At 42.8% G+C, this 282,324-nt stretch overlaps 61 protein-coding genes across 61 annotated transcripts; 35 read left to right on the top strand and 26 right to left on the bottom strand.

The window, feature by feature from the left end:
• Window positions 1-16,321: 16,321 nt before the first annotated feature.
• PG994_002861 (WD40 repeat-like protein) lies at window positions 16,322-17,503 on the bottom strand (the record flags this gene model as incomplete). The annotated part of the gene is made up of 3 exons (XM_066854270.1): window positions 16,322-16,371; window positions 16,424-17,306; window positions 17,366-17,503. The coding sequence occupies 3 exons, from the start codon at window positions 17,501-17,503 to the stop codon at window positions 16,322-16,324; spliced, it is 1,071 nt and encodes a 356-aa protein (XP_066720125.1).
• A 601-nt stretch (window positions 17,504-18,104) lies between these two features.
• Window positions 18,105-18,867, top strand: PG994_002860 (trafficking protein particle complex subunit 3; the record flags this gene model as incomplete). The annotated part of the gene is made up of 3 exons (XM_066854269.1): window positions 18,105-18,139; window positions 18,265-18,487; window positions 18,556-18,867. The coding sequence occupies 3 exons, from the start codon at window positions 18,105-18,107 to the stop codon at window positions 18,865-18,867; spliced, it is 570 nt and encodes a 189-aa protein (XP_066720124.1).
• A 4,828-nt stretch (window positions 18,868-23,695) lies between these two features.
• PG994_002859 (uncharacterized protein) lies at window positions 23,696-26,293 on the top strand (the record flags this gene model as incomplete). Its single annotated transcript, XM_066854268.1, has 4 exons — window positions 23,696-24,175; window positions 24,238-24,401; window positions 24,466-25,816; window positions 25,877-26,293. The coding sequence occupies 4 exons, from the start codon at window positions 23,696-23,698 to the stop codon at window positions 26,291-26,293; spliced, it is 2,412 nt and encodes an 803-aa protein (XP_066720123.1).
• Window positions 26,294-28,201: 1,908 nt separating this feature from the next.
• On the top strand, window positions 28,202-30,010 carry PG994_002858 (uncharacterized protein; the record flags this gene model as incomplete). The annotated part of the gene is made up of 1 exon (XM_066854267.1): window positions 28,202-30,010. The coding sequence occupies one exon, from the start codon at window positions 28,202-28,204 to the stop codon at window positions 30,008-30,010; it is 1,809 nt and encodes a 602-aa protein (XP_066720122.1).
• A 5,113-nt stretch (window positions 30,011-35,123) lies between these two features.
• PG994_002857 (glycosyl hydrolase family 16) lies at window positions 35,124-35,966 on the top strand (the record flags this gene model as incomplete). The annotated part of the gene is made up of 1 exon (XM_066854266.1): window positions 35,124-35,966. The coding sequence occupies one exon, from the start codon at window positions 35,124-35,126 to the stop codon at window positions 35,964-35,966; it is 843 nt and encodes a 280-aa protein (XP_066720121.1).
• A 1,481-nt stretch (window positions 35,967-37,447) lies between these two features.
• Window positions 37,448-39,496, top strand: PG994_002856 (GTP-binding protein GUF1; the record flags this gene model as incomplete). The annotated part of the gene is made up of 1 exon (XM_066854265.1): window positions 37,448-39,496. The coding sequence occupies one exon, from the start codon at window positions 37,448-37,450 to the stop codon at window positions 39,494-39,496; it is 2,049 nt and encodes a 682-aa protein (XP_066720120.1).
• Window positions 39,497-39,758: 262 nt separating this feature from the next.
• On the bottom strand, window positions 39,759-41,079 carry PG994_002855 (GroES-like protein; the record flags this gene model as incomplete). Its single annotated transcript, XM_066854264.1, has 3 exons — window positions 39,759-39,973; window positions 40,114-40,291; window positions 40,315-41,079. The coding sequence occupies 3 exons, from the start codon at window positions 41,077-41,079 to the stop codon at window positions 39,759-39,761; spliced, it is 1,158 nt and encodes a 385-aa protein (XP_066720119.1).
• Window positions 41,080-41,846: 767 nt separating this feature from the next.
• On the bottom strand, window positions 41,847-43,734 carry PG994_002854 (major facilitator superfamily domain-containing protein; the record flags this gene model as incomplete). The annotated part of the gene is made up of 3 exons (XM_066854263.1): window positions 41,847-42,176; window positions 42,233-43,225; window positions 43,432-43,734. 3 exons carry the CDS (start codon window positions 43,732-43,734, stop codon window positions 41,847-41,849), a joined length of 1,626 nt encoding a protein of 541 aa, XP_066720118.1.
• A 1,443-nt stretch (window positions 43,735-45,177) lies between these two features.
• PG994_002853 (uncharacterized protein) lies at window positions 45,178-46,726 on the bottom strand (the record flags this gene model as incomplete). Its single annotated transcript, XM_066854262.1, has 4 exons — window positions 45,178-45,855; window positions 45,918-46,288; window positions 46,347-46,449; window positions 46,637-46,726. The coding sequence occupies 4 exons, from the start codon at window positions 46,724-46,726 to the stop codon at window positions 45,178-45,180; spliced, it is 1,242 nt and encodes a 413-aa protein (XP_066720117.1).
• A 1,052-nt stretch (window positions 46,727-47,778) lies between these two features.
• PG994_002852 (uncharacterized protein) lies at window positions 47,779-48,785 on the bottom strand (the record flags this gene model as incomplete). Its single annotated transcript, XM_066854261.1, has 3 exons — window positions 47,779-48,370; window positions 48,396-48,629; window positions 48,718-48,785. The coding sequence occupies 3 exons, from the start codon at window positions 48,783-48,785 to the stop codon at window positions 47,779-47,781; spliced, it is 894 nt and encodes a 297-aa protein (XP_066720116.1).
• A 1,000-nt stretch (window positions 48,786-49,785) lies between these two features.
• PG994_002851 (uncharacterized protein) lies at window positions 49,786-50,240 on the bottom strand (the record flags this gene model as incomplete). Its single annotated transcript, XM_066854260.1, has 3 exons — window positions 49,786-49,959; window positions 50,089-50,099; window positions 50,156-50,240. The coding sequence occupies 3 exons, from the start codon at window positions 50,238-50,240 to the stop codon at window positions 49,786-49,788; spliced, it is 270 nt and encodes an 89-aa protein (XP_066720115.1).
• A 480-nt stretch (window positions 50,241-50,720) lies between these two features.
• PG994_002850 (uncharacterized protein) lies at window positions 50,721-51,364 on the top strand (the record flags this gene model as incomplete). Its single annotated transcript, XM_066854259.1, has 4 exons — window positions 50,721-50,723; window positions 50,797-50,835; window positions 50,903-50,936; window positions 51,093-51,364. The coding sequence occupies 4 exons, from the start codon at window positions 50,721-50,723 to the stop codon at window positions 51,362-51,364; spliced, it is 348 nt and encodes a 115-aa protein (XP_066720114.1).
• A 677-nt stretch (window positions 51,365-52,041) lies between these two features.
• Window positions 52,042-52,995, bottom strand: PG994_002849 (phosphoglycerate mutase-like protein; the record flags this gene model as incomplete). The annotated part of the gene is made up of 3 exons (XM_066854258.1): window positions 52,042-52,501; window positions 52,670-52,739; window positions 52,905-52,995. The coding sequence occupies 3 exons, from the start codon at window positions 52,993-52,995 to the stop codon at window positions 52,042-52,044; spliced, it is 621 nt and encodes a 206-aa protein (XP_066720113.1).
• Window positions 52,996-54,287: 1,292 nt separating this feature from the next.
• PG994_002848 (uncharacterized protein) lies at window positions 54,288-56,065 on the top strand (the record flags this gene model as incomplete). Its single annotated transcript, XM_066854257.1, has 2 exons — window positions 54,288-55,111; window positions 55,186-56,065. The coding sequence occupies 2 exons, from the start codon at window positions 54,288-54,290 to the stop codon at window positions 56,063-56,065; spliced, it is 1,704 nt and encodes a 567-aa protein (XP_066720112.1).
• A 301-nt stretch (window positions 56,066-56,366) lies between these two features.
• Window positions 56,367-57,877, bottom strand: PG994_002847 (uncharacterized protein; the record flags this gene model as incomplete). The annotated part of the gene is made up of 5 exons (XM_066854256.1): window positions 56,367-56,801; window positions 56,896-57,025; window positions 57,105-57,156; window positions 57,246-57,540; window positions 57,605-57,877. 5 exons carry the CDS (start codon window positions 57,875-57,877, stop codon window positions 56,367-56,369), a joined length of 1,185 nt encoding a protein of 394 aa, XP_066720111.1.
• A 1,619-nt stretch (window positions 57,878-59,496) lies between these two features.
• Window positions 59,497-60,584, top strand: PG994_002846 (glycerate kinase; the record flags this gene model as incomplete). The annotated part of the gene is made up of 2 exons (XM_066854255.1): window positions 59,497-59,793; window positions 59,838-60,584. The coding sequence occupies 2 exons, from the start codon at window positions 59,497-59,499 to the stop codon at window positions 60,582-60,584; spliced, it is 1,044 nt and encodes a 347-aa protein (XP_066720110.1).
• A 981-nt stretch (window positions 60,585-61,565) lies between these two features.
• On the bottom strand, window positions 61,566-63,894 carry PG994_002845 (uncharacterized protein; the record flags this gene model as incomplete). The annotated part of the gene is made up of 4 exons (XM_066854254.1): window positions 61,566-62,267; window positions 62,499-63,553; window positions 63,655-63,785; window positions 63,887-63,894. The coding sequence occupies 4 exons, from the start codon at window positions 63,892-63,894 to the stop codon at window positions 61,566-61,568; spliced, it is 1,896 nt and encodes a 631-aa protein (XP_066720109.1).
• A 34,374-nt stretch (window positions 63,895-98,268) lies between these two features.
• PG994_002844 (pea pathogenicity protein 2) lies at window positions 98,269-98,947 on the top strand (the record flags this gene model as incomplete). Its single annotated transcript, XM_066854253.1, has 3 exons — window positions 98,269-98,404; window positions 98,515-98,588; window positions 98,672-98,947. 3 exons carry the CDS (start codon window positions 98,269-98,271, stop codon window positions 98,945-98,947), a joined length of 486 nt encoding a protein of 161 aa, XP_066720108.1.
• A 676-nt stretch (window positions 98,948-99,623) lies between these two features.
• On the bottom strand, window positions 99,624-100,511 carry PG994_002843 (uncharacterized protein; the record flags this gene model as incomplete). The annotated part of the gene is made up of 3 exons (XM_066854252.1): window positions 99,624-99,818; window positions 99,889-100,174; window positions 100,252-100,511. 3 exons carry the CDS (start codon window positions 100,509-100,511, stop codon window positions 99,624-99,626), a joined length of 741 nt encoding a protein of 246 aa, XP_066720107.1.
• Window positions 100,512-100,538: 27 nt separating this feature from the next.
• PG994_002842 (uncharacterized protein) lies at window positions 100,539-101,153 on the bottom strand (the record flags this gene model as incomplete). Its single annotated transcript, XM_066854251.1, has 4 exons — window positions 100,539-100,634; window positions 100,711-100,815; window positions 100,889-101,091; window positions 101,150-101,153. 4 exons carry the CDS (start codon window positions 101,151-101,153, stop codon window positions 100,539-100,541), a joined length of 408 nt encoding a protein of 135 aa, XP_066720106.1.
• Window positions 101,154-102,968: 1,815 nt separating this feature from the next.
• On the top strand, window positions 102,969-103,993 carry PG994_002841 (uncharacterized protein; the record flags this gene model as incomplete). Its single annotated transcript, XM_066854250.1, has 3 exons — window positions 102,969-103,035; window positions 103,119-103,556; window positions 103,623-103,993. The coding sequence occupies 3 exons, from the start codon at window positions 102,969-102,971 to the stop codon at window positions 103,991-103,993; spliced, it is 876 nt and encodes a 291-aa protein (XP_066720105.1).
• Window positions 103,994-105,057: 1,064 nt separating this feature from the next.
• PG994_002840 (uncharacterized protein) lies at window positions 105,058-105,990 on the top strand (the record flags this gene model as incomplete). Its single annotated transcript, XM_066854249.1, has 1 exon — window positions 105,058-105,990. One exon carries the CDS (start codon window positions 105,058-105,060, stop codon window positions 105,988-105,990), a length of 933 nt encoding a protein of 310 aa, XP_066720104.1.
• A 504-nt stretch (window positions 105,991-106,494) lies between these two features.
• Window positions 106,495-109,159, top strand: PG994_002839 (uncharacterized protein; the record flags this gene model as incomplete). Its single annotated transcript, XM_066854248.1, has 3 exons — window positions 106,495-106,582; window positions 107,197-107,646; window positions 107,718-109,159. The coding sequence occupies 3 exons, from the start codon at window positions 106,495-106,497 to the stop codon at window positions 109,157-109,159; spliced, it is 1,980 nt and encodes a 659-aa protein (XP_066720103.1).
• Window positions 109,160-120,280: 11,121 nt separating this feature from the next.
• On the top strand, window positions 120,281-123,115 carry PG994_002838 (uncharacterized protein; the record flags this gene model as incomplete). Its single annotated transcript, XM_066854247.1, has 1 exon — window positions 120,281-123,115. One exon carries the CDS (start codon window positions 120,281-120,283, stop codon window positions 123,113-123,115), a length of 2,835 nt encoding a protein of 944 aa, XP_066720102.1.
• Window positions 123,116-123,522: 407 nt separating this feature from the next.
• Window positions 123,523-124,257, top strand: PG994_002837 (uncharacterized protein; the record flags this gene model as incomplete). Its single annotated transcript, XM_066854246.1, has 3 exons — window positions 123,523-123,563; window positions 123,613-124,106; window positions 124,160-124,257. The coding sequence occupies 3 exons, from the start codon at window positions 123,523-123,525 to the stop codon at window positions 124,255-124,257; spliced, it is 633 nt and encodes a 210-aa protein (XP_066720101.1).
• A 38,075-nt stretch (window positions 124,258-162,332) lies between these two features.
• On the top strand, window positions 162,333-163,212 carry PG994_002836 (uncharacterized protein; the record flags this gene model as incomplete). Its single annotated transcript, XM_066854245.1, has 2 exons — window positions 162,333-162,712; window positions 162,969-163,212. The coding sequence occupies 2 exons, from the start codon at window positions 162,333-162,335 to the stop codon at window positions 163,210-163,212; spliced, it is 624 nt and encodes a 207-aa protein (XP_066720100.1).
• Window positions 163,213-163,777: 565 nt separating this feature from the next.
• Window positions 163,778-165,588, bottom strand: PG994_002835 (uncharacterized protein; the record flags this gene model as incomplete). The annotated part of the gene is given in 5 exon segments (XM_066854244.1): window positions 163,778-163,950; window positions 163,967-164,138; window positions 164,210-165,001; window positions 165,339-165,386; window positions 165,466-165,588. The coding sequence occupies 5 exon segments, from the start codon at window positions 165,586-165,588 to the stop codon at window positions 163,778-163,780; spliced, it is 1,308 nt and encodes a 435-aa protein (XP_066720099.1).
• Window positions 165,589-166,209: 621 nt separating this feature from the next.
• On the top strand, window positions 166,210-166,898 carry PG994_002834 (uncharacterized protein; the record flags this gene model as incomplete). The annotated part of the gene is made up of 2 exons (XM_066854243.1): window positions 166,210-166,521; window positions 166,728-166,898. The coding sequence occupies 2 exons, from the start codon at window positions 166,210-166,212 to the stop codon at window positions 166,896-166,898; spliced, it is 483 nt and encodes a 160-aa protein (XP_066720098.1).
• Window positions 166,899-167,913: 1,015 nt separating this feature from the next.
• Window positions 167,914-168,135, top strand: PG994_002833 (uncharacterized protein; the record flags this gene model as incomplete). Its single annotated transcript, XM_066854242.1, has 1 exon — window positions 167,914-168,135. One exon carries the CDS (start codon window positions 167,914-167,916, stop codon window positions 168,133-168,135), a length of 222 nt encoding a protein of 73 aa, XP_066720097.1.
• Window positions 168,136-168,316: 181 nt separating this feature from the next.
• Window positions 168,317-170,557, bottom strand: PG994_002832 (uncharacterized protein; the record flags this gene model as incomplete). The annotated part of the gene is made up of 5 exons (XM_066854241.1): window positions 168,317-168,723; window positions 168,771-169,211; window positions 169,278-169,638; window positions 169,727-169,894; window positions 169,955-170,557. 5 exons carry the CDS (start codon window positions 170,555-170,557, stop codon window positions 168,317-168,319), a joined length of 1,980 nt encoding a protein of 659 aa, XP_066720096.1.
• A 257-nt stretch (window positions 170,558-170,814) lies between these two features.
• PG994_002831 (uncharacterized protein) lies at window positions 170,815-172,477 on the top strand (the record flags this gene model as incomplete). The annotated part of the gene is made up of 3 exons (XM_066854240.1): window positions 170,815-170,956; window positions 171,018-171,300; window positions 171,436-172,477. 3 exons carry the CDS (start codon window positions 170,815-170,817, stop codon window positions 172,475-172,477), a joined length of 1,467 nt encoding a protein of 488 aa, XP_066720095.1.
• A 439-nt stretch (window positions 172,478-172,916) lies between these two features.
• PG994_002830 (uncharacterized protein) lies at window positions 172,917-174,422 on the top strand (the record flags this gene model as incomplete). Its single annotated transcript, XM_066854239.1, has 4 exons — window positions 172,917-173,152; window positions 173,310-173,553; window positions 173,741-174,252; window positions 174,308-174,422. 4 exons carry the CDS (start codon window positions 172,917-172,919, stop codon window positions 174,420-174,422), a joined length of 1,107 nt encoding a protein of 368 aa, XP_066720094.1.
• A 1,422-nt stretch (window positions 174,423-175,844) lies between these two features.
• Window positions 175,845-176,482, top strand: PG994_002829 (ubiquitin-conjugating enzyme; the record flags this gene model as incomplete). The annotated part of the gene is made up of 2 exons (XM_066854238.1): window positions 175,845-175,871; window positions 176,006-176,482. 2 exons carry the CDS (start codon window positions 175,845-175,847, stop codon window positions 176,480-176,482), a joined length of 504 nt encoding a protein of 167 aa, XP_066720093.1.
• A 1,621-nt stretch (window positions 176,483-178,103) lies between these two features.
• On the bottom strand, window positions 178,104-181,151 carry PG994_002828 (TBC domain-containing protein; the record flags this gene model as incomplete). The annotated part of the gene is made up of 1 exon (XM_066854237.1): window positions 178,104-181,151. The coding sequence occupies one exon, from the start codon at window positions 181,149-181,151 to the stop codon at window positions 178,104-178,106; it is 3,048 nt and encodes a 1,015-aa protein (XP_066720092.1).
• Window positions 181,152-186,909: 5,758 nt separating this feature from the next.
• PG994_002827 (uncharacterized protein) lies at window positions 186,910-187,779 on the top strand (the record flags this gene model as incomplete). The annotated part of the gene is made up of 3 exons (XM_066854236.1): window positions 186,910-186,983; window positions 187,220-187,314; window positions 187,448-187,779. 3 exons carry the CDS (start codon window positions 186,910-186,912, stop codon window positions 187,777-187,779), a joined length of 501 nt encoding a protein of 166 aa, XP_066720091.1.
• A 1,432-nt stretch (window positions 187,780-189,211) lies between these two features.
• Window positions 189,212-190,578, bottom strand: PG994_002826 (uncharacterized protein; the record flags this gene model as incomplete). Its single annotated transcript, XM_066854235.1, has 2 exons — window positions 189,212-190,000; window positions 190,060-190,578. The coding sequence occupies 2 exons, from the start codon at window positions 190,576-190,578 to the stop codon at window positions 189,212-189,214; spliced, it is 1,308 nt and encodes a 435-aa protein (XP_066720090.1).
• Window positions 190,579-191,237: 659 nt separating this feature from the next.
• Window positions 191,238-193,096, top strand: PG994_002825 (ATP-dependent rRNA helicase RRP3; the record flags this gene model as incomplete). The annotated part of the gene is made up of 4 exons (XM_066854234.1): window positions 191,238-192,187; window positions 192,302-192,558; window positions 192,691-192,838; window positions 192,895-193,096. 4 exons carry the CDS (start codon window positions 191,238-191,240, stop codon window positions 193,094-193,096), a joined length of 1,557 nt encoding a protein of 518 aa, XP_066720089.1.
• A 673-nt stretch (window positions 193,097-193,769) lies between these two features.
• Window positions 193,770-195,718, top strand: PG994_002824 (uncharacterized protein; the record flags this gene model as incomplete). The annotated part of the gene is made up of 4 exons (XM_066854233.1): window positions 193,770-194,027; window positions 194,135-194,629; window positions 194,736-195,291; window positions 195,534-195,718. 4 exons carry the CDS (start codon window positions 193,770-193,772, stop codon window positions 195,716-195,718), a joined length of 1,494 nt encoding a protein of 497 aa, XP_066720088.1.
• Window positions 195,719-198,942: 3,224 nt separating this feature from the next.
• Window positions 198,943-201,000, top strand: PG994_002823 (uncharacterized protein; the record flags this gene model as incomplete). The annotated part of the gene is made up of 3 exons (XM_066854232.1): window positions 198,943-199,352; window positions 199,414-200,746; window positions 200,818-201,000. The coding sequence occupies 3 exons, from the start codon at window positions 198,943-198,945 to the stop codon at window positions 200,998-201,000; spliced, it is 1,926 nt and encodes a 641-aa protein (XP_066720087.1).
• Window positions 201,001-201,719: 719 nt separating this feature from the next.
• On the bottom strand, window positions 201,720-202,481 carry PG994_002822 (uncharacterized protein; the record flags this gene model as incomplete). The annotated part of the gene is made up of 1 exon (XM_066854231.1): window positions 201,720-202,481. The coding sequence occupies one exon, from the start codon at window positions 202,479-202,481 to the stop codon at window positions 201,720-201,722; it is 762 nt and encodes a 253-aa protein (XP_066720086.1).
• A 609-nt stretch (window positions 202,482-203,090) lies between these two features.
• On the bottom strand, window positions 203,091-205,452 carry PG994_002821 (RNA polymerase III transcription initiation factor B complex component; the record flags this gene model as incomplete). Its single annotated transcript, XM_066854230.1, has 2 exons — window positions 203,091-205,195; window positions 205,290-205,452. 2 exons carry the CDS (start codon window positions 205,450-205,452, stop codon window positions 203,091-203,093), a joined length of 2,268 nt encoding a protein of 755 aa, XP_066720085.1.
• Window positions 205,453-206,442: 990 nt separating this feature from the next.
• On the top strand, window positions 206,443-208,557 carry PG994_002820 (Pre-mRNA-splicing factor cwf19; the record flags this gene model as incomplete). The annotated part of the gene is made up of 1 exon (XM_066854229.1): window positions 206,443-208,557. The coding sequence occupies one exon, from the start codon at window positions 206,443-206,445 to the stop codon at window positions 208,555-208,557; it is 2,115 nt and encodes a 704-aa protein (XP_066720084.1).
• Window positions 208,558-208,834: 277 nt separating this feature from the next.
• PG994_002819 (peptidase S26A- signal peptidase I- serine active site protein) lies at window positions 208,835-209,474 on the bottom strand (the record flags this gene model as incomplete). The annotated part of the gene is made up of 2 exons (XM_066854228.1): window positions 208,835-209,272; window positions 209,394-209,474. 2 exons carry the CDS (start codon window positions 209,472-209,474, stop codon window positions 208,835-208,837), a joined length of 519 nt encoding a protein of 172 aa, XP_066720083.1.
• A 1,369-nt stretch (window positions 209,475-210,843) lies between these two features.
• Window positions 210,844-211,854, top strand: PG994_002818 (uncharacterized protein; the record flags this gene model as incomplete). The annotated part of the gene is made up of 1 exon (XM_066854227.1): window positions 210,844-211,854. One exon carries the CDS (start codon window positions 210,844-210,846, stop codon window positions 211,852-211,854), a length of 1,011 nt encoding a protein of 336 aa, XP_066720082.1.
• A 1,266-nt stretch (window positions 211,855-213,120) lies between these two features.
• PG994_002817 (uncharacterized protein) lies at window positions 213,121-214,263 on the top strand (the record flags this gene model as incomplete). Its single annotated transcript, XM_066854226.1, has 3 exons — window positions 213,121-213,224; window positions 213,302-213,466; window positions 213,537-214,263. The coding sequence occupies 3 exons, from the start codon at window positions 213,121-213,123 to the stop codon at window positions 214,261-214,263; spliced, it is 996 nt and encodes a 331-aa protein (XP_066720081.1).
• An 839-nt stretch (window positions 214,264-215,102) lies between these two features.
• On the top strand, window positions 215,103-216,385 carry PG994_002816 (uncharacterized protein; the record flags this gene model as incomplete). The annotated part of the gene is made up of 7 exons (XM_066854225.1): window positions 215,103-215,165; window positions 215,232-215,450; window positions 215,515-215,824; window positions 215,887-216,005; window positions 216,066-216,104; window positions 216,129-216,246; window positions 216,315-216,385. 7 exons carry the CDS (start codon window positions 215,103-215,105, stop codon window positions 216,383-216,385), a joined length of 939 nt encoding a protein of 312 aa, XP_066720080.1.
• A 2,041-nt stretch (window positions 216,386-218,426) lies between these two features.
• Window positions 218,427-219,266, top strand: PG994_002815 (uncharacterized protein; the record flags this gene model as incomplete). Its single annotated transcript, XM_066854224.1, has 1 exon — window positions 218,427-219,266. The coding sequence occupies one exon, from the start codon at window positions 218,427-218,429 to the stop codon at window positions 219,264-219,266; it is 840 nt and encodes a 279-aa protein (XP_066720079.1).
• A 1,298-nt stretch (window positions 219,267-220,564) lies between these two features.
• On the bottom strand, window positions 220,565-222,063 carry PG994_002814 (uncharacterized protein; the record flags this gene model as incomplete). The annotated part of the gene is made up of 4 exons (XM_066854223.1): window positions 220,565-220,640; window positions 220,909-221,137; window positions 221,290-221,397; window positions 221,964-222,063. 4 exons carry the CDS (start codon window positions 222,061-222,063, stop codon window positions 220,565-220,567), a joined length of 513 nt encoding a protein of 170 aa, XP_066720078.1.
• A 4,300-nt stretch (window positions 222,064-226,363) lies between these two features.
• Window positions 226,364-227,116, top strand: PG994_002813 (uncharacterized protein; the record flags this gene model as incomplete). Its single annotated transcript, XM_066854222.1, has 2 exons — window positions 226,364-226,824; window positions 226,903-227,116. The coding sequence occupies 2 exons, from the start codon at window positions 226,364-226,366 to the stop codon at window positions 227,114-227,116; spliced, it is 675 nt and encodes a 224-aa protein (XP_066720077.1).
• Window positions 227,117-228,454: 1,338 nt separating this feature from the next.
• On the top strand, window positions 228,455-229,782 carry PG994_002812 (Eukaryotic translation initiation factor 3 subunit H; the record flags this gene model as incomplete). The annotated part of the gene is made up of 3 exons (XM_066854221.1): window positions 228,455-228,508; window positions 228,697-229,166; window positions 229,221-229,782. 3 exons carry the CDS (start codon window positions 228,455-228,457, stop codon window positions 229,780-229,782), a joined length of 1,086 nt encoding a protein of 361 aa, XP_066720076.1.
• Window positions 229,783-231,260: 1,478 nt separating this feature from the next.
• Window positions 231,261-232,568, top strand: PG994_002811 (adenosylhomocysteinase; the record flags this gene model as incomplete). The annotated part of the gene is made up of 1 exon (XM_066854220.1): window positions 231,261-232,568. One exon carries the CDS (start codon window positions 231,261-231,263, stop codon window positions 232,566-232,568), a length of 1,308 nt encoding a protein of 435 aa, XP_066720075.1.
• A 1,089-nt stretch (window positions 232,569-233,657) lies between these two features.
• PG994_002810 (glyoxylate reductase) lies at window positions 233,658-234,909 on the bottom strand (the record flags this gene model as incomplete). The annotated part of the gene is made up of 4 exons (XM_066854219.1): window positions 233,658-234,002; window positions 234,095-234,461; window positions 234,545-234,733; window positions 234,869-234,909. 4 exons carry the CDS (start codon window positions 234,907-234,909, stop codon window positions 233,658-233,660), a joined length of 942 nt encoding a protein of 313 aa, XP_066720074.1.
• Window positions 234,910-237,234: 2,325 nt separating this feature from the next.
• Window positions 237,235-240,834, bottom strand: PG994_002809 (uncharacterized protein; the record flags this gene model as incomplete). Its single annotated transcript, XM_066854218.1, has 4 exons — window positions 237,235-238,237; window positions 238,431-238,630; window positions 239,436-239,492; window positions 239,548-240,834. 4 exons carry the CDS (start codon window positions 240,832-240,834, stop codon window positions 237,235-237,237), a joined length of 2,547 nt encoding a protein of 848 aa, XP_066720073.1.
• A 7,600-nt stretch (window positions 240,835-248,434) lies between these two features.
• Window positions 248,435-248,644, bottom strand: PG994_002808 (uncharacterized protein; the record flags this gene model as incomplete). The annotated part of the gene is made up of 1 exon (XM_066854217.1): window positions 248,435-248,644. The coding sequence occupies one exon, from the start codon at window positions 248,642-248,644 to the stop codon at window positions 248,435-248,437; it is 210 nt and encodes a 69-aa protein (XP_066720072.1).
• A 1,827-nt stretch (window positions 248,645-250,471) lies between these two features.
• On the bottom strand, window positions 250,472-251,512 carry PG994_002807 (uncharacterized protein; the record flags this gene model as incomplete). Its single annotated transcript, XM_066854216.1, has 4 exons — window positions 250,472-250,617; window positions 250,724-250,972; window positions 251,042-251,142; window positions 251,259-251,512. 4 exons carry the CDS (start codon window positions 251,510-251,512, stop codon window positions 250,472-250,474), a joined length of 750 nt encoding a protein of 249 aa, XP_066720071.1.
• Window positions 251,513-253,044: 1,532 nt separating this feature from the next.
• Window positions 253,045-253,451, bottom strand: PG994_002806 (uncharacterized protein; the record flags this gene model as incomplete). The annotated part of the gene is made up of 2 exons (XM_066854215.1): window positions 253,045-253,238; window positions 253,388-253,451. The coding sequence occupies 2 exons, from the start codon at window positions 253,449-253,451 to the stop codon at window positions 253,045-253,047; spliced, it is 258 nt and encodes an 85-aa protein (XP_066720070.1).
• A 3,153-nt stretch (window positions 253,452-256,604) lies between these two features.
• Window positions 256,605-262,726, bottom strand: PG994_002805 (uncharacterized protein; the record flags this gene model as incomplete). The annotated part of the gene is given in 7 exon segments (XM_066854214.1): window positions 256,605-256,776; window positions 256,833-258,404; window positions 258,416-258,535; window positions 258,589-258,857; window positions 258,890-261,653; window positions 261,673-262,667; window positions 262,715-262,726. 7 exon segments carry the CDS (start codon window positions 262,724-262,726, stop codon window positions 256,605-256,607), a joined length of 5,904 nt encoding a protein of 1,967 aa, XP_066720069.1.
• Window positions 262,727-263,629: 903 nt separating this feature from the next.
• PG994_002804 (uncharacterized protein) lies at window positions 263,630-265,977 on the top strand (the record flags this gene model as incomplete). Its single annotated transcript, XM_066854213.1, has 4 exons — window positions 263,630-263,652; window positions 263,723-264,044; window positions 264,112-265,377; window positions 265,435-265,977. 4 exons carry the CDS (start codon window positions 263,630-263,632, stop codon window positions 265,975-265,977), a joined length of 2,154 nt encoding a protein of 717 aa, XP_066720068.1.
• A 352-nt stretch (window positions 265,978-266,329) lies between these two features.
• On the bottom strand, window positions 266,330-267,741 carry PG994_002803 (Acyltransferase mlcH; the record flags this gene model as incomplete). Its single annotated transcript, XM_066854212.1, is given in 3 exon segments — window positions 266,330-266,597; window positions 266,608-267,565; window positions 267,636-267,741. The coding sequence occupies 3 exon segments, from the start codon at window positions 267,739-267,741 to the stop codon at window positions 266,330-266,332; spliced, it is 1,332 nt and encodes a 443-aa protein (XP_066720067.1).
• Window positions 267,742-269,210: 1,469 nt separating this feature from the next.
• Window positions 269,211-270,181, top strand: PG994_002802 (uncharacterized protein; the record flags this gene model as incomplete). The annotated part of the gene is made up of 3 exons (XM_066854211.1): window positions 269,211-269,413; window positions 269,570-269,862; window positions 269,913-270,181. The coding sequence occupies 3 exons, from the start codon at window positions 269,211-269,213 to the stop codon at window positions 270,179-270,181; spliced, it is 765 nt and encodes a 254-aa protein (XP_066720066.1).
• Window positions 270,182-280,713: 10,532 nt separating this feature from the next.
• PG994_002801 (uncharacterized protein) lies at window positions 280,714-281,022 on the top strand (the record flags this gene model as incomplete). Its single annotated transcript, XM_066854210.1, has 1 exon — window positions 280,714-281,022. The coding sequence occupies one exon, from the start codon at window positions 280,714-280,716 to the stop codon at window positions 281,020-281,022; it is 309 nt and encodes a 102-aa protein (XP_066720065.1).
• Between the last annotated feature and the right edge of the window lie 1,302 nt (window positions 281,023-282,324).

Raw genomic sequence — 282,324 nt, 5'->3', positions numbered from 1 at the left:
GACTAAGCGAAAAACTAGATTTTAAAAAGATCGAACTATTTAAAATCGTAAAAATTATTTTAAAAACTAACTATTAATTATTATTATTTAAAATAATATAAATACACCTTATATTTTATATCTTATTACTTAAACTAATTACCGAAAATATAAAAATTAAAATATAACTAAAAATCAAAACGTATTAATACGAATATAAAATTAAAATAATTTTAAATAAAAAACGAATAAAAAAAGAATAAATATACCTCATTAAATAAAAAGATTACCTAATAAAAATTTATTTAAAAACTTAAAAAATATTTAAAAAATACCGCTAAAGCTCTCTAGGCGTTTAAAGCGCGACCGTAAACAGATCGAGAAGATCCGGAAAAAAGGAGAAATCTATAATATTCTAATCAACCACGCCGAAACCTTTACGCGATTACACGGCTATAATAGCCTCTAACTCCCGGCGCTCCTATTCCTTTAACTCGTTTAAAAAGCGAAGGCTACGCTATACTAGCTTAATACCTTAAAAACGAGCTATCTCTTTCTATTTAAATAAACGAATTAAACGAGTAATAGCCTCGTTTATTTCCTTTTAATACCGCTTTTAGAGCTTAAAAAACCGCTCTTCGGTTAAAACCTCTTTATAACTAAGGCGACGATACTATTTTTAGATCCGCTTAAAAGAATAAAGAGGGACGCTTAACTTATCGCAAACCGAGGCCGAACGAGTACACTTTTAACACTTATCGACGCCTTCTATTATAATACACTTCTACCCTTTAAAAGGGTAACGAGAACACGGTATAACTTTAAAACTAAACTCGTTAAAGGATAAAATAAAATAATAATAACGAGCCGTAGAAACTTTCGGTAAAAAATAACATTTTTCTATACGATTAAATATTATAATAAATGTATAATATAAGAAAAAAAGAACTTATTAAACTTAATACGACGATACGTACTAAATATTTATAATAATTACTTTAAAAATAAAATAAATAAAAGAAAAGTAATAATATTATAAATAAGCTTAACTTATACGACTAGCCCCACCCCGGAAACGGCGCTAAGATAACCCGAGGCGCTTATTAACTTAATATAACGAACGCTATCTAAGTTTTAAAAGAAACTTAGTAAGACGTACTAAGGTTTATATTAATAATATAAGAGAGTATTTAAACGTGCGATAAAAGTCGCTTTTATTAATATAGCGGGTAATAACTTATAAAAACGAAAGTAATTAAAGTACGTAAGCTTAGGGGTATTTATAATAGTTTTATTAAAGCTATTTACTTTATTAATAAATTAAGTTTAATATTTAAATTAATTATTAAAATAAAAAGTATCTATATAAAATACGTAGGGAATATCCGTCGTTATATATTTAATCTCCTCCTTTACTAATCTGTTATATTACTTAGCTCACCTTTATATTTTAGTAATCCGGGTAATCCCTTTATTAGTTAAATTATTAACTTATTTCGCCGTTCCTAGTAATCCTTGTAATTTATTACGTAACGTTATCCTTACTACTTCTTTAAGCCGTGTCTAGCCTACTACGGTTTAAGATATTATCGTCGTGGTCGCCGTGCGCTTTTATAATATTAGTACGCTTATATTAGTATAGTTGGCGGCGCGGTCGGTAGCCGTGATATCATACTTTAAACGGGGTATCATAAATTCGGCCCGGTGGTTTTATAGGTTTTAGCCGTATAATTTAAGTCAGGTTATAATATTACCTTCTCTCTTCTAACTATTTTATTCTCGAAATATTAAATTTTTTAAATATCTTTACCCGTTTATCGTATCGGTTTTTAATAAGCTCCTTCTTTCTTTTCGTTATATTTTTATTATAATATTTATTTATTATATTAAATCGAATTAAAAAATCTATTCCTTATATAAAGTTTAAAAAAATTAAATAACGTTATAACTTAATTACCCTTTTTAACGAGTTTAGTTTTAAAATTATATCGTACTCTTTTTATTTAAAAAAGAATAGAAATACATTATATTAAATAATATTTCTCGCTATAAAAAATACGTTCATCGTGGTCGGTCCTGCGATAGTTCTAGTTTATCGGTTTTTATAATGTTTCGAGTTATTAATAAGTCCCGTCGCCTACACTTTAAAAAGTAAGCGGTTAATAACTCTTTACGCGAGGTGAGCGCGGTTTTAAAGAAGGCTTATTAAGAGGCTTAAAAAGCCTTTTAACGCTTAAAGCGAATTCGGTAATAATAGAACTCTTTAATAACGCGTGGCGTAAAAATAGCTAAACGTAGTCTTCGTTCTTTAAACGAGTTAAAAACGGCCGAGCACGTTAAGTCCGAAACGGTTATCGAGGCGTAATCTTTCGAAGCGTTTAAAGTAATAGATTAAAACGCGATAAATTTTAACCTCGTTTTATTTTAAACGCCCGTAATTCTTTCGTAATATTTGTTAAATACTTTTTAAATTTTTAAATATTATTTTTTAACGGGTAGCCTTTTTATTAAACGAGGTATTAAAAGCTTTATTTTTTTTTATTAATAACTTTATTAATTTCTTATTTGTATTAATCCGTTTTAATTTCTAGTTATATATCGATTAAGGTTTTTTCGATTATTAATTCGAATAATAAAATATAAAATATAAAGTATATTCGTATTATTTTAAGTAGTAATAATCGGTAATTAGTTTTTAAAATAGTTTTTACGATTTTAAATAGTTTTATTTTTTTAAAATCTAATTTATCGCTTAATCGTTTCGTTTTAACATTTTATTATAAGAGGTAAACTTTTTCTCCTTTTTTAAAAATTAATGCTTTTAACCTCGTCTAGTCGGCGTATCCTTTTATTTATTATTAAAGGAAAATAAGGTTTTGTTATAATATAATTTGGAATTCCTTTAATTTTTTGACTTATATAGTTATAATTAGTATTAATTCTTTTTTTAAAGGTTTTTTAATAATTTTCGGGTTATATTCGTAATTTGTTCGGAATAATAAAATACGCGTAGCTTCGTTATTTACGTTATTATAAACGAATTAAGTTATAAATAATAATTATACTTAATTATTTTATTTATAATTAATATAGTAGCGTAAGTATTATTTTAAAGTTTAGTTTATCCGTTCGGTTTATTTATTTATTTAAAGGTAGTAAGCCGTAAATAGTTTATATTTAACTTTAAGTTATATTATAAATAATTTTTAAAATTTAGCGGTAAATAATTTATTTTTATCGGAAATAATTGTTTCGAATAGCCCGTATTAATTAATAATTATTTAGAGAAACGTATATATTAGGTCGTTAATATTGTTAGATTCTTTATATAGTAGGAAGTAGGTATATTTTATAAGTTTATCCGTAATTATTAAGATGTTATTATAATCGACTTTAATTAGGGGTTTTTTTAATAAAAATAGTTTAATAACGAAATTAAGTATAATAGTTTTTTATATTTTATTTAATAATAGGATCGGTTATAATTCTTTATACGGCCGGTATCGGGTAACTTTTATTTTATTATAGAGGTTATATTTATTAATTATTTTAATTATAATTAATTTAAAGTTTTTATAATCGAATTATTTAATAATCTTTTTCTAGGTTTTAAATATTCTTTAGTATTTGTATATAGGGTACTCGTAGAATTCTTAAATAAAGTCTTCGCGGTACTATTTAGAGATATAGATTTTATTTCGGTAAAAAGCGAGACCGTCGCGGTTTTCGAAGTAATTTTTAAAATAGTTCGCGGGGTTAAAGGTTTAGTTAAATTACCGAAATTTAGTAATTTAATTATCGTTATACTAGATGTAGTTTGTAGTATTTAATTGTTTTAACGGTATAAAGTTACCGTCTTAGTTATAAATAAGGATGGTCCGCGTTTTGGACGGGATTTCTTCCTAGTAGTCCGGTCGTCGGCTTAATACGTCGGCGCGACTGTTCTCGTTATTTTTTTAATAAATAATAGTGAGGTTAAATTTTAATAACAATTTAAACTATTATATTTATTATTTATTTAATTTTTTAATAGTAGTAAACGTTATAAAGTTTTTATAATCGGTATAGATTTTAACCGGTTTTATTATTTTATTAAAATAATGTTTTTATTTTTTATAAGTTTTAATAATAATTATTAATTTTTTATTATGAATTTAATAATTAAACTTTAATTTATTAAGCTTTTTTAAAAAAAAATATAACCGGGTATAATTTCCCGTTATTATTTTATTAATTAAGCTATTTTTTAATTATATAGTTTAATATATCGGTTTTAATTTTAAAAGGTTTAAACGGGTTTATTACGCGAAGTATTAATTCGTTAAGAATTCGTTTTTTAATATTATAAAAAGCTTTATTTATTTTTTTTTTTATTAAAAGAATTTATCCTTTTTTATTAAGTTTATTAAAAGTGTCGCTATTTTATTAAATCCGGGGACGAAAATTTAATAATAATTAATTAATTTTAAAAAAGATTTAATTTTTATAACGTTTATAAGTGTGCGCTATTTTTTAATTATTAAAATTTTCGAAGGTTTTATTTAGATTTCGCCCGGGGATATTACGTATTTTACGAAAGTAACGGATCGTTAGTAAAATTTGCTTTTTTTTAAGTTAATTAGTAGGTTAGTGTTCTATAGCTTTTAAAGTATTAGTTTTACGTATTTTTAGTACTGCTCGTCGTTTTCGAAATAAATAAGGATATTATTAAGATATATTACGACGAACTTATCGAGGTATTTTTATAAAATATAATTAATTATAAATTAAAAATTAATTAATATATTAATTAAACTAAAGGGATTGTTTAATATTTAAAATAGTTATATTTAATTCGGAACGCGGTTTTTTATTCCTTTCTTTTTTTAATTCAAATTAGGTTATATATATTAAGGAAGTCGAGTATTATAAAGATTTTAGCGTGTAATAATTTATTTCGTAAATCGCTAATTAAAAGTAAGGGGTACCGGTTCTTAATAGTGATTTCGTTAAACTTTTAATAATCGATATATATACGTTATTTAAGTTTCCCGTCCTTGCTTTTTTTTAAAACGAAGAGGATGAGGAAGCCTATTAGTAATGTGGATGGTTAGATAACTCCTTTTTTGAGATTTTTCGTGATGTACTCCTTTAAGGCTTATTTATATTCCTAATTATGTTTATATATAGGTATAAATAGGGGTTCTTTTTTATTTTTAAGGGGTATTTTATAATTTTACCGTGTATAAAGCGGTAAGCCCGTTTTTAGTTTTTTATTAAAAAGTATTTCGAATTACCGATACTTTTTTAATATAATCGTTATAACGTTCGGCTTAAGCTTTTTAATAATAATATATATTTTAAAGATTTTAAGTTTATTAAAAAGTTATTTTTTAAACCGTTACTTATTAATTAAACTTTTTTTTAATATATTTTATTAAAATTAGCCTATTTTTTAATTAATTTTAAAATTATTTACCCATAATTAAGATATTTTTAAAATTATATCGTATCTTGTGACGTCCGTGATATCGCACGTGATTCGTTTATAGCGTCTTTTGATATCGATCGGAAGGTTCGCGATTTCCTTCCGTACTTCTTTATTATCGTACGTTATAAATCCTTTATGGACGGTTTTAAATCGGTATAAAGCGTCTTTTTTTTATTATTCGAGTTCGAAGTAATTAATAATTCGTAATAAAATATAGTTTTTTTACGCTCTACTATCGAGTAATATTTTAATATAAACTCTTTTTATATTTATTATTAATATAATATATTTATAAATAGCTTAATTATTTATTATTTAATATAAAAACTTATTTTAATCCGCTTATTATCGTCTTTTTATAATAAGCGGCGTTTATTTCTCAAACGCTGCTCTTATAAGTAAATAATAATTTCTTACGATCGATCTTCGTATCGTCGTTATCGTTCTTCTCCGTTCTTTAAGGGGCGCTTTTTAATATATTAATAAGGGTGTTTTTATACTCTTCCCCGTGCGAAATACTATCCCTAATACTTAAAATTCGAGTTCTTCGAGTAATTCGAAAGTTTATTAAGTTCGCGGTAATTCGTAAACGTTTTATAAATTCTTTAATATATTAAAAGGGTTTTTTTATTAAATATATACTTATACATTTTAAAAGTATTAAATACTCTTTTTTAAACGTTTATAAGCTCGCGATTTTTCTTAAGTATATTTAAAGTATTAATTCTTAAAATACTCCCTCTAATCTGGTCCTTTTAAATAATATTATTATAATTACCGTAAGTCTTCTTATATTAATAAATATACGCGTTATCTATCAGGGGTCGTTGTTCGAATTTTTTTAATAATATAGTCCGGGTATAATTACGTAATAGGTCGTTTACCGATCCTTCGGAAAAACTATTCGTACTCGAGTTTCTTCGCGAAATATTCTATATAAATATTATATACGTATAAAATTTATAAGAGTATAAAGTATCCTTTATATATATAAAAAATTCGTAGGTTATTTTTTACGGCGTAATTATTATAAATTCTTTAATTAAACCCGGCCGTAATAAATACTTAATATAAATATTTAAAATCGAGGTAAAAAACATTAAAAATAATTAACCATTTATTAGTCCTTAAATCTTTAAACTTAATAATCTCGTATACTAATTCGTTTATAAATATACTTACTAAACGTTCATAATTTATAAATTATTTTAATTAGCTCGTAATATCGTTTATTAAATCGCTATCCTCGTTATAAAAGGAGGGTCGTTCCCTTCGTATTATTATAATACTTCGGCTATAATCCTTCTTACCTTCCGGAGTTTTAAAAAACTATCCGGTACCTTCCTTATTTATTAAATAAAAAATATACCTATCGTTATAATAAGCTATTTAAAATAAGTTATTATATTTAATAATAACGTTATTATTTTTAATAATTATTATAAAAATATTTTTTATTTTAATAATATTAATATATCGTTTTTTTAAAACTCGTTAAAAATCTTTCCTTAATACTTAATATTTTTAAACATAATATCCTAGTTTTTAATAATTATAATAAATACCGCGTAAGTTCTTATCTTACTTATTATATTTAATAATATCGAAATTTATAAACTTATTATAATAACTATACGCCGTAATATTTTTAAACGGTATATAATTATATTATTATAATCGCTCCGTATTAATTTAAATTTAATTAATTTACCGTTAAAGTCCGCCCTACTTTTTACGGCGTCGTTTATATATATAAGTATCGATTTTAATAATAAATTTTATATACGAAAAAAAGTTATTAAAGGCGTTAAGCCGGCTAAGTTTATTCTTAATATTATCCTTTAATTTTTAATAATATATTATAATTTTTATAACTTCGGTATAGTTTAATCGAATTATAATACACCGGAACTCGGCTATATAAAAAACGGCTAATCTTTTTTACTTAAAAGTCTTAAGTTCCCTCTCCGCCTATCGCTTTTCGTCGAGGTCTTAAAAAAATAACTTAAAGGCTTATTTAAAGCCGTCGTAACTTTTGAAAATACGCTATACCTCTGTACGGTATAGCTTAACTTATTAATCGTTTTTTATAAGTTCGTTTAAGTAAGGCTCAAACTAAGCGAACGTTTTATTTTTAAAAAACGAAGCGGCGTAAATAACTTATTAAATAACGTTTTAAAACATCTTTTTATAAAACCGTTAATAAGTTTTAATTTAAATAAAAAAACTTTAAAAATTTCCGCTTATTTTATTAAAAAGGGTTAATATATTAATCTTTATACCCTTTTTTAATATAATAAAGGTTTAAATAATAATAATAACTATATAAAAAACGTACTTTTTCGTATAACTTATTAATATCGTAAAGTATCTATTTTAAAATACTTTTAATTAAAAGCTTATTACGCTCTTTTTTAAATTTAATATAATAATATTAATAATTAATACTTTTTTACTCGAATTTTTTAATTTATTTAACTAACGTTTATTATATAGGTTCGTTATTATTATCGTCGCTATTAATATCTATAACAAGGTCTTATTAAGAGGTATTAAGAATAGTAATAAAAGTTTTTCCTTACCGGACGGTATTATTAAAATTAAATATAAATATAATTCTTATAATATTATTATTTAAAGGTTTAAATAATAATTTATAAAAATAAAAATAATTAAAATATAACGAACGCTATTTAGGTATTAAAAAAAACTTAATAAAATATATTAAGGTTTATATTAATAATACGAAAAAGTATTTAAATATATAATAAAAGTTACTTTTATTAATATAATAAATAATAATTTATAAAAACGAAAATAATTAAAATATATAAACTTAAAAATATTTATAATAGTTTCGTTAAAACTATTTATTTTATTAATAAATTAAAATTAATACTTAAATTAATTACTAAAATAGAAAATATTTATATAAAATATATCAGGAACGTTTATTATTATATATCTAATCTCCTCCTTTACTAATCTATTAAATCACTTAGCTCACCCTCGTATTCTAATAATCCGGGTGATCCTTTTATTAATTAGATCACCGACTCACTTCGCCGTTCCCGGTAATCCCCGTGATCCATCACGTGACGTTATCCTTGCTACTTCCTTAGGCCGTATCCAGCCTACTACGGTTTAAGATACTATCGTCGTGGTCGTCGTACGCTTTTACAGTATTGGTACGCTCATATTAATATAGTTGGCGGCGCGGTCGGTGGCCGTGATATCGTACCCTGGGGGGGGCATCGTAAATCCGGCCCGGTGGTTTTATAGGTCTTGGCCGCATGATTTAGGTCAGGTCGTAACACTTAACTAGCTATATTAATTACGAAAACCACCCTATAAGCCCCTCTATTAACGAGACTCGTCTATTAATAAAAAACTATTAAAACTATCGGAGCTTATTAATTATAATAACTAATATTATAATAACCGAAAATAATATAGCTACCTTAAACTAATACTTAAAGAATAACACGAGATAAATAGCTAAAAATAGATAACTATAACGAGGTAATACTTAATTACGTAAAAATACGAGATAAAAACGCCACGTAATAAAGCCTTAATAAGCTACTTAATAATATTTAATTAAATAATATTAAATAATATTAATTATAATTAAATAACCGCGAAATAATACCTATATTAATAAAAAAAGAATTAAATATATAACGATAAATATTCCCTATATATTTTATATAAACACTCTTTACTTTAATAATTAATTTAAGTATTAATCTAACTTATTAATAAAGTAAACAGCTTTAATAACCCTATTACGAATACCTTTAAGCCTATGCACCTTAATTATATTTATTCCTACGGCTATTACATATTATATTAATAAACGCGGACTTTTATCGCACGTTTAAATACTCTCTCGTATTATTAAACATAAACCTTAATACATCTTACTAGGTTTCTTTTAAAACTTAGATAACGTTCGTTATAAATAAGTAGAAATCGGCTATCGTCTCGTTATTAACAACTTTAAAGAAATTATTAAAAATATAAGGAAAAACTAGCTAAATTTCGTCCCTACTATTATCTAAGTTAATAAAACCTCGATACGACGTTTTAGCTTAAGCTTATACGAAATAGTTTACGAAAAATAACCGATTCTTTTAGTAAAAAGCTTACTTTCGTTTTAAAAAGTCTTAAATTAAAATACTAATATATCGATAAAAAATTTATTAATAAAAAAAAATCTTTTTATAAAAAAAGACGAAGATATACGTAGGATTACGATAAACTTAACTCGCTAATATAAGAAATAAGCGAAATACGTTAATTAATAAAACTATTACTAATAATAAATAAAACCGCTTTATACCGGCGACTTAATCTTATTATATAACACCCCACGGTTAATAAATATGTCCTTAAAGTTTAAACTTACTTACTAATAACTAAAACTATACAAGCTTAACGAGAATAAAAGAAAAGGTAAATAAACCCTTTTTAAACTAAATAAAGTATAATTACGTAATATCCACCACGAGAACCGGTTTAAAGCGTTTAAACTATTAAAAAACGGAATATAAAAAGTTAAAAACCTTAAAAATAACCCCTAGCTTTAAAACCTAAATATTAATAGAAAATAAAATAAAATTTAAGCCGAAAGAGAAGCGGTAAATATTAATTACGATAAAACGAAAATAAAAATCCTAATATTAATAAAAAAAAGGTATTAAAAATAACGCAATATTAAAAAATAAAGAAACGTATTTATATTAATATTAATATAAACCGTAATATTATCGCCTTTTTTTAACCTTAACACTATTTAAAACCACTTAAACTATAATAATAAATTCTCTTTATTAATAAATTAAAACCTAGCTCGGGTACGGTAAGTAATAAACTAATTACCGAGGTCGTTCTAATACTCGGGTCCTTTAAAAGCGCGAACCCAGGCGGTAGAACTTTTAATACTTATTCGAGTCCGCTTACGAGGGGACCGAACCGAACCAGTAAGTTTTTAAGCGACTAGAAGAGTACGAGGATTAAAGAAGGTATAAAGAGATATCTAGGCTATAATATTAAGGTTTTAAAAAATCTAGTTATTAATATTACTTAGAATTAAATCTAGCTATAAATTAACTTAATAAATATAAGCCGTTAAAATTTAATTATAAATACGGAAAAAATAAAACCCTCTTTTATTATATATAATATAATTACCGTAAATAAAAGATTTTAATTAGTAAATTAATATATAATTATAAAAAAGTAATCTAGAAAAAGTGCTATTAATCCGGATAATTATATATTATTTATACGAAAAGGTATTAAGATGTCCGGTTTTTTAAATTACGAGCCTAATAATGCGGTTATTTCGATAAAACAGGCGCTAAAGGAGCTCTCCCTAAACTGTGCCCGTAATAGATACTATAAAAATAAGCCGAAGGTTCTATCGGTTATTTAATATTTAAACTACGGGTTATTAAAAGTTAAAGTCTACAACTCCTTTACGAGATATATTCTAGCGTACGTAATTTTACTAATAATAACGCTTAGATACGATAATATAGACGTGAGATAAAAACTAAACGGTATAATTAGTTATAAGCATTATTTATAAGAATAAAGGAGATGTTAAAGTATTTATTATCGCGGCTATAATATTAAAAGTCGGCATACTTTTACGAACTCCGCTAGGGTAGAATATAAAACTAATGTAATCTATATATTATTTACGTATATTATTTTTAAAAATCGGAATTAAATTATTATTATTAAGATATTTATATTTAATTATTTAAAAAAACGACTCTTTAAGTAAAAAAATCGAGAAAATTAAACTATAATAATAATTAAAAAATTAAGAAAAAGGGACGAGAAAAATAGTTATAAAAAAAAGAGACTTATTAAGAAAAAGAGAAAAAAAAGGGCTAGTAAAAGTGCTAGTTAAAATTAAAAGGTTAACCGGTATTCTTTCCTCGTTTTCTATTTTAAGCCCCGTGCCTTTTTTTTAAATATGCTTTATATTTAATACTGCGCTTTTTATTTCTTAGAATTTAATATTAATTAGTAATTCTTATAAATATAACTTTTTTAATTTTTTTTTTAATTTTCGTTCTTATTGAATATTATATTATTTAATTAGTTATTTATACTAGTTTCTCGATTTTAAAAGTAAATAAGATATAAGAAAAAGAGTTAGTTATTATAAGCGTAAGCTTAGCTATTATTAAAATTATACCACATTTAATATAAGAGTTCGTTACGAATTTAAAAATAATAATTATATAAATAGGGGAAGAGTATTATATAAAGATCGTAGGCTAAATAATATAACTCTTTAAACTAGATCTTTTTAAAGTATCGACTGCCGTAGATTTCGAGGCGAATATAGACCTAGGAACCTTTGTACAGCTTTAAGAAGGTATTTAAGAGGTGCTTTTTTAATCGATAAGATTTATTTAAGTAAATAATAACTTATAAATAACGTATATAGGATTAGTAGTAATAAAAACTATATAAGTATATCGGAACTAAAATTAAGCTAAGATAAAAGAATTTAACCTAATAATTCGAATCGTTATAAATATGTTTAAATTAAATATTATTATTAAAAAGAGCTTAATAATTTTTACTTTAAGATATAAAGGTATTAATAATTGTTTATAAGTTAATTTAAAGTATAATACTTTATTTATAATATTATTCGTATTAAGTTATATATTAGACCCCGAGCATTTCTTTTTATTAATTAAGTTTCCGCGTATTAAAAAGACGTTTTACGTAAACTTTTATATTTTTAGATAAAACGCTCGCGTAGTTATAATATTTAAAGTTTTTAAGATAAAACTAGGCGACGATTTAATAAATAAAATTTACTCGCGTTAAATTTATATAATTATTAAATTAAATTAAAAGAATAATTAAAGTTGTAATTTTTTTATAACTTTAATTATTTTTTTAACCCTCGATTCTAGGTGTGATACCGTCGATTTTTTTAAACGACGTATAGATTCGATTACTTTTATATTTAGTAAATTTTAATAATAAACCGGCTTATATTATAATATTTTAATACTTTAATAATGTTATCGTGCTCCTTGTAATTAAGATCTTATACTAACGTCTTAGTTATAAGAGTAGCCTATTATTCGACGATCTTTAAAATTATAAAGCTAATCTGCTCGAATTTAAAACTAAAACTAAAATAATAACGATAATAATAATCGAGGCTCTTTAATAAACGGTATTTCTTCAATACCTTAAGTTAATTATACTCGATAAGTTAGTAATAAATAATATCGGATTTTTAACGGTATATTTTAAGTATAAAGACTTAAAAATAAGAAAAAGTTACTCTTTAATATTAAAACTTATAGTTTTAAAAACCGTTTTCTTTATAATTAATTAATCGATAAAAAATTAATATTAAATTCGTTAAACTTTTAATAATATTAATAAATCTATAGTTTTATAATTATAATAAAAACATAGTATTAAATTTAGTTTTAAAGCTTATATATCGAGTATTTTATAAGTTTAAAGGTTAAAACAATATTAAAACGAGATTAAAAGTAATAAAATAATATAATAAAATAAACTAAATTAAAATATTAATAAATAAAAGAGCTTATTATTAAAGTATATAAACTCGAAGGGTAAAAGATTAAAAAGTTAAGTAAAGTTATATATAATAGTAGAAAAAACCAATTAAGGAATATATCTCGCCCTATTAGAATTCTATCTATTAAAGATAGTAGCGACGAAATTAAAGGACGTGTAGCAGGGCTAAGAAATCGCGACCTGAGGCACGGACAATTAATTATATAATATAGATATTATAACCTGACCCGACAATGCGGCCAGTACCCACCCTCGGGACGGAACTAAGATAACCCGAAGCGCTTACGAATTAATAAACGGTTATTAACCCCGCCAGTCAGCACTTACAACCCCACCTGCGATAACAAGAGTCCACCATACTAACCACGATGACCGATACCATAACGACAAACGTACACGGCCAACCCAGGGCAGCACCCGGAGGATGGCACAGGATGGACAGACAGGAGTGGACGGGCAGAAAGGGGCAGTACAGGTTGGACAGACAGAACGGAGTCACGTGCCGATAAGATAAGGAGCTACAGGGTCACGACGCTCCCAGTGATCCCGGAGCTACAGGATCACGACGCTCCTAGTGATCCGGGACGACGGATCACGGTATATAACGTGATCCGGCATGGATCAGTAAAGGAGGGACGGGATATATAACGACGGACATTCCCTATATATTTTATATAGACGCTCTTTATTTTAATAATTAATTTAAGTATTAATTTAACTTATTAATAAAGTAAATAGTTTTAATAAAACTATTATAAATACTTTTAAATTTATATACTTTAATCACTTTTATTTTTATAGCTATTGCTTATTATATTAATAGAAGCGGACTTTTATCGCACGTTTTAATACTCTTTCGTATTATTAAACATAAACTTTAATACGTCTTACTAGGTTTTTCTTAAAACTTAGATAGCGTTCGTTATAATAGAGGGGTATAATATTAATTTCGCGATATTTTTTAATATATAATAAACTAATTAAGAATATATACTCTTTAATATATACTTAAACGCTTATTTCGTTACTCTTATAATGTTTTCCTTTTAAAAAAAAGGCCGCGTGCAGGTAGCTTAATAAAGGGCTAACCCTGCGAGTGCCGACCGTAGTTTATAGTAGTATAGATTATGTGTTTTCAGTAGTTTTATATTTAATTATAAAATAATATGTTTTAAATCGTACGGTATAAATCCTACCCTTTAAAAACCTTCTTAAATATTTAAAACGGTGAAAATCGCTTAGAACGCTTTTAAAAACGCTGGTAAAAAGTCCTCCTTTAAGATATAAGTAATATACGCTCGTATAAAACCTTTGATTTCTTTTTTATACGACCTTTTTAACGTATAAAAACAGCCGATATTAAAAAGTTAGAATTTATACGACGAATAAGAAAATATATAAAATATAATAATCGAGTTCTTTTTATAATAAAGCTTGAAAATTATTAAGTAATAGCTCTTATAGTCGTTAAGGACTAATAAATAATAAATACTTTTCGTATAAGACTTTATATACTTATCGAAATATTAAATCTAGTCCTCGCTTTTCTCGTTTATAGTCTAGCCATTTTTAGTAATTACGATTACCTAGTCCTTTAATAATAGGCTATTTTCGTACTAGGAAAAGAGGTACGTTTTCCTAGTAAATATAATATATAGAGGGATAGCATAACCGTATAATCCGACGCCTTAAATAACTATAACTTATTCCCGGTTCCTTTATTAAATTACCCTAGGCCTCTCGTATCGATCGGAGGTGGTTACGATTATTTCGGACGAGATTTAACTTATAAAAAAGTCGGTCTCGTTAAAGTTATACATATCCTTCTTTTAAATCTTATATTTATAAATTATATTCTATACGAAAATAAACTACGCGTAATACGCGTCGAGATCTTTATAAAAGACTTTTTAATAATCGATTTTTTAATTAAAACGCGTCTAAAGGTCTAGTTATTATCGTATAAAGTTAAAAGCGTAATTAATGCCGACGCGTCTCGCATCGCGTTAATAAAATAATCGATTCGCTATATTTTTAATACTACTTATTTAAAGCGTAAACGATCGCGAATTTAAATTGATTATATATTATATAATTAATTACTCTTTAAAATTCGTAAGCTTTTATATTAACGATTATATATCTCGTCGTAAAATATTACTACGATACTAGTAACGTAAAGTTATATAAAAGATATTATATATTTATATTATAAATTATACGCTTAATTTAAAGTCTTTTTAAAGCGCTTAAAACGTTAATTATATATTATTCTTTTTTTTATTAACTTATTATAAGTAATAAAAGTATAAAGAATAAAATATAAATTATAAGAAATTATAAAAAAGTATTTAATTAAACAGTATATTTAATTAAACCGTAGATTACGTTAGCGTAATACTTTATATAAGAGTTAAACTTTACCTTACTAAGTAGTAGTCGTAATATTCTACGGTACTAGTAGTAAGTAGGAAAGTATGCAACGATTATAAGCATAAAAACTGCAGGCTGAATAACGTCAATAGCAATGATGGCAAACTCCGAGAACCCATTACCTGCGATAGGGAAAAAAGTAAAAAGTTAAGATGAATTAAACATAGCTCAGCTCCTCTTTACTCCATCTCCATACCTCGAGCTACTTATGTTTATAAACATAACCAAAATGATGGTCCTTGTTGCTGAGGCTTAGAACCACATCGTCATGAACCTTAGAGTCGGGTTTCCATCAACAATTCATGATAGTTTCGGAATCTTGAGATTTTGTTTTCAACGCAAGCCTTCTGGGCAGAAGCCACATGGGGTATCTATGTCTACCCTGCACTACTGGATGGTGAAGACTGCCCATGCTCTAAGATGGATCACCTGTAGGGTATGTAAATGCGAGCTCCAGGCATTTCCCCATCTTCCCCATCCCGTACCTTGGGGAGAATGCTCGGCTGGTCCGCCCTTCTACTTATGTAGTCATTACACACAAGATCCCCCGCCTCGAGTTTATATCACTCCCTCACTAAAGGGACCACCAACCCAACAAGGGGTTGCTTGGGTTCCGGCCTGTCATTGATGGTGCATTACGTTGCATCATGGACATTTCGTTGGGGATAGGCCCTGGCATACTTGGATCCGACGGGACACCAGTCGACCCTTGGTTGGCACGACATCTGCGCGTGCTGTAGGAATTCGCCTACATTGCCCTTGACCTTCTCGTGGGCCATCCGAGGCCTGCGAGTGGACCACCATGGTTCGAAGTTCCGGTAATTAAGACACAAGTCTATTTCATCGCAACTCGCCCAAGAGTAATCTGCGATCTGAAGAGGCTGAGAGAACTGCAAGTTTGTTAGCAAAGCGTCCAGTTACGATAAATTGCAGAGTTCTTACTGAGTGGTTCATCGTTGGTGATGAATTCGGCGCAGTTGACTGTGCCCTTGTGTCCAGGGAGCTTATAGAGCAGTTTGCCTGTATCGCTGCCCCAGATCACCACAGTACCATCGCCAGCACCAGCAGCAATCTTCTTGCCGCTTTTATCCCAACTAGCCTTCATCAGGTTCTTCTCAATGCCAACTTGGGCGCCATCAAAGGTGCGAAGATGGCGTTCGGTGGGCGCGAATGGCCGAATGTCCCAGGTTTGAGCGGTTGAGTCGTGCGAGAAAGATAGGAGGGACTGGCCATCAGGGGATACCCTCAGACTGGTGACCGTGTCGTTGTGGCCGAGCATGGAGTATACGACAGCCTTTTTCCGCACATCCCAAACCTTGATATCATTGTCAATGCCACCCGAGTAGATCTCGTTTCCAGCTTCCGATACTGCTACCGCTGTGATAGGGAAATCCGTCTCGATGTAGTCGGCGGCACTCTTCGTGCGGGGGTCCCAGATGCCTATGGTTCCGTCATCGCTGCCGCTAATCAGCAACTCCTCTCCTCGGCTGCTGATATCCAGGGTATTGATTATCTCTTCGTGGCCGACGTAGCGACGTATCCTCTGACCCGATGTCAGATCCCAGCTTGCTAAATGCATGTCGGCTGAGGCAGAGAATAGAATTTCCGAATCGCGCGACCATTGCAGATCCAAAACAGCTCCTTTATGTCCACTTAGCATGCCATAGTTTTCGCAGTCACCGCCAGCCCTCCAAAGCATGATGTTCCTGTCCATCGAACCCGAAGCAAGGAGGTGACCTCGGGGGTCGAATTTTGCTGCAAAAACCTCTCCTTCATGGCCTGTAAGTTCCATTAACGGTCCCTCGAGATTGCTAGTTCGCGGGACCTATTTGATGAGGTCAGTATCTATCACCACTGTGCATTGCGTCGTCTACTTCCACATACAGCTTGTATTAACGTTCCTGCAGCAGATCCATCTCTGCGGGCGAGGGTTGTGGTTGTTCCCAAGTTCTGTCTCTTCACTACTAATTGACCAGCACCGCCAGGGTCATCAGACGGGCGACGGGGGCGCTTCTCAGACATATTGCCGAGCGTGACTTATTATTTGGCGATGGACGATTCGAGGTTAATGTTGGAATGATGGCGGAAGGAGGTGACGAAAAGGGTGCCTGGCGAGGAGAGGTATCTTCTAGGAATGTTCCGACGCGTTCTATTTTTTTTTGTCGTCGAGCAGGCCGTCGTTTTCTGGTTGAGGCGCGTTAGTAGGCTATGGTCGATTGCAATCAGCAACTTGCTGAGCTCTCTTTCTCTACTCTTAGCTTCAAAATGTAGCTCCTGGCTCCCGCCGTCGCAAGGAAAACATGTCGGTGAGTGAGATATTCCTCGCCGACGAAAGTGGGATGTACCTAAGCACGGTACCCATGACGGGCACCGACCACCGACAGATTATGTAAGTGGAAGAGCGGGGCCCCCACGAATCCAACTTTCACCGCTTTCAGTTACTGCCACTACACTACGCCAGAGTGTACGCCATTGAATGATCCAACATCGCGAACACGCGGGCATTCTCTATTTCTTGATGTTAGCGGCGCCAACTTGCGTGTCTCTACCATAGGCTGTTCTTTTCCCTCTTTGACTCATCATTTAGATAGCGCTACGACTTGCATAAGCTCGACGAGCGAGCATGTCCGCAAACAAGGCAGCCCGAGTGGGCGAAGAGTAAGCAAACACCTACCCTTATCGCCTGAACTTGGATTGACTGGACTCCTGCTACAGAATTTGGAAGTAAGTCGCCGGCTGGATCCATCGATATAATAGTAACTCACCTGACATACGACACACAGAGGCCGCATTGATAAAGTCAACGCCGAGTTAGTGACTCTCACATACGGTACCATCGTTGCGCAACTATGCAAGGATTTTGAGAGCGACTATGTCGAGGTCAACAAACAATTGGACCGTATGGGCTACAACATCGGCCTGCGCCTCATCGAAGATTATCTCGCCAAATCCAACACGATGCGACGATGTTCCAACTTCCGCGAAACCGCCGAGATGATTGCCAAGGTCAGTTTGATCTGAAATGCGAGGCCTGCGAGCTCAATAGCTTACCCTGGTCACTTGTCTGTCTTTAGGTTGGCTTCAAGATCTTTCTCAACATCACCCCGACTATCACGAACTGGACAGGAGACGGCAAGCAGTTCTCGCTAGTATTCGAGGAGAACCCACTAGCAGACTTCGTGGAGCTCCCCGATGACGGAAGAGCACAAGACGAGCTCTGGTATTCCAACATATTCTGCGGCGTGCTCCGTGGCGCACTGGAAATGGTGCAAATGCAGGTCGAGGCCCATTTCATCAGCGATGTGCTGCGGGGCAACGACACCACCGAAATGCGGATAAGCTTGATTCGTTATATCGAAGACGAGCTTCCCCCGGAAGATGATTAGGCAGTATTATTCATAGGACGGTTTGGGAAATGGCGTTTATTCGACTTTTGCGCAATTGGGAGACCCATTGGCAGAGAGCCGGTCATATTGGTAATGATAGAGGACGATGCATCAGCCAACACACAAACCTGAAGCATTGGCGCTTGGAGACATGCCGGGAGGTGCGGTCTGAATGCGGACATATATGATGCTAGACTAGGGAGGGGTTTTTCTAGAGCTGTGGATATCTGCTGCATATACCCTTTGTAAAACGCGTCGTGGGTTCGTCCCGAATTGCAGATGCATGCGGCCGATAGTCCCTCTCAGGTGGGCGTCCATCGAATGGTGGTAATCAGGCGACTGTCGTCTTGATAAGCATTAGAGTGTAAGATCACAACTATTCGCGCTCGATAATTACAGCCCAACGTCTCAAATGCACCATGTCTCGGCATCATTGAGTTTTGTGGCGTTTTCTTGCTACCTTGAATTGACTTATTACCCATTGTTAGTGCATATCCTGGATCTACTCCAGCTCAGCCTTCCCGCTACATCGGTAGTTCTGTTAGCGGTACGCGCCGCCTCCTGCCGATCCCCGTCCCCGTCATGTCCACTTCTTCTCTTCAACACCCGGCGGGATCTTGCAGAAGAAATTGATTAGCTGTAGCATGTACGGATCCCTGATGCAGGCCAATCTATTTCCTGCCAGATTAGGCGACACAGACAGATGGCTGTGACGGTGAGTGTTGCTAGGGGTTCAACTTTTCCAAATATAAACGCCGATTGAGATAAGATGCATGGTACCTGCGTTGGTGATACGCCAGGCTGGCTAAGGCTGAACTGGGGGCTTGTCGGATTTGCGCTGCATGCACATCATCATCGTTATCACATCGGGGTTGTTAGTCATGTCATGACAGTAGGAGGGGTTGCTGCAGATGGGTTCAATTCCATTGATGCGATCGATTGACTCTGTACGTCGCTGTCGTCGATTCAAGTTGAGGAAATGTGATATGTATACGAAAACCAAAACATTGAAACACACACTATCTAAATGTCTCGAGTCTTTACCCCAATAGTTGAAGATCATATTTCCCCAAAGGACCCTGAGAAAACCGGGAGGGGTCTCAATACCAAGTCCGATTCCTGCCCGCCTGCCTGCTGGGAAAATACTGGGAAACACAACCTTTTAACGTTAAGTGGGTGGTGGGCCGCAACCACGGTGTCGATCCCCAGAACCCGATGGATGCTCCCACTTTATTACATATATCGTGACATTTGATGGCATGATCTAATAAAGGGAGCGGAAGCAATCGCTATATTGTGTGGGGTACCAAGCTTCATGCGCCGGCTACTTGGTCACTGAATGCGCAACCAAAAGCTCTCTCTTCCAGCCTCATTCGCACTCCCCTATAGAAACCAACCACTGACGTTGACACATGCATACACGTGCTGTAAGCTCGTGTGGCTCAGAAACCGACAAACTGTTCGTGCATATGCGGATTGCAATTTGTAGGAGCCTGAATTGCAGAATTGTTGTGGTCGACTGACATGCTGATGTCGGGGATGTAAGACGGATTTAAGGTTGGGAGGACGAGTCTGAGGTCCATGCTACTGAGCAGCTGGCCAGGACACACATCTCACCAGCACGACAAGTGTCGGTTTTCGCATAGCTATCTGGATATGTCTCTACACCATGTTTCCATAGTGTTACGGGCATTTGCTAGGTGCCCATAGTCCTATGTGACCTATGAATTCATCCTATGAAAAAATAGAAATCACAAGGTTTGGTTGACCAGCGGATTTTCAGATGTTCCAGACGCCGCAACTCGTGCATCAGAGCCCCAAATCTTAGCGATCATCTCTCTTTGCCCACCAGCATGATGCGTTATGTAGTATGTAATAACACCTGCGGCCATAGTAATTTGTTAGATTAAGTCATATCTACCGTCTGTCATGGAACCACCGACGGCGCAAACATAGATAATCTCTGTCACCCAAATCACCCAGGCTCTTACATAACTCCTGAGGCTTCCAGAAGACTCCTCCCGTCTGTATGTAACTCGTATCATGAACCTGAAATTTGATGTAGTGTTGCCAAGACTATTTGCTGCCTTAGCGGCCTGAAGTGTGGATACCGTGATGAGAACTACGCAGCAATGATCACGCTAATGCCGTGAAGATGGGGCTTGGCCGTTCTGAAATATTCGCACTGCTACCGGCCAAGCTGCTTGAAGCTTTCTGTGAGCATGCAAGCTGTCTGCCCTGTCTCATCTCCCCCCATTCATCTGGTTCCAGTCGATCAATCCCATTTGATATCTGGCTACTCCGTACAGGACCTACTCTCGCCATGTGTTATGAGCATACATACATGCGCACTATGTACGCTGTTAGGAGCAGTTCAAGTGTGCTCGGTAGGGAGGAGCAACGAGGCATGAATCAATCATCTGTATGTAGCTTATGTTAGGGTATGTAGTCGCAATTGTATAGTAGCATACTACTAAATGTACTTGCATGCTCCTCCTAGAGTTACGGTACAGACTGCACCACCCGCACTGCTGCTGGCATCAGTTGTAGACCTAGACGGACATGGACGCACTCTCACTGTACTCGATGAATGGCCTAAGCAACGACTCACTGACTGACTGAGCCCACACAGCATCAACCCAATTTCTTCACCCACCTTACCTATTATCATACCTCACCACCTCCCATTGTTTTTACCCCCCATATCTTCTCCTTCGTCGAACGATCTGTCTTAATGTTTGATGCTAGCGCAGCAGCTGTCTGCGATCCGACCTTACCGAATTGGCCTCTTATAGTGGGAGACAATTAAATTCAACCCCGGCTCGCCTTACAAATCATACGCCAGCCTCAGGTACCTTCCTATCGCATACTACTATCGCCTACAGGGCCAGGGCCAGTCTCCCAGGCGGCCTGACAGAGCAGAAGACGGGAGCCAAAGCCCAGCGCAAGCCGCCCTCTAACGACTAAACCGTCACGGAATTGCTTCTTGTGCCATCGCCCCATCTTCTTCTTCTTGGTTGAAGGAAAAGCGCAGTAAGGAACAGAACATATCCTACAAAGTGCGTACGTGCGTACTTCCGAGTCGTCGTTTCTCACTCGGGCAATATTTAATTGTCACGGCCGTGGTTCGTGGCTCGTTGTGCAACCTGCCCGAGCTCCAAATCCCGTCCAGTCGCGCTATCAATTATCCTGGCGGTTGATCTTTTTTTCTGAAGGGTGAGTTCCGAACTGAACTTCCGCCATTTACCAGCCCCCCCGTTCCCCATCGCGCCCATTTTTTTCTCCCAATTCCTCCTGTAAGTCCCAGCAACCGCACCACCCTGCCTGCTTTGCCTCGTACCCATCCCCTTAGGGACATTCTCCAGAGCTGAATGAGCGGGACGACGACAACTGCGCGACACTGGATAGAGCGCGAGAGAAAAGAAGCAGGAGAGAAAAGATACGGAAGGATATCTGCTGAGCCCTTTGGCCTTCGTTTTCCCATATTTTAATTTTCGTCTCCGACTGCACCCGCCGCCGTTCATTCAATTGATCGGTCGACAGGTCGAGAAGACTCGGAAGACCAGTTCAGGCAAGTGTCTGTCCATCTGCCGTGTCGTGTCGTGTCGCATCATACCACATCACTTTGCATTCTATCGCATCTCTCCATTCAAGACCGCCCTGCGCCTTTTCCACGCCGATTCTGATCAAGCGCGACCTTTCTCGTCTCCAGGCCCGTCTGCCTCGCCAGACCCCATTCCGCATCGCGACTTAGCCACCATTTTCCGACCGGCCACGGCCACTACGCGGTTGATCTATAATCGGGGGTGCCCTCAACCATCACCAGCTCCCTCCCCATCGCACCACTCGCGGCTATCGCTGGTACGACCACGACTTAGGATTTCGACCTGTCTGCTGACCATCTTGTGTCGCGACTGTGTGCTCGCCACGTCCGCCCCCAAGTGACAACTCGTCCATCATCCCCCCCTCCAAAATTAGTTACCAAGCTCTACGCTACCGCCCCCAACTTACCCCAGACCTGGCAATCATAGCAAGTTGACCTTGACCCTGGGCTTCCGCCTGTATATTCCCATCTACCCTGGATCTGTCCGCCTGTTGGATGTTTGTCGCATCGTACCTGCATCCTGTCTGCAGTTCTCTTTTTCCCCCAGTTTCTACCGTCGTCTTGTCGGTCCAAAACAAGCCTCTACACTTCTCTAGGTCTCAATCTCCGAAACGTAGCTGTTAGGGAGACTGGGGTCTGATAGGCAGAGTCAAATCAAAAGCCCGTCCTCCGTTGCCTTTTTTTTTCTCCGACCGATACCACCACACACCCATCCAACACACAACCCACTTGCCCTGCCGCCTTCTTCCTTCAGCTTGCAAGGCAGCGCAGTCTAGTTTCCAGGAAACACCTCATTACTCAAATCATTCTCGAGCGCTGCGCATCCCTCCACGATCCTGACGATAACAACGACACTTTGACGACGTCAACTGTATATTTATTGTCGCTCACCGCGCCACCGACCAGCTCAATCTACCCCTTTCGCAATCCGACCAGACAAGGCACGCACGCACCCATCGCGTCCGCGAATCTTGCATCTACGATCTCCCGTCATCATCATCGGCGCTTCACCTTTATCGACAAACTCGATATTGTTTTGGATTCATTTGACCGAATTTCGAATTTCAGACACGAACTCTACGCGTTCTGAGCCGGAATACAAACCTTGCATCGCGACCCTTGTTTAGATCAACTGCAGAGCTGCCCATCGACCTCTCGCTTAGCTGATCAATCCTTACGGATGACCGCAGACGCAGTCTGCTTTGAGCTCCGACAAATAGGACCATGAACAACGTGAACATGGCCAACATGGGCACCATGGGCGGACCAGTCGGCGGTGCACCCATACCCATGGCCATGAACAATGGGAATGGCGCGCTACCTGCCCAGCCAATGCAAGGAAATGATCGTAACCACCGGTGTATGCTCAACACGTATATTTACGACTACTTTCTGAAAGAAGGCATGGTTGATTGCGCGCGATCTCTCCTGAGGACAGACCAGCCGCTCAATGTGTCCAAGGATAGCCCCGGTAGCCGACGCGATGAGAACGGGAACGCTCTAAATGGAGTAGCTGACGATTCGATGGAGATCGACCATAAGCACGACGTAGATTCCAAGGACCTTCCGACTCCTTTGATCGCGTCATCCGATACGTGTTTTCTCTACGAGTGGTTTGGCCTCTTTTGGGATATGCATCTCGCTCAGCGTAATCGCATGGGCAACAATAACGTGCAAGTGAGCCAATATATCAACCACACCCAGGTACATAACCCCTTTTGAAGCTAATGGTATTCCTTTCCCGCATCCGCTAACCAGAATATTAGACACAAAATCGGTTAAAGCAGAGCCAGCAGCAAGAACTGCTGCGCAGTATGCGACCAGACCAGGCCGGCGGTATGCCTTTCAACCCTATGATGCGCAATATGGCCAACGGCATGCAAATGCCAAACAACAACCTGGCGAGGAAAGCCATGGCCAATAACCAAAAGTAAGACTGATGCCCATGACCTCTAATACATCTATGTCTATACATGTGCTTACAATGCCCTCAGCCCCCAAATGATGCTTCAACAGCAGAAGCAGAACCAGATGCAGCGTGACCCCTCTGATATAGACGGCAACCGCCGGCCGACATCGCCTGGATCCGCGGAAAATGCGCCTTCGCCCAACAAACGACCACGCCTGGAAGGCAACACTCCCTTCAACCCACAGCAGGCAGCCATGATGCCTAACGGACGACCACAGCAGGGCATGCCTGGTCAACAACAGGTCAGCAATACTTCCGCCGCACAGTCACATGCCCAGACCGCCCAGCTGCTCATGGCCAACAACATAAACCCGACCTCACTAACCCCTCAGCAGTTCCAGAACTTCCAGAACCAGCCCCCTGCCAACCAGCAGAAATCCATTGCCACATACGCGCAGAACATGGCCGGTCACCATGGTAATCAGATGCCTAACAAAGGCATGGGCAACCCAGGAGTCCCTCAAGGCCAAGGATCGCCCATGATGACACAGCCCAATGGCGCTGAACTCAACACTTTCTACAATGCCGAAGGTCTAGCGGGCGGCCCTCTCCGACCTGGTGCCCCTGGGAATGCCCAGGGTGGTGGCAGTAATCATGCGCTGCAAGACTACCAGATGCAGCTGATGCTGCTGGAGCAGCAGAACAAGAAGCGCCTCATGATGGCTCGACAAGAGCAAGACAGCCTGGGCGGTGGCATGCCCCGCGGTGATGGTTCCGCTGGTCCCGGGGGTCCTGGAGGTCCTCCCGGGCCTAACGGTCAGCCATTCCCCGATGCTTCCCCGCAGGGCGGTAGGGCGGGTGCTTCGCCGAACCCTAGCGAGCAGATGAAGCGTGGTACTCCTCAGATGAACCCTGCTGGTATTCCATCGCCTCTTCCTGAAGGTGGCCAGTCTCGTGGCTCCCCCAATCCGATGAGCTTCATGCCTCAGAATGTGAATGTTGGTGACCCCAATATCGGACCTCATTTCTTCAACGCCAAAGGCATAAACGGTATGGATCCGAACATGGTACAGATGAACGGCGGTATGCGGCCACCGAGCTCCCACCCCGGCCAGACCTTCAACGGTGGGCAGATGAACCCACAGATGATGGCTGCTAGACAAGGGCAACCAGGTGGTCCTGGAGGCCCACAAATGCAATGGCAAGGGGGCCCCAACGGCGGCAACCCCATGGTTCCCCAAGGTCCTCAAGGCCCAGTTCAAGGAACACCACAGCAGCGTGCCATGCCTCCACCATCTGCTCCTGGGCCTGGCGGCAACGCGAATGGCCGGACACAGCCGTCTTCGCCAGCTCCAAGTAACGCGGCACCCCCGACACCCCAGCAGTCTAACAAGGCCGCCCCCAAGAAGAAGGACACGAAAGGTGCCAAGGGCAAGGTAACTAAACTCCAGCGATGTGCCCCTTTGATTTCTTGTTGCTGACAATGCTGATCCCAGGCGGCTGCAAAGAAGGCCAACAACGCAGCAGGTGCGACTCCCGCTGCGGAGCAATCACAGGAACCGGAGCCTCCCACTCCTGCGACTCCCATCACCCCAGCCAACCCTGGCAACTTTGCCAAGAACGGGCCGAACCCTGGTGCGGGTCAACCGGCGCCCAACGCTCAGACATCTGCTCCTCCGGCTCCGGCTCCCGTCGCTCCCTCGGTACACCAGGATCCCTCGCAGCCCTTTGAGATAGGGAACACGGGCCTCGACTTTGGTGGGATGGAATTCGCCAATCCCCTTACTTCAGACAACGTGCTCCAAGACTTCGACTTTGACTCATTCCTCCATGACAACGACGGCGGAGACGGAGGGTTCGACTTCAACCCGTCAACGTTCATGGAAGGTGCTGGAGAGATTGGCGCCGAATAGTCTCGGACCCTTCTCAATTAGCTACTGTGAACCAGTCCTGCTTTACGCATTACGCATCTCGCATCTCGCGCGTTGCTAGCCATGGTGGAGTTATTGGTTCTCTTATCTTGGTATTGCATCTACTCTTATCCGTTACTCCGGACCCCATTCATCTTCATTGGGCATGTCAAGGCGTTGGTCGGCTACTTGCGAGTCTCGCATTGTTCTTGGCGGCTGTGAAGGATTCTCATGTGTTGGAAGGGAACAAGACACGACACGAGCTTCATGTTGCAAAAGTTGTTCCATGCGCCCAAAACAAAATTTTCTCAATTCCCCCGTAGATCGGCGTCACTGATATGGCTTTTATCGGGACTTTCTTTTGTTAGTACATCATCTGCCTTCTTTTTATACCAGAACACAACACACACGCACACACACACACACAATGCATACACAGCCCAGCTGGGTCAGTCTACATCCCCGGGACCAAGCAATCTCTTGGGTCATGGACGGACTATCTATAGCCGGGAGGAAATGTTGGGTTTCACTAATTAGGAAAGTGGACAGAAAGTCTCTTGAGTGGGAAGATCGGGCAATTTTTCTGCGGTTTTTATGTATTTGATAGAAAAGGAGGGAGTTTGTTCCTCAGGTGGCGAATCGAGGGGGGAGCGAGAGAGAAAGGGAGGGGATTACGGATACCTTTTCCTCCTTTATTCTACTGTTACTGTCTCCTCGGCTTGTGAGATTATTACTGTTACTGGTATCGATATTAGGCTTACTATGGTGTTTGAATGGCACAGCTGATTACGATGTTCATACATACTTACCGTTGCATTGTTGTTAAAAGTGAAGAGGCTCTTATTCCTTGATGTGCTTTCTCAAGTATTGTACCCAAGTTATGGAGGATAATATAGACCAGGAAATCCTTCCAAATGGCGATGGGTGAGCATGAGTTCGTTAATCATATATTTAAAACTCGATGGTTCCCGTAGATATGCCGTTCACCATGTAACGTTGCGATATACCTATGGCAAGCCCAAGTTTCGCCTTCACTACTTGGAGCCATTCTTAGATCCACCCACCTATTCGGCAATGGCTGCTCCAGACAGATGCACATCCACGGCACCGTATTATACAGCATCTATATGGTGGGAGGGAGTAGATGACTGGCTCCATGGGCCATGTCAGAAGCTACACTCGCATCCCCTTCGCGAGTTAGGCGGTTGGTTGCCAATCAGGAGTCCCAGCAGAGCATAACTCATCAACAACATAGTGGGACCCCCCCCCCTGAAAGTTTAGATGCTTACTTCAGTAGGTAATCGCTTGATGATCTTTCTTGTACTATACCCTTTTCTCCTACACCCCTACACACTTTAAGATCTACGGTGCATACCATCGAGGAGCAGACAAGCTAGTCAGGGGTAGTTTCCCGAAAGTGTGCTACTGCTTATTGCCTTGCTTGTTGCCTCACGTATTTGACTCGCTAAGAATGTTTGGCTCGAATACCGGGGAGCGGAACGGGGTTTCCGCCGCCAACGAATCAAAGCCAATGATGGAGGGAAGTGAGCAAATAGACGGCTCTTACATTCGCAATCGTGCGGAATGAACCAGGTTAAAATGGAGGATCACCCCAGTAAATGGGTTAGGTATGGCATGTGTTGGTGTTTGTTACACATTTGTAATTTTGTCGACTACACTCACGTATGTATTCAACGCCTTTTTTGCTTGCATCTATATTCAATGTCGTCCAGAAAACTACCTGTATTAAAGGGATGTCCATTATCTATGGGAAATAGTTCTGTCCACGTTCTTGAGCAGTTCCAGTGAACTATACATAAATCCAGGGCTCCAGACACTACCCAATTCTACCACTCTACTTCGACCAGCGATATATCGCCGTTCGTGCAAAAACCATCTACATATTACGGGATGGAGCCTCTACATATCGTAAATCAGGTGGCGCCTCGCGAGTATGTCAACTTCACACTTTGCTTTCCCTTCGAGAACGACAGGGCCCAGGAGGCGGTAGCCCATCTCCAGCAATGCGTAGACGCCTGTATCCAGCAGAACCCGCATCTAGCCGGTGCCCTTCGCGTCCAGAACACGCCACAGCGAAACACCCTGGCCTACGTACATGCTCCGCCAGGGGGGCAACATAGAGTTGGCGTTCAGCAGTTGCGGCCCACTTCCTTCTCCTCCGCCCGCGGAAGTCGCACGGCTTTCACGTACGACGAGCTGCGCGCTGGCGGTTTCTCGCCCGGGCTATTCTTTGACGACGTCTTCGTCCCGGCGGGGAACCCCGCTATTGTTGATGGTGATGGTGATGGTGATGGTGAGGGGGAGGGGAGCGTTCCAGTCATGCGTGTGCACGCCATCTTCATCCCGGGCGGGCTCCTGCTGGGTGTTTTCATACACCATGCCATGAGTGATGGTGTTGTCGCCACGGCCCTCATTGACGACTTGGCGGCCCGCTCCCGGGGGGAGATGATATTGCCCAAACAAGGACGCCTCCCAAAGAGCCAATACCTTCCCCTAGGCCGGCCGTCGTCCGAGTTCGAGCAGCGCGTACGTTGCCTGCGCGAGACCAACGGGCTCAGCAATGAGGAGATTTTGGCCGAGATGCTGCCTGAATGGACCACTGCAGATCCAAACAGGGGGCCAGATTTTGGTATCAAGAACTGCTTGCCTGCCAACCGAAGCCCTCGGGACGGAAAGATCTTTCATTTCAGTAAGGCCAGGCTCGCAGAGCTGAGCGGGGCAATCGCGCGAGCAGGGGACGGGGAAGGCAGCATTATCAAGCGGCCTTCGACCAGTGTGGCACTCATGGTGCTGATATGGGCCTACGTGGCCAAGGCACGCATGCGAGCGGCCGGCGTGGGTGACTGGTTAGACCTACTGAAGAGGGAAAAGAAGAACGACAACGGTAACGATGACAAAAACAAGGGCAGGAACATGGCGGCTCAGCTTCTCATAGTCGCGGACTGGAAGCCCTCGTTCGTCTCCTCCGTCTCCTCTTCGACGGAGAACAAGACAGGAGGAGGAGGAGGAGGAAGAGGAGGAAGAGGGGGCGGGTTCGGCCAGGAAACGCTCGACGCCATTGAGGACTTCTGTGGCAATACCATCAAGTGTCCCATAGCTATCTTGCCTAGCACCCAGTTACTCTGGCAAGCGGCCAGCAGCAGCAGTAGTAGTATCACCCAAGAAGATTCAGATACGACCAAAGAAGACGCAGATACGGTAGAAGCAGCAGGGCCACAGAAACAAGAGTTGGCGGAGCTAGCCGCCATCATCGCACGGCCGCTCGACTCGATGAACGCCGAGTTCGTGCGCCGGCGCGCGGCGCTGCTCGAGACCGTGTCGGACATCACGGCCATGGCCATGGACCACGACTTCGAGGCCCCGCAGAACCTGCTCTTCAACTCCCACCGGTTTCTTGCCGGCGCGGACACCGTGTGGGATATACCTGGCCTACTTGCGGACAAGGATAATAGCAGCGAAGGCGTAGTAGGGGGTGGTGATCCAGCTGCTGTTTCTAGCAGCGGTAGCAGCAGCACGCGGCGCAAGCCCGAGATCATTCGCAAGGGTCGGAAGCTTTGGGGTCAGGGCACCGTCCTGGTGATGCCAAGCTCGCGGGAGTCGGACGTGCTGGAGGTGATGTTGGCTATGTCGGGCACGGCTATGGAGGAGCTTTGCAAGGATGCGGCGTGGAGAGATTGGGTCGAGAAGATTGTGGACTGAGTTCAGAATCGGGGCACACACGAGGATAGGGACACTACGATACTGGTCAATGGAGGGCTATCGGGTTGGCGATGCAGCACCATCACGATGATGGTCTGACCAATGCCCAAGGAGAGGACGAGATTACCGTCATCTCGATTTGGGTAGGAACATGTTTCCGTGGAGTATAACAGCAGCGCATTAGCGATTAAGGAGGGCTTCCGCAGGCACTACTCATATTGCCACAAGGGGCCTCTGCTCTGGAGTCCAATAAAATCAGAAGGTTCGCAATCAATATAGTCGAGTTTAGGAAAGTTGTCATGCCAAATTCCTTAACTGTGTAAGTAAAAAGGTGAACCATATGAAGTAAGCACTTTCATGCGTGATAGGGGTTTCAGTCTAGTGTATGTTGCTACTCAAATCCGATCCTCAAAGATTTGAATGATATGCCATATGGTCGTACGCATCGGGATGGTTGTTCACCAGTCGGTGGCATAGGAAACTCAGGAGGAGCGGGCGAGAGCAGTATAACCGAATTCACAGGATAGGAACAAAGGCCCCGAACTGAGAGGCATACGGACATATTGGCTAAGCGTCTGGTGACAACCCAGCGTGGAAGGTCACCACTGTAGTAGAAGGAACACATGGCGGTGTACGGTTTTACAAGATTATGTGATCTCAGCTGGGTGTTGGAAATGCGAAGAATATGGTGCATTTTGTCATCCTTGTTATAGATATCGGAGGAAGAAGACTATGTGTGGTTCGGTCGAGATGAGAATGAGCATTGGAAAGTTGCGCATGTTCATATGAGCGGCCAAGACGGCTCCAAGTATTCGCTTATACCCAAACAGTCTATCGATGAGACCCCATCAAACGTCAGCAATAATTCCCTTCGGCACTCGACATCAGTGCACTTTGTCTCGAAGATGTTTATTGTTCATCTCTACGAGATGCTGTTGAGGCCGGATCCGATGGGGAATGGAAGGAAAGAGTTCGCCAACATCGTTCTTTTTGTTTCTGTCGTCACAACTGCCTACTCCAGCAGCAGCAGGCCTAAGCATCCGCAGATTCCCTCAAGATTCTAAGTAAAAGAGCAAAAAATCGAACGAGTGAAGACGTCAAAGTCCATACTGTTGCTCAGACGGAGTCGTCATACCGTCCTCGGTGGTTGGCATGGGACCCACGGAAAACGTAATGTTCCCGACCCGGGTTCCATTGAATACGCAATACTTGAGCCCATAGACTGAGTAAAACGGGGGCCTCTCCGGATTCCGGGTTCGCTGCCACCTATCTTGGCCGTGTGGGAAGCGAAAGTGGCAGTCGGTGTGAAGTTGCCCGCGTCCAGACCGCGTCGTGCCCGCCTTGATCTGGATCTCAAAGGATGGATGAAGGAGCTGAGTTGGCACCAGATCCGCTCCTTTACTGCACTTCCTCAGGAAAAGTCACGACAAGTACCGGTACTCGAACATCTTTTGCTATAACAGACACCTTCTTCTTCTACCTGAACTATGGAGGCTGCGAATGGGACCAGCCGGGAAACCAACTGCAGAGGACGAGAGGTGAGAGGATCGGCTCTTAGCCGTGTGACTAGTTTCCCGGACCATGTAACGCAGTCAACGGTATATACCGCCGTGATGATGGTATACGCCCACTTCCAGTAACAACTCAGGACTCGATCAAATAACAGAGCAGTTAAGATGTGGCAAAACGGGAGAGAACAAGGTGGTCCGAAATCAAGTATGCCCAACACTCTGGCCAGAACTTTGGCCAATGACGAGGTTATACTAGAAAATTCGTATTATAGTACAACGGTGCAGGTGGGTATAGCCAAGACATTTGCGATAACTTGATAAGGCTTGGAGGGATCGATATAGAGCACTTGATCTGGTTACGTCGTAGATCATGTCTGTGAGAAGGCATGGAGAATCCGTGTTGGCTTATTTCGGGATTTAACCGTGGATGGGTTGATACGACGTTGACCTAAGTCCCGGGGCCCTACCAAGCCCCGGTTACAAGGACAGCTTAGTCCAAGATCAATTTTCAGAGGCCAGGGATCTGACAAGAAAAGAAAGAGGCCATGTCCAACGTGGATGGTGGATGGGGTTCATGCTCTAAAGATAAGTATGCATGTCCAGCAAGGCATGAATTGTATGCTATGCAGGTGCTTTGCACATGTGCAGTATGTATGCAGTCACCTATGCAGCGCTTGTGACGTGGACGGCCGCGGGAGTATCTCGGCGCTATATGATTGGCAGACAAGCCACACCGGAACGGTACCTGAACAGATTATGACCACAAGGTGATGATGATTCGACCTGGCCTATTGGTGGTGAAGTCGGCATCAACTCATTAAAGTCGAATCGCCACTCAGCTTAGGCCAAGTAAGTACCGGCATGAAACTTGAAACACGCGAGAGGCAGAGAGTCCTGTTCGTCTGGTCTTTCTTTTGGGCCTTTTCCCAACAGGAACCCCCCCAGTCGCGTAATCCCGCGCGGTCTTGATGATTGGCCTCGATGGAGAACCAGGAAGGACAACGAGATAAAAAAAAAACATTTTCCTGTCGTTATTTTTTCTCGTCTCCAATGCGTGTGTTGTCGTTCTTGGAGGAGAAGAGCCCAATGAGACGGTGCGCTATTTCGCTTCGGTGGTCTTGGACTCTTGGTGCTATCGGCAGTTTCGAGCCAAAGCTGCAAGACGGCGCTTCTGCATCCTCATTGGCGCGCGCGTTCGCCGGAAGAACGACAAGTCAGGGACGGCTTCAGCTACTAGCAAACCGTTCCTACATTAACACCACCGCTAGCGAGTTCTCTTCTCATCATTATGTAGTAAAAAAGAAGCCACCGGAACGACCAGTCGGCTACACTTGCATTAGACAGGAGAAAAGATTTTTCTTCTTATCATCCAGCTATCTTTCGAGGCCAAATGGTTGCATCGCATGTGTGTAGTAGTGGTACGATGGGTGACTTGTCAAGTAAAGTCGAGCGAGGCCATCGAGTCACTGAAGACAGCATTGAAATCAATCCAATTTACGAGCTCTGAACTAACGAGTCCCCTTAATATATATGTTTTTCATTGCTATTCCCAGAAGCATTTTGGAAGGAAGGCGGCTAGCCAGTTGTCCCACTACCGACCGTTGAACATTCTTAGGTTAAGGCTAGCGAGATGCAGTGCGCACAATGCAGACCAGAATCAGACAATTGAGTCGCACAAAGACATACTGACAGTTCAGCTGTCTACGGAGTATACTCCCACTAGATAGATGCCAGAGACACACGATGCTACAGACACACACTAAGAGACACCAAGACGGTCGAGACAACTAGATTAGACTACAGCGCGTCCGTCCGGCTTCCGGTATGTATCATTGCTCGGTATCAGGGGAGAGAGAAGCGACCCCTTGCAGCGGTAGCGCCCAGTTCAGTTGGTCTACAATAGTTGCCGTAAGTGCCGCAGTCTCGACACTTGCGTGCTTTGCACCTGGTAGGCTGCCACGAACTGCAGTGTCTCGAAGCCTGGCAGCTTTGTCCACATTTTGAAAAGATCAAAAGAATTTATAGATCTATCTTATCTATGCTTCAGCTCCAAGAGGCAACGATTGACAAGATATAAATGCGTCCGAAAACTTGCTTGGAAAGAGTTCGTCGGTCATCGCGTGGCTGAGCACCATGTTGCTTGAATTTGGCCAATTTGCCCCCCGATTTTGGAAGAACCTGAAGCTTCCAAGACATTGGAGGGGCAGCCCCCCTACCTCCCCTACACACCAACCTGCCCAGGTTCTGGCCGGGGTCTACCCATCTTCTCGTCCAGCCGTGTTTCACTTTGGGCCAGCTAAGCCTACCTTCGACCGAACTCTCCTAGGTTGGTCAGTTCAGGGGAGGAAAAACACGGAAAACGGAAAACGGAAAACATGTGCTTATGCACCACGAACGGCCAAGCTAATTACAGCAGACAGCATAGCGTACCAAGACGCGACAATATCTTTTTCAGGCCGACCAAGGCAACGCCAGCTTTCCTGTTTTGTTCCTTTGATAGACGCAACTCTTTCTGTCGATCTCTTCGTGTTCTCTCCCAGCGAGCAGGTTCGAGACTGGCAGACTGGAGTCTGCATTGATTCTCCCCCAATCGACAGCTCCATCTATAACGGATCGTTGTAAGATCCTCGTCGGCTCGAACACAGGAACCAGCCAGCCCTAGATGCCGAGCCACCAGTGCCAGAGTGGGGAGCACGGCGCGCCAGTTCCAGCAGATCAGGCAGTGTCAAGCTTGTCCGCTCGTCCCTAATGGCAGGCTGGCCCACCCACCTTCAGCAGCACACAGCGCAACAGCACACTTCCTTTTGCGCTTGTGGCTGTGGTTTCTTGCATGATCCCTGTTTAGGCCAAGTTCAGGAACAGACGCTCAATGCTACCCACTTCTGTCGTTATCAAGGGGTTGAATCGATCAACGCCGCCCATCCAACACCCACCCATGCTGCCAAAGAAAGCCCAGCTTTTGCCCAGAGCCTCCTCCCGCCGGACATTTTCACCCTGGCGCGTTCGACAGCGAATGGCCGCATTAGATGAGACTTGGCGTGGTTTCTATGGCTGGCAGCCGTCCACTCTCCAGTCCTGACCTGTTCGGGAAGCGGGCAACCGGCCAGACTTACCACACAAAGGTATACCTCCTCTCCCCATGTCGTTATGGCCTCCCCGGCACTTGTTCCAATATGGAGAGGTGCTATGGATGTTGACCTGATAGTCATGCCCACCCACCACCCCCCAGCTAGGGTGCATATTTCTTTCCGCGGGGAGGTAGGTAGGTGGTAGTCCTATATTAGAGCTGTAGTTCCCCTTCGTACTAGTACACGATCACCTTCGTCCTCTGACTTTCCATCTGTGCTGTTTCCAGTCACTTACGTTCACTTCTTTTTCTCACTATCTTGCTTGCCAAGACGACATTCATTACCTTCACCTCGCCCCCCAGTGGCCCTCTTCGACCTCCATTTACATATTGATACCATCTCTCCCCTGCCAGTCAGGCTTCTTCCTCCTTGCCATACTTGACTTGACACACGTATCACTATATTCTCTCTCATAGACTCTAACCAACACGCTCAAAGAGTCTACGGTCACTCACTATATATACATCCATCACCATGCGTTCCACCAGCAGTCTTCTCTCTCTGCTCCCGGCCCTGGTCGGAGCCATCGCACCGCCCACACTCGACGGACTGAAGCTCCTTTGGCACGATGGCTTCGAGGGCGCCGCCGGATCGCCCCCGAGCGATAAGTGGAACATCGCACTTTCTGTGAACACCAACAACGAGCTTCAGACGTACTCGGTCTCCAACCAAAACATCCAGATCAGCGGCGGAGAAACCATGCAGCTGGTGCCCCGGAAGTCGCGTTCGGGCCACTGGACCTCGGGCCGTATCGAGACGAAGGACTCCTGGACACCCCCGCCCGGCGGCAAGCTGCTCATCCAGTCCAGCCTCCTGCTCGGCAACAACGCGCCGGGCAACCAGCAGGGCATCTGGCCCGCCTTCTGGGCTCTGGGCGACGCCATGCGCCACGGCACGCAGTGGCCCCTGGCCGGTGAGCTCGACATCATGGAGCGCGTGTCCGGGTCCGAGGTGGCCTACGGTACGACACACTGCGGCGAATTCCCCGGCGGCGTCTGCAACGAGCCCACGGGCCGCGGCAGCACGGTACCTCTGCCCGCCGACGGTTTCCACACCTGGGCGTTGCAAATCGACGTCACCAACCCCGACTGGAGGGCCCAGTCCATCCAGTGGATGCTCGACGGCAAGACTTGGCGCACCCTTACGGGCGCCGACATCGGTGTCGAGGGCACTTGGAGCACGCTCGCCCACAGCCCCCTCTACGTCCTGGTCAACGTCGCCGTCGGTGGCGACTGGCCCGGCAACCCCAACGACTCCACCATGGACGGCTACGGCAGCATGATGGAGCTCCAGTACGTCGCCGTGTACTCTACATAAGTAGGCTACATCGTTTGGCTGGGTTGGTGGCTTGGATATATATGATTCACGACTTCTAAAAATATATACTTCACACAAAGATATATATACAAAAAAGCTCCTATAGTTATAGATTTGTGATGGGAATATTACTTCACACAAAGTGGCCTCGGCGTTGTTTTCAGACTTTGGGTCTGGCTTATTACATATTGGATTGGTGGAAATTTGATTGAGATACCTCCGTCGTGCGTTCTCATAGCGGTGTTGTCGAACATACAAGACTACCTAGAGACGTGCACATTTACCTTCTACATTTCTTGTCGACAAACACACATACACACACATACACACACATACACTTACCTTCACAGGACGTACTGTACATATATTATATATTGTCTAGTACATTCAATGCCCACTCAATGATGGCTTTCTCAAACAACTCTTTCTTCTTCCTACTGTGCCAGGTGCTTCTACATACTCTTTCGAACGGTGGACCAGCCTGTGTTCGTGATTCCTTGGCATGCCATCCAAATGCGGCTGAAAGAAAGTACGACGTATATAACTTAGTATGTAGTCGGAAGGATCTCCTTGTCCAGGGGTGGGAAGGATTTTGACTCGGGCACTAACCCAACATTGGGTAGGTCAACTGCAACTTGCCGTGATCTACCCGTTGTCAACGGCCAAGGGTTTTGATCCTGCTCAAGTCGTGCAGGCAGCATCGGAGAGCCGCATTGATGTGTGCAGCGGGATATTCCATTAGGTCCGTCCGGGCAGCGCAGTACGTGACAGATACTGCACTCAAATATGCATACACGATGGGGGCATGTGAAACACAAATCCAATCTTGGTATACTCATTCTATGCAAGTGCTCAATGCAGGAAGCTATTCATATCTCTTAGCCAACGCCGGGTAGACCACTGTGCCGGTGCCAGGTACGACTGAATGCAGTGAAACTAAACATGTAGCAATCCTCAGATGTCAGCAAGGGCAGGGCGGGTTTTGCTGACTCGGGGACATCAAACAAAGGCCGCCTATGCACGCATACAGACTGGGGTATGTATGGGGGGTTTTTTGCTGCGGTCTGAAGACGACGATGACCCAGTCACCCCATGCTCGTTGAACAAACGGGTAAGAAACACGAAAGATGAACGTATCAAACAATATAGCATGTTCAGAATGGTACTTATTTCAATATCCAAGTGCACCATCGTTGAATGGGAGCTGAAGCTGAAGCTGGTGGTCTCCAAACGAGCTAACCTTAGGTGCTGGATATACTGTAGATTGATACTGTGCATGGCCCGCGATAAGATAAGGAAACGCTCGGGCGCTGGCTGTTGTGCTAACCAGCATGCACTCGGTAGGCTGGACATTATTTCACCATAGGTAACCCGAGCTCTAGAACTTTGCGGGGCGTGCGTACGATCGAGTTCTGTCCATATCCCACATGAGCAAGTACCTGCACAACCAATACCATTCTTTGCGGTATTCAATTGCATGAATGGGTGTTCGAATCCCCATGCCATCATGTCCACACATACTGCGCCAGCTGCCATCTTATAGCCTCGGTCTGCGGCCAACGAGGGCTCCTGTGCTCTCCCGCCATGCCGCCCGCCAAACCACATTTCGTCGGCCACAGAGATTCTTGGCCTCGGTGCGCTGGGTCTCGTCGGCGTCGTCTTCGTTGTCGTCGCCGGTGGTCAAGCAGGCCTTCGCTGACCTCGAGCGCCGCATAGCCGCCATCCCCATGGAGCGGTTCCGCAATTTCTGCATCGTCGCGCACATCGACCACGGCAAGAGCACGCTGTCGGACCGCCTGCTCGAGATCACCGGCACCATCTCCTCCTCGGCCGCCAACAAGCAGATCCTCGACACGCTCGAGGTCGAGCGCGAGCGCGGCATCACCGTCAAGGCCCAGACCTGCACCATGATCTACAACCACAAGGGCGAGGACTACCTGCTGCACCTCGTCGACACGCCCGGCCACGTCGACTTCCGCGCCGAGGTGACGCGGTCCTACGCCAGCTGTGGCGGCGCCCTCCTGCTCGTCGACGCCAGCCAGGGCATCCAGGCCCAGACCGTCGCCAACTTCTACCTCGCCTTCGCCGAGGGCCTCAAGATCCTGCCCGTCGTCAACAAGATCGACATGAACGCCGCCGACGTCCCGCGCGTGCTCGACCAGCTCGAGTCCACCTTCGAGCTCGACCCGGCCACGGCCATCGGCGTCAGCGCCAAGACGGGCCTCAACGTCAAGGCCCTCCTGCCCGCCATTGTCGAGAACATACCCGCGCCCCAGGGCGACTACACGAAACCCCTGCGCATGCTGCTGGTAGACTCGTGGTACGACAACTTCCGCGGCGTCATCTGTCTGGTGCGCATCTTCGACGGCACCGTCCGCGCGGGTGACAATCTTGTCAGTTTTGCCACGGGCGAGAAGTACACGGTTGGCGAGGTTGGCATCCGCTACCCCATCCAGGTCGCCCAGTCGGCCCTGCGGGCGGGGCAGGTCGGCTACATTTTCTTCAACCCTGGCATGAAGAAGATCCAGGACGCCAAGATCGGCGACACCTTCACCACCCAGGGTTCTGAAGGCATCGTCGTGCCTTATCCGGGCTTCCAGGAGCCCAAGCCCATGGTATTCGTCGCGGCATTCCCCACCGACCCCGGCGATTACCACCGCTTGGCCGACAGTATCGGGCAGCTTGTGCTCAATGACAGGAGTGTCAGCTTATCCAAAGAACACTCGGAAGCGCTAGGCGCAGGCTGGCGGCTAGGATTCCTCGGCAGTCTGCACTGCAGCGTGTTCCAGGACCGCCTCCGCCAGGAGCACGGGGCCAGTATCATCATCACGGAGCCCGCCGTCCAGACCAAGGTGATCTGGAAGGACGGTAAGGAGCAGATCATGCAGAGCCCGCACGAGTTCCCCGACGAGGACTACCGCACCCGCGGCGCCGAGTTCTACGAGCCCTACGTGCTCGGCACCGTGACAGTGCCCGAGGAGTACCTGGGCCGCGTCATCGAGCTCTGCGAGGCCAACCGCGGCGAGCAGGAGAGCATCGAGTTTTTCCACGGCATGTCGGTCATCGTGAAGTACAAGATCCCGACGTCGCAGCTGGTCGACGACCTGTTCGGCAAGCTGAAGGGGGCGACCAAGGGCTACGCCACCCTCGACTACGAGGACGCGGGCTGGAAGCGGTCGTCGCTGGTGAAGCTGCAGCTCCTCGTCAACAAGCAGCCGGTCGACGCCATCAGCCGCGTCGTGCACGCGTCGCAGGTCGAGCGGCTGGGACGGCAGTGGGTCACCAAGTTCAAGGAGCACGTGCAGCGGCAGATGTTCGAGGTCATCATCCAGGCGGCCGTGGGCAAGAAGATCGTGGCGCGCGAGACGCTCAAGGCGTTCCGCAAGGACGTGCTCGCGAAGCTGCACGCGAGCGACATCTCGCGCCGGCGCAAGCTGCTCGAGAAGCAGAAGGACGGGCGGAAGCGGCTGCGGACGGTGGGCAATGTCACGATCGAGCAGGAGGCTTTCCAGAAGTTCTTGTCGAAGTAGGTAGGGCAAAACAAAGAGAAGGTGGATACTGCACGAAAAAGCAAGAGATGGTTATGTATATATGTCAACCAATGTAGAATAGTAACTTTGTAAAACTTATACCCTCCCTCCCTGGTACTACCATGACTACTGCGTCATTACAAGCAGGCTTAAGCCGTGAACTCGATATATTGAAGCTAGTTAAGTATCTGGGCTTACGAAATTCACATCAATCCTAACCACAAAAGTAAGGGAGCAGCAGCCGCCACAAGACAGATGACAGCTACTCAGAGATAAACTCGACGACCAGCTTCGGGCTGGAGCTCGTACCCCAGCCCTCGGCGCCAATGTCGCACGCCGCCTGGATCCCTTCCAGGTCCTGGGCGACGACCTCCGGGTCGGGTTTGCACTGCAGCGCCCCCGAAGCCAGAGCCTCGGGCACCCATTTGCCCCAAATCGCCGGACCGACTTCGTTGTGGACGAGAGTAGTCCCATAAGCTGTTGTTTCACACATTAACCGTCGGTTGCTTAGTCAGTGGTCAGGGGAGCGCGGGTGCAGATGCGTGAGGGAAGTAAAGGGGGTGGGGAAAAAGGGGGAAGGGGAGGCTTAGCTAGGCAATCAGCTTGGTTTTACTTACTATATCCAACCTCGACCCCCTCGGGCACCTCCTCCCCCACCTGCTCCGGGCTCGGCAGCACCGTCTGCACCCACTTCCGTGTACGTGTACCACCACCACCACTCTCGTCGAGCTTCAGGACGACGCGGGCGCATTGCACGATCGAACCCCGAGACCAAGCGTCCAAGACGCCGACGCACTCGCGCCCCTTCAGGCCCCAACGATCTCGTCCTCGACGGCGGCGGCGTCGTTGTGGTAATCGAAAACCCACGTCGCGCCGAGGCCCCGGCAGTACGCGTGGTTGCGCGCGCTCGCTGTGGTGGCCACGTCGAGGCCGGCCGCGGCGGCGAGCTGGATCGCGCAGCTGCCGACGCTGGTACGGCCGCCCCAGACCAGGAGGACTTTCTTCTTCTGGTCGTCCTTGTCGAACGAGGAAGAAGAAGAAGAGGGAGAAGGGGAAGAAGAGCCGGGCAATGGCAACGCCAGGGCGTCCTTCTGGAACAGGGCCGTCGCGGCCGTGCTCAGCCCCAGCGGCAAGACAGCCGCCTGCGCGTACGAGACCGCGTCGGGGATCTTGGCCGACAGCCCCCTATCGGCCTTGGCGTAGAGCTGAAACGCGCCGGTCCGGAAGTCGCCGGCCTCGCGCCCGCCCGCGAGGCCGCAGACGCGGTCCCCCGGGGCGAAAGACGCAGGACCACTAGAGGAAGAAGAAACAGAGTTGGCGCCGACGGCGACGACCTCGCCCGCCAGGTCGCAGCCGATGACGGCCGGGTAGCCGGTGTCGGCGGGCACGATGATGCCGACGGCCTGGATGAACCAGTCGACGGGGTTCAGGGCGACGGCATGGACGCGGACGACGACTTCGTCGGGGCCGGGGGCGGGCATGGGGGCTTCGGCGACGGTGAAGGGGCGGGCTTTGGGGGCGGTGAGCCAGGCGGCCATGTTCTTCGTTGGGGTGGTGGAGGTAGTAGTAGTAGTGGTAGCCATGATGATGATGATGATGATGTTGGTTGAGGTGTGTTCAGCAGCAGTATTTAGAGATAGATTGTGGCAATAGTGGTAAGATTGTCAATGAGTGAGACGGTATGGGAAGGGTAACTTGACGCGATGCTGGTTATTGTGCGCAACAAGTAAGCACTAATAAGTATTCAGTAGATTGGAGGAGGCATTTCAAAAGCAGACAGTATGATGCTCGCCCGTATATATATATATACATACTGATGGAACCCGGATGTAAGACAAGACAAGATGTAGCTGGTGTCATCTCGGACCACATACATATCCAGAGTTTACTTGGGATTTAGTTCCTATAGCCGTGACTACGATCGCGCAGCTTCGGAATCTAGCCAGGTCAAAGACAAATAAAGAGTCCTATAAAGGCTGGAGACAGGGTCTGGTTGGCATCATTTGAAGTGATACAACAGCAGGAGCTGACTTATACTCCGGCCGCTATACCTAAACCGGCAAACAGAAAAAGTCTCGGCACGGAGTCGCGAGCCATGGATGACGCTGAGAATCTGTCTCGGTGTTAGACACCCTGGCCGTGCTTAACTGCGTGGCATAGCTCCGTGCGGTGGCTGCCGACGATTCCGACTCCTGCTACTGGGGCGGATGTATGGGAGGGGGAAAGCGAATAAACGAGACAGCAATCTGTCAGGTGTTCTAACAAGATTCGATGATTCTCAAATCCTTGAATGCACTTTCGTTTGTCTATTGTCATCGTGCCATGCGATATGGCTTCGGTACGAGACGTACTACATCTGATCCTTGGTTTCTGCCCGGACTTTGGTCTCTTGGTCGACCGTTTTCTTCTCTCTCCAGCTCTGGCCTCGCCACTGTAGCAGAGCGGTTGGTATGCATGCCACTGCAAAGATGATGCTGACCATGATGCCAGCAGAACCAGCACCACCGACGCTCTCCAACATGTCGGGGAACCAGAATGGGCCAATGAACCCCCATGTAGACCGAACCACATTTACGAATACACCAATGCTCGCGCTATGTTCAATGTGACAGTCCACAGCATAAGTTACGAGGACGGTGGTGATGAGTTGGTTACCGGCCGCAGCAATGCCCACGCCAACCTGTTGATCGAACGTTAGTCCCAGAATTAACTTCGCAGAGTGGCATAGACACTTACGATAGGTGTTACAGTATAATGCCCTTTGGTAGCATTCTGTATTTGCACCCCAAAGACGATCAGACCAACCATGGCCAAGGCGTAGCCAAGGTAGCTGAGCCAAAGCCGGTGCTCAGGCGTGGGTCGATGACCAAGTTTTTTGGCCTTCTGATTCATCCACAGGTCACTGAGACGACCACCGATCTGCTCCCCAATAACAGAGCCGATGATCATGCCGAGGAATTGCAGGCCAATCTGCTGCGGGTTGAGACCAAACTTGGGAAGGAACAGTTGCGGTATCTCGACGGTGAGCAGCACGCTCGTAAAGCCGAACACAATCGAGTAGGCGATAGTGGGCACCCAGATAGAGGCGTACCTCCAGAGCGACAGGGGCTGGATGAACTCCATCGGCCTAAAGGGGTTCGGATCCAGGCGTTTGAAGTTGAGGTATTCCTGCTTGAAGACCGAGTCCTTGTGCGGGACGCCCGATCGCAGATAGCGCGTTTCGGGACCAAAGAACAGATAGGTAATGAACTGGATGCCGTTGACAATGGCGAGCACCCAGTAGATCCACCGGTAGTTGCCGGTATGGTAAACGACGAAGCCCATGAAGAAGGGGCCGCTGGGCGGGCCCAGAGTCACGAGCAGCGTCCACAAGCCCATGTAGGTGGCCCTCTGCTTCTTGAAGAACGTCTCGGTCACGACTCCGCTGCCGATGGCGATGGCCGGGCTGATGAAAAAGGAGGTGAAGGCGCGGCAGATGGCCATGGACGAATAGCTCGGGCTCAGCGCGCAGCCGACGTTGAAGAGGAGGGTGCCGACAGTGCTGATGAGCCACACGGGTCGGCGGCCGTAGCGGTTCGAGACGGGTTTCCAGAAGAGGGGTGCCCAGCCCAGGATGGCAATCTGGAGGGAAGTCAAGTAGGAAGCCTTCTGGATAGTGACGTCGAGTTCTTCGGCGATATCTTCATACGCCGGGATGACAGCGGCTGCGATGAAAGTGGTCATCATGGCCTACAGGTGTTCTGCATTAGCCATGAACGTCTTTGCTCTAAAGGGGTAATAACGACAACAGCCATAAGAAATCACTCTAAATTTGGAACATGAACATGGAACTCTTCAAGGGTACACTTGAGCTTTTCAGACATGAGATATCCCTTCCCTTCATGAAAGATATTACTACGGAATGGCTGTGTTCTCGTTAAAATATCCCAACTTACATGGAAAGCCACACAAGAAAGATTCGCGAGCTTCTTCCATTGCGGCCAGTTGTAAGGGTCCGCGGGGTCTGCCGAGGGTAGCGGCTCGAGGTCGAGAGTGCCGTGGCGCTTGATTAGGTAGTCGCGGTGTTCCTGGGAAATACCAGCAGCGGCGCCGGTGTTGATGTAGGTCGCCCGTGGACCTAGCTCGAGGTCGTCGACGGCGCCCTCTTGCCGGGTTTCTTTCCTCGTCAGACCGTTCTCATCGTGGGCGATCGGAGCTTCTTGCTTCTCGGCCACGGCGAAGTCTTGGACATTGTGCATGGCTGGCCGGCCGTCTTGCTGCCGATCGGGCGTCTTTCGGGAATCACTCTGATGGAAAGAGACTGGGAGAGGAGGGGAGATGAAAAGGAGAAGCCAGCGCAAGACGACTAGATTAAGCCGATGGATCGAGTGGGGAGAAAGAAGAGGAAAGGGTGTTGAACGACTTAAAGATACCATAGGCCAGTGTTAACTACATTCAACGTTCCGTCATTATTTTCGCTTAAGTGCTTGCAGGCATACGAAGACTTGCGCGCCCACTTCGTAGCCGACGGGAGGAACCGTGGCGAGCCGACTTGGCCATGACCAAAACCAGAGTTGCCGAGCACGACTGCCATGTCTCGGGATGGTAAAGAATTAACTGGGGCATCTTGAGCGTTGGCGATCTGGCCGAACATGATGTGTGTCCGAAAACTGGGACTGGCTAGAGTCTGCGTTTCCGAAGCGAGAATACATAGGAGGAAAGAGCTGAGAGCTATGAGCACAAACGCGTTCTCTCCGCATATTTCTTTATTTCTCCGCATTTCCCCCATGCGCTATTCCACGGATTGCGCAGCCACGAAACCAGATTGGAGTCGGAAATTTGGAGATCCCCGCAGCCGATACCAGACCCAAACCCACTTTCATATCCCTCCTTCTTCGGAGCTGACTCCCAGACTGGGCAACGCCGCCAACTGCACCATACCGAGTTGAGCACGACCGCCCACAGAAGGACGCGACCACGGAAAGGGAGAAACCTTAAACGTCATGACGGTGGGATCTGTACGGAGATTACTGTATCTGGGCATGCTGTCAGGAAGCTTGGCCGTTTAAGAGATGCTTGAGCTTGAAGGGAGAACGTCAGACGACTTGTTGCCATGAATTCGGTTTACATGCATGTATTTATCAGGAATCTGACATCGAGCTTCCCCATAAGTAGAGGAAAGCTAGTGGCAGATACCCCGGAAAAGAACCACGGAAAGGGTACGGAGTAGTCAAAGCAAAAATATGATGACTAGGTCATCACTAAGCAAGACTACCGGCTAGCCTGCGGAGAGGTGGTGCATCGGTAGACAACCACGGGTTGGGTAGGTGGTAGGAGCAAGGGAGGCATGCAGATGGCCGCTCAGGAGTCATGTGTGTATCCACCATCATATAGAACTTGCATACGCACCACTACAAGAATTCTGAACGACGGCTATATCTTTTCCCAGAGTGACAGGGTCCGGTAAGTGAGCCAGAACTCGAGCATGTGGCACTGATGAACGTCCCCCTTTTCGTGCCCATCCTACAATCGGATTAGCCAACAGCAGTTTTACACACCAAGGAGGTATTAAACGAACAACACCTCGATGATACGCAAGAATGCAACCACCATGTGACAAAGTGCCCAGCAACCAAAAGTCGGATCTATATACATGCTGTTCATTTTTGCTGGCTAAACAGTATATACATCTGTCATGAATCTCATGTCGCCGTCGCGAACCGCTCGGCCAGCCTCGCCGTCTCCTCGGCCTTGAGGTTGACAGCGTCCTTCTCGAAGCCGGCGACGGCCTTGTAGGTGGCCCCGATGCTCTCGAGCTCCTCCTTGGGGATGACATCGTACACGTTGGCGAAGCCGTCGGGCGCGCGCTCGTGCGCCAGCTGCAGCACGTGGTCCGGCCCGTTGGCGCGGTTGGCCATGACGATCTGCGCCGTCGGCGGGAGGCGGGCCTCCTGGTAGACCTTGAGGGCCGCGGCAACGTCCCCGTCGGCCTGCTGCTCCCGCAGGCACCGGGCCAGCGTCTCGGCGTCGATGATGGCCTGCGTCGCGCCGTTGGACCCGATCGGGTACATGGCGTGCGCCGCGTCCCCGAGCAGCGTCAGCCGCCCGAACGACCAGCGGTCCACCGGATCGCGGTCGCACATGGGGAACTCGAACACGCTGTCCGTCTCCGCGATCAGCTCCGCCATCTTCAGCCCCCCACATTCCCACGCCGCAAACGGCCCCGCGAACCGCTCCTTGGGCACGCGCTTGGTCCAGTCCGTGACGGGCGGCGTCACGTCCGGGTCGCCCTCGGCGCGGACCCGCAGCTCGGCGATCCAGTTGACGAGCGACTTCCCGTCCCGCTGCGCCCGCCCGCTGATCGGGTACGCGATGAACTTCTGGTTCGCGTGGCCGGCCCACACCATCGAGGCGCCCGTCAGGTAAGGGCGGGGCGCTCCACGCACCCGCGCCAGAGGATCCGGCCCGAGAAGCGCGGGGGGCCTTCGTGTGGGTACAGCAGGCGCCGGACCGTGCTGTTGATGCCGTCGGCCGCGACGAGGACGGCGCCCGTCATGCTGGGGATGGCGGCGTCGCTGCCATCACTCCGGCGGGTAAATTTCGCGGTGATGGAGTCGCCGCCGCCCGTCTCCACATCTTGCTGCTCGTACGAGCTGAGGGCGTGGTCGAGGTGGATGCGGTCCGCGCCCAGCCGCGCGCGGGCCGCGTCCAGCAGCAGCATCTGGAACTCGCCGCGGTGGACGGAGAACTGCGGCACGCGGTAGCCCGCGCGCGCGCCGCGCGGCTCCGACAGGATCGAGGTGGCCGTGGCGGCTGTAGAAGTTCAGCTCCTCGGTCGCGACGCCGATGTCCTGCAGCCGCGGCAGCAGACCCAGGTTCCGCAGGATCAGCACCGCCGACGGCTGCACGTTGATGCCCACGCCCAGCGTGGTCAGCTGGGCGCTGGCCTCGAAGACGTGGATGTCGGTGAAGCCCTGTACCAGGAAGAACCGAAGTGTTAGCCTGATATCTCGGCAGCATGTGTACATGATATGATATGAATATGCCTAGTGAATGTGGGGAAAGCAGATCCAAAAGCCTGCCATGGCCGTCGGAGACCGTTCAGGGCAATGGCCATGCGGTGCTACTACAATATAGTATGTGCTGTGGGCACTCCCTTACCTCGGCGTGCAATGAGAGGGCGGCAGTCAGACCCCCGATGCCTGCACCGGCAATGATGATCCGGGGTTGCGGAGTAGTGAGATAAGGCATAGTGAAAGATGCGGCAAGGGGCTAGGACTTTCAAACAACAGTCTAGGAGCGATCGTAGTGGGGGAGGAGATAATGGACTTGAGAACCCTCCTCTTAGTATGTATGGTAAGAATGAGTGAGTCGCCCCAATCCTCCTCCGTCGCCGCAGGAATTGCAGAATCATCCGGCAGCTGGGGAGAAAAACATCTTGCGAGGTCGGCGCCCTTGCATATGTGGACAGGGTATTGTTTTCTTCAACTCTCCCTCGTCAAGCTGAGAACAGGGCGATCACTGGATCTCGGACCTGGGGGTTAGGGGGTCCAATCACTTAGTTGAGCGGATATAACGGTGCGTCGCATCCCCCTTTTGACTGTGTGAGGACGCGTCTAACTTGAAGGAGCATATATTGTAGGGTAATATGACAGCTGTATACTTGATCTTGCTAAGTCTTGACCCGGCAATGTAAGTACCATGGATTAAATGAGAAGAGGATTTTGACTCAAGAGGTTAGACTTGGGCAGCACAGTCAAGCCCGTTGAAATGGCAAGCGTTACTTACCAAGGGAGAAACCTGGATCCTCAAAGATGGACTGAAAAGTCTTTAGTCCGTGTTATTGGCCAGTGCTAAGTTTCGGTATTTAGCCACGGGTAGAATCCTCGAAGCGAACTTGGCGCTGGCTGTGGGCTTCAATGAATAGAAGTGGAGAAAATACGATTCTAAACCACTTGACCGACTATTTCTGCCCTTTGTGAGGATATTCGCTGGCTCTCTTCCGAACCGGATGCTCGCACGGCACGATACTACTGCAAGACTAATATGGCTGTCCGGCTATGAGCAACTATACATGTAGTGTTGTCAGTGTGCAGGTCTGCATCGCCGGTTGTTTATGGGCTGATATCAGGTACGCCATTCACGGGGGGAGGGGTCAATTGCCTCAGTAGGTTGGTTTGGTCTAGGAACTCTGTTTCTCTCTATATCTAGTGTCTAGTATCTTTCTCTCTCTCTCTCTATGCTTGGTGTCTATATCGTCTATCCTGGCGGCTGACATCTATGACTCTAAGGGTGTGTCGTTTTCATCGTGTGCTCGTAGTTGCCGTCCCGTTCCCTCTCTCCTTATTTCCAGCCAATACGGTACAGCTTATAACCGCTTTCATCCCCACGCCCGAGCCCATCCGGCTTCGCAAGCGTCTCGATGTCGAGGATCGACAGCTTGCGCCCTCCCGCATCCTTGGGACACCGCTCGCGCCAAAAGCCGCCTCGACCGTGTCGCTAATTCCCTCGAACTTGCCGGTGGTGCGGACGGCGATGAGGACCCAGAAGAGGCCGTCGGGCGCCAAGAGCTGCGCAGCGCAGTCCCGCAGCCAGACGGCGTGTTCCGGGGCGTAGATGACGTCCGTGGCGACCAGCATGTCGGCGGGGAGATCCAGCGGTGGCGCGCGGGACGGTGCCGACCAGTCAAGGTGGCAGGCGTCCACCGGCGGGCTCTCCACGCCGGGGAAGTTGCTGGCAATGTTGGCGCGCAGGTTCTCGAGAACGACCGGGTGGAAATCGGTCGCGATCAGGGGGTTGGGCTGCGCGACGCCGAGATGCGGCAGCATCTGCGCCAGGACCAGTCCGACGAGTCCCGTTCCGGCGCCCAGCTCGACAATGCGGGGCGCGTCCCTTCTGGGCGAGGGCCTCGAGTCCGAACCGGCCTGGGTCGGCGCACATGAGCTCGGGCAGGATGATGGAGGCCGCGAAGCTCTGCAGGCCCACGGCGGTGTGGTCCGTGCTCGCCAAGGGACCGTCGGTTAGGCGCACACTAATACCATTTTTGCAGGAGCCCGTCACCGGCGAGGGCGCCGAGGAGCACAGCGTGAAGGAGAAGTCGCGCACGATGCCCTCGTCTTCCTGCTCCCTCCTCGTCGGGGGAGCTCGTGAAGGACTCGAGGATGCAGTAGGCCTTGTCGGTGGCCCGTTGGCGCGCGTCGTCGGGGATGAGAATCATTTCCTCGGCCCGCGAGACGAAGGACGTTAGCCAGCGGATGGCAAAATCCCGTTCGAACGCATCGGTCCGCAGTTCCTCCAGTGCTTGCTTCATTTTTTCCGCATCTTCATTGTCGTTCTCATCCTCGGAGACGTAGCCAGAGTCGACCCGGAGGTGTGGACGCAACAAGCAATGGGTTTTTCTTTGCCTTCTGGGGCGACTGCAAAGCGAGAGACAGCGGGATGGGGCAGTAAATGGCCTCCAAGTTTTGCAGGCTTGATAGGACCTGGTCCTCCGTGAATATATCAGGCCTGCGCAGAGGGGGTAGACTGCCAGTCGGTGGCAGCGGGAGAGCTGCGGCGCCCATCGAACCGTGCTCCGATAAATCGGCAATGACCACCCGGAGAAATTGACGGGGATTGTGGCCAGTTACCGGGGAAGGGAAAGGAATGACTGGAACAAAGGAAAAGGAAAGGCCGAAACTTATACGTTAGTACGTACACATTTTCCCCAGGGGAATTTCAGCCGAGACCCACTGGATCAGCACGATCTGAACGGCTGGAATTTGGGGCTTGTCTAATCTCCTTAAGGTCCCTGCCTGGGTGCACATGGTAATTTTTTTCTTCTTCGCTCCGGTGTAAGCCGGGGTGGCCTAGAGTGTCAAAGTATCCACACCGCCGCCCCCTCGTGACTAACTCGTTGGCCTAGACGCCTCAACGCCCATAAGCTAAGTCAACGTAACCCGTTTGTTAGATATCGATTAGGTACTCCTGAACACGAAGTTGGTTCTTCCATTGCCCCTTAACAGTTTGTGTTTTTTTCAATGACTACAAACTGAATAATCCTACTCACCGGATTTTCCATGCTGCAATCCTCTCCCAACCCGAGCGCTTCCTTGGTTCTTCGTGGCGCATCGACTCTCAGAGCTGAGGATAGATGTCAAGTGCAAGCTTCAACTTCAAGTCGTGTGATTCAGGGGCCAACGACGGTGGTGGTGGTTTAGGAGCTTTTCTCGAGCTCCCAGAATGAGATTTCCTTTGCCGGATCGACCATATATCGTACAATCGTGATGTCCTTTTTACACAGATAGCAACGTGGGCTTCCCAATTCAAAATCAATGATACCTCCCTTGATAACGCTTCGGCGGTTCCAACTCCGTCACACTATCCTTGACCGTTTGACCCTTCCGGTACTCTTCTTCGAGAGCGCGTTGCATGTCGAAGTCCAGCTGGCGTTCCTTCTTGACGCGCTGCTGTTCCATGTCCCTGACGACACCCTGGTGCATTGCCTGTACATCTCCCGTATTAGCCCGCAATTTGCGATTTCATGATATAACCTTGTAAAGCCTGGCAGGCGCATTGCTTCCAACAAAGCGATGTCCTGAGAACCAATGCAAGTACGAGGGACATGCACATACATCCTTCTCAACTATTTTCAGAGTCAGCAGGCCACCAAACCATGAAATGCTGTGTAGAAGGACTTACATTGTTGTTGAAAGTGCACGAAGACGACAGTCCCTAAGGCCAAGAGGGAGGTGCCTGCCAAGGTGAGCTTGGAAGATTGCGACATGTTGTACAGGTTGATGGAAACTGGATTTTCGAGAGGTGTAAGTGGAACTGTTATAACATTGTTTCATGCAAGATCCTCCGCGACTTTGTTTCCTGATTGCACCTCGTTTCTGGTCGTCTTCTCATGGTGAGCCGACGACAGAAGGATTTCGCAGTCGGGAGCTTGGGCCACATTATGTCACATGCAGCTTAGCTCCGTCTGCGCTTGACACCGACGTCAATCCAGTGAGTGTCCAGGCGTATCGGCTAGCTGTTACATCTGCTACACAGTGCATCGTCCTGACTTAGGTAATGCCGCGCTGCGACAGTTGAGTGCATTCCGGGCCCTTACCTACATCAATCATATCATCCATTCCCCAATCCTAAAGCACATTCAACGCATCACTCATTAAACCAACCACTCTACAAGAGCCCGCTCCGCCCAGTTGCCAATTCAGTTGCAGCACGCACCCCGCGACTCGACCGGTCTTTGCAAGCCAATATGGTATGCCTGTTGTTGCCTTGACCTCGGACCAATTCATGGGTGGAAGTTGCTAACTCAACGTGCTACCTCGCAGTCGGCCCAGAACTCCCAGGGCATTCAGACCTTGCTTGATGTAAGCCACACTCCCCTCTGTTAATACTCGTCCATAACGTGTGAACTAATTAACCTTCGTATTACAGGCCGAGCGAGAGGCATCCAAGATCGTTCAGAAGGGTACGCATCGAGTCCCAGCACACACCCGCCAGTCGACTCTCCCACCTTTCTCCAAACCCTCACCCCCGACTGTCTACGCCGACGAGCGAAGCAGTAACGAGTGCCTTTTCTGATCCAAGCTTCTTCAATTACTAACTCCATTGTCCACTCCTCCAGCTCGCGAGTTCCGTACTAAGCGCGTGAGAGAGGCCCGCGACGAGGCCAAGAAGGAGATCGACTCATACCGCAAGAACAAGGAGGAGGAGTTCAAGAAGTTCGAGTCGGAGCACGGCGCCGGCAACAAGGCCGCCGAAGACGAGGCCAACAAGGAGGCCGAGGTCCGCATCAAGGAGATCCAGGAGGCCGGCAAGAAGAGCCAGGACAAGGTCGTGAGCGATTTGCTGAAGGCCGTCTTCGAGATCCACCCCACCCCTCACGTCGAGGTTTAATAGAAGAGACACGCACAGGGAGAGAGAGAATGTCTGTTTTTATGGGATCGTCGTCGTTATCATAAGTAAAGAAAACATGCACGCGTCGTACTGAAGCTGAACTGGCCCGGCGCGATCCCACTTCAACGCAGGTTCTCCGTAGAGGGAAGGGTTGTTTCACCGAGTACTTCGCCGTGCGAGATTGGGGAGAGAGGAGGGATGATTACAGCGCCATGCTCTCCCAACCCTACCATGAGGGCTCTAGGCGGCTGCTGCCCGGGTCACCTTGGTAAAGAAAGCGAAGCATCAGGTCGGGCATGTGTTGTTAGTGACCGGTTGTGTGATTGTCCCTATCTGAGTATGGTGTGTACAGCATAGAAGAGAGCACAGGTTCTGGTTTAGGTTGCATGAAAGCTCTTCGGGGCCAATATCAAAGTTATGATTCTCTATTTGCCGTGCATTCATGCGTAAGGTGGCCGAACAGACTTTGGATCTTGACCAAGTCCTTTGCAAGTGATCTCAGGCTCCTCCGTACAAGCCTCCCCAAATACGACGTTATGCGCAATGCCAGTTCCAAAGTCGAGTCGTGCGGTACTCGCAGAAGGAGGAGCGGTACAACCCGATTCTAGACATCAAATCAATACTGGTGGGTATACCTCTAACCGAGCCCGGTGCATGACCAAGCACGCCGTCTATGTCTATCCGTCTAATTGGGCATCTCCTCCGGCAAGCCGCTGCCGAGCTCTACCATGTCCTTCCAGCTCTTGCTCATCCCACCGCCCTTTCTCCTCGGTCTCCTCCCACTGCTTGAGCCTGATGATCTGAGGAACAGCCCCGTCCCCACCCGCCGCCTCCTCCTCCTCGAAGTCGAAGATGCGGTAGTCGGCGTTGAAGCAGAAGCAGCCCGAGACGCCGAGCCGCAGGAACCCCGAGTGGCTGACCACGATGACGACCTTCTCGGGCCGGTCGCGCAGCCGCCGCAGCACCGCCTGCCCGCGCGCCAGGATCGCGCCCCGCGTATGAAGTAGGCCGCGCCCGCCGGCGACCGCTTGTCCGGGTACACCGGGTCCAGCGTGCTGAAGTCGACGGTCGGGAACTTGGGCGCGAGCGCGGCGGGGCCGCCGGGCGTGCCGGTGTCGCAGGGCTTCGCGGAGTTTTCTGGATCACCACACTGGTTAGTCGACTCCTCGCACTTTCTGTTCATGAAGAAGAAGAAGAAGCAGAAGAAGAAACTTGGCGGGGGGTGGGGGGGGGGGGGTCTAAGGAGGAAAAGGATCCCTGCCTGTGACCCCCCCCCCTATTCCTCTTTCTCTCCGCCATGCATACCTTGCCAGCTTGCGTCGGCCTCGATTTTGACGCCCTTCTCGATCAGCCAGTCCAGCGCGCCCATGGCGGTCTGCATGGTCCGTATCATGGGACTGGTCACGATAAGGCCGGCATTCTGGGCCAGGGATGGTTGATCAGGTTCGCCCGAAGCTCCTGCACTTGGGCATGCCCATTCTCAGTGAGCTCTGGGTCATGGATGTAGTAGTCCTCTGCCGCCAGCAGGTTAGTAGGGAACTCGTGAGAAATTCTCTTTCAAGGGGAAGGAACTTGCTTGTAAGATTGTGCAATGCCTCGGCATGGCGAATGAGAATGAGTGTCGGGGCCATGCTGACTGACTGCCCTGGTTTCGTGATCTCGTTGCGATTATGCCTCTATGCTTCTTCAGGACACGTTTTGAGTTAACCAATATTGCTCAGGGAAAATCAGCAGCAAAGCCTGTCTTCTATCAACAATATCCACAATAAACGAAGGGCGGAGGAAATCAAAGAGTGAAGGCTCAAAAATCTATTTTGAAGGCATTGCGTTTGCTAGAAGTGACAAGAACAGGTGGGCTATACAGAGGTTTGACTCAGTCAACTCACAGAGCACATTCCGTCGTAAGACCAACGAAACCAAAGAAACTCATAGCCGAATATGGCAGTGCACGATAGAGCGTCATCGCTAGCTATTGCCTAACCGTCTTAGCAATGGACCTAGTCACATATTGGACAAACAAATTCTCAGGGACCACACGTTCGGCATAACCGTACATGCCAGGTTCACCACTTGTGAGGTCGGGCGTCAATGAGAACACCAAATGCAGTTCGTTCACATGGAAGCTTGTCAGTTGTCAAGATCAGATACAAAGCATGCAGCACAGTGCGAGCCTACAATACGTGCAAGAGCCTGGAGGTATGGAAGCGTGGAAAACCAAGGTAAAAATTAGCAGTCGAGATCACAAGAGGATTACGGGGATCTCATATTCCATGAAGTCCAATCATACCTGTCTTTGGAAATCGAGGATTCGATTCCCTTTGCAGATCGCCCGAGACGAGCGTATGGCCAGAAGTGCCTGGATCAGATTCCGGACTAACCAGATCTCACCTTCCACCAAATGCTACCTGAATGCTTTATCTAGATGCTGCCAACGCTCGCAAATCACTCGAATAGAACAGTCAAGTGCATAATAACGACCATAAAATCAATAATGGGCATTAAACTCGTATCGTTTATTCAAGTGTTTATTCAAGTGTCTAGATCTGTTGACTTTTGGATAAACGCTGGCTGTCCCTAATTAACTCTCAGACCAACCGTAGTACAGCCATACACTGGAATAAACGCCTGCCAAAACCTTTGACGTGCACTTGGTATATAATAAACCCTGGAATAACTGTTAAAAATCTAAAGTGTTAAAAAGTTATTCAATGTTGAATCCGATTATTAGACGTGTATTGGACGGTCCAAGAGGCATTATTCCGTATGCCCACAGTGGCAGAGTCCTTTTATTTAAACCAGCCTAGCCTGCTACGGTAACCTACTACCTAAGCTCCCCAAGGCTCCACATGCACTGAGCGCGTTGTTCTAGGTCGGATATTCACTTCAATTCACCGACATGCCAGGTCGGCGCCAATTTCCCAAAATGACGAGCATTGACGAGCTGTTCAAGGGCGCCGGCAGCAACAGCAAGCGCAAACTTGATCCCATCCGAGACCCCAGCCAGGTGTACAAATCCGCACGTTTAGGGAACGGTGACGGCCGACACGCCCACGTCGAGGATGACCCAGACACAGAAGCCGGCCCCGCGATGCCGCCCGACGACGAAAACGAGGAAGGCGACTACGGTCCTACCTTGCCCCCGGAGGACGAGGAGGGCGACGACGAGGAAGGGCGCTTCTTCGGCAGTGGAATCACCTCGGAGCAACGCGAGATCCTCGACTACGTAGATGGCGTCGAGATCCCCGCCGAGCAGAAGATCGACCTGCCCTGGCTGCGCAAGACGTCGCTCAACTTCGAGAAGCTGGTCTTGCGCAACGCCCAGCAACGGGCCAAGTTCCCCGACGATCCTGCGAAATTCATCCAGTCCGAGGCCGACCTGGATGGCGAGATCAAGGCCCTCAGCATCCTTACCGAACACGCCGATCTATACCCCGAGTTTGCGCGGCTAGGCTGCACAGGGACCCTGGTTTCGTTGCTGGCGCACGAGAACAGCGATATCTCGGTCGACGTGCTCGAGATCCTGAACGAGCTGACGGATAACGACGATGTCGACGCGACGCAGGAACAGTGGGATAGCCTAGTTGACGCAGCGCTCGAGGCCGACTTGCTGGGGCTCTTGGGCAGCAACCTGGAACGACTCGACGAAAAGGAAGAAGTCGATCGTAACGGTGTGTACTACGCACTGGGCGTGCTGGAGAATTTGGCCAGCCGACGGACGATAGCCGTCGAAGCGGTTGGTAGCACAGAGTATTTAATAAAGTGGCTATTGAGACGGATCCAAGCCAAGGAGAGCCGGATGAGCCAGAATAAACAATACGCAGCCGAAATACTGGCTATTTTGGTGCAAGCCAGCCCCAAAACCGGAGGAAGCTCGCCGAGCTAGACGCTACGGATATTATGCTACAGCTGATCGCAAGCTACCGAAAACGAGACCCAGAAAAGGGAGGCGAGGAGGAAGAATACATGGAGAACCTATTTGAGGCGCTCACGTGTCTCGTGGACGAGGCGGAAGGAAAGACCAAGTTCACAGAGGCAGAAGGTGTCGAGCTGTGTCTCATCATGCTTAAGGAAGGGAAAATGAGCAAAGGCCCGGCATTGCGACTCTTAGACCACGCGACCGGCGGAGCGACCGGGGCGGAAGTCTGTCAGAAGATCGTCGAGGCCGCCGGCCTGAAGACCATCTTCACCATGTTCATGAAGAAGACCGACAGCCAGACGCTGGAGCACCTGATCGGCATCTTCGCGTCCATGCTGCGCCTGCTGCCGGGCGGCTCGGCGGAGCGGATCCGAACGCTCGCCAAGTTCGTCGAAAAGGATTACGAGAAGACGGTAAAGCTCGTGCAGCTGCGGCGACAATTCGCCGCGCGTGTCGAGCGGGCGGACGCCGAGATTCGCGCGGAGCAGGCGCGGCTCAAGAGCGCTGAGGAGCGCGACGCGTACGCGGGCGAGTGGTTCTCGCGGCGGCTGGACGCGGGGCTGTTCTCATTACAGACTGCCGATGTGGTGCTCGCGTGGCTCGTGGCCGAGGACGATGGGGCGCGGGGGAAGGTGACGGCGCTGCTGGCCGAGCGTGACGAGACGCTGCGGACGATCCGGGCCTCGATCGAGGAGCAGATCGAGGGCATCGACGATGAGGAGGAGGGGCCGGATGGCAAAGATACCAAGGAAATGTTGACCACGCTTTCCGAATTCCTCCAATAGGATGGGGCAGTCGCTAGATTGTATAATATAGTGTATTAAAACGAGCAGTGGCGTCGTCAATAATGAAGTGATCTAATTAAATAAGTCTTATTACAGTAAGGATGTGCTCGTCTACTAAGTACCGGTCAAGAACTTGGTTAAGTCGGTAAAGAAAAAATCAGAAAACTAGCCAGTTATCCCGTTACCAGTGATTCCATTGCCAGTGATTCCATTGCCAGCTCGTATCCCATTACCAGCTAGTTATCCCATTGCTAGCGAGTATCCTATCGCCTGCCAGTTGTAAAGCGTATCGATATTTCAATCAGACAAGGCCCAACTTGCTGCAACCCCTGATCCGCTCCCCGTAGAACCACAACAAGACGGGAGTCGGCACAGCAAGCGCGAGCGTCAGGCACGCCAACAGGCTATTCCCCCACGCGACGCCCAGCGCGTCGTACATGGCGGGCGCGAACAGCGGAAAACTGAAGCCGCACATGGTGCGCAGGAACGCGCCGACGGCGGCGGCGCTCGCGGCGTGGCGGGCGCCGTACGCGTCCGTGACGTAGGCCTGCGCGGCCTGGAAGGCGAGGATGAGGCCCGCGGCGAGCAGCACGCAGCCGAGGTCCGGCACGAGCCAGTGGATGGACGGGCGCGCGGCCCAGCCGTAGAGGAAGAGGCCCAGGGGCGTTAGGAGGCCGCTGAGGAGCATGGGTGGGATGCGCCATTCGGGGACGCCTTGGTCGCTGTTGTAGTATTTCTTCAAACGGGCGTAGAGCTAGAAAGGGAGGTGGGACTACGTGTTAGAGTTCGTTTAAAAAGGGGTCGTGTAGAGGAGGCTGAGAGGAACTTACGCCGTCGATTAGGGGGTGGCTGATTTGCAAACCGATCATGAAGCCGAGGCACAGTGACAGGTAGTGGAGGCTCGAGGTGGTCTTGCTCATACCATAGATGTCTTGCCAGACGCGATCAAAGGTGGAAAGACTGTTTGTTCAAGACGTGTCATATCAGCAGCTTTTCATTCTCCTAATTGCGGGCACGGAATTGAGCGGTAAATACCTACAGAAGATACATGACACCATACAGAAAGGCTCTGTACACCGACGGTGCCTGAACTGCCGGGTGCGCGACCAGCATAATAAACGGCAAGACGAGGCGGCGGCGGACGATGGACCCCGAGCTCTTACTACCGGCGTCGTCGTACTGGGTGCGATAGTTCTTGTTACTACTGTCCTTGTCCTTTTCCGGAGGCGCGCCGCCCGCCTGGCGAGGATGTGGGGCGCGTAGGTCTCGCGCAGGAAGAAGAAGGCCGTGACCTGGACCGCGACGTCGAAGAGGGACGTCGACCAGAATATCCAGCGCCACGAGACGCGCTGCGCGATGTAGGCGCCGACGATGGGCGCGACCGTGGGGCCGAGGAAGGTCAGCATGCCGTAGATGGTCTGGCCCTTGCCGAGCTCCTCCTTGGTCCATACGTCGGCGATGACGCCGTTGCATAGCTAGTAGTACCAGAGGGGAGAATCAATGTTCGTGCACACGGAAAGGAGGTTCGAGATGACTTACGGCTTGAGGCGCGCTGCCCCCGATACCGCTCAGGAAGCGGAAAGCCAGCATCTGGCTCCGGGACGTGCAGAAACCGCACGCGGTGTTGAAGGCGAGGTAGATCAGGTTGGCGTACTGCAGCACGCAGACACGGCCGTATATCTCAGAGAGCGGTGCCAGAACGAAAGGCCCCTGAGCGTAGCCCAGCAGGAAGATGGACATGACCAGGGCCTGCATGAAGCTCTTGGGAATGTTGAGCTCGGCGCCGATCTGGTCCAGGGCGGGCGTCACCATGGTAGACGAGAAGGGCGAGATGAAAGTGAAGCAAGACACCAGAATAGTAGCGACCTATTTCCGCTTCCAAGTCCAGTTGAAGGGGTTTTCTGGGTCTTCGGGACCATCCCAGGAGACCTAGACGAGGTGTTAGTGCGCTGCTCAGAAAATATTCAGGGGTAGCTCTTGGGGGATAGGATAGGCGGTAACATCGTGATGCACACTAGTATTGCTCGTAGCACAACTCACCACGACATCTTCGTCATTCTTCTTCTCCATCGATAGCTGACTGCTATCCGGGCTCGACATTTTGCAATAGAGAAACGATCCAGAAAAAGACCATTTGCTCACAAGAAAGAGGGAGAGTAGGTGATGGCTGGCTCTTAGACCTTGAAGTTGGCTTCACGTGCCCAGACCAGAATAGTACTTCCAAGGCCATACGGTCAACAAGCTCCCCTATAGCCTCCGTCGCTTCTCTAGTTGGTAGGGCTGGGCGCACCGCGGGATGACGACATCCACACTCCATTCCCTGTATTGTAACTGATCGGCAAACAGGCATTGAGGGCGGTACAGTCTTGGCTGGAGATGCGTAACGGCACGCACGGCCCGGGTGTGGTTGCAATCCCAGCAGTGCCTTGTCCATATTTCTGGGCCCCGGCCTCTTATTGGTTCTTCTTGCGGGCCGTGGTCACGAAAGAAGCAATGCTGCACGCGACAGCGTGCCGGTTTGGGAGATGATGGGAAATAACTGAGGAACAGCTGTCGCATGCGTTCCAATAGGAGTTGCAGGTCAGCTGTTTACGTAGTATGCAAAGACAGGGGAGGGGGGCTTTAGGCAAATGACAGCCAATTGCTTAATAGACACCTTTGCAGCAGTCGCATCATCCAAGCCGACGACATCTACTCGTAAGCTTTTGTGGCGTTTCTTGTTTGTTACGTGGTATGCTTGTGCCATGACTGCACCTATCATTGGACGAGATAACTTCAGCCCCCTTCATTGGGCTGTATCTTGGTGGTTACTTTATCTGCGTTGCCAAGGCAGGGCCTGCTTGACTGCAGCTTGGCCATCGTGCTGATGCCGTCAGTTGCGTGGCTCTCCTGGTGTCGTGCATCGGGCAGGACACCGAGTTCTAAATATGGCAGCATGTCAACAAGGCAGGGAAACATTGAGCGGGACTCCCCGGGGAAGATCGCGATATAAGTGTAGCAAGCATCTCACCCTTGCAACTGACATATCGAGTTATCTGCAAAACATATCTTCTGCATCACATTTCAGACATAGTTATTCTCCTCGGTCATGTTTAGGGATACGTTCAAGCTGGATAGACTCCAGTCATTCTCCAAGAAACCCCACGAACATGACATCAGGTTGCTTATCGTCCGTCCGGTTTCAAGGAGACCCTAGGCCCGGAACAAGTTGCCGATTGCATCGAGGACGGGGTGCGGCGTGTTCTGGACGAAGAGTACCGCCTTTATTAAAAAGGTGCCTCTGCACGATGGGGGTGAGGGCTTCGCCATCGCCCTGACCTCTGCCAAAGGGGGCGATTTGCGGTACCTGAGATGTCACCGGTCCTACGGGGCAGCTCATCCAGTCGTGCTACGGCGTGTTCGGGGACGACGAAAAGACGGCCATGATCGACATGGCTTCTGCTGCCGGCCTGAGACTTGTACCGAAGGACTGTCGAGACCCTACCGCCACGACGACGTATGGCGTGGGACAGCTGATGGCTGCCGCGCTTGATCAAGGGTGTAACAAGATCATCATTGGCTGTGGGGACTCCGGTACCTCGGATGGAGGTGCTGGCATGCTGCAGGCTTTGGAGTGCAGTTACGTGCAAAGGACGGATCCGAGTTGCCGGCAGCGCAGGGAGGCGGGAGCCTATCCGACCTGGACAGCATCTGTCTGGATGGGCTACATCCCCGGCTACGAAACAAAGGTGTGCTCTCCATCACGAATAAATAGCTGGTCAGCTAACCCAAGAATTCAACAGACAATAAAGTGCAAATCGAGGCCGTGTGCAACATCAAGAACGTCTTATGCGGTCCACGTGGCGTAGCCCGGGTATACGGTCCACAGAAAGGGGCCACCCCGGAGCAAGTGGAACGCCTATCAGTGGCACTGGAGAAGCTTGCGGCGGCGGCTCAGCCCATCTGCGGGGGAGAAGAAGAAGAGATAGGGAACCTTCCCGGAAGGGGAGCCTCCGGCGGGCTGGGAGCAGGTCTGCTCCTGCTGGGCGCCCGACTGCGGGCTCGACAAGAGGCCATCGACGAGTACTTCGGGCTCGCCACGCTCTTCGACGCCGAGCCGTGGGACATCGTGATCACGGGCGAAGGCAGTCTCGACTCGCAGAGCACGCACGGGAAGATGACGGTGGAAATCGCCAAGCGGGCCCAGGAGCACGGCGCCAAGGTGATCGCCTTGGCCGGCAGCATCGGAGAGGACGCAAGCGAGGTATACCAGGTCGGCATCTCGGCATTCATGAGCATCGTTGACGGGCCTTCGGACCTGGAAGAAGCCAAGAAACACACGGACAAGCTGTTGCGGAACGCGGCGGAGAAGGCGATCCGTATGGTCCAGGCGGGCATCACCTTGAGGCAAAACGAAGCGCCTCGACCGGCACCACCGGTGATAATGCCGCCCAGGAAGGAGAGCCCAAGAGGCAAGCTATTACCAGACCGGGAAGGAGACCGCTCTTTGTTAAAATTTGCGCGGGTAGCAACATCATAGCGTTGGAATAGGTATTGATCAGGTGTTTTCCACAAGTGTTGCTGTCCATGGTGTGAGTATCCCGCCGCTGTTTCGAACACAGTGGCAGAAGCTGCTAAAAGCTATTCCAACTTCACAGGGCAACAGTCTTCTATTCGAGTCAAAAGCTTTTGGTCCATATTTCAATCTAGCTAGCAAAGCTCAGTGTCATTCTTTGCTGATACCAATCCGAAGGATGACAAGTGATCTTCGGAAAGCTTTCAAGAGCCGTTTCTTGTCCGATTTGGGCCCCTTCCACTTTTGCTTATTTGGTCCACTGTGTAAATGGAGTTCATAGGCTGGGGCTGGCGTGGGTAGCGGAGCTCCTGTGCGAGATTCCGTTGATGGCTGGGAGAGGTGACCATTGGCATCATCGTCGGGCCAGAGTCCCCTCTTCGGCATCTCATTACTGACGACTTTGTTCAATACGTCCATGATATCCTCTTGCCACTCTCCTCGTCTCGGGAATTCATGGAGGCGTTCCAAGAGGCTTGACCCTTTCCAGGCAATCGCGAGGGGCGCGCCGTGTCCAACCAGAAGGTGGAAGAGCTCCGCCATCTAGTTGAATATGCCACTGGGCTAAAAGCCGACGCGCCGACATTGACCTAAATGTATATCGGTATATGTCTTGTTAGAACCAATATATCTCGACTATACGCGACCCCTGCTCCTTACGGTAGAAGTCGAATAGGGCATCCAGAAACCTCGCCCAAAGCGTATTTATCCCCATAGCGTCCGGAGACATATAGTCGGCGCCATTATCGAGAAGTAGCCTACAGCATTTTGTATCAATCGCAAAAGATGTCTTCTCACTCATAGTGATGAGTAGAATGAAGACTCTTAGTAACGCGTCAGACATCTTCATCCGCTGCCGCTGATCCATTCCATGGAACTCATGGCTTAAGTAAGACGTGAGTCGCCAGTGAATTGCCATTACGTGGAGATTGTTGATTTCATATCCGTCTACATCAGGACCCGTAATGTTTGGAACGCAAGTAAGAACGGTCCCCGCGTGAGATACGTAGTAGTCGCAGAGTATCGCCAGTGACCAGGAAACAGGAGGAGGGGTGACGTGGGTGTTGCTGACCTTGAATTGTGACGCAGCGCCCCAGAGTTGTGAGTAAACTCTATCAAACTCGGCCAGATAGTGGCCCGGGACGGGTCTTGCGCCTCCTGGGCCTCTCTCGCATACGCCAGAGCTGTTGCTATACTTTTCCACATCAGCGAGCTAGATCCAGAGCCAGGGTGTTCAATGCCGGCTTCGATGACATCCGTTGGGAAGTTTTTGCCCAGCATCATGGCAGACGCAAAGAGTCGGTCGTAAGGTCGGAAGTAAGGGTCGAAATCGTTTGACCAAGTGACTTGCGGCTGTAAATCCTCTCTCAGAAACTCGACGGCAGTCTTGTGGATGAACCGGACCATTGGACGATCTGTCGCACGGAAACGCCGCTGGGGTTTCCCTTCGTGGTATTCGAGCAAGCCGCAGCAGCGGCTCGTAATGCGAGCTTCGAACTGTGTGAATATACGTCTCTCCGCATCTCGCGATATACTCGCTGATTTGAACGTCTTCGCGTAGTTCCAATCTTCTTCCGCCAATGACAGCTGCAGGGCCAGAATTGGGTGACCGCGGTAACGTGACTCTACCTCTAGGCTTGCTAGGGCGATCTGAAGTAGTTTACATGACTGCTTCCGATATATCGTTGGTGTCTGACGTAGCATGTACGCAAATAACGACTTACGACTTGAGTTCGGGCGGGAGCTGTTCTGTCCTTTCAACAAGCTCTGCGAGTTTGTCTCCATTTCTTAGACCCTCGAGTATGGATTTTAGCAACAAGTACAACCCACAGGAAGACACCGGAAGCTTTGTTGATGAGAGTATTCACAAGACCGAGATACTGCTCCCCCTTTGCTCGACAGCTTCGATCCAAGGTGATCCTGAATATATTGCCGGATATCATCCCCAGTAAGGTCATGTAATCGAAGGTTGGGGAAGCTGTTGAATGCGTCTAAACAGGCTGTGATGGGCCTGCTCGATACGACGAACTTGTCATTGGGAGAACATGTGGTTTGGATCAGCTTGATGAGATCGTGGTGATCCCCATGATATTCATCAAGACCATCGATGAAGAAGCAGATCTTGAAGTCGTCCCCCGTTTGTGCCACTACCTTACGAAACCAGCGTATGAGCTCGGGAATAGTCGGACATTCAAGTACTTCGATGCTCCGCTTCAGTATCTCACGGCATAGCTCTGGCATGACACTGATAATCAGGCGCGGATGCTGCGTGAGGATATCATGTAATAGGCCCCGAAGCAACACCTCTTGAGATCGCTGTAAATCGGTACCCAAATGCCAGAAGAAGAAGGCAGGACAAATCATATCGGCTGTATTTGCCCACTGGCCAAGCAGGGCTTTCGTAGTGTTGTGACAGTGTACGTGCTTCAGAGGAGTGGATTTCCCCGATGCGGCCTTGCCGTTGATCCAGTAGCATGGCTGGGGGCTGGTCAGCCAGGTGGAGAAATTAGCCCACGGCTTTCCTTGCTCCTCGGGGTCGCAAAAGATCCAATTGAAAGTTCTCTTGTGGGCCTCCGAGACGGTGTCATACCTGTTGACCAGGTGCCGGAACTGGAGACAGCCTAGGACCGGATTTTGGAAGTCTTGATAGTTATCGAATGATATACCTTCCCAATAATCGAGTCGAACTATGCTCTGAGGCATGCGTGACCGAATTCCCGGGTCAACAGGGCTACCATCATGTGATATAACCTTGACATCACCATTCTGGAGAGTCAAGATGGCCGCAATTAGGTCTTGTTGTCCCCGTTGATGCAAGGCGTCACTGGCCTCCAGGCGTCGTTGCAATTGCGCTGACTCCCCTTTCACGGCCTGCACAAGCTTCCGCTGGTCTAGTGCCAAGATTTCGGCGATATTGGACACCTCCCCTCGATCCCCTTGGTAACAGTGGTAAGTATGCCCAACTTCTCGCTGATGAAGGCCAACGCTCTAAGGTTCACCTGGCGCTGATACACTTCCAACCTGTTGAGAAGGTCACGGATGCGGTCAGCATTCCAAACGGTTTTCAATGCTGCGTGAAAGTTGGCCCACTGGCTAGGCTTCGTCTGCATCTGCATTCTGCTGGGCCTAAGTGATTCCAGAACTTGAATAAGCTCTTCAGCAACGGCACTGCAATTCTGGAGCAGCCCTAGAAAAGCCTAGAGCACGCACCCGTGTATCAGATATGAGGATGAGAACTGAGCACATGAGACATTACGGATGACGCTTACTTCTTCATGTTGTCCGAGAGGGCCGGCTGGGAACTTGAAATTATAACTTTATCGAATTTTAACTTTAATATAGCTAGTAATATTAGAATCGCTTTTCGAATTTAAACTAATAACTTAAATCGCTTTATCTTTACTCGATTTATCTTAAGGGTTATATTGCTAGCCTATTATTTTATCCTTAACTGCCATTACATCCTGCATCGTAATAAAGGCCCGATTAAGGTTTTTAACTACTCGACGAGTCTTAAACTTATATACTTTATTTAACTCGGCTTATAAACAATTCCTCTCTTATTTTAATCTAGTTAACTAAGCGTTTAAAAAGTCGAGCCCCTTTCTTAGTTTATAGAATAATAGCCTCTTATAAGTGTTATTAAACTAGATATCCCTATTTCGAGCTAGGGCTTCGATTTAACGTATATACTAAGAACTAATAAGTATAAGCGCTTCTTAAATAAAGTTTTACTAGTCGTTAAATTATTTAAAATATAAAAAGACCACTTCTTAGCCACGGCCCTACTCGTATTTACACAGCCGAGAGTTTAAAAGCTTAGAAATATCCCGTAAATAAATTTCGATAGTCTGCCACCCGTTAGTTATTATTTTAAGCTTAAAAGTTAACTCTTAAACCTTATACCACGCCTAAATAAAGTTAGCTTTATTTACGTTTATATTAAATATTAATTAATAACGAAAAATTAAATAATCCCGAACTTTTCGTTTTAATATAAAAAATAAATCTAAATTTAAAAACTATAATATATAAAAAGTATATACCGGGAAATATAATAACTAAACTTTATTAATTATATATTTAACTATAAAATAATTTTATACGTAATTACCGTATCCGTTTAAAATAAATAACCGCTATTGCTCTAGGTCTTCCGGTTTCGTCCATAATAAGTAAATATTTCGTAACTATACTATCGCTAATTCGTTATTAATTTATCCTTTAAATAAATAAGCGAATAACTAATTCTTAATATTTATCCGTAAGTTATAAAAATCGTTACCGCGGTTTAAAAATTATTACTACTATACACTTATACCTTTAAAAATAATTAAAAAGGGTAAAATAATATTATCTATACTTATAAACTTTACGACGGTCGCCTACTCGCGATAAGCGGTATCTTAAATAAAAATTTTAATTAATTCGGCCGGGCTAATTATATAATAATTATTACCTAGGCTTATAATACTATTAATCTTATCTATATTATAAATAAATCGAGAAGGAATATCTTTAATAAAATTTTAATTTAAAATTAAAAAAAAAGTTAAATATTTTCTTTAAATATATAATAAAAGCGCCGAAAATCTATTATCGTAATTAATATAGTCTTAAATTTAAGATAACGGGTAATAAATCTCCTTACTTAATAAATTCTAAAGAGTAGGGCGGGCTGGTCCGTTTTAAATAGCCGGGCAATAAATAGCCGGAACACGTTATACTTAAGGGCAAGGCTTAACTACGTCTGTCAGATAACCCAGGTCTTAAGATATTCCTCCTAAAAAAAAAGGTCCTAGCAGACTCTTTAAACTCGGTCCGAGTCGGTTTGCCCCTAATTCTATCCCGTAAAGTAGCTCGGGGACCTGAAATCTTTTAAAGATTACACGTTCCGATTCGCCAGTTTATATAGCTAAAGTAGCACACTAAATAGCGGATTCGAAGGTTAAAATAAACATGGCTAAAAAGTACGAGAAGTAAAGATTTTAATAATATCCTTTAATTATTAATAAACGGGTTAAATATAGACTTATATATAAAAAAGTAGTTAAGAAGCTTCGCTTATCGGTAGTTAATTTAAGTAGCTACTTACGTGGTAAGACGACTAAGTGGTTAAGGTGCTTACAAAATACTTCGTGCTGACATGTTCAGCCAATCAGGCGCGGGCTAGTCAAATCAGTCTCCAGAGCCTCCTTATGCAGACCGTGTCGAGTGATTCTAGATGCTATGTCAGTACCTAGCATGGATTATGCCGCAGCTGGCATACGCCCGATCTGTAGAGTCTGCTTGGAATTCATCGGATTAGGTGCTGAGGCAATATCTTGATTTTAGGCCATCTCGGACTGAAACATTAGCCAGAGTGACGAGCTTAGGATTTCTGGTTATCGTCTTTGTTTTTACGCCGCCCTCCTTCGTACTTACCCAAATCGTTCGTTTCTAGGTAAGGACCTACCTAATGCAAATAGCAATATTCGAACGGATTAAGTCCTAACCCTTTCCGATTAGCTTTGAGGTTAGTTGCGCATGTATGTGTAAAGTCTACTAATCGACTTTAGGCTACCTTAAGTAATTACTTTTAAGTTATTATAATTAAAGTAATCTTTTTCTTAAAGCGTTAAAGAGGGGGTTAAGGGTTAAAGTATATTAAAGGGTGAAATTATAACACTTAATTTAAATGCTTTAACTTATTTATATTATTATAAAAAATTAAGTTATTATATAAGATAAAATAAGTTAAAAAGTAGTTTTTAACTTATAATATTAACTTTAATTTAAATTCGATTTTTAATATTAAGTTACTTTAATTATATAATATAAGTTATTTTAAATATAATTTATTATAAATTAAATACTTTTTTAAACGTATATAATTAAATTTTAATATATAATATTCTTATATTTATAATATTAATTTAATTAAAAAAACATATTATTTTAATAAATTAAATAATAGAGAAAATTTAAATTAAATAAATTAAAAAGTTATTATAAAAGTATATAATATATTTTAAATTACTTTAAATAATTAATTTTATAAAATTAAACTTTATTATAAAATTTTATATTTATAATATATAATAAATTTAATAAAGAAAATGCTTTATAAATATATAATTAATTTAAATATTTAAATAATATCTTTTAATATTAATATTTTTAAAAATATAATTAATTTTTTTAAAGTTACGCGATAATAATGTTACGACTTAACTTAACCATGCGACTAAGGTTCACTTACGAAGCGGCGCTATAATAACTCGAGAAATATACGAAACCTAGTATTAGCGCTTACGACCCACCGGCGATAACGGATCCAACTATTAAGGGCACGACGATAGTCATTAAAAGAGAGACCTAAGCCAAGCGAACGGCGGACAGACAGATCTAGACAGGCAGATCTAGACAGACAGACCCGGACAGACAGGCTAGGCTAGACGACCGACCTTGGTCACGTGACGATAAGATACGAGACGCAGCTTAGTAAGGAAGCCTTAAGTAACTTAGCGGTGCATAGGCGAGTAATATTAATTATAATTAATTAAGCTTAATAATGTTTATATAATTATTATTAAATAATAATAAATAGGGTTATTATTAAAAAAGAAGAGATTAAGTATATAATTATAAGCGATTTTTTATATATTTTATATAAATACTTTTTATTTTAATAATTAATTTAAGTATTAATATACTTTATAACCGAGCTACGTATATAAGCGAGCTACGTATTTTTAATTAACTTTTTTATAATTAACTTTATACTAACTTTTCTCCTTTAATAAGTATAGAATTAAAAAATAAGATTTAACGCTTTAAGTGTTTTAAAATAACTCGAAATTATATATATAAAAAGTTATAGCGATATATTATATTTTAAAATCGACGTTACGTAGCCGACGACGCGGAATTCGATTATAATTCGAAATCTCTATAAACTTTTAAAAGCTTTCTAATTTTAAAAAAGAAATAATTATTCGATATATTATTAATTTAAATACGCGATCGTTTTTTTGCCGGCTAAGTAATATAAAAGATATAGCGAATTAATTACTTAACTTACGTAACGCGAGACGCGTCGGCGTTAACTAGGCCTCTAACTTTATACGACGACAACTAGACCTCTAGACGCGTTTTAATTAAAGAATCGATTATTAAAGAGTCTTTTATAAAGATTTTAACGCGTATCGCGTATAATTTATTCTCGTACGGAATATAATTAATAAGTATAAGATATAAAAAGAGGATATATTTAATTTTAACGAGACTAGGTTTTTTATAAGTTAAATCTCGTTCGAAATAATTATAACCACTTTTAATTAACGCGGAAAGCTTAAGGTAATATAGTAAAAAAACCGGGAATAAGTTATAATTATTTAAAGCGTCGGCTTAAACGGTTACGCCATCCCTTTATATATTATCTTTACCGAGAAAACGCACCTCTCTTCTTAATATAAAAACAGCCTATTACCGAAAGACTAGGTGATCGAAATTATTAAAAATAATTAAATCACGAATAAAAGAGGCGAGGACTAAATTCGATACTTTAATTAATATACCAGGTCTCGTATAAAAAATCGTCATCACCTCTTAGTCTTAAACGGCTATAAAAGCTACTACTCGATAACTTTCGAACTTTATTATAAAAAGAACTAAATTATTATACTCTATATATTTTTTTATTTATCGCATAAGCTCTAACCTTTTAATATCGGCTATTTTCGTATATTAAAAAAAACGTACGGGAAAGAAATTAAAGGTTTTACATAGGCGCATATTACTTATATCTCTAAGGAGGATTTCCTACCAGCGTTTTTAAAAACGTTCTAAGCGATTTTATCGTTTTAAATATATAAGGAAGCTTTCGAAAAATAGGAATCGTTCCGTATAGTCCGGAATATATTATTTCACAGTTAGATATAAAACTATATATTTTAATACCTCCGGGGATATCTTCCGGCCTACTTATCCCTTAAAAATAAAAACCTTTAAATAACTCGATTAAGGCCTAGTTTTAAACCGAATACGTTCGAAATCGTATTATATAATATTAAAATAACTTTTTAATGTTTATTTTAATTAGTTTTAACTAGATTATAAATATTATAATATAGATTATATACCGAGTTACTTTTTTAAAAAGTAAGAACGCGATATTTTAAAAAATAAATAACATATTTAGCCGGCGCCGCCGTACGAAAAAAACGGCTATAAAATAAAAGATTATTTTATATAGAAACTAAAAAAGATTTATAGTTTTAAAAAGATATTAATAAATAATTATAAGATAAATCGCGTCGGAAGAGTAATTATATAAGGACGTTTAAAACACGCTTATAACGCTATAAAATCTACGGAAAACCCGGGCATAATACGCGTACTTATTAAAATAATAATTATTAATATATTTAATTAATTTATAACTTATAAAGCTTAATAATAAAAAATGCGTAGCTCGTTTATATATGTAGTTTACTTATAAGGTATATTAATTTATTTTATTAAGAAAGTAAATAACTTTAATAACTTTATAATACAAATTCTTTTATTAAACTACTTTTATTATTACTTTATAAATTAAATACTATTATTTATTATATTAATAAAGCGTTTCTTTTATTAATATAATATATAATAGTCGAGTTATAACGTAATAATAAAGTACGTAAATAAAGATATTTATATAATAGATTTATTAAAGTTGTTTATTTTATTAATAAGTTAAAATTAATGCTTAAATTAATTACTAAAGTAAAGAGTGTTTATATAAAATATATAGAGAATTATTTATCGTTATATATTTAATCCCTTTTTTATTAATCGTGCTTACTTAATAATTACTATTAATTATACTTAAGCTTACTTAATAATCTATATTAATTATACTTAAATTTATTTAATAATTATTACTAAGCTATATTCTTTATTTTATTATTACTTAATAACTTTATTAACTTATCGTCGCTATTTATTCTTATTTATCTATGCTTTTCTATCCTTAATTAAATAGTCCCCGCGTACTATTATCGTGGTGTTAGTCATCGTAGTATTATAGCGGTGTAGTGGGGTTTATTATCGTAGGTAAGTCTATTATCGCTAACTAGCGGGGTAGGTTCTTATGCTAGCTCTCGTAGGCGCCTCGAGGTATAGTGCTGCCGTGCCGAGGGTGGGTCTAGCCGCATGGTTAAGCTAGGTCGTAATACCGGATAGCGTTTATTATAAACGACCGCGTTAATAAATATTAAATTACACGCTTTATTTATTATAACTTAAACTTTAAAACTTAAATAAACCATTAATATAATTATTAAAGTTAAATATAAAATTTTAAAAGAAAATATATAAATATTAATAAAACTAGCTTAATAATAAATATAATCGAGTTAATATTAAGCGTAATATACGTCGATTAATATAAAAAAATAAAGTCGGTTTAATTTAATAATTAAAAATAGTTAATAGCTATTAAATATATTAGTTTATAAAGTTAATATATTTCGTCGTTTTTAATCGTTTAAAATTAATATAACGTTATAAATTAATTTCGCGAATATAATTTACCGGGCGATTAAGTAATTAAACTAACTTTTAATAATTAAATTAATAATAAAACGAGCTTAAATTAAATTCGATATTTCGATAAATATATTAAAGCGCGAATAAAAGGCCTTTATCGCCTTTTAATCTTAAACGATTACGAAAGCTATATTTTAACTAAATTCAAAAAATACTATAAAATTATTAATATTATTATACTTAATATACGTTTTTATTTATTAAAAAGCTTTTTAATATTAATTTTAAATATTATAAATTAAATAATAAACTATATAACGTGGTTTATTATTAAATCGACTATATTATTAAGTCGATTATATTATTAAGTCGGCCACTTTTTTTTTAATTTACGTAATTAAACTTAAATATATAATATCTTTATAACTATAATATCGATTTAATTAAAAAAAAGATCGTATCGTTTTAATAATTTAATCGACGCGAGAAAGTCTAAATTAAATTAGCTAAAGAGCAGCTATAAAAGTGTACGACATCCTCCGAGCTATTCTAAACGACCGATTCCGCGGTACCGAACCTAGACGCGAAATACGATATTTATAATATTAATTTAATTTAATTAAAAAAGAGGGGTTTAGTAATTATATAAATAATTTAAATATTTAAAGTATACCTTTTAATATTAATGTTATAAAAAATATAGTTAATTTTCTTTTAAAATCGCGCCGCGGCTACCGCGTCGGCAAGTATTAAGTTAAACGCTTTATTAACCGTAACCTAGACTTTAAAACCGGAATAAACCGTCGATACGATTATTAAAGAGCTTTTTATAAAAATATAAGTATTATTTCCGGCTAGTTATAACGAACGCTATCTAGGTTTTAAAAGAAACCTAGTAAGATGTACTAGGGTTTATATTAATAATACGAGAGAGTATTTAAACGTGCGATAGAAGTCGCTTTTATTGATATAATAAGTAATAACTTATAAAAACGAAGGTAATTAAAGTATATAAGTTTAAAGGTATTTATAATAGTTTTATTAAAATTGTTTACTTTATTAATAAGTTAAAATTAATATTTAAATTAATTATTAAAATAAAAAATATTTATATAAAATATATAAAGAATGTTTATTGTTATATATTTAATCTCTTTTTTTATTAATCGGTTAAATTACTTAATTTACCTTCGTATTTTAATAATCCGGGTGATCCCTCTATAGGTTAAATTATTAACTTATTTCGCCGTTTTTAATAATCCTCGTAATTTATTACGTGACGTTATTTTTACTACTTTTTTAAGCCGTGTTTAGCCTGTTACGGTTTAAGATATTATTGTTATAATCGCCGTACGCTTTTATAATATTAATGCGCTTATATTAATATAATTAGCGGCGCGGTCGGTAGCTGTAATATTGTATTTTAAGCGGGGTATTGTAAATCCGGCCCGGTAGTTTTATAGGTTTTAGCCGTATAATTAGGTTAGGTTATAATATTACTTTCCTTTTTTTAGTTATTTTATTTTTGAAACGCTAAGTTCTTTAAATATTTTTACCCGTTTATTATATCGGTTTTTAATAAGCTCTTTTTTTTTATTATACTTTTTATTATAATATTTATTTATTATATTAAATCGAATTAAAAAATCTATTTTTTATATAAAGTTTAAAAAGATTAAATAATGTTATAATTTAATTACCCTCTTTAACGAGTTTAGTTTTAAAGTTATACCGTACTTTTTTTATTAAAAAAAGGGTAGAAATACGTTATATTAAATAATATTTTTTATTATAAGGAGTATATTCGTTGTAGTCGGTTTTGTAATAGTTCCGGTTTATCGGTTTTTATAGTGTTTCGGGTTATTGATAAGTCCCGTCGCTTATGCTTTAAGGAATAGGCGGCTAGCGATTCTTTACGCGAGGCGAGCGCGGCTCTAGAGAAGGCTTATCGGGAGGCTTAAAAGGCCTTTTAGCGCCTAGAGCGAATTCGGTAGTAGCGGAACTCTTTAGCGACGTGTGGCGTAAAAATGGCTAAGCGTGGTCTTTATTCTTTAAACGAATTAAAAGCGGCTGAGCACGTTAAGTCCGAGGCGGTTATTAAGGCGTAGTTTTTTAAAGCGTTTAAAATAATAGATTAAAACGTGATAAATTTTAACCTCGTTTTATTTTAAACGCCCGTAGTTTTTTCGTAGCGTTCGCTAAATACTTTTTAAATTTTTAAGTATTATTTTTTAATAAGTAACTTTTTTATTAAACGAGGTATTAAAAGTTTTATTTTTTTTTATTAATAATTTTATTAATTTTATACTTATATTAATCCGTTTCGACTTTTAAATATATATTAATTAAAGTTTTTTTAACCGCTAGTTTAAGTAATAAAGTATAAAATATAAGGTATATTTATATTATTTTAAATAATAATAATTAGTAATTAATTTTTAAAATAATTTTTACGATTTTAAATAGTTTTATTTTTTGAAAGTTTAATTTATCGCTTAATCGTTTTATTTTAATATTTCGTTATAAAAAGTAAACTTTTTCTCTTTTTTTAAAAATTAATCTTTTTAACCTTACTTAATCGGTATACTTTTTTATTTATTATTAAAAGAAAGTAAGGTTTTATTATAACGTAATTTAGAGTTTTTTTAATTTTTCGATTTAAATAATTATAATTAATACGAACTCTTCTTCTATTAATTTTCTAATAATTTTTAAATTATATTTATAATTTATTCGAAATAATAATATATATATAACTTTATTATCCGCGTTATTATAAATAAATTAAATTATAAATAATAATTATATTTAATTATTTTATTTATAATTAATATAATAATATAAGTATTATTTTGGAGTTTAATTTATCCGCTCGGTTTATTTATCCGTTTAAAGGTAATAAATTATAAATAATTTATATTTAATTTTAAATTATATTATAAATAACCTTTAAAATTTAATGGTAAATAATTTGTTTTTATTAGAAATAATTATTTCGAATAGCCCGTACTAATTAACGATTATTTAAAGAAATATATATATTAAGTTATTAATATTATTAAATTCTTTATACGGTAAGAAATAAATATATTTTATAAATTTATCCATAATTATTAAAATATTATCGTAATTAACCTTTGTTAGGGGTTTTTTAATAAAAATAGCTTAATAATAAAATTAAATATAATAATTTTTTATACTTTATTTAACAATAAGATCGGTTATAATTCTCTATATAATTAATATTTAGTAACTTTAGCTTTATTATAAAAATTATATTTATTAATTACTTTAATTACGATTAACTTAAGGTTTTTATAATCGAATTATTTAATAATATTTATATATAAAATATTTATAAAATTCTTAAATAAAATCTTTACGGTATCATTTAGGAATATAGATCTTATCTCGGTAAAAAGTAAGACCGTTACGGTTTTCGAAGTGATTTTTAAAATAATTCGCGGGGTCGAGGTTTTGGCTAAATTATTAAAACTTAATAACTTAATTATTATTATATTAAATATAGTTCGTAACGTTTAATTATTTTAAAAACGCGAGGTTATTATTTTAATTATAGATAAGGATTATTCGCGTTTCGAATAAAACTTTTTTTTAATAGTTCAGTCGTCGGTTTAATATATCGACGCGACCGTTCTCGTTACCTTTTTAATAAATAATAATAAGGTTAAATCTTAATAAGAATTTAAATTATTATATTTATTATTTATTTAATTTTTTAATAATAATAAACGTTATAAAGCTTTTATAATTAATATAAATTTTAATTAGTTTTATTATTTCGTTAAAAAATATTTCTATTCTTTATAAGTTTTAATAATAATTATTAATTTTTTATTATAAATTTAATAATTTAATTCTAATTTATTAAACTTTTTTAAAAAAAATACGATAAGGTGTAATTTTTTATTATCATTTTATTAATTTAATTACCTTTTAATTATATAATTTAATGTATCGGTTTCAATTTTAAAAAGTTTAAACAAGTTTATTATATAAAGTATTAATTCGTTAAAAATTTATTCTTTAATATTATAAAAAGCCTCGTTTTTTTTCTCTATTTATTAAAATAGTTCGTCCTTTTTTATTAAGTTTATTAAAAGTGTCGCTATTTTATTAAATTTAGAAATAAAAATCCGGTAATAATTAACTAGTTTTAAAAAAGATTTAATTTTTATAACGCTTATAAGCGTAAACTACTTTTTAATTATTAAAATTTTCGAAAGTTCTATTCAAATTTCGCCTAAAAATATTACATATTTTATAAAAGTAACGGATCGTTAATAAAATTCGCTTTTTTCTAAGTTAACTAATAAGTTAGCGTTTTATAGCTTCTAAAATATTAATTTTACATATTCTCAATACTACTCATCGTTTTCAAAATAAATAAAGATATCTCTAAAATATATTATAATAAACTTATTAAGGTATTCTTATAAAATATAATTAATTATAGTTTAAAAACTAGTTAATACATTAATTAAATTAAACAATATAGCTTAATATTTAAAATAACCGTACTTAATTCGGAATACGGTTTTCTACTTTTTTTTTTTTAATTCGGATTAGGTTATATATATTAAAGAGGTCGAATATTATAAAGATTTTAACGTATAATAATTTATTCCGTAAATCGCCAATTAAAAGTAAGGGGTACCGGTTTTTAATAATAATTTCGTTAAGCTTCTAATAATTAATATATATACGCTATTTAAGTTTCTTATTTTTACTTTTTTTTTAAAACCAAGAAGATAAGGAAGCCTGCTAGTAATATAAATAGTCGGATAACTTTTTTCTTAAGATTTTCCGTAAAATATTTTTTTAAGGTTTATTTATACTTTTAATTAAATTTATATATAGGTATAAATAAATGTATTTTATAATCCTACCGTATATAAAGCGGTAAGCCTATTTTTAATTTTTTATTAAAAAGTGTTTCGAATTACTAATACTTTTTTAATATAATCGTTATAACGTTCGGCTTAAGCTTTTTAATAATAATATATATTTTAAAGATTTTAAGTTTATTAAGGGGTTATTTTTTAAACCGCTATTTATTAATTAAACCTCTTTTTAATATATTTTATTAAAGTTAGCCTATTTTTTAATTAATTTTAAAATTATTTACGCGTAATTAAAGTATTTTTAAAATTATATCGTATTTTACGATATCCGTAATATTATACGTAATTTATTTATAACGTTTTTCGATATTAATTAAAAAGTTCGCAATTTTCTTTTATACTTTTTTATTATTATAAGTTATAAGTTTTTTATTAACGGTTTTAAATCGGTATAAGGCGTTTTTCTTTAATTATTCGAATTTAAGGCAATTAATGATTCGTAATGAAATATAGTTTCTTTACGTTCCGCTATCGAGTAACGCTTTAATATAGATTCTTTTTACGCTTAGTATTAATATAATATACTTATAAATAGCTCGATTATCCGTTATTTAGTATAAGGACCTATTTTAGTCCGCCTATTATTATTTTTTTATAATAAGCGGCGTTTATTTCTCGAACGTTACGTTTATAAATTATTAATAATATCCCGCGATCGATCCTTATATTATTATTATTATTCTTTTCGTTTTTTATAAAGTATTTCTTAATATATTAACGGAAGTATTTTTATATTTTTCCCTATATAAAATATTATCTTAATATTTAAAATTTAGGTTTTTTTAATAATTCGAAGGTTTATTAAGTTTATAATAATTTATAAACGCTTTATAAATTCTTTAATATATTAAAAGGGTCTTTTTATCGGGCATATATTTATACGTTTTAAAAGCGTTAAGCGCTCTCTTTTAAACGTTTATAAACTCGCGATTTTTTTTAAGCGTATTTAAAGTATTAGTTTTTAAAGTATTCTTTTTAATCTCGTCTTTTTAAGTAGTATTATTATAGCTACTATAAATCTTTTTATATTAATAGGTACGCGCGTCGTTTATTTAGGATCGACGTTCGGATTTTTTTAATAATATAATCCGGGTATGGTTATATAATAGGTCACTTACCGATCTTTTAAGGGAATTACTCGTGCTCGAGTTTCTTTACAAAGTGTTTTATATAAATATTATATATATATAAAATTTATAAAAATGTAAAGTATTTTTTATAAATGGGGGAGATTTATAAGTTATTTTTTATTACGTAGTTACCGTAGATTATTTAATTAAAGCCGGCCGTAATAAATATTTAGCGTAAGTATTTCGAGTCGGGGTAAAAAATATTAAAGATAATTAATTACCCGTTAGTTTTAAGGTTTTTAAATTTAGTAATCTCGTTTATTAATTTATTTATTAATATACCTATTAAACGTTCGTAATTTATTAATTACTTTAATTAGTTTATAATATTATTTATTAAATTATTATTTTTATTATAAAGGGGGGGTTATTCTTTTCATATTATCGCGACGTTTCAATTATAATCTTCTTTACCCTTCAAAGTTTTAAAGAATTATCCGGTACCTTTTTTATTTGCTAAATAAAAAGTATACTTATTATTATAGCAAGCTATTTAAAATAAATTACTATATTTAATAATAACGTTATTATTTTTAATAGTTATTATAAAGGTGTTTTTTATTTTAATAACGTTAACGTATTATTTTTTTAAAACTTATTAAAAGTTTTTTTTTAATATTTAATATTTTCGAGCGTAATATCCTAGTTTTTAATAATTATAATAAATATTACGTAATTTTTTATTCTATTTATCATATTTAATAACATTAAAATTTATAGGCTTATTATAATAATTATATATTATAATATTTTTAAGCGGTATATAGTTATATTAACGTGGTCGCCCCGTATTAGTTTAGGTTTAATTAATTTACCGCTAGGGTCCGCCCTATTTCTCGCGGCGTTATTCGTATATATAAGTATCGATCTTAATAATAAGCTTTATATACGAAAAAAAACTACCGGGAGCGTCGAGCCGGCTAAGCTTGTTTTTAATATTATCTTTTAATTTTTAATAATATATTATAATTTTTATAATTTCGGTATAATTTAATCGAATTATAATATATTAAAACTCGGCTATATAAAAAACGGCTAATCCTTTTTATTTAAAAGTTTTAAATTCTTTTTCTACTTATCGCTTTTTATCGAGGTCTTAAAAAAGTAATTTAAAAGCTTATTTAAAGCCGTCGTAACTTTTAAAAATACGTTATATTTTTATACGGTATAGCTTAATTTATTAATTATTTTTTACGAGTTTATTTAAATAAGGTTCGAATTAAACGAGTATTTTATTTTTAAAAAACGAGACGGCGTAAATAACTCGTTAAGTAACGTTTTAAAACGTTTTTTTATAAAACCGTTAATAAGTTTTAACTTAAATAAAAAAGCTTTAAAAGTTTCCGCTTATTCCATTAAAAAGGGTTAACGTATTAATCTTTATACTTTTTTTTAATATAATAAAAGTTTAAATAATATTAATAATTATATAAAAGAAACGTATTTTTTCGCATAATTTATTAATATTATAAGGTATTTATTTTAAAATATTTTTAGTTAAGAACTCGTTACGCTTTTTCTCGAGCTTAATATAGTAATACTAATAGTTAGTACTTTTTTGTTCAAGTTCTTTAATTCGCTTAGCTAACGTTTATCGTATAGGCTCGTTATTATTATTATTACTATTAATATTTATAATAAGGTCCCATTAAGAGGTATTAAAGGTGGTAATAAAAGCCTTTCCTTATCGGATAATATTATTAAGGCTAAATATAGATATAATTCTTATAATATTATTATTTAAAGGTTTAAATAATAACTTATAAAAATAAAAATAATTAAAATATAACGAATATTATTTAAGTTTTAAAAAAAAACTTAATAAAACGTATTAAGGTTTATATTAATAATATAAAAAAATATTTAAATATATAATAAAAGTCGCTTTTATTAATATAGTAAATAATAATTTATAAAAACGAAAATAATTAAAGTATATAGGTTTAAAAATATTTATAATAGTTTTATTAAAATTATTTACTTTATTAATAAATTAAAATTAATATTTAAATTAATTACTAAAATAAAAAGTATTTATATAAAATATATAAAAAACGTCCGTCGTTATATATTTAATTTCCTCCCTTATTAATCGGTTAAATTACTTAGTTCACCCTCGTATTTTAATAATCCGGGTGATCCCCTTATAGGTTAGATCACCGACTTATTTCGCCGTTTTTAGTAATCCCCGTGATCTATTACGTGACGTTATTCTTACTACTTCTTTAGGCCGTATCTAGCCTATTACGGTTTAGGATATTGTTATCGTGGTCGCCGTGCGCTTTTATAATATTAGTGCGCTTATATTAGTATAACTGGCGGCGCGGTCGGTGGCCGTGATATCGTACCCTAGGCGGGGTATCGTAAATCCGGCCCGGTGGTTTTATGGGTCTTGGCCGTATGATTAGGTTAGGTCGTAATAATAAGGTCGGTATCGAGTGGCTTTAACTTTATTATAAAGGTTATATTTACTAATTACCTTAGTTACGGTTAGTTTAAAGTTCTTATAATTAAATTACTTAGTAATCCTTTTTTAAGTTTTAAATATCCCTTAATATTTATATATAGGATGCTTATAGAATTCTTTAATAAAATCTTCGTAATACCGCTTAAGGATATAGATTTTATTTTAGTAGAAGGTAAGACCGTCGCGGTTTTTAAGGCGATCTTTAAAATAGTTCGCGGGGTTAAAAGTTTAGTTAAATTACCGGAACTTAATAACCTAATCGTTATTATATTAGATATAGTTTATAACGTTTAATTATTTTAATAATATAAGGTTGCCGTTTTAATTATAAATAAGGATAGTCCGTGTTTCGAGCGGAACCTTCTCCTAGTGGTTCGGTTGTTAGTTTAGTGTGTCGGCGCGACCGTTCTCGTTATTTTTTTAATAAATAATAATAAGGTTAAATTTTAATAAGAATTTAGACTATTATATTTATTATTTATTTAATTTTTTAATAATAATGAACGTTATAAAGTTTTTATAATCGGTGTAGACTTTAACTAGCTTTATTATTTCGTTAAAATAATATCTTTATTTTTTATAAGCTTTAATAATAGCTATTAACTCTTTATTATAAATTTAATAATTAAGCTCTAGTTTATTAAGCTTTTTCAAAAAGAATACGACCAGGTACGATTTTCCGTTATTATTTTATTAATTAAGTTATCCTCCGATCGCATAATTTAATACGTCGGTTTCAATTTTAAAAAGTTTAAACGGGTTTATTACGTAAAATACTAATTCGTTAAGGATTTATTCTTTAATATTATAAAAGGCTTTATCTTTTTTCTCCGTTTATTAAAATAATTCGTCCTTTTTTATTAAGTTTATTAAAAGTATTATTATCCTGTTAAATCCGGGGACGAAAATCCGGTAATAATTAGTTAATTTTAAAAAAGATTTAATTTCTATAACGTTTATAGGCGTAAGCTATTCTTTAATTATTAAGATTTTTAAAGGTTTTATTTAGATTTTGCTTAAAGATATTACGTATTTTATAAAAGTAATGGATCGTTAGTAGAATTCGTTCTTTTTTAGGTTAATTAATAAGTTAACGTTTTATAGCTTTTAAAGTATTAGTTTTATATACTTTTAATACTCTTTATTATTTTCGAAATAAATAAAGATATTATCGAAGTATATTATAATAAACTTAATAAGGTATTTTTATAAAATATAATTAATTATAAATTAAAAGTTAATTAGTATATTAATTAAATTAAACGATATAGCTTAATATTCGAAATAGCCGTACTTAGTTCGGAACGCGGTTTTCTACTCCTTTTTTTTTAATTCGGATTAGGTTATATATATTAAAGAGGTTAAATATTATAAAGATTTTAATATATAATAGTTTATTTTATAAATCGCCGATTAAAAGTAAGAGGTACCGGTTTTTAATAATAATTTTATTAAGCTTTCGATAATCGATACATATACGCTATTTAGGTTTCCCGTCCTTACTTTTTTTTAAAACGAAGAAGATAAGGAAGCCTGCTAATAATATGGATGGTCGGATAACTCTTTTCTCGAGATTCTCCGTAATATACTTTTTTAAGGCTTGTTCGTGTTCCTAGTTAAGTTTATATATAGGTATAAATAAAGGTTCTTTCCTATTTTTAAAGGGTATTTTATAATTTTACCGTATATAAGGCGGTAAGCCTGTTTTTAATTTTTTATTAAAAAATGTTTCGAATTATTAGTACTTTTTTAATATAATCGTTATAATGTTCGGTTTAGGCTTTTTAATAATAATATATGTTTTAAAAATTTTAAGTTTATTAAGGGGTCGTTTTTTAAACCGTTATTAATTAAACCTTTTTTTAATATATTTTATTAAAATTAGCCTATTTTTTAATTAATTTTAAAATTATTTATTTATAATTAAGGTATTTTTAAAATTATATCGTATTTTGTAACGTTTATAATATTATATGTAATTTGTTTATAACGTTTTTCGATATTAATTAAAAAGTTTACGATTTTTTTCCGTATTTCTTTATCGTTATAAATTATAAATCTTTTATTAACGGTTTTAAGTCGGTATAAAGCGTTTTTCTCTTATTATTCGAGTTTAAGGTAATTAACGATTCGTAGTGAAATATAGTTTTTTTATACTCCGCTATCGAGTAGCGCTTTAATATAGACTCTTTTTATACTTATTATTAATATAATATATTTATAAATAACTTAATTATTTATTATTTAATATAAGGACTTATTTTAGTCCGCCTTTTATTATTTTTTTATAATAGGCGGCGTTTATTTCCCGGACGCTGCTCCTATAGGTAGTCGATAATTCCTTACGATCGATCCTCGTGTTGTCGCTATTGTTTTTTCCGTTCTTTATAAGGCGCTTTTTAGTATACTGGTAGGGGTGTTTCTATGTTCCTCTTCGTGCGAAGTGCTGTCCTTAATACTTGAGATTCGGGTCTTTTAAACAATTCGAAGGTTTATTAGGTTCGCGGTAATTTATAAACGCTTTATAGGTTCTTTAATATGTTAAAAGGGTCTTTTTATCGGGTATATATTTATACGTTTTAGAAGTATTAGGCGCTCTCTTTTAGACGCTTATAGGTTCGCGATTTTTCTTAGGCGTATTCGAGGTATTAGTTCTCGAAATATTCCTTTTAATCTCGTTTTTTTAAGTAGCATTATTATAATTACCGTAAGTCTTTTTATTTTAATAAGTATACGTATCGTTTATTAAGGATTAATATTCGGATCTTTTCGATAATATAGTTTAAGTATAGTTACGTAATAGGTCGCTTACCGATCCTTCGAGGAAATTATTCGTACTCGAGTTTCTCCACGAGGTATTCTATATAAGCGTCGTGTACGCACGAAATCTATAAAAGCGTAAAGTGTCCTTCGTACGTAAGGGAAATTTATAGGTTATCCTTTACAGCGTAATTACCGTGGATTCTTTAATCGAACCCGGCCGTAATAAGTATTTAATATAAGTATTTAAAGTCGGGGTAAGAAATATTAAGCATAGTTAATTATTTATTAGTCCTTAAATCTTTAAATTTAGCGACCTCGTATATTAATTCGTTTATAAGTATACTTATTAAGCGTTTATAGTTTATAAATTATTTTAATTAATTTATAATATCGTTTATTAAATCGTTATTTCCGTTATAAAGGGGGGGTCGTTCTTTTCGTATTATTACAATACTTCGGTTATAGTCTTTTTTACTTTTTAAGGCTTTAGGGAACTATTCGGTACCTTTTTTATTTATTAAGTAAGAAGTATACTTATTATCGTAATAGGTTATCTAGGATAGGCTACCGTGTTTAATAATAACGTTACTATTTTTAATAGCTATTATAAAAGTGTTTTTTACTTTAATAATATTAACGTGTCGTCTTTTTAGGACTCGTTGGAAGTCTTTCCTCGATATTCGGTATTTTCGAGTATAATATCTTAGTTTTTAATAGTTATAATAAATACCGCGTAGCTTTTTATTTTATTTATTATACTTAGTAGCGTCGAGGTTTATAAGCTTACTATAATAACTATATATTATAGTATTTTTAAACGGTACGTAATTATATTAACGTAATCGCCTTATATTAATTAAAATTTAACTAGTTTATCGCTAAGGTCCGTCTTATTTTTCGTAACGTTATTTATATATATAAATATCGATCTTAATAATGAGCTCTATACGAGAAAAAATTATCGGGGGCGTCGAGCCGGCTAAGTTCCTTCTTAATATTATCTTTTAATTTTTAATAATATATTATAATTTTTATAACTTCGGTATAATTTAATCGAATTATAATACGTTAGAACTCGGCCGTATAAAAAGCGGCTAATCCTTTTTATTTAAAGGTTTTAAGTTCCTTCTCTACTTATCGCTTTTTATCAAGGTTTTAAAAGAGTAATTTAAAGGCTTATTTAAAGCCGTCGTAATTTTTAAAGATACGTTATACTTCTATGCGGTATAATTTAACTTATTAGTTATTTTTTACGAGTTCGTTTAAATAAGGTTCGAATTAAACGAGTACTTTATTTTTAAAAAACAAGGCGGCGTGAATAACCCGTTAAGTAATGTTTTAAAATATCCTTTTATAAAATCGTTAATAAGCTTTAATTTAAATAAAAAAGCTTTAGAAGTTTCCACTTATTTCGTTAAAAGGTGTCGATATATTAATCTTTATACCCTTCTTTAATGTAATAAGGGTTTAAATAATATTAATAGTTATATAAAAGAGACGCACTTTTTCGCGTAGCTTATTAATATTATAGGGTATTTATTTTAAAGTACTTTTAATTAAAAGCTTATTACGCTTTTTTTCGAGCTTAACATAGTAATGCTAATAATTAGCGCTCTTTTATTCGAATTCTTTAATTCGCTTAATTAACGCTTATCGTATAAGCTTATCATTATTATCGTCGTTATCAACGTTTATAGCAGGGTCTCGTTAAGAGGTGCTAGGGGTGGCGATAAGAGTCTTTCCTTATCGGACGATATTACTAGGGCTAGGTATAAATATAGTTCCTATAATGCTATTATTTAAAGGTCTAAGTAATAACTCGTAAGAATAAAAGTAATTAAAATATAACGAACGCTATTTAGGTTTTAAAAGAAACTTAATAAGACGTACTAGGGTTTATAATAATAATACGAGAAAGTATTTAAACGTGCGATAAAAGTCGCTTTTATTAATATAATAAGTAATAATTAATAAAAATAAAGGTAATTAAAATATATAGGCTTAAAAGTATTTATAATAGTTTTATTAAAGTTATTTACTTTATTAATAAATTAAGATTAATATTTAAATTAATTATTAAAATAAAAAGTATTTATATAAAATATATAAGAAATATTCGTCGTTATATATTTAAATTTTTTTTTATTAATCCGTTAGATCTCTTATTAGCTTACGGTGATCCGTTATTAACTCACGGTGATCCCGTTATTAATTTATGGTAATCTATCCTTTAAATTATAGTAATCTTTTTTAGTAGCTTATTTAGGGGCGTCGTGATCTCGTCGCTTTTCGTTACGTAATTCCTTCTTAGCTGCTTTCCCGGGTCGGGTCTATCCTTTCGCCGTTTAAGGTATCCTCGTAATTATGTATACGCGCTTTTATAGTATGAAGGAGTTTATATTAATATAATTAATAGTGCGGTCGGTAGCTGTAACGTCGTAGCCTGGTCGGGTATGGTAGTTCCGTTCCGGCGAGTGGGGTCTTGGCCGCATGGTTAGGTCGGGTTATAACACTAGTTCGCGTTAATCGCGAATATTAAAACTAAATACGATATTTTAAATAAAAATATATAGAATTTTAATAAACCCGGCTTTATAATAAGTATAATCGAGTTAATATTTATTATAATACACGCCGATTATTATAAGAAACCGAAGTCGGTTTAGTTTAATAATCGAAAATAATTAATAACTATTAAATATATTAATTCGTAAAATTAATATATTCCGCTGTTCTTAATTATTTAAAGTTAATATTACCTCGTAAATTAGTTTCACGAATATAACTTATTAAGTACTTAAGTAATTAAACCGACTTTTAACGGTTAAATTAATAACGAAATAAGCTTAAACTAAATTCGATATTTCGATAAATATATTAAAACGTGGACAAAAAGCTTTTATCGCCTTTTAATTTTAAACGAGTACGAAAACTATATTCGACCGAATTCGAAAAATATTATAAGAATAACGGCATTATTACGATTAATATATCTCTTTAATTTTTTTATACCTATTTTAGCTTTTAAATATAATATTTTATTCGTTATTAAAGCGTATTTATTCGAAAAAGATCGAACTATTTATTAAAGCGTTAATAAATTATATTATGAAGTTAAAGTTTTTTATTACTTTTAAGGCCGCATATTTTATTATTTTTATTAATAATAATATTAAATTTAAACTTAACGTATCTAGTTTAATATTTTACTACCCGGATAAAATAATTAATAAGCTAAATATACGTCTTTAAAGGCTTATACTTAGCCCGTCGCGTTCGCGAACCGCTAGTACCTATAACCCTTAAACGTTGTTTAACCTTTAATAAATAATTAAATACTTTATTTCTATTAAAAAAAAGGTTTTTACTTATTTAAAAAACTCTTTAATAGAGATTTTAAATATTATAAACTAAATAAAACAAAAATATATATAATAATATATAAAATAACCTTTATAAAAAATTTAATACGTATTTTATAAAAAACTATTTTAATACTTTCTAAGAGCCGGGAAATTAAAAAATCGCGCGTCTAGCTTAAAAAAGCCCTTATTATATAGAAATTATAAGAGTTATAAAACGAGAAGGTAAAAAAGAAGCGTTTAATAATTAATAAATACGGAACGGGGGGTTCGTCGAAGCGAAAGGCGACCGGTAAAAGGCGCTGTGGTATCTACGGCGAAACAGGTCATAATACGCGAACATATAAAAAGGATATAAAATTAAGTAGCGAATCGAATAGAGAGTAATTTTAATTAAATTAAATAAAAGTAATAAAATATAAAAAAGTGGCCGATTTAATAATATATAGAATAGAATAATAAATTAAATAAAAAAATAATTTTAATTAATTTAAAACGTTAAGGTTAAATTAATTTATATAAAAGTAGTAAAATATAAAAAACTAGCCGATTTAATGGTAAAGTTAATTTAATAATAAACTACGTTAAATAATTTATATTTTTATATTTCTATATAAAACAGTTTAACTGTAACGCTTTAAATTCATTAAAATCACTCGCTATTTAATTTATTACTTAAATTTATATTTTATTATATATATTTATATATTATAACTTATTTCTTTATAAATAATATAGCCCTTTTTACTAGTAGCTTTTCGCTTTAATAAACTTTTATTTTTACTTTTTTATTTTATATCGTTTAAATTAAACTCGCGATTTTTTAACTCTTTAACGATTTAAAAAAAGTAAGTTAGCGTTTTTTGAAATATATATTTAATTATATATAAAAGTTATTTTATAAGTTATTTCTTTAATATACCACACGGTTTAATTTCTTACACGATTTAATTTCCTATTTTTTTAAACGTCGTGTAATAATATATAGTTAATTCTATTATAACGTTTAAAATTAATTAAAACTATTTAAAATCGTTTTTATTAAATACTTTTACGTTATTTTAATAAGTGCGCGTATTATGCCCGGGCTCTTCGTAGATTTTATAGCGTCGCGGGCGTGTTTTAAGCCTTCTTGTACGACTACTACTCCGTCGCGATTTATTCTATAACTATTTATTAACGTTTTTTTAAAATTATAAGTCTTTTTTAATTTATATATAAACTGATCTTTTATTTTAGAACCGTTTTTTAATATAGCGGCGTCGGCTAAACATTTTATTTACTTCTCGTAATACGTTTACCTCACTTTTTAAAAAGCGAGCCGGTATATAACCTGCGTTATACCTTTTATAATTTAATTAAGCTTAATTAAAATAAACGTCGGAAAGCTATTTTAAAACTATACGATACGGCTTTAAACGTATTTAGTTTAAAATTAAGCTTTAATCGAATTACTTAAAGCTTTTAATTTTTAAGGAATAAATAAGCTAAAAAAAGTCCCGGAAGTATTAAAATACGTAGCTTTATATCTAATTATAAAATAATATACTTTAAGTTATATAAAACGAGTTTTATCTTTTAAAAACCTCTTTATATATTTAAAATAATAAAAATCGCTTAGAACGCTTTTAAAAACGTTTATAAATAGTTTTCTTTTAAAATATAAATAATATACGCCCGTATAAAACCCTCGATTTTTTTCCTATAACTTTTTTTAATATACGAAAATAATTAAAATGGAAAGGTTAAAACTTATATAATAAATAAATAAACATATAAAAAATAATAATCGAGTTCTTTTTATAATAGAGCTCGAAAATTATTAAGTAATAATTTTAATAGCCGTTTAAAACTTAAAAACGATAATAACCTTTCGTATAAAACTTAATATATTAATTAAAGTATTATATCTAGTTTTCGCTTTTTTATTCGTAATTTCGTTATTTTTAATAATTATAATTACTTAGTCCTTCGGTAATAAATTTTTATATTGAAAAAAGAGGTACGTTTTTAAATAAAAATAATATACGAAGGGATAATGTAACCGTATAATCGGACGCTTTAAATAATTATACTTTATTCCCGGTTCTTTTATTATATTATTTTAAGCCTTTTATGTTAATTAAAAGTAGTAATAATTATTTCGAACGAGATTTAATTTATAAAAAAGCCGGTTTTATTAAAATTATTAATATTTTCTTTTTAAATCTCGTATTTATAAATTATATTCCGTATAAAGGTAAACTATACGCGATACGCATCGAGATCTTTATAAAAAACCTTTTAATAATTAATTCTTTAATTAAAACGCGTCCGGAAGTTTAGTTATTATTATATAAAGCTCGAAGCTTAATTAACGCCGACGCGTCTCGCGTCGCGTTAATCGAGTAATCGATTCGCTATATCTTTAACATTATATATATATATAAAAAATGATCGCGAATATAAATTATTTATATACTTTATAATTATCTCCTCTTTAAAAATAATAAGCTTTTATATTAATAATTAAATATTAAATTTTAAAATGATATTATACCGACGATTAGAAAAGGTTTTTCGTAAAATATTGTATATTCTAACCGTATATTATATATTTAATTTTAAATCGTTTTAAAGCGCTTATAATATTAAAGTAACGTTACTTTTTTTTTAAAAGCCGACTAAGTTATAATAATATAATAAAAGAACGCGGTGAAAGTAAGCGTTACGTAAAAATAAAAAAAGTAAGAAATTAGACCGTGAGGTACGTTATATCTTTTATTATTTAATTTATAATATTTAAAACTAACGTTAAAAAGAGTTTTAATAAGTAGAAACTTTAATTTTAATAAGAAATGAGTATTTAATTATTTATTAAGGGTTAAATAACGTTTAAATGTTATAAATATTAGTTATTTTTAAATATTATAAAATAAACATAAACGTGTAAAAACGTATATTTAACTTTTAAATTACCTCGTTTAAATAATAAAGTATTAAATCAAATACGTTAAAATTAAATTTAATATTAATTTTTATAAAAATAATAAAATAAGAGGCTTTAAAAGTAATAAAGAATTTTACCTTTATAATATAAATTTTAACGCATTAATAAATAACTCGATTTCTTTTAAATACGTACGCATTAATAATAAATAAACTAATATATTTAGTAATTAAAATAAGTAAAATAAAAAAAGAAATCTATTAAGCGTAATAATAATATTAATTTTATAATAACGTGGTTTACTATTAGACGAACTATATTATTTCTTAAATTACTTTTTTAATTTTCTTATATATTTAAGTTTTAATATTTAATAACTTTATAATTATAATATTTATTTAATTTAAAAAAACTCTAAACGTTTTAATAATTTAAATAACGCGGGCTTTTATAAATCCTTTAAGCGAAAAAGCTATTACGAAAACGTAAAACGTTGTTTATTTTATTATATATTATTAAACTAAAGACTAAACCTTATAACTCGAAATACGATATTTATAATATAAATTAAATATAATAAAAAAGGTATTTCATAATTATATAATTAATTTAAATATTTAAGGGATGTTCTTAAATATAATTAATATAAAAAATATAAAAAATATAATTAATTTTATTTATCGCGTTAAGCGACGGCGAGCGCGTTAATAAATACTAAGTTAAGCGTTTTATTAATGGTAACTTAAACTTAAAAATTAAAATAAATTATTAATATAATCTTTAAAGCGCTTTTTAAAGATTTAAATGTTATTTTTAATTAATTTAAGCTAGTTATTAATATTAAAGCGAAATATAATATCTAACGAAAATATATATAATTTTAATAAACAAAGCTTTATAATAAATATAATTAAGTTAATATTTATTATAATAAAGCGAAAGTAATATAGCTTAATAATCGAGAATAAATAACGGTTATTAAATATATTAATTTATAAAGTTAATATTATTTAATAAATTAAGTTTAAGAATACGATTTATTAACGTATCCCACAAGCGAATGTCCCACTTTCATAAATTTCCTTATAGCCTCAACCTTTATTTATATTCTTTTACGTCCGAAAATATTATAACTTTAAAAAGAAAGTGATATAACTCTAGCGCTTTAAGCGCTTTAAGAAGATTTAACTTTAAGCTTATAAAAAGCTGTATTAATTTATTACGTCTTATCGAAAACTTTCTAACATAAATGAAATAATTAACCTATACGACGCGAAATACTTACGAATTCTTAAAAGCTTTTAAATTTAAAGAAAATACGATTAGTTAATATATTATTAATTTAAATACACGATCGTTTCCTTCTTAATTAAGTAGTATAAAAAATAGAACAAATCGATTACTTAATTTATATAACGCGGGATACGTCGGCGTTAATTAGGCCTCTAATTTCGTACGACGATAATTAGACCTCCGGACGCGTTTTAACCGAAAAGTCGATTATTAAAGAGTCCTTTATAAAGATCCCGACGCGTATTACGCGTGGTTTACTTTCATACGAAATATAATTTATAAATACGAGATTTAAAAAGAAGATATCTATAACTTCGATAAGACCGGCTTTTTTATAAGCTAAATCTCGTTTAAAATAATTATAACTATTTCTAATCGATATGGAAAGCCTAAAGTAATATAGTAAAAGAACCGGGAAGTTATAATTATTTAAGGCGTCGGATTATACGGTTACGCTATCCCCTCCGTATATCATCTTTATTAAAAAAACGTACCTCTTTTCTTACTATAAAAACAGCTTATTATTAAAAGACTAAGTGATCGTAATTAGTAAAAATAATTAAATTATAAATAAAAAAGGTAAAAATCAGATTTAATACTTTTAATAAATATATAAAGTTTTATACGAAAAATATTTACCGTTTATTAATTTTTAACGGCTATAAGAGCTATTATTTAATAACTTTCGAGCTCTATTATAAAAAGAACTCGATTATTATACTCTATATATTTTCTTATTTATTATATAAGCTTTAACCTCTTAATATCGACTGTTTTTATATATTAAAAAAGGCGTATAAAAAGAAATTAAATGTTTTATACCGGCGTATATTACTTATATTTTAAAGGAGGACTTTTTATTAACGTTTTTAAAACCATTCTAAGCGATTTTTACTATTTCGAATATATAAAGAGGCTTTTAAAAAATAAAACTCGTCCCGTATAATCCGGAATATATTATTTCATAATTAAATATAAAACTATATATTTTAATACTTCCGGGGACGTTTTTTAGCCTATTTATTCCTTAAGAATTAAAAACTTTAAACAACTCGATTAAAACTATATCATACGGTACTAAAATAGCTTTTTAATATTTATTTTAATTAGTTTTAATTAAATTATAAAAGCTATAACCTATATTATATACCGAGTTACTCTTTTAAAAAGTAAGAACGCGATATTTTAAAAAGTAAATAAGATATTTAAGCGGCGCCGCTATACGAAAAAGAAACGGCTATAAAATAAAAAATTACTTCGTATATAAGCTAAAAAAGACTTATAATTTTAAAAGGACGTTAATAAATAATTATAAAACGAATCGCGTCGGAGGAGTAATCGTATAAGGATATTTAAGACACATTTATAACGCTATAAAATCTGCGGAGAGCCCGGGCATAATACGCGTACTTATTAGAATAATATAGAAATATTTAAAAATAAGGATTCCGATTAATTTTAATATATTAAATAAGTTGTAACAAAATTAACTTATATTTTATCGAAAAGGGTATAAAAGAATAAGACATTCGCTTATATAAAACATTCTTTTATGAGATACGTTAAGCGATTAAATAATTAAACCGACTTTTAACGCTTAAATCGATAATGAAATAAGCTTAAACTAAATTTAACGCTTTAATAAGTATATTAAGTTATAAAAGAAAGGTCGCTATCGCCTCTTAGTTTTTAACGGCTACGAAAGCTATATTTTAATATAATTTAAAGTATATTATAAAAGTAATAATATTATTATATTTTATTTATTATTATAGCCCTATATTTAAAAGAAATCGAGTTATTTATTAAAGCGTTAATAAATTATATTATAAAGTTTAAATTCTTTATCGCTTTTAAAGCCGTTTATTTTATTATCTTTATAGAAAATATTATTAAGCTAAATTTAATATATTTAACTTAATATTTCTTTATTTTAATAAAATAATTAATAAATTAAATACATGTTTCTAATTGTTTATATTTAACCTGTTATATTTAAAAACGGTTAATACTTATACCTTTTAAACGTTATTACATTTTTAATCATAATTAAATACTTTTCTTTTATTAAAAATAAAGTCTTTATATAATAAAAATTAAATAATAAAAGGTATAAATAAAATAATTTATAAACTTAAATTTATACGTTATTAAGTATAGATTTTTAAAAGGCTAATTTAACTCTTTTCAAGTGTTAATGAATTAAATAGTAATAAATTTAATTTAAAAAAGTCTTTATTATTAAAGACTTTTAGAAAATATAAAATAAAGAGGTAAAAGGGAAGCGTTTAGCGATTAATAAAAGCTAAAATAAAAGTTTATTAAAGCGAACAGTCACCGGTAAAAAGCGTTGCGGTGTTTACGGCGAAATAAATTATAATATATAAATATATAAAGATATAAAACTAAATAACGAGTAATTTTAATTAATTTAAAGCGTTAATATACTCTATAAGCGAATTTATTACTTTTTTATACTTTCGCGTAACGTTTTATTTTTACCGCGTTTTTTATTATATTATTATAATCGGCTCTTAAAAAGAAAATAACGTTATTTTAATATTATAAACGCTTTAAAACGATTTAAAATTAAATATATAACGTATAATTAAAATATACGATATTTTATAAAAACCCTTTTTAATCGTTAACGCGATATAACTTTAATATTTAATTATTAATATAAAAGCTTATTATTTTCGAGGAAGGAATAATTATAAGGTATATAAATAACTTAAATTTATAATCGTTCCTTCCTCGTATAAATAGCGTTAAAGATAACGAATTAATTATTTAATTAACGCGACGCGGGACGCGTCGATACTAATTAAGCCTCGAGCTTTATACGATAATAATTAAACCTTTAAACGCGTTTTAATTAATAAATTAATTATTAAAAGGTTTTTTATAAAGTTTTCGACGTGTATTACGCGTAATTTACTTTTATCTAAAATATAATTTATAAATACGAGATTTAAAAAGAGAATATTTATAACTTTAATAAAACCGGCTTTTTTTATAAGGTAAATTTCGTTTAAAATAGTTATTACTACTTTTAATCGATATAGAAAGCTTAGAGTAATATAATAAAAGAACCGAGATAGTTTATAGTTATTTAAGGCGTTAGATCGTACGGTTAGGCCATCCCTCCGTATATTATTTTTACTAAAAAAACGTACCTCTTTTCTTAGTACGAAAACAGCTTATTATTAAAGGATTAAGTAATTATAATTATTAAAAATAACTAAATTACGAATAAAAAAAGTAAAAAATAGATTCGATACTTTAATTAATATATTAAGTTTCGTATAAAAGGTTATTATTACTTTTTAGTCTTAAACGACTACGAAAACTATTACTTAATAACTTTCGAACTTTATTATAAAAAAAACTCGATTATTATATTTTATATATTTATTTATTTATCGTATAAGCTTTAATTTTTAATTTCGGCTATTTTTATATATTAACAAGGTTATATAAAAAAGAGATCGAGGATTTTATATAAACGTATATTATTTATATTTTAATGGAAAACTTTTTACCGGCGTTTTTAAAAACGTTTTAAACGATTTTTACCGTTTTAAATATATAGGGAAGTTTATAAAAAATAGAACTCGTTTCGTATAACCCGGAATATATTATTTTATAATTAAATATAAAGCTATATATTTTAATACTTTTAAGGACGTTTTTTAGCCTATTTATCTTTTAAAAATTAAAAACTTTAAATAATTCGATTAAGGCTTAGTTTTAAACCGAATATGTTTAAAACCGTATTATACGGTATTAAAATAGTTTTTCGACGTTTATTTTAATTAAGCTTAATTAAATTATAAAAGCTATAATACAAGTTATATATCGGCTCGCTTTTTTAAAGGGTAAGGTAAACGTATTATAAAAGGTAAATAAAATGCTTAGCTAGCGCCGCCGTACGAAACAAAAACGGCTATAAAATAAAAGATCACTTCGTATATAAACTAGAAATGATTTATAGTCTTAAAAAGACGTTAATAAATAATTAGAAAATAAATCACGCCGGAATAATAATTATATAAAAAGGCTTAAAACGCGCCTATAACGCTATAAAATCTACGGGGAACCCGGGTATAATATATATACTTATTAAAATAATATAAAAGTATTTAATAAAAATAATTCTAAATAGTTTTAATTAATTTTAAACGTTATAATAACATTAATTATATATTATTATATAACGTTTTAAAAAGTGGGAAATTAGACCGTATAAGAAATTAGGCCGTAAGGTACGTTATATAAAAATTAGTATTTAATTAAAAAAACGTACTTTATTAATTAAAACTATTATATAATAATAAAGACTTACTTTTAAGCCTTTTTTTATTTCGAGCCCTTTATTAAATAGATATTAAACTTTGTACGCCCTTTAAACTTTTATAATTAATTTATTATTATTTTCCTTTAAATCTTTTTTATAGAATATTAATTATGTAATATAAAGTAGAATTTTTAAAAAAGCTTTAAAAAGCTATTAATTATATCGTAAATAATACTTTAATTAAGTAAGCCGCTCGAAATTACGGTATTTTTAAATTAACGCTTTAAAACTAGCTTAAAGGTTAATACTCTCGATTAAAAAGTGTAATAAATATATAAAGGCTTAGTTTTAATTAAAAGAAGCACTTATCGTTATAAATTATCGCTTAAAAAGCTCTAGGGCTTTTTTTAACACACGCTTAAGTAAGAGAATTCGCCGAGCGTATTCTCTAAACTTAAAAGGACCTCGAACTACTTAGTAAAAAGTAGCTATAAGCATTTTTACGTAAGAACTTTATTATAAAGGCTTAAAAGACTCGATTTATCGATTTAAAACGTATTAATAAAGCTTTTATTAAAATAATTTAATTATAGTTTTAACGGTTTAAATAACTCGAGATTTAAAAGATTAAGCTAGTTAATTATTATAATATAAACGACATAAAGATTTTAAAAAGTATTAAATTAAATAGTTTAATACTCGATGATATTAAAAACGAGTTTATTTAAAAATAATAACTAGGTTTAAATGTTTAAACTTCATTTATTTAAAGGTATATATTACTTTTATTAATTATTTTTAAAAATAAAACTATTTAATAATAATAATTTTATTTTAATTTAAGTTTTCTTTTAAAAATTAATAGTTTATCGTAACGAAGAATAAATAAATAATAAATAAGACGGTTATTAAATAACTCGAAAAGATCTTTGTTATAAATACCGCTTTAAAATATCGACTACTCGTTATAAATAATTACGAAAGTTATATAATAACTATTTTTATATATTTATAATTCCGTTATTATATTCGCTTTTTTTACCTTTTTATACTTTATATATCTTATAACGTATCCCACAAGCGAATATCTTATACAAGCGAATATCCTACTTTCATAAATTTCTTTATAGCCTTAACCTTTTTTTATATTCTTTTACGTCCGAAAATATTATAACTTTAAAAAAAAAGTAATATAATTCTAACGTTTTAAGCGCTCTAAAAAGATTTAATTTTAAACGTATAAAAAGCTATATTAATTTATTACGTCTTATCGAAAACCTTATAGCGTAAACGAAATAGTTAACCTGTACGACGCGAAATATTTACGAATTTTCGAAAGCTTTTAAATTTCGAAAAAAATGCGATTATTTAATATATTATTAATTTAAATACGCGATCGTTTCTTCCCCGGTTAAATAATATAAAAAATATAACGAATCGATTATTTAATTTACGCGACGCGGGACGTGTCGGTATTAATTAGGCCTTTAATTTTATACAACGATAACCAGACCTCCGGACGCGTTTTAACTAAAGAATCAATTATTAAAGAGTCTTCTATAAAGATCCCGACGCATATCGCGCGTAGTTTACCCTCGTACGGAATATAATTTATAAGTACGAAATTTAAAAGGAGGATATTTATAACTTTAACGAGACCGGCTTTCTTATAAGCTAAATCTCGTCTAGAATAATCGTAACTACCTCCGATCAACGCGGAAAGCCTAGGGTAATATAATAAAAGAACCGGGAATAAGTTATAATTATTTAAAGCGTCGAATTATACGGTTACGCTATCCCTCCGTATATTATCTTTACCGGGAAAACGCACCTCTTTTTTTAATACGAAAACAGCCTATTACCGAAAGACTAAATAATCGTAATTACTAAAAATAACTAAACTATAAATAAAAAAAGCGAGGACTAAATTCGATATTTTAATTAATATACTAGGTTTTATACGAAAGGTCGTTATCGCCTTTTAATCTTAAACGGCTACGAAAGCTACTACTCGATAACTTTCGAGCTCTATTATAAAAAGAACTCGATTATCACACTTTATATACCTTCTTATTCGTCGTATAAGCTCTAACCTTTTAATATCGGCTGTTTTTATACATTAAAAAAAGCGTACGGGAAAGAAATTAAATATTTTATACGGGCGTATATTACCTATATCTTAAAGGAAGACTTCCTACTAGCGTTTTTAAAAACGTTCTAAGCGATTTTCACCGTTTCGAATATATAAGGAGGCTTTTAAAAAATAAGACTTATCCCGTATAATCTGGAATATATTATTTTATAATTAAATATAAAGCTATATACTTTAACACCTCCGGGGACGTTTTTTAGCCTATTTATTCCTTAAAAATTAAAAACTTTAAATAACCCGATTAAAACCTAATCCTAAACCGAATACGTTCGAAACCGTATCGTACGGTATTAAAATAACTTTCCGACGTTTATTTTAATTAGCTTTAACTAGATCGTAAAAGTTATAACGTATATTATATACCGAGTTACTCTTTTAAAAAGTAAAAACGCGACACTTTAAAAAATAAATAAAATACTTAGCCGGCGCCGCCGTATAAAAAAAACGGCTATAAAATAAAAAATCACTTCGTATATAAACTAAAAAAGACCTATAGTTTTAAAAAAACGTTAATAAATAATTATAAAATAAATCGCGTTAAAAAAGTAATTATATAAAAACGTTTAAAACACGTTTATAACGTTATAAAATCTATAAAAAGCCCGGGCATAATACGTATACTTATTAAAATAATATAAAAATATTTAAAAGTAAAGATTCCGATTAATTTTAATATATTAAATACGTTATAATAAAATTAACTTATATTTTATTAAAAAAGGTATAAAAAAATAAGATATTCGCTTATATAGGATATTCGCTTATGGGATACGTTAACCTTTTAATTTAACCGTTTTAAATTAATATATCGAAAAATATTTAAAGTAATTAAAAAGTAGCCGGTCTTTACTTAATAAATATAGTAAAACTATTATTAAACTTTTATTTACTCGAAAACACTAGTTATATAATAATTAATCTTATTAAAAGAATACTTAACGAGTTTAATAAAACGTTTTATATATTTTAAAATACTTTTCGTAGTTTAAATATTATTTAATCGATTTTAAAAAAGTTAATAAAATTTCAAAAATAAGTATAACTTATTAATCTCTTAAAAAATTATAATTACGTAGTGTTAATTATTTTAAAAAGTTTAAAAAGTATTTAATAAGTAGAAAATATAAATTATTATTTTAAAGAGATAGTTTTAAGTACTCGAAGCTTAATTAAATGTTATAAAGTTAAAAAAATAAAAGAAGGTTAATTTAATTTTAAATTTAAAGTTTATAATAATTAAAGATATATAACGCATATAATTAACTATTAATAAAGTTAAAAATACTCTTAATAAAGAGAGTAATAGCAATAATAGCGAGGCTAGTTCTTATATAGTTATTATAGTAAAGACGAGCTAAAAAGGCGACGTTAAATTAAAATGGTTCATTTAAGCGAACTAGTTAATAAGGGGCCCGAAGCAGGGGAGGGCCCGAAGGCGGTCTCCACCGTTAACCGTTTTAATCGATCAAGTCGGTTCTGTGACGGACTTCAAAACCCCCTGACGCCCTAAGGTTGGCTTTGACGTTCTTATGCAAACCCCATTTCTTGGACCGAGAGTTTTACGTGCATTGACTTTAATGGCCAGTTCATGCATGTAGAGCCGCGTAAGGACGTCCACGGTGTTCCTCAATATCCTTATCTGTGGCCCAGGAAACTGTTTTGTTGCTCATCTTGCTGGTTGCCAGGTCGCGTGTAGGTACTGGCTCTTTTCTGTCATAAGAGTGGCACTTAGTATAAAGAGATTTGATAAGCAAGAAGACTTGTCTCACGAATGTCAAATCAGGTACGCTGCATATGCAGGACAAGTAAAAAGGCAGAGGCCCGGAGGGGTTGGCTGCCGTGGATACGGTTTCTAGAGGCAGTGTGACGGGCCAGGATCATGATCGGCCCATGGTTTCTGCGGCGGCACATCGTACGATATTATTGGCAAAGAATCAAGTACGCTCAACATCATCTGCACACCTAAATCAGACCAAATCGACGATACTTCTCGTTGGAGCGAAGGGGTCCACTCATAATCCACCTGATCCCCGTGATCCATTTCGTTGTCATCTCCACTTGCGCCGGTGGGCAGCTTGGCCCGGGGGTGCGGCCTGGGGTTACAAGGTGTGTCTTTGCTAACCTAGAGGTCATCGCGACAGCCGGTCAACCGTTACAGCCGCGGTACGTAGGTTGGAGAGAAATTACAAGTTGGTTGATAGCATATAGGGTTAGGACAACGCCATCCCCGACCTCGCATATAGAAGTGGGCTGAAGCGTGCGATCTTGTTAGCAGGTTAGCATCCTGTTGGTCGACCGGGTTATATATATCACGATAGACGGCGTATCTAACGGAACCATAGCCGAAGAAGATCGAAGCTTGTTTCTCCAGTACGGGTTCGGATGCTTCGGGCCACTCCAGCCTTTCTTCCCCAGTATGGATCCGACGCTCCAGAACAGTCCAGCCTATCCTCAACCAGGGACAGGCCCACCACAGTGGCTCAGTGATCCTCCTCCACTGACCACCCCGTCATACTCATACGAGCGCCAACCATCAAGGCCAAATAATCTTATGACTTGGCACCGGACCGAGGCTAAGAGAGAACAATATCTCGTGAGGACATGTGGTAGTGTTATTGAGCGAGTGCTACGTGTGAGAAGGCATTGTAAGTAGTACGGAACGAGATCACCATAGAGGAAAAGAGAGTTGAAAATGCATAAAAAGCAGCCAGAGCCGCAGGTTTGAAGACGAATATACTCTGGTCGAATAACCACACGTTTACTCAGATAAGTTTTCCTTCAGCCAGCAAAACCCCTTTCCAGACGCGATTCATCATGCTCGCGCCCTCTGCAGATTTATACCACGTCGAGCAAGCGCCTTTGGCCTTGCGACCCGATAAGGCCGCACGCAACATTGCTTCAGACCCGGATAGGCAGTACTTGTTGGACCGAATGGAGATCCGCGAGTTTTGTGAGGGATGGCCTGTCTACCGAGACGCCGCAGAATAGAAAAACTACAAATCCATGTTCCATCCCGGCGCCTACATCACCACATCGTGGGAGCAGGGCACCATTGAACAGTTCATCGCCGCTTCGAAAGCTGCCTTCGCCGAACAGAAGAAGGGTATGTTTCATATCCTGCATCGAGTCACCGGGTAAGTGAGGAAGAAACCGGCCCTTTGTCCAGAGACTACCCACCGAAACTTTTTCTTTCTGCTTCCTGGAAATACCTATCGAGGCTAAGGCGAAGTCACGTAGACAAACAGTCGATGTCCAGGGAGATCGTGCAGTATCCAAACTGAAAGTCACCATCACCTGCCGCGTGACCATCGACGGCAAAGAGATGGACAACGAAGCAGACTGCCGGTTCTTCGCCTTGCTCGAGCGTCGGGAGGGCGTCTGGGGCGTCGCACTCTTCACCCTTCTCTTCGACAAAGACAAGATGATTGTCGTCAACCCCACGGTGGGTGGTTTTGACATCCCCGAATCCGAGGTGGAAAAGTACCCGAGGTAATTACTTTCCTCCTTCTGAACGCAGCTTGTAGTAATGCAAGCGGAGTGGTTCCCTCATACACTAAAACCCAAGGAGACTGGCTGACATGGGGAAAACAGCGGATATCGCTATCTGTGCTGGTGTGAGGACAAGGTCGGCCACCCACCAATGCTCGACCTTAACGCTCATGGGCCTCAAAGTAATATTCTTTAAAAGAAGTGCAAGGACTGGCTGGAGGGTAAAGAAGTCAAGCCGAATCTGACTGGGAACGATATCATCGACTACTAGACTAGCTATTACTACAAAAGCAATTCAGGGGTTAGAGTTGCAGAACATATTATTATTCCTGATAACCACGCACTCGGCGTTAAGCCCACGAGATAACCGTGACGGGTCGTTCTGGGACGACCTAAGGGAACTATTGCCGTTTATGCAATATCCAACCAAGACTGAATTTCCCGAATCGAGTGTGTATGATAGGGGTATCACGTGAGAAATGAAGCATTTTGGAGTTAGGTAGACATCTGGTTTATTCCATATGGTGTGTAATATCGTATATATCCATGCATTATCATGTATGAGTATGTCAGTCCATACAAAAGCACATTTCCGTGACTGTTTAATAATGTACAAAATTTTGGGTATCCGTTAAATGCAAAGAAATGATCCGTTTTCAGTTGGCATGTGCTCAGCTGCTTCATCTTGATGTCTCCCCGCCCAGGACCTGCTGTCTGATCCAGTCATCCGAGACGGCCTGGTCCGAGTCTTCGGCCTCGACAGTGACGTGGACCTCTTTCATGATCTGCCTCTGGCTGTCCCCATCGTCGTCTTCGTTGCCGTAGCCGCCCTTGGCCGAACCCCGGCGGTTTCCCCAGCCCCGCAGGCTCCCCGACTCCGAAGCGGGTGAGAAGTCGAAGACGCTAAGTCGTATGGCGTTCGATCCTTGTCGCGTGTGGATGTACGGAAGAGGGGTCTCTGCTGCTGCTGCTGCTGCTGCTGCTGCTGAGCTCTAGCCCTCCCGGTAGGTGGTTTGCGTCGCTTGCCGAAGTGCCACCGGTGCTTTGACCATTGCCGCGAAGAGCACGGAGACTCAGTAAGGGGCGGAGCGCCGGCAGCGAGCCGGCGATTATGCCGATTACTTCTTCCAGGATCGACCACAGACCAATTGCACCGGTGCTGTACATGAATTCGGTTTGGTCATTATACAGGGTCAAGTATCGAAGCCTGACGACAGTTGCACAACTTGCACTGAAGTAGAGAAATTATTAGTCAGTAGCTTATGATGCAGACTTGACCGCACAAGCATGATGAAGGTAGAGACTCACAAAGCAGCCAATCCGAGGATGATCATAACCGAGAACTTGACGGTCTTCTTCATGCGGATGTTCCACAGCATAATCCCCGGGAGGATGGCCAGCACGAGATCCGTCACAATAGAGACGGCCGAGAAGAAAAAGCTGACGGTGCTGTTGAGACTCGGGTTGCAGGACCCCTGGGTCGTTGCGCCCCAAAGCATGGTGATGGGGTGGCAGATGTTGGCGATGGCAAGGATGAAGACAACAGCCGCGATGGCCGTCAAGGCCATGACGGCCCAGAGGGTCCAGACGAAGCGTCAGCGCGCGTCGGCTATGCGTAGCAGGGTCACGCTGATGCTGCACTTGATGAGCACGGTGCAAGCGGCATAGAAGAACTCGGCGATGAAGAAGAGCTGTTATATGTGCGGATATGGTCAACCCTGAGCCGCAAGAACCCGAACGTTGGGTGTAAGGGGGAATAAAACCTACCTTGGTTCCGGCCTGCATATCACCAACCGTGAGCGCATCTGAGTACTGCCCCGCGCCATAGAAACAACAGAAAATTACCAAGGCAGCTGTGATAGTGTAAAGGATCTGCGTCGTGAGTTTAACCTTGTCAGCTATACTGTCTGCTGCTGGAGAAGGGGATCGTGAGGAGGAACCCTACCAAGCCGCCGCCCAAAAGCCAATCGTCAGTTCCGAAGCCTCGAATCCATCTCCGAACTCCCACTCTGATCACAAACGTGAGCCATGATAGAACCAAAAACACGATAGTGATATAGAGTAGGGGAGCTCCCTCGCCCGCCACGTTCACCATTGACAGCGGGTTCTCGACGAGCTGTGTCGAGAGGGTGCGTGTAGGCAAGATGCCTTTTTGGATTGTTAGAAGTGGAACCAGAAATAATACGAATGGGGGCCAGTTACTCACACATAGTTATTATAAACGGAGAGGTAACCAACCGTTAGAAGACCCCATGACCCTCCCTCCTATGCGGGTTGTCGGAACGGATACAACTGGGTCGAGAGAGACTAGGCTAGGATGCTTCCCTAGGGGACTCCTGGCTTGGACTCTAGACTGGCAATCAGCTTGGAAAATCATCCCACTTAAATCAATGTCTCAGGTCATTGCTGTTTGAATTCAACATACCAACAGCCGGTTGACTTCTAACGGTCAGGTACATTCTTCTCCCCGCACAAAACAACTGATCTGCAAATTAATGGCACCATGGCTAAGAGGCAAACCCGTCAGATTGGCACGCCTTCGGGAAGTATTAAGCCAGATAACACCCAATACTTGATTGTCATGACAGGCTTCGAGTAGACTGCAGGAATCCACACCTGTTGTGTTGCTTAATAGTCGTGGGCAAGCCCAGGAAGGGTGCTGGGTCTAGTTCGAGCAGAGAAACATTTCCACCCGTCCTGACGCGAACAAGAACCTGGCCAGACCTGAAGCAGGCAAGACGATGGTCCTGGCGTCTGCGTATATCTAACCAGAACCCATACTATACCCAGCACCGGCGCGTCCCGGCCCAGATTCCAAAGCGCCACAACCCGCTAGCGCTACCGCCAGCCGATGCAGGCTCCAGGATGTAGGAGTAAAAATTCCCTGACGTTTTAACTTGATGAGATATGGAAAGGCAGGTTTCTCTCCTTCACTATATCGACCCTGCAACCTACTTCTCTCTAGCCCTTTAGACAAAGACCATGAAGTGATCTTTCTTTCGTATGCCAAATACACCCGATCAGCTATGTAAAGCCCAACAAGCCTTCTGTGTACATGACAACTACCTAGTATTCTTATCTATATGAGAACTGTAATAAACTGGAGGCGCTGTAAGCTGTTGTCCGAAACAAAGCACCCACTGTTTGCCACGTTACTGCAGCCAGCTCCTTTGGCTTTCCTTTCATGTAATTCCATGTCTGTATCTAGTAAGTATGCTATTCCGTACACAGACTTGTAGCAGTGGCGCGGTGACTAAACTCTCTAGTTACCGCGCTATGGGCTGTAGGCAGCGCGGGTGCGATCCGCAAGGAGTAATTAGCTGCCTGGCTAGCGCCGATACGTGTATCGTATGATTCTGATCGAACGAATATGTGCGTCTATGCCTGGAGTTTCCTATCGTTATCATAGGAAACATTAAGCAGCCCGCAAGTTGATATTTTCTGGACCAGCTGCATGAGGCTAGGACTCCCAGCTGTGGGGATGCACTAACACAGAACCACGCCTCGACCTCTCACTTGCATACTTAGCTTCAAGTACAGAATCGAAGCATCACACATGCACTCGCCTTCTAGAAGATTAGGTGACCAGTCAGTACCTACCGGAAGCGTTTGAACAACCCAGACCAGAGGTCCTACCCCACCAGCGACCCGGCTGCTTTCTGTGATATTGTACATGTATTATTTCTGTAAAGGTCAAGATAAAGAGATCCCATTTGCTTGCCAGCATGAGTAAAACGTAAGTACTTTGAAATGGAGCAGGATCCATCAGTCGCGTGTCACAGGTGGCGGTAAGGTTACACGTAGTCACTTCCATGCAGGTAAAACCCTTACCCCTCAGACGTTCGTGCTCGATGCCAGCAAGGGGTTCAACAACGTGGATATTTACCCGGAAGATTCTCATTTAAGTGTCCATCGCTTTTCTTTTGGACAACTGGGATTATCTTGTTTTCTTTGACATCCTTACGACAATTTATCAATCACATTTAAACCACACGAGCGGGCGCGCGCAACATATACTTTTCGTCATGGCCGAATTCCTTATCAATGACGACGAGTTGAGGGGGTTGAAAGGCAAGGCGGTCATAGTCACAGGTACGAGTTTCTCCGGCGACCTGAAGTTGGTGGTGGCTGGATGAGGGAACGAAAGGAATGTTCTAATATTGTTGGATTTTAAGGGGGCTCATCGGGCATCGGCCAGGCCACCGTTGAACTGCTGCTCTCCCTCGGAGCTCGCGTAATCAATGCGGATCTGCAAGAGCCCGCCAAGCAGCCCGAGTCGTCTGCGGCGGGGGAGTACGCTTTTGTCAAGACCAACGTCACCATCTGGACCGATCTCGTCGCCATGTTCAAGAAGACCAAGGGGCTCTATGGCCGCATCGACTCTGTTTTTGCCAACGCCGGCTTGGGCCCGCGTGCCGACTTCCTGTCCATGGAAGTGGACGATAACGGAGACCTCAAGGAGCCGAACTACGATGTCATAGATGTCAGTCTGAAGGGGCTCATGAACACGTGCACGTTGGCACTGTATCACATCCGACAGCAAGCCGACGGCGGCAGCATCGTGCTCTGCGGTTCCACGACAGGCTTGCAAAGGCTCCGAGCCGTGGATTACTGTACGTATCCACACCAAACCCAGCAAGTTACCCCCGCCCATATTCTAACATAAGATGATTGATTAGCCACGGCCAAACACGGCGTCATCGGCTTCGGCCGCAGCCTCACGACCCTGACGAAGGCGGCGCAGCTGCCGGTCCGGGTCAACACGCTGGCGCCGACGTGGACGGACAGCAGCGTGCTGCCGAACCTGCGGGGCATGATGGAGCAGATCGGCGTCGAGATCCAGCCGGCGTCGGCCGTGGCGCGCGCGGCGGCGCTGCTCATGGCGGACGCGTCCCGGCACGGCAACCTGCTGCACGTCGCGTGCGGCCGGTACAAGGAGATCGACGACGCCGTGCTGCTGCCGGCCTTCGACACGATCAAGGGGGACTACCCGGGCGAGGACGACGTACTGGAGCGGCTGCTGGCGGTCATGGCGGGCGGGCAGGCTTGAGAGGATGCATGTATTCAGTCAGCTGACGTAACAGTCGAGCAAGAAATAGCTACTACTAGCAAGCTAGAGGGATGGTATGTAAGTAAATGCCACCAGCATCGGCGATTTCCAAAGTAACCTTACATTTTGAAGTTTCCACGCATGCACCCCGCCATGTGGAGTACGTTCCCCTCCCCTCGGGATCGGGCACAAGTAACTTTGACAAGACGCTGGACTAACCGGATATTACCAGCAAAACCTCAAGCTATGCCGCCAACGCTCGCATAACACTCTTAGAAACGGTAGATGTGTAATAATTCGATTTTATGGCCGTTATTACCATTATTAACAACTATTGGAGTAAGGCTGGTTGTTTTGCTTATCCCGGCATCTTTTTAATGTCCGTACCGGATTGGGGTCGGAAAATCTGCCGAAGCAATCCGCCAAAATGCCTAGTAATCACGTTGCCCATCGTCATACAACGTGATCGAATTAATGGACGCCTTGCCTGGCAATTCGCATATGTCTTCGGACGTTCTTAATATAAGCATATCCAGTTGAGCCGCTTCTCAAACTTTCTGTCGCCCTGTCAGGCTGTAGTATGAACTGTACTGGCCCCTGAAATAACCTTACGTAGTACCTACCTTCTAGCAGTACGCCGTATCCGCATCCCTGGGAGGTAGCACCCGAGAGTCGATCTTACCTAATTGCAATATAGTTTTCCCCGAAATTGGGAACCCGAACGGTGCGCCGCGAAAAGTTTAAAGGCCAAAGAGTCAACCATCGCTGACACAGCCTGACAGGAACAACTGCCGTTGCGAGCTCATTTCTGTCATTTCGTGATTGGTCCGTAACAAAGGAAACAGGGTAAGCACGGAAGGGAAAAGAACAAAAAAAAAAAAAAAAAAACCAGTGCAGGCTGGCAGGACCTACTCGGCTTCATCTTCAACAACCCTACACACCATGTCGTCCAACGCCTGCAACGGTTCTTCTAGCCGCCTTTGCTTGCTTTTTCCTTTATCTCCGAATCCCTAACCTACGCAATTACCTAAAGATGCAGAACGGACACGCGCTGCCACGCTGCCATGCCGTATGCTCCCCCGATTGCGCAGACACTTGACTATGTGTCCTCAGCCCTGAGCCTCGTCATGCTTTTCACTCGACTCGTCCTCGAAAACTGGCGAAAACGCAAATTCAACCTCAACTTTTACCTCGCATCCGCCTCAATTGCGGCCGTGGTCGGACGTCTCGTCGCCACCTATTATTACCTGCAGTTCGGGGCAGTTAGCGGAGCCCCGGGCGGCGGGTCTGGCCAAGAGACGGACCATGCCACCTACAGAGCTGGTCAGATCCTCGTTCTGGTTGCCAGGGTCCTCTTCAGCCTGATCCTCTGGCTCCAGATCTGCCTGATCCTCTCCTTCTATGCACGTCTCGTGCACGGCGTCACCGTCATGACCTGGGCACTACGCGCCATCTCGTGTGTGGTGGTCGTGTCCTTCATCGCCGTCGTCTTAGTCACCTTTCTCGAGTGCCGCCCGTTCAGATTATATTGGAAGAGGCACCCTGAACCTGATCCCTGCAGGAGGGCGTACGCCCAACTACTGATGCAGACTAGTTGCAACATCTTTCTCGACATTGTGGTCTTCATCATCGCTTTTCCACTCACGCGACTCCCCAAGCACAAGTGGTCCACTAGGTTGCGGATCTATGTCTTGGTCGGGTTGGGGTTGATATGCATAGGAATCAGTATCACCCGGGCCGTGCAAACCTTCCAAGAGCCGGACCAGAATGTGCGCAGCATCTGGGCTTCGGTGCAGATAGTCGTGGCTATTTTCGTTTGCAATGCGCCATCTGTCTACGGCTCGCTGAAACTGCTTAGGAGAGCCAGGACGTCCGAGAACAACAGAAGCTTTGACCCTGCCGACAGCAACGATACCAATCGTCATCCCCCGCTGGTGGGGCTTCACAGCATCCTTGGCGAAACAGAAACAGACTCCACGCCAACTAGCACCTCCTAGATGGGCGTGTTAGAAGATGGAAACATGTCGGTAAAAGGAAATGAAAAAACGAGTTTAAAGTGAATCCTGGGACAAGAAAAGGTCGACAACACCATAGGAATATCGCGAGGTGTTGGCCTAGACACTACCTTGGATGGCACAAAAACGACCGATGACGTAGGTCGCGATCGGAGCACGGACATTTCCCAGGATTGAACTATTAGCGTGCCCCACCAGACTCGGATCGCATGGAAGGATGGGAGGATGGAAGGATGGAGGAAAGATTGTTATCGTATGCCATGGCATGTTCAGGACATGGTTGGCCTCAGCCTGTTGCTCCCTACAAATTACCTAGAACTCAATGAACTCATACAACACCTACCTGCAACCCTAAGAAGACGTCTCGTAGTAGGTATTTGTAGAGTGATTTTACACATACACACGCCAATGCCGCGGCAAGGGGTGTCAAGGTTCAGGGCTAGAATCTGATGCGGGGATAGATCTCATTGTCTGAAAACTGCATCAATGAACCCCATTTCGAATTCGGATACTCCGTACTCAGCTTCAGCACAGTTTTCTCTGAGGCCAGCCATCCTTGAGCAGCAAGTACCAGGTTCACGTTTCTGCGATTTCGTCCGCGGCACGAGCTCCCTGATTGGAAAGGTTCTGTCTCAGCTCATTTCTTTTTTTTTTCTCCTTAGAGATTGACTAAGGACATGCGGCTGGTTTCCTTGGCGCCCGCCACCCGCAAATTCACACGTGCAGCAATGAAATTCCATCTTTAGACATCTTGTGATCCACCCACCATATCTTCTCATCACATCTGAAATAAACTTACCCACTTCCCTTGCCGAGTCTTTCAAACCAACCACCACCGAAATCCGTGTATAATGAAGTGCTGGCAGGTATCTTGAATGGTAGATCGAACTGTCAGCTTCAGCTTGTTTCATTCTTGATTAGCGACAACCTGCAGCTTCGCTGCTCCGGACACTGTTCTTCCAAACGTTTAATTGAGGCACTGGCATTACTACCGACCATCGTCCGCCATTCCGTCAATGGCACTGATCGCCTTGTCGCCAGTTATCCCAAAACCGACTGCTTTAGATCACATGAAAGCCAATTTTTAGGGCTTACACTGCTAATACTACAAAATCTTCGAGATGTTCTCAGCTCACCACTTGTTACTCGTGTTCCTTGTCTGTGTCCTCTTCGCTGGGGGCGCTACAGCTTTCGGCGCCGGTTCTCTGCCCCTGGCCTCTGAGTTCAATGGCTATGTCTGGCGTCATGGCGACATCACCGAGGTCCTCCAGTACCTCCCCTTCAGCTTCGTAACGCAGCACCGCTTCACACAGCTGCAACGGAAACAGATCTACTTTGGCAATTGGCTGCGCGACTTTTCTCAGGTCATCGACACAACATGCCTGCAGAATATCCCGGAGCCCATCCTCCGCGCCATCGTGTCGGTCATGGGCTTCATGGAGTTTGGCTTCGCCACGGATGAATTCGACGTCACCAGAGAACGCTTGGGTTGCTACACACATGTCGAACACATAGACAACCCCCATGGCTATGACGAAAATGCCCAGGAGATCGATGCGCGGCTGCGTGGTCCCGTGGATCCCAGAGAGCTTGAGTTCGACCCTAAGACAGGGATGAAGAACTACATCGCCAACTCCGGTCAGGGTGGAATACCTCAGCTGACTATATCCGCAAGCAACTCAAGGAGTGCATTGAGTTTGGCCGGAAAGGCCGGAAAGACGCAGGCGCCCGAAAAGAGTCCCTTATCCACCTTGGGGCCGCTCTGCACACTCTAGAGGACTTTTCCGCCCACAGCAACTACGTAGAGCTCTGCTTACACGAGCTTGGGGAGCGGAATGTCTTCGCCTTTGTTGGCGACAACTGCAGGCTCACTGCGCCGGGATGGCGAGGCAGACGAGTCCCACCGCTAGTGACGGGAACATTCGGCATGCTCGACATCTTCCACAGTTTCCTCGGTGAGGCTGATGACATGGCCATTCTACAGTCCAAGGGATCCCTTGGCGAGCTTGAAACAAAGCTTGGGTACGGAGGCATGGCTTTTGAGCAACTTTTCGATCTCGTCAAAACTGCACTCGGGGCTCTAAGCAAATTCACATCCGACGCCAACCCCCTTATGAAACAACTAGACACGATCGGAGAGATATTTAAAAGTGCGACTGATGACGGTCCGCCTACTACGCCTGTGAAGGAGATGAAAGAAAACGCCAGCGGCATCACGAACCCGAATCTTCTCTGGCAATCCATCGAGCCAGTTCTCTTCCTCCATGACCGTATGAAGAAGTGGCTGCAAGAGAGCGCGCAAGAATCGGAACCTCAAGGCCCAGAACAATCCACCAATCAACTCGGAGAATATACAGACCAGCTGGTCTACAAATTTCTTGCGGTGATGCTCGAGTCGGCGGTCAAGGAGCTCCGTAACGCCGTCAAGGCGGCAAAGGATCGCGTCGACGAAGAAGCGGCAAAGGCTGCGTCGGCAGCAGTATACGAGGATGGGTCGGATACATCCGACCCAAGTCATTCTGATCTATCCAAAGATCACTTCAGCAACGTCCTCAACCAGCCAGCAGGTCTCGTGGCCACGGTAACCACGAATTGGGCCACACAGAGAATCGTCAAGTGCTGGGACGACGAGAGTATTGATGCAGACGCGACCATCGAGGAGATCCTCAAGATTCTCCACCACCCAGCTTTTGTCAAGAAGAAGTCAGCGGTGCAGCACTATATGTTCCTCGCCGTCAAGAAGTGGTGGAGGGGTTTGCCCACCAAGGAGAAGAACATCCTGCGCAACAAGCTCACGAAGCAGAGCGTCCAGAAGCGCGGCCACGAGGCGCACGAGCTCACGCTCAAGGACCTCGAGGGCCGGAGGAAGGGGGCCGCCGTGTTCCCCGGGTCGCGGCCGCGGGTCCGGGCGCCGCCCAAGAAGGACTCGTTCCCCATCGCCTGGGCGATCCAGGAGGCGGGCGCGGATATCCAGTGGATCGCCTCGACGCTGAAAGAGGGCCTGTACGATCCGCGTGGCGCTACGGTAGAGCTGCTGCGGGGGGCGAAGGGCTTCGCGGCTGGCTCCGTGCGGGCGATTTTCACGGTCGCTACGTGGTTTTCCGGCGGAGCGCTGGGTAGAGCTATGGATCTTTGGAGTTCTAGGAGTTAAATGGTTAGAACAGAAGATGCATAATTAGACAAAGAAGAGCAAAGATGCCGCTAGAGGCGGCGAGGTTTAGTGCCTTAATGGTGTTGTCGTCGAGATGTACGGCATAGACGAGATGTATACATAGACAAGATCGATAGAAATGCTTGCCATCCTGCGAGTTTACTGTATTCAACCGAACAATTCTAAGATCGATCATATTCGCATCAATAATTCTTTTTTTCTTCTTCAATAAGATGTGAAAGAACCAAGTGCTCGCTAGGCTCACGGTGAGCCCCAATTAGTTAGTAAATTTAGAACATTAACGTACGTCACCTTATAATTGACCCCCCCCTGTAATTGACCCCCCTGTCGACCTCCACCACGATTCACCGCTATTTCGATTTAAAAAGAGATTTCTTAACGAATTCTAATCCGAATTATTTTATTCTTTTAAATATATATTAGTTTATTAATAGTGCGTTTATATATTAAAACGATATCTTTATTATTATTTAAAAAATATAGCAAGCGGTAAATCTACTTATAAGGCTGCCTTTTATTAGAGTATTTCACGGTCTACTTTTATTAATCGACTTTACGGCCGATAATTACGTCGAGAATTAAAATATATTTATTAAAAGCTCTCTTTAATTTAAAAAAAGTATTTAATAAATTAGATTTTAGTTTAAAAAGCTTTTAACGTTATATTAATATATATATAAATTAAGAAACTAGCTTAACGCGTTTTAACCCTTTATAATAACCTTATGCCATTAAATAAAAACTAGATAGATTTATTCTTTCGATATTACCTAGCCTTACGAATAAAGAAGTAACGTCGTATCGACTCTTAGCGTATTAATTAAGTATTAATTAAAGTAATTAAGTTTTAATTAAAGTAGGTTTATTTTAAATTTAAGTTATTAAAATTAAAAATAAGTATAATATAAACGAGCACGGTATTTTAAAAGGTTAAAGAGGTAATAGCCTTATAATAAGCAGTTCGAAATTACGTTTTATTTATTAAAAACAGCTTAATTTAAAGTATTAAACGATTATATTAAAATATATATCGGTACTTAATAGAGTCATCCCTCCTTTAGTAATTTATAAAGGTAAATCGATCTAAGAGTAATAGTTCCCTTAAAAACTCGATAAATTTAAAAGATAAAAGTTTAATATAAGTAATAAAAGTTAAACGAATAACGAAATCGCTGTTAAATAGCTTAAAGATGTCTTTATATTAAAAACCACTTTAAATAATTTAAAGGATACTCGTTTACTTATTTTAAATAAGTATAGCAATTATATAACCGACGATTTTATATCCTTTTATTATTAAAATAATACTTACTTATTATTTTTACCCCTTTATTTATTATACGTTTTTTAACCCTTTAATATTAAGGTTTTTACCCTTATAAAAGCGTATTATTAAAAAGAGATTAATTTCTTACCTTTATTAACGGATTTAGCCCTTATAAGTAAATAAAACTTCTTTATATACTATACTAGAGCTCGTAAAAAGGCTTTATCAGCTTAGAATATTAAGGGTGGTTAGCATGGTAGTGGTCTTTAGCCTATATGTGTTGCTAAGCCACTCACTAGCCCTCTTTTACTCGATAATAGTAATTAAAAGCGAGCGGAAGAGATAACACAGGCCTTAACTAGTTAAAATAAAGCCCTTATACTTATTTAAACTCTTTTATTTAATAGTATATTATAGTTAATACTAAAAAAGTATATTAATTTAAAGCGACTTTATTATATAACACTAGCTGTTTAAAAAGATTTAAAAAAGATATTAAAAGAAAAACTATTTATTAATTAATACGGAATTATAATTATAGTCCTTAAAAGAGAAGTTAGAGCTCGTAAGGCTACGAAAAAAGCGAAGGGTATAGATTAGTTCGAATTCGAAATTTATATAGATTAAAAGCATACAACGTATAAGAGAGGGACTAGATTAAGTTAAAATTAAAGAATCGGATTTTAAAAGATCTATTGTATCTATTATTAAAAGAGATTATATTAGAGTTTAAAATTAAAAAATGATTACTATTTAAAGTTAATAGTCGATTTATACTATTAATTTTTAAGGGGGTTAATTATATAGTAACGTACGTTAATATTATATTATTTTTTAAATAAAGCTTATCTTTAATAGTATTAAATATAAGTCTAATAGTAGATAAATTAATAGATTAATTATTTAATTAAATATAAAAAGAGAGAAAGTTTATTTCTATATATTTATTTATTATAAGTATAAATCAAATTATATACTTTTAATAAGTTATTATTATATTAATTAATATTAAAAGAGTAGTTATAAAAACAACGACTTTATATTTTTTTAACATATTAATATATATTAAGTTATAATTATATATTAACTAATTAATTTTTATATTATTACTTTAATATTTATAATAATATAAAGTTTTATTTAATAAAATTAATATAAGCTTTTTATATTTTTATTAATAACTTCTTTTGTTTTTATAAAAATATCTTTTTTAATTTTTAATTTTAATAAATATTAATATTGATTAACTATTAACATTTACGATTAGCGGGTTAGTCCCTCGCGGGGTAATACTTAAGGCGTAGAATTAAATAAAAATAACCGTCTAGTTATTTTCGAAGCTTTTATTTTATAGCGTAATAATTAATTTAAACGTATTATAATATAATAACTAAATATACTTATTAAATAAGAGATATAGGTTTAATTTTTATATTTATCGAATAAGAGCTCTCTTTAATTACTTAAGCAAGATCGCTAGTAAATAAATAAAGCCTTATACGGATTAATTCTTTATATAAAAGCTTTAAGGTTTTTTTATACCGAGTTTAAATAAATTATATAATTATTAAGAGTTTATCGCCCTAAGTATAAGGGTATACCCTTAAAGAGGGGGTATAGTATTACGATCGGCGAGTTAGTCCCCCGCGGGGTAGCACTTAAAGCGTAGAATTAAATAAAAATAACCGTCTAGTTATTTCTAAAGCTTTTATTTTATAACGTAGTAATTAATTTAAACGTATTATAATATTAATATACCTCACGGTTTAATTTCTTACACGGTTTAATTTCTTATACGGTTTAATTTCTTACTTTTATATATTTTCGCGTAACGCTTTATTTTTACCGCGTTCTTTTATTATATTAATATAGTTAACTTTTAAAGAAAATAACTTAAATTCGCGATCGTTTCTTTTTTATATAAGTAACGTTAAAGATATAGCGAATCGATTACTCGGTTAACGCGACGCGAGACGCGTCGGTATTAATTAAGTCTCGAGCTTCGTACGATAATAACTAAACCTCCGGACGCGTTTTAATCGAAGAATCGATTATTAAAAGGTCTTTTATAAAACTCTCGACGCGTATCGCGCGTAATTTACCTTTATATAAAATATAATTTATAAATACGAGATTTAAAAAGAATATTTATAACTTTAATAAGACTAGTTTTTTTATAAGCTAAATCTCGTTTTAAATAGTTATTACTACTTTTAATTTATATAAAAAACTTAAAGTAATATAATAAAAGAACCGAAAATAGGTTATAATTATTTAAAGCGTTGAATTATACGGTTACGCTATCCCTTCGTATATTATCTTTACCGGAAAATCGTACCTTTTTTTTTAATACGAAAACAGCTTATTATTAAAGAATTAAGTGATCATAATTATTAAAAATAATTAAATTACGAATAAAAAAAGTAAAGATTAAATTCAATACTTTAATTAATATACTAGGTCTTATATAAAGGGTCGTTATCGCCTCTTAGTCCTAAACGGCTACAAAAGCCACTACTCGATAGCTTTCGAGCTCTATTATAAAAAGAACTCGATTATTATACTTTATTTATCTTCTTATTCGTCGTATAAACTTTAACTTTTTAATATCGGCTGTTTTTATATATTAAAAGGGTGTACGGGAAAGAAATTAAATATCTTATACGGGCGCATATTACCCATATTTTAAAAGAGGACTTCCTATTAGCGTTTTTAAAAGCGTTCCAGGCGATTTTTACCGTTTCAAATATATAAGGAAGCTTTCGAAAAATAAGACTTATCCCGTATAATCCGGAATATATTATTTTATAATTAAATATAAAGCTATATATTTTAATACCTCCGGGGACGTTTTTTAACCTATTTATTCCTTAAGAATTAAAAACTTTAAACAATTTAATTAAAACTTAATTTTAAACCGAATACGTTCGAAACCGTATTGTACAGTATTAAAATAATTTTCCGATATTTATTTTAATTAGTTTTAATTAAATTATAAAAGTTATAATATATATTATATACCGAGTTACTCTTTTAAAAAGTAAGAACGCGATACTTTAAAAAGTAAATAAAATATTTAGCCGGCGCCGTCGTACGAAATAAAAACGGCTATAAAATAAAAAATTATTTTATATATAAACTAAAAAAAACTTATAGTTTTAAAAAAAACGTTAATAAATAGTTATAAAACGAATCGCGTCGAAAAAGTAATTATATAAGAACGTTTAAAACACGTTTATAACGTTATAAAATCTGTAAAAAACCTGGGTATAATATACGTACTTATTAAAATAATATAGAAATATTTAGAAATAAAAATTCCGATTAATTTTAATATATTAAATACGTTATAATAAAATTAACTTATATTTTATTAAAAAGGGTGTAAAAAATGAGACATTCGCTTATATAGGATATTCGCTTATAGGATACGTTACCTTTTTCCTTTAATTAACGACTTATAAAATAAGCTATTACACGTTAAGATCTTTTTAATATTTAACCTCTTTAATATATATTACTTAATTCGTAAAAAAAAAAAGTAAAAAACCGCGTTTTATATTAAGTATAACTATTTTAAATACTAAGCTATACCGTTTAATTTAATTAACGCATTAACTAGTTTTTAAATTATAATTAATTATATTTTATACGAATACCTCGATAAGTTCGTTATAATATACCTCTATAATATCTTAATTTATTTCGAAAATAAAAGATAATATAAAAAGTATATAAAGTTAATACTTTAAAAGCTATAAAACATTAACTTATTAATTAATTTAAAGAAGAGCGAATTTTATTAGCGATTAGTTATATTTATAAGATATATAATATCCCCGGAAAAATCCGGATAAAACCTTCGAAAGTTTTAATAATTAAAGAATAACTTACGCTTTTAAGCGCTATAAAAGTTAAATCCTTTTTAAAACTAGTTAATTATTACCGGATTTTTATTCCTAAGTTTAATAAGTTAATAACACCTTTAACGAACTTAATAAAAAAGGAAGAACTATTTTAATAAATAGAAAAAAAAGACGAAGCCTTCCGCGCCTTAAAAAAGCGTATTTTTAAGGAACTAATACTTTATATAACGGACCTTATAAAACTTTTTAAAATCGAAACCGATGTATCGAACTATACGGTCGGAGGGTAGTTAAGTTAATAAAGCGATAACGGAAAATCGCAGCCCGTTGTATTTTTTTTTAAAAAACTTAATTATTAGTAAGGCTTATAAAGAATAAAAATATTATTTTAACGTGATAATTAAGCCCGTAAAAGTTTATATTAATTATAAAAACTTTATAACGTTTATTATTATTATTAAAAAACTAAATAAACGATAAATATAATATTTTAAGTTTTTATTAAAATTTAACCTTATTATTATTCATCGTAAGGGGAGCGAGAACGGTCGCGTCGACGTGTTAAATTAACGATTAAATTATTAAAACAAAGTTCTAACGTACCTTATAAATAAATTAAATATAAATTAATTTTATTATAACGTATTTAATATTTTAAAATTAATCGGAATCCTTATGTCTAGATAATTCTATATTATTCTAATAGGTACAAGTATTATACCCGGGCTCTCCGCAGATTCTATAGCGTTATAAGCGCGTCTTAAACGTCCTTACACGATTATTCTTTTAACGCCATTTATTTTATAACTATTTATTAATATTTTTCAAAAATTATAAGTCTTTTTAATTTATATACGAAGTAATTCTCTATTTAATAGCCGTTTTTTTATACGGCGGCGCCGGCTGAGTATTTTATTCGCCTTTTTAATACGATTATTTTACCTTTTAATAAAGCGAGCCGGTATATAACTTGCGTTATATTTTTTATAATTTAATTAAACTTAATTAAAATTAATATCGAAAAGTTATTTTAATATCGCGCGATTTAATTTTTAATATATTCGGTTTAAAATTAAGCTTTAATTAAATTATTTAAGGTTTTTAATTCTTAAAGTATAAATAAGTCGAAAGAGGTCGCCGGAGGCGTCAGCGTATATAGCTTTATATTTAATTATAAAATAATATATTCCGGGTTATACGGTATAAATCCTGCTTTTCGAAAACCTCTTTAAATATTTAAAACGGTGAAAATCGCTTAGAACGTTTTTAAAAACGCTGGTAAGAAGTCCTCCTTTAAGATATAAATAAGATACGCTCGTATAAAACGCTCGATTTCTTTCTCGTATAACTATTTTAATATATAAAAATAGCCGATAGTAAAAGTTTAAAGCTTATATAACGAATAAAAAAATATATAAAGTATAATAATCGAGTTCTTTTTATAATAAAACTTAAAAGTTATCGAGTAATAATTCTTATAGCCGTTAAAGATTAATAAATAATAAATACTTTTCGTATAAAACTTTATATATTTATTAAAATATTAAATTTATTCCTCGTTATTTTCGTTTAAAATTTAACCGTTTTTAATAATTAAGATTATTTAATCTTTTAATAATAAACTATTTTTATATTAAAAAAAGAGGTGCGTTTTTCTAATAAATATAATATACGAAGGGATAGCGTAACCGTACGATTTAACGCTTTAAATAATTATAACTTATTCCCGGTTCTTTTATTAAATTACCCTAGGCTTCTCGTATTAATCGGAGGTTATAATAATTATTTTAAACGAGATCTAACTTATAAAAAAGCCGGTCTTATCGAGGTTATAAGTATCCTCTTTTTAAATCCTATATTTATTAATTATATTTTATATAAAAGTAAATTATACGCGATACGCGTCGGGATCTTTATAAAGGATTTTTTAATAATCGATTTTTCGATTAAAACGCGTTTAAAGGTCTAGTTATTATCGTACGAAGTTCGAAGCCTAATTAACGCCGACGCGTCCCGCGTCGCGTTAATTAAGTAGTCGATTCGCTATATCTTTTATACCGTTAAATTAAATAAGAAACGATCGCGAGTTTAAATTCATTATATATCTTATAATTACCCTTTCTTTTAAATTTATTAATTTCCGAGATTTCGTAGAAATTTCGCGTCTTATAAAGAGACCGAGCCTTTAGTTACGAAGGGTTATATAAAAAACTTTATATATTAAAGCTATACGTTAGAGATTTAATTTTAAGTTATTTTAAAGCGCTTAAAGAGTTAAATGCATTTACTTCTCTTTTTAAATACCGACTCTATTATATTATAAAAGAAATTAAATATAAAGGCAATTTAAATAAAATATAGCGAAAGTATTTAGTTTATTTATATATTTACTTCATTTATAAAGTACGTTACTTAAAATAAAAACTATTTTAATATATAATTAAAATAATAACCTCGTGTTATTACGATAATTAAACGTTATAAACTAAAGAATTTAAGCGATATACCCTAGAGATATTAATTTTATTAACTAAGTAAAATATTACCTTAATATTAAGAATAGGATCATTTATTACTAAAGTAAGATCTATATCTTAAAATTATATTATAAAGAATTTATTAAAGAATTCTATAACCACCTCGTGTACGAATATTAAGAAGTATTTAAAACCTAGAAATAAATTACTAAATAATTTAATTACGAAAACTTTAAGCTAACCGTGGCTAAGGTAATTAATAAATACGACCTTTATAATAAAGTTAAGGCCGTTAAACACCGACCGTATAAAGAACTATAACTAATCCTACCGCTAAATAAGGCGTGGAAAATAATCGTATTTAACTTCGTAATTAAGTTACCCCTATTAAAAAAACTTTTAATTAAAGCCCGCTACGATAATATCTTAATAATTATAGATAAGCTCACGAAATATACTTATTTCCTACTTTATAACGAATTTAATAGTATTAACGACTTAACTTATACGTTCTTACGAACGATCGTTAATTAATACGAGCTGCTTAAAACGATTATTTCCGACCGAGATAAACTATTTACCGCTAAGTTCTAGAAATCGTTTATAGTATAACTCGGCGTTAAATATAAACTTTCTATAGCTTATCACCTTTAAACGAATAAATAAACCGAACGAATAAATTAAACTTTAAAGTAATACTTACGTTATTATATTAATTACGAATAAAATAATTAAGTATAATTATTACTTATAATATAATTCGCTTATAATAACGCGGATAACGAAGCTATACGTATATTATTATTTTAAATAAATTACGAGTACGACCCGGAAATTATTAAAAAAAAACCTTAAAAACTAGTTAATACTAATCACGACTATATAAGTTAAAAAATTAAAAGAATTTTAAATTACTTTATAATAAGACCTTACCTTTTTTTAATAACGAATAAAGAAATACGCCGACTACACTAAATTAAAAGGATTAACCTTAAAAAAAATTATACCTCTTACGGCGAAATATTAAAACTAAGCGATTAAGTAAAAAACTAAACTTTAAAAATATCGGAATATTTAAAATCGTAGAAATTATTTTAAAGACTAATTATTAATTATCGTTATTTAAAATAATACGGATACACTTGATATTTTATATTTTATCACTTAAATTAATAACCGAAAGCACCCCGGTTAATATACGGCTAGAAGTCGAAACAGATTAATACGAATACGAAGTCGAAAAAATTACCGATAAAAAGAAAACTAGGCGAGGCCTTTAATACATCGTTTAATAAAAGGGTTATTTATTAAAAAATAATACCTAAGAACTTAAAAAACACTTAAAGAACGCCGTTACGAAGCTTTAAAAGTTTAAATAAAAGGGCCTCCGATTAACGAGCTAAAGTCCTTAAAAGTACCTAGGCTAAAGAACGCCTAGTCTACGCTAGCCGAAACGCCTATATATTAAAGGTTGTTTACTAGGCACCCTTTATAGCCGTTTAAGGTAGAAAGGATTTTATTCTTAGCGTCTAGCTCTTATATTCCCCGTTTAAATAAATCGGCGCCTCGCTTTTTCACTTTACGCCGAATTTTTTAAATACGCGATAAACGACTAGCCGCCTTAGTAAATTAAAACTATAATTTCGCTAACTTCGAGTAAAGCGATAAAAGCTTTTTACTCGCCTCCTCCTCGTTTATATTTAATTTCCGCTACTATAATAACATTTTCTTTAAAAAAAACTACTAAGAGCTTATTATAAAACCGACCACGACTAATATACTCCTCGTATCGAGTAAAACGCTCCGCGATTTTATAGCTCTTTTTATTTTTAAAATAATAAGAATAAGGTATATCGGCGGAATAACCGTTAAAAGTAATATATTCTTAAAAAAAAGACCGCTCGCAAGCTTTTTTAAATTTCGATTTTTCGACGCGATCTAGTATTATAAGCATATATTATAATAAAAGTAAAAGAAGGAAGGAACTTATTAAATCTCGACGAAAAAAAAAGGCAAGTATAATAATTATAATAATTAACCGCTTTAAAAATAAAGCAAGTAAGAGAAGGGAGATAATATTATAACCTAGCTTAATTATACGATCTAAACTTATTTCCGGCACGGCTTTATAATACCTCGGAAAATATACGAGATCTAGTATAAGCTAGCCCTATTTAATTAACGCTTATAACTTATTAATAATAATAAACTTACTCGTTAAAGACGTAATAATAGTTATTAAAAAAGGGGCACGAGATAAAATAACGACGATAATATTAAATAGTTAAAATAAACTAGATAACTAAGACGAGATAGCTAGAACGAGATAGCCGGACTTAAATAAGCTAAGACTATATAAACTAGATAAATAACTAACCTAAGTTACGTAAAGATAAGATAAAGAGATAATATACCTAAGAACGTTAAGAGCGGACGGATTACGGTGATTTAAATAAGCTAAGAGAAGGGATTACTAGCCGACGGTACGATCTTAAAGGGAATTAGTAAAAAAAGACGAGATATATAATAATAAACGATTCCTTATATATTTTATATAAATATTCTTTATTTTAATAACTAATTTAAATATTAATTTTAATTTAATAATAAAATTAATAGTTTTAATAAATTTATTATATAAATACCTTTACTTATTAACCCCTTTATTATTACGTTTCGAAGTTAACTATTACTTATTATACTAATAGAGCGCTTTTTTTTATCGCACGCTTAGATACTCTCTCGTATTATTAATATAAACCCTAGTACGTTTTACTAGGTTTCTTTTAAAACTTTATATAATGTTTATTATAACCACGTTAATATTATAATTTATTTAAAACTTTATTAATTTTAAGCTTTTAATTAATTAAAAAGATAATACACGAACTTAAGCTTACGCTTAAATAATAATTAAAAAAAAAGGTGACTCTTAATAAGTAAACATACCTAAGGAACTTTATATAGTTTTAAGAGCGGGCAAGGGGCTCTTGTCAGCTATATACAATATGACCAAGGTGAACCCTACGGCTTGGCCCCTTCTACCTTGACTTACTTGTGAGACGAGAGATGACATCTGTTCATATTTAGTAAGCAAAGTTTTTAATATCTTTGAACCCGAAGAATTGTCACTACATCCACCCTCTTGACCTCCTTAACGGCACGTTGATGCTGAGGAACCACACAGCAGTTGCTAACGCAATACGTCCCCCGCATCACGTCAAGTGATGATCAACTGCTGCTTCCTCCCCCGCTTTGTGGCTGCATAATATGCATTAGGCACTTATCCGGAACAGTATATCCCGTCATGGCTCCACTTGATCTGCAGCTTACCTGCGCCTACCCCACGAATGACAGTCCTTTTATACGTCGTACCTGCCCGGGTCTGTCCGTGTTCCAGACGGTTTCGCAATCGGTGATTTGTACCTCCCATGACCCTTCCGAGTCCCGGTATTACCAGATCATGTTTACACGACATATACTACTCACCATGGCGCTTCAAGTGCCCCTGGTCCTAGGAGACAGGATCGTTTCACCCATGTCCAGCCCTAACATACTCGACCTGATCTCCTCGCAGTGGACATTGAATAATCCTGCTATGGATATCAGCATCCCTGCAAGCTTCCCATCTTATGCCCATCTCGACCTCTACGCCAATCAAGTTATCGGGAATCCCGAGTATGGCCTCAACGACTTCAACTTGAGATGGATCTGGAAACAGAATTGGACTTATACCACAAACATAGAAGACCTGCAAGTAACTGGAGCAACGTGTAAACTGGAGTCTGTATGGCAGGTACTGACCATTGACAGATCCCCTGGCTATGACCAAACCTTCTTGTTATTCCAAGGCCTTGACACCTTCACCACCATTGAACTCTGCGGCCAGCACGTCTCTTATACAAACAACCAATTCCGGCAATACTACTTCGACATCACGGATGTGCTGGCTCAGTGTAAAGGCCCGCTCACGCTGAGGCTCAACTTCGGCAGCGCCCCGCAGATCACCGAGGACATCGCCAATGAGCCCGGACAGACAGACTGGCCATCTGGTGTCAAGGGCCTGTTTGAGATCCCGCATCGCGAGTTCATGCGCAAAGAGCAGAACGACTTTGGCTGGGATTGGGGGCCGGCCTTCGCCCCAGCCGGACCTTGGCAGCCCGGCTTCGTTGTCCAGCTCAATCGAGAGCAGCAACAAGTACATCCGCGCAATGTCTTGGTTGATATATATCGGGAAGGACAGAGGAACAACTTGATTCCGGACCAGAGCCGGCCTTGGGTTATCAACGCGAGTATCGACTACATAGGCGGACACATTCAAAACCCAAGTCTAAGCTTTGTTCTCAGAGACGCCATGAACCGAACCGTGGCTGATGCTGATTTCCAAAACATCATCTCAGTGCCGGGTATCGTCACTGGCCTGACTACAGTATCAGATGACACTGTCGATCTCTGGTGGCCAGTTGGAATGGGCCCACAGACTCTGTACTGGCTCACGGTAGAAGTGAGCGATACGAACAACAGCACTATAGCCTCAGTGTCCAGGCGGGTAGGATTCCGAACCATCGTACTGAACGAGTTGCCCGTGACAGACGAAGAAATATCAATTGGGGTGGCACCAGGAAACCATTGGCACTTTGAGATCAACGGCCATCCATTCTTTGCCAAGGGCTCGAACTTCATCCCACCCGATGTTTTCTGGCCGCGTGTTACTCCTCAGAGAATACGATCATTGTTTGACGCGGTGGTTTCTGGGAATCAAAACATGTTAAGAGTATGGTCTTCTGGCGCCTACTCTCCCGACTTCATGTACGAGGCCGCCGATGAGATGGGCATCTTGCTCTGGTCCGAGTTCGAGTTCGGCGACACACTTTACCCGGTAGACAAGGACTTCCTCGACAATGTATACGAAGAAGCCGTCTACCAGGTCCGCCGAGTGAACCACCACCCATCTCTCGCCTACTGGGCTGGTGGTAACGAGCTCGAGAATCTGGAACTCCCGATAGCCCAGGAGGCAGCACCCAGCGAATTTCCGCGAATCCTTGCCGAGTATGAGAAGCTATTTCTCTCGACGCTATTCCCTGCCGTCTTCGAGAACTCACGGAGCATTAGCTACGCGCCTAGTAGCACCAGCAACGGATTCATCTCGCTCAATTTCACGGACGCGCCCTACATGCAGCAGCGATACGACAATCTGGAGCCTGGTTACATATACGGCGAGACGGACTACTACCATTACGACTCTTCGGTGGCCTTCAACAATTCCGTTTATTCCGTTGGTCGCTTTTCGAACGAATTCGGTTACCATTCAATGCCCTCCCTACAGACATGGCAAGAATATTTACCCGAAAGCGACCTTTTCTTCAACTCAACCACGATCATTTACCGCAACAGACACTATCCTCCGGGCGGGCTCAACACCACAAACTACCAAAACACGTCAAAGGGAATGGGTGAGCTGACAGTGGCAGCACAGCGCTGGTATCCGACGCCCATAAAGACCGACCCGATCGCCAACTTCTCGGCCTGGTGTTGGACGACCCAGGTGTTTCAGGCCGATTACTACGGTGCCCAGATCCAGTTCTACCGACGGGGCTCCGGCTTGCCGCAGCGGACCCTCGGCAGTCTGTATTGGCAGCTCGAGGACCAGTGGGCGGCGCCGACGTGGGCCGGCATAGACCGCGCCGGGCGATGGAAGATCCTTCACTACCGCGCCAAGGATCTCTACTCCAACGTCATCATCAGCCCCTTTTGGAACGCGACGACGCGGGAGCTGGAGCTCTGGGTCACGAGCGACCTCTGGGGCGAGATCCATGGCACTGTCGATGCGCAGTGGTATAACTGGGAAGGCGAAGAAGTTGATGTTGATGGCGGCTTGCGCGGCCAAGAAGTAAAGGTCGGCGCGCTCAATAGTACCAAGGTATTTGCGACGACGCTGGATTATGACGCTAGCAATCTCATCATGAGGGCTAACGTGACGGTGGTTGGGAAACTTCCCAATTCCGGGGTGACCACAACGTTCCACCACACCAACTGGTTCCACGCAAAGCCGTTGTCACAAACCAAGCTGGTTGATCCCGGCCTGACGTTGGCTTATGATGAGGAGAAGAATCAGTTCACGGTGACAGCCAACTCTGGGGTCAGCGCGTGGACTTGGTTGGACACCCCGACAGGAGTGGTAGTGGCATTTGACGATAATGGGTTCTGGCTTGCCAAGGGGAGGACCAAAAGACTGGGCTTCCGCGTCATTCAGGACGACACTGGCGGTGATTGGATTAACCAGGTGACGATACAGAGTCTTTGGAACAACACTATTGCCGATTGAAGAGAGACATTTCAAGGTATTGGTATAGTTTGTGTAGAGTTGCCTGAGCACTCACTACTTGGAACTCAGTAGTCTGCGGCTGGGTAGGCATCCAGAAGTATGTCGTCAAGGACGAGCCGCTGGGGAGCACTATCAGTGACACCTATCAACCACCTTATATTAGATCACCCACAACAATTTCCGTCGACACATTATTAATGCCGACTTTCCTTCCAACTCCGTAGAAGAAAATTTGAACTCAAAGGTCGCTGCGCCTAACGCAACAAGACTCTTATGGAACACCACCAAACACGTCTTCCAGGCCGTATTCCGGGTACACAGCGGTGTCAACTGCACAGATATCCTTATACGCCTCCAAAATCTGCGGGATGGAATGGAAGAGCTGCGACGCGTAGCCGATCTCCACAATGTACTTCCAGCACCACGGGGCTGTGTCATCCTCGTCCCCGTCCGCGGTGAGCTCGTGGCAGAGCAGGATGTACGCGTTCCCCGGATAGCCGTGCCCGCTCTGCCAGCCCCCGCCACGGCGAGGTCCGCCACGGTCTCCAAGCAGGCGGCCGCGCCGAGCTCGTCGGGCTCGAGGGTCGGCTCCGGCCGCGGGTCGCCGTCCAGGAGGGTCCAGAACTGGATCCCCCGCTGCAGCTGCTCCGGCGCGAGCCCGGGCCCGTGCAGGCAGTCGACCTGCTCGGCCACGACGAGCTGCTCGGCCGGGAAGGCGATCTCGTCCCGCACCGAGGCGCGGCAGTGCGCGCGCAGGTAGGTCTCGATGGCGGCCACGTAGCGTTCGCGCTGCTGGCGGCGCGCCTCGTCGTCGTCGGTCTTGTAGAGTGGCCGGCACGTGCCGTCCAGGCCGAGCTGGGGCGCGATCTCGTCGTAGTGCGTCAGGAAGTCCGTCGGCCGCTTGTGCTCCAGGCCGGCCGCCGCCGGCGAAATGCTCGACGAAGTACATGCGCTCCTCGGCGATACCTTATTCGTCCATGTCCTCGACGAGGTCGGTGGGCGGGGCGGCTTCGGCTAGGGGCGACGTACTGTTCCAGGGCGTAGCGGTTCCGGGCCGCGACGTGCTTTCGGTAGTTGCTGAGGGCCTCGAGGATCTCGGCCCGGTCTTTGACCGTATTTTCGATCATTTTGGCTTTCCTTAATTCAAGTTTGTCTTCCGTATGAACCTAGTGACGAGCTATAGTGGAGTAAGTCAAAAAGGGGAAACGGGGGAGAGTTGGGAGGAGCTTGGAGCTCTGGGGGCGTATGGTTGTAACACCGCTTCTCTATGTACACCAAGTGTGTAGATGCTCGTCTGTCTGTCTGTCGAGGTGCCAGGCAGCCAGGGGGGGCGGGGACTGGGGGTAAGTAGACAGGCAGCAGTGACCGCTGTCGGGGTTGCATCAGTCTTTATTATGTACTGTACACTGTATTTTCCCGGCACCCCTCCCCTTCCTCCGGCCATGTGAATCCAACTCAAATCAAGCAGAATACTTAAAGGACTGAACGTATGATCGAGCATTGTAGAGGGAGTGTGTGCAAGACGCGGAATAGAAGGACAGAATGGGAGTGTTTGATCGAGGAGGAGTGCTGTGAAGGAGGAACAAGAGAAATGCTTATACATAGCTGAGGTTCCTTGAGAGAACCAGTAGAATGATACCAATCACACGCAAGTTTCAAGGCCGCAACTAGCCAAGATGAACTTGTTCAGTTCTGTGAGGTGCTGTACCATTATATGGTCTCTCCTATTATTCACAGGAGCCAATCCCTTTCTATGGAGTCATGCCGAAGATATAATTGATGTTTTCAATTACTCGTCACCGTACAAATGGCCATACACCACTGTCGCATCTCAAAGAGGATAGGCCGGAGCTACGTATTCTTCCTCTGTTACAGGAAAAGCACCCTAGCAGGGGTCACGTGCTCACTGACCCATTCCTTTTCTCTATATATAGCACGAGAACACTTCTCTCTCTTGTACGTATTCTTACCTTTAGACAGCACTTTATGTATCATCTGTTGCTCTCGATCGTGCAACATCCTCTGGGTTCCTCGATTGTCTAGGGGCTAAGATCTTCCGATAACAAGGGGTGAATATACGTCTATTGATCGTTTGTGCATGAGTAATTTAATGTACGTCACCCTATAATTAACCCCTCCCCCTGTAATTAACCCCTTTAAAGAATTAATGGTATAAATTAATTATTAACTTTAAATAGCTACTATTCTTTTAATTTTAAATTATAATAAAATCGCTTTTAATTATAAATATAATAGATTTTTTAAAATTCGATTCTTTAATTTTAATTTAATCTAGTTCCTCCTTTATACGTTACATGATTTTAATCGATATAAATTTCGAATTCGAATTAATTTATACCCTTTGATTTTTTCGTAGCTTTATAAGCTTTAACTTATCTTTTAAAGACTCTATTTATAATTCCGTATTAATTAATAAATAGTTTATTATATTTAAAGACTTTAATTTTTTTTAAATAATTAACGTTATATAATAAAGTTATTTTAACTTAATTAATAAAAGTATTAAATTAATTATATTATTAAATCGACTACTTTTTTAACTTATATAATTAAACTTTAATACGTAATATCTTTATAACTATAATATCGATTTAATTAAAATAAGATCGTATCGTTTTAATAATTTAAGCGACGCGAGAAGGTCCGAATCGAATTAATTAAAAAGCTGCTACGAAAGTGTACGACGTCTCTCGAGCTACTTTAAGCGACCGACTCCGCGGTACCGAACCTAAACGCGAAATCCGATATTGATAATATAAATTAAATCTAATTAAAAAAAGTGCTTTATAATTACATAATTAATTAAAATATTTAAGGAATACTTTTTAATATTAATATTATAAAAGATATAGCTAATCTTTTTTTAAAATCGCGTAGCGACGACCGCGTCGATAAGTACTAGGTTAAACGCTTTATTAATCGTAACCCGGACTTTAAAACTCGAATAAACCGTTAATACGATTATTAGAGAGCTTTTTATAAAGATGTAAGTATTATTTCCAGCTAGTTTACGCTAGTCGTAAATATTAAAACTAAATACGATATTTTAAATAAAAATATATAAAATTTTAACGAAACCGGCTTTATAATAAATATAATCGAGTTAATATTTATTATAATACGCGCTAATTATTATAAAAAAGCGAAATCGGTTTAGTTTAATAATTAAAATAATTAACGGCTATTAAGTATATTAATTCGTAAAGTTAATCTATTTCGTTATTTTTAATCGTTTAAAGTTAATATTACCTCGTAAATTAATCTCGCGAATACGACTTATTAAACGTTTAAGTAATTAAACTAACTTTTAACGATTAAACCGATAACGAAACGAGCTTAAACTAAATTCGATACTTTAATAAATATATTAAAACGTAAACGAAAAGCTCTTATCGCCTTTTAATTTTAAACGGTTACGAAAGCTATATTTCGGCCAATTCTAAGAATATTATAAAAATAACGAGATTATTACACTTAATATACCTCTTTACTTTTTTTACCTACCTTAATCTTTAAATATAATACTTTATTCGCAGTTAAAACGTACTTATTTAAAGAAAATTAAGCTATTTATTAAAATATTAATAAATTATATTATAAAGCTCAAGTTCTTTATCGCTTTTAAAGCCGCGCATTTTATTACTTTTATAAAAAATAATATTAAATCTAAATTTAACGTATCTAGTTTAATACTTTATTATTTAAACGAAATAATTAATAAGTTAGATATACGTTTTTAGACGCTTACACTTAGCTCGTCGCGTTTAAGGACGGCTAGTACCTATAACCTTTAAACATTGTTTAACCGTTAATAAACGACTAAACATTTAAAAATAAAGTCTTTACTTATTAAAAAAGCTCCTCGATATTAATTTTAAATATTATAAGTTAAATAATAATAAATATATATAAAATAATATATAAAATAACCCTTATAAAAAATTAAATATATACTTTATAAAAAGTTAATTTCATACTTTTTAAGCGTTAAAAAACTAAAAAATCGCCCGTTTAGCTTAAAACAGCCCTTATTATATAAAAATCTTAAAAGCTACAAGACGAGAAGGTAAAAGGGAAGCGTTTAGCGATTAATAAATACGGAATAAGGGGTTCGTTAAAGCGGAGGGCGGTGTTACAGCCTGGCCCAACCGTGCGGCCCAGAACCCACTTCACGGCACGGCCTTACAATACCCCGAACCTTTATATAAAGACCTAGTATAACTCTAAGCCCTATCAGTTACCGAAACCCTACCAGTTAGCGAAACCCTACTAAGTTAATAAAAGCCCTACTAGTTAATAAAAAAAACCTACGACGACTAGCTCCGGCGATAACTAGTACCACGACAATAGATAATACTCGACGCAGCTATTTTAAAATAGCGTATAAAGGATAATATAAAATAAATAATACGAAATAAATAGCTAAAAATAAATAAACTATAATAAAATAATACTAATTATGTAAAAATAAGATAAAATTAAAGACCGGTAATAACTCTCGAGATTATAACGAGAACCCGAGAGTTAATTCGATAAGATTTCGCGAAAGCTACGAGATCTTTAAAAATCTAATTAAATTAATAAAAGAAGGATTAAATATATAATAATAAACGTTTTTTATATATTTTATATAAATATTTTTTATTTTAATAATTAATTTAAATATTAATTTAATTTATTAATAAAATAAATAGCCTTAATAACTTTATTATAAATATTTTAAATCTATATACCTTAATTACTTTTATTTCTATAGCTATTATATATTATATCGATAAAAGCGGACTTTTATTACACGTTTAAATACTTTTTTATATTATTAAATATAAACACCCCTTAGCGAAACTTTATTATAAAGGTAGATAGCGACGATAATAATAACGGCCTTAGTTAATAAACGTTAGTTAAACGAATTAAAAAACTTAAATAAAAAAGCGCTAATTATTAGCATTACTACGCTAAACTCGAAAAAGAGCGTAACGAGCTCCTAGCTAAGAACACCCTAGGATAGATACCCTATAATATCGATAAGCTGCGCGAGGAGGTACGTCTCCTCCGCATAGCTGCTAATATTATCCAGACCCTTATTACTCCTAAAGAAAACATAAAGATTAATACCCTAGCAGTTTTTAACGTGATAAGTAGGAATTTTTAAAAATTCTTTATCTAGGTTAAAACTTATTAACGGTTTTATAAAAAAATATTTTAAGATATTATTTAACGAATTATTCACGCCGCCTTGTTTTTAAAAAGTAAAGTACTCGTTTAGTTTAAACCTTATTTAAATAAACTTATAAAGAATAATTAATAAATTAAACTATACCGTATAAAAGTATAATAAATTTTCGAAAGTTATAATAGCTTTAAATAAGCTTTTAAATCACTTTTTTAAAACTTTAACGAAAAGCGACAAGTAGAAAGAGAATTAAAAATTTTTAAGTAAAAGGGATTAGCCGCCTTTTACACCGCCGAATTCCGACGTATCACGGCTCGACTAAACTGTATTACAGTTATGAAAATTATAATATATTATTAAAAACTAAAGGAAAACGTTAAAAACGAACTTAGCCGGCTTAATACTTTTAATAATTTCTTTTCGTATATAGAGCTTACTATTAAGATTAATACCCGTATATACGAATAATGCCGCGAGAATTAAGGCGGATAATAACGGTAAATTAATCGAGTCTAAATTAATATAAAACGACTACGTTTTTATAATAATATACCGTTAAAAAATAATACGGCGTATAGCTACTATAGCGGACCTATAGGTTTCGATACTATTAAATACGATAAGTATAATAAAAAGCAGAACGTTATTTATTATAATTATTAAAAACAGGGATATTTCGCCCGAAATTATTAATCTTTAAAAAAAGATTTCTAAAGAATCTTAAACGGACGATAAATTAATATTACTAGCGGTCAACTAACCCCTATAACTATTAAAAAAAGCAGCGTTAATAACACGTTAAACGTGCCCTATAATAGCCTGCCCTAAATAACCTGTTACGACGATAATTACCACGATTACTTAATAGATAAAAAAAGGACGAGATAGTTTTTTAAAACCTTTAAACGGTAAAGTATTATATACCCTCGGGATAATATAATAATAACTTAACTATAATAAAAAAGGTAACGAGGATAATAGCGGAAATAAAGACTTAAAAAATCGCATAATCCGCGACGAGTAACGATTAAACGACCTTAAACGGCTTATTAAGTTATTTATATTAAAACTCGCTATAGAAATAGCGAAGCCTCGAAACTTAAATATTAAGAAATAATTAATAATTTCCGGAATTATATTTCTCGAATTATAAAAGCTATAATAAATATTTATTATATACGGATTAGAATAAAAAATAAAAGGAAACTATGCTGTCGGCGACGATCTTAAAATTTCGTTAATATATAACTATCATGTTACAACCCGACCTAACCATACGGCTAAAGACCTCACCCACCGGCACGGGAATACGATAACCCGATCCGGCTACGATATTATAACTAGTAATCGCACCGCTAGCTACGTTAACGAAAACGTAATCGCACTTTAATAGTATGCGACAAGATAAGCGGCCCTAGCCCGCGCGGCGATAGGACGAATATAAGCGGATATAATAACGAAGCCCCGGAGCGATAAAAGGCACGACGCCCGAGGTGAGCTAATTAAGGTTAAATTACCGTAATTTAAAGAACGGATTATTATAAATTAATAACGGGATTATTATAAACCTATAAATAATTTAACGGATTAATTAAAATAAAAATTAAGTATATAACGACGGATATTTTTTATATATTTTATATAAATACTTTTTATTTTAATAATTAATTTAAATATTAATATAATTTATTAATAAAATAAATAATTTTAATAACTTTATTATAAATATTTTTAAATTTATATATTTTAATTACTTTTATTTTTATAAGCTATTATTTATTATATTAATAAAAGCGGACTTTTATTACACGTTTAAATATTTTTTTATATTATTAATATAAACCTTAATATATTTTATTAAGTTTTTTTTAAAACCCGGACAGCGTTTATTATATTTTAATTACTTTTATTTTTATAAATTATTACTTAAACCTTTAAATAATAATATTATAAGAACTATATCTATACCTAGCCTTAGTAATACCGTATAACGAACGCTATTTAGATTTTAAAAGAAACCTAGTAAGACGTACTAAAGTTTATATTAATAATATAAAAGAGTATTTAAACGTGCGATAAAAATCGTTTTTATTAATATAATAAGTAATAACTTATAAAAACGAAAAGTAATTAAAGTACGTAAGTTTAGAAATATTTATAATAGTTTTATTAAAACTATTTACTTTACTAATAAATTAAAATTAATATTTAAATTAATTATTAAAATAAAAAATATCTATATAAAATATATAAAAGACGTCCGTCGTTATATATTTAATCTCTTTTTTTATTAATCGGTTAAATTATTTAGCTTATTTTTATATTTTAATAATCCGGGTAATCTTTTTATGGGTTAAATTACCGACTTATTTCGCCGTTTCCGGTAATCCCCGTGATTTATTACGTGACGTTATTCTTACTGCTTCTTTAAGCCGTATCTAGCCTATTACGGTTTAGGATATTATCGTTATGGTCGCCGTACGCTTTTATAATATTAATACGCTTATATTAATATAATTAGTAGCGCGGTTAATAACCGTGATATCGTATTTTAAGCGGGGTATTATAAATCCGGCCCGGTGGTTTTATAGGTTTTAACTGTATAATTAAGTTAGGTTATAATATTACTTTTTTTTTAATTACTTTATTTTCGAAACGCTAGGTTTTTTAAATATTTTTACCCGTTTATTATATCGGTCCTTAATAAGCTCCTTTTTTTTTTCCGTTATATTTTTTATTATAATATTTATTTATTATATTAAATCGAGTTAAAAAATTTATTCTTTATATAAAGTTTAAAAAGATCGAATAACGTTATAACTTAGTTACCCTTTTCGATAAGTTTAATTTTAAAATTATACCGTATTCTTTTTATTTAAAAAAAAGGTAGAAATACGTTATATTAAATAATATTTCTCGTTATAAAGAGTACGTTCGTCGTGGTCGGTCTTACGATAGTTCCGGTCTATTGGTTTTTACGGTGTCTCGGGTCGTCGATAAGTCCCGTCGCCTACGCTTTAAAGAATAGGCGGCTAACGACTCTTTACGCGAAGCGAGCACGGTTTTAAAGAAGGTTTATTGGGAGGCTTAAGGGGCTTTTTAACGCCTAGAGCGAATTCAGTAATAGCGGAACTTTTTAACGACGCGTAGCGTAGAGATGGCCAGGCGTAGTTTTTATTCTTTAAACGAATTAAAAGCTGCTGAGTATATTAAATCCGAAGCGGTTATTAAGGCGTAATTTTTCGGGGCGTTTAAAATAATAGATTAAAACGCGATAAATTTTAACCTCGTTTTATTTTAAACGCTCGTAATTTTTCTACGGTATTCGTTAAGTATTTTTTAAGCTTTTAAATATTATTTTTTAACGGGTAACTTTTTTATTAAACGAGGTATTAAAAGCTTTATTTTTTTTATCGATAATTTTATCGATTTCGTACTCGTATTAATTCGTTTTAATTTTTAAATATATATCGATTAAAGTTTTTTTAATTATTAGTTCGAATAATAAAATATAAAATATAAAATATATCCGTATTATTTTAAATAATAATAATTAATAATTAATTTTTAAAATAGTTTTTATAATTTTAAATAGTTTTATTTTTTTAAAGTTTAATTTATCGCTTAATCGTTTTATTTTAATATTTCGTTATAAAAAGTAAATTCTTTTTTTTTTTTAAAAAATTAATCTTTTTAATTTTATTTAATCGGCGTACTTTTTTATTTATTATTAAAAAAAGCTAAGGTTTTATTATAACGTAATTTAAAGTTTTTTTAATTTTTCGATTTAAATAATCGCAATTAATATTAGCTTTTTTTTTATTAATTTTTTAATAATTTTTAAATTATATCTATAGTTTATTCGAAATAATAATATATATATAGTTTCGTTATTCGCGTTATTATAAACGAATTAAGTTATAAATAATAGTTATACTTAATTATTTTATTTGTAATTAATATAATAACGTAAATATTATTTTAAGGTTTAATTTATTTATTTAATTTATTTATTCGTTTAAAAGTAATAAGTTATAAATAATTTATATTTAATTTTAAGTTATATTATAAATAACCTTTAAAATTTAATAATAAATAATTTATTTTTATTAGAAATAATTATTTTAAATAACCCGTATTAATTAATAATTCTTTAAAGAAATATATATATTAAGTTATTAATATCGTTAAATTCTTTATATAATAAAAAATAAGTATATTTTATAAATTTATCTATAATTATTAAGATATTATTATAATTAACCTTAATTAGAGGTTTTTTTAATAAAGGTAGCTTAATAATAAAATTAAATATAATAATTTTTTATACTTTATTTAATAGTAAAATCGGCTATAATTCTTTATATAATCGGTATTTAACGGCTTTAGCTTTATTATAGAGGTCGTATTTATTAATTATTTTAATTATAATCGGCTTAAAGTTTTTATAATTAAATTATTTAATAATCTTTTTTTAAGTTTTAAATATTTTTTAATATTTATATATAAAGTACTCGTAAAATTCTCGAATAAAATCTTCGCGGTATTACTCAAGGATATAGATCTTATTTTAATAAAAAATAAGACCGTCGCGGTTTTCGAGGTAATCCTTTAGGTAATTTACGGGGTCGAGGTTTTAATTAAATTATTAGAACTTAGTAACCTAATTATTATTATATTAAATATAGTTCGTAACGTTTAGTTATTTTAAAGGCGCAAAGTTACCGTTTTAATTATAAATAAGGATTATTCGCGTTTTAAACGAGACTTTCTCCTAATAGTCCGGTCGTCGGCTTAATACGTCAACGCGACCGTTCTCGTTATTTTTTTAATAAATAATAATAAGGTTAAATTTTAATAAGAATTCAAACTATTATATTTATTATTTATTTAATTTTTTAATAATAATAAACGTTATAAAGTTTTTATAATCGGTATAAACTTTAATTAGTTTTATTATTTTATTAAAATAATATTTTTATTTTTTATAAGCTTTAATAATAACTATTAATTTTTTATTATAAATTTAATAATTTAATTCTAATTTATTAAGCTTTCTTAAAAAGAATACGATAAGGTACGACTTTTTATTATCGTTTCGTTAATTTAGTTATTTTTTAATCGTATAGTTTAATACGTCGGTTTCGATTTCGAAAAGTTTAAACGGGTTTATTACGCGAAGTATTAATTTATTAAAAATTCGTTCTTTAATATTATAAAAGGCTTTATCTTTTTTCTTTATTTATTAAAATAATTCGTTCTTTCTTATTAAGTTCATTAGGGTATCATTATTTTATTAAATTCGGGAACGAAAATTTAATAATAATTAATTAATTTTAAAAAAGATCTAATTTTTATAACGCTTATAAACATAGGTTATTTTTTAATTATTAAAATTTTCGAAGGTTTTATTCGGATTTCGCCCGGGGATATTACGTATTTTATAAAGGTAACGGATCGTTAATAGAATTCGTTTTTTTTTAAATTAATTAATAAATTAATATTTTATAACTTTTAAAATATTAACTTTATATATTTTTAATATTACTCGTTATTTTTAAAATAAATAAGGATATTATTAAAGTATATTATAATAAACTTATTATAATATTTTTATAAAATATAATTAATATATTAATTAAATTAAATAATATAGCTTAATATTCGAAATAACCGTATTTAATTTAGAACGCGCTTTTTTACTTTTTTCCTTTTTTAATTTAAATTAGGTTATATACGTTAAAAAGGTCGAATATTATAAAAACTTTAGCGTGTAATAATTTATTCCGTAAATCGCCGATTAAAAATAAAAAGTACCGGATTTTAATAATAATTTCGTTAAGCTTCTAATAATTAATATATATACATTATTTAAGTTTTCCGTCCTTGCTCTTTTTTTAAAACGAAGAGGATAAGGAAGCCTGCTAGTGATATAAATGGTTAAATAACTCTTTTTTCGAGATTTTCCGTAATATATTTTTTTAAGGCTTATTTATATTTTTAATTAAGTTTATATATAGGTATAAATAAGGGTTCTTTTTTATTTTTAAAAGGTATTTTATAATTTTATTATATATAAAATAATAAGCTTATTTTTAATTTTTTATGAAAAAATATTTCGAATTACCGGTATTTTTTTAATATAATTATTATAACGTTCGGCTTAAGTTTTTTAATAATAATATATATTTTAAAAATTTTAAGTTTATTAAAGGGTCGTTTTTTAAACCGTTACTTATTAATTAAAACTTTTTTTTCAATATATTTTATTAAAGTTAACTTATTTTTTAATTAATTTTAAAATTATTTACCCGTAATTAAAGTATTTTTAAAATTATATCGTATTTTATAACATTTGTAATATTATATATAATTTATTTATAATATTTTTTAATATTAACTAAAAAGTTTACGATTTTTTTCCGTATTTTATTATTATTATAAGTTATAAGTTTTTTATTAACGGTTTTAAATCGGTATAAGGCGTTTTTTTATTATTATTCAAATTTAAGGTAATTAACGGTTCGTAATAAAATATAATTTTTTTATATTTTATTATCAAGTAACGCTTTAATATGAACTCTTTTTACGTTTAATATTAATATAATGTATTTATAAATAACTTAATTATCTATTATTTATTATAAGGACCTATTTTAATCCGCTTATTATCGTCTTTTTATAATAGGCGGCGTTTATTTCCCAAACGTTACGTTTATGAGTTATTAATGATATCCCGGGATCAATCTTCGTATCGTTATTATTATTCTTTTCGTTCTTTATAAAGTATTTTTTAATACGTTAACGGAAATATTTTTATACTTTTTTCTATATAAAGTATTATTTTTAATATTTAAAATTTAAGTTTTTTTAATAATTCGAAGGTTTATTAAATTCGCGGTAATTCGTAAACGTTTTATAAATTCTTTAATATATTAAAAAGGTCTTTTTATCAGGTATATATTTATATATCCTAAAAGCGTTAAGCGTTTTCCTTTAAACGTTTATAAGCTCGCGATTTTTCCTAGGCGTGTTCGAGGTATTAATTCTCAAAATACTCCCTTTAATCTCGTTTTTTTAAGTAGTATTATCGTGGCCACCGTAGGTCTTCTTATATTAATAAGTACGCGCGTCGCCCGTTTAGGATTAATGTTCGGATTTTTTTAATAATATAATCCGGGTATCTTTACGTAATAAGTTATTTACTAATTTTTCGGGGGAACTATTCGTACTTAAGTTTTTTCGCGAAATGTTCCGTATAAACGTTATATACGTACGAGATTTATAAAAGCGTAAAATGTTTTTTGTAAATAGGGGAGATTTATAAATTATTCCTTATTATATAATTACCATAAATTCTTTAATTAAAGCTAGCCGTAATAAATATTTAGCGTAAATATTTCGAATCGAGATAAAAAATATTAAAAATAATTAATTACCCGTTAATTTTAAGGTTTTTAAATTTAACGATCTCGTTTATTAGTTCGTTTATTAATATATTTATTAAACGTTCATAATTTATTAATTATTTTAATTAGTTTATAATATTATTTATTAAATTATTATTTTCGTTATAAAAGGGGGTAATTCCCTTCGTATTATCGCGACGCTTCGGTTATAGTCTTCCTTACCTTCCGGGGTTTTAAAGAACTATCCGGTACTTTTTTTATTTATTAATAAAAAATATACCTATTATTATAGCAAATTATTTAAAATAAGTTACCGTATTTAATAATAACATTATTATTTTTAATAACTATTATAAAAGTATTTTTTATTTTAATAACGTTAATATGTTATTTTTTTAAGATTCGTTAAAAGTTTTTTTTCGGTGCTCGATATTTTTAAGCGTAATATCCTAGTTTTTAATAATTATAATAAATATTATATAGTTTTTTATTTTATTTATTATATTTAATAATATTAAAGTTTATAAGTTTATTATAATAATTATATATTATAATATTTTTAAGCGGTATATAATTATATTAATATGGTCGCCCCGTGTTAATTTAAATTTAACTAATTTATTATTAAGGTCTACCCTATTTTTTATAGCGTCGTTTATATATATAAGTATTGATCTTAATAATAAGCTTTATATACGAGAGAAAACTACCGGGGGCGTCAAACCGGCTAAGCTCGTTTTTAATATTATTTTTTAATCCTTAATAATATATTATAATTTTCGTAACTTCGGTATAATTTAGTCGAGTTATAATACGCCGGAACTCGGCTATATAAAAAGCGGCTGATCCTTTTTATTTAAAGGTTTTAAGTTCCCTTTCCGCCTGTCGCTTTTTAATAAAGTTTTAAAAAAATAATTTAAAGGTTTATTTAAAGCTATTATAACTTTTAAAAATACATTATACCTTTATACGGTATAGCTTAATTTATTAATTATTTTTTATAAGTTCGTTTAAGTAAAGTTCGAACTAAACGACTGCTTTATTTTTAAAGAACGAGGCGATATAAATAACTCGTTAAGTGGCGTTTTGGAATATTTTTTTATAAAACCGTTAATAGGTTTTAATTTAAATAAAAAAGCTTCGGAAGTTTTTATTTATTTTATTAAAAAGGGTTAACGTATTAATTTTTATATCTTTTTTTAATATAATAAAGGTTTAAATAATATTAATAATTATATAGAAAAAACTTACTTTTTCGTATAATTTATTAATATTATAAGATATTTATTTTAAAGTACTTTTAATTAAAAGCTTGTTACGCTTTTTTTCGAGCTTAACGTAATAATATTAATAATTAGCGCTCTTTTGTTCGAATTCTTTAATTCGTTTAATTAGCGTTTATTATATAAGCTTATTATTGTTATTATCGCTATCGACGTTTATAACAGGGTCCCGTTGAGAGGTATTAGGGGTGGCGATAGGAGCCTTTTTTTATTAGACGGTATTACTAGGGCTAGGTGTAGATATAGTTCTTGTAGTGTTATTATTTAAAGGTTTAAGTAATAATTTGTAAGAATAAAAGTAATTAAAATATAATAAACGTTATTTAAGTTTTAAAAGAAACTTAATAAAACGTATTAAGGTTTATATTAATAATATAAGAAAGTATTTAAACGTGTAATAAAAGTCGCTTTTATTAATATAATAAGTAATAGTTCGTAAAAATAAAAATAATTAAAGTATATAAGTTTAAAAGTATTTATAATAATTTTATTAAAACTATTTATTTTATTAATAAATTAAAATTAATATTTAAATTAATTATTAAAATAAAAAGTATTTATATAAAATATATAAGGAACGTCCGTTATTATATATTTAATCTCTTTTTTTATTAATCGGTTAAATTACATAGCTTATTTTTGTATTTTAATAATCCGGGTAATCCCCTTATAAGTTAAATTACCGACTTACTTCGCCGTTTCCGGTAATCCCCGTGATTTATTACGTGACGTTATTCTTACTACTTCTTTAGGCCGTATCCAGCCTACTACGGTTTGGGATACTATCGTCGTGGTCGCCGTGCGCTTTTATAGTATTAGTACGCTTATGTTAGTATAGCTGGCGGCGCGGTCAGTAGCCGTGACATCGTACCTGGGCGGGGCATCGTAAATCCGGCCCGGTGGTTTTATAGGTCTTAGCCGCATGATTAGGTCAGGTCGTAACACACCGTTCGATAAAAAAAGATCCCTATTATTACCCCTAGTACCTCTTAGCGAAACCTTGTTATAGAGGTCGATAGCGACGATAACGACGACGAGCCTACCCGATAAGCGCTAGCTAAACGAATTAAGGAGCTCGAGCAGGAAAGCGCTAATTATTAGTATTATTAAGTACGGCTTAAAAGAGAACATAACGAGCTCTAAATTAAGGATACCCTAGGATAAACACTTTATAATATTAATAAGCTATACGAAAAAGTACGTCTCTTTTATATAGCTATTAATATTATTTAACGAAATAAGCGGAAATTTTCGAAGCTTCTTTATTTAAATTAAAACTTATTAACGATTTTATAAAAAAACGTTTAAAAACGCTACTTAATAAATTATTTACGCTATTTTATTTTTTAAAAATAAAATATTCGCTTAGCTTAAACCTTACTTAAATAAACTTATAAAAAACGACTAATAAATTAAGCTATACCGTACCGGAAGTATAATAAATTTTTAAAAGTTACGATAACTTCGAGCAAGCTTTTAAATCATTTTTTTAAAACCCCGATAAAAAACGACAGGCGGAGAGGGAACTTGAAACCTTTAAATAAAAAGGATTAACCGCTTTTTATATAGCCGAATTCTAACGTATTATAGTTCGATTAAATTATATCGAAGCTATAAAAATTATAATATATTATTAAAAGTTAAAAGAAAATATTAAAAACGAACTTAGCCCGCTGAATACTTTTAATAATTTCTTTTTATATATAGAATTTATTATTAAGATCGATACCTGTATATATAAACGACGCCGCGAGAAGTAAGGCGGATTATTACGATAAATTAATCGGATCTAAACTAATAGCGGACGACCACGTTAATATTATAATATGCCGCTTAAAAGTATTACGGCGTATAGCTATTATAATAAACCTATAAACTTTAACGTTATTAAATATAATAATTTAAATAAAAAATAACGCGTTATTTATTATAATTATTAAAAATAAAGATATTACGCTTAAAAATATCGAATACCGAAGAAAAACTTCCGACGAGTATTAAATAAACGATACGTTAACGTTATTAAGGTAGAAAATACCTTTATAATAATTATTAAAAATAACGGCGTTATTATTAAACACGGTAACTTATCCTAAATAGCTTGTTATAACGATAAATACGTCTTATACCTAGCGGATAAAAAAGGTATTAAATAGTTCCTAAAAGCCTTTAAAAGTGGAAGAAATTATAACCGGATCGTCGCGATAATGCGAAAGGAGTAACCCCTCTTACACGACAACGATAGCGACTCTACGGACGACATCACGAATTAACCAGCGTAATTACTAAACTATAAACGTTTAATTAGCATACTAATAAAAGAGCTAATAAATAAAATCGTAAAATATAAAGACTTAAAAATTAATAGATAGTTAGCTATCCTTAGTATTCTTTACCCTAACTCGAAACACTTACGCTAAATACTTATTACGGCCGGGTTTAATTAAAAAATCCACGGTAACTATACGGTAAGGGATAATACCCGAATCTCCCCTATACACGAAAGGTATTTTACGCTCTTATAGATTTTATACGTACACGATACCTATATAAAACACCTCGCGGAGAAACTCGAACACGAATAGTTTCTCTAAAAGATTAATAAACGATTTATTATATAATTATACTTTAATTATATTATCGAGAAAATTTAAACGTTAATTTCTAACGAACGACGCGTATACTTATTAATATAAAAAGATTTATAATAATTATAATAATACCACTTAAAAAAACGAGATTAAAGGGAATACTTCGAAAATTAATACCTTAAATACGCTTAAAAAAAATCGCGAGCTTATAAACGTTTAAAAAAAAAACGCTTAATACTTTTAAAATATAAAGGTATATACTTAATAAAAAAACCTCTTTAATATATTAAAAATTTTATAAAGCGTTTATAAATTATCGCGAACTTAATAAATTTTCGAATTACTCGAAGAACCCGAGTTTTAAATATTAGGGATAATATGTAATACGGGGAAGAGTATAGAAACACCCCTACCCGCATACTAAAAAACGCCTTATTATTACGATCGGCGGGTTAGTCCCCCGCGGGTAGCACTTAAGGCGTAGAATTAGATAAAAATAACCCGAAGAGTTATTTCCGAAGCTTTTACTTTATAGCGTAATAATTAATTTATATATATTATAATATAATAATTCTTCGCCTTTATTAAATAAGAGATATAGGTTCGATTTCTATACTTATTAAATAAGAGCTCTTTTTAATTACTTAAGCAAGATTATTAATAAGTAGGTAAGGCCTTATACGGACTAATTACTTATATAAAAGTTTTAGAATTTCTTTATACCGAGCTTAAATAAATTATATAGTACTAGGGGTTTATCGCCCTAGGCAGAAGGGTATACCTTTAGAGAGAGGGTATAGTATTACGATCGGCGGGTTGGTCCCCCGCGGGGTAGCACTTAAGGCGTAGAATTGGACAGAAATAACCCGAAGAGTTATTTCTAAAGCTTTTGCTTTATGGCGTAGTGGTTAGTCCACACACACTGTAACACTTATAAAGAACGAAAGGAACGATAGCGACGATATAAGGATTAATCGTAAGAAATTATTAATTACTTATAAGAGCAGCGTCTGAGAAATAAACGCCGCTTATTATAAAAGGATAATAATAGGCGGACTAAAACAGGTCTTTATATTAAATAATAAATAATCGAGCTATCTATAAATATATTATATTAATAATAAGCGTAAAAAGAGTCTATATTAAAGCGTTACTCGATAGCGGAGCGTAAAGAACTTATATTTCATTACGAATTATTAATTGCTTTAAATTCGAATAATAAGAAAAAAACGCCTTATACCGATTTAAAACCGTTAATAAAAGATTTATAACTTATAATAATAAAGAAGTACGGAAAGAAATCGCGAACTTTCTAATCGATATCGGAGAACGCTATAAACGAATTACTTATAATATTATAAACGTTACAGGATACGATATAATTTTAAAGATATCTTAATTACGGATAAATTATTAGAACAGCTAGAACTGAAGCTATCCATATTATTTTAAAAGAAGTGCTACGTGCCTACGCGTACGAACCCTTTTCCTATTTTATTAAGAGGGGTATACGATACCCCTCGTAGCTCGTATTAAAGATAGATATGAATAATAGAATAAGAACGATTAAACCCCGATTAAAACCGGAACTACTGTACGTACGAGAGCCTATTTAATACTGATTAGTGGTTACCTATAGCGATCACAGATTGGCAAGAGTGAAGAGACGGTTCTACGCCCTTACCGATATAAGGGCGACCGTGCTAAGAAGCCCCGAGAATTTCCGCCCGTCAGAGATTCGGAGGAAGAGCCGAACTGAATTAACCGTACGAGGAGGAACCCTTTTTCCCGAGTATATATTATAGGGAAAGAGACTAGGTTCCAAATTATACGCGAGACCAGCTAGGCTATATGTAACTATACACCTAGACAACCCTGTCGTACGATCTGTAAAACGATAACCCCTGCTAAATAGAGTCAATCGCGGTCGGCGAATCGAGATCGAGCCCGGACGCACCGAACCCAGACAGACCGACGACCTTAGACCCCGAACCGCTTACGTACGAAGAAGTATCCCAAGATACCGGGATCCCTTTAGCAGTCTGGAAAAGGAACGTCAACCTCGCTCTCTAGGAACTCGAACTTCCAGAAGTATTCTCCGAAGAGACAACACCCGAACTGCTCACGACGTACCTCGCACGATGCTTCTCAGAATACTGTATGCTGAAGATAAAAGGAATGTTCCTCCAGAAGGCGTTTAACGCAGAGTTCGAAGGATGGACCGAATACCAGTTCGGTCAAGTTAACCGTACATTCCAAAAAGAGCTCTATTACTACCTCGAGGGAAACGGAGTCAATATACCGATAGGCGGATCCTTTAAAAGCAAGCTCGCACGACTAGTACCACCGGCCGCTCCCGCACACCAACAGGGACCGACCGGCAGAACCGACTTCGGAAACCCGAAAAGAGGATGTTCCACACCCTTCCCCAGAACAGACAGTCGAACAACCGCCGCCTAAGCGAGAGACACCCGGTCTCCGTACGGAACAATCGTCCGCGACACCACGGGACACTCCAGGCCCGACGTCCAACCCTAGATTCCCAAGCACCTAAACGTCGCAAGACATCGTCCCTTTTCCTTCTCCAACTCCGGTACCGCCGGACCAGACCGTACGATTATCTGGTCCAGCGTACGTCACGGAATACGATATCCCTCCAAGCCGAGCTATCTATAACGGCAAAATCGATCAGAATAAGGTCGTCACCTTCTCGAAGGTGTAGAGGAAGGAAAAGAACTATACCGGCAAGCCGTACGACATCTTCTACGACAGAGTACGGATGTTTATCGGAATATGCCGACGGCTAGATATATACTAGAAGACTAATATTATACAGTTTTCCTAGACATTCTTTCCGGCCGTGCGGAGGTATTCTATTTTAACCATATCGGACCCGAAAAGAGATGGGACGAGATATACTATTTAATGGACTCGTACTTTAATACGATAATAAATTACGTATAATATTTTACGGATTAAATAATAACTTCTTTCGCACGAGTAAAAAGTAAAAACGCCGAGAAATAATTTATCGAGGTTTTAAAAATCCTGTTAAATAAGCTCTAGCTCGCATAACGAGCCCTCGGAAAAGGATTCGAAAAAGAGATCGCTCTCCATACCTCCGTCGTAAAAGCTTATTAAAGAGTTCCGGAACTTTTACTAGCCCTTATCTATTAAAAGCTAATATATAAAGCGCTATTTTCGGACCTTCGCATATCGCTAAGTATAATAGCGGACTAGATATTATCGGAACGATATTTAACAGAAGAACTATATCAAGACCTGGCTATAAATACGTACTTAATTAATAAACGGTTTATAAATAACTATATAAAAAGAAACCGACCAGCTTACGGTAATAAATTATTATATAATAGCCGACCATTAGAATAAGAAAGGATTTAGCGACCCGCCGGCACCTTCCGACCAAAATTATTATATAGGAACCGGAAGTTCGAACGAGGAACTTACTAAATCTATTATAAATAAAACTATTAATCAATAAACCACCTAGCCGAAAAGTAATCCCGAATAAAGAACTAATATTTCTAAGCGTGTAATAATATCGAATAAAACCCCCTTTTTTAAAATAAGTACGAAATATTCGTTTAAAATTAAGAAAAGGATAAAAAAGAGTTAGAAAATAACGAAAAAGAGTACGAATACCTCGATCTAAAAAATATATAATAAAGTATTATTTACTTAATAAACGCCGCGTTTTATTACCGGCTTATTAACGAGAATATCTACTCGGAAATTATTATATAAGCCGACTAATTTAACCTTAATAGCCCGTATAACTAAACTTATTAAAAAGAGCTTTAAAATACCAGCGCCGCCTTATTTTTAATAATCGAAAAGCCTGAAGTAAAGGTTTATATATAAAAGAACTTAGATATATAAATCAATTAAACCTTAAGAAGCGCCGAAATTAAGTTTAAAAGTTTAAAATCTATTTCGTCGATTAAAATAATCGATATATAGAATTTATTAAAAATAATAAGGTATTATATTTTAAATATTATAACTCTTTTTTTATTTTTATTATATAATATTAACCAGCTTAAAACGTATTATAATAATATTTTTAACCTTATTATATAAAAAAACAGCGAAATATTTTTTATAATTAAAAAATAAGAACACCTATTCTTTAATACCGGCTATATAAAAACAACGTTATATTTTACCGAAAAATAGTTTCAATACCTTTATTAACGTTTTAAACACCTTCGTATAAAAAAGCTCTATATTCTCTTAAAAAACGCCGGTTACAATAACATTAACCCTACTATTTTTAACAAGATTTAAAAGTTTTATTCTTAATATTAAGCATACAATCCGGCACTATAAAAATTTAAATTCTCGCTATAAAACGAATATAACTTTAATTACAAAATTATTATAAATATTATTTACATTAACAAATAAAACGTACTTTACATAATCGATTTAAATATATCCTTTTAAACGGTTATATTCCTATATTCGTTTAGCATATAAAATATTTAAAATATCCTTTATAAATATTAAATATACATATATTAAAAACCTTTTAATTATATCTCATATAATCCGGGTATATACTTTTAAAAAAAGTTTTATAATTACATATAAATAATAAGAATTACTTATAAATAAATATTTATGGAAATTTATTAAATAATAAATAAAATTAAATAAACGCACGTTTTATTATATAAAGCCTTCGATATTTTATAAAAAAAATTCGATTATTATATAAATACCGAAATAATACTTTAAATAATAATTAAAACTTTAAATAATACGGCTAGCCTTAACGGCTTAATATTTATTTTATTTATATTTAAAATATATTTTCGTATCGACGAGAACTTATTACCGTTATTAAAGATTTAAACACGAAGAGAAATTATATAAAAAATAATAAAAATATTTCGGAAAATACGTATAAATATTAATATTTATTAAACTTTAAATATCCGGAATAAACTAGCTATTTAAAATATTTTAACACTCCCGCTCCGGAGTAAAGTCCTGGTTTAGCGGGAAAAAGAAGGATAAACCGGACCATATAAAATAGTAGTTATTAAAAACTGTACAATCCGAATAAATACCCTAAACGGCTTAAAAGCCTTTCGAATAATTTAAATTAAGCCGTACTACTGGAAAAAGGCCGAAAAACCGCGTAATAAGCCAGATATATAACCAGATCCGGAATAGCCGGTAGATACCCCAGATACTGAACCGATAGCCGAGGAAATTACGGTAGCTCTTATATAACGCGGCCGAGAACGACTTAAAAAATACCTACTCCGGAACGCTCGAGCCGTTATATTTCTTATTTAAAAAGAATAAGAGAATTACGAGTTAGTAATTAAGCTTTAATAAGACGGGGTTATTACTTTATTTAAATACCCGTTTTAAAAGTTTAACGTAGAAGAGATTAATAATTTCGTTATACGAAAGGTTTTCGAATTTATTCGATTCGACTTAAATAAGTATACCGGCCGGAAAATTTTTAAAACACGGCTCGTATAAGAGATTAAGGGTAAAACTACGAAGCTATATAAGAAATTTAGGCTCGTAATATAAAGCTATGGAGATATAGAAAAGGAGGCTATTTTAATTTAGTTATTAATAATTTAGCGGATGAGCTAAAGACTCCTTTTAGCTTTTGGACCGACCCTGATCCGAGACTTTAATATACGAGGCGAGCTACGCGATATTATATAGGCGTATATTTAATTACATGATAAGTTAAACTAACTAATTTATACACGTTTATTAATAAAACTAAAGATTTAATACTTTAAAGGAACGCGATTTTAAATCGTATTACCCCTATATAAATTAATAAAATTAAAACTCTATTAATTTAAAACGTATTATAATTATTATATACGAAATTTAAGAATAATTATATTAACATATAACGCTTATTTACTATTTATTACGGAGGGACCGGATATTTTCGGTATTATAATAATATAAACTGACGATACGTTTAGCTTCGTTATAGCCCCTTTTTTTAAAAAAAAAGGAAAAACAATTAATAAAGGAATAATTCCGTATAAAACTAAAGAGTATTTTAACTGAAAACACGCCGATCGAGTTTAATGGAGGTAAAATTCGATTAAAATTATACGATATCCTTTTCGAATAAAAAAAATAAGCTAACTAATTAAAACTTTAAAGAATAAAGATATCGAAAACCTAAATATATAGATTAATTAATAAATCCAGAATTAAATAAGCGGCTTAAAATATATCCCGCTTAATTTTTATTATATAAAAATATATATCTTTATTAACAACTTGTTTATAAATAACGAAAACCTAACCTCTTAATTCGGATATTTAATTTTATTAGGTTAAAAGATTTATTATACAAAAAATAAATTCTAAATTTAAGGTACTATTATTTATTAAAGCTTAACTAAATATAAAAAAATTATTAAGAGCGTATTAATTAACAAACTATATAGTATAACTTCTAATATAAATAGCGGTATTATATTAAGTGTTACGTTTAAAAGAATCGTATAAATATTAAAATTCTAAAATATTCCGATAATTTTTTATATAAACTCGAAATTACTTTATAACTACTTAATTAAACTAAGTATAATAAATAAAAAGAGGTTTATAATTAATATTATATCCCTCCAGAAATCGTACGAAAAAAAGGAGATATTAAAGGTTTACTATATTAATAATAGAGATAATTTAGTAAATACCTTCACTAAAATATTCCCGAATAAAGCCTTCGAATAACTAATCTTAACGAACAGCCTCACCGTACGCACAAAAACGTATATCAAAAGGCTAAAATCGCACGGCGAGTAATTTAAAAAAAAATATAAAAAAAAAGATTTTTTTTATTAATCCTTTTTTATATAATTATTATTAATATATTTTATTTATTAAATATTGTATAAAAATTAAAAGAAAAACCGTAATATATTATAACTTAAACGGGTAATACAATAAAAATAACCGTATAAAAACGTTACTTATATATATACGAAAACTATTTACTTTATTTATTACTAACCTATCATTATATAACCATTATTTTAACTCTACTACTACTACCTTTATTCTCGTTACTATCGGGATTAAAGTTTATAAATTATAAGTTATAATATAAATACCGATTACCGTACAAAGCTTAAACGTACGAAGTATAAGCGCCGTCTTAATATCCGTCGAAATAAACATACTTACGAAACAAAATACAGAACTAGACATACCGATTATTATAAACACTATTAATATTACCGCGCAACTAAATAAAAACCGTATAAAAATAACTTTCGTAATAAATAATACGAGCGAACAAGCGGCGAATATCGTTATTTACTAATACGCGTATCTCGATATCGCGGCTCGGTAAGTTATAAACGCGAACTTCTTTATTTTATCGCACGAAATTAATAAATATTAAAATTTAAAAAAAATAAGATATTATATATTAATATAAAATATAAATATAACTTACCGATTTTAAACCGAAAAAATTAATAATATTACCTAGCGTTAGTTATAATCGATTACGTTAATAATAATAACGTTAAAAGGATTAATAACTTATTAATTAAATATTATATAAATATATATATATATATTTATAAATATATATATAAATATATAATTTATTTTTATATAATATTTTAAAAAAAATATACATATATATATAAAAAAAAGAAAAATTTATACTATATAAATTATTTATATACGAAAAAATATTTATTTATAAAACTACTCTTACTAATCCCTTACGGGGTATAACGTATTAAGATATATAACGGTCCCCCTATTATTATTACTACTTTCGGACGAACGACTAGAATAACTAGTCGAGTAAACCTACCACCTGGCCAAAACGACGTTAAAAAGGTACAGCATTACCTGTACGGTTTAAATAAGTACCTAATACCGGATTAAAATAACCTAACCATACGAGACCCCCGTAAAGAGAAGACTCGTATTTAAAAAAGGGAACAAGCTAATTCTATCGCTAAAATAAAAAACTGCTAGTATTAAAATAACTAAAACTAAAGCTATCTATATTATTTTAAAAAAGGTGCTACGTACCTACGCGTACAAACCCCTTTCCTATTTTATTAAGAGGGGTATACGATACCCCTTATAGCTCGTATTAAAAATAAATATAAATAACAGAATAAAAACAATTAAACCCCGATTAAAACCGGAACCACCGTACGTATAAAAACCCATTCAACATAAATGATTTTAAAATTAATTAAAAAATAGGCTAACTTTAATAAAATATATTAAGAAAAGGTTTAATCGATAAATAACGGTTTAAAAAATAACCTTTTAATAAATTTAAAATCTTTAAAATATATATTATTATTAAAAAACCTAAGCCGAACGTTATAATAATTATATTAAAAGAGTATTAATAATTCGAAACTTTTTTTAATAAGAAATTAAAATAAGCTTACCGTTTTATATATAATAAAATTATAAAATACCTTTTAAAAATAGGAAAGAACCTTTATTTATACTTATATATTAACTTAATTAAAAATACGAACAAGTTTTAAAAGAGTATATTACGGAAAATCTCGAGAAAGGAGTTATACGACCATTTACGTCGCCAGCAGGCTTCCCTATCCTCTTTATCTTAAAAAAGAGTAAGGATGGGAAACCTAAGTGGCGCATATATATCGATTACTAAAAACTTAACGAAATTATTATTAAAAACCGATACCCCTTATTTTTAATCGGCGACCTATAAAATAAATTATTATACGTAAAAATCTATATAGTACTCGACCTCTTTAATATTTATAACCTAATCCGGATTAAAAAAAGAAAGGAATAAAACCGCGTTCCGAATTAAGTACGAACATTTCGAATACTAAGCTATACTATTTAATTTAATTAATATACCGGCTAGCTTTTAATTTATAATTAATTATATCTTACGAGAATACCTCGATAAGTTTATTATAATATATCTCGACGATATCTTTATTTACTTCGAGAACGACGAATAGTATCGAGAACACGTAAAGCTAGTATTCCGGAAGCTACAGGACGCCAACTTACTAGTTAACTCAGAAAAGAGCGAATTCTACTAACGGTCCGTCATATTCGTAGGATACGTAATATCCTTTAGAGAAATCCGGATAAAACCTTCTAAAATCTCAGCAGTCAGAGAGTAGCCCACGCTTATAAGCGCTATAGAAATCAGATCTTTCTTAGGATTAGCTAACTACTACCGGATATTTATCTCCGGATTTAGCAAGTTAGCGATACTTCTAATAAACCTGATAAAAAAGGACGAGCTATTTCGATAAATAGAGAAGGAAAACTAAGCTTTTTATAATATTAAAGAGCGAATCCTTAACGAACTAATACTTCGCGTAGCGAACCCTTTAAAACTATTCGAAATCGAAACCGATATATCGGATTATATAATCGGAAGATAACTAAACTAACGGGACGATAACGGAAAGTCGCACCTTATCGTATTCTTTTTTAAAAAACTAAATAAACTAGAACTTAATTATTAAATCTACGATAAAGAATTAATAGCTATTATTAAAGCTTGCGAAGAATAAAAACATTACCTCAACGGAACGGTAAAACTAATAAAGGTCTACACCGATTATAAAAACCTTACGACGTTCATTATTATTAAAGAATTAAATAAATAATAAATACAATAGTTTAAGTTCCTTTTAAGATTTAACCTAATTATTATCTACCGTAAAAGTAGCGAAAACGGTCGCGCCGACGCATTAAGCCGACGACCGGACTATTAAGAAGAAGTCCCGCTAAAGATATAAACTATCTTAATATATAACCAGGACGGCAACCTTATACCGTCACGATAATTAAATATTACTAACCTTATTTAATATAATAACGATTAAGTTATTAAGTTTAAATAATTTAATTAAACCCTTAACCTCGTTAATTACGTTAAAAACTACTTTAAAAACCGCGGCGGTCTCGTCTTCTATCGAAATAAGATCTATATCTTTAAATAATACCGAGAAGGCTTTATCGAAGAGTTTCACGAACACCTCGTACACGGATACTAAGAAGTGTTTAAAACCTAGAGGCGAATCATTAAGTAATTTAATTATAAAAACTTTAAATTAATCGTGACTAAAGTAATTAATAGATATAACCTTTATAATAAAACTAAGGCCGCTAGATATTAATTATATAAAGAATTATAATTAATTTTACCGTTAAATAAAGCGTAAAAAATAATCGTACTTAATTTTATAATTAAATTACCCCTATCGAAAGAACTATTAATTAAAACTAATTACGATAGCATCTTAATAATTACGGATAAACTCACGAAATATACGTACTTCTTACCGTATAAAGAATCTAGCGATACTAATAACCTAGCTTATATATTCTTACGAACGATTATTAATTAATACGGGCTATTCGAAACGATTATCTCCGACTAAAATAAACTGTTTATAATAAAATTCTAAAAATTACTTATAGTATAACTCGGTATAAAATATAAATTATTTATAGCCTACCACCTTTAAATAAATAAATAAACGAAAAGAATAAATTAAATATTAAAATAGTACCTATACTACTATATTAATTATAAATAAAATAATTAGGTGTAATTATTACTTATAACCTAATTTATTTATAATAACGTAAATAATAAAACTATACGTATATTATTATTCCGAATAAATTACGGGTATAACTTAAAAATTATTAAAAAAATTTTAAAAAGAGAGTTAATACTAATCGCGACTATATAAGTCGAAAAATTAAAGGAACTCTAAATTACACTATAATAAAACTTCACTTTCCTCTAATAATAAATAAAGAGATACGCCGACTAAATAAAGTTAAAAGGACCAACTTTTAAAAAAGGAGAAAAGGTTTACCTTCTATAACGAAATATTAAAATAAAATAACCTAGCAATAAACTAGATTTTAAAAAGATCGGACTATTTAAAATCGTAAAAATCGTTTTAAAAACTAATTATTAATTATTATTATTTAAAATAATATAGATATACCTTATATTTTATATTTTATTATTTAAACCAGCGGCCGAAAAAACTTTAATCTATATATAATTAGAAATCGAAACGGATTAACACGAGTACGAAATCGATAAAATTATTAATAAAAAAAGAAAAAAACGAAGCTTTTAATACTTCGTTTAATAAAAAAATTACTTATTAAAAAATAATACCTAAAAACGTAAAGAATACCTGGCGAATACCGCGGGGGAACTCTAGAGGTTTAAGAAAGAGCTCCTTTTACGAGGATTAATAGGCCAGGCTCTAGGAAGTCTATTAGATTAAAAAACGATTAGTCGACGTCCCGTGAGACACTTAAAAAACGTAGGTTATTTAGGACGAAATTTTTTTAATCAGTAATTAAGGAGGGAATATTATCTTCCTTATTTAGCTCTTATATCCCTTAACGGAACGCCTCTAAACGTTTTTTTACTATAATTTTTTTTATATAACGAAAACGGGCTAAACGACCTAAAGCGGTAAATAACTACGTTTATAATAAGAACAAGGCTTCTTCTACGTTTAACTTTTCCGCCTCTAGCTTCTTTTATTAAGCGGCTAGCTTCGTTAAAACCGACATAATAAAGGTATTATTATAAGAACGACTAACTTAAATATACTTTAAATAATAAAACGATTTCTTATTTATATAATAACCTAGGTTTTAACGAAAATAACGAGTATAAAATATATTAATAAAATTACTTATAGATTTTACGTTAATAATAAGAACTAAACGCGTAATAATTTTTTTAACCGAGATTTTTCGATATAATTATTTATAATAAATATATATTATAATAAAAAATAATAAGGAAAAAAACCTATCACGATTTAACGTTATAAGTAATTAAGGTATTTATAAAGTTAATATCTTAAGGATAAAGTAATTAAAAAAAAGATAATATTATAACCCGACCTAATTATACGGCTAAAAACCCCACCTACCGGCACGGGAATACGATAACCCGATCCGGCTATAATATTATAGCTAGTAATCGCACCGCTAGCTACACTAACGAAAACATAATCGCACTTTAATAATATACGACAAGATAAGCGGCCATAGCCCGCGCGGCGATAGGATAAATATAGGCGGACATAATAACGAAGCTTTAAAGCGATAGAAGGCATAACGCTCGAGGTAAGCTAACTAAGGTTAAATTACCGTAATTTAAGGAACGGATTACAATAAATTAATAACGAGATTATTATAAATTTATAAGTAATTTAACGGATTAATAAAAAAAAGATTAAATATATAATAACGGATATTATTTATATATTTTATATAAATATTTTTTATTTTAATAATTAATTTAAATATTAATTTAATTTATTAATAAAATAAATAACTTTAATAACTTTATTATAAATACTTTTAAATTTATATATTTTAATTACCTTCGTTCTTATAAATTATTACTTATTATATCGATAAAAACGGACTTTTATTACACGTTTAAATACTCTCTCGTATTATTAATATAACCCTAGTACGTCTTACTAGGTTTCTTTTAGAACCCGGATAGCGTTCGTTACAGATCACTTCTTACTCGCGTAAATCGGCTATATCTACGACGGCTATACCGAACACTTAATAAAAAAGCTTAAAAAGGGATAGTTTCTTAAAAAAATTAGTAAGCACTTAATTAAATAACTATACCTCGATCACCTTATTAAAAGAATTAAAACGATTATATTTAACCCTCGTCGAGCTTACTTATTAATTAAGAAAACCCTTTAATAATCCCGAGAATATTACTTAAAAGGATAGAATTAAAAGGACTATATTAATAATAAGTACCTATAATACGTATAAGAAAAGTTACGAGCTTACCGAGCGTTTAAGGCAGACGTACAGCGCTCTTAAAATACCTAGAACTCCTAGGTTAAGGGACCTGCTATAATAATAGGATCCTAAACACCGCCACTATATTATAGTACGTATAGACTAACTATTACGTTATAAAGTAAAAGCTTCGGAAATAACTCTTCGGGTTATTTTTATTTAATTTTACGCTTTAAGTACTACCCCGCGGGGATTAACCCGCCGATCGTAATATTATACCTTTTTTTTAAAGGTATACTTTTATACCTAAAGCGATAAACCTTTAGTATTATATAATTTATTTAAGTTCGGTATAAAGAAACTCTAAGGCTTTTATACGAATAACTAACTTATATAAGGCCTTACTTATTTATTAATGATCTTACCTAGGTAATTAAAAAGAGCTCTTATTTAATAAGTATAGGAATCGAACCCACGTCTCCTATTTAATAGGGTATTACGATCGGCGGGTTGGTCCCCCGCGGGGTAGCACTTAAGGCGTAGAATTAAATAGAAATGACCCGAAGAGTCATTTCCGAAGCTTTTATTTTATAGCGTAATAATTAATTTATACGTATTATAATATAATAACTCTTCGCTTTTATTAAATAAGAGACGTAGGTTCGATTCCTATACTTATTAAATAAGAGCTCTTTTTAATTACTTAAGCAAGATCGCTAATAAATAAGTAAGGCTTTATACGGATTAATTACTTATATAAAAGCTTTAAAGTTTCTTTATACCGAGCTTAAATAAATTATATAATATTAAGGGTATACCTTTAAAGAGAAGGTATAGTATTACGATCGGCAGGTTAGTCCCCCGCGGGGTAGTACTTAAAGCGTAGAATTAAATAAAAATAAACCGAAAAGTTATTTCTAAAGCTTTTATTTTATAGCGTAGTAGTTAATCTATACGTACTATAATATAGGGGCGAAGAGTTATTATATTATAATACGTGTAAACTAATTACTACGTTATAAAGTAAAAGTTTCGGAAATAACTCTTCGGGTTATTTCTATCCAATTCTACGCCTTAAATATTACCCCGCGGGGGACCAACCCGCCGATCGTAATACACCACCGTACGACCACGAGACACCGTACGTATAAACCCGTCGCTATTAACGAATAACTAACGAACGAAACCTATTATAACGGTTAAAAAACGACTTCCGCCGACTATAAAAGGATTATACCCGACGGGATATAATAAATCCTTATATTTAATAATAAATAATTAAAATAAAAAGAATTATTATTTAAACGTTATTAAATAACGGAATATAAAATAATTATATTTTATTACGAATCGTTAATAGCTTAATTTTAAAATAATAAGAAAAAAACGCTTTATATTAACTTAAAACTATTAATAAAAGACTTATAACATTTAATAATAAAAATATACGAAAAAAAGTCGCGAACTTTTTAATTAATATCGAAAGACGTTATAAACGGATTACATATAATATTACGAACGTTATAAGATACGATATAATTTTAAAAATATTTTAATTATAGGTAAATAATTTTAAAATTAGTTAAAAAATAAATCAATTTTAATAATATATATTAAAAAAAGGTTTAATTAATAAATAACGGTTTAAAAAATATCCTTTTAGTAAATTTAAAGTTTTAAAAATATATATCGTTATTAAAAAATTTAAATAGAAAGTTATAATAATTATATTAAAAATATTAATAATTTAAAAGCTTTTTTAATAAAAAGCTAAAAAACGAGTTACCGTTTTATATACGATAAAATTATAAAATATTATTATAAAAAAAAAAAAACCTCTTTTTATATCGATTTATAAATTAAATTAAGAGTATAAAAAAGCTTTAAAAAATATATTACGAAGACCCTCGAAAAAAGAGTTATATAACTATTTATATCGCTAATAGGCTTTTTTATACTTTTCGTTCCGAAGAAAAGTAAGGACGAGAAACCTAAGTAGCGAATATATATCGATTACTAGAAGTTTAACGAAATTATTATTAAAAACCGGTACCCTTTATTTTTAATTAGCGATTTATAAAATAAGTTATTATATGCTAAGATCTTTATAATATTTAATTTTTTTAATGTATATAACCTAATTCGTATTAAAGAAAAAGAGGAATAAAAAACCGCGTTTCGAACTAAGTACGAGTATTTCAAGTATTAAACTATGCCGTTTAGTTTAATTAACGCGTTAATTAGTTTTTAAATAATAATTAATTACGTTTTACGAGAATACTTCGATAAGTTTATTATAATATATTTTAAAAATATCTTAATTTATTTTAAAAACGATAAGTAATACCGAGAACACGTAAAATTAGTACTCTAAAAACTATAGGACGCTAACCTATTAATTAATTTAAAGAAGAGCGAGTTCTATTAATAATCCGTTATATTTATAGGATACGTGATATCCTTTAGAAAAATCCGGATAAAACCTTTTAAAATTTTAATAGTTAAAGAGTGGCCTACGCCTATAAGAGCTATAAAAGTTAAATCCTTCTTAGGATTAATTAATTATTATTAAATATTTGTTCCCGGATTTAACAGGTTAGCGACATTTCTAACGAACCTAACGAAGAAGGACGAGCTATTCCGATGGATAGAGAAGGAAGACTAAGCCTTTTACGATATTAAGGAACAAATCCTTAACGAATTAGTATTTCGTGTAATAGACCTTTCTAAACTATTTAAAATCGAAACCGACGTATCGAGTTATGCGATTAGAAAGTAATTAAATTAATGAGACGATAACGGAAAGTCGCACCTCGTTATATTTTTTAAAAAAAAACTAAATAAACTAGAACTTAATTATTAAATTTATAATAAAAAATTAATAACTATTATTAAAATATATAAAAAATAAAGATATTATTTTAATAAAATAATAGAATTAATAAAAGTCTATATTAATTATAAGAACTTAATAATATTTATTATTATTAAAGAGCTGAATAAATAATAAATATAATAGTTTAAATTCTTATTAAGATTTAACTTTACTATTATTTATTATAAAAATAATAAGAATAGTCGCATTGACGTATTAAGCCGACGACCGGACCATTAGGAAGAAATTCCGCCCGAAATACGGATTATTCTAGCTTATAATTAAAACGGTAACCTTACGTCGTTACGATAATAATTAGGTTTCTAAGTTTTAATGATTAAATTAAGCTCCGGATCTTACTAACTACGCTAAGGATCACCTCGAGAAACGAAATAACCTCGTTTTTTATTAAAATAAGATTTATATCCCTAAGTAGTATTATAAAGATTTTATTAAGGAATTTCGCGAATATTTTACGCATAAACACTAAAAAGTATTTAAAACTTAAAAACGAATTATTAAATAATTCGATTACGAGAACTTTAAATCAGTTATAACTAAAGTAATTAACGAATATAACCTCTATAATAAAATTAACGCTAATAAATATTAATTATATAAAGAATTATAACTAATTTTATTACTAGATAAAACGTGGAAAACGATCGTACTCGATTTTATAATTAAGCTACCCCTATTAAAAAAACTCGTAACTAAGGTTAATTATAATAATATCCTAATAATTATAAATAAATTCACGAAATACACTTATTTTTTACCGTATAGAAAGTTTAATAATACTAACGATTTAGCTTACACGTTCCTACGAATAATCGTTAACTAGTATAGGCTGCCCGAAATAATTATTTCGGACCGGGATAAGCTATTTACCGCTAAGTGTTAAAAATCGTTTATAACATAACTAGGCGTAAAATATAAGCTATCTACGGCCTACTACCCTTAAACGGATAAATAAACTAAGCAAATAAATTAAACCCTAAAATAATATTTACGCTATTATATTAATTATAAATAAAATAATTAGGTATAACTATTATTTATAATATAATTCGCTTATAATAATATAAATAACGAAGTTATACGTATGTTATTATTTCGAATAAACTACGGATATAATTTAAAAATTATTAAAATACCTTTAAAAAGAGAGTTAACACCTATCGCGATTATATAGATTAAAAAACTAAAAAAAAACTCTAAATAACACTATAATAAGACTTTACCTTCTTTTAATAACGAATAAAAAAACACGCTGACTAAACTAGGTTAAAAGGATTAATTTTAAAAGAAAAAAGAAAAGTTTACTTTTTACGGCGAAATATTAAAATTAAGCGACTAAATAAAAAATTAGATTTTAAAAAAAATCAAACTATTTAAAATTATAAAAGTTATTTTAAAAACTAATTATTAATTATTATTACTTAAAACGATATAGATATACTTTTTATTTTATATTTTATTATTCAAACTAATTATAAAAAACGTAAAAATTAAAATATAATTAAAAATCGAAATAGATTAATACGAATACGAAATTAAAACGATCTTAAATAAAAAACGAGTAAAAAAAGGATAAAAATACTTTATTAAATAAAAAAGTTACTTATTAAAAAATAATACTTAAAAACTTAGAAAATATTTAAAGAACGCCGCTAAAAAACTTTATTAATAATAACGGCTTTAATAATACGTTAGGATATACGGTATCTTAATTAAATAAGAAATCGGAAAATAATATCGGAACCTCCTTAGGAGCTAGTTTAAATATAGCTTTATAACGAGCTTCTTCTTTTACCTCCTCTCGCTTTATACGTTTTAACTCCTCGACGGAGTTTAGGCCCCATTAAATAGCACGTATTATCTTCTCGAATTATAGTTTTTTTTATTTTCGAAAACGCTGCACCTTTACGTTTATTTCGAGACGACGCTCCTCGACTTCCTCGATTTCGGCCTCTAATTTTAAATATTAAAGGGCGGCGTTTATTAATACCTTAACCGAAAAGTTTATATTATACCTAGATTAGTAATTAATAACGTATTCGCTATACCGGGAAGAGTTATCCGGCGAGGACCGATAGATAAAGCCACGACGAATATAGTAGGAACAACTGTTTAACATTTCGACGAGACTTTAAAAGATAGCCTAAGTAAGAAGATTATAAATACGGGACTTTTCTGTCCTAAGCTATTTTAATATACGACGCTTTTCGATATAATTAAACGATATAATAAATATATATTATAAAAAAATAAAAATAAAAGAACTTATAAAAATCTTAATATAACGGTAACTCGTAAATATTTATAATAACTAAACTATTTTAAAGATAAAATAAATAAAAGAGAAGAAATAATATTATAACCTAGCCTAACCGTGTGGCCTAGAAACCACTTCACGGTACGGCCCTACGATACCTCGAACCTTTATATAAAGACCTAGTATAACTCTAAGCCCTATTAATTATTAAAACCCTATTAGTTAACGAAACCCTACTAAATTAATAAAAGCCCTATTAATTAATAAAAAAAACTTACGATGACTAGCTCCGGTAATAACTAGCACTATAATAATAAATAATATTCGACGTAGCTACTTTAAAATAGCGTATAAGAGATAGTACGAAATAAATAATACGAAATAAATAACTAAAAATAAATAAGTTATAATAAAATAAGACTAAGGACCGGTAATAACTCTCGGGATCGTAAGGAGAACCCGAGAGCTAACTCGATAAAATCTCGCGAAAACTATAAAATCCTTAAGAATTTAATTAAATTAATAAAAAAAAGATTAAATATATAACAATAAACGTTTTTTATATATTTTATATAAATACATTTTACTTTAATAATTAATTTAAATATTAATTTAATTTATTAATAAAATAAATAAAATAAATAACTTTAATAATTTTATTATAAATATTTTTAAATCTACGCACCTTAATTACCTTTATTTTTACAGCTATTACATATTATATCGATAAAGGCGGACTTTTATCGCACGTTCGAATACTCTCTCGTATTATTAAACATAAACCTTAGTACGTCTTACTAGGTTTCTTTTAAAACCTAGATAGTATTCGTTACAAGCGGCCGGTAAAAGGCGTTAAAATATTTACGGCGAAATAGAGTATAATATGCGAATATATAAAAGAAATATAAAATTAAATAATGAATCGAATAAAGAGTAATTTTAATTAATTTAAAGCGTTAAGGTTAAATTAATTTATATATAAATAATAAAATATAAAAAAAGTGGCCGACTTAATAATATAACCGATTTAATAATAAACTACGTTACACTTTTTTAATATTAATTATAATATATTATTAATTAAAAGAGTTTAAATAAGTGTAACGGCTTTATTTTAATTAACTAAAGCTTATATTATCTCTTTTAATCGCTTTCGATTATTATTTTTAAATAAAAGAGGGCTAATAAGTAACTTAGTAATATATACGAGCTAAAAACCACTATTACACTAATCACCCTTAATAGTTTAAGCCGATAAAGCTTTTTTATAAGCTTTAGCATAATATATAAAGAAGTTTTATTTATTAATAAGGGCTAAATTCGTTAATAAGTATAAAAAACTAATCTCTTTTCGATAATAAGCTTCTATAAAAGTAAAAGCCTTAGTATTAAGGGGTTAAAGAATATATAATAAATAAAAAGGTAAAAATAATAAGTAAATATTATTTTAATAATAAAGGGGTATAAAGTTATTCATTATATAACTATTATACTTATTTAAAATAAATAAACTAGTATCTTTTAAATCGTTCGAGGTAATTTCTAGTATAAAGATATTTTCGAACTATTTAATAACGATTTCGTTATTCGTTTCGCTTTTATTAGTTATATTTAACTTTTATCTGTTAAATTTATCGAGGTTTTAAAGAAACTACTACTTTTAAATCGATTTACTTTTATAAATTATTAAAGGAGAGATAACTATATTAAGTATCGATATATATTTTAATATAATTATTTAATACTTTAAACTAAGCTATTTTTATTAAATAAAACATAATTTCGAATTATTTATTATAAAGCTAATACTTCTTTAATTTTTTAAAATACTGTGCTCGTTTATATTATACTTATTTTTAAATTTAATAGCTTAAATTTAAAGTATATGTAATTTAATTAAAAACTAAGATTTAATTACTTTAACTAATACTTTATTAATGCGCTAAGAGTTAATATAACGTTACCTCTTCGTTTATAAGGCTAAATAATATCGAAGGAATAAATTTATCTAGTTTTTACCTAATAGTATAAGGTTATTATAAAGGGCTAAAACGCGCTAAGCTAGTTTTTTAATTTACGTAACGTATCCCACAAGCGAATATTCTATATAAGCGAATATCCTATTTTTATAAATTTCTTTATAGCCTTAACCTTTTTTTATATTTTTTTACTTCCGAAAATGCTATAACTTTAAAAAAAAAATATAATTTTAATGTTTTAAGCGTTTTAAGAAGACTTAAATTTAAACGTATAAAAAGCTGTATTAATTTATTACGTTTTATTAAAAACTTTATAGCGTAAACGAAATAATTAATTTATATAACGCGAAATATTTACGAATTCTTAAAAACTTCTAAATTCTAAAAAAAATACGATTATTTAATATATTATTAATTTAAATACCCGATCGTTTTTTCCTTAATTAAGTAATATAAAAGATATAACGAATTAATTATTTAATTTACGTAACGCGGGACGCGTCGGCGTTAATTAAGCCTCTAATTTTATACGATAATAATTAAACCTCTAAACGCGTTTTAATCGAAAAATTAATTATTAAAAAGTCCTTTATAAAGATCCCGACGTATATCGCGCGTAGTTTACCTTTATACGGAATATAATTTATAAATACGGGATTTAAAAAGAGGATATCTATAACTTTAATAAGACCGGCTTTCTTATAAATTAAATCTCGTTCGAAATAGTTATAACCACCTCCGATTAATACGAAAAGCCTAGGGTAATATAATAAAAAAACCGGGAATAAGTTATAATTATTTAAGACGTCGGATTACACGGTTACGCTATCCCTCCGTATATTATTTTTACCGGGAAAACGCACCTCTCTTCCTAGTACGAAAATAGCTTATTACTAAAGGCCTAGGTAATTATAATTACTAAAAATAATTTAACCACGAATAAAAAAGGCGAGGACTAAATTCGACACTTTAATTAATATATTAAGTTTTATATAAAGGGTTGTTATCGCCTTTTAATCCTGGACGGCTATAAAAATCACTACTCGATAGCTTTCGAGCTCTATTATAAAAAAAACTCGATTATTACACTTTATATACCTTCTTATTCGCTATATTAACTTTAACCTTTTAATATCGGCTATTTTCATATATTAAAAGGGGCGTATAAGAAAGAAATTAAATATTTTATATAGGCGTATATTACTTATATTTTAAAGAAAGACTTTTTATTAACGTTTTTAAAAGCGTTTTAAGCGATTTTTACCGTTTCGAATATATAAAGAAGCTTTTAAAAGATAGGACTCGTCTTGTATAATCTAGAATATATTATTTTATAATTAGATATAAAGCTATATACTTTAATACCTCCGGGGACGTTTTCCGGCCTACTTATTCCTTAAGAATTAAAAACCTTAAACAACCCGATTAAAGCTTAATTTTAAACCGAATACGTTCGAAACCGTATTGTACGGTATTAAAATAGCTTTTTAACGTTTATTTTAATTAGTTTTAATTAAATCGTAAAAGTTATAACGTATATTATATACCGAGTTATTTTTTTAAAAAATAAGAACGCGACACTTCGAAAAGTAAATAAAATACTTAGCCGGCGCCGCCGTACGAAAAAGAAACGGCTATAAAATAGAAAATTATTTCGTATATAAGCTAAAAAAGACTTATAGTTTTAAAAGGACGTTAATAAATAGTTATAAAACGAATCGCGTTAAAAGAGTAGTTATACGAGAACGTTTAAGACACGTTTATAACGCTATAAAATCTGCGGAGAGCCCAGGTATAATACGCGTACTTATTAAAATAATATAGAAATATCTAAAGATAAGGATTCCGATTAATTTTAATATATTAAATACGTTATAATAAAATTAATTTATATTTTATTAAAAAGGTATAAAAAAAATGTGATATTCGCTTATAAGATACGTTATATATTAATATAACGTTAAAAGCTTTTTAAATTAAAATTTAATCTATTAAATACTTTTTTTAAACTAAAGAGAGCTTTTAATAAATAGACTTTAATTCTTAACGTAATTATTAACCGTAAAGTTAATTAATAAAAATAGACTATAAAATACCTTAATAAAGAGTAGCCTTATAAATAAATTTACTACTTGCTATATTTTAAATAGCGGTAGAGATATCGTTTTTAATATATAAACGCACTATCAATAAATTAGTATATATTTAAAAGAATGAAACAATTCGTATTAGAATTCGTTGAGAAATCTCTTTTTAAATCGAAATGGCGGTGAATCGTGGTGGAGGTCGACAGGGGTCAATTACAGGGGGGGGGTCAATTATGGGGTGACGTACGTTACTAATGTCAAATTCGGTAGATTTCGCGGAGGCGCCTTCACCAGGATTGCCGATCTGAGCGTCGCGGGCAACTGCATCCCGCGCGGTGTTCATTTTCTAGATCTCAACGATACGAATTAACTCACTGTAGTCCTTGAAGAACGCTTTCTTTACATGTATGACTAATACCCCTTTTGTACTAGGTTATGATGATTTCGCCCGCGTTGCCCCTGATGGGAACGTCTACGCCTCTATCAACCAATGGGATGGTACAGCTGATAGGCCACCGACTTTTATAAACATCGGATTGATCAAGCAAAATAAGGGCTAACCACAAGGTCGTGTTCGGGTAGGCGATATCGGTGCAGTTTTCCCAATATTGCTTTTGTTTGATTAAAATAAGTACAAAGCCAAGACAAACCGTGGTGAAAGAGTGTACGATCCGTAAGTCCACAATGACCCGAGCCATTTCGTCGCACCACCCTCCTCCCCTCGCCGTCTCTGTTTCGTCCATTATTACTAACCTCTATAGCTGGTGGGGTAGCAGAATCTTCGCCCGCACCACCCAGATCAACAGAAACAAAGCCGGCGCCACGACGCGGATCATGACGGCCTCCATGGCCAGCCAGTACTGCCAGTTCCCCTCCCGGGCCAGTCCGAGCTCGCCCACGGCGCGTGGGCCCCGGGGGGGGGGATTCGACCACTCGAAGGACCGCAAGCGCGGCGCCCGCTACTACTCCTGCGACAACTTTGCGGGCTGCAGCGGGCCCGCCATGCTGCGGAAGCGCCGCGGCCGCCGCCGGGGGCTCAACGAGGTCTCGCCCGCCGAGGTGCGGTAGCTGGCCGGCGGCGGCAGCGGGAAGGGCGGCGGCGGCCACAACGACAACATCACCGTGTCCGACGGGAGCCTCGATATCCACGACCCCGACAAGGTCGACGAGTCCTGGATCAAGGTCCCCGCAGCCACCGTCCCGTCCGGGCCCGCGCCTTCCCCCGCGAAAAGAGCCGCGGCATCGGCGGCGGCGGCGGCGGCGGCGGCGCAGGTGGCAACCCGGCAACTGCCCTCCGGCGGCGGCCTACTAGACCACAAGGCGTACGCATACCTCGGGTGCGATGGCGCCTTCGACGACCACCTGCTCGTACGGAGACGGCACCTCCTGCTTCGACGTGGACGACAGTGGCCAGGATGACCCGGATCCAGACGAGCCGGAGCCGGAGGATCCGGAGGAGCCAGAACAGCCGGACCCGCCGACGTGCGACGACCGGTGCAAGCTCGACCGGGGCAGCCCGTGCAACTGCGGCGAAAACGGGTGCAACGACAACTCGCCCGGCTGATGTGGGAACGCTAGCTGTCCTTTGTGCGACTGTGGCGAGAATGTCTGCTCGTCCGGCTCCCCACGTGCTGTGCCAGTGGCACCTACGCTTGGGCGACGACGGGAGTTGGCGGAGGCTAGTGAAGCAGTATTGTCGCAGTGGGTGGCGACGGGGGTAATGCACCCCATCAGGGATATTCTGCTTAATTATTCGGCTTTCTTAAGTATCATTTTCTTTTCTTCTTCTTTATGTATATAGCACTGTAGAGTCTTTTTCTCTTTTGGTATGTTCTCTTCTTATTAGTTAGTACCGTACATATATTTATCTGATTATTTTCTGTCGGAAGTTATCACTTCCCTCCGCGTCCCAGTAGTGATCGATACTTGTAGGTTCGTGGCAGTGGTTCCAAAAAAAGATAAAGTATGGGATACATGGGGAGTCAAAATATACGAGCTACCCTATTTTGGTACCTTCTGGTCAAATAGGGGTAGCTCGTATATTCTACCCCGCCCACCTAAAAACACTATTAGTCAATTATGAGAGGCGTATATCCGAGGTAGATCCAGGCTTCCAGCTTTTTCCGCTATTAGTTAACCACACCATACCTCACGAGCCCCAGCACAGATCCCAGGACTATGGCTATGGGCGGCACCACGCCAAAATACCTACCCCCCACGTAGGCGCTCGCGGCCACAACCACCCACCACGGATCGTCCCCGAGGCTCCTCCCCGACTGGAAGCCCATGTCGATGTAGCCACCTGCCAGATGCGGTACACGGCCGTGTAGACAAGCCCCACGGCTCCGCATTGAGGCCCCGGACCCCTGACTTGACCCAGCGGCGGCTCCGCAGTCCGCCCCAGACCCCCATGGTCCCGTGCACGAGCACGATCCCCGGCAGGAAGATGCCCAGAAACGCGATGACGGACCCGGCGATGAGAGGCGAGCCCTGGTTGATGGCCGCCAGCCCCCCTAGAAAGACGGCAAAGTTAAAGTTGGGGCCGGGAACGCCTGCGCCACCGCGAGCCCCACGAGAAAGTCGCGCAGGCTGACCCACCCCTCCGCCACGACGTACTCGCGCAGAAGCGGGATCACCACGGGGCCCCCACCGAAGATGATGGTCCCCGCTAGGTACATGTTGGCGAAAAGGCGGAAGAGGAAGGGTGGCGTTTGGGATAGGGAGCCGCGCAGAACCATGACGGCAATAAAGGTCGTGAAGAAGACGCCGATGATACCGATGCCGGCTTTCCAGGACATACTGAGCCGATACTCTTGGGGGATCACGCGAGGTTCGGGCCCGGTTTGGCTTGCGGTGTTGTTGTCGTTGTCGTTGTTGGCCCTAGTGGATTCCGCCGTCATGTCCCGGCGGAAATGGAGACTATCTATTCCCGTTTGTGGTATCCGAAGCGGTACTGCTGGCGTCGAGACGCCCGATGCCCGCTCTTCCACATCGTCAGCGTCTCTTCTTCGGGCCCCCGTCCCGGGCGGCCTAAGCCAGCGCCAGGCAGCTCGGGCCGGCGGATGGACCCAGCGGTAGTCGTGCACGACGGTGGCGCAGCCGGCGGCGAAAACGAGCACGGGGAAGTACCAGAGCGCGTTGTACAGCATGCCGGCCGAAGCGGTTAGGAACACAATGACGCGCGTGAGCTTGTCCGTGACGGCCTTGTCCGACAGCTCCACCGCCGCGAGCGTGATGATGCCCACGGTGGCAGAGTTGAGGCCCGAGAGCAGGGAGTAGACGGGCCCCGGCAGGGCCTCGCTTACGTTCGACACGCCGATGGACAGGCCGAGCATCCCAGGGCGCCAGGTAGACTATATTAGTATGCATTAGTAATTCGAGAGGATTAGAACGTGGGAGTCGTTTTTTCGGTTACGTTTCAATCAACAATCTCATTTGGTAGTATGAAGCAGAATAAACTGGGCTTACCACCACAAGACGAAGCTGAAGATAGCATTTGCCACACGGCCATGTATCAGGTTGATGCAATAAAGCATCTTGGTGCTTGCCGGACCACATAGGGCTTGTGATATGTTGAATAGCTCTTAGTACTAAGTCGAATCAGGCCGTCAGCATCGTACACGTTCTGGAGATGAAGCAGGGGTTGCTTAGGCCGGTGGGTCGAGGGCGCATTTATAAAGTAATGGTTACCATCTGCTCGTCAATCCATTTGAGCCTCTTCACGAACTTGTCGTGGAACTACGTATGATTTGCAGTGGTCAGTAACAGATCTTGCCAACCGGGGCTCGATGGAATGAATGGCTTTCCGTCTACTCACGATTTTGAAGTGGACCGGGGGTCCGCCGAAGGCCGCGAAGCCTAGGTGCCAATTGACCCGCAGGGTATCCGAGGCGCCTTGGACAGCCCGGCGCAGGACGGTTTGGGGGTTTTCGACAACCATGGCCTAGTGGAGGAGTAGTGCGCAGGAATAAAAGCCTATTCGGAACGGGCATGGGATATTAAGCATGGTGGTGGAGAGGAGGTCTTTCGAGAGAATTATACTGAGGGCTGGCGCATCAGCCCCCCTTTCCAAGCCGCTAGCGCAGCACGTCATCCGGATGAGCTTGACAGTTTGTTGCATCACCACCTGAAGTACCGTCACTATCTCAGTGGCATGTTGCTTGTGGGCAGCTGAGGGTGCTACCTCAGACCATGGCAATGACACCATGCCCAGCAACCGGGTTTATTCTTTCTCAATTTTGACTCAATATCAAGTCAGCCCATTGAGAACGGGGGGAGAAAGCCCCCATAACGAGCAGGTTCTTTCCATATATAATCCAAAAAGAAGCCGGTGCGCCCGGTGGCTTCAAAGCCCTCACAGACTTTTCCCAGTCATCCATATAAGTATGATCTGGTTTGCCTCTCCCATCTCTCGGGTCCTTAAACTGACTGAACACGATCAGAAGACAGAAATCTCAAAGGTTCGACATATCCGCCATCGAACTCTCGTCCAGTCCAGTCCGCTAATCCTCAGGAAGAAAGACTCTTCAGCTGCATCCGCGCACCGTAACTCGCCCCCACGATGCGCTTCACCTTGTTGGCCACTTTTCTGGCGGCCGCCAGTGCCCCGGCGGCCTGCGCCCCTCAGCACAACGGCGCCATCGCGGAGCAGCAGCATAGCAACATGACCGAGATCGAGTTCGTAGACGAGGCGGACAAAACTACATTCCAAACCCGTCTTTGCAACAAGGGCAGACGACCGAGAAAATATCGCGTCTGGCAAGGTGTTGATTACCTCGCTAAAATTGAGCATGAGAGACCTATCGTCTCTGTGGGCTGTGGCCCTGCCCCTGTCAGCTGCTCTTTCGACGCAGCTATCTGGCTGTGTGGCTCTGTAAGTTTCGCTTTTCTTTTCTCCTTTCCACATGCTTGGTCCTATTCCCTATTCTCTCTTCCTCTGACATACTATCCCTCTCCCTCTCCTTCCCCCCTGATGGTCTGAGGGAACAAGTATTTAGGCCTTGGTTTCTCAATGACAGCCATGCTCAGCCTATTTCACTGGTAACTGATTTCTGCTCTTTTATTGCCACCAAAAAACAGACCTACGAGAGGATCGAGCTTCGAAACTTTGGAGTCGTTGCCGCTGGGGCCGCTGTGGTCTTGCGGGAGTGCTCCTTCCGCAACAATGAGAGGGTCAGCGGCGAGGCTTACGTGCCTGACCGATTTGGTGCCTGGTACGTCAAGGTTACCCAGCCAGACGGGCACTGCTAAGCCTGTTCCTCTTTTCCTACCTTTCTTTCTTTGCTTTCCCTTTACTGCTCGCCCATTTGCTCTCTAGGCACGTGAGGGGGGCAGTTGCGTGGGAAGCAGGCCTACGCCAGACTAGGCGGGGGAAACCGCAAATGGATGACTTTGATATGACGTAACGGTGCTATTACGAGTGCCATGTAGACGATAAATGCGATAGGACCAATGAGTCATAAGGCTGTGGTATTTTTATTTTAGCAATGCACTAGTAGACAGGCTTCCCTACTGCATTTTGCTTTTCTTCTCCTTCATGTGGCCCTGGAACATCCATAAGCTTGTATATTATTCGAGAAAACGTCATAAAAGTATTTCGCCAAAGAAAAAAAACAATGAGCCAGCCACACCGGAAATAAGCAAAGGATCGACTTTCGCTCGTTCTTTTGGGCCTGATCATGGATTCATAGCTGGGGGTCTCTCTCCCTGTCATCTTTTGCGGAATCAGTCTATATTGCAGTTTACTATTTCTAGCATGCTTGCTTATTCGGGGTGCTGATAGAGCTGTGTTAGAGGCCTGGAGGTGAGACATCCTATCTCGGTGGGGGAAAGTGGGAGAATTGCCCCCCAAAAGGGGCTACCAAGGTCTTGAACCAAACCTACGCTTGACCTTAGTCTGAGAAAAGCAGGATGTTTATAATGACTAGATTACATCTAGATTAATATATTAGGCACACGCTTGATGAGACTTGGTAGTCCGCTGGCGATGAGCGTTTCCGTCGCCTTTCTAGGTTACACCCTCTCTTTTGATTATCGTGTCGATTTGCCCCGCCTGTGGTAACGTATACTCCACTAATTATAGATGCTCTGGAGGGCCCCGGACCAATATTTTTCGGCGTTCTTTTTGAATGTTACTCTGAACTATATACTCGGAAGCCTCAATCTATTCCATCTTATTTATTGCAAATAGGAAATTTTTTCTCGAAGTGGTGAGCCCTGCAACAGCCAAAAGCAAAAGGGCAACGGGCTGCTCTGGGCCTGGACGATGGAGTACTCGGAAGCTAGCACCGGAAAAGACCGCGATCGCCTTGCCGCCGAGAACCCCGCTTTGCGCCGTGGGAACAACACGGCGCACCCCCAGTCCGGGGCCGCCAATCTGCTGGCAGCTCGGCGCGACCCTCGAATGGAGCCAACGTACTTACTTGTTGGAGCACAAGGATCTGGCGGCGGTGTCGGGTGTGTGGAAGCACATCAACAAGACCAATGACGGGTTGGTGCGTTGTGCCCAGCGCGAAGATTTTGTTGGAAACATGGTATGTTTCCCAAGTCCACGAACCTAAGCCCCGAGTTGCTCAGGGGGGCTCCAAGCCCATGTTCGAGAAAGTCTGGGTGGGAGTTTAAAACGGTACCGACGGCCAGTGCACGCTTCTCACGGGAGCCAAAGGCCTCTAACCCGGGAGCCCCTTTACCATCTCCTCTGTCTCCCTTGCCGCCCGCGCTTCATTGGCAACTCGTGCCGTTTGACGGATCGACGCCATCGACAGGATGAACCCCGGGTCGATAGCCTGACGCACAACGGTCGTCGGGGACGGGCTCGTGATCAGGAGCTTGAAGACGCACGGCAGTGACGGGTCAAGAGTCAGATCCAGCAAGTATGTCAAGACCACCGCCATGTCCCCGAGGTACTCGTCCCGCTCGTAATCTTGATGCCGTCGACGATGGCGAAGAGCACCACCACTGAGTCCCCGCGCATGTGACGGAGAAGCCAGACGAAGAGCTCGCACAGTTCCCGAACGTCGCCACTCTCTACCAAGCCGAGGTCGACATGGCCGGACAGCTGGTTCGTGCCGAATCCCTATCCTTGTCGTAACAGCTGCGAGATAAAGCTGCGAATCAAGAAACGCCCTCCGGCGTAGGCATCGCCCTCCAGATGGCTGCCGCAGAAGAATGCCAGCTTCGCCCACCTGTCCGAGCCGCCCAGGGCTTGCAGAAGGTAACAGGACAGCACAGAGAGACCGGAGGTGTAGTGCGTCCCTGGGAAGTCGCCGTGGACGAGAAGTTCACGCAACGCTGTCGAGACGACCCATTCGCGGAATTTGCGCGTTTGCAGCACCAACTCGGCCCTTGCTCTATCGTTGCTGGGCACCAGCCCCTTCTTTTCTGTAATTCTCGACGTGTCCGACTCTTCCAAGTGTTCGGGTATCTTCAGCAGTACCAGGATTTCGTCCGGGCTGATACCCTTCTCATAGGGGTGTGGCGTTGCGGAAGACAGGGTACGAGCTCGGTAGTAGTTCACTTGGGCATCTAGGTGTGCGTTTCGTTGCTTCAACCTCTCAATTTCGTCTAATATGACATTAGCTCGCGGGCATCGTAGTGTGTATGTGTATGTACAATAGGGTATTGTCTCACATCTTTGCCCTTTTTCGTTCAATAAATTGCGCTCCAACTCCTCAAACAGCGTCTTGATCATGTTCTGGGAATCTGCCGCAAGCTGCTGTCCATCAACGACTCCTTGACGGACCTGCTCTATTCGTATCGTGTCTCGAGTGAAAAACGTTAGCCCAATGAGGGTTACTGGAGGGAATGGAGGGAGTTGGCTCTTACTATCTTGTGTAGACTCGAGTGCTTTTCGATTCTGCCACATGTCAGACTTGCGAGCCTGGTGCAAAAGAGTTTGACTAGTAATCTTGATCTGCTCCAGTGCTCCGGAAAGCGACTTCTGATACTCCTGGCCATTGAATAGGGCTGAAATTGTCTTCGGGACTATTTGCTATCCTCGTTAGCACAGATTCGTGCTGCTGTCATAACGGGCTGCTAGTTGCGTACGCGCTTTGGTTCTGAGTGTAGTAACCAATAACATCTTCGATGGCTTTCAAAATAGAAGCTACTAAAATTATCGAGGCGCTGATTATGTTGCCGTCGCCGGGGAACGTGGCCAAGTAAGCCTCGATGTCCCCGAGGCTGTTTCCGAGTTCATCTAGGCTGCGGGAAACCGCTTCGCGCACCTGCATACTGCGATGTGCCATCTGCTGGTCTTAGTAGCTGATTTACGAAGCATATAGGGGCTAAAAGAAGGAATCAACTACATTGGCGATCAATTCCAGTGCACCGCGCACCGGGGACGCATAATCGAAGTCGGGGACCAGCTTGGTGGCACCTTCCAGCAGCTGCGAGTTGTCGGCCACTTTGCGGAAACCCCTCTTCAAACCACCCCGAAATCCCTTCGGATTCTCGTAAGCGTCGCGCGCACCCTGGAGTAGTTCATAGACCTCTTCCCAGTTTGCGAGCGACCGAATGCCGTAATTCGACTCTGCGCGTCCCTTGGGCTCGTTTGGGCGCTGAGATTGGAACTCTTTCATTGCCGAGGGAAAGATGCCTGCCCAGAATGTCATTCCATGCAGTGCCGGCTGAAGAGGTCGGATAACTTGGGGCCTGTTCCCCTCTTGGGGGCCTACCGGCAGCGCCGAACTTGTTTTCGCCGCGGGTGGAATCATTTTCAAAGGCACATAGCGGCCAAGAGATGTGTCAAAGGTGGTGGGAGGATCCTTGAGTTCTTCCCAGGTATCTTGCAATCGGTTCTCAATATAATCGACCGCCAAAGATCTCTGGTCGAGCCTGCGCGAAGACGATAGACCGCCTGTTCGAACTGATGAAACACTATCTGATCGATTCTCTGATGTTGGATCCATCGGCGTTTTGGACTCAGCCTGGGAGACTGGCGCTCAGCAAACCGGAATTATTATTACTGTAGGCGTACACAGCCTTATTAGAGGCGTCAACGTGGCTTGGTACGTAGGCGGAGGTAGGTATTCATTGTACCAATGATATGAGAGATGATTACCCCTCTTTCGACTCACTGCCTAATACCGCATGAGAAAAGTGTTTCACTCCTGGCAGCCTTGGTAGTTTGTGACCTTTATCCTACGTTCACCAGAGATCTGCGAGTATGGAACCTGACACCGAAGAGCAAGCTCCAGGTGGTGAGGTAGAGGAAACAGTTGCACGTCCGAGACAGAACAGTGTCGAATCCACTGAAGAGGGTTGGAGCGACTCGGTGTCGCGGCCATCATCACGCGGCGAAGATGAGCGTAAGTCGTTTCGTACCTGATAACCCGCACCTCTTACTGGAACCTAACCAAAGCAATACAGCCCACATTGAGGGTCAAGATCTTAATCTGGGTGAGGTCGCTGATGTGGTCCGTCAGCTACATATCAAGCTGGCAAGCTTGGAAGAAATGCATTCACAATTCAGTCCGTGGCAAGCCAAAGTAAACGGATTGTGGGACAGGGTGGCCGTATTGGAAACGTTGAAATCCAACGAGAACCCCGGACTTGCGGTCCCCAGACCGTCGCAACCTTTATACTCATTACCCGATGGGGCCGAGTCAAACATCGACTTGGGCGCGGGTACGAAGCCCCTACAGAGTATCAGGTACGCAGACGCGCGACCCTGGCGGTATCCTACTCAGAGACGGCGCAAGCTCTTCCCAGAGACCACAACCCCGGGGTTGAACTACCAAACATGGGAGGACTAAAAATTGGCCTTCATTGACCCGCCCCTGAGTAGTAAGTGTCTTTTTGACATTGATGTATTGGTGGACGAACCTACTGCGGAATTCGCTGGCCAAGTTCAGCCGCGAGTTGCGTCACAGGGAAAACCGCAAACATCCCAGCCGCTCGGAGACGAAAATCAAGAGCACATACATACACATGCGACCCTCGAGACGTCTCGGCTCCCGGATCGTATCCGAATTAATGCTTTACCTATTCTTCGTGGATTGGAACAAGTCATGGAATCACCCTTAGCCAGAGGTGGGCCTCTGGTCTTTGTTAAACCATACAAAGCCTTGAATTGCTTCCGACGCGAGATTTTGAGTTGGTATTTGAATTTGAAGGCCAGAGAAGTGGCGGAAGCGGGACGATCAGAACAGGCCACTGTGCATACTGAAAAGCCAGCACTTTCTCGCACGAGTTCTCGGAGCTCTAACTCGACGTCAGACTCACACGCCGTGAGGTCTGACGATACACCGACAAGAGGAGAGAATCTCGAATCGCGCGAATCACTCGAGCCGCGCGGAATGCTCGAGCATATGCAAAGCCTAATCAGTTTTATGGAAGAAATATTGGAGCCATATGTGCAGCGTATGAGAAGTCCGGGATGCCAAAAGGTCTCATTCGCAGATATATGGCATGTGTTCCGCCCTGGAGATGAGGTCTATCATCACACTAGGCAACAAGCATACAGGGTCATGTATGTAGACCATGCCGGCCACAGGCCAGTGAGTAATCCGTCTCGGCGCTCAAAAACCGACAAAGACTCCGTCGCCATTGCCTGCATTCATATTGACTTTGATGGGAGATCTCTGGGCCCTGTTTCAAATGAATTTTGGATCGCCCATTTCGATGGGTTGAGATCCCTTAATTCGTTACCCGTCTACCCACTTCGTGGAGAGCCCCGGCTTCATGAGAGACTAGCTGCAAGGGGAGTCGAGTTTTTCCAATGCACCGAAATCTCGCATTTGCACTACCGGGGTCCTACGTTGGACAATCGAGACGAAATCGACAGTCAGGTAGTTGTGGACTTTGAAGAAGCGTACTCCGAGCTCTAAAAGGGGGCCACTGGTATGGTGCAGTTTGACCAGGCCAAGAAAGGATCCACCGTACCTCGGCTTGACGACCTTGTTGGTCACTCATTCGCTGGGGATCGCGATATCCTTCCATGCGATCATGACTGCTGCAAGAATCAAGATGTATACGATGACATTGGAATCAATAAAAGACTATCCGAGGACTATGACCACGTTTGTGCCGCAGAGTACCTCCGCGATGTGGCCGCTGTTGATACGTCCGCGCCTTCTAGCAGAAGCACAGAACGAAGAGAGTCCCATTATGGAATGGGAATATATTATCATGACACGTCACGTATGGGCGTAAATTATGCGAAGCAGAAAGTGGAGTAGGTGCATCAGTCTCCTGGTTACGGGAACAAGATCCATCACGGGCATAACGCTAACTACATATCTAGGAGAACTAAATGTCACTCACTTGATGCCCATTGAGCGAAATGAGAGGCCAGCTGGTGTTGATGAAGACGCTGATGCCGGTGCCCCAAAAGGCCGTGGACACGCATTCGATCAACTCGTGCTACCGGCTGGCCACAAGCAAATGGTGAAGTCGCTGATTGCACAGCACTTGAGAGGTAAACGCGAAACCACCGAAGACGACGACTACTCTGACATCATAAGAGGAAAAGGTGAGCGTCTTCCCCGAAATCTCGAGATACTGTATGTTCACCTTCTCAATTCTAGGGAAGGGTCTCGTCATTCTATTGCATGGCGCCCCAGGCGTAGGGAAAACAACAACTGCAGGTTAGTTATCATTATATCTCTTATCCATGGTCCTTGGGTGAGCTAACCATTTCTCGCAGAGTGCGTTGCAGAGTACTTCCAGAAGCCTCTTTTTCAAATCACGTGTGGTCAGCACCTTCGTCTACAACCCCATTCTCCAGTCGTTTCCAAATACTCATGGTGCAGCAGGCGATCTTGGAGTTTGGGCGTCAGATGTCGAGAGAGCCTTAGAGCAGAACTTTTCTCTCGCCAACCGCTGGGGTTGCATCCTCCTGCTTGACGAAGTCGACGTGTTCTTAGCTGCAAGAACTCCTACAGATACGCTGAGGAACGGCCTAGTATCTGGTACTCAAGCTCCCAGAATGTGTTGTTATCGTGACGAACTACTGAAATTGAACAGTTTTCCTGAGAATTCTGGAGTACTACTGTGGAGTATTGTTCTTGACGACGAACAGGATGGGCGACTTCAATGAGGCATTCGCTTCGCGTATTCACATGAGTCTGTACTAACCGCCCTTCGACAAGGATGCCACTCTGGCAATTTTCGACCTCAATCTCGCTCGGATCAAAAAGAAGCGGGCCAAATCACAGCGCAAGATCAATGTCAGGGATGCGCCCATTGCGGTACTTGCAAGTGAGTATTGGCGCGACTATCCGAAGGCGCGCTGGAACGGTCGACAGATACGGAATGCCTGCCACACAGCAGCAGCACTGGCAGAGTTCGAAGCTCAGGGCGGCGATGCCGAAGCCCCCGAAAACAGCCTGGCCATCATCAATCTGGAAGTCAAGCATTTCGAGAAAGTCGCCAAAGCGTACCTTGGGTTCTCCGAGTACCTGAGAAGCATTTACGGCGTCGATGCTGATGAGCGGGCTAAAGAAAACTTCTTGCGGGCCAAGCACACAGAGCCAGTGGCCGCGGCCGCGGCGCAACCCCTTCTGCTACGTCGGAATGAAACACCCCCGAGCCGACCACGCCAGAGCTACGGTGACTACGCGCCTACATCTTCACAGAGGGAACCCCTCAATACTCGACCAAGGTATGCCGATGAAGACGAATACGAATATGATCATCGACCAGTTCCTCGTACACAGCAACATTTCCCAGAGAGCTCGAGGCGTGGCGCAGCTTACGGTCCGGCCATCCCTCGGCCTCAACCGCCTCCCAAACCCGAGATCCTTCGCAGGTCTGGCTACGACTCAGAGGTAAGAGGTGGTCAGCAACTAGGGGGCGATCAAGGTCATCTTCGGCCACATGGTCGTGGCTTTGCCCCATCTATGAACAGGAGACGGATCGTGCTGCGGTACCACCCCAGCCCAGGGACGAAAGACAGATGCATCCTTACGCAGCCTTTGCAGAGCCAGATGAAGCTCCAGATCAAGATCCCGCCCTGCATTGGCCGCGCCGTCCTGTATGAGATGATCCGATCACATTTCCTTACCCAGAGATCTAATGATTTATGCCCTGGTCGCCTACAATCGGAGCCAGTACGACTTGATGATACTTTTCTTAGCAATATTATAACTGTTCATGCGGGAAATAATTAAATTTTTGCTTTCACTTATTTGTACCTCATCCACCCATCGGAATTGATTTGTCCTCGATGTGTTAGATACTCTAGAGATGAGCAATGAAACTCCGAGTAGGCGCCACGGGATCGAGTTAGTAGGAAATGAGAGAATGGCTCGATACTATATCACTTGGTTATCACAACGGCGATATATAAAGGCCTAAGCAAGATATCGCATAGAACGCTATCCAGAGCGAGCTCGACAAGGGTCCGTAACTTCGAGGGGTTTTCGCTTTGCAAGACCCCCTTTTCCTCGACGAGGCCAACCCATCATATACTTTCGAGCTTGATCTCCGCCTGGATTTTGGCCTCATAGCAAGCTCGAAACTCAATCGCTACCCGTTACTGGCTGGGAGGTTGGTTCTCTCAGGGTGATTCAGCGCAGACAAACTTGAGAGAGCGTCCCAACTATGTATTGCAAAGATAGTCACTGCTATATTGTGTAGCTGTCACTCGAACAAGAACTGTATTGAAGCTCGTGGAATGCTCATACATTGAGGCCATGAACCTGTGAGAAGCGTCAGCCTCTGTGAGTGATTATAATAGCGTTTCTAGGTGATACAATGCTGCCTGCTCTGTAATAAACCAAGTCACCCAGGCCTCGCCGATCACTAACAGGTAACCTTAACCCCGCACCCTACGCCCTAACCCGACCTAAAGAGATATGTATCTGGGATAATCGGTACATGTGCCTGACGTACTGAGCTATTCTCGCTTGCCCCCCCTTGTCTTCTAGTCCCTCCTGCTGACCCACAGCGGGGTAGCTCTTGCAAGCTAGGTGCCAGCTGCTGCCTTTCCATCTGAACCTGAGCTCTCTCTTTGCTTAGTGCCCCGCTCCTGCCTGTTTGAGCTCTGTAGACTGTAGTTGCCCACTCTAGAACCCTCTTGCCGCCTCTGTAAGTCTATGGGTACCCAAAACCAGACATTACCTCACAGATAGAAGACTGGAAACCCTCAAGGTTCTGATCTTCACCCAGCATCACTGCAAACCAAGTGACACTCACCAACACAGCTACAAAACACCAATAATCAGAATCATACACACAGAACGACTTGACAAGATGGCATCGGCAAAGAGAATCACCAAGGTAAAAAAACCTCACTTTCCTGCCTCCCGCCCTTCCTACCCGGCATGCTTGCTGCCGTCGCTTCAGCCTTCGATTCATCCCACTTCCTAAAGAAGCTCCCAACTAACCATTGACGCCCGCCCAACCTTATCCAGGAACTCCAAGAGTGCGAGTCCTCGCCCCCGCCCGGCCTGAGCATCGCCTACTCGGAGAGCAATATCTACGTCTGGATCGTGACGTTGCAGGGCCCGCCGGGCACCGTGTACGCGGGCGGCGTCTTCACGCTGACGCTGACGCTGCCGACCGAGTACCCGTTCAAGGCGCCCGGCGTCGTCTTCAACACGCGCATCTACCACCCCAACGTGACCAACGACAACGCCGGCAACATCTGCCTCTCCCTCCTCAAGCCCGAGCACTGGAAGCCCGCGAGCCGCATCAAGGGCGTGCTCGAGGCCGTGCGCCAGCTGCTCGTCGAGCCCCAGCCCGACGACGCCCTCGAGGCCCGCATCGCCGACGAGTACAAGAACAACCGCGCCGAGTTCGACAAGAACGCCAAGAGCTACGTCCAGCGCTACGCCAAGGCGGGCGGAGGAAACGGCGGCGGCGGGGCCGGCGCGGAGGGCACGAAGTAGGATTCGATTGTGCACCGCATGGAAGCTTTGTGGAGGAAAGAAGAAGACGACGAGGAAATGGGAAAGTGAGAGAAATGAAAGAGCCTCCTTCCATGACCTTGGGTACACATACACCATTGCCCCTTACCACCTTGTACGATCACAGCATCACCACCATGTGAGCAAACGGCTGGCTCATGACTATGGATAAATACATCACACCGGATTGTGGAGTGGAGGTTGATGATGCGAGGGAGATGCATATGCTGTGGACGGTGGGATGGGATGTTTCTTCGATGATGCTGAGCGAGATATAACATTGAGAGTCGCCTGCCGTGCAGCTGCACATAGGGACATACTACCCGCGCACTGCACAGCTATCTCAACGGATGGACATCGGCTTAGCAAGAGGAAGAAGGAAAGGTTACGGCACCATCTGGAAGTAGACGCACCAGGTGCCACGAGCGAATTCATCATGATGAGCAGTACAGCGCATTGGGTGAAGATAGGATATGATTGCTTGGCATCAATGAACAAGCAAATCGCCATTATAGCCGAGTCTTGATTGCGAAGTCGTGCTTTTGCCAATATCACCACCAAGATGATGTACTGGTTTCATCTCGTGATACACCTTTATGCACGGCGCAAGGCTTTTGAAGTCTTCAATATAGTGATAACAAGCCGAGCCTGCTTGCTAGCGAAGTCACAGTTTGGGACAAGACGGAAAAGGGTTTGTTTGATGCTTGGCTTGCTGCCATTTCTTCTTTTCTCCCGGGCATCTATGATGGCTTCGCTCTAGTGAAATTATTCTATGTACTGGTGGGCTCCTTGCCATTTGATGTTCCACGCTGCAATGCCGCAAGATAGTTCTTTACAGATGAAGAAGAAAAGAAGACGGGAAAAGGGGGTTCGGAAAAAGCAAAGCACCCAGCGCCGACAAATGCCTAGAATATGCACCCCCATTGTGAGATTTGAACAAGAAGAAAAAAAGAGGAAAAATAAAGAAAAAATGAGTCCGCAGACACCGAGTATTGTTTGCAAACCAGCAAGCAAACAAGCAATGCAATGAATGCCCCCCTCCCCCCTATCTCTGTCTGTGTTTTTGTCTTCGCCAGCCCGCCTTGCTCCCAGTAAAAAGAAACCCCCGGATGTTTGATGTGATGTTGGTGTAAAATACAAAGCGCAGTGAGAGCCGCAACCATAAAAATCGAGGCCGTAAGTTCGTGAAAACCGTCATGATTCGGTGGTGAAGGTGGATGGGTGGATGATGGGTATCGAGTGGTTTTGTGTTCTTCTTCAGCTTCGGCCAATGCCTAGGAGGCCACACAACCAAATTGAGCCGCGAATGCAATCAAGTCGAGTGGATGAATGAGCGCTGGCTCCGCTACCATGTCGGCGTCGGCCACAGGCCTCCCTCATGAGCCACGTACACATTTGCTGCATGTGTGTATGTGAAATGGTATCATGGCGTAGCGGTGCGGGTATCAATCCGTTGCAAAGAGTAACAAAGGAAATATAGGTCGATGGGGTATGCTCAGGTGTTGCTGGTAGGTCGCGAAAATGTCGCCGCTTTTGTTCTGTCCGTCCCGTCCGGGGAAATGCATTCCATCCTTTTGAGTTACCATGCTACCGCTCGCTCACTTTACTTCTTACTGAGAAAAGTGCCCTTCTTCTTCAGGTCTCCAGTATCCTCTCCCAGCCCGGCGGCTATCCGCGCATTCTCGACCTTGACATTGTCGCGTCGCTCCTGTCTCCGTTGCTCAATGGTATCCTGGCTCAGGTGCCCAAAGCCGTTACGGCGCTTGAAGCAGCTCTCCATCAGCCCGTTCGCGTCAATCAGCCGCCGCGGGATCGTCTGTACCACCTGGAAGATCTCCATGGGGTCGCTGACGCTCTTGATCTCCGATTCGCCGATTTTGAAGATGGCCAGCGCGATGCGGAACAGCGTCTTCGAACCTTCGTAGAAGAATACGTCCCAGACGCGCAGCGTCGTCTCGATAGGCAGGGTGCCAATGAAACAGCTCATGAACCAGGCGGTCATGCAGAGAGTGATGGGGGGCAGGCGAGTCGGCTCCGGCCCCTTTCGGTGTCGTCGCGACTTGGGTTTCACCGCATCCGTACCATCCAGCTCCCCGCCAATCTTGCTCCAGACCGCAGGCATCGAGTCGCGAAGCGACGACATGAGTACGGCCAGATCCACGTTGGCGCCCTCGAGGCTCATCTCGTGGGTTCCGGGCAGGTATACGCGAGTTATGATGTTAAGTAACCAGAACGCCTGCTCCTCCGACTCCACGAATAACAGTAGTAGCCCGGCCAGAAAGTTGAGTGACTGGCAGTAGCCAATGCGAGGATTGTAGATCGAGAATGCGTGGAGTACCCTCCGCAGCGAAGAGATCATGGCTGTCTCATCCGCCCTGGCTGCATTGCCGGTTGGAACGGTCAAAGTAGCCGTGCTGAGGCGATTGCGAGCCGCCCCAGCCTCGGTATTCGGCGTGGACGAGTTGTGGGCTGACCTGAACTTGATATTATCGGGGAACGTTCGGTGGAGATCGCGCTCGATGGCCTCGTTGTCGACATCCTTGGCCTTTTGCTTCAACAGCCCATCGTATACGCCTGAATGCTTAGCAAGGATGGCCGGGCCACCTGCATAGTAAAACCAGGCTGCACCTCTCCATTCGGGGGGGATGCCCTTGCGGACGAACCGTTTCGTTTTGGTCGAACGTTGAGGGAAGCGGTTAGGATTATCCGTCATGAGCCCGCTTTCCTTGAGGAAAGCATTCCATTTCCGCCGCCTCCTCTCGATGTATTCGGTGTACCCGCCGTTCCACTGGTCATACTGTTCTTGGCTAACGTATTGGTTGTGTTTGCGAAACCCGTAGCGGTCTCGCTCACTTTCATCAGCGTCTTCGGGCGGTGCCATGTTGATCGGTTTCTGAGGAGCGCGTTCCGGGAAGTCCTCCTCCTCATCACCATCGGCTTCAGGTTCAGCTTCAACTTCAGCGTCAGCTTCGTCGACAACAGTAGGTGTTAAGTCAACAAGCTTGCCCGAGTCGTGCTTCTCGCTCTCCGCACTTCGTTCCGCTTCTTTTTCAGGGGGGTTGGGAGGTCCAGAGTTTCGGAAAAGCGCCGCCGAGTTGCGAACGAATCGCTCAGAGCCGCCTGCACTAGTCTCCGGTCGGGTGGTGGTGGGTGGATCCAACGGCATCTTGTTCAGGTCTGAGACACTATGGGACATTACATGCATGCCCAAAGCTTCTTGAGAGACAGCCAGTGCGGGTGGCCGGGGAATTGGCAGGGTATCGGTCATCGCCTCGAGCATTGCGCTCTTCCTTCTGCTCATTTCCGACGCGCCAGTTGGCGGTCTAGAGTCATCATGGGAGCTGAAGAACTGTGCCGGGGCTACAGAGTCCCGGAAACCCTTCTCGTACATCCCCATAACGTCATCGATACTAAATTCGTCGTCCTCTTGGTCGCCCTCTTGTTCGTCCATGAGCATGTTGAACGATGTTGATGTTCTAGAGCTGCTTTTGGTTGCCACACTGCTTCGCTCAGTCTGCATAGTGCCTTGTTGTGTCGAGTTGGACATATGTGAGCGGTAGCTAGACCTCATCTCGCCCGAGGGCAACGAAGCCATGCGAGGTATGGGATCCCGGGAATTAGACCTGGGTCGGTTGCTCTCAGTTCGACTGTATGCTAGCGGTGGCCGGGCTAATGCCGGATTGGCCTGTCGGCTCCTACTACGTGCGGTCTCTCGCAGGTGTGGATCGGCGGAGGGGCGCAGAGGCAGAGAGGCAAATGTCGCTGTCGAGTGGGTGGAGGATATGGAGTGCCCCCTTTCCCGAGGCCACAGCAGGTTCTGCTGGTGAGTAGTAGGCGATTCGGTAGGAGTAGGATCGGTTGCAGAAGACGGGGTATGGACGAGCCGGGTGTGAAAATGTTCGGTCAACGGCTGCTTTATACTCGGCCGTCGAGGTCGGGAAAAGTTCCCAACCACTGCGTCCCCTCCCACATGCCGGCTCTCCATCGAATTCATTTTAGCGACCTGGCTGGGACTCAGAGGAGGGAATTCGTCCCTGGTTTCCGATGCGAGCGATGCGTTGTCTTCGTCGTCGTATTCATGCGGAGTTAGCAGACCGGGTGAGCTAAAGGCCGAATGCGAATTCGGAGGAAGGGTGAGCACAGTGGTTTTCTGCTGCGGTAAGGTCTGTGGTGACTGGTTGTAAAGAACGGTATGGCTATGAGCCAAAGAATCCCATCGTGGAGAGATTGGTGTCAAAGACGCCGGCGTGACTTGCTGATGCCCAGCGTCGTAAGAAGGACGCTCGTCGCGGGTTTCGTCGTGGTAATGCTGGTTCGTGGGGTAGTGGGAAGCAGCTGTTGAAGGTCTCGCAGTTGCGAAAGATTCGACTATGCGGTCGTGATTGTTGTCGGCGGCAAAGTGGCGGACAGGCCCTTTCGTCGACAATGAAGCAGGACTAGGTAATGAGGCAGGAATGGGGGATGCCGGATTGCTAGATGAGGCTTTTGAAGCATACAGGCCAAACTCCCTAAACTTGTTGCTCCGCTCGCGTTTGACGTTAGAGGGCCCGCGAACAGACGTTGCAGTTGCATCATTCAGGTGACCAGGGTGACCCTCGACTGGAGTTGTCTGAAGCCCTTGGCTTCGTCCAAAGTCTCCGGGCATGACCATTGTGCCGGCCGCGGGTGGCACATAGGGATGGCCGGCTTGTCACTCTCTCACGCTGCCCCCCCCCCTCTTATTTGTGATTACCTGTGTATATCCGTGCCCTGATATAGTCCATGTATGTTGAGGAAAACTTGATTTCTGACTTATGTGTAGAGGAAAGGTTATTGGAGGAGTCCGGCTAGTAAAGGAATGGAATAAGCCCGCCCAAAAGGACTAGAGGCTAAGGAGGAGCAGACAAGGCCGGACCGGGGCTAACAAAGAAAGGCTCCGAGTGACATGAGTGCCTGTCTCTGACAGTCAGGACTCCTACAAGCAGAAGCCGTAACAGGAAGAGCGAGGAGAGAGACGCCCAGAGAATGAGACGCAGAGAGTTTTCGAGGCGACCAATAATAATAACAACAGCGGGCGCTTGGCGGAGATTGAAACTGCACCTTGGGTAGGCTGCTACAACCTCGATCCAGTTTGTGGGGATTTTGCTTGGGCAGGCTTCCAAGGTTGAATTAAATCCAGGAACCCGTTGCTGACCTGGTCGTCCTAGGCCCGACTGGGAACTAGTAATTTGCACAACTATTCCCAGAAGGAGCACATGGGGATGCGCGATGCCAATGCTGGAATGATGCGCGATCATGCGAAATCCGGATGCTGATGCTAAGCTCTAATGCTTGATGCACTAATGGGCTTTTGTCCGTTCGGGATCCTTTTTTTCCCTTCCTTTCCTGTGCCGACTACCTGGCTTGCTTTCTGATTGCTCGTTTCCGAATCTTCAACAACGGACGGTTAGTTCTTGTGCAGCATAAGCAGCATCCCCTTTCATGCTGTGTCCCCCCAGCGGGTCAGCGGTAACGGCCGGAAATTTTGTGGCCATTGCGAGTCTTGCAGAACCTCTCCCATCAGCACGGGTGTTCCTTGTACGAGAGCTGTACCACCCGCCGACCGGATCAAGAACTAGAAAGACTTACCTGCCTGTAGTTTGTGTCAACATCGGCAGTCTGGTATTTTGCCCGATTTAGTCTACATTCCAGCAGAGCTTGCGAGTCGTTAGTGGGGGAGGGAACATCAACAACAAGATTGGCTGTAGAGGCAGGCCGGAAGAGGCAGTCGTCAGTCAATTCCTTCTGCGCTGCATTGTGTCGCTGGTGCCTTACTAGGGAGTACATACTCGGAAGTGACTTTGCGCCCTGGCCAATGCTGCCTGGATATGGGATCGTCGGTGAGGTTGATGAGATAGATCGGGCTGCCACGCTGTATGGCGGCACGTCCGGTAGTGCTTACTGGAGCCTGCAACTGTAATATAATCGAGAAGGCTGAAGACGACTTGCCATCGAGTGATCTGACGGGGAAGGGCACTTCAAATCGCGATGGAATTAGCTGGCGTTCCTTTTCGAACAGCGGTAATGCAGTTTTTGCGGTCCAATGGATGCCGAGTCCGGGTGAGTGTATATTAGGTTAGATCTCAGTGCCTGCCTGGCGTTCCTGGTATGATGCTGGCGTGACATGTCAAAACGCAGTAGCCTGTGCTCCTAGACTCGATAACGGAACTCTGGAAAAGGGACCAGATCTGCCTAAGCTCAACACATGCACGCATTGAAGTAATATATAGAATGATGTCAATTTCTCACTGTCATATCGCTCTTCATCTGTATGAAGCACCGCGTGATGCCTCATGCAAGGGCGCCTTGATGGTTCTCCATCCATGGCCCCTCGCGCCGGGGCCATCGAAGGTTCGTTAATCACAGGTAGTGACAGCATGCTGCCGCTCCCGGTGCCGCATCTCCATGGGATGTCTCTGATAGTGACAGTACCGGCATGAGGTTGCATGCAATTCCAAATGGGCAAGATGGAAAAAATGATATCACATATATTAATGCAGCTGCATGTCCCATGTTCCACTGTTGGATCCTATTCATCTCTTGGAGTAGAGCTATTACCTGCACCGCGCAGATGGGAATTAAACAATGCACACTTTATCTCGACGATTGACATCCGTTCACAAGCCCTCCTCGTTAATATCTTGTACTACTATGTAATTAGTATATAATTTGACAGCTTCGATGAGCCCGCCTATTGGTTGGCTTCAACAGCCTTTGATACGAGTGAAATAAGCAGCCCCAAACAGGAATAGAGTTGATATCCAATTAACTGAAGAGGGACTCCTTTGCATAGACCACAGTCAAAGTACAAACAACCGTGATCCGGATACCCGTAGGATATTGGCTCTATGGGTACACATCTGGACGAGAATTCATAATTAGAAATCAAATCAAATGTTTACATTCGGTGGGTTCGGCACGCGTCATGGCCTCTTGTTTGTTACGACTGGCCGGGAGATTGAAATGAAGCTGAAGCCTGAAAGAAAAAAAATTATTGAATTAGCGTTGGATCCGTCGAAGGAACGTGTGGAATTTTGCTGGGATGACATTGAAGACAGCCGACAGGGGGAAACCAAAACAAAAAAAGACTACCACCGAGAAGTCCTGCATTCCCATTGGCCCAGGAGCTTCTTGCCAAAACAAAAAAGGAAAGGAAAAAGAAGGCAGACAGAAGACGACGATCCAATCCAAATCTCGACAGCCTTCTTTGTCCCCCTTGCGTGCGCCCTTGCCCAATGATGTCAGGCAAGGATAGGTTTGGACCGAGTCTGGAGGAATTGAACTTCATCCCCTTTGTGACTAGTTGGCTTGATATACTACCTCTGTCTGTAAGCTAACCTGAGGACTCCCAAGCTTCACGGGCCGGGGTTCTAATGATTTTGACCTCTGCCTGTGCAGCCGCATGTGAAATCGCAACACCTGTTTTGCTCTGGTAGATGTGGTGGTTGTGACAGCGGCCCGCGCCCCTGTAAAAGCGGTCCCTGCTAGGTTTTAATCAGTCGACTAGGTGGTGCACCTCCATCAAGTTAGGGGCAGAGGGGTTTCCGGCTCTCCCTAGCGCATCGGGGAGAGACACTGGAGCCCGCCCCGGTTCGAGGCGAGCTTTACGAACCCAATGGAACGGGAGACCAATCTGCCAATGGGGGCCTGCCTGACAAAACGAAGTTGGCTTCAATATTGTTGGTGATTCCTTTTCTTTCAATCCATCATCACTAATTTCCGCTTACAAGCCCTCCTCGGAGAAGGATTAAATCATTCCGATTCGGAATCTCCTAAACTGTCGGATGTAGGATAATAGGGGGTTCGCACAGCTTGCACGATATGAAACATCGCGACGCCCATCGGTGATCAATAAGTCGTCCTTTCGGGTCTTCATATGCTCCCTTGCTGCTATGTATCGCTGAAGTGGCTGCCTCCCGTACCCGGTTATGACGGACAGTACTGAAATTGGAGATAGCGGATCAACATGTTCGATCCTTTCACCATTGCTGATGTCAATGTCAAACTATACAACTAAATACAGCTGTTGTTTCTGATGATCGCCCCGTTTCTTCTGTGGTCTGAAGCAGTGGTGGTGATATTCGCCTTGCTCCGTATCCGCTGTATGGCAAGTCTTTTCTTTGTCCGAGCGATGATGGCAGTCTGGCGCTGTCAGAAATAAACCGGACTTGGCCATCTCAACGCAGACTACCACGATTTCAAGGAATATTTACAGTTTAACGAATAGAAAAGAAAATATATAAAAAATATTATTATAATCGGAATTAATCACTGTATTTTCCTATATTTTTCTTTTATTTATACACTTAATAGGAGTAAAGTTTTCCCAAAGTGCAGCCGTTATATTATTTGAGTAGGTTGGCTAAGTACGGTTTATTTCTGACTCCGCAAGCAGTTTGAACATCTGATGCCTCCATCATCGAGCGATGAGAAGAATGCGAGTTCCAAGAATGACGGGAGCTTCTACCGATCTTCACCACGGTCAGGTATTTGGCGTCTTGTGATTGCGACGCGACAGCGTTTAACTCGACTTTCCTGGTGTCGATACCTCCATATCTTTTGTCTTTCACGGTCAGTATAGAATACATGAGTACCTACATATGTAAGTATCATTCTATTATGCGTTGTCGTAGCCGCAGGCTTATTAAACGACCGCACACAACACACGGAAGGATTGAGTTTCCCCTTTACCACCCAGCAATTCAATATACACATTCGTCCCTGAATTTCATGGGTGAAATGTATATACAAATGCCTGGGGTATGGGTCAATCCATAACAATCGCATATGAAGAAAGACCCCTTTCCTTTCCACATAGGCTCATGTTCGACGACAATGCCGACCAGCCCACCAGCCACCAGCTGCCCTATCTGCCCTACCTGCCAACCCCATCTTTTGGAGGGGAGACGGAAGCTTTGGGAAAACACAGAAATGACAAGTCAGGTCGGCAGGGCGGGGAAAGCAAAAAGAGTGCCGATAGTTGTGTGTGTATGCAAACCAGATGCAGTGATGCTTTGTGCAGTACATACATACATAGCCTCTACGGCGTTTGCTTGCTTTGCCAAACGTCATCAACAGGAGTGTTTCAAGTTTGTCTTGCGATACAGTTCTGATCGAAGTTTACTTTGTACTCCATGCTGTACACGGCAGACACTCGGACCATCCATCCGGCAAATGTTGGAGATTTGCACGTGATCTGAAGCCTTTTATCACCTGTACCCAGATACGTCAGGTCAGGTACGGACATTCCGTATGCGCGTTGGTTCATTCACTGGCCCTTGCTGTCTGTACTCAACCTGTTCTGGCTGGGCCATGGTGCACGACAGGGGTTAAGCTCTTACACAGAAAGGGACAGGGCAGACGGAACTGGACGGACAGGAGTGTGTGGAGAGGCCAAAGCTCCCTTGTCTGCTCTCGTTTCTCTTTCTTGGGGAACAGAGCCAGTCAGCCTGCCAGCCATCATTTTAAGCTGCCTTCTCCCATGTTTTTCCCAGGGGCCAATCGACAGCTCCCGTGTCTAGCATCGGGCTATGGGCAGACAGTGGCCCGCGTACACACCATTACAACATCCAAGCCCCCCCCCAATGTCATCACTTGCAGTGCAGCCAGCGACCAGCTCTCTTTTTGCTCTGTCTTCTGTATGCTTCCCCACTCATCAGGTCTCCCATCTGCAGTCGTCCCTCTTCGTTTGACTGCCAACTTTAAGTGGCAAGGAGTGACTTTGTGGCTCTATCAAACGTGATCCACAATGACAGAGTTATGCTCTCTTCCCCATCTTCCCCATGCGCAGAAACGCGTGCCGTAGTTCTTGGGAGAGTACTTACACATGTACTTGTCAGTACATGCCTACATGGGGGGCTGTTGTACGTTGGTAGTAGGCAGGTAGGTACTGTATGTAGTTTTACCATCCATGATGACGAGGAGGAGAGGTTCAGAAAGCAGCAAAGCACCTTGGATGGGCGAGCAGCAGCAGTAGCACACTGGCGCACGTAATGGGATGGGCTGGCAAGCCAGCAAGCAAGCCAACTAGCAAGCTCCCCCTCCTCTTCCTCGTGTCCCCTCAATCCCCCCCAAGTCTGACCTTCCCAAGCTGTCCAGCCAGCTCCCAGCTCCCAGCTTCCCAGAGCTCCCCCAGCTTACGAGCCTCCGCCTCCCACCTTTCCCTGCGCGTTCCCTCTCCTGTCTCCGTCCTGGGGGGAGCCGCGCCCAGCGCTTGCTTTCCCACCACCCCCAGCTTTTCTCCTTCTTCTTATCCATTACCCTCCCTCTTCTCTTCCATGTTGCTTGCTCTGTGGTCTCTTATACTTTTCACTTGCCATTGACCTACCGGGACTTCTCCCCCTTGCTGCTGAACCTACCCATTATCTAAGCCTGCCCACTTACAGCCAACCATGTCCCGCAAGCGCAAGACTGAGGAGGAAGAGCTCGTTGCCCTTCCCAGCGACGAAAGCGAAGAAGAAGAAGAGTGAGTAATACTGTCAGCACGTTACCCGCGCACACTGCCTGCACCCAGGTCGCAACCTGTGGCCCTCCCCGCCTGCCGTGCGTCGCAAGCTATGCGCCATCACGCTCGATGCGCTTAGCCTGGGCGCATTGCTGTAGCATTGTTGATGCGACGCCAGGCCATCCGCCTTCGTCCTTGTGGTGGCTTCCCTAGAACACTACCTGATGTGAAGCATGACGATCCTGACGCCTCGACAGATATATCTCTGAGGGAGACGAGGACGAAGTCGATGATGATGACGACGATGACGAGGAGGAAGGCGAGCCTGAAGAAGAGGAGAATGGTGTTAAACGTGAGTCCCATCGCCTCGTGATGCACTCTTCCATCACCGGATGGCGCAGCTAGCAGAAAGCAGCGTCTCTAGCTATGCGCCTTCTGATTTTCCGAGCAATGCGACTGACTGACAACATCCGTACTCATATTAGCCGAGCCAGCGCGCCCGGCCAAGAAACAGAAGACTGCCCCGGCGTCCACAGAGCCCGTTCCCGTAGCGGACGACGGCGATGAGGAGGAGCCCGACGAAGACGACGAAAACGTCGATGAGCAAGGTGGGCTCGAACCCGAGGAAGACGCCCTCGAAGAAGAAGAGGAAGAGGCCGATGCCGAAGAGGAGGACGACACGGAGGAATCCGCCGCCGCCGCTGATGCTCACGCTGCTGAGCCTGCCAAAGCTGTCAAGGTCGGCGCTGTTCCAGTTGTTGCTGAAGGTGAAGACGACATCAAGGAGGTTGCTGCCAATGGCGACGAGGAAAACTAAAACCATTGAACAACATGGGCTCACCATAGTGGCAGCTTGGTGCGTCCGCCTCGTACGCTGATAATGGCATCAGTTGCCATATTGTTGAGCATACTTGATTGTATTTTCGGGGGGTTGTTGGCTTAACATGTTTGGATATCGGATCTCCAAAGAACATAGATGTAGCTTCACACCATCCAGAGCCTTCGTTTGAAAATGTAATTTTGCGAGCTTGCAAAAGTTGTAGGCCTTCTAGGAGGCCACCTAAGGGGAACGGACCATGGTACGGTTCGTGTAAGACGCCTCCTGACATTGCGAAGTTCCGAACTTTATATACCCAAATGGACAAGACCTCGACTGGGCATACATGCCTCCTCCTTGGGAGAGCAAGCTTCGTGAAATCAACCATACACGTAGCATTATCACGTCTCCTTCCCCCGCGCTAAGCTCGTTCCTCAAGCTGATACGACCAACTATTTCACGTGTGTGCGGTCAACAACTCGTGGAGCATAAAGCTATCAAACGGCTCTTGGTTGGCCATAAAATCCCCCCAACAATTGAGGCGCTGCTGCTGCGACCGGCTTTGCGGCCTCCGTCTGGTAGATCTTGGATGATCCGCAGTCCATCAGTCAGTGGGAAGTCACAGAAGCGAGCCATCAGACCCACAAACGGACATGCCCGTCCCAGTGCGCGTCCATGGATTGCCGCCAGAACGGGGCCATTTGAAGGTCCGTCCCATGCCTGGCTGACGGATGGAATGGATCAATCGCTTTCCTACCGGCCGAGCGGTACGGTGGATGGGATAGTGGGGATTCTACGGCGGCGCTGTCGAGACTTGTTGTTGGTAGAGCATCGTTGCATTTGCCTGCATTACTCAGTTACTACTAAAAGATACAAAGTTGAGCAGTAAGCTATTTTCAACCAACGAAGATTTAAGGATTCTCTTTGTGAGTGCTTTTTCTTGATTCGCACAGGATATGCCCAAACGGCATGTGATGCACAATATGATACTATTCTCACAGTCTTTCTTCGAAGTTTTGATCGGAATAATTTAAACCAACAGCAACTCAAGGAAAGCATTGTTAACGTAGCCCGTATTTCACTTCACACAACTCTAAATCCTGAAATAGAAAGCGCTTTATACACAGATTGTTACGTCGATAGACATCGCAGCCATTTAGGGAGCTACCTTCTTCTAACAGCACAACATGGTGCATAGCCAACAGTCATAAAGGGGGTTGAACAGACAAGTTCCTGGGAAGACGAGGGCTCCATAGGATATACTGTCCTTCACACACTATATTCGTTCAATCAAAGCTCGAAAAGGAAGGGTATAGTCATACTCCGTATAGCCTAGCACAACATGTATGATCCACACTAGAATAACAAACGTCGGAACCGATGCATTAAGCAATGTCAACAACTGCTTTTTGAGCCTGAAGGGACGACTACTCTATTTATCATCCCCTTCGTCGTCCTCCTCCTCCCAGTCGTCCTCCTTGGCAGCTTCATCGGCGGCACCGGCCAGACCCTCACTGTCATAGTCATCATCCATCATCTCATCAAACAGATCACTGTTGTTGCCATCCAGATCCATCTCATCGTCGTCACCGTCCTTTTTAGAGCCATTGACAGCGCGCTCCTTCTTCTTCTTTTCGACATTGGCCTTTTGCTCCTTGCGACGCTTTTCCTTCTCCGTTCGCCTTTGTTCCCAGCGCTTCTCGAGCTCCTGGATCTCATCCTTGGACTTGTGGATGTGCTCGTGCCACATGACGTTGCCGCCAGAGAGACCTTCCTCGACCTTGACCAGGCGCAGTTTCATTCGCGGGCCCAGCTCGACCATTTTCACGGCTCTGCGCTCCACGCGGTCATCGGCTTCATCGGCTTTGGCGCTGGCTTCGAGAGCGGCGCGGGCCTTCTGGGACAGGACCTTCTTGGGAGCGTTGTCGAGGACTTCGACCTCGGCATCCGTGTCCATTTCACTGCCACTCGTGGCATCTGTCATGTAACCGTCTCCATTTCTCACCGCCAACCATGTAGTCGGAGATATCCTCCAGCTTGCCCAGGTTCGGCACACCCCTTTCCTCGCCTTCTTATTAAGCAGCTTTTCAGCCGCATCCAGGCGCCGAAGCGGCTTGGACACACCGACGGCCTTGGTTGTGATGGCGTAGTGTCGGAAGTTTATGACAAAGCTGCCATCATCGCCGTCCTTGGCAGGTTCTCGATTTAAGAGGAGCACCCGCTTAATGGATCGGAGCGGCGTCTTCTGGGGGTTGATGGGGGGAAGAGGGACTGGAAGACGGTGGTTGTGAGGCTTTCGAGATGGCGAGGGACTTTCGACTTGGCATCAGAGCCGGGGGTAGAGAAGTTGTTCATGACGAGCAGGGGAGGTGTGAGGTACTCCTTGCCGCCGCCTCTCGGGTGCCGCTGGGCGCGCCTCACATCCTTGCAGAGGGAGTATTTGTCGACGCGGAAATGCAGCGTAGGTCCTCGAGGTGCTAGGGCTACACGGAGGTTTGTGTTACCGGAATCGGACTTGGAGAACAGGAGCAGATGAGTGACTCCTAGCGGGCCGGTCATGGTGACATAGTCTCGAAGGCGATTCGCGCGGCGCTCCTTCAGTCGACTCGCGGTACCGGGCTCCATGACCTGACGCACATCCTTGGCCAATTGACTGATATTCGATCCAACCTCGCCAGCACCTATCCGAATGACCATGCTCTTGGGGTCCTTGACGGAGGCATGACCGGTCGAAGCGGCAGTAGACTCGGGGTTGGCGGCGCTGACGTGAGTGCGCGTCTTTGTCCGACGTTTCGCCATGGCTTATGGTGGTATCGAAGAAACTCAAAGATAAATTCGAGGGTTGTTCTGTACCAATTGAGGCTGCTGGGTAAACGCTTGAGAGGAGCTGGTTGAGCGAGAGTTGTATGGATGTTGCTACTCCCCCCGATTCTGCGTACTATTGTACTACCGAGCTGCAAGTTCACCTAAGAAAAAGTTCAGAGTCCCACCTAAAATTTCTTATCGTCGGCTATCGATAATGGGGAAAATCAGATAAGGATTACAAGATGGCAAAACCGCAGGACACAATGAATAGGATATTGGAATTCGTTCCTTATAAACAGTATTCCGAGGTTAGGGAGGTTATTCAAATTGAACAACTTGTTTTACCACTACATCTGCTTTGGTTCGCATATCGCAAGGTATTCAAATATTGAACGATAGTTTCTTCATGAAGGGGTCCAGGCAGGGAACCTGTAAGTTCGGATAAGGCCCGCTAAAAAGTTGGGTGGGCCTTTTCTTGGACGCGAGCGAACATCAAAGTTTGGGTGAGTTGACTTCCTATGAATCACATCGAAATAAAACTGCAGCTCTACTACCCACGGTAGTAGTCACGAACTTGTACAGACACACCACCAATTGAACAACGAGCCCGACCTTTGATCTCAGACTCAATCGAACGTCGCAGCCTCCACGATATGTCTTCGGCGACGAGCAAGCGGCGCAAGCTGTCGCACGATGCGAAGGCGCCCCGCCCCAAGGCAGACATCAAAAGCGGAAAGAAACATGTTACAGAACAAGTGCAAGATGAAGAGAGCGAATCGAACGAAGAGGCATCCCCTCTAGAGTCAGGGACCCTCCAAGACGAGGATGAGGACAAGGCCGAAGGCAAGGAAGCCGGCGCGAGTAGCGACGAATCCGAAGCTGGTGCTGATGATGCCGAGGAAGATGAGGAGGTGGCAAACAAGTCGTTCAAAGAACTCGGCATTGTTGACTCGCTTTGCGAAGCCTGCGAGTCTTTGGGCTATACAAATCCCACGCCGATCCAGCAGAAGTCCATCCCTATTGCTCTCCAGAACCGCGACGTCATCGGTCTGGCCGAGACGGGAAGTGGCAAAACGGCTGCATTTGCCCTGCCTATCTTACAGTCGCTGCTCGAAAAGCCGCAGCCTCTGTTTGGCCTGGTCATCGCGCCTACTCGTGAGCTGGCAGCTCAGATTGGCCAAAGCTTTGAAGCTCTCGGCTCTCTGATATCCTTGCGATGTGCTGTTATTGTCGGTGGTCTCGACATGGTGCCTCAAAGTATTGCGCTTTCTCGCAAGCCGCACATCATTGTCGCCACCCCTGGCCGTCTTCTTGATCATCTCGAGAAGACCAAGGGCTTTAGTCTGAGAGCCTTGAAGTACCTGGTTATGGACGAAGCAGATCGCCTTCTAGATATGGACTTCGGTCCGATCATCGAGAAGATCCTCAAGTTCGTGCCCAGGGAGCGGCGCACATTCCTTTTCTCTGCCACCATGTCGTCTAAAGTCGAGTCCCTCCAAAGAGCCAGTCTGCGGGACCCTGTAAGGGTCAGTGTTACAACTAACAAGTACCAAACTGTCTCGACCTTGAAGACGCATTACATGTTCATTCCGCATAGACATAAGTAAGCTTACCCCTTCGTTGCTACGCCAGGATTATCTCACGTTGAAAGGGGAAGAGACCTATCTCTATGTTGGTGGATGTTTGCAGGCTTGTGAAGCTAACCTTATTTAAATAGGGATACCTATCTCATCTTCCTTGCCCATGAGTTCTCAGGCAAATCCGGCATCATTTTCACTCGAACTGTCAACGAGTGCCAACGTCTTTCTATCCTGCTGCGACACCTAGGATTCGGCGCGATTCCTTTGCATGGACAGTTGGGTCAGACCGCTCGTCTTGGAGCGCTGAACAAGTTCAAGGCCAAGTCACGAGATATTCTGGTAGCAACCGATGTGGCCGCACGTGGTCTTGATATCCCAAGTGTCGATGTCGTCAGTAAGTGCGCCTTATTCGTCCTCGCCTGACAAACAGGAGCCCAGGCCTAGATTTCTTCAGCCTCCTGGCCCTACATATGCAATGATCGATTGCTCGCACCGGATACGTACTTTTTGGCTAACATCTACCCAGTTAACTACGATCTGCCATCGGATTCCAAATCATACGTCCACAGAGTAGGACGCACGGCTAGAGCTGGAAGGTCAGGTCATGCTATTTCTCTCGTCACCCAATATGACCTCGAAATCTGGTTGCGCATTGAGGCTGCTCTGGGTCAGAAGTAAGTTATATGAACTACCTCACGAACAAGATTAAATCGTCTGACCACTTGGCTAGATACAAGGAGTATGATTCGAGCAAGGAGGAGGTCATGTTGTTCAAACCTCGTGTTGATGAGGCAGCCCGTGAGGCGCGGACAGAGATGAAGGATATCCATGAAAACCGCGACAAGAAAGGCAGAGGGCTTAAAGGGGGTCGCTTCAAGAAGGGTAGTTCTGGCAAAAGAAGACGGGACGATATGGATGCCGAGGAGGGTTAATTTGCTACTAGGTCCATTGGGGCAGAGCTGTGATGAATGGATGGATTTAATGCACTTCGTTTTTGCCCTACTACTGTCTAATAGATGGTAAAGGCGTTCTTGGCAGCATTCGTGTTACTGATTCGCGTATGGGAACAGGCGTTGACGATATTCAGTCTCCCAGGTGAACACGTTCAGCTTGTTGCTCTCTTTCGGGATTGAAACCGACGAGGATTTTACGTCTTGTCAAGCAGTGTAATCAAAAGTCATTTGTTAAAAACCAAGCGAATGAATGTTGGACTGTGGCTGTTCTTTCTAGCTAGTCGACGAAAATCTTGAGTGTCAAAATGCCTCCCGAGATTGAGCTATGAAGTGGCGACAAGTATACTGCCACAACGTTCTGATGAGAAAGGCAGGCCTGGACAAGGTCTTTGGAATGACGAACCATGGAGAACTCGGGAGTGAGACATACTGAGATTGGCTGTCGGAATCCAGTAGTGGTTGCATTATGAATATCCAGCACCCAGCTAGGGACGGTGGCGGTTGGAATGGAAGCGTCCAAGGGATGTCTTACTCGCACATTTCGAAGCACTCAAAACCCAATGTCCGAATATGTTCCTGTTTTTCGCATTGTGCCTTGTCTCTCTTGTGTGTCTTGTGGGCGATATTATTACAGCAAGGCGCAATCGTCAAGATGTTGTTTCTCAACATATACTGGACATCTCTCCTGATCCTGGTGCCGTGCGTGACCTTGGTGCTGGGACGCAACATCGTCCTTCGCGCATTCGGACGTTTTTCGTCCTTGACCACCGGCGCCGCCAACGCGGACCAGAAAAAGGCTTGGGAGGAGGAAGATGAACAAGCTGGGCGACACGATGAAAAAGAAGCAAGGAACTTTCAATGGCTGTTCTTGCGGGTCTATTTGCTTGTCATGGGGTCGGAATGGCTTCAAGTAAGAGTGCCCCCTCCCCTTGGTCGAACCTAGAAACTAGGTCGTATGCAGGGCTCGTCGAAGACTTTGAAAACTGATACACAAACCTTCTTGGTTTTTTTCCCCAGGGCCCCTACCTGTACGCCTTGTTGAAGAACGAGAAGAACTACTCAGACAGGACGGTGGCGCTGCTGTACATGGCCGCCTACATCTCGGCCGCCGTCTCGGCCCCCCTGACGGGGTATCTCGCCGACTGGATCGGCCGTCGGAGCGCGTGCTTGGCCTACTGCGCGATCCACTCGCTCGCCTCGCTGTCGGTCCTGTCCAGCGTGCTCGGCGTGATCCTGCTGGGCCGGGTCCTCGCGGGCGTCGGTACCACGCGGCTCTGGTCCGTGTTCGAGAGCTGGATGGTCGCCGAGTACAACGCGCGGGGCTTGGGGCGGCATGGGCAGGGGCAGAGAGGAGAAAGCGGCGGCAGTGGCGGTAGTAGACTCCTCCTGCTGAGCGCCATGTACGGCATCATGACGACGTACAACTGCATCACGGCGATCCTGGCGGGGCTCGTGGCGCACTGCGTCGTGCTCGCGCTCGGGTCCAAGACGCATCTGTTCATACTAGCTCTGGTGCGTGATTGATTACAGCTACCTATGACTCCGACCCACAAAGGGATATATCTCTACATGGGGAAAGGGGTCCTTAGAAGGATATAACTAACAGAACTACTTACAGATCCTAGATTCTACAGCAGCACTGATTATATTGCGCACCTGGACAGAGAACCGTGGAGAGTCTGCGAATAACCGATTGCAACCAAAACAATCTGACGACGAGAATGCAGGACCTGGTGAGTCACTGGGCGGCAGGCTCCTTGATTCCCTGAAAAGTGTGCGAGTATGGGTTCTCAGCTTGGTCTCTTGTTGCTTCGAGGGCACGATCTTCCTGTTCATGTACTATTGGCCAGGCGCGCTACAGGACGCCCACGACCATAGCAACAACGCCTCAGGGGCTTCTTCTTCCGACCACCAACTCCCGTTCGGAGTGATCTTCGCATCCTTCATGGCCATCATGGTCCTGGGCGCCCTCCTGTTCGACATCCTCATGACCCGCCACGGAATGGGGCGCGACGCCCTCCACCACAACCACCAAAACCTCCCGGTCGCGCTGCTGACGACCGCCCTTGTCCTGGGCGGACTGAGCTTCCTGGCCACCGCCTTCCTGGGTCACCGCGGTGAGACCCCGCTGCGCTGCTCTGCGCCTTCCTCCTCCTCGAGGCCTGCAACGGCCTGTACGTGCCCAACATGGGCTACCAGCGCAGCCAGGTCGTCGGCGACGCGCGGCGGACCAGCGTGTACGGGTTCATGAACATCCCGCTGTTCGCGTTTGTCGCGCTCGCGCTCGTCACAACCAACGGGGGAGGCCAAGGTGCGTAACATTCATTACATTGCTCGATGATGTCGCGCGAGCGAGCTGATTGTAGAGCTTGGACGGGTTGGATGGACTGACTGACTGACTGACGAAAAACTGTAGTGAACGATCATAGGCATGTCGTTTTCATCATCTGTGCGGTGCTCCTCTTCGCGGCCGGGTTGGGGGCGTTTGCAGGGCTGCGAGTGCGCTCCTCTTCTGAGAAGGAGTATGAGAAGATCAAGGAAACAGAAATCGACATTGAGCCCGAGAGGAAGTCAGCAGAGGGAGTAGAGGGAGGCACCTGACTCCGTGTCTGAAAAGTGTCGTGGTCAACGCACACTTCCTCTACGGTTATTCTGATAAGGGGCCTTTCGTCAATGACCTGATCATGCCGTTGGCAATGAAAAGTTCTGACGCCAACTACAAGCGCATTTAATGGTATTGCTCCCGTTTGAGCTTGTTGATGGAGGACTGCGAGCGCCTAGCGGGGTGATAGCACAGGAATCAAGCTCAACTCTTCGATGTACAGAATTCCTTGGGCTCTCCGGGCCCCTTGAACCGAGCATACAGTCAAGAAGCCATCATCATCACCACCGCTGGAATCAGTAGCCCGGGCCGCAACCGTGTTCGTGAACCCCCGTATACGAGATATCGCGCGGGGTCTATGTGAAAGCTTCTGGCGAACTAGGGGTGTCTGTCTTTGCGCTACTCTTGGCTTCGTTACAATCAGATGTCGATATATCATATATAATTACAGTAGTAAGCAATTTGAGTTCGGCACCAATAGCATCGGATTTGGCTTCGGCCGGTGTGACAATGATGCTACTCTATGGGGGATACACTAGCCGAAACCACTGTCAAGATCGCGGGAAGTAGGAGATAAGGCTAGATTGGGGCAAGCCAAGTTGAAGGATCTCGGCTGTCGACCGTAAATGGCATCAAGTACATGCTTGCATACACGCCTCGATATGGCCCAGACTCGTCGAGTCGTCGCGCCGCCTCGAAACCAAGTGGAGGAGACCGGAAGAGGAGACGACTGTGCATTCGGCTCTTTCCTCTGGACGCTGTCTGTTAGCTTGTCTCACGTGCCGACCAGCCGAATTAGGCAGGTCATATCTGGGCGTTCTTAGTGGCCCGAACCCGCGGGAGGCGGCCTTGATATCGCTGCCACAAACTGCCACAAGTCGCCAATGGAAAACCAGAAGTCCATCTGGGCCAGGGGTAGTGGTGCACCCATTTGAGCCCTCTGCCATCTGATCCAATACGATGGAAACCCCCATATCGTCTCGCCTCAAACCACTGTCAGCTGAAGTCTGTCCATTGTAACGTGCCAGCCGCTGGTTTGGCTCCATGACGGAAGTATTGTGTTGTTCTGTTTGCTCAAGTAGGTGACATGTAGGTTTCACCAAGGATGGGACTGACGACAAATATAAGTCTGCGAGGTATCTTTGGCAATCCTTCTCGATGGGCAGGAGTCAGTCGTAAATAAAATAGTCCCGTGTCTATGCAACAAAGGGTGATTGCATAGATACAGAGGTTGCAGTAGATATCGATCGGCATCGCCGTTCGGACCGCAGCCATTCCAAGCCCCGTTACATCTGCCGGTTCAGGGATTCTTTGGCCAATCGTTACAAACAGAGATATCAGGTCATGCCCGTCATCACGACTCAGCTTGGATTACCTGTTGGGCCAGCGTGCCAGTTCATCTTCCTTACCTAGGTATTGATGTGATGTCTGTTATTCCTGCACTCTTCGAGAAAGCCTAAGTAGATAAGAAACATAAGCAAAGACCAGAGGCTGACCTGACAAGGAATCAATTAGCGACAGGATAACCTAGCCCCTCGTGCCTACTTCCTCGACATGGAGCGCTTCCCCACAAGAAAAATAAGTTTTTTTCTCCCTCACGGGCTTGGCATTACCCAGAGACACGACGTTTCCCCATCGTACTCAGGCTCAATCGGCCCAGGAGAGGGACAGGCAGGGAGAGGGGGGAGGAGTTGATTCCTTCGGTGCTCTTCCCAGGATGGATGTAGATATTGCATTCACTGATCCCGATCGCCAGGACGCATCTTCCTAGCGTAGTAGGTCGCATGCGAGTTTGACTGATAGCCTGTAGCCCACAACCAGAACCCCGGAGAATCTGGGGTAACTGGGCGCGCATCAATCGCAGTGGTAATCTGATAACTCTACGCCTTTTGGCACATGCGCTGCCGACGGCATTCGTCGGGCGGTCAAAAAAAAAAAACCTGGACTTGCCACCACGATAAGGGCATGACGCTACTGGGACAGGGACAGGGGGCAACTTGCTAAAGCTACGGGCGCTATTTCCCTTATCAGCGCCGAGCAGGGGCAAGACGACAGTAGCCAAGGATGCCGGATTGTTTCAATGGCCTGCGGCATGAGGAATGGCCGCCATTGGACACTTGCGCCAATTCCCAATTCCAGCGTTCTTAAGCATAAGAGGCAGTTTGATTGGAAGGACTGGGGAGCTGGTGGCTGGATGGAGGGAACTCTGGCTTTTGCCTTGCTTATACAACTACGGGAGCTAACAAAGTTACACAGACGGCAGCAACTGCAGGCGTCGAGTAGCAAGCAGCAAAAACGGCTACATACCAGCCCCCGAGCCTGACAGGCAAACCTTCGAGAACAAGAACATGTTCATGTTCAAGGCCCGCAGCCTACGGCAATCTGATTCATATAGCGAAGGGAACTTCTTCGGTCTTGCAACCAAACATCTATCTGAATGTGAGCGGGAATGGTTTTGCCAGTGCAAGCAGGCTCCCTGTGTGACGGTAAGATTCCGAGGCAGCGAGGCAAGGCAATCGCCGTGTCGCTTCCCCCAAACCGTCACCGAACCAACCAGCGAATCCCAACCCCCCAGACTCTCGCTATCATTGGAAGTTATCCATGAACGAGTGATGATCCCAGTCCATCTTCAGCTCCTTACGGCAGCAGAGTCTCATCCCTCCTCCGCACATCCCCGGTTGGCCACCTGGCTCAGAGATAGGACAACCTTCCGCTTCTAGAAAGACTCCATTCTCTAGGGCAAACCGGCAGCAATCTAGCCCACGCGCGATCAGCAGCTCGGCCCAGTGCGACGCAGATAGCCAATGGAAAAGCTTTGCTCGTCTTTTTTCGGTGGGTAAGCGTTAGGTGTGGGCGACACTTGCAGAGGTCCCAGTAGGTCCCCAAGTCCCCTACCACCAGCACCAAGTGGTGCATCCTATTAAACCGATGCCATACCCGCACACACATGCGCAACCTTTTTCCCAGTATGCATGCAGGTCACAAAGATCAGCAGCTTCGTCCCCCTCTACCAGTTGCGACTCTCTGCGCGCGAGTAAGGTGATCCGACGACAGTCTACCGCTCTCTGTCAGGTCAACCCCGTTCCGCGCTTCCTTCTTCGGCTGCGGCATCGCCACCCACTCAGCAACTCCCGTTCGTGTTGCTGTGTGCGTCTCGAGTCGGTAACATAAGCCACAGCCGCGCAACCACAACAAGACCCATTCTTGATCCTTGGACTGCAAGATGAACACTAAGGATGTTTTTGGGCGTGAGGGCCACAATGCCTCTCCTCAGCACGGTGTTGACCCCAACCCCGATCCGGCTCTGGACTACGCTCATGAGCACCGCCATGAGCACACCAACCACGGAGGGGCTGCCGCTGCCCACAAGGACCGCTTAGGCCAGCACGACGAGGTCGTCTACTCAGCAGGTACCACGGATAAGAGCCGTGACATGATGGACACCCCGTCCCAGGACTACACCACTCACAAGCTGCGCGAGTCGGCGGCTGAGAAATCGGTCGATGAGGAGAGCGGCAGAGTGGGCGCCGTTGATGAGACGGAGGAGAGTACTGGCCGGAAATGGACCTGGAAGAGATTCTACCGGAAGTTCCGTCTATACGTCCACATCTTCATCTGGCTCTTCTTCACTGAGTACGTATCCAAGCTTGTGATCTCACTCTACTTGGGCCATTCATAGTAACCCAGACATTAGATGGTGGATCGTTGGTCTGGTCTTTCACCGCAATGATGGCCTTGGCTGGCTTATACCGTTCCTGCTGTACCTCGCCATCAGTCTGCGCATACTAACACTATGGGTGCCCGCGTCCCTGTTCATGAAGCCTGTCCGTTTTGTTTGGAACAACACTTCCGTCAGGCTCTACAACATCATCCCCAGCAAGCTGCACCAGCCCCTTGCCGCTGCCGGCACCGTGGCCGTCTTCCTGGTCGGATCCTTCGTCCCCGAAGAGACTGGCGAGAACACACGCGCCAACCGCGCCGTCTCTCTTGCTGGCCTTGTAGTCATGATCCTTGTCATGTGGGCTACTTCTCGCAAGCGCTCCAAGATTCCCTGGCACACAGTGATTGGAGGCATGCTGGCGCAATTTGTTATTGCCGTCTTCGTGCTGCGAACAAAGACTGGCTACGACATCTTCAACTTCATCTCTTTCCTGGCCAGGACGTTACTGGGGTTTGCAGGCCAAGGTTTGAAATTCCTGACAAATGAGGATGTTCCCAAGCTCACTTGGTTCCTCATCACTGTCATCCCGGCCATCATCTTCTTCGTCTCCCTAGTTTCTCTGCTGTTCCACACGGGCTTACTGCAATGGTTCATCGGCAAATTCGCCATCTTCTTCTTCTGGAGTCTCCGCGTTTCAGGAGCCGAGGCGGTGGTCGCTGCTGCCACTCCTTTCATCGGCCAGGGTGAATCAGCGATGTTGATTCGTCCTTTCGTTCCTCATCTGACCCTTGCCGAGCTCCATCAGGTCATGACTTGCGGTTTTGCCACCATTGCCGGATCCGTTCTGATTGCATATATCAACATGGGTCTGAACCCTCAGGTCTTGGTGTCTTCCTGCATCATGTCGATCCCTGCGTCGCTGGCCATCTCCAAGATGCGATACCCCGAAACCGAGGAGACTTTGACTTCGGGCCGTGCCGTCGTCCCCGAGGACGACGAAGAGCACAAAGCTGCCAACGCACTCCACGCTTTCGCTAATGGTGCTTGGCTCGGTCTCAAGATTGCAGGCATGATCACGTCTGTACTTCTCTGCATCATCGCCTTCGTTGGTTTGATCAACGCGCTGTTGACCTGGTTTGGCAAGTACTGGAACATTGCGGAGCCGGACCTGACTCTCCAGCTCATTCTGGGTTATCTCTTGTACCCAGTTACGAAGCTTCTTGGGGTTGAAAACAAAGACCTGCGCACGGTTGGTGAAATCATTGGGGTCAAGATTATCACCAACGAGTTCGTCGCTTTCGACACGCTCACCAAAACCACCACTTTGAGCGAGCGCTCTCGCGTCATCGCCACCTATGCTTGCTGCGTAAGTTGATCCGACCCAAGCTTCCGTGCTTCTGAGTTGTGTGATGATTGAGCTGACAATGGTGATAACAGGGTTTCGGTAACATTGGTTCTCTCGGCAACCAGATTGGTGTGCTGTCCCAGATTGCCCCTGGCCGATCGGGCGATGTTTCCCGCGTGGCTGTCTCTGCCCTGATCTCCGGTATCATCGCCACCTTGACTTCCGCCTCCATTGCCGGTATGCTGTACACGCAGCAAGTAGCGAACAACACTTAAGAAGATGTTGGGGCAAAACGATGGATCGTGTATGGGAACGTGAAAGGCTATCTGAGATGTTCAAATAATGTCTGATTAGCTGCCGGATATACCCACTGCAGTGTAAAGCTGGATTGAGTTTACGAAGAATACGAATAATATATACCTTGAGAGTAGCTCTCGTCGTCCCATCCGCGAATATTGTGACGGTATATGCATATATTGCGACAGCCATGTGAGGGGTTTGCTATGGCAAATGCTCGTTAACTCTCGACCCAGGCGCTACATCCAAGATCTGTAGTGCGCACGACACAACATAGCATCAGGGGTCAAAATGCACAGAGATCCCACATTCACAACACATAAGTATACCTAGAAACATGGGAAAGACGTACATGTAAATCCAGCATTAACACAACTATTCATTCAAGATCTTTGTACAAGTAACGCCTTTTAATCCCCCATGTGATTGCTATATACAGCACTATCATCGGCCCAACCAATCATTCCTCCATCCAACGAATGAGTGCAAATGTACAAGAAAAGACCAAATGATTTCCTTTTGTAGCCACCAAGTAACCTTCTAGTAGTACTCACTTTGAGAGGAGAGGACAAGGGAATTGACGATGACGACTCATCGCGCGTAACCTGACAACTCTAATGTGTGCTTCGTCAACTGCTCCAACTCCCGCGTCGACGCAAAGCGGGGACCTTGGGTGAACATCCCGTTGTCTTTACCGTTAGACCAGCCGGCGTAGTGCTCGTAGTGGCGCGTCAGGGCCATGACGTGGTGCGCCAGGAGGGCTGGGACTGTGCTCGTTGGCGAAGAAGAAGAAGCTGCAGCCGGAGAAGAAGAAGGAGAAGGTGATGACGACGATGGTGAGGGCGAGATGATGGACGCGGGCGTCGGCGTCGCCGCGTGCAGTACCATCCCGCACGGCCAAGTCGAAGTCGCGCTGCCCGTGCCGCTGGACCGTCCGGCCCCGGTACAGCGCCTGCGCGGCCTGGTCGATGTGCACGATGGGGCCGCGGACGTGGGCGCGGCGCACGATGCCCGTCTCGAGCAGGGACTGGAGGGTTTCTTCGAAGAGGTTCTCCGAGATGGTATGGTTGTTGTTGTTGTTGCTGGCGTCCTCGTCGTCTGTTTCTTTTGCTGGTGCGGCCGTCATCACCTGCCAGGGTAAGGGGTCTTGCATCGTCTTCTTTTTGTTGAGGTCGCGGCGGGTTCGGGGTTTCACGCTAGACGCGTTCGGTTTGGTGGTATTGGACTCCGAAGCAGAAGTAGCAGAGGCAGTAGTAGTACCGCTTTGGGCATTATTGGTGGTGATGTCGCTGGTGGACGACAACGAATATGGCTGGAAGACAGAGGCAGGTATGACGTGGACAGGCGACATGAACGAGAGGGCCCCCAGAAGGCGCCATGTGGCCTCCTCGGTCTCGGGCCTCTGCCTGGCGAGCTCGCCGAGGTCCTCGAGCCGGTCAGATGCCGTGATGCCGTCCATATTTCTCTGTCTCCTTATTTTTCCTGGCTCAAGGGATAGATCGACGGAAGGCGATGGATGCTGCTCTTGATGGAAACAGTAAGTATGCTGGTATGCTAGTATGTATCCTTCCTTGCAACTTTGTTGCCCGTGGTAAACCGACATTATTTGTAGAATGGCTGTAGCCGTCCTTTGTTCTGGGTCATAAGAATGCACATCCAGGAATGGGTGAATGGGAGACACAATGACTTGTTTTTGCCGTCTTTGTGCTGTTTGCCAATGGGATCGCCTCGGTTGTGTGCTAGAGACAATGGGACCCAAATGGACGCATTGAATTTGCAGTGACAAATGATCTAGCCAGCAGCAGTGAACCAACTACCACAAGACTACTACTGCTGCTGCTTAGGGTTGGGCTTTCATAAGATGAATCAATTGAGACTCTCGCTTTATATTACCTACTGCGTACCAAATGCACCAAGTGAGTCGAGCCATCTGTGACTGCTCACGACTGCAAGATGGGGGTATCATGTTATACAAGATGGCTGAAAATATTTTGGCCATCAACGCCGTCCAATGCAATGCTCAAGAAAACATCCTCAGGTTCTTCTCGAGGCCATGTGTGTGTGTTCACTAATAGTATTCCTCCTCATCGTCGTCGTACCGAGCGTAGTCCTCCTCGTCCTCATAGGGTGGCTGCTCTTCTTCGTACTCCTCCTCTTCCTCCACCGCTTCCTCTTCTTCTGGCGCGTTGGCCGGCTGGTTATTGGCGGCTGTGGGCATGTCTCCGGCCTCGCTCTCCGGCACTTCGCTGTCCTCGCGGCTCTCGCGTGAGCTGTCCGCGACACTGCCAGGGCCGCGCGACCCCTTCCTCTGACTGAAGAGGTTGTTGATGGCGTCGAGGTTGATTCTCGAACTCAGAGTGTGCTTCTTCATCGCTGCCATGGCTGCCTCGCCAGGCGTGCTGGCTGGCGTCAGCTGGCCCTCGCCAATCCTGGGCTTACTAACGCGGTTGCGTCGCTTCTTTTGCGGGCCCAGTTCTTCCATGGCCTTTCTGTACTGCTTTTCTTGCTGCTTGCGGAGCCAATCCTTGTTGGCATTCATCCAAATCTTCTCCTTGATGACAATCTCGTCGGAAGTGAGAAGACAGTTTTCCACTTCGGGGTCGTCAGCGAACTCATTGGGGTCGATCTCCTCGTTCATCGACAGCTGACGTTCTTCTTGTTGCCCGCGCGCCCAGGCTGCCTTGATCCGAGCGACCAAAGCAGCGTTCGCCAGCGCACGCCGATGTTCATCGCTGTGAGGATCTGCAATCACTTCGGCGATTTGCTTCTCCATAAGGTCCTCGTCGTGCTCCCATTCCTCGTCAAAGTTAAGAAGCGGCTCGGGGTTGCGATCGTACCGTCCTCGGCCTTTCCTGCGCTTCGCAGGCGGTTCTTCTTCAACATTTTCTTCTACTCCTTCTTCTTGCTGCTGTCCATCATCGTAGGTCTCAGCAAGATGATCGACAGCTTCATCGCCGGTGGGATCATCGGCGTCAAGCCCTTCTGCCACCTCCTTTTCGGGAGCGGCAGCTACCTTGGGAGCAGGTGCAGGTATCTTTTCGGGGTCGAAGGCGTCAATCATGGTCGCACCCGTCTTCGGGTCGACCGATTTGGGCAGATACTCTGAGACAGGAAGTTTCACCCTGGAGAAATTGGGAGGCGGGGGCGGGCGCATCAGCTGCCTTGGGGTAGGAGTCGTTTGCGGAATTGGCGTCGTGTTCTGGGTCAAGGCCGGGTCCACAAGACTGATGAGAGTGTCTGCTGGCTGAGTTTGGACTTCATCTTCATCAAAATCTACAATACGTTTCCTCTTGCGGCCGGACTCGACCCGCTCCTTCTCCAATTTCTCTTTCCAATCATCTTGGGCTTTGTAGAAAGATGGCGGATCATGGCGAGATTCGAGAAGCTCCTGCTTCAAGAAGTCTTCGATCGTCATGTCCGAGGTATCAAGAACCCTAAACTCGTCTAGACGCTGCTCAATGGTGTGCATTGTCACCTTGACGATATAGACGATCTCTCTCACGGTTCGACGGAAGCCCCAGATTTGAGAAGCCATGGCAATACATGCCCCGCAAATGCCAGAAGGACGACGGCCCATTACCATCCAGTCGAGCCCCATTCGCTGACATAGCTTCGTTGCAGTTTCGGCTACGTCTTTGGTGAGGTCCCCAAAGTCGAGGCGGTCACAGAATCTGTAGATCAGATCCTCGGGAACAACCGAGTTGACTTTGTTGTGGCTAAAGTCGTAGATGTTGTTGAGATCTTTGAAGACGTGGCCGAGCTCATACACATTGATCTTAACCAACTCGGCAAAGTCTATAAGCATGACGCGACAGCGTTCCTGCTTTCGACAAGCCGCATAGAGGCAAACGGGAACTACCTTGATCATGCCTCGACCCTGAATCCAATTCATGGTGACACATAGCTTGAAGACTTGCAGGCCTTCATTCATTATGCTCTCGCTGATCCGGAGCTGATGAGAATACTGAGTCATCATTGTCTTGGCTTCTCGAACCACCTTGTCCCTGTTGTCGGTTAAGCTGCCTCCGATACGGCGCATGCCTGGGACCATAGGCCGGGAGGCGCCTTGGTCTGCTCCGATGAAGCTACCTTGGACCATGGCAGCACCCGTCGAAGTCTCACCAAATTGAACTTCGGAGACGATATTGGAAATATCGATTTCACGACCACAGGCTGAACAGTATCCATCTTGGACAGGGGCGGAAGGATCAGGACATTGTTTGTTAGGACAGCTTCGCTGGGACGGTGCGACCACGTTGGTCCTGACTGAGGCTTCGGGGACAGGGGTTAGACTTGTCGGCGTGAAACTGGTATGGCCCCCAGAGCCGGCCAATATTTTCGCGCAAGCGATCGGAATGCTGGGAGCCCCGGGGCTTTATAGCCGTGCCCTTTTTAGAGCCTGTCTTGTTGGGCCTGAAGAAGGACGACATGGCGACCAGGGATCAGGTGTTGGGGTAGGTGAAAGGTCAGAATGGGCAATGTTGATTGCATGCAAGCAGGCATGCAGTGACTACGCATATGAGGCTGAGCATTGATGGTAGGAGATAGTTGGGAGTTCAGCCCTCCTATTGTTGGTTGAGAGATTACTTGTGAGAGCTTCTCGCTGAACGGAGGCTGATTCTTGGTGATGCAAGTGAGTCACTGTAGTCCAATTGTTATGGTTTGTTCATTTGAAAGCAAGCCTCTAAGGCCGCCAGAAACGAGAAGATGAAGTGTAGAGCTGGGCGGTTGGGCATGTATGTAGATGTCGTCGGTCGTTCTACCAGTTTGCGTGTAAGTGGTCGCGATGGGTTGATGGAACTCCTTTCCTTGTCTGTGGTGGAGTTGGGCGAGAGATGCTGGTGAAGAACGAAAATGGAGGGGCAGCTGCAAGTTTTCTGAGAGTGCCAAAAAAGATCGCGTCGGTTGGTTGAGTGGGGAGGATGGTGGGAATTGAAAGTTCGGTTTGCTTTGGTTTTTGGGGGGCGTTTCCCCGGAGAAACCCTGCTTGCTGCGATTGAAGTGGCTGCCAGTTCGAGTACGCCCGTGGACAAGAATTTTGTGAATGTTCTTTATTATTCTCTTTTCGATTTATCAACACATCCTCCCCATCAACAATTATCCAAGCGACCAGGCAACGAAATCGCTGGATTATTCTCTTGTATATGTAATTCTGGTCGTACAACAATGCTTGCACTCTCCTTGCCAGTTGCACAGCGTAGTTGAATTGGTTCTGCTCGTGGATAAGCTATTTGCTCAGACCTCTGGGCTCCGCCCGAACAGTTGATACATAATCTAGAGAAAACCGCCCGATTACATTGCAACGGCGTCATAACCTAGTGCACTATATTGTTTGATCTTGCGGTCGGCGCATTCGTTTGTGTCCAATTGTCCATTACTTTTTATTACTCACTCAATCCGAACGGGCAACTTCTTTGATGATGGACGGTCTCGATGATTTCGAGAAGCAACTAGCAGCTGAGAAAGCTGAACGGGAACAAGAGCGGGACCGCAAGCATCACAAGCACCGTCATCACCACCGCCGCGAACGCGAAGACGACGGAGAAGAAGGCCATAGGCACAAACGATCGCGACGCTCCCCGGACGACAAACAAGATGAGCGAAGAGAACACAAGAGGCGCGAGCATCGCGATCACCACGAGCACCGCGAACATCGCGAACACCGCCATGGCCGCTCCCATCGGCATCGCAGCGACGCTGGCGAGCTTGAAAATGAGAAGCATTTGAAAACATCAGATCCCAAGGGCGATCTTCCACTGCCAGACGAAGAGACCTCTGCTGCGACCAAGAAAGTAGTCCGGGACGATTGGATGTCGGCGCCCTCGGCGCTGGGTGTCGATTACACACAGAAAGGCGCCAAACGCGAGAAGACGCCGCCCCCGAAACAAGAGCCAAAGCGAGCTGTGCATGCCCGAGAGGTCAACGCCGCGGAACTACATCAACTGAACAAGGGAAAGTCCTGGAGCGAGATGGAGTTACCAGCACAGCATGATGTTGAGTACACATTTGGCGACGATGGATCGCAGTGGAGAATGACAAAGCTCAAGGCCGTCTATACTTTGGCAGAACAGACTGATCGCCCTGTAGACGAGGTAGCGATCGAGAGGTTTGGAAGTCTCCGCGAATTCGACGATGCTCGCGAGGAGAGAACTGAGCTGGACAGGCGGAGGACCTATGGCAAAGGCTACGTAGGCAAGGAGAAGCCAAGCGGCGAGCTGTTCCAGGAGAGGAAGCTAGAGGCGGGCGTCCACCGCGAAGCCCAGCAGCCGGCTGATCCTCAAGAGATTGTTGACAGCATCGCTCGTGCTGTTGATATGGCGAATGAGGCCGAAGAGCAGGCGGCCACTACAAGAATCGACCAGACGATGCTGAATAAGATACGTGCGCAAATGATGAAGGCAAAGTTACGAAAAGCCCCCGACGCCGCCAAACTCGAGGCCGAGTACAACCAGGCGGCGGCCGCCTACGTCAAGCAAGGACCAGCGCCGGTAGTTCTGAATGCAATGGATAACCGCATGCTGGCCGGGACACGCGCCGAAGCGAAGGCCATTGATACAAAACGTGGAAGAGAGCGTGGCTTAGTGGAGGAAAATACCCAAATGACTATCGAGGATATGGTACGCGAGGAGCGACGAACCCGTGGCCAGACAGGCGGCGAGGGTCTCCGACTGGCTGAACGCATAGCCAAGGATGGCAAATTCGACAATGATCTGGATTATATGGATGAGAACGCCGAGAAGCTCGCCAAGCGCGTCCAGAAATCCGAGATCAACCTCAAGAACTCGGCCATTGGCGATTTCCAGAAGATCAACAAGATCCTCGACCGCTGCCAGCTCTGCCACCACGAGGACCGCGACCAGCCGCCGATCGCCCCGATTGTGTCTCTGGCCACGCGCGTCTACCTCACCCTGCCGACCGAGCCGGAGCTGGCCGAGGGCGGCGCCGTCATCGTGCCCGTCCAGCACCGGACCAACCTCCTGGAGTGCGACGACGATGAGTGGGAGGAGATCCGCAACTTTATGAAGTGCCTCACGCGCATGTACCACGAGCAGGGGCGCGAGGTGGTCTTCTACGAGAACGCGGCGACGCCCCACAGGCACCCGCACGCGGCCCTGCAGGCCGTGCCCATCCCCTACGAGCAGGGCGACACGGCGCCCGCCTTCTTCCGAGAGGCCATGCTCACGGCCGACGAGGAGTGGTCGCAGCACAAGAAGATCATCGACACGGGCCGGGCCGCCAGTGACGGCGGGCTCGGCAAGCTGGCGTTCCGCCGGTCCATCGCCAAGGAGGCCCCCTATTTCCACGTCTGGTTCACCCTCGACGGCGGGCTCGGCCACGTGGTCGAGGACGCCAACCGCTGGCCCCGAGGCGATCTGTTTGCGCGCGAGATCATCGGTGGCATGCTCGATGTGGGGCCCGATGTCATCAAGAAGCAGGGCCGCTGGCACAAGGGGGATCCGAGGGCCGACGTGTTCAAGAAGCGATGGCGCAAGTTTGACTGGACTCGCGTGCTTGCTGACGATGCTACTGCTTGAGTAGTTCACATGTATAGTCGCAAACACTAGAATACATCTGGTGCATACCAGGTAGTTAGGCACTCAGTTGTAGTACCTTGTAAATTGAATATGGTCCGATTGCTTGCTTCCATAATCGTTGGTAGTATATAGATATAAGGGGTATGTCACAGGTCAAACGGACATGCTCGAAAAGCAGTTGGGTATCTTGAGTAAATTGTAACTTTCTTGTTTTTACAGATTGCACTTTTCTGGCTTCAGCCTTTTCCCGGCCCATTCGTTGTCCCGTCCTACTCCCTCATTCCCTCTGCAGGACGACCAGCAGGCCCATGATGCCCAGCATGACCGTCTTGAGCCAGGGGTGCTCGCTGAGCATGATGGTGACGTAGCCGACGAAGGGGATGTAGGCGAAGACGCTGCCGATGATGTCCTTGCGCTCGAGGTAGTCCTGCCCGCGCGCGTAGAGCTCCGTGTCGTCGGCGGCGTTGTTATCGCCCTTGGTCAGCAGCTTCGCGTGCTCGCCCGTGCCGAACTTGCGCACGACGCGGTGCACGATGGGGATGTCCTTGTCCTTGACGTTGTACACGACGATCTCGCCTACGTCCGTCTCGGCCACTAGGTTCCGGTTCCAGAGGAAGAGCAGGTCGCCCCGCTGGAAGGCTGGCTCCATCGAGCCCGACAGCACGACGACGATCGGCGAGGGTGAGTCGGAGATTACGGAGAGGCCTTTCCACATCTGTATTTTGGGAAACGCAACTTGTTAGCGGATTGGTTCTTTCTTTTTAGATTGCTTGTGAAGAATGTCCTGGAAGGCAACGTTGCGGGCGCATGCGATTTTGGGAGGTGAGCTTGCTTACCATGAACGCTGTGGAGAGGATGAGACCAAAGTTCAGCACTTGGGCGGCCAATTGCCGCGGGTTCTGGAGGCCGGACAACATCTTTGGGTTTTTCTTATTTTTGACTTCTCGTCTCCCGAGCAGAGGGAGTAATGTGTGTGGGCGGTCGTGCTGGGTCGTTTGGGAGTAGAATGGTGGTCAATAATTCAATGCTGGAGCTCCCGGGCAATTGCCCAGATCTCGGAGGCTTTAATCTTATCGGAGAAGTGAGGTGTCCTTAGCAGCATGGAGTTGCTAAAAGGCTGGCAGCTGGCAGAACTTGGTTGACCGGTCCGCCCCCCTTGAGCAACCGCAGCGGGCAAGCTCAAAAACGACAACCTACGAAGCTTAACACCTTCGGTCGATTTGGATTCACCCTACTTTATCTTTTTGTTAAGTCATCTTCGCCGTTGATTACTTTGAGTAAATGCCTAAGATTCCATCGTTGGATGTCTGCTAATCTGTGTACGTCCTGAGTGAATATATCGCTCCAAGCCTTGTAGTGCAGGTTTCCGCCAACAGCCATGCCAACCCTGAGACTGCAAAATGCTCAGGGGGGGGGGGAACCCCATTATATAGCCGTTAAAACAAAAGTTGCGATATCAAGAAGCTCGTTCGGCTTGGGTGACTGGGACCATTGCTGGGAATTGGGAACCGGGATATGTGATACACAGTTAGCAGCGCGGAAAGTGCCGAGGCCAATTGGCTGTAAGCTCAGAAGACATGTCGCGATTTCAAATGCCACGGGCTTCGTGCAACTATTATCCTGGCTTTCCAATCAAAGAGCACGCCACCGAATGTAATTACACGTAAGTAAGCAATGTCACCCACCGAGGCTCTCTCAATGCGGTGCTCCCGGTCTGACGTGACGTGACGCTCAGGGAATCTGCCCTGTAGGTGAAGTGGGACCCAATCGCTACGCCGGCGCCGGCGCCGACGGCAGCCCCTCTTGGCCTCGCCTCCACTGTACTGTAGCTCCCGGTGATTCGGCCACCCCCGGCGGTGGCTGTATCTATCTGAACAAGACCAAATGGCCGAAAACAGCAAAGCTGGCGGCGGGAGCTCTACGGCTCGGAGGGTCTGTTGCATACCCACATGGCCGTCAGCAGTAAGACGCGGTTCGAGGATGAGCTGATGAGTCTAATATCGCTCGAACCAATGCACAGAGGTGCATGCGATGAGGCGGTGAATGTGATATGTCTATAATTAGAATGTCCAGGTTAAGTAAAGCGTAGAACCGGCAGCAAGCACACTTATTGATATGTATGTATGTACATGACTTTCATCGTTTCGAGCGTATTCAATTGGAACGTCCCCCCGCCACGCCGCCTTACCCGCCATGACGGAAATTCGGTTGGTTATTCTTTGTACCCGATTCGGGTTTGGTGTTGTCAAAAGAAACATTCCCGCGGGGGTCAAAGCAGTCGTCGAAATGGAAAAGGTCCGACAGGGCCCTGTAGAACAGGTCTCACGCGACCTGATCTCTACGCTTCTGGCCACCAGCGCAGCACGATGCACGGATCTGAGGGACAAGATATATGCCATCCTCAACCTCGTCACGGAGGACGATCCCCTGAGGTGTGGACGACCGCTTCGCATAGAAGTCGATTACGAAGCCGAGGCCGGCAAGGTGTACCAGCGCTTAGCAGCAAGTTGCATCGCCACAGGAGACCTCCATGTCCTGTCTTGTGTTTCTCAGCACCGGTGTTCCGCGTCAAACCATATGGAGAACATACCATCGTGGGTTCCTGACTGGACGGCTGTGGACAACGATACGCCGTTCATTCTGTTGAATCTCTCCATGGCGTTCCCGGCGAGTGACCGCCTGTACTCGCAGCACCCGCTCGAGGTCACAGACGAAGGTGTACTGCTCCTTCCTTGCGTGACAGTCGACTGGGTCCAAGGCGTCGTCCCGACGACGGCCTTTACGAAAACGCCACTATTCAAGCCATGGTCACCAGGCGACTATGAATCGTTGCAGCGGACACTGCAATGGTTGAGGGCTAGCCAAGATCTTGTTCAGGCCCATACGAACGAGTCTCGAAATGAAGTACCTATATACGAAGCCCTGTGCATGGCAATCACCGCCAGCTTGACAGGTAACTGCCAACCCGTTACTACCGAACGATATGACCAATGTTTCCAGCAGTACCGGGACTTTCTAGAAGCAACATCCGAAAATTTCTTCCGCGGGCAGCCTCCTCAAGAAAACCAAGCTGAACTGCCCCTGGATATCATGCGCAGCGATGACCTCGTATCATCGAGGTGCACATCCACATCTGCCACCATCACAACCACGACCAGCGAGCTTCTTGCCGCCATCGAGGCCTCCATCTACATGTGGTCCTCGAAGCGGCTCTTGTGGGTCACGCAGCTCGGGAGGGTCGTCCTCGTGCCCAAGAAGACGCAAGAGGGCGACGAGATCATGCTGGCGACGGGATAGGTCGTGCCGCTGGTCCTGCGCTACGACGACGAAAAGGGGTACTATACGCTGCTGGGCGAGGCTTTCGTCCACGACGTCATGAACGGCGACCTGATTCGACGGTTCAAGGATGCGCATATGAGCATGGAGGATTGTCCATATTATGCCACATTGGCAATCCATTGACATATTATCGTTTGGAAGATTGTATGTATCCGATGTAGATTGTATAGATTTAGACTTTGCTAATACCCCTTGGTTCATTGTTGTTGTTCATTGATTGGGTTGCAATTATTTGATCTTTGAGGGCAGAAATATATGTGGGCTTGCTTGGAAATCTTTCTCTATCTACGTTATTACATAGGTAATTACAATGGTGTTTTGGGCACCTGGAGAAGTCATTGTCAGACAGAGAATTCTTGTTTGGCCCCTACCGAGTAGCATGCAAAGTTTAGTAGGATCCATGCACCTCGTAGTCTACTCGGCGTAGGGGGTTGCATTCGGGTCAGACACGTTTGCCTTGGCCGACTTTATCCAGAAAAGGGGTTAGCACAGGCATGGTACGGTAACATTCCACGCAAAGGTATGCCGGGGATCCTACAAGTTACTGGCACCCACTAATCATGTGTCTCGTTCTCGTACCTAACACTTCCATTTACATGCGGACAGAAGGCAATATACGCACTCTATCAAATTATTGCCGGGCCCATCACTAGCGTGTGGAAGAGAGGCCGTAGACCGCTACAATATGGGAAGGCCAAACTGCCCTTCTATCATGAGGCTTTCCGGGCATAAGCATAATATGTGACAGAATGTTGAAAAGAGGTCCAGATTTTGGATGGGAAGCCTCTCACTTGCCGGATTCATCGACGCTCGATGGGCAGTTCAGTCTATAAATGGAGTCATGCCAAGTGCCGGGAAAATCCAATTTGGGTAATTGATATGGTATTATTGTCGGCTGGAGAGATCCGGCCCGTGACTGGCTGTCCCCAATAGGATCTGACAGGTATGTGACTAATTATAGTCTCGGTCCAGGTTAAATTATGACCCTTACGCTGGTCGAGACTTTGGAATTCCTGAGTTACTCGTGTATGGAGATCGGCAATTCGAAGTAACCCACATTGAATGGGCTCATACGGACGTAATAAACCATGGTTATATTTTTCTCTCCAGAGCTTCCCCTTGACAGGGACTGACTTTGGATCTCGGAGAACTGCACTTGAATCTCCAAGATAATTTGCACTTCTGGGAGTAATATTGTTCTTGTTTCATCATTAGTGTTGCAAAATGCGATTCCTCCTGTTGGCTGCCGCGGCCATTGCGCCAATTGTCGATGCAGCTGCGACTTTGCGTTTCTCCTGCTCTGAGCTGGTGGTTGAGCGACTTGACCCGTAAGCCATCACATCACACCCCAAGAGGCCATGGATGTTGTAGTTTGATTGGATGTTAACTAACCGACATCGTACAGTCTTGTCAACTCTGGCATGTCACCCTCGCCCCATCTGCACCAAGTCGTCGGAGGGAACACTTTCAATGCCACCATGTTGGAGGACATACCGTCGTTGGCGACATGTACTAGCTGCACACCGACCGAGGACTTCTCCAACTACTGGACAGCTACACTGTTCTTCCGGTACGTTAGGCTACCTGTAAAACAGTTTGTGTGTGGTGGGTAAACTCATAACAATTTCTTCCTTGAACAGGGCACGCAACGGGACCTTCCACCGCGTGAACACCTTCGGCAACGAGCTCGGATTCACCTCGGCGCACGGGGGCCAGACGGTCTACTACCTGTCCTCGGGCAAAGTAACGGCCTTCAAGCCCGGCTTCCGTATGACGGTCGGCGACCCGAGCTACCGGACCGCGAAGCAGCTGCAGGCCAAGTACAAGTACATGGACTTCACGTGCCTGGCGTCGTCGATGACCCGGGGCGGGCAAACTCTCAACTTCCCCAACCAGCCCTGCGCCGCGGGCATCATGATCTCGATCCGGTTCCCGACGTGCTGGGACGGCCAGAACGTCGACAGCCCGGACCACCAGAGCCACGTGGCGTACCCGACGGGGAACCGGTGCCCCTCGACGCACCCCGTGACGATCCCCCAAGTGTTCTACGAGACGTACTGGGACACGCGCCCGTTCAACGACCGGTCCCAGTGGCCCGCCGACGGGTCCCAGCCGTTCGTCTGGTCCTTCGGCGACGCCACGGGCTACGGCATCCACGGCGACTACGTCTTCGGCTGGAAGGGCGACGCGTTGCAGCGCGCCATGGACACGAACTGCAGCAGCGACCTCTTCGCCAACCGCATCAACTGCCCCACCCTTAAGACGCAGTCGCTCGACCAGGCCAACAAGTGCACTATGAAGCCCAGCGTCCAGGAGGACTTGGACGGCTGGCTTACGGAGCTACCTGGGGGCATGCCCGTTATGTGAGTGGGACTGCGAGATCGCGCTGGCAGTCAGGAAAAGGGGCCGTTGTCTGTCTGCTCACTTATCAAGACAAACATAGCCAAGAATACTGCTGGCACAACTCAGATGCTTTCTCAGTTTAGGATATGGCTGCTATACGGTAGTACAGTTTTGTTCAAGCTTATATACCTAGTTTCCTGCATACAATTTTGAACAATACGTATCTACCTCCTTCAAACCCTGTCAATATGTGGTTACCAGCTGATTATTATTCTATGTGGTATCTTGTTTAAGTTTCTCTGACATTAAGATCTGTAATCGGCAACAACGCATTAGTGATCAAGGTTGGCAACGTCCAAGTATATGGGTAGGCACGTAGGGCACATGTCGTAGCTCTTTCGATGAAGCACCGACATCCTATGAATTGTCATTGACCATACAGATGTGGTAATCACATGCAGGCAAGTAAGCACTTGCCACCTGCCCATTTTGCCATTTGAAGTTGGCAACTCATACGTAAGCGTGTACTCGTTCTTTCCTCTTTCCTCCGAATAGCACCGGCAACAACTTTGAAACGCGCAGAAGCCCCAGCCAAGGCTTACATTCTTTGTGCGTGCATCCACAAGTGCTTCAACTCTTGAACTCTACACAACACCAACCTCTCTGGCATCTCTTGCTCAACTCACCTTTCCCTTCTCTTCAATTTCTATTCTCTTCATCATATACTTTTGATACCATCCTCTCAGCTAGCAGGCTGAGACCGTACCTACAAAGCATTTTCAACCTTCGTTTTGGATCGTCATCCTTTTCCAGTGGGCTTCTCGCGTCTTCTTCCGGCTTCCTGTCTTTCTCTACCCATCAACATGGCGGACGCCACAACACCACTGCTTCCGGGCCCACCAGCTAAGGGTTCATCAGACAGCCATGTAAGGCTTCTTGTTGGTCTCTTTGGACGTTGGTGGCACGCTACTAACTGATTTGGTCGGCCACAGCCCATCTTCCTTCGAGCCTGTCATTCGCCATGGCGCTGGATCAACCAAAGCGTCCTTACTTTGTTCCGTTTCGTCATTTCGGCATACCTCCTCGTTGTGATGAGCTTCTCTCTCAAGTACAAGCTCGAAATGGAGGATGACCACACCAGATGGCGCATTCCTTTCCAGTTTTCCTCTGTGGCATTCATTCTCCTACTGCTGTACAACCTCCAAGTCACTGTCAGTCTCGGCCACAGCTCTGCTTTTACACCTGGAGAATGAACCCTGCTAATCCTAAACTCAGGTGTGGACGTTCATGCACTTAGTGCTTCCCAAAGAGCTAGCCGAAGATCCTGCCGAGTGCCATGGTCACCAGTTCCGCAACAAGGTCATCAATGCCTTCTTGCCTCCGAGTCGTACTCGATATGGAGGCTACAACCACCGATTCTGGTTCTCCTTGTTCTACACGGTCTCGCATGTCTTCACCTTCATGAACACCATTATATACTGGGCAGTTCTTGTACCGGCAGGACACGGTGGCTTCGAGCCACCCAAGGCCCCTCATCGTCACCCCCATGCGCCTGATAACTCAACGGTTGCTGGGTATGATCCTCGTAAGTACCCAACGCAGAAACGCCTAAGAGATACCATCAGTTTATACTGACACCCTCTGAAGACAAGGGTCTCTTCGAGGAAGGTCACCTCAAGGCATATAGCATCATCAATCTTTGGTCAATCACATCTGTAATTGCCCTTCTTGAGATACTCCTGTTCAACAGCATCAGGCGCCAGACGGTAAGCGATGGCTCAGCTGATGCCTGACATATACCCAAGCTAACATGGCATCCTCAACAGCCGATCGTTGGACATGTTGCCGGCACGGCTTTGGCCAGCGTCGGCTACATTGCTTGGGCTTAGTTGGGCAAGCTTGTCACAGGTCACGCGGGCCTCTTCTTCCTGGACCCCGACCTTATGGGAGACACACACGGAGCAGCATTTGCCGCCAGCTTCCTATTTGTCACGCTCGCTCCCGGAAGTAAGGCTCTCCACCTTGATATGTGATAAGAGTATACTTGCTCGGACGTGTACTGACGTGTTGGGTAGTCTTCGCATACATGTACGGCCTCATTGCTATGCGTGAGAGCATGTCAGCTATTCACGAGACATCGCAATAGGCGCGCCCACCTGTACATGCATGCAAATCATCTGTGCCTGACATGATGATGTTGGGCAAGGACAAGGAACCGGCCGTGCGAGCCTGATGGTACGTTCTAGAAATTGGTAATCCCGAAATAGAATCGAGCACGAGAGATACGGGATTGGGAGAACTATCACCCTGCCAAGAGGCGGTGTCGAGTATTCTGATACAGGGACAAGAAGTAACGCAGGGGAGACTTGAAGCTTGTACCTAGGTATCAATGACCAGTATCGTGGTCGACTGACTTATGAGAGAGAGGGGTCCGGAAGTATTATTAAGCCGGAGGGAGGGGGAGTATAGCAGACAGGCAGGCAACTGGACAGAATGAATAACAGCATTATGCAACTGAAACTAGAATAGTCCCATGATAATATCGCGCATTTGACAAGCAGACCGTCACTTTGACAGCACAGCTGGCTAGGGGTAAAGTCGGAGATGAGGTATGCGCTGTGTTGTAAGTCTAGCATCTAGGTGCAGTTTTGGTGAGAGGTGAGAGGAGGTGTTGGGGAGTCCCACCATTTGCTGCTTGCAGTTAGGCACAATTGACCGCTGAAAGCAGCCCATGACCACCCCCGCTAGGTGACGTCTGATTTGGTGGGATGGCCTGAGGACAAGAGGACAACCAAGGACCGGAAGTCGGGAGAGGGAAATTCAGTGATTCCGATCAGAACTCACATTTGGACATTACCTAAGTTAATGCTGCAAGTGTACAGGAATAGCTCCGATTGTATTGCCTCAGTTTTGCTCTCTCCCTTATCTCTGTGCTGGCTGTTCTCGGTGATACCCAATTGAGAAAAGAACGCGCTGTGGATGAACTGCACATGATCTCGTCTTGGTGAGAGGCCCATTGATTGATCGATACATGGGTAGGTACTTTGGAGGCATTGAGGCAGTGCACTTCCTGTTCATGTTCACATCCTGCTGCTGTACCACACAGCGCGTGCCACGAATGAAGTCAGCAGCCTTCCTGACGATCTGATTCGACAATCGATATGCGCCGGGAGCGTCTATCACTGTCCTCGCTCCCTCTCCCTCTCCCCCCTCACTATCGTTATCGCTGCCTTATCGGTCACTCTCTGACCGGGCGGCATTCATGTTGCAGCCTGTTGCAGCCCGTTTCACACAGCAACGCAACCTCACACGCTGGTTGCCCAGTGGCAGTCACGCTGGGTGGTCGGGTTTTGTTTTCTCTGCGAGCCTGGGCGGCTGCACTGTCCTAGGTACCAAGCACCGTAGGTAGGACTGGTAGGACTGTCATTCATGACCTGATCGATTGAGCGAGTGCTCGACCGATTGATCAGATTCTTGGTTAGGTCGCATTGAGGCCATCCCAACCCGGGTTACGCGCGGGCAGGGCCCATGCCTGTGTCTCTCTTTCTCCTCTTCTAGAATCAGGCCGAGTGAGGTTCACAAGTATTCACGGTACATGGTGTAGTACAAGCTGAAGACGGGTGACGATGCGTGGCTGGGGGGGGGGCGTGGGAGATGGACGAATCAACAAGCGTTTCCTCGCCATACCAGCCCCAATATAGCGGCACATACTGGGGCGTCCGTGGGTGAAAAGGCTCCAGTCACGGCCGCCAGCGCACGCCGGTATAAATATATCGTGCACCCCCCCCTCCATCTACCCCCCCTTCCCTTCGTTCTCCCTCCCCACACGCAAAACCAACAGGGTGTCGCAAAGCTTCAGGATATCTCCAGATTCATTCGTTTACCTCCGAATCGTTCTCTGGGGATAGACCGCCCCGGACCCCTCTCAATCTCTATTTTTGCGCGTCAACTCACTTCCACTCTCTAGTCGCATCCGGTATCCTCTTCCCGGGACAACACATCACACTCATTTCGTCATTCTCTAAGCCAATTATAAAGAGGAACCAATACCCTTCGAGAAGTCGGATAGAAGAACCGTATTCACTTACGCTCTTCCGGTGCCGCTTTCTTGTCGCCGGTTTCTTCTCATCTCGAACACTACCTCAACTTCTCTCTCTTCTCGATCTATACCTACCACCACCGCCATCATGTTCAAACGTACCTTCCGGTCCCAAGACCGCGTCGAAAAGGCGGCGAGGTTGAAGAAGTCGAACCCCGTTCGAAGTGACCCCCAGAAGGTGTCGAAATTGCAACAGTCGCTCGAGGAGAGCACCCCCAACAAGAAGTCTCTCAACTCGCCCATTGTCACCCTGACCGTGGGCCGCGAGGGGCGACTGTTTGCGGCGCATGAGGAGGTCCTGGCCCAATCGCCTTTCTTTGAGCGCGCTTGCCGGGACCAGTACCTCCATGCGCAGAGTAAGAGGATATCACTACCAGACGAAGAACCCGAGATCTTCTCGGCCGTGCTCGAGTACCTCTACAAGGGTGACTACTACCCCCGCTTGTTGCACAACAAGCACCGCAACACTTGGGAGCTCGAGGATACCAACACGGCTACGGGACGATCTCCCAACCCATCATCCGAAAATGGAGGCGGCCGCGGAGCCGAGGCCACAATCTACATCTCCAGCGTGGGCCAGCCCCTCCTGAGGGACACCGTCGTATACTGCGCCGCGGATCGGTACGGGCTCGAGGAACTCAAGCGCCTGTCTCTGCGCAAGCAGGGGCTGCAGAGCGGCATCGACGTCGCGACCATCCTGCGGTCGGCGCAGTATGCCTACGACCACACGCCGGACTCGGACTCGCGCTTGCGCGCTCACTACCTCGCCCTGATCATCCGGTGTCGCAAGACATTCAAGAGGAGCGGGACCATGCAGGCTGAAATGGAGAAGGGCGGTAAGCTTTTCTTTGACTTGTTCGTGGCCATGTGCAACCACCTCGACGACGTCGTGGATATGAGCAATGCTCGGACCCCCAAGACGGTCTGAAGAGGCCTGGGAGCAGACTATGGACTACCATTGAACGCATTTGTCAACTCAACTCGGGGTCCAATTGTTTGATTTTTTGGCGTTCGGCTCGGGCGAAGAATCACGGGATTTGCTACGAGGTTTACACGATGATTTTCTGTCTTGTCTTTTCTCCGCCACTCACACTTTCTCTCCCAGTCGGAAACATCAGATTGGAAATCCATTTGGGAGAACCAAAAAAAACTCCACTTCTTGCAAGGTTGGCCGCCCGGTTTGATGTTTCTGGGGAGAGTTGGGGCATGATTAGCACATGCAGTTTCTCTTCACCCCTCCGTCTTCCCCTTGTTCTAATGAACCCAGCCGCAAACTCCATGATCTCAACATACCCCTTGAGGAATCTGGAAAATCTGGGTCGATTTTTTTTGTTTTTTTCAACAGTACGCGCGCAATGCGGCGGCTTGTACAGGATACAACGAAACAGGAGAAAAAAATCCAAACCCATCAAAAAGGTCGACAGATTGGGAAAAGCTTACGACCGAAGAAAGTTTTGTCTTTTGAACTGCGTTGCTTTTTATCAACCCGCTGGCGTGCACTCAATGCACCGCCCTCTCCCAGTTTGAGAGGGCGGTCGCTCGCGCCGCGACTGGAGGCGAGCGGGGAGGACGAATGGACCAACAGGTTGGCGCGACCTCTTCGCTGCCTAACAAACATCTCCTATTTCATCAAGGAAATCGGAAAATTTTCAAGGAGCCGGAAGTCTGAACTCTGGGGTAAGAGGGAGGATGGAAGGCAAGAAGGAAGCAGCCTGCATTCTTGTTGAGGTCCCCGCTACCGCGAGAGCGGGATGTTTTTGGGGGAACTGTAGCTAGCTAGTCTCGATGGCTGTTTAAGCCGATTCCCCTGCTTGGGAACCGTTCACTGTCCCTAGAGGATGGTGATGGTCTTCCCGGCTTGAGCCCTCGTCAGGGCGAGGTTAATGAGAAATTCGGCCACCTCAACCAAAACACCACACACTACTCGTGCTTGACTATGGATGTGTGATCTTCTTGTGCATGTCTGTTTGCTCTCTTGAATCTGATGCGTAGAACGATGTTCGCATTGTCTTGTGTCGACCCTGCCTCGCAAGGCGACGATGATATACGATTCTCCTACAGGCTAAGGAAGGACCTTAGATGATTTCCCTCCCCGATCTTTCCTGTGCTAAGTCGTTCGTTACTCTTACATGAATCACCGCAATCCAATGCATACACCACGGACTTCGCTAGTACCACATTCGCGTCCCTCAAGCTACCGAGGACGAACTGACCGAGGTTACTGCCTCAACTGTCACTTCCGGACTGACCTTGGGTCTTCTCCACTTCCCAGTCGTGCGGTTTGCGGGCGTAAACGACGTAGCTGTGTCAAAGCGAGAGAGTCATCATCAGCATCAGTCAGTATTCCGATCCAGGAACCAGCAAGACTCATCCGCCCTTCCATCTCTCTCCCAGTGGGGCCCGTTTTCAGATCTGGCCCTCTCGTTCTCCTCCCTCGTGTTCTTTCTCCCCTCTCGTCTTCCTTCTTCCCCCCTGCCACGTCACTTATCGCTTATCGAGCTTGGGCTTTTTTTAGGGTATGGATGGGGCAACGCATGACATGACACGACAAGACAACAACAACAACTCACACTGGATGGAAGATCTCGAGCGAGGGGTCCCCGGCGTCCCGCCTCAGCTCCGCGGTCAGGTTTTCCTTTTCCTCGGCGCCAAGGCCTGCGAACCCTAGCGCCTTCCAGCTGAAGCCCCGCGCGCCCTCGGTCAGGTTCACGAGGGCGTACTGGCCCAGGCGCTTCTGGTCGAGTTCTTCGGGCCAGTCGGCTAGGGGGCAGTGGAAGATTTGCTCTCGGATGTCCACGACTATGTATCTCGTGAGTGGTTTTTTCATGTTAGTTAGTTGGATTTTCATTTGAAAACACGCGAGAAAAGAAGAAGTGGAGTAACGAGCTGTTGGCTGGGAAGTTATTCGAATGATGACGATGATGAGGAGGAGGAGGATGCAAGCAACTTACAGCCAACTTCGGCCAGCCAGGTCTTGTAGTTTCGCGGGCATAGCATGTCGCGTCCGATCTTGGACATGCCTTTCCGGAACGTGGCCCAATAATTCTGGACGGTTGAGCCTGGGATTGGACATTGTCAATGTACCTTCGTCAACCAGCATTGGGGGTTTTTATCTGTCCTTCTCCTTTCTGTGCCCTATCTTCCAGCCCCAGCTTTACTCACCCTCGTGTCGCCCATGGCGCGACAGGGGGTCGATGTACAGGTCGCAGTACTCGACCCAGCCGCCCGGCCGCATGTTGTCGAAGGCGTGGCGCATGACGACCCGGCTGTCGGGGAAGCAGGTGAAGACCATGCGCAGGTGCACGTAGTCGAACAGCATCTTGCCGGCGGGCGTGCGGTAGAGCCACTCCTCCTCGGCGTCGTCCTTGACGAACTCGCAGTTCTGCACCATGGGCAGCGCCGGCTGGATCTTGCTCAAGTCGATCCCGATCACGTGGGACCCGGGGTGCTCCTGGGCTGTAGTAACATCGACACCGGCCGACCGACGCCCTTGTTGTTAGTCCCGAGTTCAATTGCATGATTTGCTTACTTAGCTACCTTCCCTTCGGGGGTGGTCTTGTTGTTTGCTACACCCGTCGAGCCAACGACGCAGGTCAAAAACAGAATAGAACAGGGGTTAGCGTACCGAATTGGATCGCCCAGATCCCCGTCCCCGTCGCGACGTCCATCACGTACTCCGGGTCGTGATCCATGGGCGCATGTGCGAGCTTGCCGCCAGTCGCCATCATGAGCATCGCATGTTGCAAGTCCAGTCGATCCTGCTCCGCCTATGCAATTGACAATTCATCAATCAACCATCCAATCAATCAGTCAATCAACAATCAGCTACCGCCAAGCGCGGCGCAAAATGTGAAGTATGTACTGAATGCGCAAGCAACACAGAGCAACACAACACTTACAGCATCGTTGGGCAGGAAGTACTTCCCCTCCTTGTACCCGTGGAAGGACCGACCCGAGTCGTCGAAGACGGAGTCGGGCTCGATGATGGTCGACCCCGTGGGCTCGCGCGGGACCTCGGCCGGCATCAGGATGCTCGTGGGCTGCGAGTGGATGCTGCTGCCGCCGCCGTCTTTCGCGCCGTCAGTACTGCGGTCGAACGCTATGGCGGCGACAGCACCGGGCGGCGACAATAATGGGGAATCTTGGGCACTATTGTCGCCGTGGTTGCTGGTGATGGTGTTGGCGTCGGTGGTGGAGTCCATGTGTGCGACACGGTCGATGTCAGCTACAATAAGAGAAAAGGCAGACCCGGCCCAACCGCCAATCGGGTGGAATATAATTAATTAAGTAAGTAGTTATAGGTATATAGGAATGTTTGCTTAATACCGCCTGCAGGGACAGTAGATGTAGGAGTTTAGCTATCGTGCATCGAGCATGCTTGAAGAAGGGCAGTGGCGACTGCAGGTGCGACTGCAACTTGGCTGCTTGTGAGACAAAGCCAGAAGTGGTAGGAATTGCCCCGGCGCCAAATATGATGTATCCCACCTGGCATACACATCATCGCATTGTCACCACGCCCATACCCGAGGGGAAGGATCAGTCCCCCTTCTGCTTTTGCCCCAGTAATCATTTGCAATCTTTCAATGAGGCTCGCTCTGCAGGGAACGGCATGTGCCCCGTCCACTCCAAAGCCCCGGGACGATTGGTAAAGTAAGCATACAGATAGGTACCTATTACTGTACGTAACCTGTGCAACCGCACATGCGGGCCTACATCTCGCGACTATAAAACCCCCATATGATTCCGGTGAGTATATGTCATCAAATGGACCGATGGAGAAGGTGCCTCCTCTTCCCCATCTCCCTCCAATGCCTCTTCGGTCGGCTAACTTAAGCGCCTTTGCCTGGTTGGCTCGCTCGAGCTGTGCGCGTAATTCATTCCCTCCCCCCAAGGCATTCGACCACAGGGATCGGATTGTCCGGTCCTCGGCCAATGAGTCTTCTCTGTACGTAGATTCGTGTGTGTGAGTGAGACTCAGGGCCGTACCCCCACGACCCCGTGCCCTCTCCCCTGAGTGCGCGGGGATTGGGTCCTTTTCTGTCAATGTTGTACAGTATGCCGAGGCACCCGGTCAATGAACGTCTTCTATTCGTTTCCAGGTATTTGATTCAGGTGGGTATTACGAAATGCATATTCCCTGCCTTGCATATGCTTACTATTCGAAGTTGTCCTTGGCTACGCGGGGTTCTCTCGCAGGGTTAAAGGTCTAGTCAGTGACTGAATATCTCTCAAATACATTATTTCCAAATGTTGTTGTGGACTTGGTAGTATTTGCTTCCTCCGCATCATGGACAAACTAAAGAGCCTTGTTCGTGATATAGGAGGTTGTCGAGCAGTTGAGTCACATCTTCTTGCATCAACCCAAATGCCGTCGAATGATCCAATCACCCCTTCCGATTCTCGATGGATATTTGAGGTATTAGGCTATTCACCAACCGTACGAGTTTCTTTTGATACCTGATTACTCCTCATGTGAACTCCTGGGTGAATATAAGGGGAAAGGTTGATTTGCAAATGGACGGCCGTCTCCTCTTCCGGCTCTATAGGAGATGGGATCGACCTTCACCACGTTCCACCAAAGAAACATAACTCGTGAAGTTGTGACGTTGGCTGGAACATGACCTAGAGTGGGCTTCAGTGCCTGGAGAAACGGTGGAGGCCAAACCTAAATGCAGGGGGGTCTCGGAAAGTTATTCCATGTGCTTGTCGTTTTTGTAGTTGTCCATGCAGTTGATTATCGATGCGGTCTTGCTCATATGCTTTTCTGCTTTAAGAAAAACGTACAGACTAGTTGGCAGTATAGTACCTGCCAAACAGCACACGGGCCCCCTGATTATAAGTTTGGTTTATCCATATACTCACTCGACAGAGAACGCAAGCTAAGTAGCCTAACCAGATCAGAAATGCTCCTCCGTGCACAGGCGTGAACAGACATTCCCGGCAGAGCATTTCTGAACATTACACAGACATTCCTAATCTATTAACAATCTACTTTGATGGATATCAACCAGGTACAGTCCTAAATTGTCTTATATACCTTACTAATCACCTGTATTTGTATCTACACCTTGTATAGAAGGTTCTTCACCAAAAGGAAGTTCAGCTTCTCGCAGCATTTGTTACCTGCTATCAGTCTCCCAGAGGAGTGACGCAAGAGTGCTGTTGTTTCTTAGTAGTGATGTCAAGCCCCCCCATAACGCTACCAGGTTTGTATATGGTAGAGGCTCCGAGCGCGTGGTATCCAGTGTTGGGCGACTTTCTTATTCATCTTTGGCCCTTTAATGGTGAAGAGTATCATGACCTTTCACTGCCCAGCTGGTTCGACCAGCCCGGGAATAGTGTCAAGAGCGGAAACGTGACGATTTCGGTATCGATTTCATGTCACGAACGTACTGTCTTGTCTTCTGTCTATGGGTCAAGTCCGACATTTACGTTCCGTATCTCGATACCATTCTGGCCACCCAAAGTATCCGTTCAGATTGGACGGGATACTCGCTAATGCGAAGTGTCCGTGGGCATCATATACCCACTCCAGGGCCACGCTCACCTCGCTTGGAATACACGATGTGACATAGACCAGTCTGATTCGACATATCTCAGTCGTACGCGCAGAACCGTGTCGAGTCCGAACGAGTCTGGGGAGATCCGGCTGAAGTTCCCGTCAGAAAGATAATCGGGAGAAGGGTCTGGAAGGCAGTGAAGAAGCCGAAAGTCATCCTGGGCGTTGCTGCTCCCGGTGCGATTTCGACTGCCGCGTATCGGAATCGACAAGAAGTGACCGCTGTGATGAACAATGCGATTCGAATGGCCACCAAGTTCTTAAACGAGCCGGCGTACGAACGGTGCCGAAGCAGACATAGGCCAATGCCTACAAGATTTCCTCCCGATTTAGTGGACAAGTAATATGCAAACGGGTATGGCGACCCTATGGCACCATTCTATAGACTATATGAGGCGTCTTTACACTCGAGACCTACATGAATAGCATCATATCTCTCCATGAAATGTATAGGTAAGTTTCCCTACATCAACCGGGTATCCCGTCTCAGATCAGAAGGACTTAATGACTGAAAACGGTAAAAGGAGGGAAAAGAGTGGGTGAATGTGACAGTGACACGTCATGTGGGAAAAGACGAGGACGCCCGAAGTAGGTAATGAATACAGTGATCTAGCCAATGGCCCTTAGGCGAAGCGACCGGTGTGCTCCGATTCGTCGCATGCGCCAGGCTCGGGCTAGACCCCTTACTATAGACCTGGGCTTGCCTAGGTAGACCGGAAAAGTCACAAGTCAGAGATGCGGAAATGTGGGACCCCTAGACCCCTAGGCCCAGGTACTAGACCCGAGAGAATGAGTGTGTATGCTTATGTCGACCTCGGAAGCCACGCCGCTAAGTAGTGTTAGAGTGGAAAAGAAGAAAAAAAATTGGTCGAGTTCGATCGCAGAGTCAGGTGAGCTGCTTAGGATCCTCGGGGGAGAAAATCGGGCAGGTTCGAGAAAAGTTATGGGGTCGAGGAGGACCTCTTTTACTCGTGGCGCCGTTTGCGTGGACTTGACTGAGTGGTATCAAAATCTACGGGATGGCGCAATATGCTCATGCACTGCTTGGACAAGGAAAGGTGGTTGCAGCACCACCAGCGGAAGCCCTCTCCCGCATGGTCCTGTTCCTTGTAGCGCTTTACAGAAATTCGGATCTGCTCTCGCAATCCCGCCTATATATAGCGACATACGCCTTGTCATTCACTCTAGCGGTGTACCTAGGCCGACTCCTTGGATTCACACCATATAAGGCCGTCCGTCAGCCCGGATCCAGTTTTGACCATTGCGAGTCAGTCCGTCACTTACCTTACATGCACTTGTTCCAGCGCACTATCTAAGCCAGAGTACATAAATCTCCCACATCATCTTACCAGCAAGTCGCAAGCTGCTCTCGAGTTCTCGACTTCACCACCAGGCCAACAGTCAAAGGCGCTCTAGCGTATCGTTTCAAGACCCCTTTTACGTTGCGAGCACACATCGTCCATACCATGGCCATCTCTGAGGTACACCCGGGGCAGACAATAGCTCCCAACGTGTCACTTGACGAAAAGACGCACGTGATAACTTCGAAAGAAATCACCCCTGCTGAACTCGAGGTTGGCGACGACGATGGCTCATTCTTGGTCACGTCGCCTTACACGGAGAAAGAACACCGTCTGGACTTGAGAACAGTGGACACTGAAAACGCACTGCTGGCGAAAGCTTTGGTTCACATGAAGAGTCTCCGGCCAGACTATGCGACGGCCCCCTACACAGAAACATTTAATTGGTCCGAAGTCATGGGCGAATTGAGAGATCTGCTCCGCGAGACGGGACACAAATGGAAAGAGACATACTTTTACATCGTCGCATTCCGATCGCAGATCCCACCGTCGACGGTGTATGCGGAACTGGGGGAGTTGGATAAAGCGGCACATGCTGAAGCGGTCGCAAGTGGCGGGTTCCTGAAGTGAGTACTCATTCTCTTGGCCCCATTGTGGCAAGAAGAGTGCTGGGAGCCAAAAATTCGGTACTAACTTGGGACCAGGTACTGGTTCGGCACGCCCGATAAGGATGGCAGAAACCTTGCTACCTGCGTGTGGAGGTCGCAGCACGATGCAAGAGCAGGTGGTGTTGGCCCAGCACATCGTAAAGCAGCGGGTGCGGCCAGACACCTGTACACCGATTGGCGGATTGACAGGCATCGTCTCATTATCCGCGAGGAGCTGAGCAGCTGGGAGATTGTCGACTGGGTTGACTAAGTCCGCCCAGGGCGACTGGTCACAAGGGTGCCGACATGGTAATGGCAGCGTAGCGTAGCAGCAGGGAAAAAAGTGATAGCGTGCTGCGGAACGGGATCCGGTTTGCTAGGGCATATGGCAATGCAAAGCGTATCTGCTTTGGGACTTGATTTGGAAATATTTGGGTTGAGCGTGGCGTTGATAGGCTTTCGAGGTCCTAACCAACGAATAAAGACCATAGACCTGCGAGATAGATTAGACAGGTAAAAAGTAAAGAAGATCTTCAGTTGCAACCAGAGCCTGGGACATGGCCACCGCCAGTACTGAGGAGAAATTCAATGTCGTAGCAAGACATATAGCCGAGACAGACGACCTCCTGGTTGCCCTTCTTATCAGGCCTGTCGCTGAATGTCTTCTATGTTCCCTGCGTGCGTACTGCGGTCTGCAGCAGGGTGCCCAACCGAGACTGTCGGATGATACCTTCCTTGCGCTCACCGAGTCCTACGGCCAACCAATGGAGCCGTTACTGATAACCTGGTGGCGGTTATCTCGCAACGTGTGGGCGGGTATAGATCCGTGGAAGGAAAACGAGAGAGGTGCAAACAACATGGTGATGAGGGGATAAGGTAATGCGTCCTTGCCCGTTTAAGGAAAGATAAGCCCCCTTAAGGTTGGTAGATATATCGGCTATGCTGCGGAATGCTATTGGTGGAAGTGACAGGTTTGTCGACAGTGAAGTCTGTGGGAGAGCATGTCGTATAGGATACGGGAAGAAAGCAGCGAAGGACATCGTTTTCAAACACAGCAAAGAATCATCTGAAGTCAAAATGCGGCTCTAAGAGGTGTCGTTGGAACTGGAATACGAATGACAACATTAAAGACGTGGGGGGCCATACGGCTCAAGAGTGGGATGAATTCTATGTTTCATGCTATGAGTGGGCATCACGACACCTCAAAAACGCGGGGGGTGGATTCAAACCGTCAGGTACTTAATCAGCAGCAAGCCATCCAGCAATCAGGTCTGTGCCACGGCCAGATCAGAAGCTCCGACCTCCCGACTCATAGTTCAAATTGATGGAGGGGTCAACAGCCAAGCATTGGGTGAAGCCTGCAAGTCAATCAATCAATCAATCACCCCACTTCCCACAGCTGCTGCAAAAGAGCACAGCATTCATTCGGCGGTGGTTATTGCCCAATTACTCCGCTTTCTGCCCACAGTCAGATTTAGCAAAACTTGCCCGCTACGACAACCAAACGGCACGCCCATCGACACGCGAAAAGACAGCCGCCAGCGCATTACCGAACTCTTGATCGCTTAGGGATTCGCATTTTTCAATCCTACGAATTCGCATCGCAATCATGGCGGACGCTCAGAAGGAGGTGCCGTTCAAGACGGTCCAGGTGGAGGCTTTGGTATGTCTGGCTTGATTTTCTTCTTAGCTGTGAGGTGTGGTGTGGCGTGGAGTGTCAAATATGCCCCTCATTTTTGCGCTGGCTGCATTATGGCACCGTCGACGACGATGTTGGGTTAGACATCGGCCACGGGTGACGAGGATGAATGTGTGCTATGAAGGGGTCGCTGACCTATGCATGTATAACAGGTGGTCATGAAGATCGTCAAGCACTGCGCCAACCAGTTCCCTACTGCCGCCACCGGATCCATCGTCGGCATGGACCAGAACAATGTCCTCGAAATCACCAACACCTTCCCTTTCCCGATCGCCGACGTTGCTGGTCTCGACGGCAGCCACCAGAACGACGCTTCGGCCCTCGCCGCGGCCGCCCCGCGGGCCAAGGCCAATGTCGTCTACCAGGCCGAGATGATCCGGCACTTGAAGGAAGTCAACGTGGATGCCAACAACGTTGGTTGGTATACCAGCGCAACCATGGGCAACTTTCTCAGCTCCAGCTTCATTGAGAACCAGTTCCACTACCAGAAGGAGAACGACAAGACGATCGCGCTCGTGCACGATGTCAGCCGCAGCGTACAGGGCGCCCTCAACATTCGGGCTTTCAAGCTGTCGGAAAAGTTCATGGCGGCATACAAGGAGGGCAAATTCACAACGGAGAGGTAAGATCTCACTTCTTCCCACTTCAGCTACCCCAGCCGTCTAATATGCAACAGCCTCCAAAAGTCGAAGCTCAGCTTCAAGGAAATCCTCGTCGAGTTCCCCGTTAACGTTCACAACTCGCACCTCCTTACCTCCTTCCTCCACCAGCTGCCCGGCGTGCCTGCCAAGGCCGAGGCTGCCATGCCCACATCTCTAGCCGACATCCGCCGAGCCGACCAAAAGACACCTCTGTACCCTTCGGTCGATACTCTGGAGCTCTCGATAGATCCCTTCCTCGAGAAGTCGTGCGATCTGCTGCTCGACAGCATCGAGTCTCACTACACCGAGCTCAACAACCACCAGTACTACCAACGCCAGATGGCCCGTGAGCAGACCAAGATCACAGCATGGCAGACGAAGCGCAAGGCGGAGAACGCCGCCCGAGTTGCCGCGAAGCAGCAGCCGCTGCCCGAGGATGAGTGGCAGAGAATCTTCAAGCTGCCTCAGGAGCCCAGCCGCCTCGAGGGCATGCTGAACGCGAAGCAGGTGGAGCAATACAGCAAGCAGATTGACGGGTTCACAGCAAATGTGAGCGCCAAGATGTTTGCGGTTCGCGGCAACCTCCTCCCCGAATAGAGGTCTGCACGCTAGTATAGATAGATCAGAGAGGCATGAAGACAAGGCCAGCCCTTTCTGGCGGTGGGAGGGGAAAGGGGTTGATGAAACAAAAATCTAGGGATGATGCATCTGGCCCGGCGTTGGGGGTTTCTTATGGCTTGTCGGCCTGGCAATGATTCAGGCTTGTTTACACGACGTTCAATGTATTCAGCTCTAGACACTTTAGCACTCGGGTAGAGTTTGCTCGAGACTTATGACAGGCTCCGCGCTGCCGGAGCTTTTAATGGCCATGGAGATCTCGCCGTCGTCTTAGCTGAAGCGGAACAGGATGAAGACAATGTCTCGGTGAGCGGTGTTTTTCCGAGCTGTAAGGGTTACCTGGGCTGATTGAGCGCCGAATCAGGAGTGGAGGTTCGGAGACATTTGTACATGCGAGAGAGAGACATGCGCACATCCCATGCCATCGAAGTCCCTAGGTTACCTAGGTACCTACCTTCTTCCCGTCCCCCTCTTGTCAGCATCAGGCGGTGACTTTCGGTGGTGAAGCAAACCGTCAATAGATATGTTGAATCGAGCCATACAAAGACAATTGGAGATAGCCAATGCCATCACGGCTTTCTACACTCAACTCTATGAACAATATCTGAAATATGTATGTCGTATTCTGTCAAAAAGAGGGGACTTTCGGGCCATCGATACAGCTGATAGAATTGACCCGTGTCTCCCACCCAAGAATGCCGAACCTAGGGAGATATCTCATGGTGGGGTAAAGATTGCAGGTTCCTCGCAGTCTTGGAGGGGTTTTCCAGACGGCTAGTGCCCACGTTTTGCCTGAGCAACCGGCCAACGGACCAGTCAGAGTTCAGGCTTCTGCACACGATCACCCAAACAGTTAACAGACAGCCCGAAGGCCCCGCGGTTGGAGGGGTACTTCAGATTGTGGTCCTGTACTAGACAGGTTCCAGGCTGGTGCAGCAGAGATTGGCCGGGAGAAAAAAGACTGCCAGCATCTAGGGGGACACCGACATGCAAATTTCTGTCTGGGAATTGGTTGGGATCGCATTCGTATTGGTTCTGCTCGAGTCGGGGTCTCTTGTCCCCCATAAAGTCCACTAAGGGTCCTCATCCCACTTTCGCTTTCTGAATCTTCTCTCCCTCTTCCTCTCCCATCTTCTTCCCCCCCCAATAACCACATCTTCTTCCCAAGTTTCCTGTAAGTCAATTACCTCTGTGTTCTCCCTCCAGAGTCAATTCAACCAATTCGCAGTTGTTTCTCTTTTTCCAGCGAAATCGACGGTTCTTTCGTGGCGTGGCTAACTCGATCGACCCACTAGTAGTGAAGAAGTTCTGCCATTTCACCCCGCACTTCCATCGTTGCTTACATTTTCCCACCCAGTAAGTCTTCCCACTTGGCTTTGCTCTTCCTTTACTCTCTCCAGAGACCTAAAAACAAAATAATCACTTACTTTCGTGTCTTCAAATCAGCTTCCGCCAAGATGTCTGCTCCCGCCTCTAAGTTCAAGGTCGCCGACCTGTCCCTTGCCGCCTTTGGCCGCAAGGAGATCGAGATGGCCGAGGTCGAGATGCCTGGTCTGATGTCGATCCGCCAGAAGTACGCTGCTGACCAGCCTCTCGCTGGTGCCCGTATCGCCGGTTGCCTGCACATGACCATCCAGACCGCTGTCCTCATCGAGACCCTTACTGCTCTCGGTGCTGAGGTTACCTGGACTTCTTGCAACATCTTCTCCACTCAGGACCACGCCGCTGCCGCCATTGCCGCCGCCGGTGTCCCCGTCTTTGCCTGGAAGGGCGAGACTGACGAGGAGTACAACTGGTGCCTCGAGCAGCAGCTGGTCGCCTTCAAGGACGGCAAGAAGCTCAACCTCATCCTCGATGACGGTGGTGACCTGACCCACCTCGTCCACGACAAGTACCCCGAGATGCTCAAGGACTGCTACGGTGTCTCCGAGGAGACCACCACCGGTGTCCACCACTTGTACCGCATGCTCAAGAACAAGTCTCTCCTTGTCCCCGCCATCAACGTCAACGACAGTGTCACCAAGAGCAAGTTCGACAACCTGTACGGTTGCCGTGAGTCTCTGGTCGACGGTATCAAGCGTGCCACCGATGTCATGATTGCTGGCAAGATCGCCGTTGTCGGTGGTTTCGGTGATGTCGGCAAGGGTTGCGCCCAGGCCCTCCACGGCATGGGTGCCCGCGTGCTCGTTACCGAGGTCGACCCCATCAACGCCCTCCAGGCCGCCATGGCCGGCTACGAGGTCACCACCATGGAGAAGGCTTGCAAGGTTGGTCAGATCTACGTCACCACCACCGGCTGCCGCGACATCATTGTCGGCAAGCACTTCTCTGAGATGCCCAACGATGCCATTGTCTGCAACATTGGTCACTTCGACTGCGAGATTGACGTCGCCTGGTTGAAGAAGAACGCCAGCAGCGTTCAGAACATCAAGCCCCAGGTCGACCGCTTCCTGATGCCCAGCGGCCGCCACATCATCCTCCTGGCTGAGGGTCGTCTCGTCAACTTGGGCTGCGCCACTGGCCACTCCTCGTTCGTCATGTCCTGCTCTTTCGCCAACCAGGTCCTTGCCCAGATCATGCTGTTCAAGGCTGAGGACAAGGCTTTCGGCGAGAAGTACGTCGCTTTCGCAAAGGCTGGCAAGCTCGACGTTGGTGTCTACGTCCTGCCCAAGATCCTCGACGAGGAGGTCGCCAGACTTCACTTGTCTCACTGCAACGTCGAGCTTACCAAGCTCACCCCCAGCAGAGCGAGTACCTTGGTCTAGAGGTCGAGGGTCCCTACAAGGCCGACCACTACCGATACTAAGTTATCTCTGTTCCGCTGTATTCCTCCAACCCCTTTCTCTGTAATTGTTCGGATGGGTCACATTCCGGCAATTTTCAACAAGCATTTACGGCATATAATGGCACGGGGCTGGGACATCTATTCTTGATTGTTTTCGGGAATCCTAAAAGGGTCATAGCGGGCACCATTTTTTCAACAAAAGGCGTTGGCACAGAACTGATATGATGCATGATTCCCCTCATGGCGTTTTATTTTTTATTTTGACGACTTCGTCACTTGACGAAAGGGCAGGTATAGGATGGTTACCTGGGTCTACCGGTGTAGACCAAAATCGTCGGCTTCCACGAGAAGCTTAGACGAAGCTAAGTAGATGACAGTCACTTAAAGTGGCGTGATGACCCTTCAACCGGGTCTGTGGGCTTCAACCAATAGAGAAGCAATGATGAGCATAGTATCCGTCCCTCTCTTAAAGTGAAAAGGTCCGCAATGTTTACTTGATGTTTCGATACTCTTCCTACTCGTAACTCGAAGGGAAACCGTCTCGCTGCCCAGCTCCGTGAACACTGCAGGGCGATTATTCATTATTGACTGATACCACTTAGGAAGAGCCCGTCACTCAAAACCTACCTAGGTCCGCACAGATCTAATTCTTCTACGGCATCCTTCCCACCGAACCCAAATTCAACCTGTCTACCTTAGTCTCGTACTCCAAATAACCTTGATTCGGTCTGCTCAGGAAGCAGCCGCGAATCCAATCCGCAAAGTCCGGGTATTGAGTGAATGTTTTCTCTGTTCGCGTCCTGTCCCGGGGTCGACTGGGTCTTTTCCTACACGCAGTGCCCCTAAATGGCTCTCATAATCTGCGTTATTAGAAGGAATAGAGAGAGAAAACCCTACGGAGCCGTGATCTTCGTCATAGCCGCTCAATTGTGATCCGTTCCCCCGGCTCATCCAGCGCCCGGGTTTTGCACTTTGCATTTCTCGTCGACCTTTCGTCCGTACGTGGTTCCTCGCCTCTTCTCTCCCCATCACTTCCTCGTCCCCCCCAACCCGCTCCCTGTTTCCCTCCTCAGAACGCCAACCCCCTCTGCTCCGGCACGCCGCTCGTCAGCCCCGTGCCCGCCAGCGCGCTGCGCACGTTGGCCATGGTGGCCTCCTCCATGGCGCGCTCCGTCTCGACGGTCCAGGTGCCCATGTGGGGCACGAGCAGGGCGCGCGGGTTCCGCAGCAGGGCCGGGTGGACCTCCGGTTCGTGCTCGTACACATCGAGCCCCACGGCCGCGACGTGGCCACGGTCCAGGAAGGCGGCCAGTGCGGCCTCGTCGACGACGGCGCCGCGGGCCGTGTTGACGAGGACGACGCCCGGTTTGGTTTGGGCGAGTTGGGGGTGGGAGATTAGGTGGGTGGTGGAGGGCTGTGGGGATCGCGGAGACGGAGATTAGTTAGTTAGTTGCGTGTTTTAGAGAATTACAGGGTCGAGGAGAGGAAGCTGGTTGTGTGACTTACATTCAGGGGCAGATTCAGACTCAAGACATCGCTCTCGCGCAACAGCTCCTCGAATCCAACGTACGTCGCCTCCCCGGCCTCGCGCTCGTCCTCCGCGGCCAGGCGCGTGCGGTTGTGGTAGACGACCCTCATGCCGAACGCTAGGGCGGCCTTGCGCGCCATGTTGCGGCCAATGCCGCCCATGCCCAGGATCCCCAGCGTCTTGCCGCGCGGGTCGTGGCCCTTGCCGGGCGGATTGCCGCCGTCGCCGTCGCGCCACCGGCCCGCGCGCAGGCTGCCCAGCCCCGGCGCCAGGTTCCGCAGCGCGCCCAGCATGAGCCAGATGCCCAAGTCCGCGGTCGCGTCGTCGACGGCGTGGGGCGTGTGGCTGACACCGATGCCGCGCGCCGTGCAGGCCGCGATATCGATGCTGTCGTACCCGCGCCGTTGTGGCAGATGTAGCGCAGCGACGCGGGCAGCAGCGCGACGGCCGTCGCGTCGAGCCGGCCCGTCGTCCCCGTCGAGCCGAAGGTGCGGTACGCGGCCACGACGCCGTCGAGGGCGCCCGCGCGGCACTCCTCGAGGAAGCCGGCGCGGTCCGTCGACTGCGGGACGACGACGTCGGCTTGCTGGGCGATGACGGACCAGGTCTCGTGCGCGCTTTGGGTTGGTTCGGTTAGTAGTTATCGGCTGTTTCTTTTCCCCACGTGATTACAGCCGTGTCGTACGCTTTGAATAATAAAACAAGCAAGAGAGATAGGTACTCTCGTGAATAAGGATGTGGAAGTAACTTACTGCTTAACTTCGCCGAGAAGAAGGACCTGTGGCCGACTCATCTTGGGAGATTTGAGTTGAGTCGTATTCAGGGTATCTTATGGGTGTTCTAGGTAAAGAAGTAGGTATTACGAGTGTTGTTAAGTCTTGGTGCTCCGAGGGAATTGTTCGCAAGGGGGGCCGCTTTTGTTATGGCCCCAGGATTGTCGCTTCGGCTCGGATTCCTGTAATGCAGTCCCGGAAACAAGTTGTTAGTGTTATCGAGGAAAAGAGTAGGAGCCGAGTGTGTAAATTGAGCAGGGTAGGTAGAGATATGTTTTTTAAGAATAAGGGATTCCCAGCGAAGCAGAAGATGCCGCGGTTTTATAACCAGGGCATGACAAAAACCAGATCGGGATCAAGATGTGTCGAGGCTTCTGTTATGAAGCCGGCACCTTTCGCTGGCTTGATACCCCAATACGCGGGAATAGCCGAAGGCCAGTCAGTTAATGTAGATCACTGTGGAGGCGGGGTTTCCATGAGTGGGCAGGGATGATGGATGGGGAGATCTTGGATGATGGAGAAAAAGTGCGGGGGTGGGAAAGTTCTCCTATTTTCGTGTTGGAGCAACCAACCAATGAGCTTTTATATCTGTCTGTTGTCGAGTCCCTTCCTTTGCCCAGGGTCGGCAATACTGTTGTTGAATGAAGTAAGGGTTTGGTCATAGGAATCAATGAATGCATGCAGTTCCCATTACTATCCAGACCCCATGGGGAAGGGGTCGCTGGATGCATAAAACGCAAGGATTGAGCAGATAACCTATATGTGTATCGTATCATCCCTAGCAGATATATGGAGGATGAGGCGCTGGACCCGGTCGTCTGGAACCCAAGGCGGGAGAGCCTTCTAGGTTAAGCGAATGAGTAACGAGAAGAACACCGCTTGCCTTGTCGTTACTCCCGACGAGTTGTCAATGATAGCTTATCTGTGTAAGTGTTGCGTTTCCGCCCCCTGGTTCGACCTTATCACAGCTGTTGTATAACCGGTCAGCCGCCACCCTTTCGTACCGCTGACCGTGCGTGCGTGCGCGTGCATCATAGCCCAAGTCGTGGTAGTATGTATTACCTTGCTTACTACCTACCTCAACCTACAGCACCCCTCTGCGTTACGTGGGGGGTATGGTGTTGCCGGCCAGACCTGTGTTGGGATGAACATCCGGATATTCCGCGTGCAGTGGTTGGCTTCCTCTCAACCTATCACGGACTAGGTACCATTGGTCAGTCGCCGCTGACCGCATCGCTAAGTCTTCTTACAATGGACGCAGTGGCGCGAGATTATCACCGGCCTGGCAGAGAGTGCAGAGCGTCCAGCAGTCGCCGACAACGACATCGCGCACAGGTCACGGCATAGAGTAAGTAGGTGGTCGATTCCTCAACTGAAGGTTAATATACGGATCCAGGCCAGAGAGCGGCAAGCTGCCTTGCCGGTGTTGCATGCTGAGAGTGCTTGTCCCCGTATACATCTGACGCAGGTAGGTAGTGGTCGTAGGTAGTAGGGTAGTACCGACTCCGCGTCCCACCACCCCCACGACAAGCGATATCGAAGCGCGTAAGTCCCTGGGCATTTGACGTGCCGGCCGGAATCTGTACCTAGGTGCCAGCAATGCGCATTGGCTCTTTTCGTTTGATCGCCACGTCAACCAATATCTTGAACTCAGGGTGGGAAGGGCAATTGCTTTTTGTTTCTTTTTCTTTCTCTCTTTCATATCTATCAGCATCGGGCAAAGTTGGTATGGGTCCGCGCTGTACGTGTGTATGCTCGAGGTAGAAGAAGGTAGAGCAGTTGCCCCGAAAACAAATGTCTTCCACGCCCAAAGATTGCCAAACCGTGGCCCATTCCGCCCCTTACAATTATCCCTAGCATTAATCCCCTTGACCCTCAATCCGTCATCTTTTTCATGGAAATTTCTCTAGCATAGTCTCTTCTCTATCGCCAATTTTGTTTTTCTGTTGTTCCATTGGAACACATAGTCATACATCGTATTCAAAACATGTCGATCCGAACGTGCGTGTGTATGGCGTAGCCGCTGATTGGCACGGCACGCCAGCTTCAAGATTTGGTGTTCAATCGAGATGACGGCGTCGTCTGCCATCATCCTTGGGGACATCGTGCAGGCGATCCAACGATACTCTTGGCGGCCTTTGATTCTCCAAGGGCCTGCCCTATACATCGTAGCAACGCAGACCCAACTCTAGTATGAACGCCTAAAGGCTTTCATGGTATATGCAGGCATACAGTTATCCTCCAGCGCCAAAGCTCAAAGCAAGTAGAACGCTGAATGGAAAGGAAAAAGAAAAGGAAAAGATTAAGCGTGTTAATACAGTTGTTTCCCGTATCGTTAGGGCGTATCATATAGTGGTACGGCGAGAACCGGCGCGCGTAATGAAAGCCCTTGCCGCAATCTCGGAAAAGCAGCGAACCACATTGGTCGTTCCACCGGTGACCTTTGCCTCGTCCTGGATGAATTTTCGAGCCACGGCCAACTTGCTTTTGGGCATCGATTCCTCTAGGTGTGCTGGTAGCGTGCTTTCAAAATCAGCCGGAACCTCGGGGGTATATGCTCGCATAATGGCAATGGCGTAGAGGACGTCTCGATTTTCCCGCCCATCGAGAACAGTGCGCATCTTAGCCAGTATTTCCTCTCGTTTTGGCGGCATAGGGTGGTTCAGGTCGCTCTTGATGGCCAGGAATTCGCCAAGATAGAACCAGAACTCGAACTCTCTAAGACGATGGAAGTCGCCCTCGGACAGCATTGGCTGCAGCGGATTTTGACTCAGGACATCGCCGCTGATCAATGCATCGAAAATAGCCAAGCGGTTGCGAGCCTCTACCATGTCATCTGGCGGAGGCAGCGACCGCCCTGCGTTCATCTGTTGATTTGAAGGGCCCGCAAAGCAGGACAAAGTCGCCTTCCACACGACGAGTGGCTCTAAGGTGGCGGGATAATCAAGTGAGAGCGGCTCATTCGCGCCGACAGAACTGATCGTATTCAGGAATGCCGCCAGGACATCGGTTGATGACTTATCAGCCATGAGCATGTCCAGTGTCTGCTCTTTCGTGAACCATCCAGACTCAAAGAACCTTTCCAGACCCGGTCCGTAGATTTCGGCGAGCAGTCCTCTCACGTCGTTCAGTAACGCGGCGGATGGATAAGCCTGGAGTTCGGCAACGAGACCCCACTCATCATCACCAGTTGGTTGATAGGCATTTTCGGGGCTCTTGGCGGGAGGGCTATTAGATGAGGCTGTTGCTGAGGCAGCGGTGGTGATTGGGAAACAGAATGATGCGTAGAAACCAATGCCGGCCCTCCGCCTCGAAGATGCAGCGTTACGGAGCTCATGGATCTCCGATCTATGTTGTTTGTGGCCATGGAGTGCATTCCTGGTATGGTGGTACCCGATGTGGTGACCATAGCTAGACCCGGGTCAAGAGGGGGCGCAGAAGCTAGGTCGATACCCTCAGTCCTCAATATCCCTTCCTTGGCCATAGAATTGGAGCTGATTGTGTTAGCGGGCGTAACAGACATGGCCGCAGGATTGTATACCGGGGAGGAGCCGTCGGCGGCGGTAAGGGAGGGTCGTTTGAAGGGACAGAGGCAGACGGGAGTATGGAATGATTATTAGGGGCCGGCTGGATGCTGGTAGGATGTTGTTGCTGCTGCTGTTGTTTGAAGATGGGATCATAACCCATGCAATCACGTTTGGACTTTTGACAGTTCTTGCAGACTGGATGTTGCTCGTCGCACTGGACACACCAAGGTTCGTTACGTTAGTCAAAGGTGGGGTGAGAATTGGGCAAAAGGCGGGACAAGAGTTGGTTGAGATGAGAGTTGAACTAGTGCGGGCTCAGCCGCCAGGAACCATGGAAACGAAAGAAAGAAACAGCTCTCTTTGCTTGTACACCACGAAAGCAATTGGCGGAAAATAGGTAGATAATATGAAATTCAGGTTAAGCAGATAGATAAGTAGATATTGAAGAGGGTGGAATACTGCATGGGCTTCCAAGTCAGTGCTTCTCCATCCATAGCCTTTTGGCGTTTCGATTGGCGTTTAGACACCCGCCGCTGCCGCTAACTGGCGGCTCCAGGTACTGGAAAGTTGGCAACGCAGGCAGATCATATGGGGCACGACAGGGGAAAGCTGCACACGGCATCCCCAAAGATCATGTCGGTGGCGCCAATGCGCTATTCCCATGCAGTGTTTTGGGGGGTTTTGGGTGGGCAATCACGGTCCCAGGTTGTCACTATGTCATTAGAGTTCTGGAGAATCCCGTGCTAAAAAGATAAAACGGAAAGGACGGCTTGAATGGCGGTCTCGCGCCTCCGAAAGTCAAGCCAAGCGGAGAGTCCACTTCAAAACGTCAAGTCACTTTGGCTCACGATCTTCCTTTCTTTCTTCCCACTTCCAATACCATACCACTGCACACTTGCACAGCTTTTTCAACCTCGTACTTGCGCTCATGCGGCAAGGAAGACATGGCTTGGCCAACAAAACAGAAACAGCAAAAAGGGACAAGCATGAATAATGCAGCAAGAATTTCCTCAACATACCTTGATCCTGCGCTTGCGACAGGTTAAGCAACCGGTCTTGGTGCGGCGTTTGATCTCCTAAGCGACGACCAAATCCCCAATCAGTATACGTGGATATACGTCAACTGGACACTTGTGCCGTTTTGTTCTGGTGGTTGAATGGTTCTATAGGTACCTTTTTATGTCGCCCACTCGCAAGCACCGTCCGAGGGTCACTAGGCGGTATCGCGTATCGCGGAAGCCCGTCGGCGGGGAACGCCGTGAAAGACCCCGGCAGCTGTAGGGGCGGTGGTGGATAGTATGACATGCCCTGTGGCATCTGCCCCATGGGCGCAGCCATGGCAATTTGCTGTTGCTGGTGCTGGTGCTGGTGATGTTGCTGCTGTTGTTGCTGCTGCTGTTGTTGTTGGTGTTGGAGAGGGTCGATTGTCCGCATGCTGGGTAATGACATGACATGGCTCGCCGCCGTTGGACTTCCTCGATAGACATCGGCGCTTGACCCTGCCGAGGTCGGATATGCGTAGTGCATCGGAGGCGCATACGTCGGGGCTGGATAAGATATGGACTGTCGCGGCGGGCCGGACTGGTGAGGTGGAGGTGGGTTTGACATGGCTCGCGACGTCGGCGTGGGAGGGTGCGAGGAGGTGGCGCCGTTTGCAATGCGTTGGATATCCGCCGAAGAAGAAGAATAAGAAGCGTTGGCACCAGATGGGGTCAGGGGCGGATCGGTAGCGACAGTCGTGTCAGCTATAGCAGCAGTTATTGTGCCTGTCGCAGTGCCGGTGGGAGCAGAGGGTGAGTTTGTGGTGGTTGGCGTCGTGGTTCTGACATTAGCAGTGGTTGCAGTGTTTGGCGTCGAAAGAAGCTCTGGCGACGTGCACTCCCTGCCCTTGATAGACTGCTCCTCCTTGATTTCTACAATTACTCCTTGCAGAGGCCGTGTAGCCGTCGGTGGCTCTGCAACTGACTCCGGCCGTGGCTGCAGCTGCAGCCCTCGTTTCGCACTGTAAATCCGGGTGTCGTCGTCTGCGCTAGGCCGCGATTCTGCCTGTAGGTGCAAACGGGGGCCAGCAGGAGCGCCAAAAGATGTTGTCTGGGTAGTGGTGGTGGTGGTTATGTTGTTGGTGGTGTTGGTAGTTGTAGCTTGTGACCGTGACGGGGATCTGGCCAGTGAAGTGTCACAGCGCAATCCACCAACATTATTACTACTACTATTATCGGTCACAAAAGCAGAGGAAAGGCCATGACGGCTAGCTCGAATTGGAGCATGGGCATCTTCTTGCGCAGCAGCGGAGATGGCGGGAGTGAAGGCGCCAGTTCCCCGTCCGGGTGCAGGTCGAGGCTCGTCTTGGTCTTGGTCCTGGCCCTGCCCAGGCCGTGGATGGCCTCGCTGAGGTGGCTGCTCCTGTGCCTCTGACATTTTTATTTGGGTGTTAATTTGAAATTTTTATGGAGCCGGCGATGAGAGGGAAACCAGGGGGGTTTGGCAATTCATCCATACATTCGCGTCCTCACCGTGCCAAGGGGGATTGATGGGTGACCGGGGCAAGGAAACGCGGGCAGCATAGGCGGCGGTTCCTGGTCGGGTAGGTAGTAGTATGGGTAGGTATGGATGGATATGGATCTGTATGGGTACAGCGTAGTGTAGGCAGGGCCTGTAGGCACGTATCGATGGTCTGATTGCAAAGTAGATGGCAGATAGGCGGGAAACAAGGGGGTGACAGCCAAGATAGGCCGCGGCAGAATGGACATGGATGGGCATGGGCATGGACAAAACAGACGAAGAACAGATAGCCTTGAAGCAGCAAACATTGCAGCCAGCAGCTGCTGCTGGTTTGTTGTTACTCGGCGCTGGGGGAGCTGGCCCGGCCGAAAGAGTGAGAAAGAGAGAGCGCGAGAGTGAATTGGGAAAAAGGTGTGGTGAAGCGTTTCGAACACGCGCTACCCTGGGCCGAGATTCCTGTTGGTATCTGCAGTATTACCATACCTGCTCCCATGCATACAGCAGCAGCAAGTACTTACATACATCCATCCATCCTACCTTGCCAGACCTACATACAACATGTCTGAGCAGGCATAAAAATAAAAATGCGACGTACCTACAGATGTCACCGAGACCGCATGTATCATGAAATATTGGACTGATGCAGGCCTGGCTACACCAACACAAGTGGCATAACTCAGCCGGGCTCATCACAGAATTGTCAACCTTTTGTAGGCAGGTACAGCGATAATCATGGTCGTAATGGGCCGTGGTCGAGGTTTCAATTCCTCGGAACGCCTTTCGCATGCGACATGAATGCAGATTCCACATCGGCTGGGGGTCTGCCTGCAAGCAAGGAATAAGAAAATCCCTCCTGTTGCCTATCCTTTTCTTCTCTGTCTCCTCCGGGCCGTAGGTGATGCTCCGTCTACCTAGTGAAAGGAATGGCTGCTTTGGAGAATTGGGAAATCCCATTGACTTTTGAGATGTTTCTTACCCGTTCTGTGCTAGGCTAGATGCACCCTGCAGCAAGCCCAATTTGGAGGAGCCATAAATTGGAGCCATCTCTCGCATCTACTACTGAGCTAGGCACATCGATGTGGGTTTCGGTGTCAATTAGAGCACAGTTCATACCTAACTGTCGGATATTATTGATTGGGTAGTAGTACATCGAGATCATCAAAGGGAGGGCACTCCGGTGAGTCTGAACAAGTCCCTCTCTACCATTGGATATTTGAGAAGATAAATGTAATATGTTCAGGCGGAGTTTGTTGGTTGGTCTGAACGAGAACATACCAATCTGTTTTTCGTCTACGGTCGGTTATCTGATGTGTTACATATCGAGACCTTTTTCTGCGTTGGTTCGTTTCTTGCGATCAATACTTTAACACCATTTGATTCAATCAGTGAACGAAAACAAGGCGCCTGCTCAAGTAGGAATGGTGTCCGTTCGTTTGGGCTTGGATGGTCTGGTCGCTTCGATCAAACCCATGCAAGTGAAACCCCTGGTTGGGTGCTTTGCCTGTTTATCTCTAGCCTCGTTCAAAGAGCCTCCAATGGTTGTAGGCCCGGATTTTGCCCGGAGGACAAGAGATGAGGGAAAAAAACCAAAATGCGACCAGAAACCTGCCGGGAATGGCAGCTCGGTTAAGGGACCCGGCGGCCGGTAGGGGTCAACCCTGCCTGGACAACGATCCTGTCTCTGCTTCTGGCCCCATTGATGAACCCAGCTGCTTTACGAGCTTGGGCTCCAGTCCTCTGGGCTAAGGCTGCTCCTGCTAGGGGAGCCAGACTCCAGTCAACATGGAGCCAGTCCTCGGGTTGGAGGGGTTGAGGTCCTGACTGGAGCGCGTCTGGGGGGGGAGGGAGGGGGGGGTGGAGGGACGGAGCTGCCACGAATCCCGCCGATGCGCATCAAATCGATGTGCATTGGCATAGGTATTGATTCCATCATCGCCAATCTGCTACTCAATGTTTGGTAGATAGTTCACGTCAAGTAAGGCTCGAAAAGTGGCTTTCTCATCGTGGATACTTGCAGCCGTAGCCCGTAGGACTCAATAGACGCGACGAAACGACGATCTTGCGTCGTTGCTCCCCGATTTGAATTCCCAAGTTGGAAATTGGGCCCATCCATACCTTAGGGATCAGACGGCCCTATGCGGCCCCCTACTACATACAGCTTTGCCTATCTCATGCACCTGCCTACATATTGGCATTTCGTTGGTTTGTCTGCTGCTGGCCTCTTCTCTCTGATTTGACATCATCTCTACCATATCTGTCTCCTGATGCTAATGCCAATACGGGTAGTCAGGCAGATACTGTACTGTACTGCAGGTAAGGAAGGAACGCCCTTGATAAGTCGACAAATGGAAATACATAGCGGCTAATAAGATGCCCAGGAATACGTACGTACTTGCATACATCGACCAAAGTACATACTTCTTACATAAGATTAGATCAATACCTAGAGCTGACATTGGATCTTGGACACGGGCACCCTTGATGAGAAACAGAGAAGAAAATTCTTGCTCTTACCAGGTTGTACAGATAGATCCCTTTGATCCTTCAGCAGCATTCGGCACCGCCAATGCCACTCCCACCCCCCTTTTTCCTCAAAAATAATTCAATGCTGCAGTTGGCTGAGATGCACTGCAACCACGAATGCATGACTTTGAAACATTGCATCACCACGACTCACCGGAATTTGGATCCTTCCAGGCTACCCGAATACCACTGCACGTACATACAGCAGCACTTCTTTGATACTGCGCAGGTGGCAGCGTTTTCCAAGGCCTGTCCAACCGGTGTCGTCTCTAGCATGTGTCACCTCATCCGCCCATCCATCCAACCATCCATCCAGCCATCACCCACTCTCGGGCACAAGCACGTGCTAGCTTCTGCTTCTTCTCATCCTCTTCGAGCTGCCTGGCCCGCCCCCGCAGACCCGACTCCGACCCTGACTAACCACAGACCTCTAACGGAATTTGAGCCACTGAAAGAAAAGATCGAGACTTTGCTCGTTGCGGTGATTCGTTTCTACTCGTTTGATCTGCTCGAAACACTCACATGTTTGACCCTCGAACAGCACTTATGCGGCTTGCTGTATGCTTCCTTTACTTCCTGTCATTCAGCTGAACCGAAGCCGACCAAAAAAAGCACTCTCTCGGGGTGACAAGTCTTGGCATAGGCGGGTCGCGCTTCGAATATCCGATTCACCTGCCTGCTATGGTGGACACAATGACAGTTATTGATGGTTGCATGTAGGTCTCGCCTGCGGCGCAGATGATGTGGTGATCCCCAGGCACATGACGGAGCCCATGATGTTCTCTGGCGTCGAAGCCAGTTTATCCGTCAATCAAACGGATACTGCGTTCTTTTCCTCGCGCTCTGCAGGTCCCCGGAGTATTTCAGATGTTCTGCAGCTCGCTTCCTGGAATCCCGGTTTGTCGCTCGGTTGATATCGATCGCTTGGTGTGCCACTGTGGGTGGCCACACCTGCTGAGCGAGCCTATCCGCTGTATCATCGTTACGCTACCTGCGCTAAACCATAGCTTATTCGAACCGCAGCGAGCCCTTGCTCGTGCCGAGACGTCCTGCCGATCATCGCAACCCTCCAGCCTCTTCATCTAGTCTGTATATCCCCCAATCTATATTGAATATCTCATCGGGTACCGGAGGGTTGGATCTAGCCTCGGTCATCCAGTGGGATGCTTCCTCCATGACATTGCGACGTTGGCAGCCGCCATGTGGCCTTGCTGACCATCTCCGTTGAAACGAGAATGAGTGCCGACAGGTGCCTATCCTCACTTTGCCGATAGTCACCACCAAGGGGATTAAACGACTTGCACTTCCGTTAGCCCTTGGGTTGTATATATGCACTTGATTCTTATTTGTGTCTATCGCCGGCACAGTGCCATTGAAATCCCAGATTCTTCGAGATACGATATGCAAACCCGCGACGGGACGATCTCGGCTGATTTCGTCTGGCCATTAGGCTCTTGCTACATGCACAACGGCATCATTGCAAGGCTTCTGGAAAGCGATGAGGTCAGGGCATGCAGGTCATCTACTAGCACTGAAACGACATCAATTATCCCAGCATGCCCACTTCGAACTGTTGTTTTTCCCCCTCCCATCGAGAAGAGGTGGCTTTCTTCGTTACGTCGCGGGCCGCCAGAGGAAGAGAGACCCAGAGGCGTAGGATATACGGCCCGGCTCTCCACGAACCAGTCATGGAGAATAAAGCCAGTTGCAACGCAATCCAAGTTTGTCAACCACTCCCCACGAGCGTCGAAACAACACCCGAGACCTCTCAGCGCTTGCGTCCGGATCAACGGAATAATTCGTTAGACGTACGTACTTCATTGCTACTACTATATTTCGCATTGCCTCACCGTTTGCGGCGCCACGTAGCCTCGGCGGCGCAACAATATCTCTCCATCCATAGTTCAGCCCGTTGAGACGTGCAGGCCATTACCGCCCATATTGAAAATTGTTGGCTGCAGCAACTTGGGGGCGTGGTGGCTGCGTCTGACGAAGTTCACATCATACGGGTCACCTGCAGCCACATTATCCCGGACCGTTATGCGTCAATTACATCAACCGTGGCCAATCATGAAGTGCGGTGAAATATATTGCACAACGGGCGGCCAAGGGGCTATATAGCACTGCCGTGAGGAACAGTCCCTTCTGCTTCCGCGGCATCTTTTCTATTGCAGCTTTTAATAAGTTGACCAATGTGATATCTGGCTTCGACTCGTTTGACATCACCGTCAACTTCTTCACGATGTCGTGCTTGTTGGCTTCATCACAGACCTGCCCGTCTCACGGGCGAGCGGCGTTCTGCCAAGACTTCAGGGCCCCCCTGACACATCTATGTCCCGTGTGAGTTGCCGAGCTGTCATCACGAAGCATCCCGTCTGCGTTCATGCGAAGTCGTCGGTCACATCGACGATGCAGAAATCGCCCATCCCCCATAGATGGTTGGTGGAACATGCACTGTGGCGGATCCAGCACTTGTAGCGTCGGCTGCTGTGAAGACGTGCAGCTTGGCTGTTTGAAGCTACGTACAAACCAGAATCAGAGGGCTTTGAAGGGAATTACGGTACAATCTTTGTTGTACTATCATCATGGGCTCGAAAGAATCAACAAGTCGAAATATAGAGACCCTGATACTGAAGTTCCTACCCCTATCTTGGCGATACGATTCGCATGGGTAGAGAGCCACCAATCTCGATTGGCAAGCCAGATGTTCGACCTCGACATACAACTCATCCACACGAATGTCCGGTCTCTTTCCCCGGCAACGAAACACGGCCTTGGCTTTTGTGACTAAGCCTACACGTTTGTATACTACCGTGCAAACTTCCGATTCGGCACTATTGCGCTCTGTAAGTCGTTGGACCAAGATGGTAGAAGATTCGCAACGAACAGACCCATTACTTTCTCACTGCAAAACTGATCCGAGTCAGCTCATTATACCCAGCTGGCCTCGGATACCGCAGCAGACTCGGTGTATCCAATTACAGTCATTAAGCGTTGCTTTCTCCTTTTTGGTAATATGCTCGCCATTGTTCAGCATTATATCTAAACTAGACGATAATTACTTCTTTACCTAGTGTTAAGTCTTGTTGTTGATTACACTGGTATTAAATACAGAGCTTGACTTGCTATAGTGTTATTCGATGCATTTGCTACTGCGGGTGGTCTTTATTAGGTTTGAACCATCGAACGAGCATGACAAAAGAACATCATGTACTCTTTCCGATGGATAAGGAGACCAGGGTCTTGCCCTGGGTACCTACCTACTTACTCTGTTAGTGTTGGTCTAAGAGAGCCAGTCGGGAGCCGACAGCAATATCCGGCAGGATTTAGCGAAGCCGGCCCCAGACAAGAACGCTCCCAGGGCAATAGGGGGAACGGTTGTGTTTAGCCGTGGATGACAGGAACAGCAACTTCCCTGTCGACCAAGCATGTCTTATCTTGATAATACCACCCTACTGCATTGAGTACTATTCCCTGGTCAACATTGTGACATCGATGTGTATTCGCCCATCCTGCCTAGTATATAACCAAATAGTACGCTCCCGTATTGACTGTATAGTATTCTCATTTGCCACGATGCGAATTTTAAACCTCCGTTTACCGAGGCTTGCCTTGGTAAACAACTTGGTGCACTGCATGAAGCCGCGTCTCATATTTACACAAACGGCTAGTAGAGAGCGTTATGACTGCTGGATAAACGTTGAATGCACTGTTGTGAGCCCCATGCCTGACGGGGACCTAGTCTGTGTCCTCCTTTGCCTGACATCCCTTTGATTTGAGCCAATGGGGTATTGTGGCTAAACATTGGGTTGATGATACGAAAGACGTCCAATAGTAGAAACCCAAGGCATCTCAGCAAAACGATTTGCCCGTGGGAGTGATGATGATGAAAGGCATCGAGTCGTTTCACATATTATCCATCTCTTACTGACTGACTGACCCCTTCTATCACCGCCTTCACCAGCCAATGCCAGCCGTGATGTGGGAAGAAGCCAAAGCCGAGGACCTTGGCAACCTCATTCGGCGCCCACCTCGGAAACGTCGATTATATAGCGTAATAACGGCAACTCTTTCATTCCGTTCTGTTTCTACCCCTAGGCACTAGTGGTTTAGTGGTAAAATCCATCGTTGCCATCGATGGGCCCCGCGTTCGATTCGCGGCTAGTGCAAGAGATAACCAAATGAAATCTTTTTTTTGCTTACTTCTTTTGCACTCCTTCAGAGGAGATGCTATCGTGGGATACCTTGGTGGATATTCTTTTTGACCCCCTGAACTTCAGCACGGGCCAATCAATCGGCGAGTTCTGGGTCGGGCGCTAATGGAGTCTAGCCCTAACCCAATCCCAAAATTGGACAGACAGTGTTGAATAGCTTGCACTGCTTCCAACCACCAGACAGCCATACAGTATAGACTATCATAAGAGCTCTCATCTTCAACAAATTAGGGGATGTGGTCTAGTGGTATGACGTTTCCTTAGCATGGTCAACACGCATGGAAAAGGTTCTGGGTTCGATTCCCAGCCTCTCCACTTGATTTCCTTTTGCTTCTCTCCTCACCATCGTCGAGAAGTTTTTCTTTTTTGGATCCTCATCCTCCCCCGTTTTTGTTAGTGTCCAAAGACGAAAGCCCCTCCAGTTCTCTTTCGTCGCGCATCAACTGCAAGGCATTCCTCATTCAAGGTCGATCGGCGACGGAAGCTGAATCTATACTTTTTATTGCCCGCGCGGTCGGTCGCCCGCCCAACTTGGCCTCCGACAGCCGATAGGGGCTTACCATCCCATGGTAAAGGTTACAGTACTGAGTGAGACGCGTATCACAGAGAATCTTAAAAATGCAAAGTGTATGTCATCTGTGCTCGGGCGTAGTGGTATTGATTGCATATCAATTGTAGATCACGGAAAAAGCTGGTTGACTGCATTCGTTAAAGCTGATCCAACCCATGCACCATGAAACTCCCATCGGTTTGACAAACTTCATGAGCTTGATGAGAAACTATAACACCAACCAGCTCTGGCCTTCAGTCCCGGTTGCCACGGTCGCCTCCTTGAAGCAATTCCGCCCTGCCGGAGCCATCCCCGAGCGTGCCAGGAAGCCCTTGGGGCGGATATAGCCCGGTTCTAACACTATGGGATACCTCGCCTCATCCCTCGCCGTGCGAAGAATATAACAGTTGAGGTCTTTGGTGAGGTCGGGGACGGACATGGTCGGCAGCTGTGGGTGAAGCCAAGAAAAAAGAAGAATAGCCATCTCGTACACGGGCCTCGACCAGTACTCGGGAATGAGCCGTGCGGTCTGGTGTTTATATAATGTGACAAGCTGAAGCTGCATCACCGCTAAAGCTTGTGTAGTGTAGTGGCTATCACTCCAGATTCTGACTAAACATCAAAATTCTGGCAACCCCTGTTCGATCCAGGGCACGAGCTACATAATTTCTTTTTTTCCCCTCTTTGCCTTCGACCCAATCTGCATGCTATCAACGCTTAGACTTGGAAATCATACTTCCTGGATTCTATTGCAACCTCTCCTAAAATGCCATCTTGGAGTAAGTTCGAATAGTAGCATCTCTTGAGATGAACTTGTGGATTTGGCTCATTTACTCTGCTGCTTGTGCTGCGGCCTTGTTCGCTTGCGCAGCTGCGCAGGCGGCCGCCTGCGCTGCCTGTGCAGCATCGACAGGTGCCTCGTTTGCAGCTTCGGCATCGAATGTTGATGCAATTGATACCTTGCTCGCCGACGGAGCAGTTAATACGGTCTCGACGGTAGATGTGCGTGCCGTACTTTATGAGGCAGTATTGTTATTAACATGCATGTCGCCTGAGTAGGTACTTACTTGCACAGACTATCAGTTGCGTGTGTACATCCTTCGAAGGGCCAGTGTTCGCGGATTTCCAGCCGTTGTAGCGTATACATCCACCATTTCGATGGCAACCATGTGCACGTCGGTCGCGCACATGCTTCAAGGGGGACATGGTCCCGCTACCGTCCAGACATAGCCAGTTTGCATGCGTTCAGCGGGCAACAGGACTGACCGTGAGCCGGCATGTGCCGTGGAGGAAGCGCAGAGTTCCTTTAGTGAATTCGTGATAAAGCTCCTCGGTGCCACGCTCCCTGGCTGAGATTGCGGCGCGTGCCCGAGGCAAGCGTATGGACACATCAAGACACAAATGAAGTATTAAGCTGGGACGATGCGATGGATTGGGCTTGATTAGCCAGCCCTCGGAACGGTACCGATCGAACCATGTCTCCAGCCCGGCCCTGGACTCGGAGTAGAGCCCGTCCCCGTCGAAGGCCTCGTCGTTAGGCGGCAGAGGAAATACCAGGGTGATGGGTCGGCCGAGCGAGTACCTCCTTGGTAGGGATACCGGGGTAAACTTGGTAAACCTCCACCGCCCTGGGCATAGAGCAGACGGCCGATAACTACGACGACGCTCGACCCGACGCTGAGGCCGTGATAATAGCAACCCTTTTTCGACCAATGTGAGAACTTTACTGTCCATTCGCACCTCATGCCCAATAGGCAATGAATTTGAAGCTTTTTCAGTCTCTTGCTTGCAGCGAGTCTGATGATGATCATAGCAGCCACCTCGGAGGAGCAGCCAACGAGGCGCCTCGAGCCCCAGAAATGCAACATACCGGGTCAAAGTGAGTACATCGCGGTCATTCCCGATAGGCTATCGTTCGAGCAAAAGGAGCGCCCAGATAAATATCGTCGGAGCAGTGGCCCTCAAGGGTGGGTGGTGCCATCATTTCAGCTTGACGCGGTTAGTTACACGACAGTACGGAGTACCATTACCCAATGTGCGATCAGCTCAATGGTCAACTAAGGCATTGGCGATGCCAAGAATAAGCAATGGGAAGATACTGAATTGCGCGCCCCATCATCGAGAGGCATTCTTCCCAAGTCAAGTAGGATAGGATGCCACTACACAATCAACATAAAGCTATGGTGGATGTATTCAGCGAGTTCTTAGCAAAGTCTCTCTTCTCCCCTCTCTTCCCGCGCCCACGTCCACGTGTCTTGGTCACTTCTCAGTAGGGCTCCGGACCATACTTCTCGTTGTCGGTGCCATCGGTATGACCAAGACGGCCCATCGTCGTTCTCAGGTTCATCTTGCTGGCATCGAAGAGAGGTCTCGTCCAGCCGCCATTGCATCTCACCAGCGCATTCATACCCGCTGTATACCGTATTGCCAGATCAGCTCCTGTTCATCATCGGATCACCGTTTGGGGCAACAGGCAAATGTAAGAGAAAGGAGAGGGAGATAAGTGGGGGAGACTTACCTAAGCCCGCTGGGTGGCTGTTGACATAGACATTCTCCCAGTGGCCCGCCGGCACGTCGTAGAGCTCGTGCCGGATGCTGAGATGCGGGTACTTCTTGGTGATGTCGAACCACCATGCCCAGGCCTCGCGGTGGAGAGGGCCGTGAGCGAAGGCGTGGGCGTCGTCGGCGGACCGGAAGTAGCACAGCATCATGAGCTGGCTTCCGGTGTACCTCTCGTTGGCGGAGAGAAACGTGGTCTGGCAGAGAACTGAAGAGGATGGTGGCAACCTGTGTGAGCTCATAACGTATTATACAGGTGCCTAGGATTGAGACCTACAGCCATTGCTACCATTTTTGTTCCCGTCCTCAAGAGAAGCACGCATTTTCTCCAGGTAGTCTCCAACCTTTCTCAGACCTGGCGAAAATGTACCCAGAGGGCTGTTATATTTGACCTAGAGTCAGCAAGAGGTTCCCTCCTATTTTTACGAAGTTGAACGGGCTTGGAAAGTTCAGGGCGCAGGAATGAGTGAGGACTAAAGAGAGGCAACACATACTGACTAGATCGCGCACCCAGCATGAGCAAACAGACGCCGTTTTGGGAGGGCGAAGCCGGCATGGCGCCGTTGGGGCCGGGCACCTGCGCCGTATACTTGCCGTGGATGACATCCCCAGCCAGGTCGTGCGGGACCAGACCGGCGGTCATGAGGAGGGTCTTGACCAATCGGCAGAGCAGCAGGGCCGGGGCCGGCAACAGGGCGTACCGGAGCGGCAGACAGGCCGCGAGCAGGCATTGGGCCGCGGCACCCATTGCCAGCCAGGTCGAGATGGTGAAGTTGTCCCGCAGGAACTGGATAAATATGTTATTTGAGGACTGAATCGATGTCGCTGATTCATGATTCTCGGCCAGAAAGAATCACATACGTTGTAATTGAGGATCTTGGGTCCATTGCTGTTGCCTTGACCCTTGGAGGGCCAAGCATACGCTTTTAACATTGGTGAGAACTTCATCATGCTTTTGGTTGGTTGCGTAATTGGCAGAGCTCCATGTGAAACCCGGGTAGACTGCTGATGCTGAAATTGATATTGAGGGAGGTGAGGCTCATTAAGGGTGCAGATGTGAGCAGGGAAAGAGCGTGAAAAGATGATGTTTTGTACTTCGTTCCTGTACAATTATTTGACCTGGCGTTGAGTTGATTGAAGACAGAGGTCAATGAAAGCACCGTTCAATGGCAGGCACTCCTCCCGAATGAGGTCGTCTCCAGACAGTGAGCTTGTTGTCTGGTCGATGTGAGACAGAGCCGTTTTGTCCCACGGGTTCCGGCAGCCTGCTGCGGCCTTGACGAACTTCACATCGAAACTGGTTGCTAAAGGCGCAGGGGAGCAATCCCGTTTGCCCTATTCGCGCATGTAGCCAATCACCAGCAAGAAGCATTATGAACTTCCTCGCGTGCCTGCTGTCGCTATCCCGGCTGAGCGCAGTGTTACTGGTTGGGTCAAGACTTCAACCTGAAAGAGCGAATCAGAACACTGGAAAGGCTGTAACCAACAAGCAAAATCGATGGCAGCGACGCGGGCCATTGCGATTGATTGATGCACCATAATTGATTTGGTTGCTGGAAATGCGACTGATGTCCAGGTTGGCCACCGGGTCCGATTGCGTAAGTTGGTTTCAACGGTTTCCCCCTTTAGGAAGGAGGGGGCACTTTGCTTTTTTTTATAAAGTGCTGCTGCGCCGACTTGACATCCGCGGCGTGCTTCCTGCAACTCATCAATTAGTGCAGAGATCATCGTACTGGGCTGTTTCCTGATCAATTGATAGCAGCAATACCAGCTTTCGCAATGGGCTTCAAAGAACGTAGTGATGTTTAAAAATGCGAATTGACATTCGATTCCAGAGGTTGTTCATCTATGTAATACCATAATCTTTTCCGATCGCCGTGTTGCCCTAGTAAGTACCCAACGGTCGTAAAAACGCCGTTAATTTCCTCCATAAAGTTTGTAGATGCCGAACCCAAACTTGTCCTTCTAGAATCTATGCCCTCCAAGCAACAACATCTGAAGCGCTGGTATGTGAAAATCAAGCGCTCAGGGGATATCGCTGAACCAAAATTGAAGACCGCCCGGAAAACGCCAGGCCGTTATAAACCTCCCAAGGGGCAAACCAAATTGTCCGCCCCAAATTCCATAATAACAAATGTTCGTGGTAAACTTTTTCGTGTGCGTCATGCGCCCGGTGTTGCTTTCAAATGCAGCAACCAGTCATGCTGTTGTCGCTGTTCCGAATGGAGAAGCAGAAAGTTTGGGCCAGCCATTGGACTCTGACTTCCGACTTCCCCTCACTCATTTCCTCGGCCCGCTGGTCTCGTAGTGTTTCACCGCGGCCTCGAGCTCGGCCAAGCTCGAGCGATCGCCGTAGGTGTCCATGAGGTTTTCCGCATGAGCCTTGGCCGCGTCGGGCGCCGAGGGCGAAGGGCTGAATTGAGCAGCGGCTTGCTGCTCGGTATGGAATTGCTTGTACTTGACGACGCCGTATCCTGGAGGAAATCGTGTTAGCCTCGGGTATTTTTTTTGTTTGTTTGGCTCCCCCAGACCAGAGCTAGGCGGCTGAAGGGGGAGTGGGACCCTCCTTTTGCCTGTTCAGGCAATCGAGGGGGGAGGAATAAGCAAGGAGGGAGGTACTAACCAATGCCCACAGTTGCGACTGCGACGGGAACCCTTTTCATGGTCAGCATCTTGTTGGCGCACATTTTGAAGCTGCGTTTTCTCTCTTCTAGTTTTTTCTCGTTGCAAAACCGTACGATATTGTTGCCGAAAAAAAGAGGAAAGAGGGAAAGAGAAATGGGACGGGGGGTTAGTCTGAACGTACAGCTTCTTTTCAACGCGACTGGCCCTATGCAGTTGGGGAAGATAGGCTGGGTACACGCCAGTGGTGGTGGAGAACGGCCGGGTCGAGCGTGGCAGAGACATGATTGATGGGAAGAATAAGGTAATATATTTTCTCGGGGGTGTGGCGCTAGTAGCACGAGGGTGATTGATTGACCGTTGAAAGTTTAGGTAATTGGAAGTTATATCGTATGAGTAGGCAGTAGTAACAAGTAGTCTATGGGTGTAAAACTACTCAGGGTAAGGCCATGTGCTGTATGCTTCTGACTCCTTTGGGATGTGTGCGTAAGGTAGTGTAGTATGCATATGATGTGTGGGAGGCACAGGGGGATATATCGAGTTTAAATGACCTGAGGTTTCGCCTGTAGGTGTTGTGAGTGTTGTGTGAGGCCCTGCCTTGTGAAATCTGTGCTTTGCGCCGCTGCAACTTTCTGATACAAACAACTTCGAAGTCCGGCAGAAGTGTCCGAAAATCGAACGAAGGACATGCGAGAGTTATTATTTGTATATCTGCAGTAGGACGACAAAGCAGCTCACTATGCTGAACAAGTGGAAATGTCCCGGGCTGGCAGAGCTGAGAGCTCGGTCACATTGTGGAGCAGCCCTGGCGAGGTGAGTGCGAAGCTCGATGCGAATACTGGGGACTCTCGCTGGCTGGCGACTCATCCAGTCATCTCTGAAGCGAAGCAGACAACAGGAGACGGAGACAGCCTAGCAAGTGTGGTCGTGGGCGGTGTGTGGATACCGGCGGTCTTCAGAAGCTTCAGAGCAGGGGGGCGAGATGCTCTCAAACTAGAGGAGAGTCTAGAAGAACTTGGCGGCCACAAGGGGATGTGTCAATGTTTAAATAGAAATGCCAGCTAGGAAACTAGGTTCAGGAAACACGACAAGGGGAGTCGGGCTATTCTTGAAGACCGTAACCCAAACCGCCAAGCAGCCAAGTTCAGTGTTCGTGTTTTGAACCGCGGCAATGGGGAGGGAAAATCATTGCACGAAACGGGCGGAAGGATCGACCAAGAAGGGCACAGCGGTTGAAATGCCGCCCAGCGCCCTGCCTTGCCTGCGCGCATCTTGCCGTGCTTGCATCTTGCAGTTCGCCCATCTGCTGCCATCTCGGGCCAATTCTGGCGAGGATCCCCCCAAAACCGACAAGCCGACAGGTGGGGTTGGCCATCTCGTGCATAAAAAAGCAAGCAACTGCTGCAAGTTCCGCCAGTCAGACAATAATGGAGGTATCGCCTGACATGTCTGCCGAGCGCCACTTAGAAACAAACAATACTATGCTGCTGCAGTGGGCTCTTGTTGAAGCATGAGTCAGGAGGAATTAATGCAAGCGTAGTATCTGCGATTTCTTTCGATCGATTTGGGCAACTTCTTGGGCAACTTTCCTAAGGTCAACCAGCTAAACTCCCTAAGCCTAGGGAGGGTCCCGCCCAAATGTCTAGCTCCCGCCGGCCCGTTATATCCAGCAGGGGGGGGGGGGGGACTGCTGCTGTTTGAAGTCGCAACGGTCCACTGTGGAAAATGGGTCCCCCTAGAGTTGGAACAGCTCACCAAGCTCACCACCCGGAGCCAGTCGTCTTGCGCAGAAATCATATGCATTGTCAGATGTAAGATGTGTGATTCGCGTACTGCTTCCAGACCGCCCGGCGCGACAGGCCTGGGAATGATACCCTACCTCTTACCCTATGTAGCACCGCAGTATGCCTACGGACGGGGGCCCATCTCTTGGCCATGGACCCCTTCGATGGAGTTCTTGGCCTGCATCAGATCGACCCTAACCTACACTCGAGTTCCAGCCAGGTCTCGAAACAGGAAACGGCCTACAATATCGACGCTAAGTGCCGAAGATGGTTCTTGGGCAACCAGGTGTCGAAAGAACAAACGCATACGATTAGATCCATCACAAGCCGCCAAGTATGTACAGTAGGAGCTGAACAGACTAAGCCAACATAGCCCTCGTTCTTCTATGGACGGCTTCACGCCCGGCGGAGTGGCATTTGCCGCAAGCCAAGACTACTGCATGTAGATCGCATCTTCCCAAGATATTTTGATGCTATTTCCATCCCTTTCAGGCAAGCCGAAACCCAACATGCGGCAGTTCGCCTGCGGTGATCAGAACGCCAAGAGGAACTGACAGGACAAACATACCTGATTCGCGGACCAAAGAAGACATCGTTTTCCCAGCCCCTGAAACCTCAAGCCAAGGAGAGGAAAGGAAACTAAGTGCGAGGGGGCCAAGTATAGCAGCACCCAACCACCCTCTTGGTTTGGGTAAAGAGAGTGAGACAGCGAGATGCCAGCCAATAATAGCGCTGCCGGGAGCCCAACCAGACCCTCCATATAGCTGGTGTGCCCAGCAAGAGGTCGGTAAGTGTAGCGAGTTTACTATCTACCGATGACAATATGTACGGCGCATACGGCCGCCGCTGCCCCGAGTGGGTGAGGAGAAACCTCGTCCCGCCTAGCTCATGTGCTGTAAGGTATGCATTCAGTTCGACCAAGGCAGTGTAAGCTTGCAGAAAAATGCCTAGACAGGCAGGTTGGCAGGCATAACAGTAGAGGGCGACACACGCGGAAGCACAAGCATCGATATCTTGCATATGTAGTGGAACCACCGGCATACGCTACAGAGACCCAACCTGACACAACACCACACATCATGCAAGGCATATACAGAACGGGGGCAGTGGCTCGTAGACCCGTATTGAACATTACTATCGCTGCTAGATGAAGAGGACGAAAAAGAACGGCCGCGGCAGCTGTTGTTGCTATCTAATCATATATCGTTGCCGACAGAGAGCAACATGTAATGTAATGGTGATGGACAACCCAATAATTCACAGACCACCAAAACCGAAGTTGTCCGAGAAACGCCATGGATTCATACCCTCAGGAGTCCTCAAACACCGAACAATACCCGGGCGCCAAAGTTGACCAAATAAACACATGCGGAGAGTGTACGAGCAATGCATCTGTTATGCAGTGCAGCCAGGAACAGGAAACACGCAATGCCTTCAGTGCTGCGCCGTGGGACCTCCGACAATGACAGCCTCAATAGTGTCGCCGGTTTCACTCTCGGCCGACTCCTCCTCGAGCTCCTCATCCTCGTCTTCCTCATCGCCTTCATCTTCCTCCTCGAGGTCTTCATCGGCGGTCTGGTCGTGGTGGTCGTGCCCCTCCCCATTTCTTCATCCTCGTCTTCTTCCTGCATGCTGTGATCCGCCACCGGGCCGGGGTCTGACCCGGCTTCGTCGGCTTCTTCCTCTTCTTCTTCTTCGTCTTCCTCGACGCCGTGGTCGTGGTCGTCTCCGTCACCGTCGTGTTCCATAGCTTCGACCTCTTCCTCACCATCTTCTTGCTCCTCGTGCTCTTCTTCCTCATCATCTGCATCTCCATCGCCCTCTTCTTCGTCCTCTTCGTCTTCATCCTCAGCCTCCTGCGTGTTTCGTCTGATAAGGCCAGGAAACATGAGAGCCGCTTCTTCGTCGTCGAGTATATCATCCGGCACATCGCTAAGGTCGCTCTCATCATCGGCCGACTCGTGCAAGCTTCTTGGGTAATCGCTCTCGTGACCCTCGTGCGCATCATCGTCCTTCATTTCAACGTCGCCGTCTCCTTGTCCAGCGGCCTCCCCAGTCGGCGTGCGACTGTTGTTACGTGACTTGCTGCTCGAGACCGACGCCCGTGACTTCTCCCTCGTAGGCTTGGCGGGACCGTCGATGGCACGCATGACGGCTTGCTCAGCCTTGCGTAGAAGATCCGGCCGTCGCACGCCCGCCCGACGTGGACGGACGATGGCTTCGTGGGCGGTTGCCGCCGGCCCCGCCGCATCGGTACCGGAATTCTCAACGGACTGAGGATTCAGTAGAGCAGTAAAGGGGTTGGCGGGCTTCTTCTCTTTCTCCAGCTCTCCCTTCTTGACCTTGTTGGCTTCGGTGCGCTCCTTGATGAGCGCCTCGAGCGGCGGACCGGGCAAGGTCTTGCCGACCTCGAAGTAGACGGCCGTGTAGCTATCGTAGATGAGGTCGTCCACGGCGCCGGCCTTCATGAGCGCCGAGTTGAGCTTCTTGAGCTCGACGGCTTCCTTGAGGGCCTCGAACGCCGCGTGGTCCGACGTGTTCGCGTCCGTCGACCACTCCGTGATGCGCTCGGCGATGATCTCGAACTCGTCCTGTGACACGTTCTTATACACATCGTCGATGATGGGCTGGACCTTGTAGTGGCTGCGGATCATGCGCAGGTAAGCGATGCAGCACGTCTGCCACAGGTCGTTGAAGTGGTAGAAGTCGCCCCCCTTCTTGCGGATGCGCCGCAGCAGGGCCTCGAAGTTGGTGCGGTCCTTGAGCGTGACCAGGAGCTTGACCATGAAGCGCACATACTGCTCGGTGTAGACGTGGTGGCGGCCGGGGCGCTCGGCGTCGCACTTCCAAACGTTCATGACCATGGTCTTGGTGAACATGGTTTTCTGGAGTACCTGGAAGGCGGATAGAGCCTGGAGGACCTCGGGGTTCTCGGCTGTGTCGTCGAAGAGCAGCCTGGCGTGGCGCATGATGATGCGATGTTGCCAGTTGGACTTGTCCTTATCCTTGAGATGAGCGAGGGTCTCGATCACGAATGGTTCCCAATCCTCCGCATCGTTGATCTCTACCCGCGCTCCCTTCTTAATGGCAAATGGCTGACGTTGTAGGATGTCGGCTGCCTCTTGATGATCGAGGTCTCCACGCGTCACGAGTTTGTGTACGACCGATACGATCTTGTAGTGAGGCTCGAGAATGGGATCGGTTCCGGACCGAGGTTTGGCAGCGCCCAGACAGCTTCAACCGACTCCTCCAGGGCCCTGATGAGCTGTTCCACAGTGGGGCGGCTTTGCCGGTCGTAGTGATCCAGAGTGGTGTAAGGCTTTTGATACATCTTCCAGATGCACTTGGCCCGCATGTAGGAATTTCTGACACGGTTAGTAGATACTCTAGGGAAGCAAAGTTGGCATGTTGTACTTACTTCCATTCCTTTGGCTTCACGCCCATAGCTTTGCGGAATAGTCTGGCAGTGTACTTCCACACTTTGTAATCGTCCATCTGTTCATGTATGATGCGCTTGTATGTGCCTCCACCCATACTATTCTGGATGAAGAATCGCTCGTGATCCGAGTGCTGGAAAGGCTCCATGGCGAACGGTTCGCGGCTAGAGGCGTACATGCGCATACCAAATTTGTGGTACAGCTCATGGATGGCCTCGATCCCTTCCGTATCGTCCGGTTCAGGCAAGGCCTTCCAGGAGTGCGATAGCGCAAGCGTGTAACAGTGGATAGCGTTGCGCTGGTATTTAACAGCTCTGCGCGCTCCTTATTCATCTTGTCAGCGGTCCAGAGAACCGACTCGTCCAGCTCATAATCGAAGCACTCAGCGAGCCGGAACCATGCATCCCATTGGTCAGGGGTGAATTGGAGCTGCTGTCGAAGGAAGGTTGCGCCGATCCTAAGGTCATCGGTTGCACCTGGTGTTTGTCTGCGATTGAGATCCACCCCCTTGAACTTGCTGAAGGCGATCATACCAAGCAAGAAGAACCACCCGTGGCGCGCGAGCGAGCTGTCGGGTGTGTTGACCGCTACTGCATCGATTGTGAGGCCACCCTTAAGAGCTTGATACAGTCGTAGCGGATGAACCGGTCTCCTGAGGAATTCCGTAAAGTTTCGCAGGTTGTGTATAGTCTGCTGATTTGACTTGGTTTGGCCGATGGCTTGCTGCATGTGCTCAATGGTACCTTTCAAGTCTGATTTCAGGAGGTCCTTCATCGACATATGGTTTGCCAGAATAATGATCTTCTCAACGAGTGCGGCAGCATTGCGCCTTTCGAGTTTCTCTGGTGGGCAGTTATGATCCTCAACCTCCCAAGTACCAATGCCTTTGAGGCCGTAGAGATCAAACAGTACCTGGCCGAGGTAGTCTTCCCAGTTATCCACTAGATTCTGTTTCAGGAGCTCGACCCGCATCATCTTCAGGAAGATCTTGTTCGATGATTTGCAGAACTTCCTGAGGCCGAGGACTTGATGGACAGCGGCAAGGTATTCTGCCAAGTCCGTTTCTGGCGCTGTAAACTCCGATCGATTCTGGTTCACGCCCGCTTTCAGGATGGTGTAGAGTAGCGACCAATTTCGAACCTGCATTTCTCGAAGCTTGTTCAAGAAGGGTGAAAAGCTGGCGTTACTCGTAGGAGCAGTAAGCATACCAACCCGGACCTCATCTTCATACACAGAAGAGGTGTGGAGGAGGCAGCTCAATTTCACCAATGCAGCAACGCTTGATCTGAGATGCCTGTCGTCGATGATGTCGAAAGCGGTTGGATCGTTGAGTGCAAGTGCGAGGGAGTTGACAAGAAGATCATCGACAAACTTGAGCATCTTGAAGAAAAGACCGCGCCGATCCTCGAGTGGCATGCTAAGATAGGGGTCTCGCTCAAAGTCATTGACTACCATTTCAATCGCTTTTAACTTGCAGGAGAACTCCTTGGTAGTGTATTTGATGGCCTGGTATGCCTCATCTAAGCGGTTCCACAAGAATAACCGCATCTCGGTGCTGGCCCCGAGTAAGAACTTCCACAGGTCCCGGAGCCCCTGGCTGGCGGTCTCGGATATGGGCTGCTGTTTCGCTTCATCTGGCTGTGGCGTACTAGGCTGCTCGTCCGGGTTCGGCGAACCTGAAGCTGACTTAGGGGTCTCCACCGTGTACACGGATTCGGGGTTGAGGACTGGTTCCAGGCTGTCGATGACGGAAACTGGATCACTTAAGTCGTTCTGGAACAGTCCCAAGAAGAAGTCCATGGTTGTCAGCTTAGATATCTCCTTGTCGGCCGCGAAGATCGATATCTCTGGCATGATCGCGTTGTTTGGCAACCGCGGACTTATACCTTCAAAGTCGCTGGCCAAAGACTCACGAAGGCTTTGCCAGCATTGAAGAATATGTTCTCGTGATACACCCTCGGTGAGAGTGACCAGGAAGACAGATGCCCATAAAAAACGCACCGAGAGTGCTTGGCTGCGGTCTGCTGACCTCCTCTGACTCAGCTCCGCAGCAAATGAAAACCAGCGGCCAAGTCTACCCTTGGTCTCGACACGAATACCAAAGTCCACGGCGCTGTTAGGGTTCGTGATCCTCTCGTAAACGTCCAAGTGCAACTCGAAGAGCATCTGGGTCATTCTGTCAACACTGTCAAATGCCTGTGGGTCATCCGAGGTCGAGGCCTCTTCAAACTCATGTTGCATGCGGCTGTATATGTCCTCGTCCAGATGGCTAATAACTTGTACCACAGAGGTCTTCATGGAATCCGACCACTTCGAGGTGACGTATGTTTCCGAAATCACCCTGACCCACTCAAAGGCAATGTCGCCAATACCCAATCCGAGCTGCTTGGCCCTGGCGGCGAAGGCCTTGAGGTTCTTTGTCTCGTCAAACTCCGTCGTTTCAGCCTTAGATTGGGAGCCGGGCTTAGAGTGCTCCAGGAACAGGCTGAAGCCTACGGCGGATGTCGCTTCCTTCTTGCTCAGCAGCACTCTCGCAATATCTTCGTCAAAAACAGTAAGCGAGTCCCGCAGATCAACCATGGCCGGTTTTGTCACCTTGGCAGTCCGCTTTTCGAAATCCGACAATTCCAAAATCTCCGCGAGACGGTCGAGCATGCCACGGTCCGTAACGCCCAGGTTCTCGGCGATATTCCGTACATTTTGAAACAGGTTCTTGTCGGCGGCTTGATAGGGTTCCAGCTGCGCGGCAAAAGGGTTCTGAGCTTCGACAGGCTCATCCGCTACGGTCTCCCTTCTTCGAGTCCGCTTGCTTCGCTTCTCGACAACTTCTTCCGTTTCGCCGTCTGGCTGCAAACCGGCAGCCGACTGCGACCTTTTCCGCGATGTAACAGAGCCGCTGCGTTCCTTCCGGGAACCACCAACAGTGATTGTGCTTTCGATTTTGCCCTCTTTGGGCGATTCCATTGCCTCTTCGGGCGAGATATCTTGACTGGTGTTATCTCCAGCATCTTCTGTGGCTGCCCCGTCCGCCGTTTTCTTCCGTAGGCTTGAGTCGTTCGACCAACATCTTCTCTGTAGGCTCTGGCGTATCGGGTAACTCTGGCAGCTCGATGGTAGTAATCCTTCCAGGAACACCGTGCGTAGCCACGCAATGGACTAGAGTCATCCCTAAATCAGCCCACGACGCTGTTGGCACGTTCAGGATAAGTGGCGACAGATTTTGCAACTCGTCATCATTTGCGCCTTTCGGCATTGCAAGCGACTTGGTCGGATTTGGTAAGAACGGTATTGGGTCAAGATATCGTTTTAGCGCAGCTGGCATGAACTTCTTGGTGTAAGGTGCCATGATAGGATGTGACAACGCCATATCATCCGACAGAACACGCAGCTGCTCTTTCAGTTGTTCTCCTGCAAAGCCCTCGGCGAGAGACGGAGGTTCGACCTCGTCAACCGCAGGATCATCATCCAGCTCGATTGCCGCCTCTAAGCAGTACCTGCTGGCCCGGGCGCTTTTCAGGAAAGCAGCGACTCGAGCCGCTTTCCTCCAAAGTTCGGCATCTGACGGATCATGATCAAGGGCTGTGGCGTAGTCGTACAGGGTTTTATGGGCGCTTCGCAATGTCTCTTCCTGGTCAAAGACTGAAGCTCTATCTTTGCCGGCGGATTTGGCCTTGTACCTGATTCCGTCCAGCTCGAATTGTCCATGGTTCTTGTAGGCCAGGTACAGGGCCTGGGGCAAACTGCTTCCGGTACCATCGATATCAGCCTGCGTGACTTCGAGCGATTGTGCGAAGGAGATGTCGAGGGGGAGGTTGTGAGCTTCGGTATGGCGCTCGGCGCGATCAAATTCAGTCTGCGCTTCCGGGTACTGGAAGATCTCGGAATTGAACAAATCATCGTATGCTTCGGCAGCTTCGGCGTATTGCTGTGGCCCCTGAGCATGGAGCTTCAGGGCGGTTTGGTAGCGTCTCAGGGCCTCTTCGATATGAAGCTCCCGAGTAATGTCGACCTCATCATCGATATTTTCCTCGGGTTCGACATTGATGGGATTGAAGGCCGGCTGCAAGTACTACATCAGTCATGCCCGCAGGTCCATGGGGTTCATACGAAGCGTACCATGGTGTTTTTGGGCAATGGGTAGATTGATTACGCTAATCGGAGATTCGGGCGTTCGCATCACATGTATAATTCACTTTCAGATCCATCGCATAGCTGCTGTTAATTGATAACAAGGATCCAGAACCAGGCCAGTAGTCGCGGGGAGTCTGCAATCACCAGTCGCCTCGTTGCGGATGTGGAATTCTTCTGGTGGTAGTTGTACAGGGTTTATGCAACGGATCGCATTTCGTAGTCGCGCCTGGAGTTGAGAGGACGCGCCTGTTAATAAATTGAGTCGAATTGACTGCACCAGCCAGCACCTCCAGATGGGCAAAAGATGACGGAACTTATTAGTGGGATGTGGGCCAGGAACCATGTGGCGCGAGCTGATCGATCCCTGCTGTGGGTTGTGGCTGACCCGCCGTAAAAGTGCGCTTGAAGGAGATTATTAGATTGACAGAAGCTTTTTTCAGGGCGTTTTAGATTGAACAATGTATCCCCGGCGTGGCTTGGGGGGGGATGGCGCGTTCCTTGATTGGAGAGACAACTCTGGCCAAATCACCAATGCCAAGCGGAACCCTCCTGTGGTGCGCAATCGTGTTCCCAGTCCCTGCCAACCAGTGATTCCAGTCCACTCCTGTCGCATGCCACCACCACCAGCCTCTCCCGACCCTCGATCCTCCCTCCCGACCTTACCTAACCCGCCCGCCAGTGTCGTCTGTACTGGAAGTTGAAGTTGCACATCATTAGCCGTCAAATCACGATTCAAGGTGCCCGGCACCATTGACGCCCTTTCTCCTTCCACTGCCACATGACTCGGGCGCATTGAGTTGCATCATACCCTTTCCAATCCAAGAATAACATTAAACTCGTGGAGCTTCATTTGCGCTTTCATAACTCCAAGCTCCTTCAAGCTCCTTCACAATGCCTTCGCCGGCGGTGCCAGAGTAAGAGCTACAGCCCTTCTCCCCATTGCAAAAACATACAAACAGCCCTGCTAACATTCGCCCATGGTAGGATATCCGAAGAAGTACTCCACGAGTCCATTGAGGCTCGAACCGAGTCGCTTCAGTCGTTGCGCGAACTTGGGCCCCCCGACTTGGTCCACCTCCTTAAGCAGAACCTCCGAACCGCCACGCGACAGACGGGCGTATACCATCATGTCACCGGTGTAGACGCCTCTTCTTCTGCCAGCTTAGCTGCCTATATCAACACCCTCACCTACAACAACAAGGAGCACGGCCAGCAAGCTACCAACAAGATCGTCGAAGGTCTGTACTGCTGCTACAATGCTTTCTCCCGCCTGGACATGCGCGTTCATGTCACCATTCCGGGAACTGTCGACAGCTACTGCATTGACGAGCGGGGAGAGAAGCGACCCGCGACCGACGACTTATGGCTGAGAGACATATCTCTGCAGTGTGCTGCGTGCATACTCGTACGCGGATGATGGCAGCGGCGACACAATTAGGAAGATCATGGGCGTCCGCCGTTTCAACCCCGTTATGAATACCGAAACCGAACATCGTTTCCTCAGCGCTGCCGAGCACCTGTTCTTCCGCGGTTGGCAGCTGGGTTCCGACTCGGTCGTGCAGGTACCCAACAACGTCTCGAACCACCTCACTGCTGGCCTGCTGAAATACTTCCACACTTCCGGCCGCTTCGCTTCTGCCATCAACCTCTTCGAGAAATTGCGCTCCCAGAACGTCGAGGTCTCTTCGCTCTTGGCCAAGGTCTTGTTCATGGGCAACGAAGAAGTACAAGGTGTGCGCGTTCTGTACCAGGCACTCAAAGATACACCCATGGACTACGTGATGCTTGATACGCAGGCGGATTTCCTCATGAAGAAGGCATTGTCAGCCCCCAATGCTCAGCAGAAAGAGGAGAGACTCAAGATGGCCCAGGGCTGCGCAGACCGGAGTACCATTGCTGCTCCTAGTGAATTTGGCACGTGGGCCCGATTAGCACAGGTCTACGTCACCATGGAAGATTGGGAAAACGCTTTAACTATTCTTAACTCGTGCCCCATGTTCACCTACCAGGATAAGGATGCACCCCTTATGCCCGAGCCAAAAGACGTCTATCTCCCCACTTTACCCGAGACCCGGTTGGAGGAAATCGACAGCGAGCCTGAATCGAGATACAATGAGCAGGTAGATCCCAGCTTATTGAACCTGAGGGCGGCCGCCTACCGTGGAACCTTCAAGCAAGCGTACAGCATCTTGACAGAAATGACTGCCAAGATTGGGTGGGACCAGCTACTCAAGATCCGCAGCAACGTCTTTGTGATGGAGGACGAGTACAGGACTGAGCGCCAGGATACATCCTCTCTTGCGCCCCCAGCGCAGCGCAACGCTAGTCTCGATGGCCTTCGCGGGACTCCTGAGCCCCCGGTCAATGGCGGCCAGAGCGACGAGGAGAACGAAAAGGAGAACAATAAGGAAAGTGACAAGGAAGACGAAGAAAAGAGCGAAATTGATAATGACGAAAAAGATGACGAAAAGGACGACGAGGAAGATGACGAGGATGAGAAGTCCAAAGCTGGCGACGCTGATTCGACTGCGCCAACCCTGACGAATGGCAAGGATGTCCCGAATGCAGTGGAGAAGCCTGAGCACACTATTGATCCCGGCAAGGTCAAGGCTGATGCCATAAAATCAGACTCGGACAACGTAAGTTGCCCTCCTGGTGGAGATACTTGATCTTAGTTTACTAACATGAGTGGCTAGTCTGCAACTACGGAAGAGCACTTATCGCGTTTGAATAACAAGCGACTGTGCGAGCGATGGTTGGATAGTCTCTTCATGGTTCTCTATGAAGACCTACGAGTCTACACAATCTGGCGCACCCAAATGGCGCAGTACCGCGCCCAGTCCATGCAGTACAAGAAGTCGGCCGAGGAGTGGGAGATCCTCGGCTGCCTGGCCGAGCGCCTGCAGCACCACGACGAGGCCGTCGAAGCCTACCGCGCGTGCCTGGCGCAGCGCTTCAGCCCCAAGGCGCTGTCGGGCATCCTGCGTGTGTACACGAAGACGAAGAACACGCGCGAGACGGTCGCGTCCCTGATCCGGCTGGTGACGTGGCAGTACCGCTGGTACAGCGAGTTCTCGCCCGATCTGCTCTACACCATCCGTACCCTCATCGAGGACGAGGGGGCGGTCAAGGTGCGGAGCATCATCCAGGCCACCAGCCTGCCCCAAAACGTCCTGGATCTGACGCATCACTACGCCGCCCTGTGTCACTCGTTCCGGAGTACCGGAACCGATGGTTAGACTTGGGGGCGAGTGATTGGGAAGAATAAGGGAAAATGAGATGTCGATTGAATTCGACACACGGGTATACCTTTGGAAGATGACACAAGGCGGAACCAGGTTACGAGACTTTATTCATTCTAGCAAATGTGCAGTCAGATTATGTGATATCCACGTCGGTACAACTCTGGAAGGGAGGTAGGAAGCAAAGGGATGTTGCGAGTCAGTCAGCATGTGGTATTAATAGACAAAAGTCCCACGCAGCTGTTTGCTTTGGAGTCAATCGGTCCGTGCTCGTCCGATCTTTTTTCTTGCTTTCTTTGCACGTGACATCTGACGACGACACTCCCGACGCCTTCCCGCTACCTACACTTCATTGCTTCTCCTCTCCCTTTTTCTTCAGCGCCGGCAGCAGATCACCGTAGACGGCCCGCTCGAGCTCGTCCCACATACGGTTCACGACGACGTTGCCGTGCGGCAGACGCCCGTGAACATGGCGGCCGCGATGCCCGTCGCCGGGTCTACCCACCACCGCCCGTTGCTCATGCCGCTCCACGTCATGCTGCCGGCCCGCCGCTTCCCCGGCACGTCGTCCAGATTCACCACGCCGCCCAGACCGTGATCGAGCCGGACGCTCCCGTCTGGGGGAACTCGGGCCCGAACCCGGTGTGGAAGGCCGACATGGTGCACGCGAGCTGGGCTCGTTGGGGCGGCGTGAGCTGCGGGGTCAGGAGTTGCGTCAGGGTTTGGGGCTTCAGTAGTAGTCGTTCCTGTTCCTGTTCCTGGTGGTTGGGGGACGACGAGGACCGCAGCAGGCCGGAGAGGCATAGGCCGTAGTCGTGCGGCGTGGAGAACAGACCCGCCCCGCCCGACTCCATCTCGTGCTCCGTGCGCAGGAAGCTCGTGCCCGGCCGCAGCTCGGCGTCGGGGTACGGCCGGGCCCCCGTGATACCGTCCTCGGCGCTGAACGCGAACTCGAGCAGCCGGTCTTCTTGCCCTTCTTCTCTTTTCTCTTCTTCCTCGTTGCTGCTGCCGTTTTTATGGCTGCCCAAAATCCGCTCCGGCCAGAACCCGGTCCGCTCCATGCCCAGCGGCGCGAAGATGCGGTCCTGCATCCACCGCCCCAGCGACTCCTCGGTCAAGGTCTCCAGCACCGCGCCCGCCCAGTCGTACGCCATCCCGTACACCCAGCCCTCGCCGGGCGCGAACGAGAGCGGCGTCGTCATGCCCGCGCGGCTCCAGTCGAGGTTGACGGCGGTGCGGCCGACGGCGCGGCTCCAGCGCATCAGGTCCGGGACGGGCAGGTCCATGGCCAGGCCCAGCGTGTGCGTGAGCAGGTGGTGCAGGGTGATGGGCCGCGTGTTGGGCTCGAGGATGGGCTTTCCGTCGCCCTCGTCAAACCCCCGCAGGATCTCCAGGGCGGCGAGCTCGGGCTGCAGAGGCCGCAGGTCTTGGTCCAGGGTCAGCAGGCCCCGTTCCACGAGCTGCAGCGCCGCGACCGCCGTCGGCAGCTTCGTCATGGACGCGAGCCAGACGAGGGAGCGGGTGGTGAAGGGCGCGGCGCCGGGCGCGAAGGCGAGGCGGCCCGAGGGGCCTTCGTAGATGATGCCTGTTCTTGGGGGGTTGTCTGCGATGAGAGACTGAGGGGGCGCTTACGTTGGGCGAAGAGGGGTACGTACCATTCTTGTCCACGAATACGAAGCCGGCGCCCAGTAGCTTGTTCTTCACCGTAAGCTCATTGGAAGAAACAGTATATGTTTTTAATATGTTATCAAGCTTCTCCATGTTGAGCTTACAAATGTCGATAGCCTGAATTTAGAATACGAGTTGACGAGTTGATCTCGGATGTTGCATTTGCGGCTTATCGGCGTTTACACAGCCATCTTGGGGCCGCCCGTAAGATTCGCGACCTATTCTTCAGCAACCCCGCCTTTGCGGCTCTCTCACCCGGGCCCGTGTTAGTGATCCGACAGCTCCTCCCAGCCGCCGCTTGCAATATTCACTCCCCCGATCCATTGGATAGCTTAGCGCTTTGCAATTCCGCGGAGCGAAATTGCATAAACAGTCCTATACGCCATCATCGTACGTGGCAGAGACATGATGCGGGATGGATAGTAGCACGCTTACAACATAACATCCAGAAACCTTGGCCGTCGTCTTCCCACACGACATCAGCCCGACAAAACCACTCGCCAGGTCACAGTTCGTCGATCAACTGAGGCTGGGTCACCCACAGTGATTCAGGCAACCAGTCTAGTGGGCTTGAAGACCAATTAGCTGGCAGGATGCTCTTGTTATTGGCCCGGTAATATAATGCCTCGTTGCGGGCCCTTCGTTGTGGGTTCCCGACTGGCTCGATTGGAGGCAGTCTGAGGTGGCGCGACCAATGCTGGTCCAACAGAGGAAGCCAAAAGGACATGGAAACAGCGCTCAATCGGCACACAGCTACTCTGCCTTGGTCTTTCTTTTTTGTCCGACGATGTTCAAGGTTCGCTTTCTGCTTCCCTTAAGCATTCGGTTGTGGGATCACCGTCCCTGTGGGATTGAACATTTTCCCTGGGGAGTTGTTCTCATGCTCTTGACGGTCCAGCCTGGGAATTTAGAGATGATGACAGGAGGATGTTCCCATACCGCTTCCTCAAAAATGTCCTGTAAGGCTCTGGGACACACACGTAACGCCCGCGTCTGTTCTCTGCAGGATATACTGCTTCCCCTTGATAGCGTTGCAGTAAATGCCAGAAGAGTAAATGTCAGACGACATGAAACATAGCCAGATCACGGGCTTCCCGTATCTTCAATTTCGAGGAAGTTTGGCGATGTGGTCAAGTATGCCTACCACGTTTCGGCCCAATGGCGCTCGGCGGCAGGCCTGACCTGTTTGTCTACAGAGTGCATTTGTAATTCAAGCATAACTGAGCTCAAGAGTAGGCGCAGGCATGGCTCGAAATGGTCTTCAAAAGTCACATAGATCCTAACGCTCCCCTTGAAATCCCACCCAGTTTACTTTGCTATTACATCCACGGTATGAACATCCGTAGAGGAAAGACACGGAAGCTTATTACGTATCTATTCGAATTTGGAAATAAAGCCAAATCTCCCACGCACCCAGGTATTCTTGTATGGCTCTTACTGTAGTATCGTACCAGCGGCGGAGATGTATGCTAACCGGGTTTGGCAGTGCCACATTTTGTATTGGTTTGCCGTTCTGGGCGGGCCAGTTCCATGACCTGAGTTAGGGGTACTTACCCCCAGGTATGGCTTTCGGGGATTCGCGCAGCTCGGAGGAGCTGCCGTTTCAGCGTGGCTACAATACCTTTCAACACCACAACTCGAATCAATTCCACCCGTACCACGAGTACTCTGCAGGGAGCAGCGCGCTACGAGACCTCATCGGCTCGGGCTACAACGGCTACGACAACTATGGCTACCACAGCAACACTAGCCACCCACCGTTGCAGTGCACCCCGGGGGGAAAATGAGGCGTTTGCTTCTGCTGCAACCAGCACTGCAACTTCTGCCAGTGACCTCAATCTCATTGGGGTCGGTTCAAATTTCGGCGGGGACTCCTTCGATGCTCCCCGGCCAATCCCTATGGCTACGGGACCTCAACGAGCTTAGCTCTGGAAGCTGGCTACGGCCAATCCCTCCAGGGCAGTCGATCGCGCGACAGGTACCGGACGCTCATAGGAATTCCACCTGCGAACGGGCAGGATGGCTATGAACAGCACTCGCTCGATTCGTCGCTTTACCAAGACTCGTCGTCGAATGTGAGCTATGGTGGTGGTGGGGGTACTAAGATCTGGATTACCTTACTACAATATCCCCCGCCTCCACAGCCCAGGGCCCGAGCAGCAGCGCCGGCTCGAAAGCGAGGCGTCCCCGCAAGCCCCCAGATTCGGCAAAGAGGTATCCATGCATCCATCCGGACTGCCCCTGGTCCTTCGACCAGCCCAAAGGACTCAGGCGACATACGGACAGCACACACGCCGATGAGAACACCGCATTGTACACCTGCAAATGCAACTACTACACTTCCATCAAGAGCAACTATCAGCGACACCTCAACAAAAGACTCAACTCGCGCTGCGGCGGGCGGGATGACATTTGGGGCTGTTTCATGTGCAAATGTGGTTGCGCAAGCTTCGAGGACTTGGACGAACATTCCAAGCACCTTGGTGTCTGTGATGCTGTGAAGGAGAAGGTTGGACGACCCAAGAAGCATTGATGTCTATTATTGCTTTTTCTCCTTTGTTTTCAAGGTTACAGGAGGGCAGTCGTTACCAGATAATTGAAAGGGAATACACTCGCTGCCTAATACACTGCTCTCTCAAAAGGAGGGGATGGGTAAGAACTGACCTCGGGGATCTCGTCTTGTAACCAGCCGAGTAAAGAAGGCGATCGTGATTTGGTGGTTGTCATCTTCTACTTTGCAAAGACCGATCATCCTAATAAGCAGATGCTGCCTGCATAATTGCCAACACTCCACTAATACAACTTCACACCACAGTTAAGCTGATTTAGATGTTGAAAGAGTTATCTAACGTACCTCACAAGCGAGCTGTGCACATAAGCGAGCTGCGTATTTTTTATTATTAAGCTTTATAAGTTATAAGTTAATTTAATTATAACGCTTATAATTAATTAAATATATTAATAATTATTTATTTTAAAGGTTTTTATATTATTTTAATACGTATATATACTATGCCTAGGCTCTTTATAGATTTTATAGCGTTATAGGTGTATTTTAAACGTTTTTATATAACTACTCCTTTGATGCGATTCGTCTTGTAACTATTTATTAATGTCTTTTTAAAATTATAAGTATTTATTAGCTTATATACGAAGTGATCTTTTATTTTATAGCCGTTTTTTTTCGTACGGCGGCGCCGGTTAAGTATTTTATTTACTTTTTAAAGTGTCGCGTTTTTATTTTAAAAAAAAAATAACTTAGTATATAACCTACGTTATAACCTTTACGATTTAATTAAAACTAATTAAAATAAACGTTAAAAAGTTATTTTAATATTATACGATACGGTTTTAAACGTATTAAGTTTAAGACTAGGCTTTAATTAAATTATTTAAAGTTTTTAATTCTTAAGGGATAAATAAGCTAAAAAACGTCCCTAGAGGTGTTAAAGTGCGTAGCTTTATATTTAATTATAAAATAATATATTCCGGATCGTATAAAACGAGTCTTATTTTTTAAAAGCTTTTTTATATATTCGAAATAATAAAAGTCGCTTAGAACACTTTTAAAAACGCTGGTAGAAAGTTTTCCTTTAAAATATAAGTAATATGCGCCCGTATAAAACCTTTAATTTCTTTCTCGTACACCTTTTTTAATATACGAAAATAGCTAATATTAAGAGGTTAGAGTTTATATAACGAATAAAAAGGTATATAGAATATAATAATCGAGTTCTTATTATAATAAAGCTCGAAAGCTATTGAGTAGTAGCTTTTATAGCCGTTTAAGACTAAGAGGTGATAACGACCCTTTATACGAGACCTAATATATTAATTAAAATATCGAATCTAGTCCTCGCCTTTTTATTCGTGGTTTAATTATTTTTAATAATTACGATCACTTAATCCTTTAATAATAAGCTATTTTTATATCAAAAAAAGAGGTACGTTTTCTTAATAAAGATAATATATAAAAGGATGACGTAACTATACATTTAACGCTTTAAATAATTATAATTTATTCCCGGTTCTTTTATTATATTACCTTAAGCTTTCCGCTTTAATTAAAAGTGGTTATAATTATTTCGAACGAGATTTAATTTATAAAAAACCCGGTCTCGTTAAAATTATATATATCCTCTTTTTATATTTTATACTTATTAATTATATTTTATACTTATTAATTATATTTTATACTTATTAATTATATTTTATATAAAAATAAACTACGCGTAATACGCGTTAAGATTTCTATAAAAGACTTTTTAATAATCGATTCTTTAGTTAAAACGCGTTCGAAAGTCTAGTTATTATTATATAAAGTTAAAGGCTTAATTAATATTAACGCGTCTCGCGTTATATAAATTAAGTAATTAATTCGCTATATCTTTTATATTATTTAACTAGGGAAAAAAACGATAGTATATTTAAATTAATAATATATTAAATAATTAATTCCTTTTTAAAATTAGAAAGTTTTCGAGAGTTTATAGAGATTTCGGATCGTGATCGAATTCTACGTCGTTGTAACGAACGCTATCAGGGGTTCAATAGAAACCTTGGTAGAACGTACGGGGGTTTATATTAGTAATACGAGAGAGTATCTAGACGTGTAATAAGTAGATACTTATTAATATAATAAATAATAACCGTAACTTAATCTTAATTAAGTATAGGATATAAAGGTATTTATAATAGAATCGTTAAAGTAATATGCCTTATTAATAGGTTAAAATTAATATTTAAATTAATTATTAAAATAAAAAGTATTTATATAAAATATATAAAAAACGTTCGTAATTATATATTTAATCTTTTTTTATTAATTCCTTTTAGTTTAGTAGTTTATTCCTAATTTAGTTAATAATCCTTTAAGTTTTCCGGGTTTACTAGCTTAGTAACTTATTCTTTTAAAGCTAGTGATCTTATAAGCCGTTATATAACCTATGTAATTAGTTACGCTTTTTATTCTTTTAAGTATTTATCCGTCTTATCGCTAATCGTGGTATCCTTACGCGAGGCGGTAATCGGTCGCGAAGTATAAGTAAGGTTATATTAGTATAGCTAGCGATTTTATTAACGCCGGTAATATCGTAACCTAGTTAGGTTATCGTAGTTCCGTACCGGTTAATTTATAGGTTTAAACTGTATAATTAAGCTAGGTTATAATATTATTCTCCTTTTTTTAATTAATTTATTTTTAAAGCGCCAGGTTTTATAAATACCTTAGTTCTTCTGTTTTGTTAAGTTTTTAATAAGTCCCTTTTTTTATTTTTATTATAATATATTATTTATTATAATATTTAATTATATTAAGAAATTTTTTTATTATTTAAAATTTAAAAAAACCGAATAGTATTATAATTTTATTACGCTTATTAATAAATTTAATATTAAAGTTATACCCTATTTTTTATATTCGTTCCGAAAATGGACGTATAAAATAATAGAGGGTTTAGGTCGTTATTATGAGTACGTTCGCCTTGAGGTATTTTATAATAGTTCGGGGACGTTAGTATTAGCTATTTCCCATATCGTAAACGAGTTTCGTCGCTTTTATATTACGGAGTAAAGAGTTAATAACTCGCTTTATTAAGTTAACGAGGCTTTAAAGCGAGCTTATTATAACGCTTAAAAGGCTTTCCTTTATTTAGAACGGATTAAGGTTTAACGGGAATCCTTAATAACTCGCGGCGTTAAGATAGCGAAGCGTGGCTTTCGTTTTTTAAACGAGTTAGAAACGTAAGAGTGCGCGGAGTTTAAGGCCGTGGCGGACGTCTATAACTTTAGTATTTTCGAAGTAATTAACTGGTTCGGGATGGATGTTGATTTTTCGCTCCCGTCCTTGTTTTAAATTTCCGAAGCTTTTCGGCGGCGTTCTTTAAATATTTTTTAATAGGTATTCCTTTTATTAAACGAGGTATTAGAAGTTTCGTTTTTTTTATTAATAATTTTTTCGATTTCGTATTCGTATTAATTTACCTCAATTTTTAATTATATATCGATATTCGCGTTTTTAAAGGCTGGTTCGAATAATAAAATATAAAATATAAAGTATATCCGTATTATTTTAAGTAGTAATAATTAGTAATTAGTTTTTAAAATAATTTTTACGATTTTAAATAGTCCGATCTTTTTAAAGTTTAATTTATTATTAAGTCGTTTAGTTTTAATATTACGTTATAAGAAGTAAACTTTTTCTCCTTTTTTAAAGGTTAATCTTTTTAATTTGGTTCGGTTAGCGTATTTCTTTATTCGTTTTTAAAAAAAGGTGAGGTTTTATTATAAAGTAGTTTGAAGTTCTTTTAATTTTTTAATTAATATAATCGCGATTAGTATTAATTTTTTTTAAGGGTTGTTTAATAATTTCTAGGTCGTATTTATAGTTTGTTCGAAATAATAAAATACGCGTAGTTTTATTATTTACGTTATTATATACGAACTGCGTTATGAGTAATAATTTTATTTAGTTATTTTATTTATAATTAACGTAGTATTATAGGTATTATTTTAAGGTTTAATTTATTCGTTCGGTTTGTTTATTTATTTATAAGTGGTAAGCCGTGGATAGTTTATATTTCACGCTTAGTTATGTTATAAACGATTTTTAAAACTTGGTTATAAATAGCTTGTCTTAGTCGGAGATAATTATTTCTAGTAGTTTATGCTGGTTAACGATAGTTCGGAGAAATATATATGTAAAGTTATTAATATTACTAGATTCTTTATACAGTAAGAAGTAAGTATATTTTATAAACTTATCCGTAATTATTAATATATTATTATATTTAATTTTAATTAATAGTTTTATTAATAAAGGTAGCTTAACGACGAAGTTAAATATAATCGTTTTCTATGCCTTATCTAGTGGTGGTATAGGTTATAACTCCTTATACGGTCGGTATCGCGTAACTTTAGCTTTATTATAAAGGTTGTATTTATTAATAACCTTTATAACTTAGTCTTTTAAACTTTTGTAATTAAATAGCCGTGTAATTCGCTTTTACGTTTTGAATACTTTTTAGTATCCATATACGGGGTATAAGTAAAATTTTTAAGTAAATTTTTATTAATATGGTTTAGGAATAAGGATCTTACCTTAGTAATATATTAGCCCGTTTTTTAATACTTTATACGGTGGTTATAAGGTAGCTGTGTTTATTTATTCGTAATATTCCTTAAAGCGTGTAACTTATTTATTATTATGCTAGACGTGGTTGGTTACGTGTAGGTATCGTAATAATACGAGGTTATTATCGTTATTATATATAAGGATAGTCCGGGTTTTTAATAGAATTTTTTTTTAATGGTTTAGTCATTAATTAAAGGTATCGGCTTTTTTATTATTACTGTTTTTATAATATATAATAACGAAGTTAAATTTTAATAAGAATTTAAACTATTGTATTTATTATTTATTTAGCTTTTTTATAGTAATGAACGTAATTAGGTTCTTATAATCGGTATAGATTTTTATTAGTTTTATTATTTCGTTAAAATAATATCTCTATTTTTCGAAAGCTTTAATAATAGTTATTAATTTTTTATTATAAATTTAATAATTAAGCTCTAATTTATTTAGTTTTTTTAAAAAAAATACGACGGGGTATAATTTCCCGTTATCGTTTTACTAATTTAATTAGCCTCTGATTATATAATTCGATACGTCGGTTTTAATTTTGAAGGGTTTCGTAAAATCTATTACGTAAAATATTAGTTTATTAATAATTCGATCTTTTATAATTTAAAAAGCTTCTTCTTTTTTATTAGTTTATTCGAATAGTATGTTTTTTTTAATTAGGTGTATTAAAAATGTTATTAACTTATTAAATCCGGGGATAAAAATCCGGTAATAATTAGTTAATTTAAGAAGGATCTGATTTCTATAGCGTTTATAGGCGTTAGCTACTCTTTAATTATTATTACTTTAGAGGATTTTATTCGGATTTTTTTTAAGAATATGACGTATTTTATAAAGGTGACTTGAGTCTGGTAAAATTCGCTTTTCTTTAGGTTAACCAGTAGATTAGCGTTCTATAGTTTCTGGAGTATTAGTTTTACGTACTCCTTGTGTTATTCTTTATTTTCGGAGTAGATAAGGATGTTATCGAGGTATATTACGATAAACTTATTAAGGTATTCCCGTAATACGTAATTAATTATAAACTAAAAATTAACTGGTGCGTTAGTTAAATTAAACGGCATAACTTAGTATTTAAAATATCCGTATTTAGTCCGGAACGCGGTCTTCTATTCCTCTCTTTTTTTAATACGGATTAGGTTATATACGTTAAAAAGATCGAGTATTATAAAGATCTTAGCGTATAATAGTTTATTTCGTAAGTTGCTAATTAAAGGTAAAGGGTATCGGTTTTTAATAATAATTTCGTTAAGCTTTTTATAATCGATATATATACGTTACTTAGGCTTCTTATTTTTACTCTTTTTTAAAATAAAAAGGATAAGAAATTTGGCTAATAATATAGATAGTTATATAACTCCTTTTTTAAGGTTTTCCGTAATATATTTTTTTAGTATTGTTTTATATTTTTAGTTAAGTTTATATATAAGTATGAAAGGTGGTTCTTTCTCTTTTTTAAAAGGTATTTCGTAATTTTATTATGTATAAAACGGTAAACCTATTTTTAATTTCTTATTAAAAAGGTTTATAAACTGCCGGTACTCTTTTAATACGGTTATTATAACGCTCGGTTTAGGTTTTTTAATAATAATATATATTTTAAGTATTTTAAGTTTATTAAGGGGTTATTTTTTAGACCGTTATTTATTAATTAAACCTCTTTTTAATATATTTTATTAAAATTAGTTTATTTTTTAATTAATTTTAAAATTATTTATTTATAATTAGGGTATTTTTAAAATTATATTATATCTTGCGACGTCCGTGATATTATACGTAATTCGTTTATAACGTTTTTTAATATTAATCGAAAAGTTCGTAACTTCTTTTTATACTTTTTTATTATTGTAAGTTATAAATCCTTTATTAACAGTTTTGAGTTAATATAGGGCGTTTTTTTTATTTAATCTAATTAGAGTTTATTAATAATTCGTAATAATATATAGTTTTTTTACGCTTCGTTATTAAGTAACGCTTTAATATAAACTTTTTTTACGCTTATTATTAATATAATATATTTATAAAGGCCTTAGTCGTTTAAGGTTTAATATAAAGACCGTTCTAATCCCGCCTAATATCGTCCTTTTATAATCGGCGGTATTTATTTTTTAATCGATATAATTTTATATAAGTAATAATTTCTTACGATCGATCCTGTTATTATTACTATCTCCTTTTTTCCCTGTAAGGCGCTTCTTGATATATTGGGGGAGGTGTATCGAATCCTTTTCCTATATGTAATACTAGCCTTAATACCTGGGATTCTAGTTCGTCCAGGGATTCGAAGGTTTGTTAAGTTCGCCGGGCTCTGTACGTATCCTAGAAGTATTAAGTATTTTACTTTAGGCGTCTATAAGCCCGCGATTTTTCTTAAGCGTACTCGAGGCATTAATCCTTAAAGCACTTCCCTTAATCTCGTCCTTCTAGGTAGTATTATCGTAACTACCGTGGGTTTTCCTATACTAATAGGTACGCTTAACGTCCGTCCGAAATCGTCGTTTTAACCTTCTTAATTACGTAGTCCGGGTATGGTCGTATAATGGCTCGCTTATTAATCCGTCGGGGAAACTACTCGTTCTCGAGTTTTTTCGCGAGGTGTTCTATATAAGCGTCGTATACGTACGAGATCTATAAAAAGGTAAAATATACTTTATTCGTAAAGGTAATATAGGGGTTATTATTTATAATATAATTATTAATAATTTTTTAAATAAACCTAGCCGTAATAAGTATTTAGTATAAATATTTCGAGTCGGGGTAAGGTATATTTAGGATAATTAATTATTCGTTAATTTTTAAATCCTTTAACTTAGCGATCTCGTTTACGAGCTCGTTTATAGGTATTTTAATTAACCGCTAGGGGTTATCGGTTTACTATCTTTATATAACCGTTTCTTTATTATTATTAGAATCGTTAGCCTTTAAGGTATACGCGAACGTAAGTTCTCGGCTAGTTGTTACGAGGGCCTAGTCGTAATTTCTTTTACTTTTCGGGGCTTTTAAAAACTATTCCGTACTTTTTTTATCCGTTAAATATATATTATATCCGTTATTATAATAAGTTATTTAAGATAAGTTATTATAGGGTATATTTAACGTATTGTTAATATTATTTCTTTTAATAGCTATTATAAAGGTAGCTTTACTCTTAGTAACGTTAATTTATTATTTTTTTAAAACACGTTAAAATACTTTTTTCGGTTTTTAATATTTTTTAACGTAATATCCTTTTTTTAATAATTATAATAAATAACGTTTTATTTTTTATTGTTTTTATTATATTTAGTAGCGTTAAGGTTTATAAGTTCGTTATAATATTCGTATATAGTAATTATTTTAATTTAAGTATTAATTTATTAACGTGGTTATCCCGTATTAATTTTAATTTGTTCGCTTTACCGGGGTTATCCGCCTTACTTCTCGTGGCGTTATTTATATAAGCGCGTATCGATCTTAATAGCAAGTTTTATATATATAAAAAAGGTGGTCGGGGCGTTTAATCGATTAAGTTCGTTTTTAATTTCTTTTTTAAATCCTCGGTAATATATTATAATTTTAATAGCTTCGATATAGTTTAAGCGAGCTATAATATATTAGAACTTTACGGTATACGCTATTATAGATCCTTTTTATTTAAGGTATTCGAGCTCCTTTTCGGCCTATTATTTCTCGTCGGGATCTTAGAAAAGTGATTTAAAGGCGTTTTTAAAGCTATCGTAGCTATCGAAAATCTGCTAGGTTTTAACGCGGCATAGTTCGACTTGCTAGTCGCGCTTTACGAGTTCGTTTAAGTAGGGTTCGAACCATAAGAGGGCGTTTCTTTTAAAAAAAAGGGCCGTATAAATAACCTTCTAAGTTAAGTCTTTAAACGTCCCCTCGTAAAATCGTTAATAGGCTTTAACCTGGACGAGGAATCCTCGGAGGTTCCCGCTCGTCTTATCGAATAATATTAATGCGTTAATTTTAACCCCTTTTTTACATATAACGGGGGTTTTAATAATATTAGTAGTAGTTCGTAAGAGTTGGACCTTTTTACGAAGCTCGTTAATATTATCCGTTGTTTATTTAAAAGCTGCTTAAGCTCGGAGCGCGTCGCGCTCCTTTTTAAGCTTAGTATAGTAATATTAATAATTAATATTTATTTATTAAAGCTATTTAAATTATTTAATTAGCTCGTTTAAGTTAATAAGGATGTTTTTCTCGCTATTATCCTTAACTTTTATATCGGGGGAGGGTCGGGTAACGTTTTTATTATTGCGAGGGGCGTTACTTTTTAAAATAGATATATTCTAATAAGGTTATTATTTAAAAGTTTAAGTAATAACTCATAAAAATAAAAGTAATTAAAATATAACGAACGTTATTAAAGGTTTAATAAAAACCTTAATAAAATATATAAAGATTTATATTAATAATACGAAAAAGTATGTAAACGTATAATAAATAAATACTTATTAATATAATAAATAATAACCGTAATTTAATTATAATTAAATATAAAATATAAAAGTATTTATAATAAAGTTATTAAAATAATATACTTTATTAATAAATTAAGATTAATATTTAAATTAATTATTAAAATAAAGAATATTTATATAAAATATATAAGAAATATTTATAGTTATATATTTAATCCCTTTTTTATTAATTCTTTTTAATTTAATAATTTATCTTTAACTTAATCGATAATCTTTTAAGCTTTTCGAGCTTACTAGCTTAATAGCTCATTCCTCTTAAATTAGTGATTTTATAAGCCGTTAGGTAACCCGTATAATTAGTTACGCTTTTTATTCCTTTAGGTACTTATCCGTTTTATTACTAATCGTGGTGTCTTCGCGCGAGGCGGTAATCGGTCGCGAAGTATAAGTGAGGTCATATTAGTGTAACTAGCGGTTTTATTAACGCCGATAATATCGTAGCCTAGTCGGGTTATTGTAGTTCTGTACCGGTTGATTTATAGGTTTAGGCCGTATGATTAAGCTAGGTCGTAATAGTCGTCGGCTACGTAACGTCAACTTTAAGATATAATATATTATTATAACTTTTTATATATTTAATTTCGAGTTATTTTAAAACGCTTAAAACGTTAAATTAAACCCTTTTTCTTTATTTTTTAATTCTATGCTTATTAAAAAAGAAAAGTTAATATAAAGTTAATTATAAAAAAGTTAATTAAAAATACACAGCTCGCTTATAAGCGCAGCTCGCTTATATGCGCAGCTCGCTTGTGAGGTACGTTAATGTATAACATGCCAAACCTTTGTTTTTCGCATTGCGCTCAGCCACTTATAGGAAAATAGGGTGTCCCGGTCGCACTGCAATCGCATTGTAGGCGTTGTAGGCACTTAACAATGCACTAAACCACCCCACCATTCCCATTGCTACCCCTATAGTTTGCTGGGCAACTCGGTGCCGCCCTGAGATCAGGGGGCCAAAACCCTCACCGAAAAAATGAAGACCATTTTCGTCATTTTCACCCAACCCGAATGGGCATGGTCGCATCTGTACCCCAAATAGACGAGATCACATTTGTGGTTATGTATACCTGTAGTCAGCGTCTCGTCGTCAGACGTCTCGGTGGAATACACGGGTGTATGCCAATTCACAGCTGTGTATAAAACCAGGAGCTGCTGTTCATGGGGAAGAGACCAGTTCCAATTGACTATCCAGTTCACTCACTAGATTTGCACGATTGAGTCCTAGGTGATTTGGGTTTTCCATACCCCTTATTTTAACCCCCCGAAAAGGAGACTATCTGCAGCTCCCCTATTTCCCCTATTTGATGCCAAGCACTTAGCAGGCCTGAATTGGCGCAATTGAATAAATAGCAACTAGATAAACGAAGGTAAGAAGAGGACCACCATGGGTTTATTCAACTGCTGACTTACCTTTGAACGTAGCCCTCATTACAACTACAAACAATGGATTCTCTCTTTCCCTTCTTAAGGCAGTCAGCCACAATTGAAAGTGGCTTGTCTTACGAACGAATCATTGGCGGAATCCTCCAGAAAGGCTCGCGCAGCTACCAGGTGATATCTTGCACCTGGGGTACGGGTGATCTGGTGGTTTTCTCGGTGGCCGTACTGGATGCCCACCCAGAGTATGCGGATCTCCGCAACCGCCCGCTCGAAGCCCAGGCCTTCTGGAAGCACCGCGAGCTTCCCCCCGAAGCTGTACGAATCCAGGAAGCGGAGGATCAGGCGCCTGAGGAATTCGAGGAATTTCGTTGATGATTTCGAGAATGAAGGGTTGCGAGTCGTCGTATGTCGCTCCCCAAGTGAGGGCATCGGAAGGCACTGCAAGCAGCAGGAACCGGCGCCTGGATTCCGGGATACGGACTTCCCGGCACTTGGGCGGGATAAAACTAAACGGTTTGACGATGCCTTTCATTCGAGCAGAAGCAGCATACCGACCTACGCTAGAATCGCAGAGACGCCATGCCAACAACTACATGGTGCTTCGTCCGAGCCTTCCGATCCACCCAAAGTGGCCAAGCAGTTCACATGGCGCAGGGAAGCCAGGAGAAGTATAAGTGGCTAGCAGGATATTTCCAATTGATTTACCGAAAGTATAACATACATATAGGTCTCAGAAGGCACTAACAAGTCGCTCGTTCTCCCGCGGAGGTCATAACCCCTTTTAGTGATCTCATCGCCGTGCACTTCGTTTCCACCCAGCCAAGCTACCACATATGATTCCACATGAACCACATAGTAAGACCCCCTACACATTTATTGAGATATTTGGGTGATCGAATGCCCCTCGAAAGTCCTCTCGAGGTCCAGCCTGCACACAGAGACGGCCTCCACTAAGAACCAAGGAGGCAGGCCACGTTGGCCACGTTGAGACTTGGGGGATGATTCATGCAGGAAGTCGCTTCAGTAATCTAGATTATCTTTTGCCTGTCATTGTTAGAGTCGATACGGACAACCCTGGGTCCCTGGGGGATATAGGGCCACACGTGGTCAGCCCAAACAATCTTGGCACTGAAACCTAGGCCGTGGTATTCTTTTGGCAAATGAATTCATACATAGTAAACATACCCAAAAGATGATACATCAAACAGTAAATGCTAAACACAAAGCTCTGAGAAGAGACACTGTCAAGCGTACGTATTTGAGCATCTCACTTCGGCTCACTCCGGTCTGACATCCCAATCGGACCGTCGAACGATCGGTGCTAGTACCAATAAGCAACTCGGCTATTAATAGTTACCAAAGTCAACTAAATATGTACAACTCGTCAATCGGCTTATTGTGAACTCATACATGTACATATGAAAACCGGGAAGCGGATTCTCGAATGAACCAACCCTTTAACTGTCTATGCGTAAGCTAAAGCACCCCCTCACGGGCCACCGCGTTTTACCCCACGAACGCGTCTTTTCACCGTGCATCTCAACTAGAAAACTTTTTAATTTAATTATTACTTTTTATTTTTTAAAGTTATTATTACCCTTATTCTTTTCGCTTATTTCTACTCTTTATAATAATATCTTTATTTAATATTTAAAAGCGTGTATAAGCTACTGT

The sequence above is a fragment of the Apiospora phragmitis genome, assembly GCF_038363925.1.
Source record: "Apiospora phragmitis strain CBS 135458 chromosome Unknown utg000003l:1.0-2676785.0:1.0-2680665.0, whole genome shotgun sequence".
Lineage (NCBI taxonomy): Eukaryota > Fungi > Ascomycota > Sordariomycetes > Amphisphaeriales > Apiosporaceae > Apiospora > Apiospora phragmitis.
This window is presented reverse-complemented; position numbering and strand designations above follow the sequence as displayed.